The sequence below is a fragment of the Vicugna pacos genome, chromosome 3 (assembly GCF_048564905.1).
Source record: "Vicugna pacos chromosome 3, VicPac4, whole genome shotgun sequence".
In the NCBI taxonomy this organism is placed as follows: domain Eukaryota; kingdom Metazoa; phylum Chordata; class Mammalia; order Artiodactyla; family Camelidae; genus Vicugna; species Vicugna pacos.
In genome coordinates, this window is record NC_132989.1 from 67,610,158 (window position 1) to 67,853,950 (window position 243,793).

Here is a 243,793-nt window from a genome sequence, read left to right on the forward strand (position 1 = left end):
CAAAGTATAGACTACTGGGGGCTGCCATTGGCTTCCACCATGAGAAGGTTGACACATTGGTACTCCCCTCCCCTTAACCCCAGGTAGGTGTTGCTTAGAGATCATTCTGGTTTTCTTCAGCACACCAAGCCGATATGCTTCCCAAGCTCCATTCCTTGTCTCAGTGAAGTCCTGTACCCAGAGTGTTCCCAATAACACTCCATGGTTGGGGGGATGATATGGACCCTGGCGGACAGGCTGGCACCCCAGGGCCCTCTGAGACTATGATCAACTACCACAGGCCAGTGCTCACTCAGAGTCACCCTCACCCGGTCACGTGCGGGAACTTCAGCTGCTGTTGGACTTGAGCTTCCAGAGTGTAGGAAGAAAAGATGGGAGAGCAGGTGAGTGGATGGTTTAAGGTCCCTACAGGTTCTAGTTAGTTACCAGCCAGGGTTTCTCAGGAATGATGGATGCTCCTGAGAAAGATAGGCACCCACAGGGATGGTTTGGAGACTAGTGTGAAATTCAACTCTGTTGAATTCCTCCTTTATTTATTGGAAGGGCTTGGTTAAAACCCACCCAATAACCTCCTGTCTTGGGCATTTACAATATTAATTTTATTACTAGATGTAAGAACTAATGAGTATAGAGTGCTGGCTCTGTTCACTCTAAATATACATCAATTCAGTTGAGGACTATGGATGTCACAATGTCCACTTTCTGGATGAGAAAACTTAAGTACAGAGAGGTTATCTAAAACCTAAGTGGCTGAGCCAGGATTCTCAACTTGCGGTTCAGTACTTATCTGCCAACTGGAGCCTCTTATCTAGTCTGAAGGATTAGGTTAGACCAAGGTATGCCACTCCAGTATACACTTTTAATAATTTAGTCAATATAGAAAATATTGAATAGATAAAAATCTACGACAGTATTGTATGAGCTCAGAAATTTTGCTAACCTAATTGCTGTTAGTTCTACAAATGCCGAAAGAAAATTCAGCATCTTGAAAAATACCACCAATATTAAGTGAATTATCTTCTCCCTGAGTCTACGCATTACTTAATGTCCTGCAATTTAATGGGAAAATCTTTGGAAAAGTTTTATCCTGACTCAAGGGCATTGTTTATCTAGTGGTAGGTACATCAAACACAGAAATTACATCTTTGAACAATTTGTACTATTAGTCTAATCTCTTAGTAAGCAAGAAATTGAATAATATCTATAATTTATTCTATTTAGAGGATAAAGTGGGATACATTTTAAAAACTGGAGTTTATGTAATTAGTAATTTATATTCATGTCTCAGTTGTTAAACTCTTTTATTTCACTCTTGCAAGGCCTGCACAGTCTAGCCCCTGCCTGTCTCCCAAGCCTTCTTTCACAACTAACTCTTCCTCTCACTCTGTGTTCCAGCAGTTCTGGAAGTTTCAGCTCCTGGGAGTCCTCTCTTCTTCCTGGAACATTCTCCCTATGACCTCAACTCGGAGCAACAGCTTAAGAATCACTTCCTTTGGGAGCTCTTCCCTGCTCTCTGGAGTACCCTGACTATACATTAGCAGAATCTTCTAGAATTCCCTCAGTGAAACCTCATCAGCCGTTACTGTGACCCCTTATCCTGGCCCATCCTTCTTGCCAGACTATCAGCCCAGTGTGGGCAGGGCAGCCTCAGTCCTGCTGCATTCCAGGGTCTAGCAGATAGCCTAAATAGAATAGCTGCTTGGCAGCCATTTGCTGAATGAATGAACATCTGTCTGTGGTCCCTCAAAGCACTTTGCACTTACCTTTAAGTTAATAGATCATAGGGATATTTGTTTTTAAATTGACCACTGAAATTTTGCAGGAAGTTAAATTCATATTATTTTCTAAGGTGGTTAAAATTGGGTGGAACCCAAGGTTTCTGACTGCCAGGAGTCTTTCTCTAGTGCTGGCTGTTTAATTGACTGAGCAAGACCACTTGTTATTTTTAGATTTTCCTTTGTAGTCCAGGGTACCTGCTCTCCTTCCTCTACCCACAACTCACCACCCTGATGACCTCTGTATTTGAGCTTGGCCAGGCCCCTCGTGTTGTTTGACTTGGACAGCATTTTGACCACTAGACATTTGCTTGCTGGATTTTGTTTTGGTTTGGGGTTTTTATTTGACATGCAAATGTTACATTTGGTTGATTTGTGGTTAAACCCTTCTTGAAAGTTTCAGACCTCAGCTTCTTGGTGATCTCATAAAGTTTCCAGAGACTGTGTGTCATTCATAAGCTAAGTATCTGGAAGGAAACCCAACTTTAAAATGCAGTTCCCAGTGATTTCAGCCTGAAAGGTGATATGTCTGTTTTTCTAACATCTCCAAGTCACTGGAATGTGCATTGGCAATACTTCTAGACCAGATTTCTGGGGAACTGGCTCATTTGTCTAAGAGACACAGTTAAGTTAAAGACACTGAAATCTCAACAAGCCTCTTGGCGACTCCACTGCAACTACACAGATGGCTGATTTGGAGACCAGCATATATATTAGCTGAGACAAACAGCCACATGTCCTGAAAGAAGAGTAGTACTGTCCAACTGATATCAGAACAAAGCTTCTGAGAATGCCCATTAAGAACATCATAAATGCTGTACATGGTCAGACTACTGGTTGACATAGCTCAACATTCATCATTCATTCATCCATTCATTCGACATGCACTTCCTGCACAGGTGCAATGGGCCAGGCTCTGTGCTAAGCCCACATGAATCAGAAACAATCTCTGTCCAGTTGGGCAAACAATTACAGTGCCCTGTGGAGGTGTCCCACTGGTGGAAGAGTGACCACCCTTGCCTTGGAGGAACTGGGGGGACTTCCTAGAAGAGGCTCCATTTGAATTGAGTCTGGAAGATAAGTGGTAGTAACTGGTCTTAGAAGAAAGTGGCAAGGGAACCTCAAGGACATAAGTGTGGCAAAGGCACAGCGCTGGGAAGGAGCCTTCTGTGTTCTCAAGACATTAGGAATTTGGTGTGCCTAGAGCACAGGTCCTTCTAGAGAGGCACCGGGGACATTGCTGTGGGAACATGGTGACTTGGTCTTCATAGCTTGATTTTCACAACTATTGTATCTAATATCCATGAACTTATGTGGCCTCTTCTTGGACCTATGTTTAATTTTCATCTTGAACACGTTTGAGGGTAATAAGTTCCATTCATGGGCCACAGGCTGTAGAAAGATGTACTTCCTTTTATTTGCCCTAACATACTTCCCTAAATGATCACCAGCAGGGTCATTTTTTCCCCCTCTTTTTATAATTACAGTGTTTTGGTACTCCTACGTAATCCCCAGGAGTCACATAGATAAAGAATGAATTTGAAAGGCACCGTTGAAATCCTGACCAGGGTAACAATGCCCGCCTAAGAGCCAAAATCCACGTCCCTCCCCTTCCGTCTCACACCTACAGGCTGCATGTGGCTTTTTTGTAACTCTTTCCCTCTTTGATGACCTCCCTTGATGTTAATGTTCTTCTTTTATTTGTTTTTAGAATAAAAGCAGAAAACCAATTTATTAATGGCAATGAGAACTAGATCTGCTCAGTGAGTCATGGTAGCCAGAGCCAGGTGTCCTTCTTGTGCAGCTGGAAGGAACCTGAACCTGGGCTGCTGGTTAAAAGGATCCAGGTGTTGAATGGCACCGGGTGCTGAGAGCTGGTGGTGTCCATCTCCACAAGAAGGACTCATCTGGCATCTGGACTGGAGTGGCCAAGCCTAAGAGGGATGGGCCTTCGCAAGGTGAGACTCCAGAGAGTCACCTGCTTCTGATACCATAAGAATAAAAATGTTCCCGAAAAGGAAAAGTCCCTGTAAGTAGAGTAAGAGCTGGCTTTGTGAACAATGTCCCTCATACCCCAGCACCCTTTGGGATGCTGTTCTGAAACAGGAAGCAAGAGTCATTCTGGAATTTTTAAAGGAAGGGACAGATTTCTAGTCTGGAAACATCCCTGGAGTAAACTGTTCCCTCGTCATGCGTGACTTTTCCTCCTCCCCTTTCCTGAGAGCACTGAACTTGTATGGCTCTGCCCTGGGCTCTTTCCCTGCAGCTTCTTGCTTCTTGGTTCACCTCACCTCAGCCTTTATTCTCCCTGTGCAAGGCCACTCACTCACAGAGGCAGGCAGTAGGAAGGAGCAACTGAACTTGGAGGTCCGTGGCGTCCCATGCCCGTGGCTGCCATACCTGGCATCCTCCCCCATCATCCCCATCCAGCCAGCTTCTATCGTTCAGGTCTTAGTGTGAACACTGCTTCCTCAGGGAAGCCATCGCAAACCTTAGGACTGACCAGACTTCCCTGCTCTCTGCTCCCACAACATGTCGCTTTCAGTTCCCACTCAATTATCTGACTCTCCCGATGTGCTCTGAACTCAGGAGGGCTAGAACTGTCTCTATGCTGTTCCTCACTGAACCAACCCTAGCTGGTAGCACCTGGCCTCCGGAAGGCAGCAGGTATTTGTTGAATGAATGGATGACTGATGAAGGAGTGATCGCTCAAACTGTGTGACAATCTTGGTTTCAGGAAACAGGCTTCTTCTGAAATGGATCGTTCTAGACGGAAGCTTCACCTTTATGGGATATTTTCAACTTTCAAGCTGAGCTTTCAGAACAATTTAAGAAACCCCTTGAGGGACACATTTCGAGTTAGAGCAAGGCTCCTGAGTCACGGTGGCTATTTCCCAATTCCACCTTGGAGCAGAGTCTGGAGCAAAGGAGAGGGAGATAACAGGATGCAGCAGAAGCCTAGTTCCTAGTCCAGCTTTGGTCACTAACAGGATCTTAAATTTCTCCTCCAAAAACCTGTGTTCATATGTCTTTCCCTCCTTGGGTTACTAAGAACCCTAAAAGATGTAACAGATATGAGAATGTGTTGACTAATGCTGGTGCTGGCCTGAACCTGACTGTGTTACCACTGCCATTGTTGATGGATGACAGGTCAGGGTGAGGGGATGCAGGGCACGTGAATGAAGGGAAGGGAAGCTGTCGGCTGGGATAGCAAGACTCCCCAAGATGTTCTGGGAGAAAGTTGTGCCTTGGAGAACAGCATAGGGGTTCAGAGAAGATGGGGTTGCCTAGAAGGACATCAGACCTGTTTGAAAAGTAAGGAGGGACAGATAAGCCATGGAGACCCACTCATTCGCTGATTTGTATTGGGTGTAAAAATGGACCTTGGGGTTGCCAGAGTCTGAAACGATCCCTTAGTTCCAACTAATACTCTTCACCGGGAAAAACGTGGGCAGGTCTGTGGTATGAAGCAGCACTTCCTGACAAAGAAGTCTGTCAATCTGTTTAAGATGTTCAGAACAGTGTCCCTCAAGATGTCTGAAATGCCTCAGCCAAGTTGGCCAAGGCCCTAGGAAACATTACGTGCTACTGAGAACCATGCGGCTTGGCAGAGGCTGCTCTTCTGCTCTGTGCACAGACCAGTTCAACCTCAGCCCACTGGGAACGACCTGCTAGGGCCCCTCTCTGCTCCCTGAGCTCCCACAGGGAGCACCCATGGATGAAAGCCCCCTCCCAGTTTCTGAAGGTTCATGGTGTGCTTGGAATCAATCCTGGCATCAGAGAACCCGGAGAGAGCTGGGTTCAAGCCTTGGTTTCACCAAGTCAGCTCTGTGACCTTGGGCTATTTCCTTAACTAGGACTTTTCCATCTATAAAATGGAGCAAAAGCAGCAGCCTTTCTCATAGATTTGGTGTAAGAATTTCAGATAATGCATGTCAGGTATCTGGCACACAGTAAATGTTCAATGAATGAGAATTATTATTGTTTAACTTAGTTGAGAGTGGAAAACAGACCTCGATTTGGACCCTGGTTTTGCCACTAATTAGCTGTGTGATCTTGGGCAGGTTACTTAGCCTCTCTGAACCTCATTATTTTCCTTATTTGTAAACTGAGGAAATACTATGTAACCTTCAGTGGTATTATAAGAACTAGAGTTTATTTAGGAAAGGTGCCTAGTTAAAGGCCTGGCATGTAGTGGTACTCAGTGGAAGTTATCTGCTAAGATTATTTGTAGATCAAAGAAGGAATGAAAATTCTTAATTTGGTTTGTACCGAGCAAGTATATGTAAGGATAACAAGCCACTTTGAATTGGTCTGCGGGAAACAAATTGTCTTCTACAACAGGCTGCTTTATTTCCCCAGGTTAGACCAGTTCTGAACCTGGGGGAGCCGAGGCAGAGGCTGGGGAATGGCCCAGGGCCTGGAAGGGTCAGACTCTGCCCCCCCGCCCCCTCCTAATGGGGCCTCCTTCAGCTGTCCATTTTCCAGGAGACATTTTCGCCTCCAGGCTCAGGTCCCCTGAGGAGAGTTGGAGCAATAGGTCACCATTATTTATACCGCCACAGAATTTTCAGACCATGAGACTCCCGTCTCTCCCCAAGCTAGGCTGGCCCATCCCCAAGAAGGAAGGAAGCCAGGAGGTGGAGGACATTACAAAACCATTTTCTATCTGTCCTGTTTTTAATTGATTTCCCAGTAGGGGAAGAAAAATCCGAATCATTCCTACCTAACCTTTCAACGCGGGAGGGAGTCCGCCTCTGGTCAGGAAGCCCACCTGGGAGGAGCTGGAGTTGCTCTGGGTGATCTCAGCTTTCCTCCCTGCAGCCTGCAAGCCCTGGCAGCAACCACCCGAGGGCCGCTTCTCTAGGGCCTCTGCGTGCCACCCCCTTTACACACTGGCTTGGGAAGAGGGGAGTCCTGCCTCTGCCCTGGGCTCCAAAAGGGCCAACTCTTTTCCACTCAGTGTAGCCCTCCTGTTAGCTGGGCTCCCTAGTCCCTTAGATCAGGCACCCCAGGCCTCATGGGAGCTCAGAGCCCTCCCGGGATTTGTGTGGATTCCCAGGTGGGGGAAGTAGGGGTGGCTAACTTTGTACAGTTATCTGTGGCCTCGCAAATTCTCTGCACCTTGTGGCAGGATTGTGGCTGCCCAGATGGTGTGTGAAGTAGTCTTTGTCACATCTGGTGTTTGTAGAGTGGTCATGGAATGGGCTACAGAGAAAACAATAAAGATGTGCACATTTGAGACCTGTTCTCAGAAGGCGGTTCAGCCATCCAGCCACGGATGTTGGGTGAGGGGGTGGGTAAGGGGGCGTATCTGCTTTTACTAAGTATTTTTTATATAAACTGTGCCTCCCAGGAGGGAAATTTGACTGAGGAACAAGGAGGCAGGAGACTCTGCACATCTTTTTAACTTTCTGAATTTTGCACCATTTATATGTATAACTATTATGTGCCTATATGTGCACACACATACACACCATACCATGTATATATATACACACACACACACACACACACACATCCCTCGTGCTCTCTCCCCTCACCATCTAAAATGCCCCAGCCCCTTCTCTCTGCAGAGCCAATCCTTCAAGAGCTGATTTCAAAAAGGCTTCTTTTTCCCAACTACTCAAGTCCTCAGCAGTCCCTTTTACCCTCTCTGAACGCTGACAGGATTTCCAATCAGTCTTGCTAAGGTTTGTGGGACCTACCCACAAACCATCTCACAGTGTACCAGTGTAACACTGTGTCTGTTTCCCGAGAGCTGCCCTTATCCCTACTTAGGTCCTTGAGCACAGAGACTGACCATAGCTCCGTTTCTCTGGATTTCTGACAGCACAAAGCTGAATGAATAAATGAGAGACAAAGGCCAAACTAGACAATTCTGAAGGAAAAGGGCATGGCTAAAACAAAATGCCCTTTAGAACCTCTATCAAGTACCTGGTAGGAGCTCTTGCTGCTCCCAGAACCAGCTGGAATGATGGAAGAGACAAGTTGCTCTCATTGGACCTATTACCTCTCTTCTGTTGCAATGAGAATAGCTGGGTCTTCTCCAGGGGATGTGTTTTACACGAATATCCTGATGTAGGAACATATATCCTCATGCAACATATACTTCAGCAAGTTGTAATCTCTTTGCTGGTGGAGGGTCTTGCCTTGATGTTGACGGCTGCTAACTGATCGGGGGGTGGTTGCTGAAGTCTGGGGCGGATGTGGCAATTTCTTAAAATAAGGCAACAAGAAAGTTTGCTGTGCTGATTGACTCCTTTCTTCCAAGAATGATTTCTCTGTAGAACACACTGCTGTTTGACAGCATTTTACCCAGAGTTGAACTTCTTTCAAAATGGAGTCTGTCCTCTCAAACCCTGCCACAGCTTTACCGACAAAGTTTATGTAATACTCTAAATCCTTTGTTGTCATTTCAATAACTTTCACCAGGAGTAGATTCCATCTCAAGAAACCACTTTTTTTGCTCATCCATAGAAAGCAACTCCTGGCCTGCTCAATTTTTATCATGAGATTTCAGTCATTCAGTCACATCTTCAGGCTCCATTTCTAATTCTAGTTCTCTTGCTATTTCCAACACATCTGCAGTGACTTCCTCCACTGAAGACTTGAGCCCCTCAAAGTCATCCATGAGGGTTGGAATCAACTTCTTCAAAACCCTTGTCAATGTTGATATTTTGACATCTACCCATGAATCATGAATATTCTTAATGGCATCTAGAATGGTGAGTCCTTTCCAGAAAGTCTTCAATTGACTTTTCCCAGATCCATCAGAAGAATCACTATCCATGGCAGTTTTAGCTTTACAAAATGTATTTCTTAAATAATAAGACTTGAAAGTCAAGATGACTCCTTGATCACTGGGCTGCAGAATGGATGCTGTGTTAAAAGGCATGAAAACAACATGAATCTCATTGCACATCTCCACCAGAGCTCTTAGGTGACCAGGTGCCTTCTCAGTGATCAGTGCTATTTTGAATGGAATCTTTTTTTCTGAACAATAGGTCTCAACAGCAGGCTTAAAATAGTCAGTAAACCATGTTGTCAACAGATGTGCTGTCATCCAGGCCTTGTTGTTCCATTTTTAGAGTATGGGCAGTATAGGCAGAGTAGATTTAGCCTAATTCTTGAGGGGCTTAGGATTTTCAGAATGGCAAATGAGCACTGGCTTCAACTTCAGGTCACCAGCTAGCTACATTAGCCCCTAACAAGAGAGTGAGCCCATCCTTTGAAGTTTTGAAGCCAGGCATTGACTTCTCCTCCTAAGCTGTGAAAGTCCTAGATGGCATCTACTTCCAATAAAAGGTTGTTTCTTCTACACTGGAAATCTGCTGTGCAGTGTAGCCCCTTCATAGTGATCTCGGCTGGGTCTTCCGCACAAGCTGCTGCGCTGCTGCCTCAGCACTTGCTGCTTCCATTTGCACTTCGATGTTACGGAGACGGCTTCTTTCCTTCAACCTCATGAACCAACCTCTGCCAGCTTCAGATTTTTCTTCTGCAGCTTCTTCACCTCTCTCGTCTTCACCACTCTCCATCTTCAAAGAACTGAAGAGTTAGGGCTTTGCTCTGGATCAGGCTTTGGCTTTGGGGACTGTTGTGGCTGGTTTGATCTTTAATCCAAACCACTAAAACTTTTCCACAACAGCAAGAAGTCTATTTCGCTTTCTTATCTTTCATATGTTTCCTGGAGTGGCACATTTCATTTCCTTCAAGAGCTTTTCCTTTGCATTCATAGCATGGCTACCTGTTTGGTGCAGGAAGCCTAGATTTCAGCCCATCTCAGCTTTTGACATGCTTTTCTCACCAAGCTTAATTATTCCTAGCTTTTGATTTAAAATGAGAGATGTGAGGCTCTTCCTTTCACTTGAACACCTAGAGGCTGCTACAGGGTTATTAATTGGCCTAATTTCAATACTGTTTTGTCTTGGGGAAGAGGGATGCCTGAGGAGAGGGACAGAGATGGGGGAAGAGCTGATCTGTGGAGCAGTCAGAACACACACATTTATTGATTAAGTTTGCTATCTTATCTGGGTGGAGTTTGTGGTACTCCAAAACCATTTACAATAACATCAAAGATCACAGATCATCATAACAAATTATAAAAGTTTGAAATATTGTGAGAATTATCAAAAATGTGACGCAGAGACACAGAGTGAGCAAAATACTGTTGGAAAAATGGTGCTGATATACTTGACACAGTGTTACCACAAACATTCAATTTGTAAAACAACATAGTATCTGTGAAGAACCATAAGTGTCATAAAATGAGGTATGCCTACATACATTATGTTTTTACTATTTTTACGTACACACCTATGGTAAAGTTTAATTTAGAAATTAGGCACAGGAAGAGAATTTCTGAATTGTCAGCATCACTCCTCTTGTCCTTAGAGGTCACTGGTAAGTAAACTAAGGGTGACTTGAACATGAGCACTGTGATACCGTGACAGTGGCTCTCGTAACCCAGGTGGGCTGCTAAGTGACTAACGGGCTAGATACTCTGACAAAGGGATGATTCCCTTCCCGGGCTGGGTGGGGTGGGTTGGCGCAAAATTTCATTCTCAATTTCAAAATTTTCCATTTCAAATCATTCCTCAGAATGGCCCACAATTGAAAACTTATGGATTATTTCTGCAATTTTCCATTTAATATTTTTGGACCAGTTGACCGTGAGTAGCTGAAATCTTGAATCGGGGGGCTACCGTACTCCTCACTTTTGAAAATGGAACCCAAACAGAAGCACGCTTCCCTCCCACAGCTGGCCCGACCTCTCCAGCAGGGACTGGGGGAGGGGGCAGGTCCCATCACCCAAAGGCCAAGAGGCTCTCCCAGCGCTCAGTCCCCTCCCCTGCGTGGCGGGAAGAGCGATGACCTTCGGCTGCTGTGCTTTCAGGGAGCAGCCAATCCCAGGAAGCCCCAATCCCAAAGGCCCAGGCCTGCTGGCCCTGCCGAGGTTCCTACCCGTCAGCCTCGGCTCTGAGGAACTCCCAGCATGAAAGGCAAATGGCTTCATCCTTCCTGCCTCGGGCCTCCCAGAAATGCACCCCCAGGGAACAAGAATCCGCCCCACTCGGCTCTGCAGCTGATCCGGAATCAGCCAGATTCCTCCTCCGCTATCACCTCCCACAGCCCCTTCGTCTCTAAATCCTGAAGCCCGGACGTCTGCTTCGGGAGCCCAAAATAAAGTCTCACCTCTTTTGATGTTCAAACCGCATCAGCCTGGGATGAGCAGAATAGCCAGTCTGCCACGTGGGGTCTCCCTACACTTCTGGGAATCCCCAAAAGATACAGCCTGGTGGGCGCTGGTCACTCCATCTGCCCGTGTGGCTCCATCGCTGCAGTCCGAGCCCCGGGCTCACCTCACACTCTGTAACTCATTTCTCCGGGATGAGCTTGTTCAAACGAACAGACTCACTGCAAGGAGGCCGGTGACACTTCCCCCACCCCATCCTTGATCCCACACAATTGTCCTCCCCAGGCTAGGACCAGGGGTAGTGCTTCCAGAATGTTTGGAGACTAAGAAAAGCAGATCACTGTGTTCCTCCTGGGGCTCGAAGTCCCCAAAACCCCAACCTCAAGGCCATGGATAGCTTCCAACGGGCTCCCCGATCTCAACAAGAATCTTTAGATCAACATTGCGTCTAGATCCCCCAACACCCCTCTCCAGAGAGTGGGAGTGCCGTCCCCTTCTCCTGGCTTATGCAGCCCCGGACCGACTGGCCCTGGGAACCTCCATTTCCTTCAAGATAAACCCAATCTCTGATTCCCCAGGGCCCAGATAAGGCAACTGCCCTACTCAACCCTGCACTGCCTGGGTTACACTAATTCAGGCGCCCCCGGGGTGTGGTGGGCAGAAGAGTGCTGTACTCCCCACAAAGACATACACATTTTAATCCCCAGAACTTGGTTACATGGCAAAGGGGAATTAGGGTTTCAGTTGGAATTGTTTGCCAATCAGCTGACCTTGAGATAGGGGAGATTATCTGGCACTGACAATGGAGGAAGGGCCACCAGCCAAGGAATGTGGGTGGCCTTAGAAGCAGAGAAAAGAGCTGTACGGCCTCCAGGAAGGAACACAGCCCTGCCAGCACCTTGATTTCAGCCACGTGAGAACCGTGAAGAGTTCTGACTTAAAGTGCTGTAGAATCATAAATTTGTGTCATTGTGAGTCACTAAGCTTGTGGTAGTTCATTATGGCAGCAAACAGGAAACCAACACATAGAGGATACCAAGAATGCCGTCTAAATTCTAACTTCCAGAAGAAATTTTCTAACTCTTCACCACTTAGCATCGAAACCTGCAGATGTCACATCCAGATTTATGAAGCCTTCACCATTTGTTTCAAGAACAACGTGCTTTACTTTGGTGTAGACAGTTTATCCTGGTGGTTCCCTTGAAAACAAGAGAGACTGTTCCAAAGTTTAAAGTGTCCATCTCCAGATACCCAAATGGCAGTTCTCTTTGACAACAATCCCCAGATGGCAAGTCCCTTTCTAAAATAATACAGACTTTAAGTTCCTCTTCTCCAGGCGCCTGGATCATAAATCACAGATATCTCTCCAAGTCATCCTCCCCCCATTTCAACTGCTGTGAGTGAGTCTGAGGCCAGCTCTATCACTTGCTTGAAAAACTGTAACAGCCCCGCACCCCCCATTCCATTTCTCAGCACTGTGATGGAGGGATCTTTCTAGAGTCTGATCATCCTCCTGTTTCTGAACAGTCAATGGCTCCCCATTGCTCTCAGGATAACGCACATGGCCTCCAAGCACATGATCAGCCCCTGCCTGCTTCTGGCCTGATTTCCAGCACATGTTGAACTAGCACAAGGGTGGCTCTATCAAATATGTAGTCACAGAGCACTGAGTGTCAAGCTATGGAACAGACAGAGCCATAGTTTTGTGCAGTCAAGCCTGTAGGACATAGCTGTGGCTGTTATGGTTTGAATTGTGTTTTCCCCAGATTCATATCTTGAAGTCCCAGCTTCCAGTACCTCAGTATGTGACTTTAGTTGGAAATAGGGTTTTTGCAGCTGTAATTAGTTAAGATGAGGTCATACTGGGGAAGGGTGGGCCCCTGTTTCAACATGACTGGTATTCTTATGAAAAAGGGAAATTGGCTGTGAGCACACTCAGAGGGAGCCCGCCATGTGAAGACTGGAGGTACGTGGCCAGGAGCCAAGGAACCACGAGCAGCCAGGACACAGATCTGGAGCAGACTCTTCCCTGGCACCATCCAGGGAAGTGTGGCCCAGATGACACCTTGACTGGGAATTCTAATCTCTAGGATTACGAGGCAATGAACTTCTGTTGCTCAAAGCCACTCAGGTGGTGACATTTTATCACAACCACCCTAGGAAGCTAACACAGGGCCCCATCGTTTTCTCAGCCACCAGTGCTCAAGGTTCTCTGCGTGGAAATGTGTACACACAGCAGGGCTCTGAGAGGGGAGAAGCTCGCATTTTCAAAGGTCCATGAAGTTCATTGCAGTGAAAACCGAGAGGTCCCTGCCCTTTACTCTCTCACTGCTTCTCAGCCTCGTGGAAACCAGTGGCTAAGAAGAACTCATTAGAGAGCATTAGTCAGCTGGCCTTCAGTGGGTTGGTTTTGTTCTCTTCCTTAGAGATAATGAGGACTCAAGAGCAACTCAGTATTCTTGAAACATCAAACGTTCCAGTGAGATCAAAGCATAGCTTTAATCTCTTTCCTTTGCTCCCATTTCTTACTTCCACATGGTTTCCCCCAATCCTCGTGTTCTCTTAATTAAAGCCAAAATGGACGTGACTCTTCAGTCCCAGTTAATAAGAGGCAAGGCCAACTTGGTGAGTCTGGGCTCCGGAAACTTCCCCAAGCAGGATGTACACGTGAGAAAAGATTGTGTGGGTGGTGGGGGTGGGAATGGTCAACACAAGCAGCCACCATCCCCCTCTGGCAGGTTGACTGGCTTCTGTGTGGGACCCTGGAGACTCATTCTCAGGTAGGCTCCACCATCCCTGGGCAGGAATGAGCCCAACTGGGCACCGAGGCCCTACTCTCAGGGGGCAAGGCTGCAACACGGGGCCAGGAAGTGGGCTGGGGACTCGTGTCAGATCTGCTCCTGGGGCCCAAGCCCTGAGGATCATCTCTAGGTGGAGAAGTGCCCATAGGTGAGGGTAAGGAGGTGGAAATCAGGCTTGGGGAAAAGGAGGAGGAAAGGGAGAAAGGAGAAAAAAAAAGGGGAGGGAAGGATTAAAGGGAGGGAGGGAGAGACGAAAGAAAATGGCACCAGAGATGACAGAGGAAGAGCCTGTGTCCTGTGACCAGGCCCTGCAGGAGCCTCAGTCCAGTCCGTGTCAGCTTGGCCACCCAGAGGTGGGCTTGTGCCCCACGCAAGGCTGGCTTTCAATGTAGGAGAACCAGGCAGTAAAGGCTTCTGTAAAAGCCACCCTACCCCCCAAATGTCTTCCCCATAAATGTGATGTTTGCCTCAACTGCCTTTGCCATTTGTCCCTGTCGATGAAATCTCTGTCTTGGAGCAAATAATTAAAGCTAAGACTTCTTGGGGGGGGGCGGAATTAGGTTTATTAATTTTTTTAATGGAACTACTGGGGATTGAACCTGGGACCTGGTTCATGCTAAGGATATGCTCTTCTGCTGAGCTATACCCTGCCCTCAAAGCTAAGACTTCTCGAATGTCTACATGTTCTAGGCACTGTTCTAAGTGTTGTTGGTGTATTAGCTGATTTAATCTGTATAACAGCTTCCTGAGTTAAGTACCATTATGGTCGTCATCATCTCCACATTTCAGATGAGGAGACTGAGGCACAAAGTGGTGGAGTAACCTACCCAAGGTCATCAAGCTGGTAAGTGGTAGAGCCAGGATTTGAACCCAGTCTGGCCGGCTCCAGAGTCCACACTTTTCCCATGGAACTACACTGATTCTCAAAATGAAAACCACCAGGAGCCCTACCACCATGGCTTTCAAGGCCATGTGTTGCTCCCTACTTGGAGTTTTTTTAGGATGAGAGGTTATTTTGAAGATAATTAATGAGAAACATTTGGAACCATGGCCTCTGAGCACCCCTTTGTAGTCCGCCAGCTGGGGTCACTAACAATGAGTGTCCACACTCTCGTGCCTACCCGCCTCCCCACCACTCCTGAGCTGTGACTGGAAGGCAACAGGCAGATTCCACAATCGTAAAACTCGGTCTCATCACCTTGTAATACGGTGTGTAAAAGCAGGTCACCAGGCCGGCAAAGCTGTTCCATCAAGGACCATTACTTAATTTTTGGAAGCCAAATGACAACACTGGATGATACAAAAACAAGTCTGCCTGTCTTTTGAGTTTACTGACACTTTCCTCTCAGGAAAAACACAAGCTAAGCCTCTAAAGGCAGTGAGATTATGTAATAGTATTATTACCCAAAACAACAACAACCATCACAAAAATAGTCCTCTCTTGGACAACTTTTATGCATCAGAATAGCAGGCTAGATCTGGAAATTATCTTTTCATTTTACAGTTGAGAGCACTGAGGCACAGAAGGAATACGGGGTTAAATGAGTTACTCAAGGTCAGATATATCAGTAGTTTTTAATTCTAACCATACGTCAAAATCATCTAAGAAGCTTCTAAGTACACAGCTACTTGGGAACCACGCCAGACCTGCTTAGTCAGGACCTCAGGCAGGTGGCATCAAAGGGCAGCTGTACAGGCTGACTAGCGAAAAGAAAGAGTAGACAAGTGTCCTGACCCCACACGACACTCTCTCCCCTACCTGCTGTTGTCTACTTGCCCACTCTTCTTTGTTATTCCCAGGATGTGTAAAAGAAAAAGACAGACAGGCAGTCATCTCTGTTTCATACACACACACAAAACCTGTAAACGACGTTTCCCATACATGCATGGCCCCTACCTCTATTTTGGTACTTAGTGTGTTAAAAGTATTCCCTGACCCTGGGCCATAGTGATGTTTGACAAGGAAGTGACTTCACTTTTTAAAGTTTTATATATCCAGATAATAAGCTCAGTTCCCAGTACAAAATAGATGTTCAATAAATGCTTTTATACAAAGGAGTAGAAAGGAGGATGTGGGGGGAATTGCTTAGTATGGAAGTAATAGGAATAATTAGAATCTTTTACTTCCTGAGGCCCAAGATATCTTGAGAATAAGTATTTCTCTCTGTGACAGAAAAGGACATGCATCAGAATTACAGAGGACCATCAGGAAATCTTGGTCAATGGCACAGATTGAACCAAGGTGGGAAGTTTCTCATTATGCTCCAAGCTCATATTAATTCTGGATAAAATGAAGCAACAACAAGATGTTACTGTTGTTGTCATCATTATTGCCATCATTTCATAGCCAAACTCACAACAAAGCAAGGAAAATTCCCAGGTCCCAGGAAAGAAATCGAAATTCGAATCCATAAAGTTGAGCAGGTGCTAAAAGCAAATTGTCCATGGGGACATCAGAACCAGGTGCTGGCAGAGAAGATGCATTTTAAGATCCATGGGAACAGAATTAGGCTTCACGCCAGCAGGTGGTAAGAAGAAGAAACTGACCTCTTTGAATAAAGCTAAAAGCCAGAAAGAGCTGTTCCTTCCATGAAATGAGGACTCGAAAACTCTGCCCACTGGTCTAAGGAACAGCAGGAAGCTGACCATCTGCCCAATGTCGTGGGTGGTGAGAGAGGAGACCTCTAGAAATCAAACTTCCAAAACTGTACCATGTGTAGGTGTTAGTCAGAATTTCTCCAAAGTATAACTAAAGGAAGTTATAGTCAAAAAATAAACATGAAAAGTCTCCCGGGATGAGCCCCACAAGGCAAATGTGAACCAAGTGACACAGACGCCCGCACAATACAGGTTCAAAGAGTCCACAGCAGACTCCACCTACTGAAGATGAGCGCGTGGTAAATAGGTCTAACTTCATGACAAAAGGAACTATCTTGAAATGTAGTCAACGGATGAAACAGTTGTGAAAATTTGTACCCTATAAACTACAGATAATGGAATAATATTAAAAAGTTTTAAAATGAGTATGTTTAAAATATTCAAAAAGAGGAAAGGCAAAAGACATAAAGCAATATCAGAGCATTATAAAAAAGTAACATGCACAGTCAAGAAAGCAGCATTTTCTGATATTACTATATACACCTGAAAAATATAAGCAAGTAAATGGGAGACAGTAAGGGAATATAGGAAGGTGGTTAGGACAAGATCAATAGAGAAATCAATGGTCTTCCCATATAAAAGCAATAACCTCTGAGAACAGGATAACAAAAGGACCTCATCTGTAATAACCACTACATCAAAATATAAAATACCTAGGAATAAATATGAAATATTTAAGATCTATCTGAGGAAAATTTTAGAACTACTGAGCTATGCAAAAGATGATGATAAAATGTATAGACAAACCCTATTCATGCATAGAAGATGTGATATCAAAAAATGTGAATTACCCGTAAGTTAATCTATTCTTGCTTATTTATTTTTCAGAAATACAACTTGAAGGAATAAGGGCCAAATTTTTTCCAAACTTCATGAAAACTATACACCCACAGATCCAAGAAGTTCAGCAAAACCCAAGCAAGTTAAAGGCAAATCACACGAAAATGCATTATAATCAAATTTCTGGAAACAAAAACAAAGATAAAATCTTACAGGCAGTTAGAACAAAACAAAACAAAACATATTACATATTGGGAAACAAAAATTTTGAATTCTACTGACTGGTCATTAGAAACAATGGACGCCAAAAGAAAATAAAATGACATCTTTAAAATGCTGAAAGAAAAACTATTAATCTAGAATCTATATCCAGCAAAAATATTCTTTAAAAGTAAGACAAAAATAAAAACATTTTCTGGCAAACAAAAGCTATGTGAATTTACTGCCAGCAGACTTGCACTAAAAGAAATCAAAGAGGCTATTTTTCAAGCTGAAAGAAATACCAGATAGAAATTTGGATCTGTGCGCAAAGGAGTAACAGAAACTAAAATGGTAAATACTTAATATAAAGTGATTAAATATAAAATACTTATTCCTAATTTTTAAAATTTCTTTAAAAAGACGTTTGATTGTTTAAAGCAAAATAACATCAATGTATTGTGGGATTTACAACATATGTAGAGGCAAAATGTATGGCAAGGATAATATAAAGTTTGGAAGAGAGAAGTAGAAATATATAGGTGTCATATGATATAAAATTTGAAGACAGGCTGTGATAAGGAGAAGGTGGGTATTGCGAATTCTAGGATAACCACTTGGAAAATAAGTTAAAGAAAGAGCTATAGTCAAGCCAATGGAGGAGATAAAATGGAATAAAAAAATAATAAATCCAGAAGAGGAAAGGACAAGATGAAAAGAAAGAACAGAGATCAATCGGGACAAGTAGAAAACAACAGCAAACTATTATATTTAAACCCAAGTACATCAATAATTACATTAAATATAAATTGTCAAGTGCTCAAAATAAAAGTCAGAAATCAACAAACTAGATAGAGCCAACAACTGTTATCTTCAAGAAAACTCATTGTAAATACAAAAACTCAGAAAAGTTAGGCTGGGATGGGAAAAGATATACTGGGGAAATAATCCTAAGGAAACTGGAATGGCTAGATTTATAGCAGATGAAATGGATTTCAAAATAGTGATTACCGACAAAAGATAACAGACATCTGGCAATAATAAAGTGGTCAAATGCTCAAGAAGACATAATCCTACATGTGCATACATCCAAAAATAGAGCTTAAAAAAATACAAAAAGCAAAAACTAACAAAACTGAAAGAAACACAATTTGAACACTTCATTTTTGGTAACTGATATGACATGCAAATAGAAAATCAGAACCACACTTGGCCTAATTAACGTTAACAGTTGATCCTTTAACAACATGGGTTTGAATGCATGGGTCCACTTATGTGTGAATTTTTTTTCCCAGTAAATACCTACTACAGCATCATACGATCTACAGAAGCCTCAGATGTGCAACTGGGGATAAGGAGGGCCAACTTTAAAGTTATCCACAGATTTCTGACTGCTTGGAGGGTTGGCGTCCCCAACCTTTGTGCTGTTCAAGGGTCAACTGTCTAGACCATCATGCCCCAAAACAGCAAAGGAACATCTTTTCAAATACACAGAAAAATTCAATTTATAGTCAATGGCACTAGGCAGTAAAACAAGACTCAAGGCTTTTTAACAGGATTAAAATTATACTTAATATGTTCCATGATGATATCGGAACTAAATTAGAAATTAATAACAAAAAAGATACACTGAGAAACTCTAAATACTTAGAAATTAAACAGTGTGCTTCTAATTGGCCTATGGGTCAAAGAGGAATCACAAAGAAAATTAGAAAATACTTTGAACTAAAGGACTATGAAGATACAACATATTAAAATTCATGGGATGCAACTAAACCAGTGCTCAGAGGGAAATCTATAGCTCTACATGGTCACATTAGAAAAGAAAAGAGTCCCAAATCAATTATCTAAGCTTTCATCTAAAGAAGCTAAAAAAGAAGAGAAAATTCAACCATAGACAGGAGAAAACAGGCTGGGGCCAGATGGAATAATTACACTGATTCGAGCTAAAATACTGGACAAAATACAAAGGCAACTGCCTGAGTGCTCTGAAAAGAAAAGCAGCAGGTTGAGAAGAGGAGTCCAAATTCGAATAAGCAACCAGCATAGGGGGACGTTTCCAGGGTGCCCCCACCCTATTTTGCTTGTGCCTTTCACCCAAGGGTGGGCTCTGGTCATGGTCCCCAGGGAGTCTCCAGTCATGAAGGAAAATCAGAAGAGTTTATTGCAGACGAACTGCTCGAAAAGAAATGCTAAAGGAAGTTCTTCAGGCAGAAGGAAGATGATATCAAAGGAAAACATGGAACTTTGGGAATGAGGAAGAGCAAGAGATATGGTAAATATCTGCATTAATAACTATTTTTCCCTTTCATTTACTTAATATGTATGGCTATTAAAAGCAAAAATCGTAAGATTGGTCACATTCTCATGTACATAGATGTACTACATTTGACAGCTATAACATAAAGAAGGGAAAGGAAAAATCAATGGGGTAGCAAGGCTTCTACATTTTACTTGAAAATAAACATCCTACAGTAAAATATCACCTCTAAGTAGATTGAAAGTATCTATGTGTATACACACACATATGTATAGTAACGTCTAAAGCACCACTAAAACTAAAAAGAAAAAAGTTTAAGTCAAAAAGCCAATAGATAAATTGAAATGGAATACTAATAATTCAAATATAAATTAATCAGTAGTATTAAATGTTCAAATAATCTAAAAGAAGGTATGAAATAGAAAACAGAAGACAAAAACTGAGTGGAAAACAGAATTCAAGAAATCCACTTTAAACATAAAACCAGAGCTAGGTTACAAGTACAAGGATGGAGAAACATACACCATGTTGGTGTGGCTATACTATTATCAGACGAAGTCGATTTCAGAGCAAGGACTATTTCAGAGATAAAGGGGGACATTTCAGAATAAAGAGCTCAATTCACCACGAAGATAAAACAGTCTTAACTGTGTATGCCCCTCACAACAGGGTTTCAAAATATGTGAAGGAAAAATTCAAAGGACTGAAAGGAAAAATAGACAAATCCACAATGTAATTGGAGATTTCAATACTCTTCTCTCAGTAACTGATGGAACAAGCAGACTGAAGACACCAACAGGACTATCAACAAACTTGACCTGAACGCTATTTACGTGGAACTTCACCCAACAGCAGAATACACATTCCTTTCAAATGCAGGTGGAACATTCACCACAATTGATCACATTCCGTGCGGAAAAACAACCTTAGCAAACGTAAAACAATTGGAAGTGAGCTCTACTCTCTGAACTGAACGGAATTAATCCAGCAATCAGTAACAGAAAGATATTTGGAAAATGCTAATAGCCCTCATTAGTAATCTGTATGTTTATATGTCACTTTTCTGTTTTGTATACTTAAAAAGTCAGTGAAAATATAAACTATAACTTTAAATGTTTAAACTAGTCCAGAATGAAAGCTTGCTGAGAATTAAAATAATCATAGCGCCTTCTTATTACTAGATTGTTCTCAGTCTCTAGTAAAACTCAAAGGAGAGAGTGGGTGGTTGGGAGGGAAGTGAAGACCCCCTCAAACTTCCAGGAGAAAAAATCTACAACAATCAAGAACATGGCAAATCTGTCAACAGCAAATGAAAATTGCAATGTAAATTGTTAAATTGTGAAGTGTAAGCCTTGGTGCTGTTCTGTGACACTTGGTAAATAGAGAAAATAAGGGAAAATTCTGAGAACTTGCTGTCCCTCCAACAGCCTCTACTTGCCCCTTCTCCCCTTGTGGCCTCCCTTCTCAGGGAGACTGGACAGTCACCAGGGTCCCCGTTTCACGAGCAATGTCGATTCAGACCATGGAGAGCATCACCTGTTTCTGCTCATAGCTCTGCTCGCTCCTCTCCCCTCAGTATAAAACACTGTGGTCAAGCTTCACCTAAACTTTGCAGCCACCACGGTGTCCAGGATGCAACTGTGAGAAGATACTCAGTCCCAGCTATGGGAACTTGGGCATGCCACCTGACTGCTCAACCTTGGTTTCCTTACCTTGGAAATAAAGGTAATTAACCCACTTCCCAGGAGTTGTGAGGATGAAATAAGATAATAGGTGTGAAAGTGCTTTGCAGGAAAAGCACCTCATAAATGATTTCTTGCTGACGACACCAGTCTCAGGATCTCGAGGTGGTGCTCACTGAGGGCAGTGATCAGTTTCTTTCATCTTCCTTGAAATGGTGTGACCTGAGCCAGTGAATTATTCTATCATACTTATTAGAAGCGGGGCAGAGATGACCAGCTGACCATCCAAATCCCAGCTCCCCCCCGCATGGTTTAGAGTTGGTGCTGGAATAGTAGCTGACCAGAAAGAAACTACATTCCAAGCCCCCCTGACATCCTTGTGTGGCCAAGGGTCAAGTTCTTGCCACTGGAATTTGAGTTACAACTTTCAAGAAGAAATGCTTTCTTCTTGTTCTTTTCTCCTCTTATAGCTGGCTCAACATGTATGAAAATGACCAGACCCAGTTCATAGGGAACCACAAGCCAGCAAGGGTCTGAGTCCCTGATCAGCCCATAAAAGAAGAGGCACCCGTCACAAGAAATGCCTGCATGGAGCTGTTACACGAGCATGAAATAAACACCTATGATGTCTGAGCAATCATACATTGCTGGTATCTGTGATAAAGCAGTTGGCATCACCTTAACAAGGAGGGTACATAATGGTTCTAGGTTTAATTCCTTGCTCTGCAAAGATTTTGTGACCTTGCTCCTGGTACCTATACTTTTTATACCTCAGTTACCTCACCAGTAAAAATGTGGATAATAATTCTTGCCTCATTGGGTTGTGAAAGTTAATTGATGGAATGCATACAAGGTGCCAGTAATTATAAATGCTCAATAAATGTTAGCCACTACTATTATTAACAGTGTAGGATTATCAAACCTTTTTTGAAGTTTCATTCATTCATTCCCAGGAAAAAAGACTACCCCTGCAGCTTGTCTCCAGGTGACTGTGGCCATTATATGCGTATCAAATGTTTTCCAAAGAAACATCTCTAGGACCTTAGAATTTCCCCTGGACAGTTTGTATCTTTATTGAACATAGTTAACTAGCAAGTCTCCAAGCCAAAAGTTTAAGGCTAAGCTGATACCTGAAGAGTCACGTATATGGATTTAATTATAGTTCATGACTTGACCAACAATTAATTCAGAAGCCCCACTCACCTGCCCTCTCCAGGGTGCGGTCAAGGATGCTGCTGCCATACAGCTGCAGGTCCGACTACAACCAGCAGAGGGCAGTGCTGCACACAAACTGCCGCAACTTTAGAAGATGCCCAGAGCCTTTCCATCACCAATAGTTCTTTTTACCCCTCCCCATTTTCATTCCTTGCCTTTAGAAGAATGACTGTGATATTTCAGAAAAGTCTGGTTATCCTCGGTTGTACTCAGTTTTTACAGATTTTAGTCTCTTGTGTGGCTACTGGCCCTCATGTGGTCGGGCGAAGTATATCCGCAGAATGTAAGGAGACCCCTCGCTCTACCGGATCTGCTGGTCTTGCTACCTGCGCTCCTGCCCTCCTTTCCTGAGTCATTGGACACCCACCCAGTTTCTGCCAGCGATGCCACCCCATCTTCTCCCACCCATCCATCGCAGATTCCAGGGCTCAGTTCTATTATGTCAGTGATTCTCAACTGTGTGCGGGGTATGATGCATTTCAGAATCTCCTATATGAAGTGTTCTGAAGACACTGCCGGCTCCCACTCCAGAGCTCCGGAATCGGATGCTGGGGTGGGCCAGAGTATGAAGCAGCTCCCGGGGTGATCAAGGTCTGACAGGCACTCCCACCGCCACCCTGTGCACCGCTGCTGTAGTTAATGAAGACCCAGATGAGGTAAATGGCAGGAGACGGAGGACAGCCCAGGTGGGGGTGGAGCTGGCATGACTCAGTGATGGATCGGTTCCCTTCCTAGCCCCATTTTCCCCCCAGGGAAATCTGAGACCCACTCACTCCCAACAGGTGAGTCACTTTTCTCTTAACTGACTAAATTAAAGCCCTCCAACCGTTCTGTCCTCCTCGGTTACACTCTGGGTTTTTATCCACATTCTTTCTCCATCTTTCCTCCCCACTCAGTGTGCAGCCTGTCTCTGCCTCCATCTGTGTCTGGAGACTGCCTCCTTCCCTGGCTCTCTGGGGACCCCTCTCCTCCCATTATCTGTTTCCCACTTGCACCTCTGGGGTCTCCCTCTCCAGGACTCGTGTCCTCTCTCCACAGCCCCATCACCTGTCCTCAAAGCTTCCCTCTTACCCACTCCCTCCTCCAGCTGTCACCAGTTCTATGAGTTCTCCCTGCCCGTGATGACCCTTCCACTCCGCCCCCTTTTCCTTGTCCTCTGTCCTTCCTTTTTCACTCCTTCCCACGGCTCCCAGCACATCCTCTGAGCTGGCTCATCTCCACGAAGCTCCTCCTCAGACTGACTCCAGAGAGGCTCTGCTGACATGCTCATCTGACACGTCGTGCCCTGAGTGAAAACTTTCATGGCCTCCTCACCCAAAATCACTGGACAAAGCCCCAGCCCTCAAGCATAGTATCCAGCCCTCCTCCACTTGCCCTTCCTTCTCTGGCCCTGCACTTCTCATTCTGGCACTTTGCACCCACGAGCCTCCTAAACAATCATTACCTGTGCCTAGCACTCCTTTCCCCAGTTTGCTTCCTAAAGCAAACTTCCGTTCATCCCACAAAATCCATCCCACCACCTCATGTGAAGAGCCTTCCCTGACTCCCTTGGAGATTCTGTCCTTCTCCCTTGCAAGATAACTCTGCTCTAAAATCAGGCTCTTCCTGATGCACCTTCCCTCTCTTTAACCTTCGAGTCATTAAGCATTGCTGCTCTGCACACTTCTTTCATTCACAGTTCTCTCTTCCTTTCCAAGCTGTTAGCTTCTTGAGGGCGTAGACCAGGACTCACTCATTTCAGCCCTCCTGGTGCCTCGCTCAGCAATTGTGGGAATGGGTCAGAGCCTGACTCTCTGCTTCCTTTCACGGTCTTTAAAGGTCTTTAAAATACCAAATCCCTGCCTTTACGGTGTTTCCACTCCCACTCTCCCCTTCACCCCCTAAAATCTGTTCTCCACCCATGTTTCTGATCTTTTAAAGAAGCAGATGAGTCAGCCACATGTCTAAAGTACGCTGTGCCCATTCGCTTCCCATCTTCAACCTCTGGGTCACTGGACACTGGTGACTACCACCTGCCTTGATGCTCTTCCCTCTTCCCTTGGCCTCTGTAGTGGAGAGTCACTGTTTTTGCTGTGCCCATTCCCCGTTCTCCTGGGGACGGCACCCCAGTCTGTCTCTAGGACCTATCCCTCCCTCACTCTCAGTCCATGTGGTTTGGATGCCTCCATCTGTAACTAGAGATGGGTGTTGACTTCATTCTAAGCATCAGAGCATGACAACCCATTGGCTTAGAAATGGCTATTTCTAAGTGGGCTACCCCAGAGTCAGGCTCATTTAGAGCCCTTGACTGAAACTGCCTGGAGGAGAACTGCTCTTCCTGGTGGAGAAGGTGGAATGGAGCTCCTGAAAACTGTTTTGTCATCATAAGGAGAAGGTTCCTGGGCCAACACAGTGAGGCAGGATAAGGCAAAAGGAGTGAAAACAAGTCCACAGGTCACTGAGCCCTTCAATGCATCTGAGCCTGGACTATCCCAGACTCACCTGCTTTGTGAGCCAATATCCTCTTTTATTATCATTAAACTGATTTGAATTGAGTTTCCTATCACTTGTAAACAAAGATCCTGACTAATTATGGTTATTATGATCTGCAATATATTGGGTCTCCCCCTCCATTCTCTTTCTCCTTCCCTGGTTTCTCGTTTTCCTCTTATCTCACACATGTAATCCTGATGCTAAAAGAAACATTCATTTGCAGAATGTTTTACAGCTCAGAAGCCACCTGGCCAGAGCCCTCTCCAGCTCACAACACTCTCCCTACTGAACACAACCAATTCTGTTGCTCCAATTCTCCCATCTATAGAGTGACCCAAACTCTCACATCCATTGCGTCTTCTCCACAAAACCCCCACCCTCATTTTTCTAACCACCTGCCATTCTTTCGAATTCCACCAATACCTCTGACTTGTCTGAAACTCAATTCTTCCTTTTCAATTTCTCTTTTTTCAAAACAGTTCTCTTTCTGATTATCTTCATTTTGGCCAAGGTATTAGCATCTTGTAAGTTCCCTGATCAGAAACCCTGGAGTTATCCCTAATTAAAGATATAATGAGTCCTTCCCTCTTGGTTTGGGAATCAGCCCTGACTCAAGCTGGGCTACAGGGAGTGCCCGAGCCTAGTAGGAAAGGGATGCGCTCTTCTTCCTGGGTGGCGGGGCTGGGAGGAGCCATGACCTGCGGTGGTCATCTGCCTGCCTGAGAGTGAAGCCAAGCCTGAGGGAAGCAGAGCTGAGGGAGAGAGGGTGCAAGACTCCCAAGGGTGCCGTCTGCACCCCTACACCCAGCCGTGCTGAAGCCAGACCTAAGCCCTGGACGTTTCAGTTAAATTACCATTTTTGTTTCAGCCAGGCTGTTTTCTTTTATAATCCTCCTATAATACTGACACAGGCTTTGTCTGTTGCTTGGCACAAGGATTCCAGATCTGATTGTGGATACTTAAGAAAGGTCACACAACCACCGACTGGCCACAGGTCCCCTGAGGAGTCTGGATGGGATGGCCTGAGATGTCCTTTCAGACTCTGAGAACAGGGCTGGGTTCATTTATGAACCGCCTCCTCCCTTTCCCAACTTCTTCCCGTGGGCACGTCTCACCACTGCTCTGGTGGGAGCCGCTCCCCTTTCCTATCTTCCCTGTCAACACGGGGCCTCTCGGAGGGGACGTGGAGGCTGGGAGCTTGTCTTCTTAGCTCAGTCAGTGTTTATGAGAAGGAAGGGAGGGAGGGAAAAGAGAGAGAGAAAGGAACAAAGGGAAGGGAAAGGAAGGCAAGAGATCAACCATTCATGGTATTTTAAGAACTTAATTGTGAAGCTACATCTTGACTCTTAATTCTCAATTAAAAAGCCCCTACTTGTATTGGCTACTTTTTAAAACCTGAAATGCTCCTCTGTGCTTTTAGCTCGATTTTAAAAATAATCCATAGACGACAGTGCTGTGCAGCAAACATGCCTATAGTGGAGGCTTCCATTCTGGGGTCACCCTCTTTTGACCTCGTCTTCTTGCTCACTCCTCCACTTTCCCGTAATTTTCTTAGTTTCCTTCTTTATTAGAACGGAGTGCTCAGACACACAGCTAATACATCGAATCATAAAGGTGGATCAGGGCATAACTGCAGAGGATCCTTCCAGGCGTGTTTAGACAAGTGACACCATTGTCTAAGTTGTCTAAGAAAAACTCGACAAGGAGACAGTCCTCCCTGGCAAGTTACAGAAACAAATAATCTAAGATATGCCTTCTCTGTCTTCATTATGAGAAAGGAAAGAAAGAAAGAAAAGGAAGGAAGAAAGACAGACCCTAGACATCATCTGGTAAGTTTTTCCATCTAGACGTTTCTTAAGTGGTTAGAATGGTGCTGAGTGTGGTGGCGGGTCCAGCTGGCCTGGACTCCTTACAAGGGCCTCTGCATTGCGGCGTGTTTAAAATAGTAGTCACTGCCTCCAGCGGACGAGGTTTCTAAGGGAGTGATACTGTTTGTCTGTGCATCCAGCAATTCATATTTAAAATACGTGTTGAGAACTCACTGGGTACTGCACTCTATTAAACTCTGAGGGAGGAGATGCCAAAACATGCAGGCACTGTCCTCGCTCTCTAAGCATTTATAAGCTAATTAGAGAGAAAGGCTACACCCACAGCTCCAGATTTCCCTTCAGCAGAGAGCCAGAAGCCAGTTCTCAGCCCTGGCCTCACATTCCCGTCACCTGAGAAGCTGTAGGAACACTGCTGATGCTTGAGCCTCATGCCAAACAATTAAATGAGAAATATCTAGGGAGAGCTTAGGTATGAATATTTTTAACCCTCACCTTATCGCCCCACCTTCCTCACCTCCAGGCGCATCTAAGGTGCAGTCAGATTTGAGACACTTTGGCCTAAATGCTACCTTTTCTTGAACACGGAGACCAGCTTGCCCTCCCTGGTTTCCTTACCCTGATGGAATAAGTATTATTGACTCTAGAAGGTCCAAATGTTTCCATCAAAGAAACACCTAGGAAACTTCAGACCAAGTTCTCTTTCCCAGAGAGCACAAGGCGGAGGAGGTGGCAGGAGGGGTGTCTCACTGTAGCCCCTGCCCTCCCCTGGAAGGTGTCTTGACTCAGGATTGACAAAAGGCAGGGCCAGTCGGCCAGCCTGAGAGATGGTGGAGTCAATCCCCATACACCTCAGCTCTTGGGCTGACCACTTTTTTCTCCATAGTCACTGGACTTGCTGGAAGGTGCCTACATTCATGGACTTGGGGGTCTGGTAGTTACCTGGACTGAATGAGAAATACATTTCAAATCACAGCACTGGAATCTTCAGAGGCAATGGAGGCTGACCTAGATTTTCTCCTCCCAGGCCTCCATCTCTGACCACATTCCCGGCCGGTGCAGGTGCAGAGACCGGTCTAACAGAGGCAAGCCGGCCCCAAGTGTCCCCGGACAGACATTCCGAGGCCCTGACTGCAGCTGCCTGGCGGGGAGATGCGGCCTAGCCTTGATTAAAGGAGTCTTTCATTTCCCTTTGTCTGAGTGAGCCCTTTCAGCCAACGTGAATCCATCCGTTCAGTTGATTCTAACCTAATTGCCAGCACTGGCAGCCAAAACCTCTACTGCCCTGACCTACCTCTGTAACTGCCCTGACCGACATATCTGTGTCCTCTCACTGACAGTTCACACTGGCCAGGCTCCAAGCTCTACCTCAGAATATGATTCATCCAGAACACCAGAGCACGGGAGACGCAGACTGGAAACTTCTTATATGTTACAGGCAAAAAAAAAAAAAAAAAAGAGACTGAGCAATGGAGAAACAAGCTTCCAATTCACTGTCTCCTAAGGGTGAGGGCAGGCTGCTTTGTCCAGAAGGTAGTACGTTTTCCAAGGCTCCAGAGGGACTCTGAGAGCTTACTCAGGCCTCCTGCTGAGGAGGGAACAAGAGTTTTTTCACCAATAGAAAAATCCAGGCCTCAACCCACTTGGATGCCCAGTGTCAGCGTGGTCTGGGCCTTCCAGAAGGGCTTTGGCATCATAAAATCTCACTTGCTCACAAGCTGTGTTTTTTGGGAATCAGTGACACCTAGGGCTGTGGTCCCTCAATTGCCTCCCCTAAATGTTGGCCCTGCCCTGAAGCGTGAGATCAGGCCATCTGACCCCCTTTTGTCCCTAGCCCTCCTGTCCCCTGAGTCTCAAAGTGTCACAATCTTAAATGTCATCTCTAGACCATCTTTAGTCAATTCTCTTCTTCCCAGCCCTCATTTTGAATGAGCTTGGAAGGAGTGAGAATGCCTGCCTCGAGCCTGTGTTCACAGAGGACATTTCCGCTTGCCCGAGGAGGTGGAACCTGCTTGTCTGGGGGAGGCAGGGAATTTAGCCCATGAAGTCTCCACACAGTGCCAGCGGCACTCCCCACAATTCATCCCACCAACATGCACTCTGTTTCTACCACATGCCAGGTGAGGGCCAGGCTGCACACTGTACAGGATACAAAACTGAGTAAGGAGCAGCCCTTCAGAACAGAGAGCAGGGAGGGCAGTGATGCCCAGGATTCCTGGGGAGGGGGAGCAATTTCAAGTACTGTGTTACTGATACTGATCTAAAATGGTATCTCATAGCTTCATTCAGGCCATTTGCAAAATGGGAAATTCCCCATCCTGACTCCGTCCCAGAAGGAATTTGTAAACTTACCCCATGTTGTCCCAGAGCCCCTCACTGAGCCACCATTGCCAACTTTCTGCTGTCTTGGCGGGGCACCTCCACTGGTGATTGGTATGGCTTCCTGTGTGGCTATCCTATCCATCACTGGGCATTTTCCTCCTTAAGACAAGAGCAGCCTTAGGGGTCCTACATAAAAGTATGTGTGTTCCCTTCCAAACTCATTCTATGAGGCCAGCATCACCCTGATATCAAAACCAGACAAAGATATCACAAAAATAGAAGACTGTAAGGCAATATCACTCATGAACATAGATGAAAAATCTCAACAAAATAGTAATTATTAATTAATATTAGTTATTAAACCAAATCCAATAACACATTAAAAAGAACGCACACCATGAGCAAGTGGGATTTATTCCAGGGATGCAAGGATATTTCAATGTCAACAAATCAATCAGTATATTACACCCCATTAACAAACTGAAAGATGAAAACCATATGAACATCTCAATAGATGCAAAAAAAGCTTTGACGAAATACAACATTCTTTTTATGATAAAAACTCTCTAGAAAGTGGGCTTAGAGGAAACATACCTCAACATAATGAAGGCCATACATGACAAGCCCACAGCTAACATCATACTCAACGGTGAGAAGCAGAAAGCTTTTTCTCCAAAATCAGGATGGGGACAATGATGCCCACTCTTGCCACTGCTTTCAACATAGTTTTGGGAATTCTAGCTACAGCAGTCAGATTAGAAAAAGAAAGCAAAGGAATCCAAATTGGAAAGGAGGAAGTAAAACTGTCACTGTTTGCAGATGACATGATACTATACATAGAAAATCCTAAAGATGTCACCAGGAAACTACTAGAGTTCATCAATGAATGTAGTCAAGTTATAGGATACAAAATTAACACACAGAAGTCTGTTGCATTTCTATACACTAACAACAAACTATCAGAAAGAGGAATTAAGAAAACAATCCCATTTACCATTGCTTAAAAAAAAAAAAACAACCTAGGAATAAACCTGCCTAAGGAGGTAAAAGACTTGTACTTGGAAAACTGTAAGACACTGATGAAAAATATTGAAGACGACACAAACTGATGGAAAGATATACCATGGCCTCGAATTGCAAGAATTAATATTGTTAAAATGATCATACTACCCGAGGTAATCTACAGATTCAATGCAATCCCTATTAAAACGCCAATGGCATTTTTCACAGAACTAGAACAAACAATTTTACAATTTGTGTGGAAACACAAAAGACCCTGAACAGCCAAAACAATCTTGAGAAAGAAGAACGGAACTGGGGGAATCACACTCTCTGACTTCAGACTATACTACAAAGCTGCACCAATCAAAAACAGTATGGTATTGGCATAAAAACAGACACACAGATCAACAGAACAGGAGAGGAGAGCCCAGAAATAAACCCATCCGCCTATGGTCAATCAGGCTACAACAAAAGAGGCAAGAATATACAATGGAGAAAAGACAGTGATTTCAGTAAGTGTTGTTGGGAAAACGGGACAACTACAAGTAAAAGAATGAAATTAGAACATTATTACCGTATACAAAAATAAAATCAAAATGGATAAGACCTAAACGTAAGATCAGGCACCATAAAACTCTTAGAGGAAAACATAGGCAGAACACTCTTTGACATAAATTACAGCAATATTTTGTTTTAATTCATCTCTTAAAACAAGGGAAATAAAAGCAAAAATAAACAAATTGGGCCAAATTAAACTCAAAAGCTTTGCACAGCAAAGGAAACCATCAACAAAAGAAAAAGACAGCCTTCTGAATGGGAGAAAATATTTGCAAATGATATCACAGATAAGGGGTTAATATCCAACATATATAAACAACTCAACATCAAGAAACAATTCAATTAAAAAATGGGCAGAAGACAGGGAACTGTATTCATTATCTTGTAATAACCTATAATGAAGAATATGAAAACAAATATATATGTACATATATGACTGAATTATTATGCTGTACACCAGAAATTGACAAAACTGATTACAGTTCAATAAAATAAATATAAATAAAAATAAGAAGTTTAAAAAAATGGGCAGAATAACTCAATAGACAATTTTCCAAATAAGAAATGCAAATGGCCAATAGGCACAAGAAAAGATGCTCAACATCACTAATTAGGGACATGCAAATCAAGTCCACAATGAGATATTACCCCATACCTGTCAGAATGGCTATCACCAAAAAGAACACAAATAACAAGAGTTGGCGAGGATGTGGAGAAATGTGGAGAAACCCCTTGTACACTGTTGGTGGGAATGTAAATTGGTGCACCCACATGGAAAACAGTATGGAGTTTTGTCAAAAAACATAAATTGAACTGCCATGTGACCAAGCAATTCCACTACAGGCTATATATCCAAAAAAAAAAAAAAAACACTAATTCGAAAAGATACATGGACCCCAATGTTCATAGCAGCATACTTACAATTGCCAAAATATGGAAGCAATTTAAGTGTCCATCAACAGATAACTAGATGTGGTATAGATATACAATGAAATACTACTTAGCCATAAAAAAGGAAATGTTGCCATTTGCAGCAACATGGATGGATTTGGAAGGCATTATGTTAAGTGAAATATGTCAGACAGAGGAAGACAAATACTGTTATGATGTCACTTACAGAGGAAGACAAATACTGTTATGATGTCACTTACATGTGGAATCTAAAAATACAACAAACTAGTGAACATACCAAAAAAAAAGAAGCAGGCTCATACATATAGAGAACTAGTGGTTATCAGTGGGGAGAGGGAACAGGGGAGGGGCAGGATTGGGTGGGGAATTAAGAGGTACAAACTATTAGGTATAAAATAAGCTACAAGATATATTGTATAACACAGGGAACAAAACAAATATTTAAAAGAACTATAAATGGAGTATAATCTTTAAAAATTGTATATCACTATACTGTATACCTGTAACTTGTATAACATTATAAATCAACTACACTCCAATTAAAAAACAAACTAACTAACTAAAAACCAACTTTTAAAAATGGCAACCATTTGCAACAACACGGACTTACCCTGAGGGCATTCCGTTAAGTGAAGTAAGCCAGACAGAGAGAGACAAATCCTGCATGTTCACAACAGATACATGCATCAAATTATATTGTATACCTAAAACTAACACAATTTTATGTGTCAATTATATCTCAATAAAAAATAATTTTAAAAATTTAAACAAAAGAAACAAAAAGAGTGCCTGTGTTCCCTCAGTTGAGAATTCCCCCCACACTGCTGCTGCGGAAGGCAGAGCGGGGCCACGAACCTCATGAATTGGGGGATCAAGCACCCTTCTCTCAGCCCTCAAAAGGGTTCATTTGGAATGAAGACTAATTTAGGCAAAAGCAGGGAAAGTGTTCTTACCTTAAACTTCCCAGCGAGCCCCACTGAAGTGCAACCCGAGAGCGCGGCGTCTTCAACCCCCACACGCCCTGCCCTGCGTTCTGTCCTCTGGAGTCACCTTCAGCCTTCGTTCTCAAGTCTCTTTTCTGGGAGAAGTTTTTTGGGGGGCCATCCCCCATCTCACTTCAGTTATTTCGGTGAATCTTTCTTTCCTGAGTCAGCCCTTTCGCGACACATTTCTGAAGCGGGAGCCCTTAACCTCGGCGCCGGTCTTTAAGCACTGATACCTGGGTTCTGCCCCAAGATTCTGATTCAGGTGGTTTGGGGCGGGGCCCAACCATCACGGGTTTCGGTTTCGGTTTCGGTTTCGGTTTCAAGCTTCCCAGGTGATCCTCATGTGCTGTTAAAGGGCTGCGACTTAGCTTTTCTCTGGGCAGGCTTTCTTTTACACTCTGTTTTCTATGTGCTCTCATTATAGAAAAAAAGAGCTGAAGCCAGGACAATAGCTTAGTTCTGAAAGTTCAACTAGCCCTCCCCTCCCCCCAAAGTGATGTATCTTTCTTGTTTTCAGCCAGGGTTCAGAGACCTCTGGTTCTGGGTCCAAATGTCACCCTCGGTGTCACCAGATTTCAGAAGTATTGCCCATATTTCTGCTTATATTTGTGAAAACCTAACCACACTATTATATCCAAAAAGCCACACCAGGGGGCTGTTACTCCGTATGTCATGGCCGTGTGTGGCCATCTGGGTGTGTCTTTTCCCATTTCTTTTTGTCTCTGCTTTCCTCTGCCCCTCAGTTTTTTCACCTTTAAAATATCTTTGAGTGTATTATAAAATATAACTAAACTACTTAATTTTTGTCCATGTTTTTTGCAAAGAATTTTTGATCTTCCTTTTTTACTTTTCTAAAGATACAGTTCTCTCTGAAAGAAAAATGAATGGATGGCTACTTAGGGGCCTCCCTTCAGTTTGTCAAGACAGGATGGGGTGGGGAGAGCACCATCCAGGGGTAACCAGAGTCCTGCCTCCATCCTTCACTAGCCATGTGCCCAGGGATGCAAGCCACCAACACCTCCCTCTCTTCTCTCAACTAGAAAATGGAGGATAACATCTTCACCGCCCAGATCCACAGCCCACATCCACAGGTTCTTATGAGAATCAACTAATCCAGTGTTTGTGAATATAGCTTAAGGGGGAAATATGATTCCTTTTCATTGGGCATACGTCAGCTTGAATCTTTCCACAGAAGAAAATTTCCGTGCTCATTCTCTAAGCTCGCATTTCGATTTCTTTGAAAACCTTGCACTCCTTTGTGTGATCAGAGCTCTTGCTGGTCTAGAGGAGGCTTTTCTTGGGGGGGTCAGTGGGGGGAAGGCTGTTCTGCAGTCCTTCTGCTGCTTTCTGTAAGTTTCATTTCAGAAGGCAGCTCTGGTGAGGTTCCATCCCGACGCCTGCAAATCACTTCCACAGGGAAAATGTGACTCACTCCAGTTACTGTGCTAAGTTTTCATGGATATTGTTCAGGGAGTAGGTGTTGTCTTTGGGCCAATCACTTGAAATCCCCATGACATCAGCCCCATCACTGAAAATCTGACTACTGTGCCCCGACAGGAAGGAGAGAGAAGGGTGGGCACTGGGACACACGTCTCTCTAAGAAAGGTGCCTTTCCTAACCCTCCTGAAGGATCAGAAGTAAGACAGCCAACAAACACAAAGCACCCAGCGTACAGTAGGAGAGCAGTCAAGGGCGACCCACCAGTTATAGCAGGCTCATAAGTAACCTAACACAACATGACACAGCAAAGGTGACAACTCCTGTGAATGGGGAGAGACACAAACACACCAAATTTTACGCTGCACGGATGATAAGTATATGAAATTCTCGCTTCCCGCTTTCTTTTTTGGCTACATCTGACATCACTAATTGGTCATCACATGGTCTGCAGGTGATCCTGGATGCAACTTCTCCACTCAGTTTTAACAGCTGCTACCACTCAGTCCAGGATGCCAATTGCTGTGAAACCGTTGGACATTCCCAGTTTAAAAGGTTTCAGTAACCAAATCAGTTCATCCATGGCACTTGGTGAAACACTCAGATCACATGAGCACATTTGGCCTCCTCCTCGTTCTCATCTTCATCATCAGTGGCATCATTGTACTTGTCATCATAAAGCTACTTTGAGCGATTTTCATTGAAAAGCACACGAGTCTTGAAGTGGCATACTTTCAGGGTTGTGGGGGCCTCCGGTCTACCCTGTCATGCTTTAGTCTTGGTGGCTAAGCCTGTTTCCTGGTGATCTCCGCATACACTTTCTGTTTATTGTCCCTCCATTTCCAATCATTGCTGACTATATTTCAAAAAGAGAAAAGAAGCTGTATGTGTTGTTCTTTTTGGTCTAGGGTTTTCTCTCCCTTGTGGTAGTAGGATGGTCCCATGAACCCACATCAAAATATTAATGAGTTATTGAATCCAAGAGAGCAGACTGCTGACAGTGAGGTGGACTCTAGGAGAAAAATCTGGGAAGAAGGGAAGACATTCTACAATAAATAGCAAAGGAGCTCGGCCAAAGAGAAAAGTTAAAAGGGAGAGAAACATCCTCTGCTGAAGGAGAAACATATTCAGTATAGAAAGGAGTTCATTACCTTTTGATTTCTCCTTGGCCCCTTTGCACAGTCACTTGAAAAGGAGCGCTTACCCAGGTCCAAGCACCCTCCTCCTCTTGGTTTGGTGACCTCAGTCCTGGGAAGCTGTGCTGCTCCAGAAAGTCAGCAGTTAGGTGAGAATAGACTCTGAGAGGCCTGCAGAGTTTCTGACCTGCAAACAAACAGGCGACCCAGCCCCCACCTCCTGCAGTGTGGACCCCCCCTAAGGCAGCTTAGCAGGCCCTGATAAAGCAGCTGTCAAAGCTAGTGGGCCAGAGACATGGGACTCCCTCCCGAGATTCACGGGACTCTCTCTCCATCTCGGCCAGATGAAGACCTCTACCCCAGGCTCATTCCAGTGCGAGTTGGAAGAGAGGAACTTGTTAAGGTGTAGGTGGAGCATGGAAGTGGGACAAGATGAAACTTAAAAAAAAAAAAGAATTACTTTTAAATGAATAGAATAAAAACCCTAAGTTGATGAACAGAATACCCAAAGTCACCACTTCTAATTATCCCTGAATTCAGAGCTGGAGAGAGATAATGGACCCAGTCAAATGAGAGAAACCCAAGAAGCCTTGATCCATTGGTAAACACAGACTCCTCTATGGAAATGAGTGAACTCCCCACTGGACAGCCAAGCCAATGTGGAGCTGAAGCGTCAGGAGTGCCGACTGCATGTGCTGTGGATGGGTGTGCACATGGCGGGCAGCGTGGTCCAACACAAACCTGAGGGAACATTACAAGGCTGTGATTCAGACGCACCTGTCATCACCTGGTCTCAGCAACCCCTGTGGCCAGCAAAGATTCCCAGCGCAGTGAGTCACTAAGGCAAGAAAAATCAGAGAGACCAGAAGGTACTGAATTTCAAGACTGACCAAGAAGCAGGCTGTGAATAGACTCTCACTGAATATCTTAGGTCCTTCCCCTACAATCTGAAAGATGGATGTGAAGGAGGGGTTGGAAGCCCTGGTCCTGCTCATGAACTGCCCAGTGGGAGTGTGGACCTCAGACTCTGAAATCCTAGGCCGAAAGGCACTAGGACCCCCTGACTTCAGCTTCACTGGGCTCTGTATTCTAGACATGGTGGAAATGAAGGCTGGAGGTGCTATAAGAAAAAAGTTGAAATAAACACCTATCTTGTGACTGGGTCAAGATCCTTACTATTTCTGTTTTGGATGTGGGGCAAAGGAATGTAGGAGACAGAAGGGAGGGATAAAGCTGAGAGGAAGTGCAATAAACATTTCCTCATTCCAGAGCAAAGGCAGTTTGGCTCTGTAACTAGCTCTTGTAAATTAGCCCAAGTAAAACCAGTCAGCACATCCTGCCACAGCCTGGGCCTGTACCTCCCAGGACTGTGTTACACCACATCTGACATCATCATCTGTAATGCCTCTGATTCCTCAGTAGCACCACAGCACCCAGGCAGTACACACTCCTACCTCCTAAGGAAGTGCTTGTCTCAGTCTCCCTGACCAGGACTGGGTGCATTTGACTCATCAGATTTTCTGATTCTGATGCTCTTGGATGCTCTGTCTGGAAGGAAGTCTTCCCTAACTTCACCGCATCCTCCCTCTCGCCCCCTCAGCTGATATGCCTCCCATTGGTACTCTAGCCCGCTGTGTCTCCATCTCATTGGACTGTGAGATCCCCAAAGGCAGAAGTTTTATCTTATTTGTGATAAGTCCCCAGGGTCATATGATGGTCCATTCAATGTTTCTGTAAAGAGGGGAATCCAATGACCAAATTACCCAGGTCTGCTGGGACTTTGCCTGATGTTAGCATTGAAAGTCCTGTGCCCTGAGAAACCCCTCAGACCTGGGAAAACCGGACATCTGGTCACCATGCCAGAGGCAAAAGCGGGAGAGAAGGAAGCAAGCCAAGAAAGAGGAGGGAAGGAGTGAATTAAGTTAGATCCAGTGGGCCTGGGGCAGAACCCTGTGTGCTCTGACTTGCTGGCATGCAAGCAGCCCGCCTTCCCACCAAGGTGGTGGCAGCTGAGTAACAAGTGAGCTGGTGGGGACTGTGGGGACATTCATGGAGCTCATCCCTATAGAGGAGTAGAGACAGTGGGCCAGATATGATCCAGTCATAACTGAATTCTGAAAACAGACTTATTATATTCCTTTAGGGAGCATCGGTTGAGTACCTACCCTTTGTCAGGTTCTGGGCTAGATGCTGAGAATACGGAAGCTGTGAGGACAGGCCCCGCCCTCTGGGAGCCAGAGGAAGCAGGATGTGCTGAGGGAGCCGCCCTGGGCTTCCTGTTCAGCCCATGGGTGCAGCTCTCTGCATAGAGTTGATGCCCACAGTCAGTGGGCGGTATGTCTGCCAGATCTACCTTGGGAATCCCAGTGCACAGAGTCCCACCTCTAGAACAGGCCTTCACCACACAGTCCCTGGTCTGTAAAACCCATAGTGTAAGAGGGCTGTTGGCAGTTGATTTTTAAGCAACATATAGGCCTTCTCTGAGGGCTGTTAAGAGGATCACCATGCTCCTAGCTTAAATCAGACTTGATGTACAGCCAGACAGACATGAGCTGTCAGGGCCTGCTAGGGGCTAGGCACCGGGATGAGGCCTGGGAAAGAAAAGGATGCAGGATTTCCGCTAAGCTCTGGGCAGTCGGAGCTAATCCCCCAAATATCAGCCCTGCCTGCTCCTTCCACAGCCCTCCAACCAGTAGTGCCAAGGCCAGTGGCCAGGCAGCTGTCTCCTAGCCCAGAGACGTGGCACAACCAAGCCTGTGCAACCGGACACGTGACCAGTGTCCTGCCCTTTTTTGCTTTACTCCTAATTTTCCATTCTCAGCCACAGGCTGTGGCCCAACAGGACTGTTTTGGTGACTTTCTTTCATGACACACAGAATGGACACTTGGCAAATGTTGAGTGGAGGGGACCATCTACCTCTTGGTGGAGATTCAGCCTCCACAGATCTGGCGCTGTGTCTCTTTGGCTCTTAACAATTGCCGGCTGTTTTTCTTCCCTAAACTCCCGCCCTGCTCCGATCCCCTACCGTGTTTTCAGAGAAAGGACTGGTTTATGGAAAGAGGAATACCTCTCTGAGTTGCTTCAGAACTAGAAACTTTGTAGGAGGCACTTTGTTTTGCAGACCAGAGGGAAACAGACATGGAATGAGTCTCAGAATTAAGAGAAAGTCACCAAGCTTATAAATGATTTCTCTCCTTCTCCTCTTATCTGAAAGAAGTTTTCTTTCTTCCTTCCTCCCCTCCCTCGTTTCTGGCCATGAGTTGGGGTGTATAACAGGAAAACTGGACTTGTTTTCTGCCTTCTGGGAACTCACCAGTAATTGGAGTTTATTACCATCACAAAGCAAAGACTTGGAGTTCAGCTCCTTAACAAGCAGGGTCCTAATGAAGCCCTCAATCTTCTGCCCATTGCATCCCATGCTAACAAAACACAAAGAGGGGAGTTGCTAGGAGGGCCTGAGGGGAGAGAGGAAGGAGTAATCAGAAAGGCTTCACAGAGGAGGTGATGTTCAAGTTGAGATTTGAAGGATGAGTAGGAGTGTACTATGCAGTTAAACTTGAACACAAATTCTTAGCGATCCATGATTAAGAGAAGTCAAAAACACAAAAAAAGCGCATTTATATCAGAGATTCCACTTTCAGGATAAACACAGGGGTTCTGCATAAATTTCACCAAGGATGGGCCACCTCCTTCCCCAGAGTCCCTGGTGTGTAATGGATGTTCATGTCCAGACTGCTGCCCCTTCAGATGCTGTGAGATCCCATGTTCCCTATCTGTAATGGAGATAAGAAAGTGAGCTAACACTCTGTAGAAAGCTTTTCTAAATTAATGGTTAAGACAGAAAGATTCTGGCTCTGTTCACACTTAACTAGAAACTTCCATGAACCAAAATGCCCCATTCCCCAGGCCGGCTGGCTAATGGAAGTCTTGTGGCATCTGTCTCCTTGTTTTGCTGTCTTCCTCCTGTTGGCTCCAGGGCCCTTCCTTTCACTCTGGGTTCCTGTGCCCGTGTCTCTGCAGCCGCATCTCCTTCCCCCACCTCTCCTCTCCGCCCTCTCACTTGTCAGTGCCTGACTCAGCCGGAGCTGTGTGGGATCGGTGGGAGTGAATCAGTGAGGTGGGACTCGCAGGGAGGTTCACCGTCCATTTACTGTCCCCTTGCTAGGGTCCGCCTCTAGCCTCCTTAGCCGACCACTCTTGGAACACCTATTTTGGTGGGTGAGGCCACAATCCCAGACTCCAGACCGAGCAGAAAAAGCCACACTCACGGGGTAGGTGGTCAGAGAGATTTGTTTCTGAGGGAGGAGACTGGAAGTCTGACAGGACACAGCTGGCTGAGGGAGGGAGCTGGAAGATTCTGCCCTGGGGTGAGGAAGAAGAGGAGGAGCGGGTCTTTAAATAGCAGGTGGCTTCACTGTTTCTATAAATGAAAACGGTACGTTTTCACTGAACACTGATTACGAAAATGGTCTTTTATTAGATAGCTGCATCAACCCAGAGGACAGCCCTTGAGGCGCTGGCTGGGGAGCTTCTGTGCAGTTCATAAGCATGGTTGACTGCACCTCCCCATGGCGCCAGGAGTGTTTATTTCCTTCTGCTCAAGGACTCTGCCTGGGCCAGGAATGAGAGACCCATGGCGAGGGAAGGACAGCAATAGGCCAGGTCTTTGCTTCAGACGCTGCCAGGTTTAATTATTCTTGCCATTTGTGTATTTATCTGAGAGTCATTCATCCTTCTTCTGAGGAGACTGAAAAAGAGACACACATGTTCTGCCCTGGGGCACTGGGGAGGGGAGGGAGGAGGATGCACGGAAGAACAGGGCTTGTAAAGACCTCAGCAAGTGTTCCCTCCATACAGCCATGCTGAATGGAATTGCTCTCTCCTCCCTTTAATTACCTGAAATATCCCTTCTGAAATCGCAGAGTGAAGAGCTTTCCGCCTCTGAGTAAATCATCTGCCTTCCAGCCCCTTGCTTTCAGGAAGCTGATGCCAACATCTCATGGCACGTTGGAGGAGTCCAATCCACCTGCCAGCTTCCCAGGGAAAACATGGTAGCCCAAAGGGTTAGGAGACCACAGTCAGGGATGAATCAAAACCTCACTGGCCAAGTCCCCATGCTAAGCCAAGGGCCCACTATTATTTTCCTAGGAGGGGTGAATAATAACAGCTGACATTTACTGAGCACATACTATGTGCCAGGCACAGAGCTAGACTTTTTTTTTTCAATTGAAGTACAGTCAGTTTACAATGTTGTGTTAATTTCTGGCGTTTCAGTCATACATATACATCTGTAAGTTCCTTTTCATATTCTTTTTCATCATAGGTTGCTATAAGATATTGAATATAGTTCCCTGTGCTACATAAAATAAACTTGTTTATCTATTTTATATATAGAAGTTAGCATTCGCAAATCTTGAACTCCCAGTTTATCCCTCCCCACCCCCTACCCCCCCCCAGTAACCATAAGTTTGTTTTCTATGTCTGTGAGTTTATTTGTTTTATAAATAAGTTAATTCGTGCCTTTTTTTAAGATTCTGCATGTAAATGATATCATATGGTATTTTTCTTTCTCTTTCTGGCTTACTTCACTTAGAATGACTATCTCTAGTTTCATCTATGTTGCTGCAAATGGCATTATTTTATTCTTCTTTATGGCTGAGTATTATTCCATTGTATAAATATACCACAACTTCTTTATCCAGTCATCTGTCAATGAACATTTAGGTTGTTTCTATGTCTTGGCTATTGTGCTGCTATGAACATTGGGGTGCATGTATCTTTCTGAATTAGAGTTCCCTCTGGATATACACTCAGGAGTGGGATTGCTGTATTACATGGTAAATCTTGCTAGATATTTTATATCCATGAACTCATTTTGTTCTAACAATTCCATGAAGTAAGTTCTACATTCAGATGAAGCTGCGAAGAAGAGAAGAAAGAACTAGCTCACAGAGACACAGCTGGTTGGTGGCAGAGCCAGGATTCAAACCCAGGTTGGTCAGAAGCCTAAGGCTCTAAACTGCCCCCTCCCTGGCCTCCCTTCATGCTGTGTTGGGAAGGAGTTCAGAACATGTCACTCCCAAATATTGCCACTCGGGCATATTGACTATTTTGAGGTAAAGGCACTTGAAAAACAGCAAGTACAAGAAAAACACTCTGACCTTCCCTCTTTTTCTTAAAAGCAGGAGATGAAATTCCCACATGAAAGATGTCTTCCCTCTACCAGCAGGAAAGTCACATTCCTATCATCGGGAGAATTTGAGATGGAGAGATTTTTCTACAATCAGACCTCGATAAAAGAATTCTTATCTTCCTTTCGCTTCCCCACATAGTTTTTAGTCACTTTTCCACAACTGCCTCTCTTTGTTCAACCTAACGTAAAAGCAAGTAGGTTTCACCATTTCTTGGGTCTTCATTTCCCTATGAGGACTCCTGTGTCACAGAAAACCTGTGTGAGACAAATATGTATGTTGCTCTCCCATTGCTCTGTCTTCTGTCCATTTAATTCACAGGCCCAGCCAAAGAGAACCCTATGAGGGCGGAGGTCAGGGTCTGGCTCCCTTAGAACTGTTCCCTTCCAAGCTCAGTTCTCCTGCCCGCGCTTTATCTTTTCTTCTATCTTCCCAGCCTTTCCTACAGACAGGGGTGGTTGCTGGGCAGCCTCTCTGTAAAGGTCAGCTGTCCTCGGGCAGGTCTGCCTGGTGTGGGACTTTCTGCTGAGCTATGTCACGGATATCACCACCGTGAAAAATCCAAGCAGAATGTGTGCGATCCATGTCCTAGGTAATGAAAAGAGATGCTTAAAGGCTTTCTGGAAGAAAAGCCTTCTTTAGAAACCTGGGAGGTGCAGGAGGCCACACGTGGAATCAAGATCCCACCCACTCCAAGTCCCCCTAGAGAGAGAGCATGCGCCCAGAGGCACATCGTTCAAGACTCTCCTGCAGAATGAAGGCCTCTCTTGAACGTACATTTTGTAAAACCATTTCAGTCAAGTGAGGAAAGCTGACTTCTCAACATGGAAAGATAGTTTTGACAGAAGTCCTGGAAAAAACACTGGGTCTTGGATACTCAATCAAATAAATTAACTTGGAGGCCCAGCTGGATTCCCCAAGCAAAGAGCGTGCAGCTTCTAAACCCTTCTCCTCGTCAGAGGGACGGTACGCGTACAGACACGGAACATTCCAGGAGCGGCCTCACAGGCATCTTGCGGTGTATCCATTCCCCAGGGGGAGCAGCGGGCAGCTCATCCACTTCCCAGATGGTGGGTTTTGGAAGACAGAGGCTGGCTACTCTCCAAGCCCTTTCCTGATTGCCTGACTTTGGCTTGGGGACCAGGGTGGAGACCGCTGCTCTGAGAAATGCATTTGCTGTTCGGTTGCAAAACTTCTCCAAGTGATTGATGAACCAGCCCCAGGGAAGAAGAAGTAAGTCACCAGCACCTGAAATATAGCCACCTCTAGGGGGAAATATTTCACCCTTTCAGGAAGCCCCAAGCCACATGGACATTAATTAGAACAGGAATGAAAGAGGATCAGATTCTGCTGTGGTTGTAGGGACCCCAGGCGGGCTACCAGAGGAGACATGGTCTCCATAAGGAGATGAGAAATTTACTCGCAGTAAACCTGACCTTTGTCTTCCCCTTTGGCTAAATGTCCCTAGTATCTGATCCAGCCCCCCGTGGGGGCCATAACTCTTTCACAGCAGATGCTGTTGGCCAGCCTTAGGAAATCAGGCGGCTGCCCTCCAGCCTGCAGGTGGAAAGGTCACCGGGCGCGTTGGCCCAGGGCAGGCTTCTGGCTCCGGGAAGAGCTAAGTTCAGAGCCGGCCTTTTGGGGAAGCCACCAGCCTTGTTCAGGCCAGATCACCAAACTTTACGTCCCCATCTTGTGACCTTGTCACAATAAGGTCACCTCTCTGGGCCTTTGCTTCTTCTTGTACATAAGGTAGGGATCAGACCAGATATGTATCCTCACGCCTTTATTAGCAGTGGCACCCATTTTATAGACTAAATACTACAAGATACCCCAAAACACATCAAACAAATTCATGTGGAGCTTCTTCAAGGTTGGTGTAATGTGAATGGAAAGGAGTTTCATCATTCACATTCCAGTGCTGTCACTTACTATTTACATGCCCTTGAACGAGTTATCTATCTGCCAAGCCTTAGTGTTCTCATCCATAAAATGGGAATTATAATAATACCCACTGCATCGAGTGATTGTAAGAACTGAGGGGATAATGCATGGCAAGCACTCGGTATAGAAGGGCTGGATAAGCACCTGTGACTGCTATCTGTTATTCACCACAAACAGATTGTAGCCAGTGGGGAGTTTCATACATTCAATCCTTCCCCCTCATTCAACTGCATCCTTCTGCAGCTGTAAAGAAGCGGTGAGAGAACTCAGGGCTCTGTGGAGCCTAGCCTGAAAACCCCTGGATAGATAGATGAGTGTTTGCCAGACTTTCTGAGATCATAGTCTCCTGAGGAGTTTACCAGACACCCAGGTGTCTGGTTGTCACCGAACTCCAGCTGTGGTGAGAGTCCCACGGCTTTGTGCTTCGCAGGTGCACAAGGTGCTTCTTATCTTCAAGCTCTCTCGGGCAACACCAGGAGAGGATCTCGACAGTCCCTTCAGCTCTAGTATGCCAGGATCCCAACTCTTTCTCTGCCTCCATCAGGGCCAGGACCCCCACCCAGATAACCCTGTGGGCTCCAGGTCACCCCTACCATGCTGGTGTGGAAGCGGCCGGCGCCAGGCTCTGACACGCCTGCGGGCGCAGCTGGGGCTCGCCCTCTCGCTGACCTCCCGGACTCTGGCCTCTCAGTCTAAACCCATGGCTCTTGCCCATCCTCTCTGCCTCAGCTGACTTTTCTGGCCCTCACATGTGCCTGCCCAGAACCAAGGTCTCTGCCTGACCTCCCCCTGGCCTGCTGTGTTCTGTTATTGCCAGTATCCTGGTGGGACAATTTCACGGGTGAAATTAGAACGCGTTAGAGTAAGAAATCTAAAGAGATGCTATTTTCTGCCTAATCTGTTTTCTCCCCATGGGTCAATCTGGCTGCACTTTTATTTTGAAATAAAAGAATCTAGAAACAAATGAGCAAACACCTTATAATTGAGAACCATCTGCAGAAAATCCCACATAGCAACTCCAAGGTCAAAGCTTATCTGTTCTGCCTCATACACAAAACAGCCAGCGGGCAGGCAGGATGGGAAATCACAGGATCAGAAAAAAGTATGGGTAAAAGCAAGCATCTTCTTTTCAACTGAGTGTAAAAGTAAGAGTTCTCTCCACCACCCAAAATCCTGAAACTAAGAACATTGGTGTATTTCACAGAAACAACAACGATCCTGTTGAGTTGGCTGGGGCGGTCAGGAAAAATCCACAGCAGCCCTGAGACTCATGCTTGGCTCTTTCCTTCTCTTTGATCCCAGATTTTCATTTTTTTTTAAAGTGCCATCTGTTCTTCCTATAACTTTCACGTTGGAGAGAAACAATTTCAATTCTTGAAATTCTTGAAATTGTGTATTTTCTTTCTTTCCCTCAGTCTGGTTCCCTCTTTCAGCATAGGTGAAGGTGAGAGAGGGAGGCAGAACTGAGTTTCTATTAACACTGTGAATGACTAACTCCCACCAGGAAAGGACGAGCCCTGTGACGCCAGGCTAGTAAGCAGTGTTACAAGGAGACACACAGTAGGATTTGTTCAGGTTGCCTACAGACCTTTGCATGATAATGGAAACGTTCTATATCTGCCTTGCTCAGTAGAGTAGCCACGAGCCACACCTGGCTTGTGAGCTCTTAAAATGTGGCTCATGCAAATAAGGAACTAAATTTTTACATTTATTTCACTTAAATTAATTTAAATCTAAAGTTAAATATTTTTATTGAAGTATAGTCGGTTTACAGTGTTGTGTTAATTTCTGCTGTACAGCATAGTGATTTAGTTATACATGTATATATATTCCTTTTCATATTCTTTTTCCTCATATTCTATTACAAGGTATTGAATATAGTTCCCTGTGCTATACAGTAGAACCTCGTTCATCTGTTTTATATATAGTAGTTAGTATTTAGATATATGACACAGTTTAGGGGATTTGTTGTGTGTGTGTGTGTGTGTTAGGGGAGACTTTAGGGAAGGTAAGTAAAGCTAGGATCCTGCAGCAGCAGGCTTTGACCCCCCTGCCTCCTCTCTTGGTCTTTTCTTGGTCCATGGCTCCCTCCATGCACCACCACCAATGGCCCAAACATCTCATGAATCAGAGTCCTCCAGCATAGGGCCACATAACTTTTTTTTTTTCTTTTCTTCAATGATTGTAGTTTCCAGCTACTGTTGTCATTATGTGGGCTCTCCTGATCTAACTCTACTCTTTAAGATTTCTAGCATAAAAATTAGTTTCACCTAGGAGGCTAACTCCAATCCACACCATTAAGTACTTTTGTGAGAAGGAATGTGAGATCAAGCCTGTTCAGCCCAGAGAGCACAGCAGAAGCCATTAGAAATGTCTGCTGTGGCTGCAGGCACTGGGGAGATGGTGGCACTGTTTCTTGTGTCTGCCAGCCTCACAGTCAAGCCTTATTGTTGCTTTGCTTCATAAACTAGTGAACCGATCAACTTGCACACATCCAGTACATTCTGTAACGGTGCTGTCAGGCCGATGCAATTTGATTTCTTTTACAACCGACAGCCTCTTGTTTTCTTTCTCTCTCTCTCTTTCTCCACTAATGCTTGCCTACCTTTCCAACCCACCATTGTACCTCCAACCCCAAAACCTGTGACACTTTAAAGTCTCTTGGCAAGATACTACTAAAATACATAAATCATTCATATGAAGTTAATCTGTTCTTTAAAAAGAGGCAACTAGGCCAGCCAGGTTGAATTAAGGGAATGGAAACCAACCCTTCCCACAAGTCTGCCATTCTGGGCTAAAAGAAAAAGCCGGTGGTGAGAGTATAGTTCAATGGTAGAGTGTGTGCCTAGCATACCCAAGGTCCTGGGCTCAATCCCAGCATCTCCATCAATAAATAAATAAGTAAGTACACCTAATTACTTCCCTCTCAACAAAAAAATCAAAAAAAACCAAAAACCCAAAGCCATTGACTCCTGGTTTTCTCCGACTCAGGATTGTATAGGGCTCTTTTACAGTGCTGGGTCATCGATGATGTCACTTAATTCCCATAACCAACATGAAAAGGGCAGGTCACATGCTACAGATGAAGAAACAAGAGGTCCAGGGTGGACAAATGCCTGGCTGATAGTCACGGGGTAATTTTCTGCTGGAAGCAGGGATCACAGACTGAGACTGAGGGGGACCTGGGCATTCCTAGGTGGGATGGTGTGAGCTGCTGCGGGCATACCCTCTCCTCCCCTCCAAAATATGAATGACTTGGAGGTGCATTGATTAGGCTATTATTGGGTTCTAGGACTTCTCTGTTTCCAGCAGGCTACAGAGGCTTGGAGAAACCAAGTTATACAATAATAAACAGAAACATGAAAGTCTAAGTTAATTTCAAAATATGATCCGACAGCAGAGGATCCTACCTGCTCAGGCAGTGTGGTCAGAGCTGCAGTAGAAGCTGAGGCAGAAGGAAGGCAGTGTAGGAAGTAAAACAGAGCCCAGCACTTTTAGCAAATGCTCACTTGTTTGCAGAAATAATATCTTCAAAGAGAAGGGAAAAAAAAAAAAACAACACTTGGGTGTCTTAGTAGTGGGCCAAAAAGAGATCCTGGAGGAGCAAGTATGGCTATCGGACTGAAGAAAAGTAGGGCACAGCTATGAAAACTAGCCTGGGCTCGGCCTCATGCCCTTCAGGTGCACAGCAAGGCCGGGAAGTCTGGCCTCCTGCTTCCGGGGAGCCTTGCAGGCCTCCGAACACAGGCGCCTCAGCAAATACGTGCTAGCTGATTACCTAATTTTAAACTCTCATGCATGTACATTTTTCAAGGAAATTTGGCAAGGGAAACCAAGTAACTATTTTTGGTTTTGCTTTAGGTTACACTTTATTCTGCACAATTTTGAGCCAATACAGTGAGAATATATCATTACATACGGGGTAGTTTCAGCAACTTTGCAGGAGATGAACTTCCTGCCACTGGTATTTATGTTCTGATGCAGAAGACATCAAAAGGAGGTGTTAGTGAACAGCTCACAGTTCTAGACGTTTTATCTTCAATCTGTATTTGATTTTCTTCTCACCCATTTCCATGTCTCCTCTTCCTGTGAGAGTATGGCTGGGGACGAGGGGGCACAGCTCAGCAAGATCTAGGGCTGTGAGTCCTGACCACAGCTGAAGTAGCTTTGAAAAATTCCTTTCCATCATGCCTCTCATATAGTGAGGGTGAACTAAGGAGCAAGGAGAAATACTGTCAGGGTCAGACCAAGTCTGCTGGGGACTGTGTAGGACAAGGAGGGGAAGAGGAGCTCGACTTTCCACCATCTGGCTCTTCACCCCCCTATAAATGGTGCCCCTTGAAGTGGAGGCCACTGCCGGGTAGAAGGGGAGAAGCAGAGAAGCAGGAATAGCGTCCGGAACCCATTGCCTGATCTGTTTCCTCCTCACCCTCTTTTTCTTTCACCCAACTCAAAATTTTAAAACTCTTCATTTTCACTTTATCCTACATATTCAAAAATTTTTCTGTAGTGTTTACAAATCCCATGTTATCGTTAGCTTCACTTACTAATATGTTTTTAAGTTCTCACCTAATTGCTTTTGGGTTTTATTTTAATAACATATCACTTCATTTTTTTATGTTTTTAATCTCCTATTGGAGTTCAGCCATTTATCCTATTTTAAACCTCATCTAGCTTCTCTTTTGAAAAAAACTCTTAATATTCTTTTATTAGAATGGTAACTTTTCTTCCAACTTCCTAGATACAAACTTTCTTAAATATTATTTTTTGAATTTGAAGATTTTCATTCCTCTCATTTTAAAACTCAGTTTACTTTAGTTATTTTTTCTTCCTTTATTTAGCTTGAAATTTCAAAGTGCTTATTTTAAAAATTATTTTGAGATAACTTTTTGTGTTTAAAATGTTTGATTTTAAGCCCATCTTAATATTTTAGTCTTCTTTTACTTTGGAAATTAAATCTTCAGGAAGTGATAACCTTTCTGTTCTTCATATATGTATTATTTTCCATGATTTGTTTACCAAATGGTGAGCAGAAGTGTAGCCCCCGGAGTGCTCAGAGTAGGAAACACCCCATAGACAGGCTGGAGGTCACCTTCCCTCCTGCTGCCCCTGTAGGCTCCCTTATCTTCTCTTAGCAGAGACACCACCCCAGTTAAGCGCTATTTGACAAAAACCATTTCCTCATCTGGCTGGAGAGATCTAAGAGTTAAAGCCCACCCTGCCCCCAGGCAGGAAACCTCATGGTACAGATGGAGCCTTAGGAAGAATAACTCCGTGGCCTCCCTTTCTGTCTCTCCTGTGCTCTGAGGATCTTTGGGGCCTGGCTAAGATCTGTGCGTCTGAGTCTAAGCCATTCTTTGCTCTGCTACGGGGAACAGGATGCCACTGAGGGGAGATTAATGAAGATTTGTGGGCCCAGGATGCCTGGCTTAACTCTCAGAGCCCCTCTGGAGTGATGAGATACCGATTCTATGCAGTGTGCCTCTGGATCTCCTTTGAGTCCCTTTGGAGAAACCCCCAAGGGGGCTGTCTTCTTGAAGATGGCATCTGCCTCACTGCTGCATACTCCAGCGTTCTGCACTCCTGCCTATTTGGAGAACGGTATCTTCCGTACACCTTTCCTGACACACAGACTGGCTGTTCCAACTGCCTTTCTCGCTGTTCCACATCCACTATCCCCTTGGGAATGTTCCACTGGCTCTGTTACCCTGGTGCAGACAACATGGTTCAGAAAGCCTGTGAGCCCCTTAATTCTAGAAAGTGTCTAAACGAAAACTGTTGTAGCTCAGAGGAGCTTGGCCTGCCAGATCTTGTGAGCCAGCCTACCAGGAAAAGCCCAACCAAATTCCACTCTGAAAAGCTTGACCTAAAGCCCAGCGTTACCTGAGTGTCAAATAAGAGACACCCCCGAGGAGAAGCAAATAAAGAAGCAGGTGAGATTTGGGCATATTTAGGCACAAATTTCGGCCTTGGAATTATCTACTTAACCTGGGTAAAAAATCTTTCCGTTGAGGAATGTTCATAGGATCCGCTTTGTTTGGGTACAATCTTCTCTGGGGAACCAAGAGCTGAAAAAGGTTTATTCCCAGGAAGCATGCCAGGTTTGCATTCACCACAGTCCAATCTGCTTCTTCCTGTAGTTCTGTACCCAGAAAAGTCTCCTGCCTGTACCCAAGGAATGAGCAGATGGGTCGGGGTGGGGTGGGGATCCGTGGAACTGTTGCCATAAAAAGCTCTCAACAGAAATAACACCTTGTCCTTCCTGCAGCACTTAATACTGCCCTCCCCAGGGCAGATGCTCATGAAAATGTGTTGCATGGCATCGAACCCAGGCCACAGGCTTCCCTTGCTGCCTCAGGGATGGCTATATGGAGACCACCCCATCAGTCATGCTTCCTCACAGAGGAAGTTCAAGGTTCCTCCAGTCCTGAGTCCTGGGGTAGAGAGAGGTGCAGGGAGGAGCCTCAACCAGCGGCGTGCTCCAGCTTCGAGACAGCATTCAATTTGCCAGCTCCCTGGGCAGTGCTTGGCCATGGTGCCACCTTGCCACCAGAGCCTTGAGTGTGGACAGAGGGGAAAGGAGCTGGGGATGCCCAAGGCCACTCAGGGTGCCTCTCTCCCCCATCATCAGCCTAAGAGGCAAAGTATTGTTCTCCTCCTCCCAGGAGACTCTGGGCTGGACTGAGAGGGAGGGAGGAAGAGAGGGAGGACAAGGAGTGGCAAGATAGACATTGAAGACAGACAATCTTCAAATTCAAAAAAAGACTACCCACCTGATAACAGTGACCTGTAATATTCAATGCTACTGACTGTGCTGAAAGAGCGTTGCTTATTTTGAAGGACAATATAGTCACATGAAACCAGCACTTTAAAAAAAGTTAATATTCTGAATTTGAGGACCAACCCTTCGAGGGGTGAAAAATCATATTTGAAGCAAAGACTTAGATACAAGGAAGTTTTATCACAGCATTATCTACAATCCAAAACCACCACCAACAACAAAGCAAAAACAAACCAAAAAAAAAAAAACAACAAAAAACAAACCCACAACTTAAATGCCAAGGGTACATTCAGATGGTGGACCATTTTTCAGTCATTATACATCAGATTTTCCCTACCTATTGACACAGCAAGATGCTCTAGTATAATCCCTATCTTTGAAAAAATGATCAAAATTTGCCAAATTTCCTCATTTCTAAGATACTAACAACTGAACAAGGTACCAGAGGCTCAACAAAATCTTTTAAGGAACATTAGAAAGTGAGCAATATGTGCCTTAGAACAGAAGAAATGTAGTACCTCTCTGGGATTACTACTGACTTTTATTTTCTTCTTTACACTTTTTTGTATTTTCCAAATCTTTAACAGTGAGAATAACTGGCTTGTAGGATTGCTGGGATCTGTGTCTGTTTCCTGCTGAATGAAGGCAAGTACCACTGTGGTCTCCCTGCCCCTGATGCCCTCCGCTCAGGGAGGCTGAAGGAATCACCAGATTGGTGGATTTAGAGGTGACGCTGGACTTTCCCAGCTTGTGCCACTCCCCTTCCTTCAGGAAGCCCACCTACCAGCCCAGAGCACATCCTCTAGATTGCCCAGCTAATGGGAGGAAGGCGTGCTCCAGCTTCGAGACAGCATTCAATTGCAGGGGCTATCATTTGGGGGGTTTAGTTCAGCTCTGGGATTCAGTATTAGGAAGCCCACTTGCCTGCTGATATAGAAAGTTGATTTTCTATTATCAACTTTATCAGTGAACTGGTCATAATTGGTTTCCCAAGTGCCTACTTTTTTGTCTTATTTCTCAGTTCAAAACACAGGCATGGAAGAGGGGTGCTCTACTGAACCCTCTCAAAGCCTCTAACAAATAGGTTAAATATCATAGTCAGAAAAGAATCACTGCACAGAGAAAAAACCTAGGTAAGCATAGCCAAGCCCTCTGGGGAATGATGCTCCCCACACAGTGAGCTCTGTGTAGGGTCTGGGGAGGGTACAAGGACCAGGGCATTCAGGACGGGCCTCTATGGAGACCGGAGAGCCAGTGGGAACCCTAGGTCAGAGCTGTCCTCTCTCCTCTTTGTGCTTCAGCATCTCAGTTACAAGATGCCACTGAGAGAAGAATCTGCTTCTCCTCTCCTTGCAGCATCTCTTGGTTGCTAAGCAGATCCCTTGGGTAACTATGTGGGCATAAAACCTTTGCAGAACTGCCAGGAATCTGCTTCATCCAATTGTCAAAATGAAAAATGAAATCATTCCTCTCACCTGTCACTACTTTGCACAAAGCTTCCATTATTGAATGGTGATGGCCCAGAATGTTATTCTCACCTACTTGCAGGAATATAAATGAGTTTTGCATATTTTACCCCCAAAAGAGTGGGAGGGGAGGAAGAGGGTGCTGGGATCTCTCAAGATGATACTCTTGTGAGTCAATGATCGGGAAGAAGCAGGTGGAACAAATCAGCAGTGTCTTCTGCCCTTGGAAAAATGGTGCTTCAGGCAGGTGAAGACTTCCTGACTCAGAGCAGGCTCAGAGATGTCTGTGAACCCCTCTGATGACTTCCTGAACTGGATAACCTGTGATCATCTCCTGAATTAGAGTCAGAATCACTGAAGGTGAGGCCAAGAAATGTCTACATTTTAAAGAAACTCCTTAGATGATTCTTCTGTGCACGTTAAAGTTTGAAAACCACTGCTTTCTCTAACATAGATATGTATACAAACAAGTGCATTAAGATATTATAGGTGTTACGATAGAAGTATGTCCAGGAAGGAATGAGACAATCTCAGCGGGATGGTGCATTTTAATTGTGTGTAAGGAAAATGCTGCTTTCAGTCTTGGAAAATGAGTACAGGTTGTCCAGGAAGAGGAGGAAGGGGAGAAGGACATCTTAGGCAGAGGAGAACTGCTAGCAAAGATACAGCCACCTGAAGCTGGCCTGATGAGCTATGAGCAATAAGAGCTTGAGCACACTGTGTTAGGAGGGGAACCACAAATCAGGGGACAAGGGGAGGGAGGACCTAGAGGTTAAGAAGTCTAGAATCCAACTTGTGGTCCATGAGTTGTACCGAGAGCAGCATGATCAGATTTGCGTTTTAGAAAGGTCACTCTGAGAGCTGCCGCAGAAGGTGGGTTGGAAGGAGCAAGACAGGAGGTGGAGGATCCACCAGAGGCTGTCCTCGCAGCCCAAGCTGGGCCCCGGCTGGTATGAGGGTGGCGGAAATGAAGTCCCTTGTCTTCCTTGGCCCTGATCCACTCAGCCGCCAGGTATATGCACTAAACTTGAACCACAACACAGTTCAGATATCCTACCGTCTTTATTGAAATGATCGAGAAGTATGGAACTATTGCTTAAGCATCAAATATGATGGTGACACATCTCTCCAAATACTTAAAGATAAAATTTTAAATCATCTCATGAAACAAGCTGTGGTTCTTGGGCAAGTCAATTAATCTGGTGCTTCTTAAACCAGGACATGATGGTGCTAAGTGTTACAAAAAGCCCCACGATAAAAAGAGTGTATCTTCTAGTAGTATACAGCTTCTTTGAAGATCAGGAGGCACTGTTTTGTATTAGTTCAAATGCAAACATATTCTACTGTGACGGGCCAGTCTGGACTCTGACAGCTCATTCTTCTCGGCTGTTAGCCCATCTGTGAAATGCACGGTTTGGTTTCCGTGACCTCTAAAGTCTTTTCACACTCCAATGCGCAATGATTTTTTTTTTCCTAACTAGTTGACATCCTCATCTTTTCCCTCTAGATCTCAGAGAGAGGTCATTTTCCCTATTTCTGTAAGGTCACCTTCTTTAATTCATATTCCGGCTGTTGGCAGCTCTTCACCCAGTTCTCAGATCCCTTTAAGCATGAGGTGGGGCCTCTCACCCTCCGTCCCTGCAGCACTCGCTCAGCCAGAGTTTCTTCTGTTCTCCCTCCATCCATCTTTTCTAGTTTGTCACCTTCCTCATCCTTAATTTTAAAAAGCAAGAGTGAGTGAGGCAATAAAGACAGAGTAGCCCTTTCTTCTGGGAAGGGAGACTTCCATCCTCCATTTGACTTTTCCCTCAATTACTGCTGGTTTGACAGTTTTTTTCTTTTATTCTGAGAAGTCCTCATTTTGAGTTTGAATTATTTTGCATTCAGTGACTTTTCAGCTTTTGATTTAACCTTTAACCACTTTGCCTGTCAGCCTCCCATCCTTTTCCTCCAAAATGCTATAGGAGAGCAGAAAGGAGTCCTCCCCACTTAAAGTCATAACATCACTTAGAGTAGAATTTTGCTGAAACTTGAACCAAAATTTGATTGGTTTCATCAGGCAAGGAGGCAGCGATATAAGCCTGATGTTGCTAAGTGAGTTCATGATCTGCATTTTTCCCAACTTCTGATGAAATCAATACACACACACGTGCATGCACACATACACGCACTCCTAAGAACTGTATGTTTAGGGATTTGGCTGGAGATTGGAAAATTCTGCCATGAATGGAACACTGGTTTAAGACAGGAAGCAAAGGATAGGGATAAGTAAATTGATCTCTCAATGGAAAAGGAACCACGGTGGAGTTTCTAGGAATCATTGCAAGAGAATTCTTATTTAAATTTTAAAAATTAAATGTAGAGTAAGAAACACTCATGAAACCTCCAGTTTTTGGAAGTCTTTTCAGGTTACTAAATGGTAATCTGATCAGGGCAAACCACAGAATGGTCTCTCAATGATAGGCGAATGGGCAAGAACCTTGAGAAAAGTGCAGTGTGGAAAAGTATTCCGTTACATATTTAGGGAGGAAGAATTTAAATTATACTTATAAAATAATAATATCTGAATTTTCTACTACATCCCACTAAGTATACAACATCGTAAGGAAATGCAAATTAAAACCACAATGAGATAACTCAGTACATGCACTACCCTAGTCAACGTGGAACCTAGGAGTCATTGTAAGTTTATTAAAGAAATTAACCTGCTTCAATTGCTGGGGCCAAAGCTAGAGTGAATGGTTTTGTATATTCAATGAGGATGTTGGAAGCCGAAGTGTGCATACAATAATGACAATACCAGTAAGGGGGAGACAAGCTGCTCTTTATATGCCTCCTCATGTGCCAAGCACAGATAGATGCCAAAGAAAGCACACTAGGAACTGAAACAATGGGATTAAAAAAAAACACCAATTATTTGAAGTTTCTGGATAGGGGTGAAAAACAGAAAAATCAAGACTTCTCGGTTTAGAGAGAAAGGCTAAATGGAGTCTGGTTAAAGTTTGTAAAACTCTGATAGCACTAACTCCGACTAACTCCAGTTGATCTAACAGTGTACTTACCAAGCAACCTTCCCACATGGGCTTGTTTATAGAAATAAAAGCATTGCTCCTGTGACACAACCGCTCCGGACCCTTGCCCTGTTCCAGCTTTGGGACTGACCAACTGCAGGAACAAGTTCAATCACTGATTTTTTTTTTAAGCGATGCTGCCCCATCATCTACAAAATGGATGAGGTCTGAGAGGAGGAAATAGTTCTTTAAGTGCTTTGAACTCTTGAGAAGGAGTGTGCCATATACATGTGGGTAGAACTTAATGTAAGTTATCCTCCAAACAGGAGCACTTTTGAAAGCACTATTAATAATTAGGCTGGACAACAGGTATACATAGACCTATCATTCTGCACCGTCATTGTGAGCTAGGGCATGGACTTCAAATGCTAGCTCAAAGTCCAGAAGAAACATTTCCATTAGCCCACTGCAAAGTCAGAAAAACGAGGGTCCGAAGTAAGGAGTCTTTTTTTCAATTGTGAAATATTTCATGTACACCAAGGAAAATTTGCAATTTATGTATAAAGTATAAAGAATAAAATAACAGATGAAGTCACTGTAAATTCCTTCCCAATCACAGTCCTCTCCCTCTTTGCTAGATTTTATCATTATCCTGAATTTGTTTATCATTATCTTGAATCTGTGTTTATCATTCCCTTTTCTTTATAGAATTACTAAATATGTATGTGTCTCTAAAAATATATTATTTAGTTTTGTAGGTTTTTTAAATATTATGTAAATGGAATAATCATTTGGTAGGTATTCTTACAGGATCATTTTTTTTTGGCCTAACATTTTATGCATCTGGAAAAATACAGCATCACTTCTGCAATATTCTTACCAAAAAAGAACCACCTGAATACAATCATAAGGAAACATCAAAGAGACCCAAATTGAGGAATATTCTACAAAATAACTTGCCCATAATATTCCAAAAGGTCAAGATTATGAAAGCCAAGAAATGACTGAGAAATTGTTCTAGACTGATGAAGACTAAAGAGACATAACTAAATGCAATGTGAGATTCGGAACTGTATACTTTTGCTATAGAGGACATTTTGGGGACAATTAATGAAACTTGAACGGGGGTCTGAGAATTAGTTGATAGCAATGTATCAATACTAATTTTCTGATTTTGGTAGTTGTACCATGATTATACAGGTTATTGTTCTTACTTGTAGAAAGTATAAATAAGAAATTAATAGGATCTAATCTTTTTTCTAGCAGATATATAAATATCCCAGTACCATTTATTGAATAGGCCATCCTTTCCACACCGACATCATTGCTACTTCTATGGTATTTCAAGTTTCCATACATATTGGGTGACTATCTGGGCACTCAGTTTCCTTCCCCTGGCCTTTCTGTCTGTGCCTGAGCCCCCTTCATTTCTCCTGAAGCACATGTGGTATATAAAAAATTAAAATCTGTTTACATTCAATTTGTATCATGATGGGGCCACCAGTCTCTGAATTGCTTCCCCCAGCCCCTCCCCTTCCTTATATTCCACGTGCCAACCATCAAGAAACCACTTGCTTTCTGTTTCTCACACACACACCAAGCCTGTGAACCTGGGCTCCATTTTGGGAGGAGCAGCCCTGAGCCCTTATCTTCTCCACACACCTGGGCTCCTGCCTGTAGCGTTTTTAATTGTGATATCCCCATTGCTAGGTTCTGGATTCCCTCCAGGGCATTCCATGCTTGTAAATAAAACACCAGAGATTTCTTTTCTCGGCATCTTTGGAAAGCACGACTCCTTTGGAAAGAAGTAGCCCTCAGCTAAAATAGTGCTCACCAATGAGGGAAGCATGTGAGCGAGGAAAACAGATCATGAAGGCCTCTCCCACGTGGGAGCTGTTATGCCCCAGTGCACAGACGAGGTGCTTCCTTTTGGAGCCCTCTAACAGCCAAAGGCAGTGGCTCTCAAAGTGTGGTCTCCTGGTCAGCAGCAGCAGCACCACCTGGGAACTTCTTAAAAATGCATCTTCTCAGGACACACCCCTGACCCAACTGAATCAGAAACTTTAGGAAGCCCCAGGTAATACTGATGCACTCAAGCCTGAGAACCACTAGCCTAAGGGACCTTCAGCCTGGGAAGAGTCTCTTCCCCCAGCTCTTCGGGGTACAAAGGTGTGCTCAAAGGTATAAACTTATTTTCTGCAGCAAAGCCCCCAGAAGTCATCTGTCCACACAAGCATTAAATGACTCATTGTAGACGTCGTATCTTTTGAGCCAAGCTCAGATTTCTAAGCACCTGCTGGGAACCTTCTCCACAGATGTCTTCCTGGAACCTCAGATTCAGTGTTTCTTCTCCCTCAACCATTGCCAGCTCCTGTATACATGAATGGCATTATCATTCCCCAGCTTAGAAACTTTGATACGTTCTTCAAATCCTTCCTCATCCTCACTGTTCACATGCAGTTACCAAATCCTAGTGACATTCTAAATCTCCAGTGTCTCTGCTTCTCCACGTCTAAGGACTTGCTAGGTGTACTACTTTTTGCTAAGCCTTTTACATGTTACTTTATTTAGTTCCCCCAACAAACTATGAAAGGCAATTCTATTACTATCACCCCCATATTACAGAGAGGAAACTGAGGTTTAGAGAGATAGGGAAACTTCTCCTGATTCATCCAGCTATATTTCAAAGGTAGATCTTAAATTTATCTGAAACTGAAATCAAATTCTGGATTTAAACACCCCTATCTCCTTTTCCCCAAAGGAGCTCTAAAATCATCATTACTCTCCTAGTGATAGTTTCTAACTGGTACCTGGCCTTGAATTAATCCTCAATAATGCCTTTGGGAGTCTTCCTAGGAAGAGTATGCATTCCAACACTCTAAAATCCTCCATGGGATTTCACTGCCTAAAGAATAATTCTAAACCCCCTAGTTCTGAAGATTTCCTACTCCACACCCAGGCTCCACCTTCCTTCTTAAGCTTGCCTCCCACTCCGTTCCTCCAACCTAAATCACACACTGCACTTTGCAACTGTTATTGCTCAGCTCCTTACCCAACCTGAAAGACCTTCAACCACCTAAGCAGCAGTGCCTACCACTCAGATTCTCCCACTGTTTCATGAGTTGGCAAATACAGGTCCCATCAGTGTGTAAGTTAAGGTGATAATTTTACAATAAAATTGAGAAGTAACTCCCTTGATGACCACATTGGGTACATTGTATTATTTTCCACAAATATTCTGTACTACTCCCCGGGGGAGGATTATCATTTCCCGATACCACTGACAGCAGACGTGGCCATATGACTGACTTTGGTGGCTAGAAATGGAGCAGAAGAACTCTGGATAACTTCCAAGCGGCAGTTTTAAGAGCTAATGGGTGGTTCACGTAACTCCTCCCCAGCAGGAAATAGCAATGTTCTAGTTAGAGCCTGCTGTATCCGCCTGCGCCCCGGAGTAAAGATAAGCTGGGACTGAGCCACACTCAACCCACAATGGACATTCAGCAAAAGCAAGAAATAAAACTTTGGCTTATAAGCTACAGAGCTTTCCAGGGTTTTGTTGTTGAGGCACTATCTCGACTAAAGAAAGAGGGCTTTTTTCCAATCTTCTTTGAATGGAACCAGTTAACCCTAGCCTGCATCCCCAACATCAGAAGCATTAGAACTGAGCCAATAGGGTGGGTGTGTTCTGTGTAATGAGAAGATGCCCCCCCCCCCCGGGCAAGTGCCTAGATACAACCTCAGGCTACCCCGACCACAATGTAGACCGGTAACCACTAGCCCACTGACCAGTGCCACACCCAGGAGATGACCACCATCTATGAAAATGTCCTAACAGAGGGGAGGGTGGAAGAAAGTGCTGCGTCTGTGCTCCCTGCTTCTAAGAGGCTTCTGCTTGAGAAGCCTCAGGGTCAAGAACTCAAAGCAGCTGGCTCAGGGGGCTCGCAGGTGGGAAGAAGTTGGTATGTATCCCTTCTTCAACCTGAGCCAGTACATCCCAGAGAGGTCAGGCTCAGAATACTGAGCAAGATGAAAGCCAGGGGACCAAGAGGAACCCCACACACACCTGTCTTGGTTGATGAGGGCACACAGACTGGGGTGAAGCTCAAGATAGACTGGAAGACTCCTCCTGGCTTATGTGCTGGCTTCCTTAGGATGCCCACCGTGCTCCTCACCTCTGACCCAGATCTCCTCTGCACTTTCTGTAATAACTAACTCAGGGCTGCCTGTGACGGCACTGAACTTGTTCCTGAAGGTCACTTCTGATGACACTTCCTCCACAAAGCCTCTCTTCTTCCGAATGTCAGCTTTCTCCTCATTCTGTAAAGTGGTGGGCACTGTGCCAGACTGACTGAATTCTACATCCCAGTGTCCACAGCAGTACCCTTGAGTAGTTACATTTATCATAATAGAGCAAGAACATCCCCCACACTCTCTCTTACTGTTTAAACCTAGCATTGAGTGACCAAAGCCAATTTAACAAAGAATTCCAAATGAAGCATGACATTAGCTTTAAGCTTAGTTGCTAAGAGATGACCTCGTTATAATTTCAAAATCCAAAACCTCATATTAACCTCAGTGTAAACTTTGTACCCTTAAGAGAGAGAATCAATACCAAGACTCAAGCTTGTAATCAATAATTAGCAAGTGATGAATAAGAATAATTGTATGTTAATCACTTTCTAAAAGTACATATCTTCTGATTCTAAACAAGTTTAGGTCCCACAATGCTGTGAATACAGTAGCCTCGTCCCCCTTATCTGAGGGAAACACAGCCCAAGATCCCCAGTGCATGCCTGAACTGCAGACAGTGCTGAACCCTATGTATACCCTGCTTTTTCCTATACAGACATCCCTAAGGTAATATTCAGTTTATAAATTAGGCACAGTAGAATATCTGGCTTGCCAGCACCACTGCTCTTGCACTTTGGGCCATTATTAAGTAGAATAAATGTTACCTTGACTGTCGAGCTGATCATTGTCACGGGAGGGATGGTTCAGGACGGGACTAGATTTCACCATACTATGCAGGACGGCACTCAGTTAAAAATTTATGGATTGCTTATTTCTGGAATTTTCCATTTAGTATTTCCAGACTGCAGTTGACCGTGGGTAACTGAAACTGAAGAGAGCAAAACCGAGGATAAGGGGGAGACCACTATATCCTTATCCCTAAACCACATACTTAAAAATGGTCAAGGTTGTAAATATATATTATGTGCTTTTAAACTAGAATTTTGAAAAAGTTAAAGTCCAGTTAGATCTATAGAATATGCTTGTAAGGTCTCAGCGCCTCTGAATCCCTGTAGGTGACTGGAGTAAGTCAGGCTGTAAGGAACTGCTATAGGCTAGAACCATACTGTAACTAAATGCAGTTCTGGATTTGCTTCCCCTATGTATTTATTTGCTCAGATCTCCTCAGTCACTCAACACAGCAAGGGTGCTCTAAGCCTCACAGCCTGTGCATGAGGTCCCGGAGCTGCCGTAACAAATTCCAGTACACTGCGACTTAAAATAATGGAGATTTATTCTCTCACAGTCTAGAGGCCAGAAGTTTGAAATCAAGGTGTTGGCAGGACCACGCTTCTCCCTAAACCTCTAGGGGAGAATTTCTCCTTGCCTCTTCCTAGCTCCTGATGGTTGCTGGTTGCCAGCAATCCTTGGCGTTCCTTGACTTACAGATGCTCCACTCCAGCTTCTGCCTGCATCCTCACATGGGCATCTTCCCTGGGAGTGAATCTCTTGTCTGCAAATCTCTCTCTCCACCCACTGGATTTAGAACCCACCCTATTTCAAAGACTCTTTTCCCAAATAAGGTCATGTTCATAGGTACCAGGCCTAGGACTTCAATATACTACTTTTGTGAGGCACAATTCAACCTACAATTGTCTGAAACATTTTTTTTCCTTCAAATTTCTTTGGCCAAGAGAAAAATCAGAGATTTTTAAAAGGTACATGATGAAGAAAGTAAGTAAAAACAAACAACAGCGACAATGGCAACACAACGGAAAGTACAGTACCATGAAAACGGAGATGCTTATTCAAAGACAGCCGAAGTCTGGCCACAGTCTGACTGGTCTGCCAGAGCACAGGAGGCTCCTCTGGGGACCCCTCCTCAGAGCATCCATTTCCATCTCTTTTAGGGCTCCATCCCTCACAGGCCTAGGTGCCTTCCTAGACCATCAGTGGTGGTGGGTGAGCCCCTCTTGGGAGGTACACACACCTCCTTGCCCCTCCAGGAACACACAGGCTGCCCTAATGCCTTCCTCAGTGATACGAGTAAGTTTCCTCCCCTGTGCTTGTAATTACTCCCCAAGCACCACTGTTTTAGATCCAGCACACACCATACACGGCCCTTCCTCTGGGGCAGACTTCTCTGGGTGGGCTCAGGAGGCAACCGCAGACCGACAAGTGCTGGGGGACTGCAGTGCTGGCGCTGCGGCTCAGGTTCCAGCCAGCCCTTCTTAGCCTTTCAAATCTGCTTGCAGAGACCCTGCTCCCGAACCTTAACGGATACAGTTTTTTGACTTGGTTCTGAAGAATAAATCCCCGCCTTTGTGAAGGTAAGTCAGAGCCCTCCCACTAAGCCCTGCATCACCATGGCAACTGAAGGCTCCTTCACTAACTCAGAAGGTTCTCGTTTCTGAAACTCTGCAGAAATAGCCACCGTGGCATCTTTGGCTCAGTCTGCTCTGGCCAAAGAGAGATGACGACAATTACTCTGCAGTCTTTCTAAGTCTTTCATAATCCCCTCAGGTGGGACTTCCACCTCCCCCGACTCTACTTGTCCTCTCCTCCATCTCTCCATGCCTTCCTCAGCTGTGAAGACAACACATGAACAGTTGCGGGGTGCAGTACTTAGGAGCAGTTTTCTACCACCATCTCCCCCTCTCCTCCACCAGTCAAGTCCTACATCCCTCCAAAGCACCTTATTATCTCCATTCCATTCCATTCCATTCCTGGGTCCTCCACAGCCTGTAGAAAAGAAAATGTCAACAGCGAAATAAAGGAAAAAAAGACTCTATGCATTGAAAAAGAAAGCAGGAATACTATGTTGAATATGAAATCTACCTGCCCCCATTACCTGCATTCTTAGCCGTGAGTACTAGAAATAAGCAGGCAGGCTTTTATGTTGACATCTTTTATTGTATCCCCAGACAGCCAATCTCACATTAGGGCAAGTAATTTCCAATCTGCTGAGTTCTCTTGTTATTAGGAAGGTAAATAGTAGAAAAAAATCAGTGAAGATTATGAGAGAAAAGTTAAATAAATATATTTGTATTTTGAAAGCAGTATTATCAGCTTCTCCACTGCAGAATTGTGGTACTTTAAAAGTGCATTCTCCACACATTTCTTCAGGTTGTGTTTAACTCTATGTTGATTTTGCAGTATCTATCCAAAGGCTTTAAAAATTTGTACATTTTAACCCTTAATTCCACTTCTAGGAACTTACTTAAAGAAAATAATGAGATGTATGTGCAAATATTTATGGACAAGGATATTCATTTTAGAATCATTTATAATAACCAAAAGTTAGAAGCAAATGTCCAGCATCCAAGTATTGGTTAAATAGATGATGCTGCATCATTATAACAGAATATTTAGCACATATGAAAAACTATATTCTTAATGAATATTTATGGTATGAAGGAAAATATGTGTATACACACTCACATACATATACATACATCAGATGTGATTCTCTGGCTACTGGTAACAAAAAAGAACAATTTGAAATGGCTTAAGCATTTGTGACAAAGGGGACATTGCAGTGCACTGGGGAAGGGATGATCTTTCATGAAAGGGACTTGATCAATTTTTTTTCCATGAGGGAAAAACTGCGTTTTGAATTCTACCTTATGCCATACACAAAAAAATCGATATATATATATATATACACACATATAAAATACATATATATTACATATATAATACATATGTGTGAATCTATATATACATATATGTATATATATGTAATTAAATGTAAAAGCTAAAATAAAACAATAAAACTTTAAAAAAGAAACATATAAAAATATCTCCATAGGGGCAGGGTAGACAAAGCTTTCTTAAATTGAACACAAAAACTAACCATAAAGAAAAAAAGATAAATTGAATTTTACTAAAATAAAAACTTTTGATTATCAAAAATCATTAAGAGAGTGAAAAATTAAGCTACAAAATGGGAGGGAAGATGTTTGCAAAATATATACCCAACAAAGAACTCATATTCAGAATACATACAGAAATTACATAAACAAGTTCATACTGTATAGCACAGGAAACTATATTCAATATCTTATAGTAATTATGGTGAAAAAGAATATGAAAATGAGTATACGTGTGTTCATGTATGACTGAAGCATTCTGCTGTACACCAGAAATTGACACAACATTGTAAACTGACTATACTTCAATAAAATATATATATAATCTACAAAAAAAGAATACATACATAAATTGAACAACAACAAAAGACAGACAAACAACACAATAGAAAAGTGGGCAAAAGGTCTGAACAGAAACTTAAAAAAAAGATGTCCAAATGGCCCATAAATCGATAAATATATACAAAAGTGTTCAACTTCTATAACCATCAGGGAAATGCAAATTTAAACCACAATGTGGTATCACTATATACTCAACAGAATGGTTAAAGAGAAATAGACAAATATTACCAAATGGTATCAAAGATATGAAACAACTGAAATGCTCACATAGTGCTGGTTGGAATGTAAACTGGAACTTAACTTTGGGAACACTTTGTCAGTATCTACTGAAGCTGAACGTAGGCGAGCCACAGTCCAACAATTCTGTTCCTTGGTATTTACCAACAGAAACTGTATACACATTCACTAAAAATAGGTACAAGAATGTTTATAGCAGTACCATTTGTAATAGCCCCAAACTGAAAACAATTCAAATGTCCACCAACAGCAGCATAAACAAATAAATTGCAGTATATTTATAAGTTATACTACCATAAAGCAAAGAGAATGAACAAATGATGCTACACACAACAGCACAGATAAATCTCACAAATACAATGTTGAGCAGAAGAAGCCAGAAACAAACAAACAAAATACTGTGATTTCATTCTTACGAAGTTGCAAACCACACAAAAACCAATCTATGGTTACTTGCAGACACTGGTTACCTAAGGAAGTGGGAGCAACTGGAAATCACTTATTGTAACGTTTTTTCTTGATATACAAATATTACATAGCTACCCATGTATTACTAGCATACATATCTATATGTATATCAGCTTTGAAAAAGTTCATCATGCTGTAAACCTGTGGTGCATTTTTCTGAACGTATGTTAAACTCAAAAGAAAGACTAGTGGCTTAAAGGCATAAAGGTTTATTTAACTCAGGCCTCAAAAAGTTTAGAGGTAGGCACTAGAGAGCTGGAATGTCGCCTCAACCATGTCGTTGAGGATCCAGGTTCCCATCTCATGCTCCTTCATGCTTAGCATGTGAATTTCATCCTCAAGGCTGCAAGATGCCGGTGACACCTCTAGGCATTACATCTGCTATTGGGAAGGCAGAGGGCAAAAGGCCCAAAGCTAAAGAGCATACCAACCGGGTCTAGGTCTATGGTATCACAGATAGTGTTTATGTTAGTCATCATTTTCCATAGTTTCCAAAGTTCCACAGTGATATGTATTAAGGTTATTTTTAAAAAAGCTCTGTTCACTGAATGGGAATAAAGCAAAATCATTTTCTGATTTTGAACTTCAAGCCCCACAGAGGTAACTCACAAGGTTTCCCATTGGGCTGAATAATTGGAGATGTATGTCTATGCCTATAGGGGCAAAAAAGTAGCCCTGAACTTATTCTCGGGAGGGTGCAGAACAATGCACTGCTCCCTGATTCGCACGTTATACGGTGCCTGTAAAGACCTTGAGTGGGGGCCCATAAATGCTATTCTTTGGGAGCAGAGGTGTTTTTGACCTGAAATGACTTGGGGAAAATGGCAGCGTCCCACACAGCCAGGGTTTGGTGTGTAGGTGTCTGCCGCTGCTGTTCAACACTCAGATGCATATTTTATCCATTTTCTGGAGCTCTGCAGGGGAGAACTTAGCTCAGAATAATTAAGGAGAAATGCAAATCAAGAAATAAGCTTGGTTATAGTTTAATTCACTGAAAGAAGACAAAGTAAAAAGCAGTATAAATTATATTTCAACAGAGTTGATTTCCTGAAAAATACCATTGATCAACATTTTTTCTTAGGAAAATGACCTCTGAAATGCTTGTGTTTTGAACGAGTCAAATTTATTCACCTTATCTGAGTGATCACTCTTGACCTTGAGGCTTCAACCCTTCACTCACCTCTAGTCACTGAGAAAACCTGGTGACCAGCAAACAAGCTCCATGTGGAGCTTCTGCTTCAAGGACCCAAATATTATCCTCCCCCTGACTTATAATCCAAACACCATTTGGAGAGAGCTCTCAAATTTCCCAGTGGAGAGAAGTGGGAAGTTGACACATAGTTCGGAATGGTGAGAAAAGAATAAAAAATCTCTATGATTTTCAGACTTGACTTTCAATAATATTTATTTACTGCTCAATTTGTATGAAGACCTAAGCTAAAACCTGGGGTATACAGAGAAAATCTTTCCCACCACAGGAGCCCTCCACAGCCGTGCCCTACAGTCACCCCAACAGCCACTCCTTCCCCTACCCACTACACCCCCTATACTGACCTTTGAGTCCCTCTCAGGCATCAGACTGTTTCTCACCTCCTCACCTTTACTCTATGTCAGGAATACTCTTCTCTTCCCTCCTCCTGCCTCCATAACCCACTCCCCTCCATCTGGCCAACTTCCACTCAGCCATCAGGTCTCAGTGCAGACATTTCTTCTAAGAAAGGTCACTTAAGTCCTCCCAAGTTACCCTGCCTATGTTTTCATTTAGAACTTCCTTCCACTGCAGAAACTTAAAGGGCACAAGGAGACAAAAATAAAATGTCTTTTATAACTATATCTCAGGAGTCTTGCTTATTCAACATGCTAGTGACATAAAACTAACATGATTTGGTCACAGCGAACAGACATGTCCTCCCCCTGGTCCATAACCTCACGATTCTTCTGCCTATATGCTGATCAGATACTTGTGCTCCCATCTGGGCTTCCCTGAAGGGAAGGATTGCACCTTACTCATCTTGGTTCCTAGCAGGAATCAGTAAGGTATCTCGACATAGTAGATGTTTAAAAAATATATTTTAATTGAATATAGTTAAATATGTTATATTGAATTGACTCTAAACAAAACTGGGCACCAAGCTTACTCCATGAGGGAGTTTCTATTCAGTCTTCCCAACTGGGTTTATAAAAACTGGTTCAAGGTCACAGTAAATGTGGAAACAGTATACACTTTCCCATGACAAATTCAAGAAAAACTCTAGGCCAAATAGTGAAGCTGGTGCCTTTAAAACCAAAGCATTTTTATAGACATGAAAACTTGGAAGTCAATTGAATATCTATCAATAATGGACTGGTTGCATAACCTAAGACTCATCCTTCCAGTGGACTACAGTTAGGCATCAAAGTAGTGACACAAATCAGTTTGTTAATGTGAGAAGATGTTCATGACATAGCTATAAGTAACAAAAGCGGATTATGTAATAGTGGTTTTATTTACATTGTTTTAAAGAGAGAGAGAGTGTGTGTGTGTATATATATATTCAAAAAAAAAAAAGAGAAGAGCCTGGGAGGAACACATACCAGATGTTAACATTGCTTTCCTCTAAGTGGTGAAATTAAGGATAATTTATCTTTTGTTCTAAGTAACTTTCCTGACTGCTTGCAATAAGTAAAACAGGAAAATATTAAACTTTCAGTGGAGATACAATGGCCATGGGAAATACAACTGCATGCCAAGGTGTGTGTGAGGACACTGTGCTATTCTGAGTGGTTCGCCAGGCTCTTTGGTTGTAAGAAGGTCCTGCATTATAGCTGAATTAATAACAGCTAAAGTTTTTGCTGTTGTTATATGGCAGGCACTCTGCTAAGAATTTTACATACATTAATTCTTTCATTTACATGTCACAACAACGCTTCCCTGCTTTATTTTTCTTTATGGAACTCATCACCTTCTGATACTAAACAATTCACTTATTTTACCTCCTTTATTGTATGCTATTCCTCTCGCTAGAATGTGAACTTCTTGAGGGCAGGGCTATTTGTTTTGATCAGCACTGGATCCCTAGAATGTATGACAATGCCTGGCATCTTAGTTATCACTTGAATGGATGAATGAACAACCTTGTGCTGTAACAGCTGGTACTATTTCTGTGTTACACTGAAGACTCTAAAAGAGGCTACACAATTTGCCCAAAGTCACACAGCTATGAAGGAGCAGAGTCATTGCTCTCTCAATCCAGATTCACCTGATAACCTGTGTTCTGATCACTCTCATCATTTACAACAAATCCTTGAATGAAAGTGTCCTCCCCTCCTACTACATGCAGTCAATCCATGGGAGAGACAGAGATGTCACATAACAAGTTCCAAGTAGGGTTTACTTCCGACTATTAAATAAGTAAGATCGTCACATAATAGATGATGTTCTATGATCTGTGATGGTCATCATAACAGGTATGATTTCTTTTCAGATCAAAAGCAGTTGGAACAGGGCCTAGAAATCTAATCAAGCATTCACTAAATAAAGAAGAAAAAAAAACGTAGAACCTAGAAAATGGACTTAAGGCATATTTTCCTTTTTTTTAAATTGTGAGTGTAAGCATTTGGACTGAACAGATAAAACCCCCAAAGGACAAGGATTTTCTCAGGGAAAAATTCTCACCCTGATGCAGGGAGAAAGTATAGCAAACCCAAATATTTGGGCCCAAGGCTGGTCATAGCAGTTTCATATACAGGCCATTAAGATCTACACATAACTTTCCTTGATCACCAAACAATCTTTTGACTGTCACTGGGCTCCCCATGTGAAAATATGGCAGTTCACCTGAGCACGTGGGATTTGTGAGGTGAACAGACGCCGTAGTGTGTGCAGCTTAACCCTGACCTTGGTGGGTGCCCACAGGTCTTGGGGTGCAGGGGCCGAGAAAGAGAATCCTCTGACTGGCAGATATGTGCTCTCCAACCTCTTTGGCAATTTGATTTCTCACTATAGATTCAGCAATTAGCATTCTAAGTTATTAATGAGTCTTTTGTGGGCTTGATTAATGTAGGTGAGTCCCTGTGGACCTGATAACCTTTGAGAGCTCTTACGAATCCAGTCTCTAGATCTTCATTGGGAAAACCAGCCCTGAATCATAATGACAATTCTAACCTCCTTCCCCCATATACACACATGCCCACACATGCATACACTCACATGCCGCATACACACAGTCACACATGTGAAATACACACAACACACAGATGCACACACAAACACTCACACACACACATATATACACACCTATGAGGTCTCGTTCCGCCAGGCAGCCTCCCTGAATAACATCATCATCTCATCTTCCCTGTAACTGCAATATCACACAGCTGGAAAGATATGAAACATTTCTTTCACATGCGCTTATATTTCTCCGTCTTCAGTGGTTGCCAACTTTCCAGCGAGGGTAAGATCAGTTCAACACAAAAGTCCACCCAGGTACAGCAGCAGATCCCCCTTGAGGTTCTGTCCAAGGCTGGTCCTAAAGGCAACCAGTCACAGGCCGGCTCTCCTGGAAGCAGGAAGCGAACAGAGCCCCAGGGCTCTGGGATGGAGCTGGGAGGGAGAAAACATCTTTTCTTCTTTCCCACCTACACCAGGCCCCTTCTTCGCGGGAGCCGAGAGCTGGCAAAGGTCAGCCCAGGCGGCTTTTATAAAACATCGTATTTAATACTGAAAAACGTAATACCCAAACATGTGAAAGGGCAATTCTTTGAGACTGCAATTGCATTAATTCTCATGACTGTTACTTCTTGTTAACTCACCCAGAATATAGCCTAAAATCCTTACTTGGCCTTTAGCACCATTATGAACTGGCCCCCAGTTACTATCTGTCTGCATCCATGACATTCTCTCCTTCCTGCTTGTTCTACTCCAGCCCTCGGCCTCCCCACTGTCGTCCTCCACACCCCCGTGCTGCTGCCTCAGGACCTCTACACTTGCTGCTGCTGCTTCTGGAGGGAACACTGTTCCTCCGCAGACATCCACATGTCCTGTTCCCTCATTTCATTTAGGTCTTTATTCAGATATCATCTTACCAGAGACACTTTCCCCTAGTTCCTACCTCTTGCTCCTCTTCATTCTCTTATCTAGATTTATTAACTTTTTCCTGGTTCTTATTCCCCACTGGCATACTATGTATGTGTTTATTGCCTATCTTCCTCCACTAGAATATCCGCTCCTTGTAAGCAGGGCTTTTGTCTGATTTGAGGACTGCCATTTCCCCAGGGCCTAGAATAGTGCTCGGTCCAGAGTAAGACCTCACTAAATGAGTGTTGAATGAATGAATTGTGTGTTTCCTTCCCCATTTTCCTAATCATTTCACCCACTGTCTCTGAAGTTACAAAATCCTCAAATAACATGTTGACTCTAGAAGGGTGTCATTCTCCCTGAAGTGCCTCGCATGCAGGAGAGTCCCCTGCTGAGGCAGGGCAGCTCAACATGAAGCCTGGGAGCTTGGGTCTAGTTGAGAAACAATTTTCCTTCATTAGTTAGTTGTACAGAAGTGCGCAAAAGGGAAGATGTTAAGGGGATTCTAAAACCATTCTAAGGGGTAACGGCCAGTCATCTTTGGAAGAGAAATGTTCTTCGGTTTAGGGAATTGCTTTTAACAGGCCTTTTAGGTCTACAAAGAAAGGCCTAAAGTCTGGGCAGGGCAGAAGAGGCTGAGATAGGAGGGCATAATTTTGCTCTCATTCTATTATAAAAGATTTCTATATTGGTAAGAGAGGTGTTTGTATTTTGATGTTTTCTAGTTCTGCTGGCTGATTGGACAAACAAAGACTGAGCAGAAGTTAGAAACTTCTATCTTTTTCTAAAGAGTAAAGTAGAATGGCAGGGTTAGTCTGTTCAGCATGTCTGGACGACAGGGCTGAAGAAGAAATCAGAAGGGGCTCCTGGCAAATGGGATGCTTCACATTCAGTTTTATTTTTGCCTCATGATCTATGAAGAAATTTCCCTCATTAACCCCAAGTCTTCAACAAAAATCTGTGTTAACTGCTACCAGTGTCAGCCTTGTGTTAGCACTGCCTTAAGGAATCAATGAAGACTCTGTCAATGTTTTCAGACAGTTAAGGTCAAATGGGGCTGGGGAAGCATGAAGAAGCAGTGGTGAGGTGGCTAGAGGTGGAGGAGAATTTGGAAGCAGGAGGGCAGAGATGCCAACCAAGAGCATGTAATCATTTAGAGAAATTCTTAGAAATTTGGCATAGGAATCAAAATTTCTTGCCATCAGTAGTACATCAGTATTTGGATAGTAAAGGAAAGGAGACTCAGAAAGAATGGAAGACTTAGGGACTTTGGGGGTCCCTGAAGTGAATTCTGCATCACAGAATTCAGACTTGAACCTCAGTGGTTATCTACTTTTAAAACTTTATTTAACCATAGAAAACTTTTCATCAAATAAATTATTATATGGAACCCAATGTATCAAACAATCAAAACTGAGCTGATGTGAGGGAAGGGATAGGGGTTTGAATTTATGCCCACTGGCTTTCCCATTGGATCTCATGTTGGCCCTCAGGCTCCTCTATGAAACCCCAGTACCCGAGGAGCACAGTTTAGAAACCAGTGGTCTGGACTCAAAGCAAGAAAATGCTCTTTAATATTCCAGATGGTTGACCCTTCAGCTTGACTGTGAAAGCTTATTACCTGCTAAGCAGCATGTCTCTCAGTCAACTGTCACTGTGGAGTGTTCTCCTTTCTCTTGAACCCAAATCCTCAACCCCCGGACTTACACTCACCAGTCCTGGTGTAAAAATCAAAATAAGCCCAATTCTTCCCATAGAAAAGCCTTTCAAATCTTTGAAGACCTCTTATATCCTTCTGTAACTTGTCTTTGTTCCAAGTTAAACATTCTCAACCCTCCAGCTATTCTCAAGCTGTTCTTACAGTTCATATACTATTTGGACGTCTAAAATTACTGATATCAATCAGAAAAAAACAGACTCAGCACAGACAGAGAGTTCAGTTAAGACCAAAACAGGGACACATAAAAAAGGGGCACAATCACACACACTCTGAGGGCAGTAAAGGAAAATGAGAGACGCTGATCTTCTGCTCTGAAAACAGTACAAATGATGTGCTCCTCCCGAGCACTGTGAAGTGGGCTGGAATCAGGTCTAACTTCATTCAGCTCAGGGATGTGCCTTGGATCATTCCCCACCCAATCAGGGACATAGGGACACAGGGGGATCGCTATCGGCGGTAGAGATACTCAGCTCTTATTATTATTACTTTTGAAACATCCCTCAGCAGCTGGGCTCTGCGATTCAGGACAGTAAGTGCCTAGCATGGGTTCAGTCCCACTAGTCTTAATTGACCACATGTGTATCCACACAGCTATCAATCCTTGCCTTAAGCCATGGAACCCATTACCTAAAAATAAGTGACATTCTGTAACCATGGATCAATCAGTTGTGCTGGAGCAGGATGTATGTCCATCAGCATCATTTAGTGATAATCATTGGATTTACCTTAGGCACTTGTTTGGTGGAGCCTGTAAGGGGCAGGGAGGTGAGTTTCAATCCTTAGGGCTAGTTGCATAGCTAGAAAGTACCTATGTGACAAGCTCAGTATGGGAGCCTCCCACCACCACGCTCCCTGAAATAAACCTTGGGCTTCCTGGTACCAAGGTGCTTCACACACACACTGAGGCCTGGAGACATGTGCATGTTGTGCAGCCCAACAGTGGGAAGACCAGGAAGCCTGCACTTGACACAGTAGGATCTTTTCAATGCCCATCCTTCCTTTGTGTGACTGTACCGTATCTTTGCCTGTGGTAAACCTCTTATGGGAGTAGAAACTGTTTGAGTCCTTTGAGTTCCTTCAGCAACTGAACAGTTGAGATGACTAATGGGTAATTCATGCAGCAAGGGTGAGAAGGGGCTTAAGACACAAGCCATTCTGAGGGCTGAAGGATGCTTCTGATGGGAGAGTGTTGGCGTTTGGTGCTTAAAGCACATAGTGGGTGCAGTGAAGTACAATACTTAGTCCAGTGTTAGGTAAGCACTTCCAGAAAAACAATGGGAACATGTTTTGGTTTGCTCCATTGGAAAGATATTGCTAACTTTGACAAAGAATATATCCATCCAGAGTTGCTAGGTATGCATGCAGACAAACAAAGACTACAGTGCTAATCCTCATTGTTAAAAAATGTTTTCCCACACACTCCTTCACTTTAGCCCCACACCTCTTAGAAGCAACATTGTAGTTTCATGTAGGTGGTTTCATGTCTTTTCTCCACAAATGGAATATTATAGATGCTTCTGAATCCTAAATAAGGTCATTGGTATCAAAGAAAGAATCAAAGGACCCCATGTCTGCCAGGAGGATGATGGCTCCGACCACAAAACAGAGGCTGGGGAGGAAGTCAGTTCGGGAGGGGAGAGAACGTCTAGGTGAGAGTGAATGCATGTGTGCCAATGTGTATATTCCTACGTGGATGTGTGGTGTGTGGGAGTGTATACACATACGTAATTTCCACACACCACATGTATGTAGGAAAAAAAAGCCTGCAATAAACAAATGAAACAAAATGTAATTCTTTTATTCTCTTAGCTCAGAATCTGAGCTGTATCTAAATCCATGCTCTGCCACCTGCCGGCTGTGACTACGAACAAGTTGTTTAATTGCTCTGAGACTGGTTTCCTCATCTATAAAATGGCAGTTTTTATCACGCAAGGTTCTGATGGGGATTAAAAGAGACAACATATGGGCTATATATGTTATTAATCTAATAAACACTGTCGACAGATTTCCAGAGGAGTAATTTTGACCAAAAAATTTGCTGACTTTCTTTGCTGTCTCTGAGGATCTGTGTTGTGTGAAGAGGAAGGACAAGAAGGGAAAATGGGACTCAGAGAAGAAGGGCCAAGGAGGAAAGAACTCCGACGATGTGGGGAAAGAGCATTTACTTCGCTCTGCTTGTCTGCACTGGAATCACCCCCCAGGAACCAACCAGGAACTCTCCGATCAGTCAGTAGACAATGGCAGCTAAAATGTGGGTCTCCTGACCAGACAGCCCTACCTTCCTCCATCCACTCGCTACAGAGTCGTGACAAGACAGGAGGGCCACTTACCAGGGATGCGGTGGAGCACTGTCACAGAGGGCCTCTGGAGTCCCTTGTCAGGATGTCTTATAAGCTATCAAATGCTGTGCCATTTCATGTGCTTATAATTTAATCTGATGCTTACAATTATGCTGAGAAAAAGGCGGCACTAAAGCATCTGAGTTGCCCAGAGTGGTGACCTAGATGGGCTGGCAGGACTTGAACCTAGTTCTTTCCGTTACTGTGGCTTTCTCCTCAATTCCAGAGCTGCTTCCAACTTGGTGGTAGACACTGCTGCCACCCTCTGCCATTTGCCCCCAGCTCACCTGAGACCAGCAGCTGCATTAGACGGTTGTCAGCCCACTGTCAACTCTGGGTCAGGCACCTCGGTTTCTTGTGTTCTTTGAAGGTTTTCTTGTGACCACAGGAGCTTGCAAGGAACACAACCTGGAAAGGTGGCAGAAGGGCATTTAATGTCCCCTGGGGCCCCCTGTGCGATGCCCAACCAACTAGGTTTGGACAGGAGCACTTAACTGTCAGCATCTGGCGTGTTCTGCATGGTTTCCAGGGGTGCTCCCAGCACGAGCGAGCCCCGGGGGTTCACAGTGTAATAACCCACCCATAAAACATGCCCCTTATCAGCTCTTGCCCCTGACAGTCTCACCTTCCCCACTTTCTCATGTGTGCTTCCTGGAATCACCCCTGGTATCAACAACCAGCACTAAACCTTTATGTCGAGGTCTAGTCCTGGAGGAACCCAAACTGAGACAAATTCTGAAATTCCTGTGCTTGCTGCTACTGTTGTTGTTTTTAACTATACTACGTTCCCACCCAAGAAAGTAATAATGATCAGCCTGGGTTGCTGATCAGTCAGAATCTGATAACACTTTTAAGGCTTTTACAAAAAATAAAGCTAATGTTTCCCACGAAGCAGCAAGTTATTCCCCCTCTTTCACTAAGTATCCTTCTTGCCAGCAGCTGCTCTAATTTCAAAGCAGGATGGTGATGACTTTGAAGCGGCTCCGTTAACACAGTTACAGATCCTGGGTTTTCTAGCTGTTAAACAATGGACTTTTTAGGATCCATCCCAAAAGTAGGACATTATTTCTCGATACAAGAAAACAACTGAATTCATAACGTTAAAAAAAAACCCTATAAATACAACCAAAAGATTTATATTATAGAGAACGAGAGCAATCCTCCCCACATGCTTTCTAGATTTATCAACTTTGCACACATATTTTAGGAAGATTTTGAGACATTTCAGTATAATATCTAAAAATGACCAACCATTTTATTTTTAGCAAAAAGAGATTCTCAGCTTCTGGTAGTTGTCTGTAACTATAGGCTGAAAACGTTCAGATTCTAAAACATGTATGTGTAAAATTCTCACAAGAAAATGAGCAGCAGCACAACCCATGCAGCATGACAGCCATTTATCTGCAGTTTGTCCCGTCCAGAAATGCCGCACACATAAGACACGTGTAATAAGTTCACATAACATGTTTCGTTTTAGAGACTCTAACCGTTTATTTAACAAAATGGACATTTCTAATACCTAGCACTTTTCTACATTTAATATTTCAGGGAAAAGAGACTCGAGTTCTACAGTATATATGATTACAAAAGAGTTCATTATCAACTTAGAATGCTTAAAACACTTCCTCTGCTGATTAGGATTCAGCATCCTTTAGTGAAATGAGGTGACATTTTTCTGGTGGAAAAAGTCTGTGTTTCTTGTCAGAGGAGATGTATTAATAGCACAGCCTTCCCTTCACTCAGACCTGTCCATCAGAGGATTTCTTTTACCAAAGAAACAGGTGGAAATCCATTTCTCTAGTTTGGTTCCCAAATCAGGTATAGATCCTTTCGACTTAGGGAAGAACTCAAACACACATAAACTGAAGGCAGGAGGTTGTTTTTTCCCATCCTCTTTACTCACACGCCGTTCTAGACAGTCAACGTTTTCTTGGTTTTGTTCATGTGCTGATCACTGTGCGTGGAGCTGTCACTAGTGCAACTGTGCAGAGGATGTTTTGAATAGCGTCTAGCACCCACGGAAAAGAACAACAGAGCCCCCCAAATCTGAATTATTGCTCTTGCAACCTTTGAAAGCCAATGATCACTTGTGCCTTGCAGAATCCGGGGGCTCTATTCCTAGGTGCAAAGTACATTTTCCGGGTTTCTCCAGGGCAAAGGCAGGGTGGACGCTCTCATTAAACCTGCGCCTAATGATGAAGAGAAACTGTCCAGTCTCCGCATTTATAAACAGGAGCCTCTGGTTGGTGTAGTCCAGCAGGATGCCCACTCTGGCGGGACGCTCAGTCACGTGGACATCACTCACAATGCCGCCGTAGAAAAACGTGTATCTGAAATGGAAGAGAGTGGGGAATTGAAAACTTAGGAAATTACTTGGAGATAACCAACTTTTCAGTTACTCACTTCAATTCACAATAATGAGTTGCAATAACGTTGTCCCAAATACTTTACCCAGATCCCTTCTAGATACTAAAATGCGTAGTTCTTGCCAACAGACGAGCATTTTTAATAATTTTGCTCCTTCTACATCAGGAGGCAGTCCCAGAATAACCAACATATGCCTCCCTTGTGATTTTTCTCAACGTTTTAATTCTTTCCCAGCTGCCCACATGTTTTAACTACCGCATTCATGGTGTGTCATTCTTTTGAATAAAACTCCTTTGAGGCTGCCATGTACTTTAAAAAGTACCGCAGGCTTGCCTTCCATAAAATGTATTAATTTTACAGTTTAAAGAATTTGTAAGTAACTTACATAAGGGCCTTTATGAAGTTTAAGAAATATTTCAGTATTTTTGCCCAACTTCATCCTTTCTATAGACTCCCCCTGCCCCAGACCAACTTTCCTTTTCATCTTCTCAATGTCTTCTGCAGCCTTGTGCCAAGGAGGGCTGCCTTTGATTTCTTTCTTCAGTTCAAATAAAATCAATTCAACAAGTATTCATTGGGCATATCTGTGTGCTCAGCTCTTTGCTGGGCCCTCTGGGAGATATGAGGGACCCTAGCATACTGTCCTTGCCCCCAGGGAACCCCTACTCCGCTGAGCAGAAAGGAAAAAATTGCTGATGACTTAAATATGGGCTAGGGCTGAGACTCCAGGTCAGGGCATGGATTAGTAAAGTGTTTACTAAACAGATTTAATGGACTGGTTTGGTTGTGAAAGGAAAGGGTCATGGCCAGGCTGGGAAGGAGAAATTGCTGAACAGAAGAAGCTAAATTGCTCTATGCAAAAAAGTGACACAAGTTGGGAGTTTTCTCCTGGTAATCTTAGAAACAGAGGGTGGGGCCCTGAAAGCATAGGAAGAGAAGAAATGAGATGAGGGACAGGTCTGGGGACATGATAGGTCTGAGGGTGGGAGTGACACTGGGCAGACTAGGGCTGGAGAATCTGGGTGACTCTGGTGTGACAGAAAAAGACCAGGACCTTGAAGACCTGTGATGTCTGTCTTAAAGGCCCAGAAGCTTGAGTGAAGGTATATTTAAGGAATGGCAAGTTGACAACTTCCTTGCAGAATGAAGCGCATGTGAAAGGGCTGAGGTTCATGGGGGTGGAAGGTAACCAGACTTCCACAGTGATACAGGACCTTTTCAGTGCCTTGCTGATGTGAAATATGGCAGAACACTATGAAGTTTTAGAACCTTAAAGCACACAGAGGCTGCAGGTGGCAATGATGGGGAGCAGCAGTGTGGGCTGGGGCTCTTACAGAAGTACTGGGAAGCAGATGGGCTCACACTCAGCCAAAGAAGAATGGTCAGGACTGGACAGCTGGAAAAAAGGAATAAGGTGGTCCAAGCCGTGGGGGTAGCAGAAGCAATGATGAGGTGGCAGAATGAACATGTATGTCATAGAGAACATCACCATCTGCTTGATGGGTTAGGAGGGGATGTGTGAATGGCTCTGAGGATGTTACAAGGATAAGTGACTCAGGGGCCAGGCCCTAGACCTGCCCTGTCCAACACAGTAGCCACTAGCCATATGTAACCACTTAAACTAAAATTTATTAAAATTAAATAAAATTCAAAATTCAGTTCATCTGTCCTATTAATCACATTTCAAGTGCTCAATAGCCACAGATGACACCATTTTTCTATTTTCCCAGAATGTGTAATTGCACAGCACTGGTCTAGAGGGTTTTGAATGCCCAGATGAGCCATTTTCCTACCCTGCATGGAGGGTTCCCAGTGCCTACAGGCCCAGCCTGGGTCAGTCCTTGAGCTAATCACTACTATAGAGGTAAAGGAAGGAAAAATATCTCTTGAAGCCTTGGCCCCACCAGCTCCACAGGGCCTGGAATTCATCCTGCCCCGTTTCTGCCCCCTTTTCCTACTGAGCACATCAGTTCCTTTCCCTGTCTGCCTGGGGCCCGACTCTCTGCCCAGCTTTTGCCTTTCCTTGGGACTGCTGGTCCCTATTCAAACAAGGGTCATCCAAAAGCCTGATTCTGGACACCAGCATGGCCCTGGAACTGCCTGCACTGGGGCCCCCACCTGAGTGGACCCACCCCCAAGAATCTCACTGCTGGCCCAGAATGAGCCCAGACTCCTTTCCACCCTGGTGGCCACTTCCCTCAGGGCTCCTCGTCCCCCAGCCTGGTCACATATTCTTCCTCACTTCCCCTCTTCACTGGGGCCCCACCTGAGTGTTGACACCACTGTGGATGTTTGTAGACTTTTGAGCAGAAAAGGAAGAGACATGATGCAAATGATGTTTTAGAAACACCTGCCACTTGTGAGACAAGGACGGCTTGGAGTGGGTGGAGGCTAGGAGAAGAGCACAGGCGTGGTGGCTGTGGGTGAAACGGATGAAGGCAGTGAAGAGGCCTGAACTAAAGCAGCTAGGTTAGGGGCGGACAGGAAGAAATGCAGTTGATCCCTTCTCCTTAGACTCTCTTCATTTCTCCTTTCCAATTGTGACATCCTAAAGCTTAGATTCGATGCAAGTAGAATCCAGAGTATTACTGCCTGGTTTAAATCAGGCCAGGGTGCTCTATTTGAAATATGATATGAGGCACTTAAGACCTGACCTCTCTGTGCTGTGACCACACAGGCAGGCACACTCCTCCTTCAGAATGTCTAGCACCTACCCTGGGCCTGGAAGAGCCGAAGACCAAAGTTGTTGAACATATTGAACAAAATTAACACTTTTGTTTTCTAGAGTCTAGAACTTTGTTATTGGAGGCTAGTTTCTGGTTTGGGTTCTTAAGGGCCCAAGTGTCTGAGGGAAGTTTCATAAAATCAATACCTAGTTCCAGCTCGAAATTTACTGATTATAATAAACTCTGGGTTTGAATGATTTTCAACTCTGGGTGAGGGCTGGGTCCTTAAGCATTGCACAGGACTGAATATCAATTAATCTTAATTCCTCTGACTTGATAAAATGTGGCTCTTGGAGATGGTGTCCTTATGAACCATGTCAGAGAATCAAACTCTGTCAAGTAGGATGTAGGGAGAAATGTACAGCCAGATATATGCAAAGTCCCAATTTGTGGGCTTTTTTCTCGGAACTTGCAAGCACTGCTTCCTTTTTAAAGCATTACATTTAAATAATTGCCTCACTTTTGCTTGATTCTTTACAATTTCAAAGCCCTTCCTTGTCCTGACTTCATGTGATCCTCACAATCCCAAAAGGTAGCAGACCAGGCATCACTGTCCCTGACAAGACAGATGAGGCACGTCAGATCTGCACACAGGTGAGTAGCCAATAGGAGGCCAGTCAAGGATGGAGCCAGGACTAAAATCAGGTTTCTGGCTCCAGTCCAGCATTCTTTAATTAGACCATCCTGTGCACATATTTAGTTCATAACATGCTTGCCTTATCTCTCTGAGACTAACACAGGTTAACAGCTTTTTCACATCAATCAATTAAATAATACTAATAATACAGACTAGAGGTTAGTTAACTTTATCTATAAAGGACCAGATAGTAAATATCTTAGGCCTGGGGTGCCATTCAGTCTCTGTTATAACTAGTCAACTCTGCCATTATAGCCCCAAAGCAGCCAAAGGCAATATGTAAACAAGTAAGCTTGACTGTGTTCCAATAAAACTTTATTTACAAAAAAGGCAGCGGGTTATATTTGGCCTGCGGGCTGCAGTTTGCCAGCCCCTAATATTGACCAATGGCGGGACGTATGGGGGGATCCCCTTCTTCCTCAGTCCTGTTGACTCCTTCTCTGTGGAGGCAGCCCTTTTAGCAGTACCTTGTGGTCTCTCCCCACCCTGGGGCAAGCGTGGAAGGAAAAGCTGGCCATGCATGCACTTCCTAACTCTTTCTTATGAGCTCCCTGAGGAGACACACCTCCTCCTCCAGGAACCTACTCTGCCCCGAAGGCTGGGGAAGCTGGCCTTGCCAAGGCTCTGGGTGTGTGCAAATCTATTAATATGAGAGGCTAAAGTGCAATATAAGAAAAATTTTTGCTCACATGCGAACCACATTCTCTAAACTTGGCTTCCTCCGTAATCAGAGTAATAGTTCAGTCTCCATATGCTTGACTCTTCCGTATCTTTCTTAGTTGACTCAGAACTTGGGAGATACTAGTTACTAGGCCCCTTGGAGACCTCTGCCTAGACATCAGGTCAGGATACACAGATTAAATGGCGAGGGGCAGGGCTCCGGCTTACCTCTGCGGCTCAGAGCAGTGCATGTACCACGAGGTCTCTCCTTGTCCCAGGGCACCGGCCTGCACAGCCGAGCTGGAGCAGATGCCAAGTCGATAAGCTGGGCAGTCTGTGACTGTGGCTTCCCAGTAATGCTGGCCACAGGCAGGCAGCTCCTCACCCAGGACTGACGGGATTCTGCAGGCAAAGTTGATCAGGAATTGCCAGCCTCTCTTTCGTAAACATCAACATTCACAAACTCATACACAGTTTAAGCAGGATTCTATCCTTGGAAACTGCTGGAATTTGACTAAAGACATGCATTGTTCACTGTGCCCCCAAACTTGACCTGATCGCCACAGAATTCCCCAAACCCTCAATATGCATACTCTCACCACCACAGGCAACACCCATGTATTGCACATTGCATCTCTTGGAGGAGCTGGGAACCAGGAAATAACTAGAATCACAGCAGGACAAAAACAAATGGCACAATGTCTGCTTTCAAAGAGAGTGAGAAAATAAAAGGGAGGCAGGTGGGGAGTTTCAAGAGAACATGACTTGCAAAGTTTCCTTCCAAAACTTGCACACACACACACACAGAGGAGTCTCCAAACCTTCTTTAACAATGAGTTCCAGTGTTTGCTGACTTTCCTGCGCACAGAGACCAAATGAGGCGCTGCTCTTGAACAGCAAGGCGGCTGGCGAGGCCAGAGCAGAGTGGAGTGTGGATTAACCAGGTGGGATACGTGTGCTTAGCAGAGGCTTGTGGTCAGCCGCCTTTGGGACTCTGGCCTCTTTAGATTGTAGCAGGCATGCCTGAGAGGTTGTCGAAAGGTCGCTTTTTGTCTCACCTCAGCTGTTTTTGTAAGAGGCACAGTGAACTGAACCAAAGCACTTTCAACTGCTGATGGGTGACCTTGTTTGCATGAATTGCTCAATTTTGCTTTGAAACGGCTGAGACAGCAAGGAAGTATTTTTAATTTAGGCAGCGTTAATATTCAGTCAGCACCCTCTCCCTCTCCCCTTTAACAGATGAGAAAATGATTAATGCAAGGGAATGTATTTCACTTTCTCGTGTCTGTACCAAACCACTCACTTCAGAGAGGTGGCTACTGACGGGCCCTTACTCTCTGGAGCAAAGCCTGGCTGCCTGATATTTATGAACTAATTTTCAGGTTAATAATAAATAAATAAAAGTCTGTAAAATACATTACAGTTAACATCAGTTTTTATGAACTCTTACCAACCTCCAGTCTACTTTCCTTTTTGATTTTTTTTTTGAGAAATCCAAAAGAGATAAAAAAGCCCAATCTATTTTTCTCTCTCTTTCTTTCTTTCTCTCTTTCTTTCTCTTTCTTTCTTTCTTTCTTTCTTTCTTTTTCTTTCTTTCTTTCTTCCTTCCTTCCTTCCTTCCTTCCTTCCTTCCCTCCCTCCCTCCCTCCCTCCTTTCTTCCTTCCTCCCTTCCTTCCTTTCTTTCTTTCTTTCTTTTCTTTCTTTCTTTCTTTCTTTCTTTCTTTCTTTCTTTCTTTCTTTCTTTCTTTCTTTCTTTCTTTCTTTCTTTCTTTCTTTCTTTCTTTCTTTCTTTCTTTCTTTCTTTCTTTCTTTCTTTCTTTTCTGAATTCACTCATTTGTATATGCTTAGCATCTCCAGTGTTCTGGCCCCAGGCTGGGAGTCAAAGATGAGGAAGACAGGGCTGCTGCTTGAAGACTAGACAAGACAGGGCAGCTGATGAATGACTCTACAGTTGCTCAGCCCTTTCTGCAAAGACGATCAAAGGGCACCAGGGCCCAGAGAAGGCTGGGCCATTTCTGGGAGCAGGTAACACCTGAGCTGAGCCCCAGACAGGAGAACAGCAGACTGAGAGGAAAACAGTGCAAGTCACCATTGGTGTGCACAGGGCCGTGTTGTGAGAACTCACTGGCGGCCCACACTGGGCTCACCGGTGCCAACAGCAGCTTGTGTTTCACATGGGTCACAGTTTTCAAAAGCCCTTCATGTACTTTCTCCCCTTTGACCATTCTCTCCCTCAAAATAACCATGAGAGGTGGCAGGCAAATTGCACAGCAGCCTCCCCACTGTGTTCTCAGCTTTTGTCTCTTCTTTATTCTGATGCTTCTTTTCGTGGGAGGTGCTGGAGGGTGAGGGGACAAGATCCTGAAAGCCCCACAGGTGGCCAGAAGCAGAAACTCAACAAAAGTTATCCTCCTCTATTTTTTTTTCAAGTGGATCGATACAAAATCTGGTTTGGTATTGCAAATAATAGAAGAATTAACCCAGACTCTTCTTCCCCCGAACCAGAGATAATGCCTTAAAACAGTCTATGTGTTAAACAAAACCATCTGTGCTTATAGTTCCAATAAAAATATTGACACTTGCTCCCAAGTTATGAACTAGATCTGTCACTTTCCCCCTAGTAACAAACCATAACCGAATTGCACGGGTGTGTACCAATTTACGCTCGATACCACACATCCAGGCGTGTGCATCAAACCAAGAACGTGCTCAGGTGAGGCCACGCCAAGGCGACACCCTCAGAAGACTCTACTGCTGAGACATCTCGTGCTTGCTTCTACTTACTCTGTCAGCCGTCTCCTCTCCGTGAAGCTGATCACTGTCCCGTTTAAAGAAATCTGCAGAGCAGGATGAGCTGTTTCTCTCAACAAGAGAAATCGGGTTCCTATTGCAGTTAGGAAAATAGGATTATAACATTACCACAATGTCAAGTGCTGTCCCTGGGCAAAGCCCCACATCTCAGATTTAGTCTTTCTTTTGACATCAAAGTTCCCTGCTGAACGTTTTCAGATCCACAGCAAAATTTTATCCGTGAGAAGGACTACTGAATGCCAGGGGCTGATCACCTTTCCTTGGTGCCCAGGTATGGTCACTCTGTTGTGCAAAGTATGCTCCCTGCAGCAGCAGCATCTACACCACCTGGATACTAGTTACACATGCAGAATCTTGGGCTTGCCCCGGACCTCCTGGATCACAATCTGTATTTTAACAAGCTCCTTGGGAGATTCACGTGTACATTGAAGTTTGAAGATGCACTGGTATAACCTACAGGAGTGGTTCTAACAGTGGAAGGTACAGGCACCCTATTGGGACTGCAGGGAACACACTTCTGAACAGGCAGCCCTCAAGCCTTCTCTTCACAAACATCAGGCTGGCCCTAACCACATCACACACAAGGCACATGCACAGGTTTTTGCTGGTTAAGCCAGTCACTGAAAGTGCCACACTCAAATCTTCTGCCATTTTGGGGTCTAGAATAAGATAATAAAGTGATCACTTTTCCATTCCTTATTTCTTTTCACAATAATTGAGAACAGCCAAGCACTTTTTGTTGGCATCATCTAGGTACCTGCCTCAAAATGCCACTGAAAGCTTTTATCACTTTCCTGAGTTATTCACTCATTCATTTGACAAACATTAATTGGCAGAAACATGTACTAGCCGTGAAAAATAAACAGAACAGAACTGGAAGCTTGTTCATAGAGTTCACAGTATAATAAAATAAGAATATCTTCATCCCACTCTTTCCTCAAAACATACCCACAAGTTACAGCACTTTGTAAGCCAAACAAGAATCCTCTGGGGAAATTAAAAACACATGTCAGAGCCCAGATCCAGGTAAATTAGATCAGGATCTCCAGGAATTGGCCCCTGGCATCAGTATTTTTTAAGCACCCTGACATTGCTAATGGGTAGCCAAGGTTGATAACCTCTTAAACTAGAAAAATAAAAAGAAACACCTTGACCTTTGGCCAATCTTGGGTCCTCATGCCAGAAACCTAGCACTGCCAGCAAGCTGGGGGCTTAAAGAAGTTTCCTTCCAGGATGTCTTCTCTGGGTGGTAGAAGGGAATGAAAGGGAATGCTTGGAAACAGTCCTCTGTGTACAAAGGGGAAAGTACCTCTGGTGGAAATGAGGGCAGCTTCACTCTGTTCGCTTGTCCCAAATGCATTGATGGCTCGCACATAGAAAAAGTAATTGTCATTAGGTTGGAGGTTAACTTTCAGCTGAAATCCTTTAATTCCAGAGAAAGATCTAAATATGAAAGGAAAATAATAATTTTATATATCGTGCTAAACAACTCATATTTCAATCTCATAGTGAATGAACACCTTTTACTGACAACAAATCACTTATTTTTTCCCTTTTTATGACCACAGAGTTAGCAAGCCAGATTCTACAAAATGGTCATTGTCCACTAAGTCTACTTTATCAGATCATTTCTACATTTGTTAACATTTGTCCAATAGTGTGTCTTTCAGAATGTTTTTTGGAACAGAACCAGACAAATTTTTTTTTTAATTCAGAAAACAGACTGTGTGGTTAACGAGTCTCCAAGCATATATTATTTTGTTTATCAATTTTTGGCTAAGGAAGTACTTCTGGATTAAGATGTTAAACCAACCTATGATGCAAAAGACACTAATTATCTTCTCAACAGATCCTGAAGAGTGGAAAACTTAAGGTGAGTGATGATTTTCTACATGGCCATCAAGCCAAAGCCAGTAAGGTTATGGAAACTGGAGCTCTCTCAAGAAGACAATATTCTTTAAAGCAAGCTTAATCATGGCAAGAAAAGAGAATTCTAATTGCCAGATAAAATCCTCAAGGTTGCTGTTCCTAAATCTCTCATTTACATTAAAAGAAAAGTGCTGGTAATTAGCGATATTGAACATCTTTTCCTGTGTCTATTGGCCATCTGTAGGTCTTCTTTGGAGAATGTCTATTTAGGCCTTCTGCCCATTTTTTGATTGGGTTGGGGTTTTTTGTTATTCAAATGAACTTATTTACAAAACAGAAAGAGACTCACGGACAGAGACAACAAGCTATGGGTTACCAAAGGGGAAAGGGGGTGGGGGAGGGATAAATTAGGAGTTTGGGATTAGCAGATACAAACTACTTTATATAAAATAGATAAGTAAAAGGTCCTACTATATAGCCCAGGGAACTACATTCAATATCTTGTAATAACCTATAATGAAAAACAATATGAAAAAAGATATATATGTACAACTAAATCGCTAAACTTGTATAAAAGAAACTAACACAACACTGTAAATCAACTATACTTCAATAAATAAATAAAACACTTTTTAAAAGAAATTGAGAAGTGCTGGTCGTGGTATCTAAATGGCAGCATCCTTGGCAAGTACACTGTAACAGCCCAACCATTCAAGCACAAATGGACTTGCTGGATTTGAAAATGGAGCTCTCTGAACTTGCCAATGAGCTGGAATAGTTTTGTGCTTCTTTTCCATTCTCTTTAATCTGCTTGATATCAGGTCCTAGAGCATTTATACAAATGCTCTTTTAGCCTCCTTTTGGAGAGGCTTTGGAGAGGGTTACAAATTAGGCTCCTTGCTAATAAAAGAATTCCTAATCTGAGTGCTAAAGAATCAGAGTCCTGTCCCCAGGAGATGTGTGTTGGATACTAGTCATTGAAAACAATAGTACTGTAGCCTTCAAGCCATAGAGAGATAGGGTTTTTGTTTTTGTTTTTTAACTGTTTGTTTGCTTTGTTTGTTTTTTGTTTTCTTTGTGTTTGTTTTATCATTAATGAATTGTACCATCGCATTAAAATCAAAGAGTGGCCACTTCATTCTCAGATTTTTTTTTTCAGGTTATTTCTATTTCTGTTGACTCATTTCTCTCTCAGGACCTGCCTTAAAGAATTCTGTGGAGAACCAGGAAAAGGAAAAAGTATCATCGACCCAGAAAACAAATTAATTTAGATGTTTTTAAAAGCAGAAAATCTGTACAGAGTAAAATGGAAGAGATACACAGATGACTACAATTAAAGTAACTCATTGATAATTACATGAAATTCAAATTTTAATGTTTACAAAGCTTTATTGTAACAGTCATGCTACTGTGTTTACATATTGTATATGGTTCCTTGGGTTGAAGCAAAATTGAATTGTGACAGAGATCTTTCGGCCGACAAAGCCAAAATTATTTATATATCTGTTCCTATACAGAAATAATTTATTTATTCCTGTTTTATTATGTAAGCATTTAAGGCCAAGAGTTTTATTTTGTATACCACTTTTGCTATATTCCATCTATTTTTATGTATATCAATGTCATTCGTTTTCAGATATATTTCAAAATTTTATTATGGCTTCTTTGATTTATGAGTAATATAGAAATCCGTATTTTATTTCCAAAAAAAGAAAGAAAATCTATACAGAATAGCAATCCCTCCCCCATCAATGCCCCATGTCTAAAAGCACAAAAGACTCATGGTTTGTTCCTCAGAAGGAAGGGGCAGGGGAGGGGAGAAGCCTGGGTCTATTTGTGTATTTGCTATTTAGTGCCTGTGTCTGGAAAAGGTCAATGCAAACTTTATCGGTTGTTATTTCAGAAGCTACCACCTGACCAGGCCCTTGAGAGTACTATCTTTAGATGCAATGGAAATGGATGAATGAAACTGAGCCATATGTCCACTGACAACTAATTATGCTTTGGTTAATTAATGAAAAACTAGGTCCTGTGATTGAGAATGCAATTCCCGACTAATATCTAGATTGTTATTCTGGGGTAGAAATATTGCTGATCTTATATGAATTGATGACTGAAGAGAAGTTTCAAATGTACATTAATTTTTTTGTTGAAGTATACTCAGTTATAATGTGTCAATTAATTATAACAAGCTTATAGTCTCAATAAGCACACTCAGATCTGAACTGGGTTTCAGACTTCATGCACTCATTAAATAAATATTTATTGATCACTTATCATGTGCCCAGACCCTGTCTTTGCCTGAGGGGGGAAGTGGCAAGGATAGATGAGGAATTTCATCTCTAGAAACTGGATAGAACATATGAGCTTCATTTTGTAATAATGCAGTTGTTAATGCCAAGGATGCTATTTTTTGGGTAAGTGTTTGCTCTTAAATTTTATGAAGTCTGTCAAGAAGGAAATTCCATATACACTGTCGACTGCATGCTATGTCTTATTACTCATTTAAAGAATAAAAGTTTATATGGTACTGAAGCCAACATATGGGATTAGATCTGCTCTCATTGTGCAAACAGGTCAAACAGACATGACAAATATGCACAATGCCCTCACTGAATCTATAAAAGCACCAGGTATGAAAATGAAAGTAATATGAAATATGGAAGGGTTTTATTGTTTATAAGTTTATATCTTATGCTCAAGCACCAAGAACAAAGCAAAAAAAACACAAAAAAACAAAAAGCTCAGATACAAATGCTTCATTTCCCTATTTATTCTATCTGACCTCATTTAATGTCACAGAAGTCTTCATGTCAGTTATCCCTGCTTTTTAGCCAAATGAAAACTTCAAAAATTTTGGAATTTGAAATCTGAAGAGTGGTACTCTTCCATAGATTAGGATATTTTTCATTTCAAAAACAAAAATTTGTCATAATTGCCACTGAGTCCACATGAGTTACAATGAGCTTTGCATACTTTGCAGTAGAATTCAAATTCACAGATGATGCAAACTGAGGTAAGTGATTAGACAGCAAATAGAACCACAGCAAGTTGTTGGTGTTTCGATAAAAAGAGATTTTATCCTTATCAATAATGTGACTAATCTGACTATATTAGAAGTCTAGAACAAATAATGAAATTCAAAAGACAAGAAATATGACTCAAAGGGCCTCACTTTGGGTCTTGAGTGTGGGATTCCCCCGTAAGTACCATAGTGCAGAGGACAGGAAAGGCTTTATATGCAGAGGTTTCAAGAATGTGAGGGCAAGGAAGCATCTAGAAACCCTAACACATCAGCACATTAGCTGCTTGCTGGTGGAGCATAAGCATGCTGTTGACACTGAGTTCCGTACCCAGCAGGTCTTCAGAGGACCCTCAGCTGCCTCACTGGTAGGACAAAGGACATTTGCTAAACTCCAGTGCTGTAAGGCTGAGAGAACTGATTTAAAGGAGACCCACTGTCTCCTCGGAAGTCTGAAGGGCTGCCATGTGAATGAGACCAGGCTTCTCTTCTGCTGTCTCTGAAGGAAAATCACCAGGAGGCTGATGTCTGACCAATATAACAAAGGCCTTTCTAGTGTAAGCCCTTTCATTCTTTAGTTTTTGCAAGGAATGAAAAGTTTGCCACAACTAGCTGTGGATAATGGGGCAAGAATTATTTTACATGGGAACTGAAAAGGATCTTAATGAAGTAAAAAGACCAATAGGGACTTAATGCTTAATGGGAAAATACTAAAAGCATTCCCATTTAGTCAGAGGGACAGATATAAGGTTAAAAAAATTGGGAAGTAGGAGGTAAAATTATTAGCATTTGCATGTGATATGACTATTACCTAGAAAACTCAAGAAAATCAGCTGGAAAAACGCAGAATTTAGTAAGATAGCTACATATGAAACTAATATAAGAAATCAAAATTCTTCATACACAAATAACAACTAGCTAGAAGATAAAGCAAAAGAAAGACCTTATTTAGAAAAATGGCAAACATAACAAAAATGTTTAACGTTTATATGAAAAATATTTTTGAAAATGGTACTGAAGGAAAACACACAAAAGACTTAACTAAAAGGAAAGGTATATCGGTTTTTGGAGAGGAAAATACAACATTACAAAAATTTCGAAGCTCCCTAAATTAATCTCTCAATTTAACATGATCTCTAAAAATACCAAATTGTCAGGGGCAGGGGAGTGGAGGTGACTATACAATCTGATTCTAAAGATCATATAAAAATAAACTAGCAAACAGAAAAAAAAGGTCATGAAGGAGCAAACTAACCTACTATGAATTCTAAAATTATAAAGCTATAATAATAGAAACTCATGGTACCAGGGCATAAATAGATGGGACAATGGAACAGATCATAAAGATCAGGAACAGAGCCAAACACACAGGTTCTTGAGTATGTAATAATGGAAATATTTCAAATCAGAAGGGAAAGTGATGGGTTTTCTTGTTGGCACAGCTAGACAGCCATACTAGGAAAAATAAAGCTGGATTCCCTACTTCATACTTCCTACTGAAAGTAAAACTAAACTAACATTAACATTTAAACATTAACATTAACATTTAAAAATGTGCATGGCAAAAAAATAACCAAAAAAATTGCAACTCATATGTAAAATAGGTAAACAACAAGGCCCAGTATAATACAGGGGACTATATTCAATACCTTGTAATAACCTACAATGAAAAAGAATATGAAAAAAATGAATATATATGTATGACCAAATCACTATGCTGTATACCAGAAACTAACACAACATTGTAAATCAACTATACTTCAATTAAAAAAAAATTATAAATTGCAACTCATATCATAGACGAGGGCTAATGTTCTTCGAAAAACAAAGAGCTTCTACAACTCAGTAAGAAAAAATTCTACAATCTAACAGGAAAAATGGGTAAAGGAAATGAACAGTTCATAGAAAAGGAAGTACATGGCTCTGAAACACACAAAAAGATGTTCAACCTAATAATAGAAATGCACAATTCAACTATAATAAGATTTCATTTTCTACTTATAATTCTATCAAAGATGAAGTTTTATTACAGATGTGTAGGCAAGGGTATGAAGAACCAAGTACTCTTACATGCTGCCTGACAGCGTGTAAACAGCTACAGCCTTTATGGAGACAGTTTGGTACTGTCTATCAAAATTTTAAATGTACATACCTTTTAACCAGTTATTGTACTTCTAGGAATTTATCTTACTGATATTCTTGCATATGTGTGAAGTGATATATGCGTAAGTGTTTTTCGGCAGCACTCTGTGAGAGTGGAAACAACTTAAGTGCCTCTCAATTGGTCAAATAACTTAATTATATTCTTAGAATATAATGGACTGGTTTTTTAAAATAGATACAGTTCCATTGATCTACGGAACTGACTGATATGAGACATCAAGAAATATTTTTAAACAAGAAAAGTAAGGTGGTAGAAATATATATAGTATGCTACCATTTGTGAAAAAATATAGATGCTATATATGCACAGACTACCTAAAAAGATAAGTATGAATCAGGTAACAATAATTGCCTCTGGGGAGAGGAGTTGAGTAGGTGAAGTAGATAGGTAGAAAGGAGATTTTATTTTCACTGTATTCCCTTTTGTGTCTTTTGAATTTGTACCCTATGTCTATATTATCTATCCAAGATTAATTAAACAGTTTACTTTTAAAGCTATATTACAAGTTTAGGAGTTGGTTGAATGTGTTTGCCAAATGCACATGAGTTTGAACTTTGTAAAGTAGCTTTTCTAGAAATTTGATAATTCGCCAATTTGTGTTGGATGGAAGGAAGGGGTGTCCAGGTGCTGAAGGTAGACTGAGGAGCTGGTAACCATGAGAAGTGGCTGTCCTCCACACTGCTGTGTCTAATACCTGGATCTAAGCATGTGTTCTAACAGGAAAAGGAGGCGGCGTGTGTACAAACAATATGGAGGAATCCAGAGCCATGACTCCTGGAAGCAGCCTACGATGGTGCTGTCACTGCAGTGCACAACAGATGGCTAAGTATGAATTGTTTTTTTAAAACACAGTGGGCTCTTACTGTTGGCAGCACCAACATTCAGCCAGTCAGTCAGCACCATTTAACCAGAACACACTGCTGGGCACTCTGGGGACCAGCCAGTAAAGTAGTATTTACCATCCCTGCCTGGGCACATTGGATCTTCTAAATTGGAAACTCTTAAGAGGGGCCTGTGAATCTAAACTTGAACGAGCAACCCAGTTGTTTTTTTTAATGATCTGTTAGGTTTGATAAACAATCATAAGATAGCCTGGGGTGAGACGAGGTGGCAAGGAGAAACAGGAAAAAGAAGAAAAATCATGAGAACATAGCAACATTAAATACAAGAACAACTAACTAAATAGTTCTAGCTGTTAGAAGTCTTGAAAACTTTAACTAACCGTAAACATGGAACTTTTTGTTTGAAATGAATTTTTTTTGTTAAATCAGGATTAAGAAGAAAATTCTTTATATATTGACTTTTGTTGTTTAAAAAACTTGGTAAATAAAATTTTTTGAACAGGACTATTTTTCTTTTGATAAATGAGGAATTATGAGAGTCAGGGCTAACCAAACATCACTATTAGTTCACAATAGTGTAGAAACATCGCATGAGGGCTGAATCCTACTGACCAGGGAACTTGGGTTTTCCTGTAATTAGAATCTCTCACAAAATCAAAGAGAGCCAAAGGATTCCAGCAGAAGGATCCTGGATTTTTGTTTTCTCTATAGTTACCCTCCAAAGCCTGAATGATACCATTTATACTTCAGGCAGAGAATCCCAGGAGCCTAGTAACATTCATTCTTGTGGATTCTCCAAGCTCTCCTTTTCCACTCCAAGGTCACATAGGTGGACAATTACTTGAGGGCCCATAGAACTGCCCAAAGAGAATGGTGATTTAACGTTTAACATAAGCTTTCAGATCCCATTTTAAAACCAGTTACATAGGAAATGTTTTTGCATCTGCTGTAAAACTGCTCTTAAAGACAATCACTATTATCTTGTTCAATAGCCCTTATATAAAGATCTACATGAAAAATTCATCTTAGAACTGAATGTCAAGAAATATAATTGTCTCTCTTAGTGAAATGCTGTGCTTCCTTTTAAAAAAAGATGAGTTATGTAATCTCTTTTTTTCTCCATCTTGGTCTCTCCCCCTCTCCTGTTTTCACCTTAGTTGCCAGGAAGTTCAGATTCAAATTTTATGTTCCATTGAGGTACTGTTCTTAACCCGTGCTTTCTGATATAATCTCCTCACCCCTACATTGTCTGCCTCTTGCTCTTACAAGGCTGTTTTGGGTAGTTCTATTATGCCTGGGTCTTTTATTGTGAACAACTTGAATACTTTTGGAAATTGACAGAACATAAGTTAGAAGTGAAGGAACAGATTGGTTTTCCATTGACTGAGGTTTTACTACACAGTCAGGAGGTGTATAGGATTTTTAAATGATCAAATTTAAATCAGATTCATCTGGGAAGAAAGATTTCATTTAGGAAAAGCTAAATGCCAAGAATTCTGGGGTGGGGGCTGGGGGTGGATTATCTTCTCAGCACTCACTCTCCCAAAGGCTTCCTGCAGAGGGAGGGAGGGGTATTACAACCTAGGTCAAGAAAACAATACCATATAAAGATTGGCTCTTAGCTCTTAATTACTCAATGAACTTTGGCCCAGTCATGTCAGTGAGTGGCCCTCCTGTCATCCTGTGAAGCAAGTATGAGGCAGGAATGACTGCCTCCTTTACCTACGGGTGTGGAGAAGGTCAAATCAGTTGCCCTTGACTGTGTGGTTAGCCATCAACAATCCAGTGGAAAAGCTTAGTAAAAACTTTAAAAAAAAAAAATTCTGGGATTCTTCATTTCCTGCTCAGGCACTAAATTCGTGAGGAAATTCACCCTTATTTGTCTTTATTATATAGACAAAGAGGGAGGTGTCCCCAGCTGGAATATCCAGCTGTGACAGACAATTCTGGTCCTGGCCCCCTCCCCACGTGTGGCCCCAAAGCTAGAAGCAGGAGGAACATGAGCTCGTAGGTCCAGCACCCAGAGCCCAACCCTTCCCGGGGATGTTCCCAGAGCCGGCACCCCGGAAGCAGGGGCTGGGGAGCAGGAAGTTCACCACCAACTACTTCTGCGGCGCATTGAGTCTCACAGATTTGTCACTCAGCACACAGCTTCTTTCTGCACAGCCCACACAGCTAATCCCTGTACTATATTTCTCTCAGTTTTCCCTCCTCCACCCACAATTCTGCTGACTTCTCTCCACACAGGAGAGACAGAACAGCTGAGGAAACAGCCGAGCGGTGGAAAATTTTTGCAAGTGTTTTGAGCCCACCCAACCTGAGGAGAGCATTCAAAGAAAAACAGGAAAGGGTGAGTAGGAGCTCCCTCAGCCCCCGCACACAAGCCGGGGATTGTCACTCCCGCCCACCCCCAGTCCCAACAGGGGCCGACTGCTGGGACACAGCCGCTGTGCCCACACACGAAAATATGCAAATATGCTTTCTGTGAGGATTATGGGGAGTGGAGGCAATTGCTCTGCTATTTCAGACACCACGTCAGGGAACGCAGGAGCACAGTAGGCTCATTCCATTCAAACACCTACTCTAAGAGTTCAACCACCACCTTTGGTCTTAAATTGGAATTTCTAGAAGCCATCACACTGGGAGAATGAATGCAATAGTGAAGATGGATGTGTTTCTGTTCTGGCAACCAAAATTAGACTCCCTAATCTAAAGGGTAATCAATGCCCTCCGTGTTGTGTGTGTGCGTGCCCGCGCACATGTGTGTGCGCGTGCGATTTCATATTACTCATCCTTTTCTCCCTTTTCATTTCCTTTCAACTTCTCTTCCTACTCTAGACCAGAGCTTTTAAGGCTGTCTGTCTTTTCAGGGATTGGGGGTGAGAAAGAAACGTAAATTCATTTAGTTCTTAGTTCTGTTTATTTCTCCACCTCTCCTTTGCTGGAGACTCCAGCCAGTTAAATGACTTGCAGTTGGCAAGGGTGAAGGCTAACGCCATCATTCATCCATTCATTCACTCATTAAACAGACCTCTAATAAACAGCTGCAGAGATAAGGTTCCTGTCTTTACCCAGTTTTCTGTTGGGTTTTTTGTTTTGTTTTGTTTTTGTTTTTGTTTTTTGCATCTGGTTTAGCATAGGGGTTTTGCATAAAACCTAGAACGTATGTAAAGGTTATGTAACCAATGGATAAACACGATTACAAGTGCCCTTCTCCATAAGTGATTTGTGAAAAGATTTCCATCCCACAGGTTGGACTAGTCCTATCTCCTAGTTAAGTATCTAAGCACTAAAATTAACCCATTCACCATTCTTCTTTACTTTGTTGGCACTGTTTATTTTTTTCCCATTTTGAATAACAGATTATCCTCAAAGCTGGCCTAACTTTTCTTCTTCGTATCAATATTATATGTTCACTGCTAATGGTATGTACCCATTCAGGTAACACATACATATTGAGTAGCTACAATATGCCAGACACTGTTTCAGACACTGAGGCTGCAACTTTACATAATAATCTCTTCATGGAGCCAACAAGTGAGTGGGATCAGACAATCCTTGGCTTGCTGTTGTTTCCAAGAAACAAAATAACTTTAATTATGCACTGGTATGCAGAAAACCAAGGTGAAGGACGTGGCTCTAATAAAATGGAAAAGTAGGGATCCTTTGCCTTTGTTGACTAGAGGGGATCAAGTTTTGAGGTTCTTTGTTTATTAGTTCTACTGTCTGACTCACTGTCTCCAGTTGGCATCTTAGAGATTGGGCAACATAGATTATAGTTAAAGTTACTTTTTTTTTTTTTTAGCATTTTGAACCACCAGACACTGTAAGGAATGTTTTAAAGTTGGTTGTAAGAAGCAGATGGTCAAAAAACTTAAGACACATGGCAACTCCAGAAGAGGAGAATTTTCCTTTCCTCCTGAACTCTTCAACTGGAGAACAAAAAGAGATACAAATGAGTTTTGCAGCTCTGGGCCTCTGAATTATTTCACAGGCTGTTGATGCCAACCTGAGGTACAAAGTATTGAGGCTTCTTGTACTGACGAGGGATGACTCTGATGTGGTGCATCAACAGTAGACTTTTCACATGAACAGGGTAGTGATTTGTGGCCAGCAACATTGTGCTTGCTTCAAAAAGTCATCTATTGTGAGATTCAGCAGGGATCCACAGAGCCTAGAATCATCCCTGGGCTGTGGCCTGAACATACCATTCTACCTCCTGGCACTGAGGGGTCTTTTAGCACTTAATTGGAAAAGAGCTCCGTCTCCAACACAGCCCCAAACTATCAACAAGGCTCTGCATGTGGAATTTCTCTTCACTTCTAAATTTGCTGGACCATATCCATTCAATAACAAAGAATTCTTGTATTGTTCCATAACTACTGTCAACTTTCTCCTTATCCAGACTCTCAGATGCTCTCCTTTGGCAAGAAAAATAAAAATGAACCCACTGGCAAAGTCTCAAATGGAACAAACTAATGACAAGTCTTACATTTTAAATCAGCTCAACTTTTGTTTTAATGAAATTGGTGGATGGCCATTTTTCCCTTACAAATGAAACTGTCATTGATTTCTCTGGCTTTGATGAAGGATTCGCTTGGAATGCATTGTTCATTGTTGATATCAAACAGACTTTTTTTGAGGGCCCCAGGATGATGAGAGAGGAACAACATTAATGAAAGGGGGTTTGAATGGTATTGCATTCTCTCTTTACATCGATGTTTCTCACGTGACAAAGGAAGGTAAGATACAGAATAACTCCCAGTTGCCAGGCTGTTAAGGTATGCTAACTCAGACTGTGTAATGACACACGTTTTAGAACTAGTGGAAAGAATATGACAAACCTGAGTTTGCATCCTGACTCCAAACTCTCACTCCATCATTTAATACCATGGCCGAATTATTTAACCTGCCTGAGTCTCATTTAATGGAGATCATGACTTCTCTCCTAGAATTGCTGAGAGGTTTAGATGAGATTTAGTGTAGGTCCTGGCATGCTGAAGGCCCTCAAAGGATACCCTTCCTCCGTCCATCCCCACTTTCCCTTCTCCCTGTAGCCACATTTATGAGATGACATCACAGTTCCTGCAGTGAGACGGCTATTAGCTCTCAGGGTTTCCAGCTTTCTGCTGATTTAAGAATCCAGCTGTGTTGATATTATTCATGCAAATGCCAGCTGGAGACTGATGCCACAACAAGGATGAGTCATTACCAAGCACCCCTTAACAGTCTGATCTTGCCCCAGAAAGAACTGGGCTTTCCTCACTGATGGTGGAGAGTGATGGGAGAGATTGGCCTGGTCTCAGGCGCTCCTGACAAAATGCTCTCAAAGCATCAAGAGGTTTTTATAGAGAAGGTCCCCGACTCCCCTAAGTGATATTAAATAGCGGTTAGCAGCTTGGACTTCAAAATCTAACAAAACAAGGATTGAATCCTGATTGCCACTCACTCGCTGAGTAGCCTCTCCAAGCGTCTGTTTTCTCCCAGACTTTGTGTGAGGATTTAACAAGGCCACGCATATAAGGCATTTAGGACTGTGACTTGGCATAGAGTAAATGCTCAACAGAAGCCAGTTATAATCTCTCTCTGTGTATCTCCATCTTAGTCCTCCTCCCTCTCCCTCTTCCTTTCATCTCTCTTCGTCTGTCTCTCTGTCTCTAAGTTAACCTCTCAGCTACCTGCTAATCATTGAAGCCTGCCTTCCAGCACTTGGCACATTAATAGCATTGTTTCTTGTACATTTACCACATTTTCACTTCTGCTGGAATGCCTACATCCCAACCATACATACCCCACTCAACATTAATTCCTTCTTTGATCATTATTTTGTGAAGCCTGTCTTCACATGCTTGAAAGAGACTGTAATTATAGCTCAGTCGTATGAAACTTCACATCATAACTAAATAAATAGCTGTTGATTGATCATAAAGATAATCAAGAGCTTAAATAATACACTTTATTAAAAAGCTGTCTCATTTCATACCATTATTTCCAAGTTCCATATCCTGCCAAAACAGTTTATCTCAGTAAATTTGGTTTAAAAAAGTCTTTATCAAAATATGAATATTAATAATAATGATCTGAATATTCATCATGGGACATGAAGTTGCCCCACTGCCATGAATTGGAGGTTAAGAAAATATCTCAGTAAAGGAATTAACATTTACCAAATGCCCCCTGGATATATAGCCCTTTACTGACAAATTTTAAGTTCGTAATTTTAGTGGGAGAGCTTTACATTTCTTTTTTCCTGGAAAAGTCTCTAGATTCTTCATGTTCCTGAAGAGGCAAGTATGTCTCTGTGACAATATATATGTAATTAGCTCCTTTATATTACCAATACATCACAGAGACTTTCAAATTTACATTACATACAAGCTCACTATTAGTTTTCTGAGTTAGGTGTTACCTATTCTGATGTAATTACTAAAAAGCACATAAAATATGCATATATGCTGTCTAATGACTCAAGTTAAATATACCTCATAGAATGTTCTTTCTTATTAAAATTCACATACATTTTTCTTACAAGGGAGTTATGATTCTGCATTGTAGCATGTGTTTTATTACAAATTTGGAGTTCATTGATGAATAATGATGGAATTGCAAATCAACAGCTTAATTAGCTCTGGAGGATTTTAGGAAGATTTTCTCCCTCTGTGAGCATAAGCTTAGAGGTTAGTGTAGAGCCCAGAGCTGGGTTTTTGGCACCCCAGGCTCTCCCCACAGAGAGGGATCCTTACCTGAGGCCCTCGCCCTCAGGAGAGTGTTGTCTGCAGTACTCCAAAGTGTAGGTCTCAGTGGCCTCGGGGTTGGCAGGCCGCCATCTGATGGTGGCCGTGTTCCAACACACAGTACAGTCCTCCGCACGGATCACAGGGGTGGAGGGCGCTGCAGAGAGAGAAAGAACCAAGTGAACTGTGGAGCAATTGGTGCCAGTTCTGCTTCCCTGGTATGCTAGAAAGGATGCTTGGGCATGACTTTGTCTTAATTTTTGATGAAAAAATACATTCTGGGCTGAAAACCCAAAAGGTATAAAAATGTATATAGTGAAAAGTCTCCCTCTCATCCTGCCTTCCAAATTGCCCAGTTTTCACCCATCCCCAAACCACCTCTAATATTAGCATCCTGTAAATCTTACCAGTTTCTTTACACATATAAAAGCAAATAAAAATGAAGATTCTTGTCCCCCTCCCTTTACACAAAAGTTAGCCATGATCTTGCCTTCCATAAGTGCTCAATAAATATTTGTTTTAAAAGGCAAGAAGAAAGGATAAAATGATGGGATAGTAATTTCTTCCCCTAAGATAGTTATGATTATCTTAAAGGCAATGCAGACTTGGCTCATGCGATACCTGCTTCAGCTCCTGTGAAAAGATTCCATTATGGGAATGCATTCCCAGCTAAACAGCCTTGCTGAAAAGCCTTTCTGGGGCTCCTAACACCCATGCGAGGAAGACTGAGCTTCTTACCTTAGCAAACATGAACTCTATGCACTAGTCTTTCTCACCTTATGTCTTTCCTCTCCTTGTTTTTAAGTCAAAAAATAATACCAAAATTCCTGTTATGTCCTGCACCTCCATACTCTCTTAACTTGATGCCTGTGCACATGTGTCTTCTTCAAGTGGAATGCACTCCTTTAACACGTTACTTCCTACCAATCCTTCAAAGAGTTTCGTTCAGACATCAGTTCTCAGAAGGCATTTCTGATCCTGCCCCTACCCCAACCTGTCTCAGGCACCCCTCTGGAGTGTTCTCATAATAACCTATGCATAACTGAATCACAGTTCTTACCCCAATTTTTAATAGTGTTCTCTTCAGTATTTCCCCTACTTGACTATGAGTTTTTGAGAACAGGAACCCAGTCATTCATTGTTATAGACTTAGCAATGCACACCACCCAGCATGCAATAGGTGCTTAACAAATGCTTATTCATTGATCTTAATAAATAGTCCGTGAAAAATTGAGTATTGCCTCCTAATACCCCCTTAACATCTCCTTACCTGTTCTAAAAATTGCCCTTTCGCTGGGCAGGCTACATCCAGTGAAATTCACAGCCATTACCCACACTTGATAGCATCGGTCAGGTTCTAAATCTTCAAAAATGCAGTAGCTTTCCTTCACTGTCACTCTGTATTCTTCCACCAAGTCTAGCATAAAACACAATTGTAAACTCAAGGGTATCTTCCTAAGCTTACTGTAAGTTACAGTTACTGCAAAAACTTGTCTATGACTTTTTTCAGTGGGAAACCCAAAATGACAGACTTACAGCTATCACTAAGTGACAGGAGCACTTCAGAATACTTAAGAAAGCAAAGGCATTCTGAAGAGAGATATTCAGAATGACTTAGTATTACTTCAGATTCTAAGCTTCATATATCACAGTTACTTTATTTCAATAGCAAATACTAAAATTGCATAGTTTATATTAGCTTAAATATCAGTAATACATTCTCAAGAAAATTCTTAAGAAGCAATGCTGATATTTCAGGAAAGTGTGTAATAAAATAAGGACAACTTATGATATTATAAAACATCTTTACAGATTAGTAAACCATTTTAGTATTCAGTAGGATTTTCAAAATTTCAAATTCTGGTTCCTTCTCATAAATTCCATAATTCTCTGAAATAGAGATTTCCATAATTTATAGAAGTACTTAAGCACCTTTGATAGGTCATAAACTATTCTAAGAAATAACTTTGTTCAGCCAAGACATTTCCTAAAATTACTTGTTATTTTACTTTCAATATTTTAGTAGTAAATATTACTTAGTAACATTCTAAATAACTGCTCCCTTGGGCCAATTTGATTATTCTTACTGAAATTTTCTCTCCTTTTAAAAGAACAATTTTCTTTTCTAAATTAGCCTATGGTAATTCCAGTTATCCTCTTATTACTCTAGGATGTCACATCTTCAGAACCCCTCCAGTTAAGAAATCAGATTGCTTCCTTTTAAAGTAAATTTAGGAGATCTTCAACACAGCACGTTCTTTCAACTTCATCTCTCTTTCCCAATGAGCTATACTTTCTGGACAAAAAGTTTGGCTTAAATAATGTCATAAAGACATTAACTGAAAAACATTTCCCGCAGAGCCTAGAAACTGTGACTGAAGTTTTCAATGGAATCACCCTTTTAGGCTAAGTCCTGCTACCCTGGTACTCCTTTTAACAATGGACATAACATATGTTAACCGGAGTCCTATTACATACAGCATGGTGTCACAGTCTAGATCATCAGATTAACTAACTGGCATCAGCAGAGTTCAAGGCATTGAATGAAAGAGACAAGGACAGGTAAGTGTTTGAGGGATGAAAGGCGGAAGTGAAGCACTTAAAAAAAGTACTCCAGGAAATAAACAGTTGTTAAGAGGAGTGTTGGAGAGCCATGAAGTTCCATGATACAATCGGATATACAAGGAGGTGAAGTGTGGTATAACAAAATAAATACAGAGTCAAGCAAAGAAAAACATAAGCTTTGGCGTCTGAAGGATCTATATTTAAAATCTGCCCCAGTCACATGCACATTGCGTGGCCTTGGGCAAATTACTTAACCTCACATCAGTTTTCTCATTTGCAAATGAGGATAATACCACTTTTCTTGTGTTGTGACAGGTATATGATAATAGGTCCCCAATAAGATAGGAGTTCTTATAGACAAACTTAGCCAAATTTACAATACGCCAGTGGTTACTTTCTCACTTTTTTCCAATTTAAATAGGTATCACATGACACCTCAAAAGACTTAACTATTGGTAACAGTGAAATACATTATAATTTATTCCTTGTTACACATTGGGTTCCTATGGCATGTCAATCCTGTCACATGCTCATCTGGTTTCCAAAATATATGCATTTGTCTTCAACAAGCAACACAGAATGCCAGCAGTCCCAGCTGTTTTATCAGAAAGTACAACCTCAGACTGCCTGGCTTCTAGGTCCTATCAGAGGTCCTACTGAACATGTAGAGAGATGTTTACTGAGGCTCAACTATAAGACGTGCCATCCATTTAGCCTCCTAAACACATTCACCTCTATCTTTGTGTTATTTGGGACACCAGAACACCATACCATAAAGTCTTCTCATGCCTTGAGAAGTATGAACTCTGAATGTACCTTTATAGTTTGTTCATAGCTTTTATCAAAGGTGAATCTGAGAAAATGCCAACCATGGTTTCCATTGCTGCATTTGCCTTAAAATTACCGTAGAGGACACTGTCCTGTATACAGCTCATTTCTCCTCTACAAAGAGGTACACTTTATACTTGTCTTTTAGACTTCAGTTCTGATTGAAACTTTGTTTTTGAAATTTTCGTATATTAGCTCCCTTCTGAAAATGAGAATCACTTAATTGCTCCTGTCATCCGGACAGCTCCAAGCCAAACCTGAATCTCAGTGACAGTATTCATGTTGACCATTAGGATGATATTTATGCATTTTTGTTTTCCTTGATCTTGATTTCCAAATTTTGCTTATATGCTATTTCATTATGTAATTGTTGGTTTGTTGTTGTTTTTTATAAGTGGCTAAAATGCTTTGTGGGAAGAATCATAGTATCTATATGTTTAAATACTACACATTAAGATGTAGAAATGTACATATGCATCCACATTTGTGTTGGCAATCCTACCGTTTACTTCTTGGTCATCTTGTGGCTCCTCCATGCAGTAAACCTGGAATGAGTCAATGACATCTTCCTTGTTCATGCTCCAGTAAACTGCAATTGTTGTGCTAGTAGCAGAATTTGGTTCCTGAGGCTCTAATCTAGGAGGTTGTGGAACTGGAATATAAGCAAGATTTATTATAACTAGTGCTGTTTTATTGATTAATTTCTTTTCTTTTTTGCAAAAGTCACTTGTGCTTTTTGAAAATAATGCAAGCAATACAGAAGTGCATGGAGTAAAACTGGGAGGGACACCTTGTTCCCAATACCCCCAGCCCCAGGGATATTTCTTGTAGGCAACCACTGTTACGGTCGACTGTGAATCCCTCAAAAATGTTTTCTCTGCATATATACATAAATGCACATAATATACATGGAAATAAACAACTATGGACCTCCAGATGGGATCACTTGATAATATTCTTCTGTAGTCCTCTATTTAGAACAATAAACTCACACAGGTTAGAGGATACATCAAATGATTTGGTTTTCCTTCTAAACAAAAATTTTAGTATGCATTGATAGATAACCAATGTTGTATCCTTCTACATAAGTATAGACTCTGTATTGAAATAGAGACAAATGAAACCCTTTTAGCTATAGTTGCTATATCATCAAGCTGAAAAAGACTTTCGTGAATAAAATATCAAAATACACTTTCTGAAACTACTATCCCATTTTCTCTTTCCAACATAACTATACCTATGTATTTTTTAAAACAGAATGTACAAATTACATAGGGGAAAGTACTCTACTAACTGATTCATATATAAGATTTGTTCTGAATTTTAAAGACATTATAAATCCACTGTCTGATTTTTAAAGACAATATTCTCGTGTTTTACTAGAGATTTTTTAAGTTTACAATTGTGCTTATTGAACACTAATGGTATATATGACACCATAAATCAAGCTCCTATGCAATTCTCCTCCAAAATTTTTGTGATTTAAAAGCATTAAACATATTTTACAAATTAGAGGAAAAGGTTATTCCCATAGTTGAAATGATGTCCTATTTGTAAATTTATTTCTGTGGCTATTATCTTCCAGTCAACAATTTCCTGAGAGATGAGCTTGCTGGATAATATAGGCCAAACTTTATGAGATTACATTATTAAAAGTCAACACTGAAGGGGAAGAAGACAAAGGTTAGTTCAATAGGAAAGTGGAAATCAGAAGAAACAAATGGGTCTAAAGAAAGGAGCAAAAAGAGACACACTGAGATTCAATAAAGAGATAAAGAGATGAGGAAATACACAGTTATGAAAAATGAGAAGCAGGGTGAGTGGTCAAGTTCATGGACTCTGGAGCAGAGAGGCTGGCCTAGGGTGGCTAGATCCCCCACTGTGTTATCCCACCCTCAGTTCCCCCATCTTTGAAATGGGAAACAACAATAATAATGTCATTTCCTCCCAGGGCTGTTGTGAGAAGCAAGAGAATGTATATTAAGTGTTCAGCAAAGTCTCTGGCACATAGTCAGTGTTAACATTCAGAAAGCAAACTGGCCTTTGCAGGAGCACAGAAAATGGAGGGAGGAAGGCGGAAGCCCCTGAAATGGGAGTTGAACTATGGGTGCAACATCTGGTAAATCACAGAGGGACTGCAGAGGGAGGAGATGCTCAGCAGACTGCATCATAAGGCAGGAAGACTGCCTGTTAGAGCACCTGCCCAAGGACTGAGAATGGTTCAGAGACTCGTACACTATCTTTGACTTTTCTGTTTGTCTTCCCAGCAGGAAATCACTGTCACGTTCTAAAGGAGTCCATCCAGATAAATGTAGTTCAGTAAGTTTTCACATGGCCCAGGTTTACTGAAGAGCCAAGCAGACTGACTATTGTCAATCATCTTTGAAGCAGTGTTGGAGAACTCTTTGAGGCACGAACAACAAAAATGCTCCTTTTTTCTCTATGAATTATACATTGAGCTATATTTGCTTTAAAAAAAATGGTAACATCATTTCAAGAATCTCTCTCTCTCAGGTAACATAACTTAAAATCATTAATTGACCCCCCCAAATCAACAAATTTTAAGGAAGAAGCAGTTGCAGGGAATTAAGCAAAGCATGCAGGCTAGAAATAATTTTGTATCAAATGTACTCCTTCCCCCCAAAACATTAAAATTAAAACATCTTTTTTCAAAAACAAGAGCCACTTTTATTTTTCAGAGTGTTCTAAAATTAAAAACGGAGTATGAATATTCCATAGATGTAATCTATTAACAGCAGCTAGATTTACAATTCCTGCGTGACAGAAGAACATCAGAGGCCCTGATTTTACACATTAGCAACGCTATTTACACTTCTGTGGTAATAAACTTGAGTAGGAGTAATGCCAATAAACAGAAAATGACTTTAAGGCTTCTTTGCCTGAGGCTAAGGAATTGGGTAGAGGAATCACTCATGGATTCCCTCTGCCTGACAGAGCGTGCCCATAAAGAGCTGTCATGCTCAGCGAGCTAAGCTTTAGATCAATTTGCTTTTCAGTACCTGTGGCGGGACACAGATTCCCACTCAACCTAGCTTTCAAAAGAGCTCTCAGGAGAGCAGCTTTATTCGCAGTAGCCAAAAGGCGAAAGGAACCCAAAGCACATCAGTGGGTGAATGGATAAGCAAAATGGTACAGCCATACAATGGAATATTATCCAGCTTTACTAAGGAAGGTCTGACACATGCTACAACACAGGTGAACCTTGAGGACATTATGCTAAGTGAAATAAGCCAGTCAGTCACGAAAAGACAAATACTGCATGATTCCACTTGTAGGAGGTACCTAGAGTAGTTAAATTCATAGAGACAGAAAGTAGAATGGTAGTTGCCAAAGGCTGGGGGTGGAAGGAATGAGGAGTTGTTATTTAATAGATACAGAGTTTCAGTTATGCAAGATGAAAAGAATTCTAGAGATGGATTAGTGGTGATAGTTGTACAAGGATGGTGGCTTCACAATGGTTAGAGTGGTAAATTTTATGGTATGCATATTTTACCACAATTTTCTAAAAAGTTCTCAGGATCCAGAATCAAGGGATTAGTGACCGTGGATGTCATCCCTCCTTCCACAGCGATGTACTTCACCTCTAGTGTAGCGTGCAAAGACTGAAGCCAGACTCCCTCCGCCACACGCACCCCAAATAGCTGTGTATGTAGGGCAATTTGGGAGATATTACTCTGCTCCCTCTCTTTCCTTGCCTGGCAGATGGGGATAACAACAGAACCTACCTCCTGGAGTTGTGGGATTAGATGACAGTCTAATTAGGTAACAGTCTCTATCGTGCCTGGCATCACGGAAGCGTGGAAGAACTGCTGGAGGCTGCTGTGTTTCTCATTAGAAAACTCACATCCTTTCCTTATTATATCTGTTTATTTACAGAGTGATCAGATTAACTTTTCAGGTACCAGGTGAGAACTTTATATCTGACAGGTGTCACTGGTTGCAAAATGAACAAGAACTATTTAGCAGCAAGTCAACACCCCTGGGCTCCAATTCTATGAAGCAGATGCACAACGCATGGCATTTATACCTCAGAGATCCGTCCCCCCATAGCGGCCTGGAACTACTGGGGCTGCCACACGCACTGTTTCTGAATGAATCATTAACACTTTGTGACAGTTTAACTCTGCGACCTCTAAATATATAAAATGTCCTCTCATTGCCTATCAGATACTCAAAAGAATACCCTTCCAAATGAACAACAGCATATAATAAATCCCTTAAAAGCAAAAGAGCTACTCTGTTAATCAGAATTTCTTGGTTTGCATTCACTTCTCTATTTAAATGCTTCTTAAAGACATTACAAGAAAATACCCTTTTGTTCTGAGACATTTCTAGAGAAAATCCATTAGGATAAGTGACTGAATTTTTCATTTTATGTAGGATTGGCGGGGTCTGGGGGTTTTTTTTGTTTTGCTTTTTTTTTTCGTATTTTTAAAGAACAGTAGCTTTTACTAGTTACTAAATTAAAACTTCCTATAAGAATGACAGTTGTCAATTTAAAAACGGAAGTTGTCTTTAAGGTGGCTTTGAAAGACTAAAGCATCTTTTAAGGAGGGCATCTCAGTACATTTTACAGTAAGTATTACTTGGTTACTTCACTGAAATACAGCAGCTTTGAAAAAATCTAAATGAATCTCATTGTCTTGTTTGTTAAAATAGCACATTAAAAAATATTTTGAAGAGCCGGCAGGATGCTTTTGACAGCTGAGTAGGAGGCTCCTGGCCACAGAGCATGATGCTGCGCTGTTAGTTCTCTAAGTTAATCTGTTTAGTTTGAAAAAAGGAAAAAGAGCTCAACTGAAGAGGGGAAAAAACACTCATAAGGAAAAATCTGTTCAACACATATGAAAATATTTTATTTCTTTTTCCTTCTATACCTAGCTGCTGGCATGAAGCAAATAATCTCTAGAAGACAGACAGAGAAAAATCCTATTTTAAAAGGAAAAAAAGAGGAGACCCTTTGATTCTATTGCTACTTCCTCCCACCTCCTCAATATCCCAGCACAGTCATAAAGCTTCAAATGGAGATGCAGTTTATAACTGAAATGGTATACTAGTCTCACGCTTTATTTCAGAGTCTAGCTTTCTAGCTTTAAATTCTTACAACTGAGATTTTTCTTTTTCCAGTTATAGCTCCTTACGTTCAGAAACTTTACAAAACAAAGAAGGAAAAACTGCCAAATCTCATCAAGGCAATCAATATATTAAAGTTCCTACCAGCCACTTGTTTTAACATCTGGTCACTTCTTGCTGAGCCGTCATCATAATGTTCAAAACGTGAAAACGCAGCAGGCATTTTCTCTAGAGAAGCAGTGCTCTCCATTGCAGAAAGCAACCTATCAAGGGAAAATACGTCTATATAAGTCAAGAAATTATTAACATACAAAATGAAAGCTAAAAAATTGTTCAAAATGAAGGTGGTGGTGGTAGTTTTTGTGAGGCACTGTATCCAAAAAGTTTCAAATTTGTTTCAAAATCTGGATATATATGTCTAAAGTCTATTCTTAGGCTTCTTTAGTGCAACTGGTAATATGAGAAACTCCATTCCTAGATCCTTAAATCTGAATCAATTCCCTCGAATTATACAGCCTTAATTTTGCATCTATAAAGTTAGTCCTAAAAATGATTACATTTTAATGATCATTTTTATTTCCTAAAAATATAAAGGTTCTGCAAATCACTGTGTGATGTCTTTGCTGTTTTCAACCCTCACTATTATACATTTAGCTGTTAGAAAATAAGTTCACCTACTATGTGCCAAGTACTGTTCTGGGTACTGAGGATACGGCAGTGAAGGAGGATAAAGTCTATCCATTCTTAATAAAAGACTAAACAAGCCACAGTACATAAATGAATAGCTTTTGATACTCAAGACCCTCTTGGGAGAGATGCCAATAAACATTAACTCTTAGCATTGTTGGTATCCAGGTAAAACCTGGACTTAAAAAACCATATTGAATCAGAAGACGGAAAGGGGGAAGAAGAGATCACAAAAGCATTTATCTTTAGCATGAAGAGCCTAAAATTTGGTTAGGAGCTCTCCCCTCACAGAGGACTGGAATCTTCCAGCCATAAGTCAACCACTCGGAGCTCCATTGGCTCTGTAATCATGGACTTTTCGGCTTGGGCAGTACAGACCCACCCCTAAGCCTATGCATCTGCTGTTGGAATTTTCTTCTCCTGGATACTTACATAGACCCTTCTTTACTTAATTTAGGTCTCTCTTCAAACGTCAGCTCCTCAGAGAAGCTGTATGCTACTAACACAGCAATGTGGGTCCCCTCTATTCTTTACTCTGTTGCAATTTTTTCCTCAAACTTATCACAACCTATTTGTTTTGGTCTGTCTATTTTACCTGAACATAATCTACATGCAAAAAAAAAAGGACTTTGCTGGGTTCACTACTGTATTGGCACATAGTAGGCTTTTAATAAATATATTTTGAATGAATAAGAGGACAAGGTTTTATTTGGGTGAAAAATGTCAGGATCTTAGGTCTGGGAAATTTTTTTTATCACTGTGAGGGAGAAAGATTATAAAATATAACTGAAATATTTAAAGAGTGTCTTTAAATATTTACTTGTGCTAGGAATAATAAAATTCACTAATCATCTGATTTGGGAGAGATGGTTCCAGTAGGGGCTTCGAAGAGGAAGGGGCATTGAGGCTGAGTCTTAAAGAATGAGTAGGAGTTTCCTGGGCAGAAAAGAAGAGTATGGGTGTTGCAGAGAGAAGAACAGCGTGAACAAAGTCACAGAGTTGTGAAAGAGTATGACACACTCAAGGGCCAGAGGGGACAGTGGGCCTCCTTGAGAACTGGGAAATGGAGACAGAGATGAAATAGAAAGGTGATTTTTGGCTTGACTGAGAAGAGCCTGCCGAGAGTTTACATTTTATTTCTTAAGGCAGGGAGAGCCACAGAATTGTTTACACAAGGGAAGCTTAAAAAAGAATGCCCTGGCACAAGTCTGGGTGAGGATGAGAGCCAGTAGTCTACAGAGGTAGTGAGGTCGGTTGGGAGGACTCCAGGATGCTATAGGTGAGGGAAGACAACAGGAGCCCTAGTTAACGCTTTGGGGGTGCAGAGGGTGGAAATAATAGACTCAAAATGAACACACAGGGGTCATTAGTGCACATTTTAAGCCCTCTCAATACTTGTCACTGACTAAATGGAGGACTTTTTGTAGCACAGAAGCTCTGGCTGTAGACAGAACACGTGATATATTTGAGTTTTCCCTTGACCTGCTCAACTTTAACATCAGCGTGTGTAGGGGCAAGTGGACATGTTTTTATGAATAAGTTCCACAATGATTGTGACTCTCTTCTTCATTATTATAACACAAAAGAACAAAACAGAGGGGGAAAAAATGCATCCTCTTAACAGAACAGCATTTTCTAAGCAAATGTGTTTTTCAAAATATGCAAATTTTGAGTCTAAATATGCTTGACAGCATTCTTTAATTAAAGCATTTTCAGTGTCAAGAAAAATCATTTAATATACAAGCACTGCCTTTAGAGATATAATATGATGGGAGGGAGAAAAAGTGGCAAGGAAAAAAACGTAGGTAATTAGCACCTCTCATAGAAAGCAACACCAAGAACACAGACTTGGAGGCAGAAATTGTCTTGAGGACATAAAAGACTTCTTTTTAATGAAAAAAATCAAGCTTCATCAAATGTGTGCATGTTTAACAGGATTTTCTTTAATTGCTCGTACTTCTTCGAATCCTGAATTTTGTTGTCCTTTTTCTTTACAGAAAAATAAAGTTATCCCAAGTGTACTCTCCTTTAGGCAACATGCAGCTTCAGCAAAGATTAATTCATTGCCAATTGGATAATTAATTAAAAATTAATTAAAATGACATGCAGATGAACAAGTTCAAGCACAAAACCAAGGAAATGGTATTTAGAATTAAATGGATGCCAATTCATATTAGCAAGTTAATATTCTAATGTTTAGAAAAGCAAAAATCCGAAACTATAGCATTTTTAAGGGTAAACACATTTGCAAATTTTCATTCACCAAATTTTCCTGCCAATCAGTATCCTCCACGAGTGGATAAAAATATAACAAACAAGCAAATATGCCTCTACACTGTCTCGTGCATATGGAATGGCACTATTTTGTGGTGGGATAAACATCAATAGTACTTAGAAGAAATGTCGAATTTTTTTAAAACATAAAGAAAACTAAGAGCAAGCCCTGGGTATCAGTTTCCAGACCTGCCAGGTGTGCCCCTGACTCCTGTGTGAGAACTGGTAAACGTGCAGTTGCCTGGTCCCATCCTGGATTCTCATGTAGCAGATCTAGGGTGGGGCTTTGGTTTAATAAATGGCACAGGTACTTCATGTGTGACCAGCTGGGGGCACCACCGGGCCAGGGGACAGGTTGTTATAAACCAGAAGTACTCAACCCTGCCTGCATATTAAAATCCCCTAGCAAGCTTAAAAAATGCCCCGGCCACACCCCACACCAATTAAACTAGAATCTCAGGATGTCAGATTCAGGCATCAGCGTTTTTTAAAGCTCCCTAGGTAATTCTATTTATAACAGAGTCACTGTAATAAAATCCTTATTGATCAAAGCCAATATTAATATACACATTATTTTCTTAAAGCCTATTGGCAATATTCTGTTGAACAGAATTTTTTTTAAAGGTAAACAGGATTCATCTGTGCAATTTTCACTACCTACAAAAAAAAAATCAGGTTTCTAACATAAATTCACTTTTCTATATTTTAATACAAATCTCTGATTTTAGTTTATGCTATTTCACAATTTGTCATTGAATGAAATAAACTGAAGATAACATTTACAATTTTAGCAACTTACATTAAAGGGGTAAAAATGATTTTAAAAAAAATTAGGCTCAATCAGTAGGAAAGACCTCAAGGGCAGAAGGGAACTGGATCAGATCAGAAGGAGCATTTCACTATCAGATGCTCCAGAAGATAAACATAGGTCTGCTGTTATGTGTTTTTATAGACAACATTTCCCAATTTCTTGTTGAATGTTTTGCCTTTTAAATGAATGAAGACTTTCTCTTAGACTGAGTGTGAAAAACAACAAAAACAAAACAAAATCAAAAGAGGAAGATTCATTTGGGTGTACTGAGCAGAAAGAGAGGATAAATGCATACCTGTCTTTTGAAGAGATAATGAGAGAACATTCCATTAAGATTACATAAGTTATCAAATTACTCAAGGCAGACATGAATGATTCTTTCAAAAACTCATATTTAACCAATAAGTCTAAGTATCCACAAATGTTCTGTGTGCAGTGACAGGAAAGATGGTCTGGTCTAGATTGGGTTGGAAATACAGAACACATCTCAAGGAAGCAGTTAAAAATCTACATTATGGTAATTGCTATTTAACTAAAGCACATGCAATATTCTTTCAAAGCTGTCATTTAGTTTTTAAAAGCACTGTGTCTAAAAGTGCAAATCCAGTAGCTCACTAAATGTATGTATTTTTTTTAACCGGCAGCTCATTTTCTATAAAGCATGAAAATATTAAAAATAAAGCATACAGTCATGCTATTCTCAGTCACCACTACACTGTGCCATGTTTTATATACCTTTCATTGATTTCCTCAAACGACTTACGGGGGATTGAGAGAGAGAATGAGAGAAAGAGGGAGAGAGGGAGAGAGGGGGAGAGAGAGAGAGAGAGAGAGACTAATTAGCAAAAAAAAGAAAAACCAAGCTAGAGGGTTAAGATTATATATGTTCTAAACTCATGACTCCTCAGCTACCCCTGAGGCTGTTTCTCTTTGGGGGCTTCAGCTCAGGCAGCAAAGAAATTAGTGCTCAGAAGGGGTGGGGGCCAGGGAGTCTGGGATGGTGGCTTTAGTTTCCGCTTCTGCTCTGCTCTCTACCCTCAACCAGGCCAGAAACAAGTTGCTTATGCTCTGCTGCTTTATTCATTAAAAAATGCCTTAGCTTCCAGAATAGAATTCTTTGAAGCAAGAAAAATGACTTAAAATTGTTCAATGTGAGAGATACAGCAAAAATGTAATCAGTAGTTATCTCTGGGTGATACCTTCTCTACGCTTTTCTGTATTTTACAAATTTTCTAAAATGGATATATATTATTCTTAGAATCAGGGAAAAATGTTTTCTTTTTTGCAACTTATTCTAGAGAGAAGAAAACATTCTTATCAGACAAAGGTAAGGTTTTTAGGGAACACAAAGCACTTCATTAATTTTATACTTCACATAAAAGTGAAGTATGCCTAGTTTTAAAATATTAAAGCCTCGCCTTAGTTAAGCATAAAGCAACAGAATGATTTTCATCCTCCTTTGAGGATGCCATGCCCACCTCACCCAAACTGCCCCTGAACGGAGGCATCCCTAATGGCAAATCAAAAACCTAACATGGCCCCATCTTGCCTTGCTCTCTCTCCAGACTTTATTTGAGGGCTGGGAGGACTGAGGAGCTTGGAAAGGGAGGTTACTACTTAACATAGAACAGTGTTTTCTTCTGGTTTGACAATTAGATTTGGAATTGCCCTCAGGGAAAACATCTCCATTACTCCTGGTTAATCCTGGCTTCCTGGAGATCCAGTATTCTAGGGACAGTTCTAGGGGATTAGAAAAGCAAAGAGCTGCTTCTGTGTGCCATCTGAGGAGCACCCAAGGGAATCTCCGTCCTCAAGGTACTTGTTTGATTTAAGGAATCTGGTCCCTAGGAAGACTCTTCTAAAAAAACCAACACGTCACCCGAGAGAGGTATCATATCACGTCATCCTTCTGCAAGCTGAATGTGAATGCTACTCTCCACTTCGTGAGGCTGACTGAATGGTCCCTCTGAGAGGTCATTTCAGATTAGGGAGTGGAGTGGAAGGGACAGGCTCTGGAGATCAGGCCACTCAGAGGGAGCATGGTATGAATAAAGTTTTCAGGCTGCTCTCCCTCCCTCTTAGAAGTTGACCAATCCACTGTGACAGAATGGGCAGGTGATGCTGTGGCCTGGCTTCTCTGTATCCTTCAGCTGGATCTTGGTATTATGGCTTTAAGGATTTGCTGGGCCTTTAGTTGCTGCCAATAGCATCAGACATGCCCTAATGGTTTTTTGAAATCAGAATTATAGAAACTCTACACAGAGATAGATGTGATCTTAGGGAATATTATAAGATGAATTTTTTAAAGAAGATTTGGGCCATAGTGGGTTTAAGGTGCCTTGGTGTGTTTTAAGTGGTGCTTACGGTCAGGAAAACGGTCTCGTCAAGCTCCTCGGCTTCCCTCACGATGGTCTCCAGGGTGTCCTTGGCAGTATCCATGCTCTGCAGAAAGTGGACCATCTGGTCGTGCAGGAACTCCATCTTCTTTTTCTTCACTTCCTCAAAGCTCTGGGCTTTCTCGTCATACTGCGCTAAAACCTTCTTCATCATTTCCTCGTTCTGTTCTTCTAGCTTTTTCTCATTTTTACTACAGTTTTCCTAAAACAAAAACCCCAACCAAGAAAAAACAAGCAAAAAAACCCACTTCTTAATGAAACAAAAAGTGTGTGTGTTTAAGAGAAATATCTTTTAGAGAATTAACCTCTGGCATCCTAAAAGAACCACAGATTACATGCAGTCTAAATGCCCAGCCCACCAACTCCCTTTACCATAGCTAGCTTTGCAGTAAAATTCACTATAAGTTGACTATCAAGAAGGATTTCGTTAATGAAACAGACGCACAAAAATTTGTACGGCAGTCTTGCCCACACTCATTCTCACATAAAATGTGAAAGTGTCATGAAGATGAATGAAGATCCATGACCGTCAGGTAGTAGAGAGGGTTTAATGCCATTTTCACACCTCACTAAAATCACAGAGCAAGAGAGGGAACAGCCAGGATAATGGACAGGGTGCTTCCTTCATAAATGATCTGCAGGGAAGGGGCAGCTTCCCCCAGAGCAAGAGAAACTTTATTGCCCACATGGACAAACTTAGATGCTTAGCTGTCCTCAGGAGAGGACTAGTGATAAGGTGATCATATTATTTACTGTGTAAAAGGAACACTTTGGTGGGGCTGGGGAATGACACTAAAAATAATCAGCAGTTGTTAACTGATCTTCTACAGGAGTTAAACACACTCTCACAAGCAAAGTAGGACATGGAGTCACCCTAGTGGTGGGGAAGCAGTGTAACAGCCTTCTGCAGGGGCCCGCTGCCAGTTGTGATTGATAAGTAAGGATGCCTGGGCTGTGTCTGTATGGATGGAGCATTGCTACCTGCTTCCTTCACTGTAGAGGGAGCAGAGGCCAGCAGGAACTCATCAGAGACAGCTGGTACCAAGAGAGACATTCATCTGTCCTGGGCATGGAACACTGGGCAGTGCGTTAGAGCACCTCTACAGAGCTAACCCAGTGACAGGCAAGTCAGAACTCAGACCTGAATTCATATCTTGGCTCTCAACTTTCTATCAACTTACTATGACCATGGGTAATATACTTAACTCTTAAGTCTCAGTTTCTTATCTATAAAATGGGAACAATAAAACAATAGCTCCTATTTCATATGGTTATTGTGAGGATTAAATTGAATAAAATATGTAAATCATTTGCCCTATCACAGTAAATGCCCAATAAATGTGTATGTGTTTCCAAGGGCAAGTCATTTTTCCTTAATCAGAAAGTAGTCTCACTGATGACACACTGAGAGAAGACTTAAGGACTTTACTTTTAATGGAACAAAACCAACAATGGCAAACCACATATGCACACACAAACCCCAAGTCAGGTCCTTTTAGCTTAGAATCATTTACTTCTGATGCCATGAGCAAACCAAGTCAAAGTAAAAATGATAAGGTAACTTACCTCAATGGTATTAAAAAAGGATTCTATCTCACTAACAAAAGCCTCAATCCTCAAGGACTTTTCTTGTAAATCTTCTAGAAATTCTGCTAACTGAACCTGAAGAAAAGAATTAAGATATTCTTAGTATATGACATTTGAGAAAAGAACTTCAAGCAGTGAGTTCCAATTTCCTTATGAATTTAGTATGATTGGTAGAGATTCATTATACTATGTTCACTAGCAAATCAATCTTCAAATTTTCTTTGAGCTTCATTTAAGTTGACTATAGGATAATGTATGATAAGCAATTAGGAGACTTGTGTGTGAAAGCAACAGACAGTTTATTTTCTTATGCAAGAGAAAGGACTTCTTAGTAAGTTGTTAAGTTCAAAGCATACTTGTTTTAGTAAACTATGAATTTAATTCTTTCTCCTTAGTAAGTCCTCGATTTTCATATATTGTCTTTCCTCTAAGAGAGCAGACTTTTTGCTGAACTGGTCCAACATATCTGAGTAGCCTCCTCATATATGCACCAAACGGATTCAGGTGTGCCTGCAGCGCCTGACTCTCAAAAGGTGAAGAGTGTCACCAGGCCAGAAGTCTAGCATACCAAATGATGAAAACTATCTACTAAAGAGAACTTGAGGCTCTAATGATCCTTCAAGGGTTAAAAAAAACTCAAGGAGTGACAGTCAACTAGAAAATGTCTGGGTGATGTGGGAAGATGGTAGCTATTAGTTATAAATCTAGCTATAATCTATGCTGTGAAGCTTAACAAGTAACAGAATAAAAGAGCTTCCGTCTGCCTGATTCTATCCACTAGCCACAGAATGAGAGAGAAATTACCTTGAGAGAAGTCCCTTGAGGATTTAGCCTCTGCTTCCCTCTACAGCCCCTGCCTCTTGTCCCCAAGTCTCCAGGCTCCTCTCACACAAGCCCCACCTTTCCTTGGACTCTTTCACCTATGTGCCTTTTCATTTGGCATTCTCCAACTCTTGACTGTCCTCCTTGTCCTTGTTTGCTGGAAGAAGTCCATCTAATTTAATTACCCAAGCTTCACCTTTTCGAGATATCGTCCAGTCCCTCTCCACCTTTTCATTCCCTCCCAAAAGGTTTGTTTCTCAGAACACTGTGCTCCCGCAATGCTATATTATTTTGGAGAACTGTAAGTCCACCTTTTATTTTTGTTTTCATTCCCAATGATCAGTACAGTTCCTGGCATGGAATGGGAGGTCAATTAATATTAAGAAAGAAGGAAGGGAGAGAATGAAGGGAGAAAATAAGTGACAGATAAAAGATAAGCCACCACATTGGGGATGGGGTTGTGGGAGAAGCCAGGACCTGGATAATCTGCAGATGCAGCCATCAGTTCCAGAATAGTCATAACTGGCCCACTCACAAGATGCCAGAGAATTCTCAAGTGACAACTTTTAAAATTTATTTTTAATTTTCAAAAATTGCCAACCAACTCAATCTTCACAGTTGATTTAATGAAACGAAGCAAGCCTCTTTGGCTTAGTCAAATAGTTACCCCCTTCTCTTCCTCATATTATGGAGAAGATCTGGGGGGAAAAACTTTAAAATGGTTTTAAAGGCAGAGACATATCTCCCTGCTTTTGAAATTTGTTTTAAATTAAGAGTATTTAGACAGCATTTTTTTAATTTCTAAAACTCAGAGAGATAAACAAAACATAATTAAGAAGGCTGAAAAAATCTAGTCTTTCTGCTGACAGTGCTCAGTAGTTATGTTAACAAAACCAAGTGTTATCAAAGAATAGAGCACATTTGACTGGTGCTAATACACCCTAATGCCTGAGATTTCATAAAAGAAATTGACTCATGCCCTACCTCCAAACTTTATCAGGTAAAGTCTGAACAAAATTTCACCCTGGAGGACGGTGGTCAAGATGGTGGAGTGGTAGGACCACAAGCTCGCCTCTCCTCGTGACTACAAAGAAACCACAACTGAATGCTAAACAACCATCGAGAAAAGACTGGAACCTAGCAAAAAAGATCTTCTGCAACATAAAGAAGGAATCATAGCAAGATGGCAGGAGGGCCATGCTCACAATATAATTGGGCCCCAAACCCCTCATGTGGGCAACCCACAAGCTGAAGATTTGTTAAGTCACAGAGGCCCTCCCATAGAAGTGAGAGCTCTAAGCTCCAAGTCAGGCTCCCCAGCTCAGGTCCCGGCATTGGGAAGAGAAGGAGACCCCAGGATATCTGGTTTTGAAGGCCAGGAGGCTTGGCTCTGGGAGCCTCACGGGACTAGGGTAAACAGAAACTCCATTCACTTGAGAAGCGTACACGGAAACTCACGTGCACCAGGTCTAAAGACAGAGGCAGTGATTTCATAGGAACCTGGACCAGACCTGCCTGCTGGATTTGGAGGGTCTCCTGGGGACGTGGAGGACTGCTGCGGCTCACTCAGGGGACATAAAAACTGGTGGTGGACGTTCCAGGAATGTTAATCTACATGAGCTTTCCTGGAGGCTGACATTTTGATTGCATCAATAGCACCAAGACCTAGCCCCACCCAACAGTCTGTCGGGAAGCCTCAGGCCAAACAACATACAGGGTGGGTACAAAGCCACACCCATAATCAGAGTTCCTAAACCACAAAGACCCCTAGACACAGCCCTACCCACCACAGGTCCAGGACCAAGCTTCTTCCAGCAGCGGGCAGGCACTGGCTCCTCCTGCCAGGAAACCTGCATAAGCCTCTAGTCCAGCCTCATCCACCAGGGGCAGATACTAGAAATAAGAAAACAATAATCCCAAAGCTTGTGGAAGGAATCCACAAACATATAGAAAGATAGACAATATGAGGTGGCAAAGGAGTATCTTCCAGGCCAAGGTACAAGATAAAATCCCAGAAGGAGAAATAAGTGATGATGAGATAGGTAATTTATTTGAGAAAGAGTTTCAAGTAATGATGGCCAAGATGTTCAGAGAACTCAAGAGGAATATAGATGCACAGAGCGAAGTTTTTAGCAAAGAGTTGGAAAATATAAAGAATACCCAAACAGAGCTGAAGAATAAAATCACTGAGATGAACAATACACTAGAAGAAACCAAGAATAGACTAAATGAGGCAGAAGAACAGATCAGTGAGCTAGAAGACAGACTAGCAGAAATCACTACTTTAGAACAGAAAAAAGAAAAAAGAATGAAAAGAAACGAGGCTAGTTTAAGAGAACTCTGGGACAACATGAAGTGCTCTAATATTTGCATTATAGGGGTCCCAGGAAGAGAAGAGAGGGAGAAAGGACCTGAGAAATTTTTTGGAGAAATAATAACTGAAAACTTTCCCAACTTGGTAAAGGAAACAGTCATCCAAGTCTTGGAAACGCTGGGAGTACCACACAGAATCAACCCAAAGAGGAACACACCAAAGCACATTGTCATCAAATTGACAACAATTAAGGATAAGGAGAAAATATTAAAATTAGCAAGAGAACAGCAATGAATAACATACAAGGGAACTCCCATAAGGTTATCAGCTGATTTTTCAGCAGAAACCTTACAGGCCAGAAGGGAGTGGCTCGATACATTTAAAGTGATGAAAGGGGGAACTTACAACCAAGAATACTCTATCCAGCAAGGCTCTCATTCAGACTTGATGGAGAAATCAAAAGCTTCACAGATAAACAAAAGCTAAAAGATTTCAGCACCACCAAACCAGCTTTACAACAAATGTTAAAGGACCTTCTCTAGTCATCAAATCATAAGAAAAGAGAACAAAAAGAAGAAAGAAAAAGAAAGAGAGAGAGACCTACAAAAGATTGTTTTGGCTGTTCAGCATCTTTTATGGTTCCTTATAAATTTTGGAACTGTTTGTTCTAGTTCTGTGAGGAATGTCGTGAGTATTTTGATGGGGGTTGTGTTGGATCTGTGGATTGCTTTGGGTAGTGTGGCCATTTTGATAGTGTTGATTCTTCCAATCCAAGAGCACAAGAAATCTTTCCATTTCTCTGTGTCATTTCAGTTTTCAGAGTATAGGTAGCCTCCTTGGTTAAATTTATTTCTAGGTATTTTGTTGTTCTTGATGTAATTAAAATGTCTCTGCCAGTTATAAAATTCTGGTTTTTGAAGTGGGAAAAAAAGTGAATGAAGGGCTGCAAATGGTAAAATAGCCTTGTTTTTTATGGGTGAGTTGTATTCCATTACATATACTGCATCTCCATTATCTATTCAACTACTGATGTGCACTTAGGATTCTTCTATATCTTGGCAATTATAAATAATGTTGCTGTTAATAGCAGGGTGTATGTATCTTTTTGAGTTAATTCTTATTTTGTGGTTGGCTTTATTCCTTTGATAACTATGTAAGTTTAAACAGCTAAAGCTCTAAACATTCTCAGAAGCAATGAACAGTACATATATGTAAATTTAAAAACACATGTGCAGTAAAAAAAAATTTATCAAGCCATGAAAGACATAGAAGAAACTTAAAAGACATATTACTAAATGAAAGAAGTCACTCTGAAAAGGCTACAAATCATACCTGTATGATTCCAACCAAATGACATTTTGGAAAAGGCACAGCTATAGAAACAATAAAAAGATCATGGTTGCCAGGAGTTGGGGAGAGGGAGGGAGGGAGGAATGAATAGATGGAGCACAAGGGATTTTTAGGGCAATGAAATTATTCTGTATGATACTGTAGTGGTGGCTACATGTCATTATGTATTTGTCAAAACCCATAGAATGTACAACATCAAGAGTGAACCCTATTGTAAACCATGGACTTTGGTTGATAATAATGTGCCCATGTTGGTTCATCGATTGTACAAAATATGCCACACTGATGAGGGATGTTGAGAATAGGGGAGGATATATATGTGAATGGGGAGGGCTATGTGGGAACTCTGTATTTTCTGCTCAATTCTGTTGTGAACCTGAAACCACTCTAAAAGAATAAAGTCTATTAAAAAAATTTTCACCCTGGAGAAACAGAACCAATATCATACAAGTTGAGAAGGATTACTTTTCTAGAAAAAAAAAATTAAAAGCCAAGGTTCTAATACGTTATCTTACTGAATCAAAATGAGCCTGACAATTAGTTAACAGTGACCTAACTGAATAATTATATTGCAAATTGCTACCATTAGGAAGGCACTGAGCAGAGTAACATGGATACACAGTCAAGAGCATGAGCTTTGGCATCAGGAAGATCTGGGTACCAATCCTAGTTCTGTTTTCTATGACCTTGGACTTAAACTCTCTGAGCCCATTTTGTAATCTGCAAATTGATGACCATGGCATGGTTGTTGTGAGGATTAAAAGATATCTTGAATATAAAGAATTTAACACCTTGCCTGGCCCATAGTAAGGGCTCAACTGTTATTACTGGCAATTTTAGATCATTCTGGCTACTGTATGGCCAAGAGACTGATGAGATAAGAGTTGGGGTCCTGGTTAGAAGGCCACTGAAAGGTAGATGAGAATCTTAAAGACTAAATGCTAGATTTCCAATAGTATCCCTGGGGAAGTGGAGTATTTATAATCACATACATAAGGATATATATTGTGACTAACTTTCTGACGTTGGGAGTCTATAGATAAAGCCAGAAAGAATGCAAAGGTTTTCCATTTCTAGCATCAGTTTTATAAATAAAGACGAAATGTAGAGAAAATCAAAATTTAAAATGTCTTACTGTCTTGAGTATTTTATAAAACTTGCAATAAAATGGTCAATGTAATATGTGTGTATTTTTAAAGGATGATATTGCAGATAACAGAAAATAAATTATGTTTATGCTCAAATGCCTATGTTTTAATTTAAAATTACTTGCCTTTTTGGGACAATGTTAAGGGCTACTGACAAAAGATAAGATACCTCAAAGGCAGTGCCCCTGTGTTATTTATTCTGGTATCCCCAGAATCTAGAAGAATACCTGGCACATAGTATGCATCCAGTAAGTGTTTGTCACACTGATCTTAACTAAGTAACTAGGGAAATATCCTTAGGGTTTTTTTTTTAAACTATTATATCTAAAGATGAATATATCAAATATTGGTCATTTTTAAAATTTAGAAAATGAGAAAACAAATTAAATGTCTATATATTATTATGCACTTACATGCTTTAAAATCTATTTACCTTTACAGCACTTATAGCTGTATCAAGTGTTGAAATCTCATGGTCTTTGTGGGTGCCAAACATCTTGTCAACGGCAGAAATTGGGCTTTTACAAGTGTAGCAATATGTGTCAATCTGGGACTTTTTCAGTTCCTTCTGGTCCTTCTCGGTTACCAACTCTGACAATAACTGGTCTTGTTCTGTCATCTCTCTGCCCAACTCTCTCTGTTCAGCAGACATACTTTGTTCCACCTCACTCACAAATTCATTTTCACTGATATGTTCAAAGGATTCCTTTCCTTGAGATAACACATCTTCAGGGGTGGATTCTGAATACAGGTCTTCTGATAAAGTATCTTGAGTAACCACCTCGTAATTCAGGGATTCAGCAAATTCATACTCATCCTGAACAGGGCTATTGCGGAGCATGTCTTCTCTCGGCTCAGGTGGGACTATTACTGGAGGTTCTTCTTGCAGTGTTTCTTGAACACAAGTTGCACCAGATGCAAATTCTTCCTCTGGGAAGGACACTTGTACTGGGACATTCAGACTGACCTCTAGATTTGCATTTGCTGCTTCATTACTCTGACCACTAGTTTCATCTACTCTCTCTAGGACGTGATGGGTGTCTTCAAAGGGAATAGCATAGCTTATTTTCTGGGTAACCACCTTGACTTCCTCAGTGATGGGAGCTTTCCTCTGCATAGCTACATTGTCAAGGGTCTCCATGTGGCCTACTGATTCTCCCTCCCTGTAAGCAGCTTTCTGATCCTCTTCTAGACTCTTCTCCCCCAAAGTCATTCCAAACCTCTCCCAGATTTCCTCTTCTGCAATTATTGGTTGATGTGAATCATCCTTACCAACTGGTTTTTCTTCTAGACCTTGGCTTTGGTCCTTTTCAGTTACAGATATATCATGGAGGATGTCATCTTTGAGTACGTACTTCTCAAAATATATTCCTGTTTCATTATCAGTGTCAGAACTTCTGCTTGGGAATGATGCCTCAGAATTCACACTGTCACCTTCAGAAGCTGTCTCCCCTTCTTTCTTTTCCTCTCCAACTGCTTCTTCATACAGATCTTTGTATAAAAATGAAAGTGCAGGTGGCTCCTCCAGAAGTTCAGGATTAATGGCTTTAGCAGTGGTAGGAAATATCTGAGTTCGTGACAAAACTCCTTCTTCTGCATCAAATAGAGGCATCCCAGGTGACTTGGAGTCTGTATCTCTGTTTATGGTCTTTGCAGCATCTCTGTCAGCTGATGTTTGAATAACCAGAGACTTTTGGGTCTCTGGGTCAGATAATTTGTTGTAGTCCTTTTCTAGTCCATAAAAACTTTCATCTAATTTCACCAAGTCATATTCATGCTCTAGGGCACTTTCCTCTGAACCTTCTGGGAAAGAGGCAGTTTCTTCTGGAACTTCCTTTGACAGTTCTGCTTCAACATTTAATTTCCATGGAGCTTTCTGTTTCTCTGGGTCTGGGGAGATGTTATAATCAATCAATGTATACTTTTCAAAATAATCCTCTTCACTGGGAATTGTGGGCTGATTAAAGGCTAAATTACTAGTCTCTAAATCTGTGGCTATCTCCTCTTTCGTTGTATGAGTATCCTTTTGTTTGTTTTCTTTCAATGGTGTAACTTTTTTATCAGAATCTTCTAACATGCTCTTTAATGTTTTATGGAAATCAACCACCTCACTCTCATCATGGAGGGATATAGGTTTAAATGAGGACTTCTCTTCCAAATATTCTAACTTATCTTGCATTTGTTCACTTTCTTCCTGATCAACTGAAGAAATAAATGCAGGAGCATGAATATTCAATATCTCACAACCTTCAGAAATGATACTGAAGGCACTCTTTTGATCTTCTGAAAGCCCAGCTGGCTTGCTAGTCATTGTAAACTTTTCATCTTTTACATATGTGTCTTCAGGCTCCTTGGAAACCATCTTATCAGTGCTGATTGTTGATGCATTAGTTATAAATTGAGCATAGTTACTGCTTGCTGGAGAGTGTGGTTCATTTACATGGGCATCTTCCACAGCCTCCAAGTGGTGCTTTGAAACAAGAACAGATTGTTCAGACATTTCAGATGTTTGATCTTTAGATGTTTGAGTAGTATGGACTGTATGCCTATCTGGAGTCAGTTCTGACCACGGTATTTCTTGTTTTTTCACTGTACTAATTTCTGGAGACACTCCTGAAACAAGTGTTTGTGGTTTCACAGATGACAGCAAGTACAGCGGTGTTTCTAAGCTCTTTGTTTCACTAAAAGGCCGATCTAAAGTCTTTTGAGATTCTTCAGATGGAGATCCTTGTTTCACACTTTCTTTTGTGGTATCTACTGAAGAACCTTGTGGCATGTCTGACACTGTGACCTGTCCCTTTTCTTCATTGTGTCTCACCACATCCCTGCTTGACTTTTCCAATGCCAGATTCTCTTCCTTGGGTAAAGAGTGATCATCTGTTTCATCACAAGGAAGCTCCACTGGAAGGAAAGTCTTGGTTTTCTCCACTGAAACTTTACATTCTTCTAATGGATGTGGTTGGGTTCCTACTGCCTTTATTTCCCTTATTTCTGGGTAAGCCTCTGGGAGCATACCTTCTGATTTTTCAGTAACTGCTGTAGTCTTAACTAATGAAAATGGTCGAGTTTCACCCAAAGAAAGACTGAAAGAGATATCTGATTCTTCAGGCACACGCCCGGCTATATTCACAGAATGAGGCTGAATTTCCTGCTGTTTCTTTCCTTCCAAAAGTACATGTGACTGCTTTTCTTTTTCTTCTTCTTTCTCCTCCTCAGTAATCTTGTATCTTTCTTTGTGGTCTTCATTTTGATAGACCTCCTGAAGCACAGCAGGAGCTTTCGATTCTTCCAATTGAACAGGGCTAGATCCACGTGTAACGTGAGCCTTCTCTATTTCATTATTATCTCTAAGCTCTAATGGGGCTACAGTTTCTCGTTTTTCTGCCAGCATCTTCTTCTCTGCCAAGGTATGTGATCTGGTTTCCAAGTTATCTTTCTCCTCAGTTGGGCTAACAGACCTGAGTTTTATTTCCTCTTCAGACATTTTCAAAGAACTAGGTTTTGGTATTTCTTTCTTTAGTCTGTCTTCACCAAGATCAATTAAACTGCCTTTAGATTCTTCTACTGGCAAAATTATTGGCTCTGGCCTCTCTGATGCCTTCATGATATTTTCACTTGCAAAGCTAGATGAAGCTGATTTTGGCTGTTGTGGCACCTTGTCTACTGCATCAAATGAAGAGAGTGATTTTTCTTTTTGATCACTTCTTGGCTCTTTCTTAAAAATAGAAATATTCCACTTAGATGGAGGGGAGATTTCTGGCTTCTGGGCACTCTTAGTATCAGTGACATGAAGAGGAACAGCATTTTTGGCTTCTTCCATAATGGATTTCTCAGCCATCGGAAAATAAGATGGAATTCCAAGATGTCCCTCACCATCAGTGGAAGTAACTACTGAGTTTAGGTCCATTTCCTCTGGGTAGTCTAGGACTTCTTCCTTTCCATAAGATTTAACTAAAGTACCCCTGGATTCTTCAGCAGTTTTAGGTTTGGCCTCTGGCACTAGCTGATCAGCTGGTCTCTCAGTTGCATGAACGTCAGCTGGAACTGTATCTCTTGGCTTGATCACAGTCACTGCTTTTTCTACAGACGGACTTGGCTGAGCTTCCACATCTTCTTTTTCAGCAACTTTGTTATCTGGAGTGCTTGATCGAAAAAACAAACTGGACACCCACGATGTGAAAGCTGAAATTCCCTTCTTTCCCTTTTCCTCAGAAAGGCCTGGCTCCCCTGCCTTCTGCTGCTTGGGCAGCTTTTGTGTCACCTCGGGTGACTCTGGGGGTTGAGCAGCTTCATCTTGGGTTGAGGAGAGGGGTTTTATTTGTGTGGGCACCTGCACTTCAGCTGCTGGTTTCCCTCCCTCATTAGCATCATCTACAACCTTGGACTGAACCACTTTTGGTTCTTCTAATGGCTTCTCCACAGGTAAAGGAGATGGACTCCTGTGTGCCTCTTTTTCACTGCCTAATGCAGGTTCTGCACCTTCTGCCAGGAAATGGGCTGCTTTGGCAAGAGAGGGAATCATTTCTGATTTGACCTGTTTCATTGATGGACCAGACACTGGTTTCTGGAGGATTCTTTCAGGTGGCTGTTTCATTTCTTCCAGGCTGTCTTCTTTGCAAGGCCTGGAAAATTCTGTGTTTGCTTCCTCTGATAAACTTTCATTCCCCACAGAAGAAAGGGTCTGCTTCCCCTCTGCTTCATTTCCCTCCACATTTCCGGCTGGAACTAAAGATTTTGCTGTGGGGGCCAGCTTTATGTCTTCAGAAGAATACGTTTTAGTTGATAAGGTCTCTACGTTATCACTGGAGATATTGAGAGTAGACACTGGTTCTTCCAACGATAGGGGAGAGTCTTTCGCAGAATGTGACAGAACCTGCTTTCTGATTTCAGTTGCATGGCCTTTATCCGAAAGAGCAGCCTTGAGCTGCTCTGTCACCAGATCACTGCTGCCAGAGGAACCCAGTTCTGCAGGTCCTTGGGCTATTTCTTCATGATGACTTACCAAATCTCTTTCTGGCTTTTTTAGCATCCAGTTTTCATCCTCTGGAGAAATAAGGTCCTTTTTCATGTGTGTTTCTTTAATATCTGTAGGCTCAGTTGTCATAAATGATTTTGATTCTTCCAATGGCAAATTTTCATTCTTAAATGAAAATTGTTTCATACCCAGATCTTGTTTATCTGCAAAAGACCTGGCTACATCAGGTAATTTAACAGCTTGATCTGAATGAAGTGTTTTTTCAGGCTTCTCTTGTTCCACAAGGAGGTCAGAAGAAGTGATCTCTGATGGTTCCGTTGTGCTCTGGGGTACATGAAGTGATTTTGGTTGGTCAGTTTCTTCATTTGGTTTAGTTACAGTATCTCCTGTCACTTGCGCCTTCAAATTTCCTGTTGGCAGTAATGGGCTTATTTCTTCTTGTTTTTCCCCCTTTTTAAAGTCAGCTGAGTGGTTCAACTCCTCTGATAGTCCTTTTAAAGAAAAAGTATATGACTGAAGTTCTTCTATGTTGTCTCCTTCAACTAGAGAGGAAAATAATTCTTTTGACCCTAAGCTGACTACCTTAGGAGAGAAAGATTTAACTTCTTGAATGTGAGGTTCTTTACTAAGGCATGATGGAACCTCTAAAATTTCAGGCACTGTAGTTGTCACGTGAAGTTCCCTGTTTTCTTCTTCACTTTCTCCTCTGCTCCTAAGCTCAGCTAGGCCCTTTTCTAAGACAGAATCCCCTGTTTCAGTTATGGGAGGTTTTATTTGTTTTGTATCTACAGATCCCCTTTCCCTACCACTAGTGAATTCTGAGGCAGTATTTGGTAATTCTAATACTTGATGTAGCTTGTCTTCCTTCTCAGTTTCCAAAGAGAGAACTGTCAGAGCAAAATCTTGTTTTTCTGATAGGAAATCTTCTTGAACTATGGAAGATGTCTCTCTTGCCTGTTTGTTCTTATCATCACTGAGGGTTGGTAATGCTGGAACTAAAGCTTCTGATGCTAAATGTTCCAGCTCAGGAGAAGAACTTGCCATGTCCTCATTTTTGCCTTTTGGAACTATACGTTTGGGTTCAGGTGACACATTCTCTGAGGAAGTAAGTTCAGTTTCTCTTTTCTTTGTCTCACCACCTAGGTTGAGTGAAAGCACGTGTTCAGGTCTTGACACCTCTGAGGGAGACACAGACCTTTTTTCCTGTGATAAATCCAAACATTCAGAGTTGAGGACTATAGAAAATGAAAGACCTTGTTCATTTTCCACCCTTGCTTCCTTAGATACATCTGAGTGCTGAGAAGACACTGTTTTGGTTATTGGCAACTCAGGTTTAACTTCTTCAGCTTCTACCTTTGACAAAGTAGAATGCTCTGAAATGGAACATACGTTTTGAGGTAAATCAAATTTAATTTCTTTCTCTACTTCTGACCAAGCTGGACGTTTGGAGGCAGCAGTTTCAGTGGGAGAAGAACTAGCTTTAATTGCTATCTCTCCTTCTTCTTTAAGAAGTGAATCCTCATCTGTGGGTATTACCAGCGGTGGCAAGCCACTTCCTAATTCACTCTCTCCTACTTTTGCTAAGACTGGATGTTCAGTAGGGGTGGTAAGAGATAAGTCTGTTGGGTTTTCTTCTTTTGATAATTTGGGTAAGCTTGAATCATGCTTAGTTACAGATGTTGTGGTTATTGAAGAACTGAGTTCAATTTCTTTCTTTATTTCTTCTGACAAAGCTGGAAATTCTGGTATGGGGGGTCCATGCTTAACTTCCTTTTCCACTCCTGGTGAAGCTGAATGTAGTACACTAGGTGTACCAGTTATTTTAGAATCATGTTTCACTTCTGTTTTCACTGCTGACAAAATCTGAGGTCCAGATAAAAGTGTTTCTTTTAAAGCCGAATATGGTTTTATTACTTCAGCCTCATTCTCTGATAACATTCTCTGCTCTAGTTCAGATGCCACAGTTGGAGCTAAGTTGGGTTTGACAGTCTTCTTTGGCTCATCTACCAAGTCAGGCAGAACTGAATATTTCATCCCAGACTCTAGAACATTTGGAGGCCAAGGCTCCATTTCTTGATCCCGTGGTACATGTGCTGTAGCTTCTTGAGAATCCGGCACAATTTCTTCCTTACTTTTAATGTTTAATAAAGCCATCTGTTCATTGGCAGCTTTTAGAGTGAGTGATGCTTTGGGTTCTTGTTCTTTCTTAATTGTGTGATCTGAATCAGGTGAAACTGAACACTGAGATGTAGGCAAAAGTGGTTTGATTTCTTCCTTTCTCACAGATGACTGTTCAGGTGAAGAAACAGGTGTTGCAGCTACTGATGAACTAGTCTTAATTTCCCCTTTCACTGATTCACTGTTTAAATATGACAGAATCAAGTCTTCAGACTCAGGTTCTACATATTCTCGAGTTCTCTGCTTCTGTGACAAAATGAGATATTCAGATACAGATGTTGAGATTGTTTGAGCGTCTGGCTTAATTTCTGCTTTCTCTGATTCATTTGTTGAAGGTAGCCAACTCAAATCTTCAGGTGAAGACATCAAAGGAGAAGGTTCAGCTCTCTGCTTCTGTGATGAACTTAGATACTCAGGTACAGGTGTAGAAGCTGTTGATGGAATTTCTTCCTCATCTGCTTCTGAGAAGCCAGAATATCCTGAAGCAGACATTGCAGTTAACAATGAATCAGGCTCAATTTCATTTTTGTTTGTTTCTTGGATCCTGTATGGTGGGATTGAAGCTTGTGATGCTGAGTCTGGAGAAAAAAGTTCAGCTTCTTCAGTGTCTTCATCCGACAAAATAGTGTGTTCAGATGGTGATGTTAAACATATTGGAGAGTCACACTCAAATTCTCTTTTCTCTGTTTCCTGAGTTGCATAGGGTGGAAATGAGAATTCTGACACAAAAGCAGAGTCTGGAGAAAAAGGTCCAATGTCTTCTTGGTCTTCTGAGAAATTCATGGGTGAGGAGGCACCTTCTAGATTTAAAGGGGATCTACAGACAACTTCTTCCTCCTGTGATTCTGGTGTTGCATATGGTGGTACTGAAAATTCAGAAGCAGTGATGGAAGAGGGTGTGTACCGCTCCATTTCTACTGTGTCTTCTTCTGATAGGACCACATGTTCAGATGGGCTGGCTGAAAGTGGTGGGGCCTGGCATTCAGAAGTCACCTCAGCTGGGTATGGTGGGAGAGAGTGTTCAGATACAGGGGCCACTTCTGGGAAATACAATCCAGTGTCTTCCTTCTCTTCTTCTGACAGAATCTTGTGCTCAGAAACACCTTTTGATTTTAATGCAGAGACATCATCAATTAGTTTCGTTGGAGATTCCTGGGTTACATTTGGTGGAACTGCATATTGGGAGGTCAGTGTTGATTCTGGTGCGAAATTCTCATTCCCTAGGTTCTCTTCCTCTGACAGGATCGCGTGTTCAGATGGGCTGGCTGAAAGTGGTGGGGCCTGGCATTCAGAAGTCACCTCAGCTAGGTATGATGGGAGAGAGTGTTCAGATACAGGGGCCACTTCTGGGAAATACAATCCAGTGTCTTCCTTCTCTTCTTCTGACAGAATCTTGTGCTCAGAAACACCTTTTGATTTTAATGCAGAGACATCATCAATTAGTTTCGTTGGAGATTCCTGGGTTACATTTGGTGGAACTGCATATTGGGAGGTCAGTGTTGATTCTGGTGTGAAATTCTCATTTCCTAGATTCTCTTCTTCTGATAGGACCATGTATTCAGATGTATCAGTTGAAAGTGGTGGGGCCTGGCATTCAGAAGTCAACTCAGTTGGGTATGGTGGGAGAGAGTGTTCAGATACAGAGGCCTCACCTGGGGAATATGGTCCAGTGTCTTCCTTCTCTTCTTCTGGCAGAATCATGGGCTCAGAAACAATTTCTGATTTTACTGGGGTCTTATGGTCAGTTTTCTTCAGTGACTCTTTTGTTGCCTGTGATGAAATTAAAAATTCAGCAGCAGATGTGGAATCTGGTGTGTCACGCCCACTTTCTGAGGCCTCTTCTCCGGATAGGACCGTGTGTTCCGATGTAAATGTTGAAAACAGGGGGGACTGGCATTCAGGAGTCATCTCCATTGTGGATGGTGAGAAAGAGTGTTCAGATACAGAGGCTGAAGCTGGGGAATAAGGCTCAAGTTCATCATTCTCTTCAGATAAAACTGCATGTTCAGACAGAGCTTTTACATTGGATGGAGAAACTGACTCAACCTCTTGCTTCTCTAGTTCATAGTTCAAATCCTGTGGAACCGAATACTCTGATACAAAAGCAGAATCAGTAGAGACAGACTCATTTTCCTCTCTTTCTTCTTCAGACAAAGCAACATGTTCAGGTTTTGATGTTGTCAGTAATGGCAGAATGGTCTCCTCTTCCTGCTCCACTTCAGGGGCCAAGCGTGGTAGGAAGGGCTCCTCAGAAGCTGATGGACTTTCTGGGTAATCAAGTTCTATGATCTCTTCTTCCACTACATTAGAATCTTCAGGTTCAGGGGTAGCAGACATTGGTAGAGATGTTTCTGTGTCTTCTTTCTCTGGTTCCTCTAACATTAGAGGTTCAGAAAGAGAAATGGATGGCTCTGGCACGTTTTCTTCCTTCTCTCCTTTGACACTGAGATGAGGAAGGGTCAGCTCTTCAGAGACTGGTTCTGCCCTTTCTAGTGAAGTCACATCCAGCTCTTCTCTCTCGGGGGCAAAATCTTCCTGGATAGATGCTGCCAGACCTGGTGTACCTGTTTCCAGAGAATCCTTCTCTGCCTCCAGTGAAATGGAATGGTCAGCAGAAAACACAGCTTCCTTCTTTACTTCATCCACTAAAGACGGTGAGACTGAAGAGTCATACTCTGCAGTTGTAGTCTCTTGTGTATTGGCCTCAGATTCTTCCTTTGCTGTTTCCAGGAACGCAGCTGCGGATGTATCTGGTGTTGAAGAGAAAGGCTCCATTTCTCGGGGTTTTGCTTCATCAGTTGGCGGTTGCGGCACTGACTGTGGAGGGCTGAGCTGTGTTTCTTGTTCCACTGTGTCATTACTTGTATAGGAGGAAGGTGTGTGCTTGGTGGCAGATGCAGCCCTTAGAGGAGAATCAATGTAAGTTTTCTTTTGATCTTCACGACCGAAGAAGGAGGTCAGGGACTTTGATCCTTCAGAGAGTGCACCTCTCCAGGGTGATGCAAGCTCTTTTACTTTATCAACTTCTATGCTTTTGACTACTAATTTGCCTGTTTTGGAAACTACATTAGAATCACGATTGCCCACATCTGGCTCTAGACTAATGGATGCATCTTTCCCCTTCCTATAATGTATTTCTTTGATAACATAACCCTTTGGCAATGTCCCATAAAATTGTAGAGGAATTAATTCTTCTTTAACAGAATTAAACATCTTAATTTTATATTGTACTGTTCCTATGTATACGGGCCTTAACACTAATGGCTTGTACTCTTTGTATATTGCCCCCGTAATAGGAGCTGTATTTGAGGCGGTCTTCTTTTTTCTCATTGTATCATAAATGCCAGTAGATGACTTTTCTTTTTGGGTGTTTAGTACCTTGCTTTCTGAAATTAAAGGATTACTTTTTTTGTTTGCTGGGACATCTTGGGAGTCAAAAGAGCTTCTTTTTTTGTTGCCTTTCCGACGTAACGATGGAGAGCCATGCTTTGACTTAGGCTTTCTTTTCCGAACCCTTTTAACTCCATCCACAATAAAGGAAACACTCCCTGGAGGGGAATTCACGGTTGACCCTTCCAGACTACATACACCAGAAGTCTGACTTTCTTCCGAGGCCCAAGGAGTGGAAGACCTACTTGAATTGGTCTCCCAGGTTATTCCACTATCTTCACGTTGAACTGTTACCATGGAAAAGGAGGGGTCAGATATGATACACTTCTGCTTGGTCTTGCCCTCTTCATCCTGGTCTGATAATCTGTAGTAAATAACAACATGATTAATAAGTATATGTGTATTAATAATAAAAACATTATATTAATTACATATTATAACAATAAGTAAATATTCTATTTTTACAAGGTAAAGGATTAACATGACATTAAAATATACAGATAAATTGGGCCATCCATATCAAAAATATGGAACTATACAAAATAAAGTTTAAAAATTGAAGTTAGGATACCAAATACAATAACACACCCCAGGCTGGAATGAATCAATATCCTGAAAAGTTAATAAAAAGGGCTGAAGTTCATAATCTTTCCCTATCAGGCTTGCCCCCCAGACCCCCATGGCTCACCCAGTCACTCAGGGCCACGGTCTAGTCACTAGGACCTTCCTAATGGCTCTTGTACCTGTGCCATCTCTGTAACTACTATCACCATCCTGACCTACCTTTTTATCACGTCACCCTAGATTATTTCATTAGCTTCTTAACAGGTTAGCTGGTATCATGTTTACCTCCTATTCTCTCCACCCTCAATCCATCCTGCTTATCTTTCCAGATCAGCTTTACTAAAAAATTTTATCATGCCACCTCCTGCTCAAGAATGTCAGGAAATTCCTCATATCTGTAGAAAAATAAGTTCAAAATACGTAACTCTCTGATAACAAGCTGACCTTATTTCCAAGTACCACTTCTACTCTACCCTTACATGGTACATTTCTAATTTAACTACATAATTCACTGTCTAGTCAACATATCATGGGAACTCTGTGCCAGGGCCATGAAGGAAAAATAATGAATACAGAGATTTCACAAAAAACATCAGCCTGCTGTGTCTGTAGTTTCCTCATCTGTAAACCAGGGATCATAATAGAACCTACCTCATGGGGTTGCTGTGAGGATTAAATTAGTTAACACACATGAAGTGCTTAGAAAAGGTGCCTGGCATGTGGTCAGCTCACCATAAACATTATCTGTAATCAGGCCTTCTGTATGATCATTGAACTAGAGATCAAAGGAGCCTGTGCATGGTCATTTTCAACTACTAGAGGGGTTTGGAAAGGTGGTCTCCTTGGACTGCTCTCGTGTCCCCTCAAGCAATGGCTGGCTTTGGCTGTCCCTTTCAATTGCCATTGGGCCTCTGTCTCAAACTCCAAGCATTCTTCTCCAGAATTTCCTTACACTTCCTCCTCCCCTGCACTCATGCTGTTCCTCCATTTACAGTTCTTATCCCCCACCTTAATCTACTCTTTCTTTATTTTTAAATTCTATCTACTCTTCAAGGCTTGTTTAAAAACCTCCACTGTTACCATTCCTGACCGATTCAGCAGTCATATTTGCCATGAAGTTTAAGATTGAGGTAAGTACAACACTGGCTTATATACTTTTCTACAATATTAAAAATAAAAACAAAAACTCTCTGCTAAGAAACCACTAAGCGTAAGTATTAAATTAAGGTACTTTAAAAAAAAAAACATACATAGTTAGAAGTTAGCTCCCTTACCAATAGTTTATTTATTTATTTATTTATTTATTTATTTAGTCATCAGTCGCTGATTATATTAGTGGCTCTTAATTCTGGACATACATTTTAGAATCACCTATAGGGAAATTTTTTTTAAATACTGATGCCACCCTCTACCCTTTTTCACAGACCCTGGTTTAACTGTACTAGGGTAGGAAGTTTTAAAAGTTTCCAGGTGACTCCAATATGCAACCAGACTTGGAAATCACTGGCCTAGACAATCCTAGCTATGAAACCTAACTAGTACATGCCTTTCTTGCTTACTCTGAACACTTCTTAGTTTAACAGGTTAGGCTGAGAGCCAAGACCATAAATCCTTGAAGGTACATGCTACTCCCCTTTCTTAAACTTCAGAGTTTCCCCAGCAGTCAGCTATAGAGGGGTCATGGACGGCTGAGATCCTGATCTCCTCAGCTCTCTCCCACAGCCAGGTGGAGCCTGGGGCAGCCAGAAGCCCTGGGCCACTGGTCTTCTGTAGCAAGCAGCCTCATCCATTCACCCAGTGTGCTATAAACAATTTCATTTTCTATACAGGCAGTGAGTGAAAAGGGCTGGAAAGCAGTGGGAAGAACTAGTATCTCCATTTTCCTGGTAACTCTGCTCTCATTTATTTGCTTTGGTGTTCAACTACTAAACTTACTTAGCAATTAATACGCTATCTTGGTTCTCAACTGAATCTTACTTTTAAATATTTTTTTCAGGCTCTTTTACATATCTACTTAAACATTCCTCAGATTTTTCAATTCCTTCTACCCCGCCTCCCTTCTGTTCCCTTAACAGAAGCAGGATGAAATTTAAAAATTAAGGCTATGACGTGCAATTGGGAAGTAAGCATTTTGAATGCCCATGATTGTAGTAGTCTTACAAAAACAATTATAAATTTAATTTAGAGTTAATTATTGATTGTAAATTCAATGTACTCAATCAGAGAAGTTTTCATTACTAGCTAGAATGAGTTCATGAGTTCTTAGCAGAATACCCAAATGGTGGCCATGAAAAGATAGAAGTCTACTGAGATGGGTTCACTCAATCATTTACTTATTTACTAATTCATTTATTTCTTCATTTAGTAAACTTTTATTGAGTTTAAATACTACAAATACAAAGACAGAATCTTCTGTTAAGAAAATCAAAATTTAACAGGGAGACAGAACTGAACATTTTAGTACAGTGTGACAAGTTCGACTACAGAAGAGAGGCAAGATCCAGTGAGAACATAAAGAAGGGAGGACTTTACAGAGAAAAGATACTTGTTGGATTTTGAAGAGGAAATAAAAGTTTGCCAGATGGATGAGGAGTGGAGGTGGTGTGAGGATGAGACGGTCATTCCAGGAAAATGTCACAGGACATGCAAAACATAGATACGAATAAATCAGTCTCGCTCACTGAGAAACCCAAAGTATTTTGGGATGTCTGGATTACTGGAGAGGAGCAAAGGCACAGAAGAATAACAGAGCCAACATGAATCAGAGAATGACTACATTAGCATGTGTAAAGTCATAGTCCAAGTATTCAAATTACACTCAGTCTAAAGAAACCATTTCCTTTAACAGAAGGCCAACGGTCCCCACAGAGTTCAGAAGTGTGTTTCTTACTCAGGAACACAAGTGTTCTCATCGATGCAAAGATGTATACATCAGCTTTCCATGATTAATGGATATTGGCTACGAACATCATCGTATTCATTCTCTGAGTCTCACAATGCAACCTTCTGATTATTACTTGGCTTCCCAAGTAGATTTATCTGTAAGAGTGAGGAGAGACACCACTTGATGACCTGGGTAGCTCACTTTCTTCCTCCTTTCCGAGTTTGGCAAGGAGAAACTGCAGCAGGTCTGAGTTAGAATCAGGAAAGAATAGACTGATACCAGAGCTGAGTGCCAAAGCCTCCTCCTTCCTTTTGAGGACACCCTTTATCTCATCTCCTATTCCCATTTGCTTAGAGATATTTTTAATAAGGAATGAATGTTGAATTTTATTATACAATTTTTATACAACCATGGAGATGACCATATCCATTATTCTGTTGATGTGGTGAATGACAATGATTGATTTCCAGATGTCAAGCCAACTCTGAACTCCTGAAATGACCTCAATATGGCTGTGATGTATTATATTTTTTATATTAAAAAGTTGGGCTTTGTTTAGGAATTTTGCTCCTGTGTTCATGAATAATTGGGCTGTAATCTCCTTTCTTACAGTGGGATTGTTGGGTTTTTGTATCAAGATTGTGCTGCCTCAGAGAACAAACTGGGAAGTGTTCTCTCCTTCACTAGTCTCTGGAAGAGTTTGTGGAAGATTGTATTATTTCTCCCTTGTTTGATAGACTTTATTGGTGAAGTCATGTGGACCTGTAGTTTTCTCTTTAGTAAGATTTTAATTAGCCATTTATTTAATAGTTATGACTACTTGGAATTTCTAATTCTTTTTGTGACAGTTTTGGTATGTTGTATTTTTCTAAGAATTGACATATTTAGCCTAAATTTTAAAAAGTCATTGGATTAATTTGTTTATACTACCTTTTCAGGATGTTTTAAGTTGTTTTAAGATCTAAAATTGTGTCCATTGTTTCATTTCTGATATTGGTTATTTGTGTCTTCTCCTTTTTTTGTCTTTATAAAAATTGCCAGAGGTTATCATTTGGTGATCTTTTCAAATAACCATTGGCTTTATTGATGTTTCCTATCTGATACATGCTTTTTATTATTTCCTTTTCAACTTTGACTTTAATTAGCAAGTATTTTCCTACCTAATGAGATACAATCTTACCTCATTATTTTCTACCTTTCTCCTTTTCTAATATTAACTTAATTCTAGGTATTTCTCTTTAAGCAAAGATTTTGATGCTATAGTAAAAGTTGGTATATAGTATTTTCATTATTATTATCATTCATCTCAAAATATTTCCTTTCAATTTTATTGAAATATAACTAACATACAGCACTGTATAAGCTTAAGTGTGCATATGGTCTGATTTATATACATCATGAAATGATTACCACAATAGGTTTAATGAACATCCATTATTTCATATAGATAAAAATAAAAGGAAAAGAAAAACCTTTTTCCTTGTGATGAGAACCCTTAGGATTTACTCTTCTAACAACTTTCATATATAACGTACAGCAGAACCGATTATATTTATCATGTTGTACACTACAACCTTAGCACTTATGTATCTTATAGCTGGGAGTTTGTACCTTTTGGCTAACTTCATCCAATTCCTCCACTCTGCCTCTGGTAGCAACAAATCTGGCCTCTTTTTTTTTAAGAGTTTGTTTGTTTGTTGTTGAAGTGTAACTGACTTACAACACTACATTAGTTCCTGGTATATAATGTAGTGATTTAGTATTTCTATACATTTCGCTACATTACATGTGATGACCTCCATAGTAACTCTGGTTACCATCTGTCACCATACAAAGATATTCTATCATTATTGACTATATTCTCCACACTGAACACTTCATACCTGTGACTCATTTATTTTGCAGCTGAAAGCTTGAGTTTCTTAATCTCCCTTACCTATTTCTCTCTTCCCACCATCCCCCTCTCCTCTGGCAACCACTTCTTTGTTCTCTGTATCTATAACTCTGTTTTTGTTTTGTTTGGTCATTTGTTTAATTTTTGGATTCCACATATAAGTAAAATTATACAGTATCAGTCTTTTCTCTGTCCGACTTATTTCATTTAGCATAATACCCTCTAAGTCCATTCACAGTGTCACAAATGGCAATATTTCATTCTTTTTATGGCTGACTAGTATTCCATTATATATATATACACCATATCTTCTTTATCCATTCATCTATTAATAGGCACTTAGGTTACTTCCATATCCTGGCTATTGTAAACAATGCTGTAATGGACCTAGGGGTGCAGATATCTTTTCAAATTAGTGTTTCATTTTCTTCAGATAAATATACAGAAGTGAAATTGCTGGATCATGTAATAATTCTATTTTTAATTTTTTGAGGAACCTCCATACTGTTTTCCGTAGTGGCTGCACCAATTTACATCCCCACCAACAGTGTACAAGTGTTCCCTTCCCTCCACATCCTTGCCAATGCTTGTCATTTGTTGGCTTTTTGATACTAGCTATTCTGACAGGTGTGAGGTGATATGTCATTGTGGTTTTGATTTGCATTTCCCTGATGATGAGTGATGTTGAGCATCTTTCGTGTGCCTGTTGGCCATCTGAATGTCTTCTTTGGAAAAAATGTCTATTCAGATATTCTGCCCACTTTTTAAGTAAGTTTTTCTGATGTTGAGTTGTGTGAGTTCTTTGTATATTTTGAACATTAACCCCTTATTGGATATAGCATTAGCAGATATCTTCTCCCATTTCATTTTGTTGATAGTTTCCCTTGCTGTGTATTTTAGTTTGATGTAGTCTCATTTGTCTATTTTTGCTTTTGTTTCTTTTGCCTGAGGAGATATATCCAAAAAATACTACTAAGATTGATATCAAAGAGCATACTGCCTATGTTTTCTGTTTTCTTCTAGAAGATTTGTGGTGTCACATAAGTTTTATGGTTCTTTAATCCATTTTGAGTTTATTTTTTTATATGGTGTGAGAAAGTAGTCCAATTTTTTTTTGCATTTTTGTCCAGTTTTCCCAACATCATTTATCGAAGAGGTTGTCTTTCCCAATTGTATATTTTTGCCTATTGTGTCATAGATTAATTGACCATAAAAGTGTTGGTTCATTTCTGAGCTCTCAATTGTGTTCCATTGATCTGTGTGTCTGTTTTTATGCCAGGACCATACTATTTTGATTACTGTAGCTTTGTAGTACAGCTTGAAATCAGTGCACATGATGCCTCCAGTTTTGTTATTATTTCTTAGGATTGCTTTGGCTATTTTTTTTTTTAGGGTCTTTTGTGCTTCCATACAAATTTCAGAATTATTTTTCCTAGTTCTGAAAAAATGCCATTGGTATTTTCATAGGGATTGCATTCAATCTGTAGATTGCCTTGGGTAGTATGGTCATTTTAACAATATTAATTCTTCCAGTCAAGAACACAGCATATCTTTCCATCTGTTTGTGTTGTTTTCAATTTCTTTCATCAGTGTCTTAGAGTTTTTGAGTACAGGTCTTTCACTTCCTTAGTTAGATTCATTTGTAGGTATTTTATTCTTTTGGATATGATTGTAAATGGGATTATTTCTTAATTTTCCTTTCTGATAGTTCATTGTTCATGTATAGAAGAGCAACAGATTTTTCTATATTAAATTTTTATCTTTAATAATATGTTGTGTCTGCTTGCTCTATCAGCTACTGAGAGGGATCTGTTAAAATTTCATATTATAATTATGAATTTATCTTTCTTCATAGTTCTATTAATAATTGATTTATATATTTCAAAGCTATGTTATTTGGTATAAATAAATTTAGAATAAATATATTGTCCTGTAAATTTTAACTTTTAATCATAATGAAATGTCTCTTTTATCTGTAAGTAATTGTTTCTGCCTAACTATACTTTGATACCAATAAAGCTTTGCTTTGATATTAATGAAGCAATACCACCTCGCCTTTGACTAATGTTTGCATGTTATATCTTTTTGCAGTTTTACTTTAAGGCTTTCTGTACCCTCATATTTTAGATGTATCTCTTAGAAGCAGCATAAAGATTTTTTTAAGTCAACTCTGACAATTTAAATGGAGCACATAGTCCATTTAAACTTAATATAATTACCAATACAACTACCATATATTTGGGGTTAAATCTTCCATTTTATTATGTGCTTTCTATTTGTACTACCTATTCTATGTTCCTTTTTCTCTCCTTTCTTGATTTATTTTAGATTGAATATTTATTATTATTCTGTTTTCCCCCTCTACTAGCTTGGTATTTATATTCTCCTACTCTTTTTTTTAATTGAAGTATAATCAGTTAAAATGTGTCAATTTCTGGTGTACAGCACAATGTCTCAGTCATGCATATATATACATATATTCATTTCCATATTTTTTCATTAAAGGTTATTACAAGATATTGAATATAGTTCCCTGTGCTATACAGCACAAATTTGGTTTTTATCTATAGTAGTTAACATTTGCAAATCTCAAACTCCCAAATTTATCCCTTCCCACCCCTCTCCCCAATAACGATAAGATTGTTTACTATGTCTGCGAGTCTGTCTCTTTTAGTGATTATCCTAGTGATTACAGCATGCATCCTTGAGTAATTAATGTCTAACATAAATTGGTATTTTTATCTCTTCCAAGACAACACAAGGACCATAAATCATTTTAATTTCAACTTACATGCTATTGTAATTGTATATTTTAATTCTATGAATGTTTTAAAATCCCATAGCCATAATTTTATTATAGTTTCAAACTGTCACTATTCATTTAGATTCATCTAGATATTGATTTTTTTTTTTTATTATTGTGCTTCATTCCCACCTCCATCCCCAACATTCCATCTGGAATCACCTTCCTTCTCCCTGAAAAATTTCTTTTAGTATTTCCTTTAGTGTAAGTTTTCTGGTGGCAAATTCACCCTACTTTTTTCTTAAAAAGTCTTTTATATATTCATTCTTAAAGAATATTTTTTCAGGGTATGAAATTTTAGATTGGCAGGTATTTTCTCTCAACACAAAAAATATCATTCCACTGTTTTCTATCGTCCATTGTTTCAGCTAAATCAGCTATTGGTGCAATGTTGCTTTTCTAAAGGTAATCTGGATTGTTTCCCACCAGCAACCTCAGCTGTCTTTAGGATATTGTTGTTCTCTTTAGTTTTCAGAATTTTTACCCATGTGTGCTTGGGAGTCTTATCCTCGTTGGAATCTGTGTGGCTTCTTCAATCTACACATTGATGTCTTTCATCATTTTTGAGAAATTCTCAGCCATACTCTGTTCAAATATTACTTCTGTCCATGGTCTCTCTTCTATTCTTCTGAGATTCTAATTTTTCATGAATTAGAACTTTCATTGTGTCCTATCTGTGCTTCTTTGGATATTTCTTCCAACCTATCATTTAGTATGCTAATCCTGTTTTCAACTATGTCTAAACTGCTACTAAAATCATCAAATGTATTATTTTTGTTATTGTAGTTTTCACTTCTAGAATTTCCATTCTACTAATTGTTCCTAATTCCCTGGCAGAGTTCTCAGTCTTGCCTTTTATTCCCATGTCTCCCTCTCCCCACAAACAACCTACACATTACATAAGCACAATCCCCCTCCAGAAGCCCTTCCCCATAACAGTCCAGCTATGCCCTAATAAGTATGACTCTTTGTGGGATAAGGGCTTAAATGATTTGTGTGCTCTGCTACTTCTCCATTTCTAAATTTTCCCCCTGATAAATCCTAGTTTATATTTGCATTGTGTGAACTGTAGTGTGTATATATGTTCATACCCCTTTGTATAACAAGGATGGAATATGATAACCCCTTGGTGTTTTGCTATGCTTGCTAGTAAAATTATTATATCCCAGCATTAAACTGACATTATATTTTCTAAAATTTTTGTGAGTTGTATTAGTATAAATAATTTCTCAAACTGATTTCCATTAAATGTGCTGAAAATAAAATCTAACTTCTGAAGTTCCAAAATGAAGAATAATGTCCTGGAATATGACCATATCAAAAAAAAAATCTCTGTTTTCTGTTTAAGCAGTTTCACTTTAGCTGAAACAGAGACTAGCAACTAACTGAAAATTAAATTGTTAACCATTAATGGAAAGAGCCTTGGGGTTTTATAATGTTTCTCATTTTATAAGTGAGGAAACCAAAGAAAGGGAATACACATATATATCCAAACTGAGATTTTTAAAGAGGAAAAAGGCCACCTATCAAAGAGGTGCTACCAAAATAATAATTTCCTTTATTTCACTATCATCTTTGTTTTGAATTGGTACTTTCATTTTTCATTTAAAGGGGAAAAAAAACTACACTTTTGAAGAAGTGAAACAGGTCCTCAAACTATTTTTATCTGAAGGCTAAGATTTATAACTATTAAATTTTGTTTCTCTTAGGCTAAAGATTTTTATTTTAGGAACTGGTAGTCCCTTTTTCTGACAAGCAGTTAAAGTGACACTTAAGTTCCTTATAGGAATATAATTATGAATAATATCTTAGATTTTTATGATGTCTCACTCTACTCTCAAGCAGTCACAGTGCACTAACAGGAAGTGTATCAAACAAATGAAGGCAATGGGTAGAATTTTTTTCCTACTAAATCTGAATACATTAAGTATCAATTGTTATAACACAGCTGTGAAGTCACATATGATTTTGCTTATGTTGCAAACTTTGAAAACATGTTTTTGAAGCATAAAGTGGTAAGCAAGTTTGTGACCTTATAATACAATTTGTTAGTATTTTATGTGGTCCTTAAAAAAAGAACCAAGAGGTCTTTAAAACAGAATCACTAATTATACAATATTTCACCAAGAATTAATTGAATATCTATGTCCTTAGCAGAAAATTAATGGTATGCATTGCTAAACAAAAGTAATATAAAATAGCTCAGGTTAAAAGGAGCTTATAAGCCTTTAGAGAGTTAAGAAACAAACCCTGAAACCATGAATTTAAAAATTATACAGATTATAATACCCTAATATAAAGTTCTCATTTTGTAGGTATAATAGAGACACTTAAGTTCATTGTTTGGGGTTTTTTTTTGTTTTTTTGTTTTTTTTACTTTTTAAGGGGGAAAGTAGTTAGGTTTATTTATTTTATTTATTTTCAGAGGAGGTACTGGGGATTGAACCCAGGACCTTGCGTATGCTAAGCATGCACTATACCACTTGAGCTATACCCTCCCCCCAAGTTTGTTGTTGATGAGAAGAATAAATCTTATTTTCACAGTGACCAGACATTTCATAAGCCTGAAGGTTAGGGCTCCATCCTATTTGAAACACAGTTACCTTTTAGCTTTACCTTCCTCGCTTCCCCTTCATGAGCCCTGTACTCCAGCCAACACTGTCCTTACCCCTCATCCTTTTTTTCACTAGGAATGAATGATCTCTGCACATCCTAAATTTACAGTCTTCAGAGACTAACTCATATATCACCTTCTCTATGTAGCTGTCAATGATTCTGTGAGCCAAAAGTAATTTTCTTCCTCTGAAATTCTAGGATCTTCATGTAATCTTGTCCTATGGCATTTACCACCCTACATTAGTTATTTTGTTATATATCTCAGCTACTCTACAAGGCTGTAAACTACCTGTGAGCAGGGATCATACTTTCTAGTGATTCTTTTAGGGGCTCTCCTCTTGTGAAGTCTTTCCTAAACATTCACCTTTATTTTCAGAGGAACGGGTCTTTTACTTTTGCACTCATTTCATCAGCTTTGGTAATATTTAATTATGTCATATAATAAGTGCAACTAGGATAAAAAGGTTTGTGAATAATTACAACTGACCCTTAGTAAAAATGCAATTCAAAATGATGGGTATCATTAGACAGCCAGCTATGAGAAGTGGTTAATTTGTCTTAGGCATCAGTCTGTTTTACAGAGAAAACGAGGCACTTTGGATACTCCAGCCAATTAGGTTTAGTGGAAAGTAATTTTTAAAAGCTTACATTCCTCTCTCTGTCATTTCTAGTTTGCATTCATTAGCATTTATACCCATGAAATTTCTATTTCAGACGAATTTCAAAATTATAAAACTTCAACCATCATTGACTTTCAGCTGATTTCACACTGAAGTTCAAAGTCAGGATTCACTCATCCAACAAGTATTTATTGAGTTCCAATTATGTACTAGTCACTATGTTAGACATGATTTTCTACAGCAAGACAGCTATTTGGTGCAAATTTTCTAAAAGATCTTTATAGTTCATTTTAGATTAACCAATTTGGTCTGAGATACAGATTTATGGTAGAACTATAAATTAATTTTTCTTAATTTTGTTCTTCTGAAATCTAAGATGTATTTGGATGCTGCTACTGGGGGCAACTCAACAGTAAAGCATATTAGGTGCTTGCCTCAGCCCTCACCTGTGTAAGAGCATCACCAGACACAATCAACATTCTCCCAGCCTAGCTTGCAAACACTCAGTGTGTGAACATTTTCCTGCTTTATCTATGCAAGGGTATATGAATAAACTTTACTATATAAAGAATCACATCTTTTTAGCTTTTTAAATGAGTTTTTATCTGTAAAGTATCTTAAAATACATGATAGCAATTTATTTAAAATTATTAGCTGGGGCACTAATTTCTCATTCCAGGTGTTTCTTTCCATATGGAAGGACATCTATTAGTGTAACACTCCTTTCTGGCTAGCTTCCCTCTATTGCTCTTCCCTGTTCTACTATTTTCCCTCTATTGCTAAGTATACAAGGTAGGTTCTCACGTAGTTAGTTCTTCAGAGATCATGACTGGGTATATAAATCTGTCTATTTCTGAGATTTGGTATTAGAAAGCACATCGCTGTCCTCTAACTAAGCCACATTCTCTGATATTAGCTTTATCTTGATCTCTATCTGCCATTCCTTTGATTATCTATCAAATGTTTTGGAATTTACCTAAACAAGCAATTCTCCAAGGAAGACATACAAATGATCAAAAAGCACATGAAAAAATGCTCAATATCACTAATTATCAGAGAAATGCAAATCAAAACTACAATGAGGTATCACCTCACACCAGTCACAATGGCCGTCATTCAAAAATCCAAAAATGACAAATGCTGGAGAGGCTGTGGAGAAAGGGGAACCCTCCTACACTGCTGGTGGGAATGCAGTTTGGTGCAGCCACTATGGAAAACAGTGTGGAGATTCCTCAAAAGACTAGGAATAGACTTAACATATGACCCAGGAATCCCACTCCTGGGCTTGTATCCAGAAGGAAATCTACTTCAGGATGACACCTGCACCCCAATGTTCATAGAAGCACTATTTACAATAGCCAAAACATGGAAACAGCCTAAATGTCCATCAATAGGTGACTGGATAAAGAAGATGTGGTATATTTATACAATGGAATACTACTCAGCCATAAAAACCGACAACATAACGCCATTTGCAGCAACATGGATGCTCCTAGAGAATGTCATTCTAAGTGAAGTAAGCCAGAAAGAGAAAGAAAAATACCATATGAGATCACTCATATGTGGAATCTAAAAAACAAAAACAAACAAACAAACAAAAACAAAGCATAAATACAGGACAGAAATAGACTCATGGGCAGAGAATACAGACTTGTGGTTACCAGGGGGGTAGAGGGTGGGAAGGGATAGACTGGGATTTCAAAATTGTAGAATAGATAAACAAGATTACACTGTATAGCACAGGGAAATATACACAAAATGTTATGATAAATCACAGAGAAAAAAATGTGACAATGAGTGTGTATATGTCCATGAATGACTGAAAAATTGTGCTGAACACTGGAATTTGACACAACATTGTAAAATGATTATAAATCAATAAAAAAATGTTAAAAAAATGTTTTGGAATTTAGGCAAGGAAAACAGGGTGTTTTCTAGTAATTATACTTGCCAAAGCCCAATATAAATAAATGACCACAGGTACAGCAGTTGGTAAAACCTAAAGGACATCGCTTGACAGCAAGAACAGATAAGACAGCTCACCTACATGCTTGTGAGTATTGACCATAAACTGGTATGTGGATCAGTCAGACAGAGAGAAATTAGCCAGTCAGAACTCAGCAGTGCCCTGATCACGTATGGGTCTCCTTTACAAGTGCACAGGCATGTGTCTCTTTATTTGCACAATCTTTAAGAACTCCAGAACTACAATAGTTAACATGATGTTTTACAAGCAACATAGACCAATTTTAAAAGTGCATTACCCATAGTCAGTGATAAATATTATATCCATGACAAAAGTGTCCATGAGCTAGAAAGAATAAGGATTGACAATCTGAGTTGGATTATGCAAAAAAGATAAAAGTTGGTATTCTTAAATGCCTCAGGTTACTTTAGTTTAGGGCCATGCTAGCTCTAAGGCTGATTTGCTGCCATCTACTAACAGGAAGATGGAAACCTGGATTCTAATGAGTGCTTTGACACTTACCCAGTGTCTGGTTTTTGGCAAGTAAACCAAGTTTCTGCTCTCATGTTGCTTAAATTCTATTAGGATAGAGGAGAAGACAGAAAATGAACAGATGTTAGGTGGTGATAAGTGCTATAAAGAAAATAAAACAGGATAAATGGGATAGAGGGCAATGGTTATGATTAGGGGTGCTATAGTACATAGGTGGTCAAGAAAGACATTGCAATTAAAGAGATATTTGAGCAGAATTTTGAAGAGACTGAGAGAGTAAGCATGCAAATATTAGGGGAAAGAGGAGAACAAACAATAGTATTAAAGTTGCTGAGATGAGACTGCTTGGCAAACACAAAGAGCAAAGATGGGAATTTTGGAGCAGAACAAGAGAGAGAGAGAGAGGGAGATAGGAGACGGGTCAGACAGGTAGCTGAAAGTCATAGTAGTGGTTTGGATTTTATTCTGAATAAGATGGTAAAAACCACTGGACCGTCAGCCCTGCCACTGTCTGGTAGCTCAGAGATGGGTAGCTTCTCGGGCTAAGCTGGTTGGGGCTCATCTACCCCTCTGTCCTACCCCAACCAGGAATTGGAATCTTACCCAGAGTGACTAGAAGGCTGACAATTCACGGCACCTAGGCCAGATAATTGGTCTTTCTTGTTCCCTGGACCCCACCCAGCACTCTCATGGTTCCTGCTGATTCTCTGGTCTAAATTCATTCTGAGCTCTTTCAAGTTCTTCTAATAGATTCCATTTTCTGTTTGGTATTTAAAGAGTTGTTTCTTGGCTCACTGTTAGAGATGGCTAGCTTACCACCATTTCTTTCTTTTCTTCCTGGGAGTAGTCTGTATTTCCCAGCCTCCCATGAGTTAGGTGTGGCCAGGTGGCAGCCAAGTGATGGAGCTCTAGTCAACTGAAGGTGAGCGCTAGTAATGTATGCCATTTCTAGGCATGGATCGCTAAAAATCTTCCGCATGTGATTCTCTGTACTTTCTCCCACACATAGCTTGAAGGATGGCAACCTTGAATGCCACATACTAAAGAGGCAGAGCTACAACAGGTAAGGTGCCTCAGTCCCTGAGTCACTACTTGGAGGAGAGCTGCCTAACCAGGAATATCTGCACTAGACTTTTAATCAAGCTCAAGAGAAACTTTTATTACACTAAGTCACTGAGATTTGGTTTGTTACAGCAGCTAGGGCTATCTTAGCTAATACCTCTTATTTAAACTCTAACTACACCTCTCAGTCATCATTAAACATCTCACTCCAACATTAAACACCTATACTCCTTGGCATAGAAAAATTTTTGAGATATACATATAATTTTAATTTTGATTACACAAGTAAATGAAAATATTCTTTTGTAAAAAAAAATAACATTGATAAGCAAAATCTCCCTTAACTATTATAACCCCTATTTCAGTCCCATAACCAGAGACAAGACAGTTAATCAATGACATTTTGCAAATTTAAAAGAACAAATTAAAAACCGAGCCTAGCAAAATAAATAAAGAAAATTCTGTTTTTAAATTCTAACAGGAACTCAGTGTACAAAGTAATGGGGATCTAAGAGGGATAACAGAGTGCCTGCCTTCTGGGAGCTTCCGGGCTAGCCTGTAGGAATACCTGCAAACAGATTATTATAATACAGTGTAACACAGTGGTGGTAACAGAAAGAATGTGCAAAAGGCATCAGACTTGGATGGACAGAGAATTAAATTTTTAAATTTTGGAGTGGATTCGGTCAGGCTGTGTGAATACATGTGTGAGAGGAGAGATCTGGAGCAAAATCAGAGTATAAAAGGCTGATGCAAGGTTTTACAAGATGAAAGTGAGTTTTGCAGCAGGACCAGGTTAGGGGTGGTTGGTTTTGGGAGCAATTCAAGTAAAAGCAACAACGTGTACAAAAGGAGGGTGTGAAACTATAAGGTATCTGGGTGTGCTTGAGGCATCTTTGAAGAGGTATGTAATCTTAAAAATCAAGACCCAGTGGAATACATGTTAATATTATGCAGATGCTTCCCAATGTTACTCCAACCTCCAGGCAGATTGGGAAATACCCATCACCCTCTCTTTCCCAGGGCTTTAGAACAGTCCTGATAATTAGTTAATGATGAGCTACACATTTGTTGCTGACAGCTGAAATAAGTCATTGAGTGCCTAAGACATGTCCTTAACCTTCCAACCGGGACTAGATGAAGAGGTGATCCATTTGAAAGTACAAAGTTTCAAAACAGGGACTCTTCTTTCCTACTCCCACCCGTACTCCCAACTGAACTATTACATGTGGACCACATGCCTAAACGTCTCCATTTACTTCAAGGAGGAAATGTCTACCTTCTAGTGGGTAAAGATGTTATATGATCCATCAGAACAATGAAATTATAGGAGCCACTTATCTGCCAAGAGTTTAAAACAGTAATTTGGGTTTTGAAATGAGCAATCAATTTATAAATATTTAGGGAGTATCTATCTATTCAGGGGGCTATGTCTCAACTGAATAAACTGCAGGCAGACATCTGAATCCACCAAAAAGAAGTATAAAAACTCAACCACTAAATTCTCCAGTATTACAGAAAGCTAAGAAAGATGCTAGGTCTAGAGAACCAAAATAAATGAACTATGGCTAGTTCACAACTTAGTGCCTACTTCAGAATGAAACATGGGTTAAGTCAATTATTTGTGGTCCTGGGAGCTCCTCACTGGCGGGAGTTCCTACATAGCACTGTGGGCATTTGGGGCTACATAAATTGTTGTGTGGGCTATCCCGCGTGTTGAGGATGTTTAGTGGTATCCCTGGCGTCTATCTACTAGATACCAATAGTACCCTGCCCTAGTTTTGACAACCAAAATGTCTTCAGAATTATACTAGTTGAGAACCACTGGTACAGGTAGACCCAAGAGAGAAAGAGAAAATAAATAAATAATCAACCACAGGCAACATTAACCTTGGCTGAGGATATAAACGAAAAACCACGGAGGATAAGAACATTCCATGTTCTGCGATTCCCAGCTAAGGAGTTAAAATACAGGCTTAGCTCTTTAGCACTGGAATTCTTCAACAGCTACTAAGTATTAGCAGAGAACAGAAGCTGTACCCCACCAGTCACTGCTGTCAAATTCCTGTGAAGGTTGAGTGCTGGTTACTAAGAGACAGAGCACTTTATCTGAATAGAACGTGTCAGGCTGGGATCTTTTTAAAATAAATCAGTGAGTCAGGACAGACTTCTCCCCTGCTGTTACACACTTTTTTTTTTTAAACTACAAGTATAACTCCATAACAGCACAGAGGATTAGGGCTAATTGGTCCAAAAAGTAGGAAAAATCTGACCGAGTTTCCTTATTTCCTTAGTGACCCTTCATCAATTTTTCTTAAGTTTGCAACAGAGAAGAGCCCTTAAATTGTGGCCTTGAGAACAACAGTAATACATTTTAAAATAAAACAACTCCTCTATTAGATGAAATGCAGGTTTGTCCATATGCCCAGTGTATAATGGCAATGTTTTTCTTTCTCTGTTATTTTTTAAAATGTAATAATAGTAATAAAACACACCAAGACATCACCCCAGTAGATGCTACTGAGATGAGCAGGGATGGGTGAAAACCCCCCCATCCCTGAAGCTTCCAGGGGGAGAGCAAGTCTGCCTGCTCCAGGAGAGGCTTTGGGGACAGTGGTTTGGCTCTCCTAGGGCTGTCTGGATCAACCTCACGGATATATACCACTGGAGGCACAGAGAGGGCGGCCTCCAGCTATGGAAAGAACGTCCGTGAGAATCTTGTGTGTTTCCATCGAGGAGCACAATATGCAACGGGGAGAGGAGTTGGACCAGAAGGTTCTGACTGAGCAACAACGACACACCTTCTCTTTAATCTCCAAGTGCTCCTCCATTACTTTTGATCTAGTCCCCCAAACTAATGCTGCCAGTAATCCCTCAAGAAAAATGAATCATGATGTTACAGTTTCTAACAAATCCTCAGACATTTTCTGCTGGATCAGCTCTGGACAGTAACTCATTAACACCATCAACTTTATGATTTCTGCAAGTGCTGTATTAGGAGGTATGTTCTTTTCTACATACATAAAACGTTTAAAGAATTTCCCAATCTTCATTTTTTTCTTTATTCTCAAACCAATGATCTATAAAGGTTGTGTGGGAAACTTTATCTTTTTTTTTTTTAATGCAGTTTTTATTTCCCTCTCCAATGCAGCCTTAAAACTGGAGAATTCCAATCTGAAAGATCCATCTCTCAAGAACACAATTTACCAAATCTGGCAATAAAGTCTACATTGATAATTAAACTTTGTATCCCTCCTTTTCAACTTCCCAAACAATTGTCTGGGTATTCTACATTCTTGAACTTGTTCTATCTTTAGTGGTTATTACACTTTAATCAAAGGCTGTTGTGTTAGGCTGGTGGCACGGTGCCTGGTTCCTACTAGAGCCAGAGTGACTGACTAGGCGAGAAACATCAGAAGGCTATCTGATGGGCTGCTCTTCAGGCTCAAATACCACTGCTAGAAAGAAACAAAGAAGCTTTTCCCCACAACATCATGTGGACAGTAAAACCAGCACCATAAAAGGAAGTCCCTCAAGTTCCAGAGGGAAAAAAGAATCGAAGACATGAAATAAAATTCCAGTTGATACACAAGGAAATAACTCGCCAGTAGCCTGCTCTTGCCTTTTTGTTTCTGACTGTAAAATGTCGAAATTGAAAATCAGCAAAACAGATTCAATAATTTAATTCGTTCTTATGGGGGACTATGTTGGGATAAATAGGATTAATGTAAAACTCTGCATCACCAAATCATTCTACTTATCCCTTAGTTGAATTTGGGTGAAAATTCAAAATTAATAGGGCCTATCTTTTAAAATGAAGATTTTTCCTAATTGCCAAATACAAATTTACTGCTGAATATGTAGGCAAACAGTAAAGCACAAAAAAGAAAATTAAAATAATCAGTAATGACAACACTCAAAAGTTACTTTTTAATACATTGATATATTTCTTTCATTCTAATTCTTTCCTGATAGCGGTCTTTTTTTTTTTTTAACACAAACGGTATGTTTTGTAATGTGCTTGAACTTAAAAATATATTCTGAACATTTTTTCATGCTATTAAGTATTCTTTTTCAACAGCTATTCTCAAATTTTTGGTCTCAGAACCACTTTATAGTTTTAAAAATTACTGAGACCCTCAAAAATCCTTTATTTTTATGGGTTATATTCATTGATATTTATAGTATTAGCTATTAAAACAGAAATTTTTAAAATTTTCTAGTAATTCATGTAAAAATAATGTAACTCATTACATGTCAACATCAATAACATATTTTACAGAAATGAATTCTATTTTCCAAAATAAACACACAAAAATATCTAGTGACATTATTCTAAAATTTTACAGATTCAACGTTTGTCTTAACAGGAGACAGCTGACTTCTCATATCCACTTCTGTATTCAAAATGTAGATATATATGTAAATGAAGTACAAGTATGTGAAGAAAATCTAGCCTCAGACAGATATGCAGTTGAAAAGAGGAATAATTTCCATATTATAGTGGATATTCTTCTTTATAACACATCAAAACTTGACAGTTGTAGTGTTTTAAAGATTAGTTGCAACGTGGAATCTAATATAAAAGCAAAAACAACAATAACCATTCTATACTTTCATGAGATAATAAAAGGGAAAAATGCAAATGTCTTAGGAGTACAATGAAAACAGTTTTGACCTTGAGGACACCCTGAGAGGGGACCACACTTTGAGAACAACTCTCCTACAACCTCACATTTAACGGTTAACATAGCATTCTATCACAGTATATGACACTTTACCCAACACCATGTTGTCAAACATTTAGATTGTTTCCAAGGTTTTGCTATTATAAAAAACGCTATGACAACATCCTTATAGATACCTCTTTCTGCATATTTGTTTCCTTTGAATTAACACCTTAGGAAGTAGAATTTGAGGGCCATAAACAAAGTTATTTTTTCAGGCTTTTTATATGTATTGCCATATTTCCCTCCAGAAAGGTTTATTAATTTGCATTCCTATCAGTAGCCTGTACAAGTGCCTTCCATCCTTACTCACACTCTTATCAACACTAGGTACCATGTGAGCCCTGTCTGGAGAATTGTTTTTAGAAAATCAAAATGTGACTGAGCTGGCTGTTAGTGAGCTCAGTCTCTAAATGATATACAATACTTGAGATTTACTGGAATTCTCTGCTCACAGAGTACTTCTCTGATAATTCTACCACAATGTTTATTTACTGCTACTTCGAATTATTTCAGTTAGTATTACCATGTGTCTTCCACTTGACAATCAGTTTCTTGAAACAGAAACCACTGCTCATTATTATAGAATATACCACAGTGCTAAGCCCCTGAGAGAGAGACCTGCACAGGGTAATGTGCAAAGAGCATTTTCACCTCAGAGAGATCTGGGCTTAAATTGCGGGTTTCCCAGTTACAAGCTGTGCAAACTTAGGTGAATTACTTCCCCTTCCTTTCCTGCACTTGAAGGTCATCATGTCAGCAGGGAGACTAATATGTACATCATAAGGCAGCTGTGTTGAGATGCGATGTGTAAAATACATCGTACAACACTAGGCAAATAACAAATGTCCCAGGTGTTGGTTTTCTCCCTTTTCCTTTCCAATGTTTGAATTAACCTCGTGAAGTCCCAACTTTGAGGATCTACACATTCCAATTTACTAATAAGGCTATAATTAAGACAGAAGGAATCTCTTTAACAATGATTACCTCTGGAAAATATAACTAAGCAAAACTGACCCATTTTCTAATTACTCTTCCCTGCATCACTCAGTTAGTCAGTAACATCTATGAGCATATGCTATGCGTTCCAAAGATGAATTACACCCAGTCCCTAAACAAAGCAGAAATGTAAAATAAAATCATTCTTAGTGCCAGAATGCTACTTTTCTGATCACACTGAAACCTGAATTCAGAGAAAAACCATTTATGGTTATGCTGAGAGAGCTGTTCCCATTGTCCCTCTCTGTGGCTGCAGGGCCATCACCCCAGGCCCTATGCTGGTTCAAAGCTGATACTTATTGCAGTGGGGCTTTAGGAATAGACTATTGTAATATGACCCTGAAATGTATTCACACACACTAACGAGAAAGCTTTGGCATTTCTGATAACCCGACCAAGGAAATGAAAGAAGAGACACTGGTGAGATATGTGCAGTCAAGGTTGAAGTTCACTCCTGGGTTTACCTCAAAATTTAAACAAAGCACAAATCAAGGAGAGTTATGTGTGCTTCTGGGAGTACATCCCAGCTAAGGATGTGGGGTCAAATGGTTCTCAGCAGTATCTTCTGGAGAACTGTGCATGCTAAGGCCTTAACAACTCCAGGAGAGATGCCAAGTCTGGGACTCTAATTCTTGATGTCAAACTGAGATTGATCAAGAATTTTTTTGCTACCAGCACCTGAAAGGTATATGCTAAAGTTGGTGCTACTTCATCTCAAACCTCTCCTGGGGTCTTTAACTCTATGTTCAACAGCACTTCAAATATTTGCAATGCAGAGGCATGTGGATGAGAAGGATTAGTCCTTTCAGATCTGAAGTAGGTTTTTAAAAATTTCCTGGCAGCATATTGTGGTCATGAAGCACATGGCAGCTCTGGGTTTCAATACTGTGGCTAGGGTAAGTTTATCCTATTGTGATTCTAAACTCTTAAACTATGCAAACTCAATCCAAGGAAACTTACGGGATTGACAAATGGAAACTTTGGCAGCAAAGATGAACTAGAGCAGAGAGAAACAGAAAACTCTTAAGAAGTGGATGTCACTTCTTGCCATTTTCCTCTAAGATAAAGTAGGTCATTGATTCTTGTCATTTATTCAGATAAGGTCCTGATTTTCTGATGCTGGCAGTCCTCTCTGCCTTGGTGCTACAGCCACAGAGGCTGCATTACCCTGCACCTCCTTGCTAGCCAAGGTTGCTATCCAAGGACTCCACAAGGCTTTTCTTCCGAAGGGTCAAATATATAAATGAAGTAGGAGTCTTAACTCTATCAGCCAGTTAAACTACACATTTAGTTATCAGGCAATTTCAGTTCATATATCAACACTATATGCTTTCTCCCTATCCCCATGCCTCTTTTGTGTCCTGGATTTTCTCAGGAAAATAAGAACATCACTCCTTCCCAGAGCTATTAGTGATCTGAGGCTGAGGGTTTGGAGAAAGATGTTTTCTGCAGTTTCCTAGGTAATATCCTTAGCTTCCTCCTCTGAGCAGGACAGACTGGGGCACAGCTGTAGGGCCATTCTGCCTTTAGTGCCCTCTCACTCCCCTTCTAAGCACCCACTTTCCCCTTCCTGGTCCCCCTTTCTTCCAGTAGAGTCTCTTAGAGCCTGTATTTGAAGGAATTTGTTCCAAAGGAAATCTAATCTAAAACAGATGCTGATAGGTTTAAGCTAATAACTCTCTCAAAGGTGTTTGCATTTCTATGTCATTAATCTCTCTTCCTTGACTTGCATTTTCCAATTTCAAAGACACTCTCAGCTCTCATTCTCCATGCCCTTGTTTTGACAACTAACAAGGTGATTCCTTAAAAGCCTGATGAACAGGGGTGTTGACCTGAGAGAAGGAAACTTGAGATCCTGGGATGAAACATTTTGTGGTGCAATCCAGCCACTTACTCACTTAACCACCATTTCTTAAGCATCTGCTGTGTGCCAGCCAGACACTGTGTGCTAGCTGCTGGGGATGCAGCAGAGAAGAGAAGCAAGGCCCTTGCCCTCATGGGGCTTCCACTCTGGTGGAACAGCACTAAACAATAAACAAACATAAAGATGCCATTTCAAACAGTGGTAGGTGCCATGAAGAGAAAAGTGAAATACTGAACAGTGATACTGAAAGACATCAAGGGAGCCCCTCAGGCAGGGTGGTTGAGGAAAGCCTCCTTAAGAAAGTGGCATTTGCACTGAAATCTGAAGAGTGGATTTGGGAAAGAAGTGTTCTAGGGAGAGGAAACAGAAAGTGTAAAGACTTGGCTGCAGAAACAGGGCAGGAGATTCAGAAAGAAGCCAGCATGGCTGGAATGCAATGAACACGGAGGGAGGGAGGGAGCTGAGCTGAGGGAGGAACACAGTCAGGTAGGGCCCTGAGAGCCATGGTAGAGATGCAGAGAGGTGATCCTGCCCCGAGTCACACAGCTAGTAAGTGGCAGAGCCAGGATGTCATCCATGTCCTCTCAGTCCTATCGAGTGTTTCTGCACTGTCATCTGGCTTATGCCCAAAACGGTGCTGGATGAAGAGAGGATTTACTGAAGTCCTTCTTGGAGATCCTAAAACTTGAAGAGACAAACTGCTGCCTCATTCTCTTTTCCTCATTCTCTCTTGGGGAAAAAAAAATCCCAGATATGAAAACGTCAAACTGTAGCATGCTAAATCCAACACAACTTCTGTCTTTTAAACAGAGGATCTGAATTTCATAGATATTATGAGTAAATACCTATTGAAAATTTAGCATATGATCCCATAGAGCACGCAGAGAAGTTATTTTGGTGTTGCTACTTCTGACCTTATGAAAATTCAATCACACTGGATTGCCTAACATCTATTTTTAAACATAAGACCTACTCTCCCTATTACACATTAGGAAACTTAATATAGCTAAGGTGTTGGTCAGGATTAGCTACTACATAGATTTTCTGGGTCTTCTATGCTTTGCTTTTGAAATTAGAAATAACTTGAAATAATTATTTTTTAAGTAAATGTAGTCTCAAACAAAAAAGGAAAGAAGTTGGCTAATAAAGACCAGCTGTGTGTAAAATCTTGAGCACTGAACTCATGAGCATTCCAGCACTGTCCCTACCATTAGACTAGGGTTAGCATCCTAGTATACCTACTAGCCATCTGATGTTAGGTAAATTACTCAAGATTGCGAGATCCATTTTCTCTTCCATAAAATGCAGGTGAAAATAATGCCTGTATCAGAGCTATTGTGAAAATAACTCCAAATAACAAGCGATCGTGCTTGGAATAGACTGGTTATTCCTTGAGTCGGTGCTGGCTTCCCTTACTTCTCTGGGTCTTTGTTCACCCATCAGAAACATAAACGGGTCTGGAAGATGATGCTAAAGTCTCATTTAAGATAAGTGTCATCAGCAGCCAGGCTTTCTGGCCATACTTGGACCACAGGACAGTGAAACCTTCTGCTGAAGGCAGATGGAGAAGATGCTAGCACGATGACCTGGAGGCTGACAGAAAACTCCCAGGGGAATGAGCAAGGAGTCTTCAGAAACTGGGACTTGAAGGACCAGGGTCTTAGTAGAACCCTAGGCCTCCATTCATTTTACCAATGCGTTGGCTTCAACTAGTTACTTGTGAGATTATTTGTTTAATGTCTGCCCTCTCCAGAGAGTAAACGCTAAAGATTAGAAACCCTGTTTTGTTCACTCATTCTAGGTTTAATTTACATTGTTTCACACACGGTAGGTCCTCAGTAAGTATCTGTTGAGTGAATGAGCCTCTTTTCTTACAGTTATATACATTTCTGAAATTGGAAGTGTCTCAATTTTAGTTAAGTTACACCATGGCATTGTTGCTTTGGCATCCATTTTGTTGGACGAAGTGGCCTGCAGGGGCCTTAAACTGACACCAACCCCCTCATGCAAGGACACATCCTGGATCAGAGTAGTCCCTGATATGACTTCCCCAACAGTCCTTGTGATCAGTAGCCTCCCTGACCTTTCTACTCCTTTCCCTTGTGCTCGCTTTAGATAAGACCCCTGTGAAGTTTACCAAAGTCCCAATCTCATTTTGAGTTGACCGATCCAGATTTAGCCCAGGAACCCCAAAGCATTCTACCCAAAGGCCCTCTTAAAGGCATCTGTCCCAGGTTCTGCCTTTCCCTCTGCCTGTACTCTGCGCTGATGTCCCCATATGGCCCCTTGAGTTATGCCCCATACATCCTCCAGGACTTGTCAGCAGTAAACTTCTCTATTTCAGTTTCTCTTGAGGTCTTCTGTCAAACCGCTGCTCACCATCCAGCACCCTATGTTCCACTTAATAAATGTTAATTTAACAAATTTATTATAGGAGGAAATTCATTTTATTTACAAATCAATAATTTTAAATGACCTAGTAAACTCAGCCATTAAGAGGAAATTTGTGATCAATGTAAATTTCTGCTTAGCATGTGGATTTATTTTTTTTAAGAGAAGTGTACCTAAACTAAGACAACATGGTAATGGCTCCATGAGAGGGCTTTGAGCATTTAGAGTTTGGTAGCATCAATTAATCATCCCACGTATCTTGGACTTTATCAGATTAGGATGTGGAATTTTGGAACCTTAATAGAGGATTTTTCTCTGGGCAAAAAGCAAAGCCTACTCTTATCCTTCCATCTATGATGTGGCTCAAGGGTCAGTCTAGGGGAGGCTTCCCAGTGAGTCATAGAAGGTGGGAATGATAATTGTAGACATCCTAATTGAACAATCCCTCAGTACTTATCACTGTCCCCTCCAAGCTACTGTGTTTCCACAGTCCCTGGCTATTGTCAATTCCTGGAAAACCAATAGTCAGCAACTAATGAAATTCTACCTGATCTGACAAGTTCAACATTCCAACTCAGTTTGCTTCTCAAGGGAGTCTGGATGACTTGATGTTCACTTGCTCATACATTCACACATTTATTCAAGCCATTTACTTATGATTCAACAAATATTCCCAGTCCTGGAAATCCTGAGTGATTCTGGATGAGAAAAACAAAGATTAGACAGAGCAGTAATTAGCACAAGAGCTGAAATCAGGAACTAAAGGAATATGTAATATCTGCCTGGAATATCTTTCTGCCCAGCTGCAGTATCATCTCTGCAAAACCTTTCCAAATTTTATTTTAAGAAGAATATATGTCTTTTTTCTATTCTTTATTAACATTTGTAGTGTAGTGCTTATGACATTATTCTGGAGTTAACTGCTTCTCCTCACCTGGCTGTGAGTGCCTTTAAGAAGGAACTGTGCCATCCAATCACCTTTATGTCCCTAGTGCCTACCATAGGGCCAGGAATATAGAACTCACTACCAATGGAGTTCTCTGGATTCCAGTGAAGCTAATGGACTTCTAGGTATTATCAGGCCTCTACCGTTCACATGGCAGCCACTAGCCACATGTGGCTATTGAGCACTTAAAACATAGCCAGGTAGGGGTTATTGAGATGTGCTACAAATGTAAAACACATATCACATTTCAAAGACTTAACACAAAAAAATTCCATTAATAGCTTTTATATTGATTACATGTTGAAATGATATTTTGAATATTGAGTTAAATAAAATATATTATTGAAATGAATTTCACCTGTTTCTTTTTATTTTTTTATGTGGCTATTAGAAAATATAAAATTACATATGTAGTTCACATTGTAATTATTTTATTATCCAGAATTTCTATTGGATAATACGGACTAAATTAAAGATCACTATTTCAGATACAAACCACATCCAGTCTCTTGTACTTGATTCTCTAAGGTTTTGGGGGTTTTTTATTTTTTTGTTTTTTCTGTAGGAAGGAAGGGGATTTTGGCTATGTTGTCTGAACTGACTCAAGGCTTTCACTGAGCCTATGGTCAGAATATCCAGGGAATATAAGACACTTTTTTTTTTTTGCAAAACTCTATCAGTTAATATGCCCTACACTTTAGTAGTTTTGCTGTTCTAAGGGGAAAAAAATCCAACTCTTGTTGTAGTCCCCTACATTGAGTCAAAGTCTCACCAAGGGCATGTAATCCCCATGCAGCCAACACTTAAACAGCTTTTCAAATCCTGGCTCCAATCACCTCTGTTTTATCTTCTCTCCTCCCTCAGTCTCTGGCATCCTAAACTGTCACCCCTCCCATCTCAGCTCTTTCCACTGACCTCAAAAGAGGGCTGGCTCAAATAACATCCTTGTCAAAACACCTAGGTAAGCACAGCAGCGGGAGACATCATATAAATAGATACACAGCAACAGAGTGCTCCATACTGATAACAAAAACCATTTACAAACTCCCCTCACCTTCCAAAAGGTTTGTTTCTTAGAATGATTAGTCAAACATAAATGTCACTAATAATTTTAATTCTATCAGCTTAGGCAGACCTTTTTAACACAGGTACTGGCAAAGTTGCCATTGAAGGTAATTTTTAAGTTTTGGGTACTACTGTAGCAAAAATCCTCTGTGCTTAAATAGAGAAGTTAAAATTGGCCAACAGATAATGATCCAAGACACAAATTCTGAAAATTTTCTAAGTGGTCTGTGGGAAAGAGTTGGGCTTTGTTGGACTACCGTCAGAAAAATACAAAAATCATGTGTCTATTTACATATCTCCCTCTGTACAGGATGCCATATGTTTGAAACATTTAGTACAGTGTTTGGCACATAGTAGGTGTTCAATATTCATATACATTGAATGTATAGGTGCTTACTATTTAATGGGATAATGTAATCACCATGTTTTTCTTGTTTTATTTTTTTAAACTCTGAGTAGTATGGAAGGCAGAACCCAGCCTCCTATTTTACTTAGAATAAAATCTGAAGTTCTTACTACAGCCTACAAAGTCCTACATTATCTGCAACCCAACCATCTCTTAGACTCATCTTCCACCAGTCCCTCCCTTATCCACTCGGTTCCAGCAACCTGACCTCCTTGTGTTCCTCAAACAAGCCACACACATTCCTGCGTTAGCGCCCTTGTGCCAGCTCTCCTCTGCCTAGAACACTCAATTCCTTCAGTCTCTGCTCAAATGTCACCTCATCACAGAGACTTTCTCCACCAAAACAACAAAACTCTTAACCTGCTGTATTTGTTCTCATGTTGTCACTTGACACATTACACATTTATTTGTTTATTTGTCTCTTCAAACTGGAAAGTCACTCAAAGAGGGGCAGGGATAATTTGTTCACTTTATTCACTGCAGTATCCTTTGTGCCTAGAAAATGACTGGCATATGGTAAGGGTTCAATAAATAGCTGTTGAATGAATAAACTAATGACCATTAGATTGGAGTCCAGACACCTGGACTTAGTCCTAATTCTACAGCTAAACAGTCATGACTTTGAACAAACGTCCCCTGACACTCAGTTTCTGAATCTGTAAAAGGACTGGTTGGGAAAAGATGTCTCTATAGCCTCTCCCAGCTCTCAAATCCTGTGTGTTTTATTGAGCTGCATTTAATGTACAACTTTTGTATGAAGTTTTAGCACCATGAAAATCTTTTCTTGATATCCACAAACTATGAGCCCCCTGGGCACTTCATTATAATTGAAGACCCTGCTCCAAAGGCCCCTGATGAGGCCTTCCCCAATCCTTCCAGGAAGGATGGATCCTGGGACTCTCTCCCTATTTTGAAGTGCTTCATACAGATATTTTCTTCCTTAAATCTCTTATAGCAGTTGATGACATAATTACATTTTTCTGTTTCCACGTAGATCATAAATATCTTGAGGACAGTAATGGAGTCTGTAATTTTTATATCGCTAGCATGGTCCAAGGTAATTAGTAGGCATTCCATGAGTGTTCAATGACTGAATGAATACAGGAAAGCCAAAGTGGAATAGGACCATTCCTCATATAGAAAATGGAGCTATCACTCTCCCCTCATTGAGGAATGGTGGGCAGAAGGTAGGTTTGCTGCCACTAATGATCCATCTGAAGGGATGTGAGAAACTAAAGCTTACTGGGGACCTACCAAAGGCTAAGCACTCTTACACATGTTCACACAATTTACTTTATCCTATGACAACCTTATGAATTAGGTATTATTACTGACCATCCTTTTTTACGAATCTGTAAAATTACCCCATTTTACAGATGAGAAAATTGGAGCTCAGAGAGGATAGGGAATTTGCCTGAGATGGAATGGCAAACAGGGTTCCCACTCAGGCCTCTTCATGCCATATATCATATTCATATCACTCAATGACCTATCAGAAGGGAAGGGTAGTTCTCTGATCCAATGTAAGTATTGGCATTGTAATGGTGAGCTTTCCTGCACCAAAAAAGCATTTTTACAATTAAAGGTGATTTTTTTTTTTGATTCAGAAAGGTGGCTATAGATAATTCTATATATTATTCCTGGAAGGACAAAGAAAAGATTCACAAGCAGATTACACTTTGTACCTTTTGAATTTTTAAAAGTAAATTTTCTGATAGTAAAGTGCACTATCTGTTCATTACAGAAAAACCAAAAAATATAGATAAATACAAAGTAAAAATTTTAGTTGACCATTGTCCCATCATCACTCAGATACAATCACTATTAACCTTTTTTAACCTTAAGGTTAATAAAAGTTACTATAACCTTTATTATGTTATTTATTATATTAACCTTTATTAACCTTTTAAGCCCTTTCCCAATATATACTTTATTTCATAATGAAATCATTCTAAATTAAACAATAAACTTTTTTCAAATTCAATATATGCATTTTCCATATTGTTAGAAATCTTCATAAATAACATTTTAATGCCTTATTAATACTACATTAAATAGATACCCCAATCATTTTGTTATTATTACTTAAGCTGTTTCCATTCATTTACTTTCATTTGCCTCTCAATTCAAAAACAAAAAGTCAGTTTGTAATCCAACTTCTGCAAATGGTTCTTATCTCTGAGAAAATGCAAAGACCACTTTTCCATCCAAGAAGACAAAAACTCCCACTATTATTCAAAAACATGAGGTCTTCTAGTAACCTTTCACTGTAGAACCTCCCTGTAGCAGGTTGGAGCCATTTGAGTTTCCCCTACAGTAAGGAAGGGTCTCTCCTCTGAAAGAAGCGGGGTGCCGGAAGTCTAGCAGTGGTGTGGAGTAAACAGACCCAGGCTCACATCTTGGTTCTAATGTTTACTTGCCTTATACCCTCAGTAAATTACATAAAGCCTCAGTTTCCTCCTATAACACAGGATAGTTACCTCCCAGTGTTGCTGGGAAGGTTGAAAATGAGAAAACAAATGGAAACACTTAGCAACGAGACTGGCACAGAGTGAGTGGTTCCTCTCTTAATTGTAAAACTTTGGTGGAGGAGCTGAGAGGAAGAATGTCCCATCATTCTTACTTCCCATCCATTAGAGAATATTTCAAGTTCTCACCTCTAGGCTCAGAAGAACTTTAGGCCACGTTTGTAAACTCACACCCAACAAAATGGTGTGGTTTCTGACGCTTTAAAGTAGAAGAAATTCGAGGAGTCCCAGTTCCTATAGGAGTTCCTCCCAACTGACATCTCTGTAGTGAAAGGAGTTATAGCTGCCACCTCTTTTCCCCTTGCTCCCACCATGGACCAATCCTTAGACTTTTTTCTTTCTGCTACAGCCTCTCTGATCTCTGATCTGAGACCTCCCCAAACCCAAGTTTCCAATCTGCCCAGCAGATTTATTTCCCAACAACACCAGTCTGTTCTCCTAAATCCTGTTCAGAAGTTTACTGATTTCTTGTTACCCATGTTATCAAATCCAAAATTTTTAAATGTGATGGTTTTCAAGGGCTCCACCACCATCTCCTTCTTCCCTCACGTTTTCCTGTGTTCACGTTTCACTCATTCTGACCCTTGGCCTGGTGTCCACCTTACCATCTGTAGTCAAAGCAGGCTGAAGTTTACTGCATATAAACCACAGCTTTACCTGAAGATCTTGACTTTGTCAAAGGGCAATGCAACCCCAAAGTGGTACTTTGAATCACTGTCAGCTGCTCACATTTTAGAGTTAAGTGAGTTTTCAGATTCTCTGGAGGGCAAATTTTGGTTGGACAAGGGTATGAGGACCCTGGACACCATTAAGGGAAAAGGTTATAAAGGCTGGGATTGACAGGCTTCCCCTTCTCATCGCCAAGAAATCACAGGTCCCTTGTTCCATCTCCTACAGGGGACTTCTCTTATGCTTCTCCTTCCTGGCTCTCTTGGCCAATCTCCAGGGCCCAGGTTATGTCTACTACTTTTGAAGGCAGCCACAGATTTATACACTCTTCTCACCTTCCACAGTACCATGGTCTGGCCTTCTCCTCTCTCTCATGTATTCAGCACATAGGCTCATAGTCCCCATATTGCTTCCTAACTTCTTCCATAAAGGGCAGGGACTATGCCTGCTTCCTACTTGGTAGTTGCTTGGTCAATATGTGACTGATATTCCAGACTTCTCATCTGACTGACAATTCACCCTAATCAAAGCCACTCTGTGGGCTATTTTAGCTTCAGCTCTGTTGGTTTTGGTTGGGCAGCACTTACTTTGGCTAAGACGGGCACTTCCATCTGTCACCTACAAAGCCTTTCTACTGAGATTAATAGATTTAGGAAGGGCCACAACTGACTGACACACCAAAAACCAAACAAACAAGAAACCTAAAACTAAAAACAAACCAACCCCCTCTTCCCAATACTCAAAGAGAACAAGTAAAAGAGGTAACAAATTCAAATAGAGAGGCAGTGATTACTACTGTCCGCATTTTAAGGCTTACATGAAAGGAGGGAGGCAGGGAGATGGAAATGGAGGGAGATGTATATTTTTATATAGTATTACCTAATTGTATTCACTGAAACGTTGATATTTTGAGACAAAAAAAAAAAAGCAGCACCAGAATTTTAACAGGGGTGACTGAAATTCATGCTTATTTTCTCCTAAGAATTTATGGGTCTTTGTACGAAAATTAAGTCCTCTTCTAGCAACCTAGTCCAGTGCTGGGTAGCCAAGAGACTTCCAGGCAATTCAAGTTTCCAGAACAACCTTCTCCACTTCCACCCCCACTCCAAACCCTCTTCTCCTCTAGCTCAGGCTTTCAAAATTGTTCCTAGGCTTTGGGCCAAACGTAAGCGTTTCAGCACATATCTGCAGTGAGGCAGGACGCGAAGTAAATCCCCAGGAATAAACAGCGCAGCAAGTCACAAGGAGCCGGTGGGGGCAGGTGGGCGGTAATGAAGGAGGAAGGGGGAGGGGGACGAATTTTGCGGCTGCAGGCGGGCCTGTCACTCCAGCTGACAGCAAGCACTTTCACCTTCAAGTTCTTCACCAAGGCAGCGCCCCCAGAGAGAAAGTGCTTAGTTCGAGGGAAAGGAACCCTAGGGCTTAAAAAGGGAAAGGGAGGGTACGGCGTCCGCCCGCGAAGCACCTGCCCTCCCTTGGCGGCCGCACTTCGGGCCCGGGCGCGGCGGGCTGCAGGCCTGGAGCGAGGGGCCCACGCTACCTGGCGTCCGGCTCCGACTCCGACTCCGCGGCCGTCTCGTCCTCTTCGCCCTCCGACTCCTCCTCGGTGTCCAGCTCCCGGGTCGCCTCCTCGTCCCCGTCGGAGCCGAGGGCGCTCTCCGCGGCGTGGTGCCTGTCGCTGCTCGCCATCGCGCCTCTCCCGGGCCGGAGCTGGAGCCGGAACCGCCCGCGCCGCGCCTGGTGTTCTCCCTCTGACGGCCCCTGTGGCGCGGCCCGGCCCTACCCTGCCCTGTCCCCGCGGGGCGGCTCGGGTTCCCGCCCGGGGGCGGGCGAGCCCCGCGACTTTAAATAGAAGGCGTCAAAAAGTTTCGCCACGGAGCTTCTGAGGCCCCGGCTCTGCTTCTCCTCTTCCCGCGCGTCTGCCAACTGCCCCCGCCCCCACCCGCCACACACACACCCCCTTCCCCGAGCCCTCCCCTCCCCCATGCAGGCAGATCCCAGCGGGCCCTTTGGGCAACTGGAGAGCACCATCCGAGGGGCGCAGGCTCCCTATGCGCCGGGAGTTGAAAGGAGTGAAGGCACCCAGCTCCTGCCTCTCCTCTAGGGTGGGTTTGGTAGGCTTTAGTCTTGGAGCCCAGCTGAGCTCCTCGACGGGCCCTTATCCCAACCAAGGAATGACTTACTCCTTACTGAGCAGAACACTTACTACTAGTTCAGACACCCGGCTAAGGGTCTCACTTTCATTATCCTCTCACAACTCTGCTGTGGAAATTTTAACTGCAATGCTCGTTTTATAGATGAGAAAACAGGCTCAGAAGAGTTTGGGTCCCTAGCTTGCTAAAGGTCTCCTTAATAGTCAAGTGACCCAGTGGGAAACAGTCTGCCCATTTCAAAACATCAGTTTTGAAGCACTGTTCATATTGGCTCCCTTTATATTTGCAAATCAATGAATTGTGTATTCTCTTCCTCAGTGACCCCTGTATTCAGCCAGGAAACTTTAATATCCACAAATTTTAAACTTTGAAGAGGAGTAATTTCCCCAACATTGGCCAAAGGCCAATTCAACCTTTCTGTCTGAAATTCAATCCAAAGGCCGAGATCTTTGGTTGGATCATGTTATGCCTACTCTTAAAAGCCCCCAGTGGCTTCCCATTGCTCAAAGATTAAAAGCCCAAGGTCCTTGGGAAGATAAATGCTGACTAACAACCTACATCTTAACGTGTCTGGTCTCATCTTTAGAAGTCAGGAGTTCCTAACATTTATCAAGTCACATCACTGTACCTTTTTTTACACAATTCCTTCTGCCTGAAAGGTTCTATCCATCTTTATTTACCTGATTACTCATCATTCAAGATCACACCTTTCTCTGAAATCCCCAGCTTAAGCCTACTGTTTCAGGTTCCCAGTGTCGTACATTCAAATTATGTTTGTGTCTCTTTCCCCTAGTAGACTTTAAGTCTGTTACTCATCTTTGTCCCACTATTCCCATATCTCTTCTAAGCACAGAAACCTAGCAAAGTACTTAGCCCATAGTAGGTGCTTAATTAATGTTCCCTGCACTGAAAAGAACAGGACCAGACCTGCTAACTAGGTACAACAGGTAGAGATACCTTTACAATACATATTCTTTTTACTCATAAGCATGACTTTGTGGCTAGAAGAGCTAACACTGATTTTTAAAAGCAGCAAATTCTATTTAAAGTTGTTAAATATAATAAACATAAACTGGGTAGTATTCAGCATTTACACTAGCTTGTATGCATGTATTAGGTCTGCGAGCAAAGAACTGCAGGTAGCTTAGGTACAACACAGAAGCATCAGCTAGGAGGCATGAGATGGAAAACAGCAGAGTCCAGCCTTCCAGGGTTCACTAAACCTGGTTAAACATCAGCAACATGCATTCTCTTACACGAGCTAGGCTTTTCCATTAGTAATCCCAAACGTGTCTGCTCACTAGGACAAAAAGGAACTAACTGCAGCTGTGGGAATCCGTTAAACACTAATCCAAACTACAGGCAGCCATTGTATATTCCCTCTGTTTAACTCAAAATTTCTTAGGAACATGAACCAAAGTCAACAAAGATTTATCTGTGAAGATACTAGCTCAAACCAATCCAAAATTTAGAACTGCGGGTACAGAATGCACATTTTAAACTTTCAAACACTACTTTCTTGAGTGGTAACACATGCAAATATACAGAAATGGCCAAATGAATATAAATAGAAAATAAAAGAATGTTATTCACAACACAATTAAATAAGTAATTCATACTGAAAATAATTCAGAAGTCTAAAAAATTCTCTCATATATTAACAGCCCACTTATCTGACATACTTGGCTGTCACAAAGTGCATAATCTTAGGCTTCAGTCTATTGTTTCACAATTGGGTATAAGTTTACTTACTTCTTGATCTATTTGTTACAGTGATGCAGCTGAAAAGCAGCAGCATTAAGATGGGGAGGGTGGGGGTCATCACTGAAAGCTGAGAAAACAGTGGCCGTGAAGGAGTCCATGGTAAATTCTGGGCTTTACTAGGAAATGTCATAATACTGTAGGGGCAGAAGGCCTCACACATTTACCCAAACCTGAGAGCTGCACAAGAATACTATGGAGTACTATGGCTATTGTTTATTGTTTATAATTATTAGTTAGAGTCATCACTAAAATATTAATTATACTTAACACATTCTGATAAAGAATTAGAGTCACACAGCATAAAACACATTTTAGGAAAATTTCCAAGAAAAAGAATTAGTTTATAAAGCAATTTTAATTGCTTCAAAGCATTAAACATCAGTAAAATGAAAAATTCACCTGTGTGGAAAGCTTTAATCTTAATAATGCTAGAGAAATAGGGTGTTGATGAGGCTAGTTGGCTTAACCAAGAATGAACTTGATTCCAAGATTCTTTCTGTAAAATCGAAATAAACATACACAGTAATTGGATTCAGTTCAGTTCCAGATAGTAACTACAGCCTTAATCTCATCTCAAAAGTAAAGACTTTTATAGAAAAAACAAAAAAAACACATCAACAATTTCCATATAGAAACTTTATTCCATTTGATCATACAAAAATTTAAACTTAAAGAAAAAATGAAAATATGCACCTTTTACAAGTCAAAGAAAAGCAAAAGTCTTATAGCATTTGAATTGGTCTGCAAAAACCCCAAAAACATTAGAGGTACAAACTGTGCTACAGCAGGTCTAAAAGAGGTTGTACACAGTTTTTTTGAAAAAGTTTAAATTGTTTTTAAGATTATTAATATTTAAATTTACAGGCACTGACCAATTTACAAATATTTACATAAACCAAAAATGATCTTAATAAACACTGTAGCTTTTTTAGCAGCCACCACTATTTCTTCATGTGGAAAAGAAATACTAAAAAAGATATCTTTACAAACATTAAGCTTTTATTTATAATAATTTTGTTATGTCTTACCTAAAACATTTTATAGTGGCTTACTGTCTTAAAATTCCAGTTTAGATTATAAGCCTATGATTGTATGCAGAAAAAACTCTGATACCATCAATAGGACATAATCTCAACTTTGATCTTTCAGTTTCTGCTGCTTCATGTCACAGGGAAAATAGAAGCAGGAAAATGGGAAGTAAAGCAAAAGTGCATATTGCACTAAGCTATCATAAAGCACAAAGCACTTAATCTTTTCAAAATGCCTACACTGGACTGAGTCTTTAAAACAAATCCCTAACTGCTGTACAACACCGAGTTAGTGCTCATGTTACTACAGTGCAAAATGTACTATTGATTCAACACAAAATATAAAGCAATCTTGAGTACACCAAAAAGCATGTGAGGTACTAATGAAATTCCAATACAGACATGACCAAAGCCTCATTCTATCCTGATGAGTCAAGTGAAGACTTAAGGCAATTGTCCAGTATTTCTCTGATTTCACTGAAATAAAAGATTTCATTTTGTTTCAAGTAACTGAATAACTGACTTGAATCTTCACTTTACTAGAACAAACTTAGGCAACAAACTATCTACTGTAAGTTATACTTTCAGTATGTATGAATCAGACTCTTTTAAAAAAAGTCTGCATTATTTCTTCAGGATTAGCATATGGTACAAGGTACAATTAATTAAAGTTATATCAAAAACCTTTTATTTGTTTAGATAATTCCCTCAAAAATATTTTATCTGATCTCCTGAAAAATTCATGCTATAATATTACTAATTGTCAATGTAAACATTTTCAAAAATACATCTTTAAATCAAAAGCTTTTATTAGGAACTGTCATAATAAAATATGCACTCTTTATATAAGTATGTCCTCTTAAGAATAAAACATGAAAACAAGAAGAACGATTAAAAAGAAACCATGATGAAGGTAAACAAAATGCTTTATGATGTTACCACTGTTCTTTATTAAGAAATAGAGGCCAGTTATCTTTTCAGGATAGCAGCTCTTAAAGGTAGTACACTGTTCAAATCTCGTTTGTTTTTCAATCTTTGCCATGACTAGAAAAGAAAGAAAAGCCATTCTTAAAACCTAAAATATATGTGAACAAAAAGACTGAAAGGAGGGTTACTAGAATGTTAATAGTACTTCTCTCTACGCAGTAAAACTTTGGGTGATTTTTTTTTTCTTTGTGTTTTTATTTCCCAAGTTTTTTAATACAATACAACTATTGTTTCTATCATCATAAAGAAAATGTTATTTAAAAACTTTATACCTGTGGCATTCTAATTCATTAATAAAGAAATGGGCATACAGGTGGTACAAAAAGATACAACTGACAATATTAACATTTATTCATAGATTAAAATAATTTCATCTAAAATAGCAAGGTAATTAATACAAAACCTTTGAGAGGGTAAGTAAAGATTACTTCAATTATCTGGTTGACTATTTGCATCTAGAAAGCTCTTCCAATTAAAAACTGTATTTATGAAGGAGAGAGTAAATCCATAAAAAAGCACCTTATATAATGTATCTAGAAAAAAAGAGTGAATAGAATTTGTAAGAAAAAAAGAAAGAAACTGAAATCCTTGTTCACAAGCTAAAAATCTGACCCACTACCTGGTGGCTGCAGATCTTTGCAGTATGTTCTCACTTCAGTTGTTCAACTGACTAAAAGTATTGGTTTCATAGTTAAAAAATCATAAATGAAAGCTCACCCATCAATAAGAACAGCAGTGTAGCAATGCTCTTTTTGCGTTCTTAATTTAATTTGATAGACATAATTATTCCCTCCTGGATACTTGTTTTTGCCCTGGAGAATTCCATTTCACTTTAAATTTCCTATTCTGGTTGACAAACTGTCAGGGCCTAATTTGAAGGACAGCTTATAATATGATACACTTGCATTTTTAATTATCATCAGAATAAAGTCTACTTGTATTACTCAACAGTGAAAAAATATGCCTCCCCAAATGATCTTCACAAATTCCCTGATCTTTTTCTTCTCTTCTCTTCTATATGTCTCATAGTATGTATCTCTATCAATGTGTTTCTATACTGTACTGTTGAATTACTTGAAGATAGGAACCACAAAATTACTGATGAATAAATGCATGCTGTGGACTAGAAAGCTGAGGAATAAACTACAGTTTACATATATATGACTGAAGTTTATATATATAAAATGTGTGTGTAGTACACAAACACACAAGCCTTTTTGTTTTAACTTCTCAGAATATAAACAGGGATGAAATGGAGCTCTAGTTACTTGTTACAGTGGGGTATGCAGAAGAAAAATTATGGAACAGACATGGCTTTATTCTAAGGCTATAAATTCCCTGATATTTTAAGGAGGGAAAGGAGTCCTTTAGGTTTTATCCACTCATTTTGAGAGTTTAATAAGCTCACTGTGAAAATGCTTATTTCCACGAAAGTGAAAGCCATGTGAGTAAATACAGAGCCAGATCTTTGAAGGAAAAGTACTTATTTAAAAAATGCAAGTAATAAATTCCCTATTATGCCACATTAATTGCTTCATAAGTTAGGAACCAGAGCTGTTCTTTTCTATTACAAATATATTTTTTTTTATTTTCAAAGCATATTACTGCACTAATGTTTCTAGAGTTAATCTGATACATTGTTTACCTTTAAAAATTGATCCTTGATCATGTCAAACTTCTGCTTTTCATGCACAGCTCTGGCTGTATTTGTTCCATCAAAAGGTTCTGCAATGTTAAATGTACATATAAACAAGAAATAATTAAAACGAGAACTTCAGCTTTTTATTTGATTGATTTATATGAATTTGCCAATATTTGATAATTTCTGACTTACAAATAGCAATTACATATGATTCAGACTAATATCTTATTAGATTTATGCATTCAGAAAATAGTTTTATAATAGCTATGAGCTGTCTAGTAAGATAGAATTCAAGTGAGAAGATGTCTAAAAATGAAGTCATCAGCATAGGTATGTTAGGTCTAAATCATAAAAATGTATAAGATTTCTGAAGAATTACAGTCATGAACCTACCCTAAGAATAAAAATAAGTTAAAGAATAAAGAGTTATCAAAAAGAATAAAGCATTATACCAAAAGAGGAGGTCAATGTCAAATATCACAGAATGGTAATTTTAAATTTAATTTAAATTTAAAGGATCACTTATGTGTCTACTTTGAAAGGTATTGACCTTTCAAAGTAGAGCTTGAATACTGGTGAGGATGGAAGACAGTGCAGAGGATTATGGTGTGAGTAAATGGTTTAAAAAGATGCAGTGAGAACATTAACTTGTATTAGAAATTTGGCAGTGCAAGAGAGAAACAGGATAGCAAGTAGAGAAGACAGAACACAACAAAGGGAGAGTTCTTGTGTGTGTCTGCAACACTGCCTTCTATGTATTCTCCCTCACCCCATTCATACTTCACTCACAAAACAGAAGAGTTCAATATGCAGAGACAAAGAAAATGATTCTATACCAGAGAACAAGGAAACTGAATAGTGAAAAAAAGGAGGCTAACTAAAAGCATTAGAAGATGGGGCCTGAAATAATGACAGCAGTAGGTTAAAATTACTAGAGTAGAAGAATTTTTTTTTCTTACAGTTAAAGAATTTTGACACTAAAAAAATAGGAAAAAGAAGTACTTAGAAGATCCAGTAGGATCAAGTCAAGAGTATTTTTCAAGGATGAGAAGACCTACGTATGCTGTAAAGCTGAAAGAGAGGGACCAGAGGGAAACAGAATGAAGTTGCTAGAAAGGGGAAAGGTAAATGAGGGGAAAGACCTGAAAAAACTGAAAGAATAGGATATCTGACAGGTTAACTTTAGATCTGTCATATAATCTAAGCAGGCCTATAATTTTAACAACTCCTTTTATTTATTTTTTTATTGCTTTAGAAAGGCTATTTTGAAAAAGAGTTTATTGTCAGGGTACTGCTTTTTTTTTTTTTTACATAGAATAATGCCACATGCCAAACTATCAGATTGCATAATGTATATAGCACTTTATAAATTATTTAATATTCAAAAGAGCACAAGTAACTAAAATAATATACACCCATTGTGCAATTTAGCAAACCAAACACCAAAGCAGGAGATTCAATTTCACATTTACAAACTCTTAAGATGTTCAATTATAATAATATCCAAAACTAAAATATTCTAAATTTGATGTTTTCCTATAAATGCCAAAACCCTTCATTCTTCTTAACCTCAATTTACAGAGGTCATCAACTTGGCACCTGTGAGAACAATTCTGCCTCCAGAGTCAGTTCTCACTGAAATATTCAACAACATGTAAATCAATTTGAGAGAACAGAGTATCTTCAGAGCACTTAATCTTTAAAGTAAAATCAATTTACATTCATAAAAATATAGCTTGCATTAATTATCAATGTTTGAAGTATAAAAGAACTAATTTTATTTCAATAAGAGAATCATCACATGAAGATAGTATTTTCTTCCACCTTTAAGTAATGAAACTAAATTTCAGTCAACAACAAGCATGAGGGAATGCAAAAAGACTGCTCATATCTTACCAACTGGAAAGATTCAACACTTATATTCATGTTTATTATGTTTATCATTTTTTTACAACTAAAGAATTTCATATTATTTTTAAAAATTAAAATTTATAACTAAAAGACTTCCAAACCAGTTAAGAACATAAATGTACTACTTTTAACTGATACACAAGCTGAAATTATTCAAGTAATTCTTTCAGTACCATGATGACAGTTGGACGGTAAACAGAGTAGTTGTGGGAAAGCTACCTTCTACACAGATGTATTTATTTCTCCATTCAATACCATCAGGCCTGGGAATGGCTTTGGCTTCACGAACTGAAATCATCTGACTATTCCAGCTATAAAAAGAAAAACATTAATCATGTTAAGTATCTTCTTAACTTCCCTTTTATTATTTTCATTGTATCAGTAGTTAGGCCTAGTCCAATTTTCTCATAGAAATGAAATCTGCCTCAGCCTTCTGCACCTCAATCCCCATTTCCCCTTCCCTACTTCTTGTCTCTGTAACACTTACATTCTAATAATTTGCTGATTTATTGTGTTATTTATTGTTTCCCTCAAGCAGAATGAAAGCTCCAAGATGCTGTTATTTATGTATTTTTTCTCACTGTTCAACTACTTACTATAAACCAGGTATTCAACACATATTTATTGAATAAATGAAGTAATATGAAAATAGGCAAGTGTTAAGTAAACAAAAAACCATGTTCCTTGCTAACATCCCAGTAAGAACTTTTTTATTTTTTAAGAAAGAGGTAATCTTCTTGTGTTGTTTTTTGGTATCATTAAATAATTTTTGTTCAGGTGCACCTCTATTGATTGACTTATGGTAAAAAAAACTTTTTTTGAGATTTTTCCAATAGAAGCAAGTGGATGTTGCTTAAGAAAAACAAAATTCATATTCTATGAAAACACACTGTTGTCTACAGCCATACCACCCTGAATGCGCCCGATCTCAGCTGAAAACATACTGTTATTGCTATATATCAGATGTGTCTGTTAATAGCGAAGTTTTAGTCAAGTAAACAATTTTCTCAGCATGCCTAAAGATAGATTGTCCAGTCTTCAGTATGTCCTAACCTTACACTATTTTTAAAATTTCTTTACAATTATAATAATTTTGTAAAAGTATAATTTTCTTTAAAAAAAATTTTAAAACATGACCACTTAGCTTGCATTAAAAGAAAATGAGTTTGAGAATAGCTAGTATCTTTATTTCAGTCGTATTCAGCTTTCTCCATCATTTGAGTAAGAAGAGAAAGACCATGGTTTGGGACCCTTCAAATTCAACACTGGTCCTACTCTTCCTCTATTTATCAGATAGAGAATCCATAAAGATATAATCATGGGTACAGTATGGCATTTGTTTCTGGAAAACTGATTAATTTCTACATTAAACATGCAATAAAATATTACATCTTGTGAAGTTTGGTAATTTAAAAGGATCCTCAAAGTATGATCTTCTATTTTCTCTTTCTAAGAGTACAGTTTAGAAATAGTTTGCAGAGACAGCTTTAAGTGCTTTAAAAATATATATCAGAATTTATGGTTTTAAAGGATGTGGGTTGTCAAAAAGAAATACTTAGTATCGGTTACAGTAAGATGTTTTAGATCCTTCATGTACAGCAGCTCCATTAGTATGGACTCCAAAGAGAAAAGAAGTACACTGTTCTACTGGTCCAAGTGTGTTTCCAAAATTTTCTTTAAAAATAACAATGTAAAAGGGGAGAGTTATATAACCACATGCCTGAACTAAACAAGATTACAGTAGAATTACACTTTGGACTACTTCACTTTAGACCACTTAAGACAAATTTCACTAATAAAGTGAACCTTTTCCTAAGACTACTTGTTTCTAATGTCAACTAACAGGACAGCTAAATCTGCAGTAGAATTAAAACTGCAACTATTACGTTAAAAAGTACTGGACTGATTTTTTTTTTCTCTCAGACAAGTTTAAAATATTGAAATACTGTATCCTGTTGTTAAAACTTTTACTTCCTTAAATCAAAGGAACTATCCTCACCACTATACTTCTATTAAATCCAATCCTAAATTTATATTACATGACAGAACGTGGTTCTAAACTGGTTCATAGTAACATATGTGACATAGCTATATTCACTTCTTCATCCCTAACCAGCTATTGCTTAATCTTCAACCTATAATCAACCCAAACAATTTAGTTATTTAAATGACTATATCATTTGAAGAACTTTATAGAGGGGGAAAAAAAAGAATATTTGACTCACTACTACTTAGACCAATTCAATCTACTGCATTTTCAAAGAACTTTTAAATACATTTAAATTATTAAATATTTCAAATCATAAAACATGCCTATAACTTGTATACTATTTTTACCCTTAGAGGTGAATATAAATGCAGAATTTAAATGGTAATTTAGAAATGCTTTCCCAACACATTTCCTTCTTTAAAACAGGCTCTAAACTAAGCCCTTTATCATACCATATTTCTCTACCATAATTTGCTTGCCATGTGAAAATCTGTTGTCGCCCAATAATTAAAGTGTAAAATAAGATACAGACTATAAAAGAGGGATGTTTCAGAAAAGAACAGATACGGGGCTTAATTTAATCTAAAATAATTTCATAATCTATGATAATCTTTTGAATACAGAACTGAGATTACTGGCTCTATATTGGTAAGAAGCTTGTTTTTTTTCTTTAGCACTGATAATGGACTGGTACTCATCTATTATTTCTTCTCTAGCCATTCTTTTTGTGACAAATAGCATTTTGAGATGATTGTAAATTGGAAATGTAGTCTTCAACAATGTAACAGAGAAAAATTTAAGTCTGACAAAGTCAAAATTAATGGGTCTGATACCACTAGGCTGCATATATGCTAATACTAGTCAAATTAAGTGAACAAATGTATATTTTTGTTCTATTACTAAGGGCTGGGAAGCAAACAAACAAAAAAACACATTTTGTTAGGGATTTCAAACCCTGGAAACAGAGGAAAAGTTAACTCTAATCCTTGAGTTTTGTTTTATTTTGACTGGCTCTTCTTCTGCCTGACCCTTTATATGCTGGTGTCCATCTTAACTTTGCCTCTTTCAATCTTCAAATGCTAGAGCACCCAACCCAGACTTCAATACTCTGATACTTCTTTCCCAGATTTTTTCTCCAGCTCTCACCTTTCTACTAAGCCCCAGGCCAAAATTTACAACTAACTATTGGACACTGCCACCTAGATGTCCTACAGGCAACACTGTCCCACATTTTCAAGACTGAATTTAATATATCTTGCCCATGGTCAATTATTAAAATCACTCCTTTGCATATCACTCAACTCTCTTACCTGCTCTTGCTGCACTGAAGCTATTAGGCTGAAGAAACAGCTATAATTTAATCTTTGTTTACTCCAATCCCTTCCCAAGCAGCCAAAAAGGGCTAGAGAAAAATATGCAACCATGCTGACCTTTCAATTCATGATCAGTTTAAATTCACTTTAAATTTATGATGACTTAGCTTAAAAGGATCCTAAATGCTGCCACCCACCAATCATACTATATTTCCACAGTTAATTCACTCCTTTATTTTTCTCCATGACAATTCATACCTCACTTTTCAAATCTCCCCCTTCTCAATCATTCCCACCTGATTTCCATGCTTCATTTCACTAAAAACACTAAAACAATCAAAAGATCATTTCCACTAGCTCCTACCACATCAACCTGCATCTGTCTGTATATGTTTTTTCCCATTATTAATGAATTGTTTATGCTTCTACTCCACCTGTGCTCTAGATTCCAATCCTCTACTCAAACAAGTAGACCATTCAATATTCACTATAATTTTCCTCATCTCATCAATTTTGCCATCAAGATGGGTTATTTCTCCTTTCTAAAAACAAGAACTCAATCCTTCTTAATCCTTCAATTTCTACCCCATTTTTCCTGCTCCCTTAACAAGTATGTAAATTCCTTTAGAGAATTAACTACATCATCTGTACCTAAATCTTCCCCTCCTGTTCTCTCTTTAGCCCACACCAGTGATGCTTTTTATCCACATTATGCCACAGAAACTGCTCCTGGCAAGGGTCCAGTGGACTTCATGTGGACCAATGTTCCAGTGGTCAGCTTCCAGTTCTCATCTTATACTTGATCTATCAGAAAATGTGACACAGATAATCACTTCCTCCTCAAAACATTTTCCCCCTTGGATTCCAAGATACCATATTATATTGGCTTTCCTTTTTTCTCAAGGATTCTTCCTTTTTTAGACTCCTACATAATAGTTCCTTCTCATACCTAATCTCATTTTTATTTCATCTTTGTATTATGAAATTCTTCAAAGAGAAAAAATGAAAAGCATAAAACTCAAAAACAATTCAACAGTTGTTAATATTTTGCCACATTTGCTTGCGTCTGCACATATATGTGTGTGTTTTGAACTGAATCTTTTATTAAGCTATAGATAGCATGAAATTTCATTTCTTTATCCTTTGGCATATGTCTAAGAATAAAGCTATTCTCCTTTATAACACCAACAGCATCTAGGAATTAACAGTAACTCAAATGCCTTGTAACAATTTCTCCACCTCAATCAGAATATAATCAAGGTTCACCTATCGTATTTGATTGCTTCATCTCTTTAATCTGGAAACATTCCCTCCACTAAAATGACATTGATTTTTTAAGAGATTAGGCCAGCTGTTTCACAGAATACCTACATTCTGTCTTCTTTGTGTCATTTAAAGTATTCCTGTACCTTCTGTATTTCCTGTACTCCTCTTAGTATCAGAGTATCTAAGGGTTTAGTCTTTGGGCCTTTTCTCTTTTCTATCTATATTCCCTTGGTTTTCTCAAAAAAGTTTTCGAGCTTTAAATACCATCTTTCTGCTGACAACTCCCAAATATATAGCTCTAACTGTGATCTCTCTCCTGAATCCTAGACTTGTATATCCAACTCTCTACTCAGTATCTCAACCTGAATATTTTGTGGGTATCTCAATCTTAAAATATTCCTTCAAGATCAATAATGTTCCTCCCTTGTCTTCTGCATCACACCTAATGGCAACACTATCCTTTCAATCTGTTGCAAATCAAAATTTACATGGAATTTGGCCACTTCTCATCCATTTCCACAGCAATCATCTTTATGCAAGCCACTTGATTTCTCTCAGATGATTACAGTATCTAAGCAGTTTTCTTGCTTCTGCCCTTAGATCGCCCTTCGGTCTATTCTTATCCAGCAACCAAGGTGAGCGTATTATAAACTAAATCAGATTACATAGTTTCTCTATTGAAACCCCTCCAGTAGTTTCCCATTTTACCCAGAGGAAAAGTCAAAGTCATCAAAATTAACTATTAAGACCCTACATGATGTGGACTTCCTTAACTCTCTGGCATTATTAACTTCCACTCTCTCCCAGTTCTCCCAGCTCTCTTTGCTGTTCCTTGAACATGTTAGGCAAACCTCTACCTCACGATCTTGCAGTTGCTTTTCCTTGTTTGGAAAGCTCTTTTCTCGTACAGATACATATAGACCTTCCTCTCCATCGGGTCTTTATTTCAAAGGTCAACTTTTCTGTGACATTTTCCCTCACCATGCTAGGTACTAAACTGCAATATAGGTATTAAAATTGCAACAACTACACACACCAGAATCTCCTTTTTCACTTGTGCTTTATTTTTCTCCACTTACCACCATCTAACATAGTACACGTTTTATTTGTTTACTGTCTCTTTCTTCATACTACAATGCATAGAAAATAGTTTTGTATAGAACACTCAATGATTAAATAAAATAAGGAAAAAATAAGAATAAGAAAAGATATAGAAAAATTGGGCTTTTGTAAGGTTCCTTTAAAAAAAAGTATCTAAGTATATAAGCATATACTTTCAATTCAACAGATAAACTAGCAGTAATGACATGTGATTAGGCATCCAGAAAATAAAGAGGAGTATAAAGTAGGTACCTTTTAAGGTTCCTAGAATCTCCAGTATCTATGAGTCTATAAGATATTTAAAACAAATTTTTTTTTTGCTATACAAAAAAATTCAAAATGATTAAATTCTGATTGTATTTTTTTCCTAGATTTCATGAGCCATCTGATCCCTTTTTTCCCCTATTTTGTCAATTCCCTGTTCCTAGGTGCATTTCTAGGAACCTGGCTTCCTTTTAAGAATTTTCAGCAGCAAGGTTTAAGGAGAAAGCTGTAAGTGAAGTAGGTAAATAAATCTTAGTAATTTTTAAATGGCCATACAAAATTTCTGCAATAGTCATACTATATACTGAAGCATCCTTTAACAGGTACTTAATTCTTTGTCTCTAAGTAAAGGGAATTTTTAAATTAATTATCTCAAAGTTCAGAAGAAATTCTTAAAAAAACCTCTAATGGCCAGAATTCTTTTGCACAGCACCTAGTTCATTACCATGACTACATTCTTGGCTATGCTCCTTACAGTCAAATTTCTGAAATATCTGGTATGAATCAACAATGCACTTGACAAATAAACTATATGATAAAACAGTAGGTGAAGATGTCACCTAAATAAAGCATCACAGAAATTGCCACAACATTGCATTGTAAATTGACTATATACTTCAATTAAAAAAAAAATAATACTGCGTCATGACAACAAATGCATCCAAAAGTTCAAAACCTCTTCCCAAGCATCAGAATCCTAGCCGGTATTATTTGATGCAGCAAGTTAGTTTCTGTTAATATGATACTAACACACAAACCTGCACATCTACCATTTTGTTTCAGTCCAACGAAGTAGGTGATTTTCAAGGTATTTCTCTAGATGCTCTAATCCTGAACTAAACCTGGCAGAAAAATACCTTTCTTCTATGAATCCTTTCCCTCTCTACAAACTTCTGTCAGTGTCTAATTTATGACTCCACAGATGATGCCAATAGAGTTTAACAATTAAGAATACGGTTTTAGAGTCACTAGAATTTGAATCCCAGTTCTCTGCCTATCTAACTGTATCATCCTGGGCAAGTTTCAAGTTACACAAATTCCTTAAGCTTGACAGGAAGTTATTGTGAGAATTAAATGAGATAATACGTGGGAATCACTCAGCATACTACAGGGCACTAAGTAACCATTCACTAAACATTAGCTATTATCGTTGCTACATCTTTAACATCTTATCTCTAGAATAACCTTTATAGACTCTTCTGTCCCACGTCTCTTATAACTGTAAATCTTTCCTCATCTTTATATAAATGAAGGCTCCTTCTTTTTTATCTTTGTTGCCCAGACTTACACATGGGTTCTGGTCATTTTTAACCTGGATTATTATAACTTCATTCTTAACGAACTACCTTTCTTCAGCACTCTTCTCATTTCTTTTCTTAGCCTAATTCAGTAATTTTTAAGTCACCTTAAGGGTCTTTGACTTATATCCATAATCTTACTTTCTGCTTTAAAATTATTTATCTGTAATAACTATGTTTCAAGTACCCACTATCTGGCATTGGGCTAGGTACTAGAAGCACAACTGTACACAAAACAGACACAGTCTGATAGAAGCTTTACTTGGAGGAATTTAAAGAACACTTCTTCTTTCAGGTCCCATCTTACACAAGTCAGGTTTCTTTAGAATCACTGTATCATAGCAGATAAGGTAATACAAACACTGCAGTAAAGTACCATATTTGTAGTCAAAACTATCTGAGGTATTCCCCTTACTAGCTGTATGATCTTTGGGCTAGTTTCCTCACCTCTATAGGCTCACTAGTAAAACGGGCATAAAATAATACCAACCTATTTGGCTGATCTATAAACTGAACGAGATAATACATATAACGTGCTTAGAACAGTTTTTCCCACCAAATAACAGCAATTTATTACTCTTACTATTATTGCTCCCCTCTTCAAATCTCTTCAAAGTGGTACCCTTTGGTCATTGTACCCTCTCCTCTAACTCTGTACAACTCCTAAGTCCTCTCATTCACTCCTTCAAGCTTTTCCAAATTGATAAGAAGAGCTGTGAACAACCCCTAACCCCACTCTATCTAGACTAAGAACTCCCAAAAGAACTTTGAGGTATGGCCAGCCTGATTAAACACTTCACTGTTTCAATGTCTACATATTACCCTCACAAAAAATAAAAAAAGTTAAAAAGGCAGCTAAATGTAAAATGAAATCACTACTAAATCAACTAAAACTGGGCTTTTTGAGCTGTCATTTTTTTTATTAGCTAGAAACAGTAAATCTATTTAGTTTCTAAAAATTAATCATTAGATATTAAATTTTATAAACTACACATTTCTGATATAGTTTACAACACTGAAATTAACAAATATAGCTTCTGATCCAATTTGTAGCATTCACTTACATATAAATGAATAAACACAATTTGAAGTTTCACTTACTCAAATTCTGTAGCATAATATTTAAGAAAGCCCAGTAAGAGGTCCCCAAGATTTGATTCATTCTTTGAGAGGTAAGGAGGAACATTACATGGAGCTTGATGTACGAGGTGCAGCTGTATAGCAGGACTAAAAGATTCCTGTCAAAAAGAAAGAGGGAAAAATGTGAGCCCATTTAAACACACACCAAAAAACTTTATGAATTCTAACATAAGGCTTTCTGAAGAAGATAAAATTTTCTTTATGTTGGCAATTTAGAAATTTGAAGATTTTCTTCCAGTAAAGATTTCACCAATGTCTGGAGTAGGCCAGAAAATACCTAAAAAACTAAGATATTCTAATCCTTGGCTGAAATATATCACTCAGTTAACAAATGAATTCCTATGGCAACAAAAGATTTTCTAATTCATAAATAAAATCTTACTGTGCATACCAAGATTCCATCCAATAATACACAGATTTCTTTATAAATGTATTTCCTTAATTATTTCTATAAAGAACAGTTGTACTTTCTGAAGTGTATCAAGGACTAGATGATAGCTTTTTCTGACTGCCACATAAAATTTCTCTCAAATGTTATGAAAGTAAGTTTAATATATAAATAGTACTTACACTGATTTTAAGATTTTTAAAATTCTGTTGTATTTCATTTTTGTATTTTGTATCTTAGAAGGAAAAGAAATAATGTTCAACATGAGTTGAACTTGAAAAGAAGAAAGATAAGAAACATACCAGTAAGGAATTCACTTTTAGCACAGTATTGATAAAGAAGGATATCATTTGCTTGCAACCCAGGCCCAAAAAAGACACCTGTTAGAACACTATGAGTACTTATTCTTTTTGCCTGTGGTATGCCATTCATTTTCCTATCTGATCTTTCTACTAGCAGCAAGTTGTGGCTCTAAAACAAATGAACTACAGAAATTCTCAAGTAATATATATCCATATATAAGAAAATACTCTTTCTCACGTAATTTCACTGTCCTCAAAAGAGATTTTCTATATTCCCCTTTGCCACCAAAGTAGAAATAGATTTAAAAAACAAACAGAAAAATCCAACTGGTTAAGATAGCAGAATGATAACTACATTTAAGGCTCTCAACTACCCAACAGATGAACCTTGGATTTACAGATATTAATTCAATTAGTAATACCTAAATAACTGCAATATTAAAAAATAGTGACTCCCCAAATAAGTAAGTGGTTAAAATGGAGAAATAGGGTAGTGCATCTATTTAACAGCAGTCCTCAAAAATCATCAGTAAAAACAAGGAACAGGAAAATAAAAATAACCTCTCCCCCTGCCCCATTACCTTTAATTCTATCCACAATTTTTAACTACCAAGAAGTGATTACCTTTCTGTCAGAAGAAAAATTCTACTCCAATTACAATTCACAAAGTTGGAATTCCTAAACATGGGACTTCCTGGTATACTTCTAACAGACTTAGTATTACATTATATGACTCAAGTAGAAATCTTATTTGTCTCTAAGACTAGGGAGAGTAGGAGAGAAGCATCAATTTGTAATAAAGAGTAAAGGCAGAGGGAAGAGCAGGTATACTGCCTCTACCACCCTTGTCTCTTACTTGTTAAGTGTAAATTAGGACTTAAGACAACATTATTTAAAATTTACAATTTTAAGTAATATTTTCTGGGAAATTAAACAAAACGGTATAACATAAGTTCAAATGACAAAGAAAAAAGTGGGTCACTGTTTAATAGTTTCTGTTCTGAAAGCTTCTCACTAATTTTGATTTCTAGCACGATAAGCATTCAATTTATGAAATAATACTGAAACAGAACAGCCATTTTCTTAACTGAAGTTTGAAACTGTTTGAACCACTTTTAAGATGTTTTACTTTCTTCAATAATTTAAAGAAACAGATAAGTGACTGTAAGATTACAACTGAAGAGTTGTGAGACCTACTATACTAAAATACTGAATGACCCTGGAACAACAGTTTGGCCGGTGTTCTCTTAGCTCCACTGTTCTTTTTCAAGGTCATATACAAAAATTGGTCTTGTCAAACCTACTGAGGGAAAAGTGAAGGAGCAATCCAAACAAACAAACTAATTAACTAACAAACAAACAGGATCCAACTATAAGAAACTATAAGTAAAAAGGAATTCTATTTAACCTTAAGTAATCCCCATTTTTGGTTATCATTCATATTACAAGAAAGAGTTTCTGCTTTAAGAAAAATTTTAAAAAAGAATTTTTTTCAAGGAGCTCCCCAACTGCATTATATACTGAAGAACAATATATGTTACTTCAGATAGGATGGGTGTGGGCAGAGCATACGCTAATATGTTAGAAAGCACATAAAGAGCAATCCAAAAGCCAAAGAAATAAAAGCAGCCTTAAAATTACAATCTAAATCCATGGAAAGACAATCTAACTGATACAATATAACATCTATCTCTCAAAGCATTTTTTTCTTTAGATTACCAATATTTACTGGTCTAATTTTTTTTAATGTAGGGAAGATATTTTATTATTATTTTTTAAGGTTGTATCTTATTTTGGGCTTCTAATGTCCAAATATGTAATGACTTAATTCCTGAAAAAATTTTCCAAATGATATTTAAATGCTGGTATTTTTGAAGACATATCTTCCATTTCTCTTCAATTAATGCTGAGTTAAGAAAATTTTAAATAGGTAATCTCTTACCTATTTAAAATCTGGAAAGTTTCATCATTTTTGCCCATACAACTGCCTAGCAAAACATACAACTGCCCATACAACTGCCTAGCAAAAACATCTTTTGCCAAATTCCATCATTTTCTGAGGCTGTGTCATAATATCTTACTTGTATATGACCTTCAAAGTCTGAAATTTGGACAATTAAGCATTTTCTGAACTAAATTAGACTGGCTAAGAGTACTTGGTAACTGTTCTTTAAAACGATGGATAGCTTAAATGAAAGATGACTATTCTTCATCTCTAGGCAAAAAAATTTAATATGCACAATTTTCTAACAATATGAATTGTTAAAGCCTAGAAATAATGTTGAGGAAGATCTCAAAGAAAAGGATAACTGATACACAGCACTTAGGTGGAGTTCTACCTTAACAGAAAAAGAACTAAATGATATATTGAAGTTCTACCAAGATTTCTTAATTGAAGGCAGATCCTTACCACTAATCAGTGGTACATTAAAGTGGTACACTAAACCAGTGATGTGCATTAAAGACTGAAAATTAAACTGCCTTTAAAATAAAACTTATATGAGTGATACCTTTAAAGTTTTGAAATCAATGTTAAGTATTTAACATAAAATGGAAGTACTATAATAAAGAGGTTAAGAGCATGAGCTTTGGAGTCAGACATAGGTTTGAAATCTGGTCCTTCTATTAGCTATATGAACTTAAACCAAGCTCCCTAGTTTTCCAAAGGTTAATAAGCTCCTTTATCCATAATATAAGGAAAACAATAGTATTTTTTTGTTATAAGGTTGTTATAAGGGTTAAATGATAAAATGTATGGAAAGCATAGCAGCAATAGTATTATCTATTATTAATTATTCGGTATACACCAGGCATCATTATTATTGTAACTGTACGTTTATACAGTAACACAGTATAGTTACCTTCTGCAACTTTCAATGTATTATTTTGAAAACTACATAACCAATGACTCCATCATATTGTATGAATTTTAAACCTGAAAAAAAGTTGCTATGTGAAGATACGTATAATTTAATGTATTTTCAAACTATAAACGCACAGAGCACTCTACATTCACAGAATTCTTCATCTCATAACTACGAAAAGGAGGGTTATTTTCTCACATCTCTATTTGGTTAACATAAATGGCTTCTGAGAATATGAAAATACCATGAGGGAATGAAACAAATGTAAGTTGTCTTAATAAATCTACCTATCACAAATCTATGTAAATTTCATGCTAGCATTAAAATAAAGACCCCTTCAGATGTTTAATCTGAGTTTATACTTAAATTTTCTTAACCTCATTTTAACTCAAAGGTAAACACTCTGTCCTCAATCATTTATGTTGTTTTCTTAGTTGATAATCAAGTAATAATAATCAACAATGCTATATACTATGATATAGTTTTCAAAATAAAGATGTTTATAATCTTTCTTCCTTTCCTTTCAAAATTCAATATCACAACTGAATTGAAACACCATACCAATTTTTAATAAATATTTTATAAATTTTGAGAAAACATGAAAAAGACAAAAAGAGTATAATATACTAAACAACAAACTTTATTCCATTACAAAATTATCTTATTTTTTTAATTCTATTTTAACTATATTAGAAAAACTCAAAATTTTACATTTTGTTTCCTTGTAAAGTAACAAAAAAGTTTTTTTGTTACTATAGTTTTAAGTCATTCTCAAACTTATATATACAAGCTGAAATTTCGTCATATCTGCTTTTCTTAGAGAAAGGTATATAACATCTACATAGGAACAGTCAGATAATATACAAATACAATGTAGTAAGCAACACACATTAGATGAAATGATACGTTACTGACTACTACTATCATTTTGCCTTTCCTCAGGCAGCAAGCATAGTATAATGGAAAAAATACCAGTTTCTGCATTCATAATTTGTGGTCAATCAAGCTTGGATCAATCATGTAATCTTTCTAAGATTCATCTGTGAAACCAGAGCACCTTACAAGTTTATTTGCTTAGGATTAAAAATATTGTACGTAAAATTTGTATGTGCTGATATAAAATAGATACTAAAAAACTAATAGTTACTACTAGTAATAAGAAACAACTTGATTTGCTTTTCCATCAGATGGACCACTGATCAGCTTACAGGTTTCATATAAAACAAAAAATCCTGCTAAAAGGGAGTAGTAAGTCCTTATCCATGTTAAGCATGAATCTTACGGTAAAAATAATATTTAAATATTTATGATAATGTAACCACCCATGAAACTAAATTAAGACATTCTTAAATCTAGCAGGGCTTGCTATTAGTACTACTTTTTTTTTTTTTAAAGCTTTGGGGCTGGGGTTGCATTAAATCTATTTCCTGGTTACAGGTATAGAAATAAGATTAGTAAAACAGAGAGGAGAGTATAGGGTCAGAGGTAGTGCAAGTGAACAGAAATCAGGACCCTGCCATGGGAGAGAGCAAGGTGATTAAAAAATGAAACACACAGAAGTAAAAATGAGGCTCTTCAAACTAGTAATATATAATACTAAGAATCTGAGTGTCTTATAAAAGCAATACTTCTGTCCCCCAGGACAGTGCTATTAAACTGAAATTTCATCAGTATTTTATATTAGTAAAAAGAGTTCCATGTAGTGCAGGGTTTTAAGTGAAATTCTGTAGAAGCATCTTTTTAATACACAATAATGGATTTTTTTATAAGATACATTTAACTATTAGACCTTCTGTATGCTGAAAAATATATGTAGCTCTTGCTACACTAAAACCTAGGCCTTGAAGAAAAATAAAGCTGGGACAATAAAATGAAATAGTAAACACCCAGTCATTATCTTTGACCTTTCAGTATGAGCTAAAGAATTAATACTTTACAGAGGAAGGAAAACATTCAACATTAAGGCCCAAAAGGTCACGTTATTTTTATTTCTATACTTTCTGATGTTTTACTTTTCATAGCGTTTAAGAAAGCATAAATACTGATACTGAGTTATACTGTAAACTCATTATAATAGTTCTTCACAGCAGAAATTCGTTTTTAAAAGTAAGAAGATAAGATAGCCAGATTCCAAAAGGTTTTTGTATTAAATGGTCTCTTCCAGTAAACAACTCACCACAAACTGGGAGGCCCTCACATTACACAGACTCCATTAACAGTGAATCCTCTATTACCCAGCACCTCACGTGTGCATTACAAGAGTAACTGACGTTCAAAAACAAGAACATCAGTTCTCAATCATCAAGAGTAAATCACATGTAACTGAGGTTTCACATCAAGCATATTTATTATATTTGGGTGATCCATATAAAATAAATACATTCTTCGAAAACTGATCACTCAAGGTAGAATTATTATAAGTTTATGAATTAATAGGTTAAAAATTATGTGGTTTCAGAAGGCTGGTCAAACATTCTAAACAAGTAACCTAAATATTATTTCCAAAAAAAAAACAAGAACAAGATTGACTATGGAGGAAAACAGAAATGACAGGACTATAAAACAAAGAAACAGCAAATTCTGGAAAAAAGAATACAAAAACTAGAAAAGAAACAAAAATATGCATATAGATAATGAATATGTACGTTACCTAGGTTTCTATAGGTACCCAGTTTGAGTACATACTTAACCTTTTCTAGTAGGCACACTGTATTTCTTGAATGTTTCTAATTAACTTCAGACTCTTAATAGGGTACACACACAAGGATAGTGTACTAATATTACCTCTTAGTGTATTATTTGATAAAATCAAATGGAAGATAAAAAGATTATCCAATTGTTCAACTTCTTAATTTTTTTGCCTGATTTCAAAGTATACACATGTTAGGCTATAAAAATTCTGAGTTACTAACTAAAGAAATGTTCTGAAACTCTATTTAAAAGTAGCATGAAAAAAACTGGTATGAGTCCAAATGGACCTTCACTAACTGAGTATATTTAATTCTTATTAGTGATAATCATGAGCATCATGCAAAAAGTTTCACCATTAACATAAATGACCAGATTGTCTGCCAATAAACAAGTAAAAAATCAGTCTTCAGAAAAAGTATATGAAATATTTTTAACATTCTAGTGGTCAACGCCTCAGCCTATGTAGAAAATGTTATCATATACTTAGAAGGTTAACTAGTACTACTTTTATATTCACATTAACGCTGCATATAATAGTTCCACATATACTTGTCATAATATAATTATAATAATTTATAAGAAACACTTACTGGGTAAATTTTTTGGATGGATGGAAGGATGGGTTCAGGTAGGGCTATAAAAAGAAAAAGTTAAGCTTCCGTGATTCACGTAATTAATTTTACAAAGCAATAATTTGTCAGCTATACCCCAGATATGAAACTATATGGGTTTATGCTAAAATTCAACAGTTTACCTATATTTTGTGAAATCAATCTTGATTCCTAAAAATTTTAAATCAAAATATATCTAAACTCATCATTTAAGGTCTGTTAATAAATTGTTATATTTCTATGTAAACAAATGTTCCTTATATGATTTTAGAATAATAGGTCATCAATAGATGGACATACATCATTTGGTCCAACATCAGACATACACACAAAATAAGCAAGACAAGGATTGTGCTACAGATATTGAAAGGACATTGTTAAGATGGATGTAGCTATCAAAAAAAGTGTTTTTAAGTACAGTCCAATGGTACAGTATCATAAGAATAACAACTCTATCATCACTGTCCCTTTATTAAATTTCTTCAAACAATAATACCAAAACTGAGATAGTTTCAGGAAATTGATCTACTGTGAAAAGAAAAACTGAAAAAGATCTTCAATCTCATTAATACATTTTAAAAAAGAAAACCTCAGCAAAGTTTAGAAATCTAAATCAGGAGATCTGTAGCAATATGCTATGAAATAAAATTTCATGCAAAAAAATCACTATCTTCATATGTTATTGTATTTTTAACTGCCATTTTCACCCTTCAATAGCTTTACCTAAATCCAACCTCATTAAATGCATTAACAGTAATTTCACATCATTATAATGTAGATGGAATAACATGAAAGGCAAAGTGCCTAATAATCACAATGTAAGAAATAAATGTAAAATGCAATATCTTGAATATGGTAAGATACAAATAATACATTTTCAAGATTTCTTTAAGATTAAAGACCAAATATAGACCACACTATAAACTATGCATTTAAGAATTAGAAATACACTATGTATACAGTTGACCCTTGCACAATGCAGGAGTTGGGGGTACCAATCCCTGTACAGTTGAAAATTTGCGTCTAACTGTATAGTTGGCTCTCCACATCTGAGGTTTCAAATCTGCGGATGCAACCAACTGCAGGTTGCGTAGTAAGTACTGCAATATGTATATACTGGAAGAAATCTGCATGTAAGTAGACTTGCACAGTACCAATCTGTGTTGTTCAAGGGTCAACTGTAATTAAATAAACTCAGTAACAAAGAATCATTAATTCACTTTTAATTCCTTATTTAGCAAAAAAAATTTTAAATGACTTCTGGAATACATTAAGGAACATATAATCAACCATTATGAGCAACTTATGTGGTCTTCAATTATGACTATAAATGTGTAAATTTCCACCACATATACAAAGTAGGATGCATTACTTAAATTTTTCTGTATCATGCTTCATTCCCAAGTTGAAAATTAGAATAAAATAAAATTCCATGATAGTATGGAATGTTCACAGTATAAAATTAAGAATATGAGGGTAAAAAAACTCACTCATTACTTACCAGAATCACTCTTAGGAAGTAAAGATATATATTTTTTTTCCCCAAAGGCATTCAAATGCTCAAAATTCTAGAAGTCCCTACAAATAAACTCAAGCCCCAGTCACTTAACTCTAAAAGTCTTCATATTTGTATAACATTTTTAATGGCTTTTTAATAATTTTCATTATAATATAGAAGTCAAATTGGAAACTCTTACTAGAAATTAGTTACTAAAAACTTGAATTCTATTCACATTTAAAAACACTCCCAGTAAATTTAAAATTATAATTTAAAAAAGGATTAAGAAAAGATTGCAGGAAATTAGAAAAAAATATTATCTCATTCTAGAATCATAACTAGAATGCTAGGAAAGAAAAACACTGTATAGGGTCTTTTATTAGATAAAGTGCCTTTAGAACTATGCAATTTGGGAGCTTTCAGTAGCAGGGTTATCATTCAATAAATCCCTTGCCTTATAACCTTAAAGATTTAAAACACTAGTCATTAGAGAAGCAATTAGTGTACTATGGTAGTTATTTATCAACACTATCCTGATAGTAACCTCAAAGTATTTAGTAGTTTTTTCAAATATTTATTTTATTCCAAAGCAACATACATTTCGGAAGAACCTCTCTGTAACGTCTATTTTGACTTCAAAATTTTGGACTTCAATCTGTTTTTTTTTTGGACTTCAATCTTTTAAATTTCTCTTCAAAAGTAAAACAAGACAAAATAAGTTCATTATTGCAGGATATGATCAATAGATAATGTCTTAATATATATTTAATCTATAAGATTATATTTAATCTATAAGATTTTACTTTGCCTGTAGTTCAGATAAGAGCTTTCTGGTCAGGCCTCTACAAATTCATACACATAAACATTCCATACTGATTCATCAAAAAATTAAACTAAAAAAAAAAATGCAGATCTTCCAACAACGCTAAGTAACCACTAATTTTGAAAACGCAAGAACAATTTTAAAATGCTTAAGAGATAGTTCTATACCTAGTAATATGGTAAACATTCCATGAATATTCTTTCATATTATTGTTTCTAATCAATTGACACTTTTGCCTTTATTATTATTGTCTTAATCTTAGATTGCTGTTAAAATCTCTTCTCAATGGAGTCTTCCCATGCTTTCATCAATCATCTTTTCAAGTATACACAGTTTGTGACTGTCTATAGAAATTCATTCTAGGAAGTTTTAATCTTTTCAACCTTCTTATGTAGAGAGGACTGGTTTCCTTTCTCTGCTCATGGCAGAAAAGATATTAAAGCATTTAAAGTTAAATGAAACTTAAAGGTCATCTAATCCAATTATTAACGTCACAGATGAGAGCATTAAGATCAGAGAAGTAGAATACCTTGGCCAAAGTCACAAAAACTAGTTCACTGTGGCAGAGCTGGAACTGCTCAGCACATCTTGCAGATTCTTGTGTAACAAGAAAAGTAACTACTTATTTCAATCTCTCTAATTTCTTCTAGGGGAGAGCAGCTTAAATTTGTCAAAGTACAGAGTTACACATTAGGTCTGGGTAGCTGATATTTTTTAACAAACACCTAGAAATGGTTGGGGATAGTGCTATTAATTACAAACCACCTCAGTAATAAGTAGGACCATTCTGTCAAGAATAAAGTATGTTTAACAAAATCTAAACCCAATTTTAACATGATTTCATTACACTGGTAAAATACTAATATTTGAATTTTTTAACTTGCTTGCAAAACTACCATGGAGCATCTGTGATTAAAGAACATTTTTCTAAAAAAAGTAATCAAATTAAAATTTCTAATAACCCAAAAGGGAGGGATAGGATACATGTTATCAGTCTTCATGAATGTTACATGCTTTAGTCAAATCTAATGCTTAAATCACAACTAAAACTAAAAAATGAATAGACACTAGGTGGTAGCACATGAGTGTTTGTCACATTATTCTTTACATATTTTATATGCATTTTACAAAAAATATTTCTAACCTATTCGATTTTTAATAAAAGTGAACTGCAATTCACAAGAGAACAGAGTTCACTAAAAGAGCATCAAAAGTAGTATGTTTCAGACTGAACTGTAAAATTGGACAAAAATGGTTAGTGATATATAAAGTAGTATCCTAAAATAGCCAACATGATGTTTCAAATCCTTTTGGAGGGGCAAATTAATCATCAAACTAGTATATATCCAAGACTGGTCAGCAACAAAAGTACATGTATTATAATTAGCTTGAAAATTTTCAACAACAAAGGGGAAGTTTATCTAATCTCTCTGATGATTACTGATTCACAAAATTGTGGCCATTTAAATTACTTTAAGTCGTCTTACTACCTCAAAAAAATTCACCAGATTCCACTGTTCAAATAAAAATATACTTTTTTATTTAATATGTATTATAAAACATCTATGAAGTATAGTAACATATAAAGAACACAAATCCTACTGACCATAATACCCCCCATAAGTTTTTGGCACATACCCTTTCAATATTTGCATACATATGAATATATACACAAACTGAAACATAGCTATTCTTTTTAAAATAAAATTGAAGTGATGTTGTATATGACAGCATATCATGAATATTTTCTTGTATCAATAAATGTCTTTAAAACATGATTTTTAGTGTCTGCATAAATTTCATATTACGATATCATAATTAATTTGACCAATCTTCCACTCTTAAAAACTTAGATTATATCTAGTTTTTTATTATTTCAACAAATACCATGAAAAATATAGCCTTATATGAATTTATGTATGCATCCCTGACCATTTACCTAAGTATAAATTCCAAGCAATGGAATCACTGAGTCGAAGGGTATAAACATAAATATTACAACATTGCTTTCTTAACTGTAGAAATAGTCACGCAGAACAGATCACACCCTAGACATTCTGGTAAATGGTCTTACATTAACATCAAGTCTTTCCACTCAGTGTCCGTGCAGCTCACAGGAAAAAAACCTTTTTTTTCTTTAAATCAACAAAAAAATCAGTTAATTCCTGTCTCAAGTAGAAAATAAAAAACATAATGAATGGTGCTTGAGTTTATTTTCACAGGCCTCTGAACATTCTTCTGCCCCAAGATTATGAGTTCACAATACAGTGGTAAAAGTTTTTTAAATACAAAAGTGAATATAGGAAACTGTCAAAATATAAAAACACAATGAAACTTCTTTATAATGTTTTCCAAGGGTAACATTACTAAAATATTTGTTCAAAGCAACAAAATAGGAAATGTGGTTTTATGGGCCTTAGAAAAAACTTTTTTAAAACAATGATATTTGAATAGAAGGTCAACAGGGAAGAAAGATCCCATAATGAAGTTAAAAATGCATTTCCATTTTAAGAATTGGGAAAAACTTCATAATACTTACTTTGTAAATAGTGCAAAACCATCAATACAAGACTATAGCTGCTTAAAGTACCACGACTGGCATCATTTATTTCATGGTGACTCGCCCACTTCTTAATCACCAGTACTAATGGACGAACTCGATTTTCAACTGAAAGTAAAATTAAAACTTAAAAAGGGTAAGAAGATATCACAGTTTCTTTGAAATTGCATTAGTTTTATCTTTTATTTCCCAACTACATGCCAATAGAAAAAGCAATGCCTCCTGTTATTACACACTGTGTTCACCATAAGTGTGTCTTACTTCTGAAGCAAGCTTTAGTTACCTTTTAAAAATTACCAATTATTAAACTTCATTTTATTGACTTATAACTCTGGTAGTATATGATTTTAGTGCAGCAACATATTATACATATCAGAAAATGAGACCCAATGTACATAAACACAATTAAAGAGGTGTCAATATTTACTATACACATCTTTATGAAGGAATAAAGAATGTGATAATTATTTGGAAATAAACACAAAACTTACGGTATGCATAAGTTCTGAGAAGGAATGTGTTTCTTATTCCAACAACATTGTTTACATTCAAGTCGAACTCCACACAACTATTTTAAAAAAAGAAATTAACTTCAGCTCAAGTACAAATTAAAGTAACTCCCTAGTAACTAAATTCATATCCATCCATCCATCCAATGATGCAAAATAGCACAGGCCCAAAGACTTTAAAATGAGGCACTAAAGAAATAAAAATGAACATACTTCTAGCATGATTTAGTGTTTATTAAAGATATAAATCAAGATTATTGTTGAAAGATCAGTAATGTACCAGAAAGGCTCCAATTATTTCTTACCAAAGTTTTAATTTTGCAATCCTTTTCAGATAAAATTATGTGACCAAACACACTTCTGGACAAGTTACCACTAAGTCATACATTCTCACTCAATTTTGAACTAGAGCATCATTTGCTTTAAAATAATAGGAATGAAAAGTCAAATTAAGTACATGTGAAAAAATAAAAGCTCTGTCTACATTTTATATTCCCTCCAAAAGGGTTGGTAAATTATAATATAATGCCAAATTTAGCTACTGATATCTAGGAAGAACTACAACAGTCAAACACATAACAGAAGGGATACTTCTTTGAAAGCAAAGAGATTATGCAATTCACAATTTAGAGAATACGGCAATAATGATGGGATCTATAAAGAATAGCTAAACTCAAAATAAAAAGATTACTTAATATATAAGTAATGAGCCTATGTACTATCATGTCCAACTTCTGAACAATGAATTGTTCTGTGAAAAGTACCCAAAATAAAAACTTAATCAAATCTTTTAACTGTAAAATTTGAAATTTACCACTTCAGATTTTCTTGTTATGAGGAAAGAAATTATTACCTTTCAATTATCCATGCACATTAATAAAAATGGACAGTAGTATTAAGACTTCAGATGTCAATGTATCTTTGGCTTTGGGAAGCCAAAGAGTTATATTCTTTAACTGTGTTTGTACAAATCTAACACTGAAACCAGTTTGCACTTCCTCTATATAACTCAACAAAGAAGAAAAAACACTTAGATGGGAACTAGCCTGCAATTAAAATATTTTCCAAAAATATTAATTCAGAGCTTTAAAAATATCCACAGTACTTGCTTCAAATTCTACTTCTGGAAATACTAAAAAATCTTTAATATGGTAAGAAATTTATGCACAACATGCTTATTTGAACACAGAATGGTTAAGTGAATGACAATAAATTCACTCAATGAAATACTGTAAAGCAACTAAAAATGAAGACAGAAGATATTCAATGATAGAAGCAAGTATACATGATAAATGGTTAAGTAAAGAAGTATAATCTCAATTTTAAAAGCTCTTATGCATTCATATTCATAAAAATTGCCTTTCCAAGCATGAAGAATTGCTCAGGCTACTTTAGAAAATCATTTCAAAGACCAAATCATTTCTAAAATCTGATGAACATAAGCTATTAGGCTACAGCCTAAATGTCTTAATATCTGCCTCAGAAGAATACCTAAAAATTATCTAAAGCAACTGAAAAAAGAGAACTCAATAATTATTTACCTGACTTTATCCCTGAACTTCACAATTGGCACTTTAGCTCGAATCAGCTGAGGTCTCTCAATGTAACCAGCTGAAGGATAAAAGATATTATGGACATCTGTAAATGCTTCTCAAATTCAGTGGTTCAATGCACATTTCTTAAAAGTAGTATTTTACTTAGCTAAAACAATTTAAGAAAGCACAGTCTTTGAGAGAGAAAGCAAAGACAAAAGGATATTACCAAATTCTTCTAAGATTGGAGACTCCAATACCATGTAGAGGATCTTACATATTAAAGGGTTATTTTCAGAAATGTGGTCTAATATCTAATAACATCTATAAAGAAGTTCATCAGAGCATTATGAGTGAGAAATATCTAGGCCAGTAGCAGGAGGATAGCTAAATTCTGGGACAGCACATGGCAAGATATTATGGCTGCCACAGAAATCATATTTACAAAGAATCTTAAATGTGGAAATGCTGGCAACATGATACATGGGGCAGTAATACATTCAAATAAGTATGATCTCTAAGAACACGTATATACATACTTTTTATTCCACTGAACTTAAAAAACAAACTTTTTTCTGAGTCAAAATACATGTTTATTGTAGAAATTTAGGAAAATACAGAAATGTGTAAGAGAGAAACTCTGCAAACTTTTCCCAAATGAACAATTTCGTACTGTTTTAACTAAAGAAATACATAATACCACATTTTGAAACTAAAAATTCTCTGTTATGATGCTTTTTAACACCAAAATCATAAAATGTATCAAGTTTCAAATAGAATTATTTGCAGGAATTCAGTGAAGTTAGATGAAAAATAAGATTAAGAGTTAAAAGTTTTGAGTTCCAAGTACAGGTTCAGACACCAACAAATTATACTCCTCAGGCAAGTTACTAAACCCACTGATTACCAGTTTCCTTAACTATTAAAAATAACAACAACCGCCCCCCCTGCGCCAAAAACCCCCCAACACTTTCATTTGAATTACATGATCTCTAAGGTCCCTTTTACTTTTAATATTTTATGATTCTAATAACAGTTATTACAAATTCACTTAAGGTACAAATTACTCCTTTATTTTACAGATGTGAAAATTCAAGTCTACAGAAATAAATTTCTTGACTTACTTCTTTCCTACAACTGATATAAGTTGTTCAAGGGCAATAACTTGCTAAGTAACTTTGTATTTTCCAGCTCAAAGCCTGACACATAGGAATATTTGTTAAGTATATGGACAAACTGTCTTCCCAACATCTGAAAGTGTGACTTCAAAAAAACAAAAAAGTGTGATTTCAACTGTCAACAATATTCTTGGAAACGGCTGGCTTAACATGTGGATTAAAATCTGCTTAGCTAGCTTATTCAAAGAATAAAATCTTCCAATAAAATGGCCTAAGTCAGTAATTTTGCTTTCTGTTAGATTAATATACTTGGGCTTCGTGTTTTTAAAACAAGATTTATGCCAATGCAAAACAGATGAAATTCTCTCTTCCTCACGTGAATATCTGTAAGATTTTATCCGTACAATTCTTTTGGCTTCTCACAGATACTCTGCATTATGGCTATGTACATTCATGCTTTAGCTTCCCTCACAGTCTACAACCTTTTGAGAGAAATAACTGAAGCTTACATATCTTTGAATTCCCCACTACTTTCAGTTGGAGAGCTTGCAAATAAACTCAATAAGGAATTGTTGAATAAATGGTTAGTCTTCTTAATCAAAAGTTAAAAGGAGTTCATTTGGGGAAAAGGATCCACATTATACCTAACCTAACCAGAAAACAAACAATTCTAACCAGAAAATAAAGTGAGAGACATTTTAAATAAATAGTTATGTCAATGACATATGAACATGAGGCATGTGAGACTTACAAAGTCTAGTACAGAAGTGTTTATGGACTAAGGTGAGTATATGCCGTGCTTCAGTCTTCTGATTTACCTGAAAAAAATACTGAAAAGTTAAAAATAAAGTGTTTTTTCATTATCTTTCTAAACTTAGTGTTTTATTTTCTTAATGTATCTCACCTAAAAGGAAACATACAAAGTATACTTTTCTTTGGAGTTATTTTTCAATATACACTAAATTATATTATTTAAAAAGTCAACCTTTACACTTTTACATCAGCATTTTTTTTTACATCAGCATTTCTAAATCAATTTCTGATTTTAAACTTAAAAGCACAGTTTTAAAAGAAATACTGAAACAGCCATATGTCATTTCTTTAGTATAAATGTACAAAAAGCAATCATCTCCAAAAAAAAAAAACCCAGAATTTTAACTTTCTGTAACCTATTTTATTTCCCTATCTAAATTGTGAGTTGCTTAAAGAAGATTCAAATCCATGGTGTTTCAGTATAAGTTGTGATAACATGATTCAGACATGTGAATAAGACTAGAGGATCAGTGGGATGTACCTAAGTATAATCTAATTGCATGAGAGAAAGTTTTAATTAAAACTCTAGTATTCTCCACTGTGTTTATTATTTCTGAGGTTTCTTTTGTTTTCTTTTTCCATTTTCCTTTATATGATTTCAAAGCCTAGAAAAATACTGAGTTTCTTTCCTAGAATAATCTCTTTCTGATTTGCAGTAACTAGAAACCAATTTTGTTAGTGGACTAATAAGAACAGTAAAAATACGTATTACCATTCAATAGAGTTCTTATATTCTTTAAGAGGTGGAATATAAGGCATATTAAAATTATGCTGAAATTAATTTAATCTTTGGTAATTCAGAAGAGACCTCAGCATATTAAACAGCCTACTCAGGTCAGCTTAATGAACACCAATTATTGTAGAATTAAGGACACACAAAAATATCCGTTAATAGGAAATTCAAATAGACATAATACTAAATAACAAAATTTGGTTGCTAAATAAGAAGAAACAAAGTCAAAATATCAGAGAAAATTACTTCAGATCACAACAGGCTTATTTTAACTTCAGCGAACTCTCTTTTTGAATTCCCCAAACAAGTACTCCAAATCCTATTGTATTTTCAAGAGGGAAATAATAAAGCTTAAAAATAGAATCACTTACAACTCAAATGGAAGAATATATATTAAGAAGATAAAGACATGCTCTTCCTCATTACTGCCCCTGGTAACATATCACACCCAATGACATTTCACAGAGGCAGAGTTCTTTAAAAACACATAGTGAAGCCATCTCATTTTAACAACTTTGAAATAAATTAATGCCAGAATTTGTTATGCTTATTGTGTACATGCCTTAAAAGAAAAAGAAGCATTTCCTGGCTTTCCTTGAATTACTATAAACAGAGAATCCAAAGAAGCAATTAAAACAAAACAGGTTTTTCCTCAATGACTTTTATATGAAATTTCTTAAATGACTTATCATGATAAACACACTTAGAATAAATGTTTCATTACTTACTGGCTCTTCTTTAACAACTAGGCATAAATCACCATCACTGCTCCGAGTACCAAATCCATTTAAAGAGGACCCAACTAAAAAAAGCCTGCTTTCTAGAGAAACAGAAGAGAATTATAAGGTATTATTTAAAATTTAAAAATAGGGATGCATGTACTTAAAGGGCATGCAAAACAGGGAAACATACGTGGAAATAACAGCTGAATTTCTCTCTGCAGCTGTGTTCGACAGAGTTCTTTCTTCTTTAAATCACTTACTTGCTGCTGACAGGATTCAAATAACTCCAGTATCTGCTGACTCAACTTGAATGCACCAAAAAAAAAAAAAAAAGTGAAAATTCTGTTTAGAAATGTAAGTTATTACTATATTGAACAGTGTGAAATTACTGACAGTATTTCAAAAATATGTATTATCTCCTTAACACTTTCTAATATAAAGCTACTGTTACTCAAGTAACAGTGATTATTTAGTAACCGAAATAATTACCAACTTCTACAAAGTAAAGTATCACTTACAAGTCACAGATAATTTATAATGAATATAATCCACGGGTCAGCAAATTACAACCTTCGGTTGCTGCATCTGGGACAGGAGCTAGGAATGGTTTTTACATTTTTAAAGGATTATAAAAACAAACAAAAAGATGCAACAGAAACCATATGTGAGTGGCAAAGTCTAAAATATTTACTATCTGGCTCTTTAAAGTTTACCCAACCCCTGGTATTCATACAACGAATACCAAACACTACAGAATTTAAAAGTAAAGTCCCTGGTTGTCTATGCTCAGGCAAGCCATTCTCTTCTCCATTCTTAAAACATTCCCTGAACCCTGCCTTCTTGTTGCCATCTACAGACAGATGTCCCCGCTTATCTACCCATCTGGTTCACACTTTTCCCTCCAACTCGCCTCTTGCCATCACCACAGGTGACTTCTCTATCTATATAATAGGCTAAGTATCATAAAATATTCCCCACCATTTCTGAACTTTTTTTACTCCAATATTTTTCATCAGTGTTACACTCCCACAGCCATAATAAATGTCTTTACAATAAAATGGAACTTCTCTAGCTCTAAAATTTTGAATTTCAGTGTACTATCTTGGCTTTAATTTGTCCAATTATCACTTTCTTACTCCCCTCATACCTGCTCTAGAGCCACACAGATGAGGATTCTCTTGAATCCTCTCTTTTCTCCCAATCCAACAGCACCTGAAATAGCATCATTTCCTTCCCTACCAAGTCTATACCCAAAATGCATCCCTTGAACCACTCTCTTTTATCATGCCTTAACAACTTTATACCCTTGTCATACTCTTAACACCTGTCCTACAAAATCCTAATTTTAACTTCAATACAAACAACCACCTTCTCTGCTCTTATATCTGAATTACTAACAGAAAAAAATAAAAAAATCATAAAATTGGTATCTTTCAAATTTAGAGTTTAAGAACTAACCTAAAGGTTGGCCCTTAACATCTTGTCTATAGGTACTACTACCCACCCTCTTCCTTAAACTGAGGGGTTCAATTCAGTGTGGAACAGCAATCAAAACTGGGAGGGAGCTTCACAAACTACAATTCACAGGTAAATGCAAGAGGATCACACAAAGATCAGAAATCTCAACACTAAATGAAACTCCCTACTGAGACAAAGCAACACAGCAAGCAGAAACTGCTAGGAAAAGAAATCTAAAACAAGCAGTACAGAGCTATTTAGGGGTAAAGGAAAGACAGTCGAGAACTAGAATGATTCTGACTCCCAGAGAACATCTGACAATGTCTGGAAACAGTTTTGTTTATAATTGGGTGAGTAGGGATTACAGGGTGGTCACTGGCATCCAGTAGGTAAAGGCCAGGATGCCAGCTAACATCCTACAATGCACGGGACAATCCCCTACAGCAAAGATAATCTGACCAAAAACGCTAATATTGCAGAAGGTGAAAAACCCTGGTCTAGATAAAAGTAGGGAAGGAGAAAAGAAAAGGTCTCAGAAAGTATGTTTCTGAACACTATATAACAACAGAAGAAGAATCCTAGAGCCACAAACCTAAGAAAGCTAGTTTGTCCAACCCTACTCATATTAAGAGTGGTATAGGAAAAGCCATCTCATCTTAAACACAAGTAACATAAAAGAACTGGAATCTCAAAAAGAGGGGCAAGAATGAGAGGACAGAAAAAAAAGTTGAAGAAATAATGCTACAAAAGAATTCTAGTCAATTCACATACAAACTTTATAAGAAAAATGACAAGAGTAACATTCCTACAGATAATAAAGCACACCAGAAAGACATGTCCACAAAACTAATGAAAATTTTAATATAGTACGTAGAACCAAGGCTTTTTCTCTCATGTCTTAGTTTTCTAAAAAGATCACTGATTATAAAGTATACATACTAGCAAAAAAAATGAGAATTTATATTTTTAAAACTATCAAAGGTAGCAAAAAAAATGAAATATTTAGAAATACATTTTACAACAGATATACAAAACCTATACACTGAAAATTACTAAATACTGATGAAAGAAATTAAACACCAAACGAGATATACCATGTTCATGGATCAGAAAACTACCGTTAAAATGTTAATTCTCCTGAAGTTGATCAGAGCCAACACAATCAAAAAAATTTTTAAAAATTTTAAATCAAAGCCCAGCAAGTTTGTTTCTAAAATTGAAAAAATAATTTTAAATTCTGTTTGGGAAGGCAAAAAACCAAAATCCAAGAACAAGAAGAAATAAATTGGAGGATTTACCACACCTAACTTCTAGGCTTAACCATACAGCTACAGTAATCAAAACAGTATGGCAGTGGGAAAAGGAGATAAAAAATAGTTTTAAAAAACCCCACAATTTGAAATATTCATGAATGAAATGATATGATACCTGATATTTGCTCCAAACTAATAAGGTAGGGAGGTACAGACGAAATAAGATTGGTCCTATGTTGGTAATTGTTAAAATTTGGTGTCATGAAAATTTATGATACTATATCCTCTATTTTTATATATATTTGACATTTTCCAAAATAAAAAGCTTTTTTAAACACATCCATCTTTACAAAAAGATGTGAAAAAGGTTTAAGTGTTAAATGGTTAATATAAAATTTTAAACGGTACTTGAATAAATAAGTTTTATTCACCCAGAGTAGGGTTGGCGAACTATGGCCTGGAGGCCAAATACTGCCTCTGGCCTGTTTTAGAGGGTAAGTAAACTAAAAATGATTTTTATATTTTTAAAGCACTGTTTAAAACAGAAGGAAAAAAAAATATGTGACAGAGGGCCCATGCAGCTCACACATGTCTAAAATATTTATTACTTGACACTTTACAAGAAAGGTTTTGCCAACCCCCTGATCTAGAGACTCAGTTAAGCACATCAAGATTGCTAAAAGTCAGAGTAGATACTTAACATCTGCTGAATAACAAAAAGAAATTTCTTTGCAACAATTCTCAAATGAAATTTCATTATATTTAACTTTTTTCATCTGAATGACTAGGCTCATATAGAAATACTCATAATGAAAAAATGTATGATTATGAAGAAAATAACAAAATTCCACATATTTGCTCCTCTCCTTTTTCTAAATTCATGGGAACATTTCTCCTCTTTCAGTTACTACTATAAATGAGGTCTAATAGGTTTTATACAAATAAATTTTCCTATTATCTAGTCACATTGTTGATTCACATTATCAAATTATGTTACTGTATCCTAGAAAGAATATAGAGTCCAGATGAGACAAAAACTCAAAAGAAATGCACATGTATGCTGAAACAAGACTACTCTTACTTAAATTTACAGAACTATTTCAGAAGATGGCTCAATGGTCTTATAATTCTGGGGGAAAAAAGGAAATGTATGATATGAAATCTCTTTGGCTGAATATCAGGCATCAAATATTTATATCATATATGTAATAACAGGCTGAGTATGCATAATATCATTTCAAGAACTTTAATTATTTTTGTTTCATTCTAAAGCAAAAATTTCCTTATCATTAGTTAAAAAAACACTATTGCAACAAAGCATCTGTAAAGCAGATTATTCTTAAAATTGTTTAAATTTCTACAATACTACCAGTTTAGTCTGCCTGTCAAGCTCTATTACTTTAATTTAAATTAATTCTGTAAGAGATCTATTTCTCACCATATATAAAAATTATATTTGCTCAAAATTGTATAGAAAGTAAGATTTACCTAGTATAGTTTAAAATATTAAAGTCAGTATTTCTTACAAATATCAAAGTTCACTTTCCATAAAAAATATAACCTATCCTCAAAGTCAGGCTCAAACCAAACTACTAATAAAGTTATCATTGTCTAAGGTCAACACAAGCCATTAAAGACAAGTATGGATGTGGATTCAGAAAAGTTTTAAAATGTGTCAGTAAATAAAGCTTAAGGTATAACTCCTGCAAGGTATTCTCAGCAGATTTTCCATTTGTCCCTGTTAGCTGAGTCCCCATGTAAAAGAAAGTGAAAAACCTTTCAGCTGGGAACACCAAGATCTAATCATTTACTACAACATATGAAAAATGGTAACAGGGTTTTGGCTAAATATAAGTGCAATCTACAAACAACAAACACAAATTAGCAATGAGCTTTCAAGAAAGGAGAAATGAAATTAAATATGGCACAGAAAACATTAGTTCATTAGGTCATTAGTTCATAAACATTTCAACAAAAACTGGCAATTCCTCAGGCTCTCTCATTGCCATAATCTTTGTTACATACTAACTGTAGAAAAAGCTGGTATCAATTACTGAGTAATATAAAACTAGATATGTAATAAAAGTTTAAATTCATTCTTGATGTTGAATTTCCTTTCTCTTCACATTAAATAAAATAAAATAGAATCAGGAAAATGTCATGCTGAAAATAATGTGCTGTCATCCTTATTAGCACGTTAAATTACTATGCTTTTGTGTATGGTCATAATGTATAGCCTTCTTAATTTATAAATTGTTACATTCATTAGGCAGTATGAACTACTGATTTCTCTCCCTGAACCCTGACTGCTTTTAGGCACATATTATTACCTGAACATAGTCAAAAAAGAATTGCCTAAATAAAGGAGGGTGGAAAAAAACAAAAGCTTTCACTTGAGGATCTCTTGGGCTAAGTCCCAGCCTAGATTTTCCACATGAATTTACATCTCAGTAGCTTTTAAAACTTTTCTGACAGACACATACATTATAAAAGATAGAGCCCTAGGAATAAATTTAACTAAGGAGGCAAAAGATCTGTACAACAAAAATTATAAAATATTGATGAAAGAAACTGAAGACTACAAAAGATATCCCATTCATGGATCAGAAGAACTAAAACTGTTAAAATATCCATAGTACTCAAAGCAATCTATAGATGTAATGCAATCCCTATCAAACTTCCAATGATATTTTTCACAGAAATAAAAAAAGCAATTCTAAAATTCATACAGAACCACCAATGATCCAGAATAACTATAGCAATCTTAAGCAAGAAGAACAAAGATAGAGACATGACCCTTTCTGATTTCAAATTCTATTACAAAGCTATCGTAATCAAAACAGTATGATATGGGCATAAAAACACACACACAGAGACCAATGAACATAATAGAGAGCCCCCCCAAAACCACACACATATATGGTTAACTAAAAGGTGCCAAGATTATACAATACAAAAAGGATAGTCTTCAACAGTGTTGAGAAAACTGGATATCTACATGCAAAAGAATGAAATCAGACCCTTATCTTACACCATACATAAAAATCAACTCAAAATGGATTAAAGACTTAATTGTAAAACCTGAAGCTGTAAAACTCCTATAAGAAAACATAGGGGAAAGCTCCTTGGCCTTGATCTTGACAGAGTTTTTTTGTATTTGACACCAAAAGCACAAACAAAAGTAAAAAATCAACAAATGGAATGACATCAAACTAAAAAGTTTCTGTACAGCAAAAGAGTCAACAAAATGAAAAAGCAACATACAGAATGGAAGAAAATATCTGCAAACCATATATCTGAGAAAGGGTTAATATTCAAAATATGTAAGAAACTCTCACAACTCAATAGCAAAACTACAAATGATCCAATTTAAAAAGGACCCAAAGAGAAGCAAGATGGCAGAGTAGAAGGACACTTGTAGCTCACCCTCTCCCACAAATACACCAAAACTCACATCTACGGACCCACGCAGCCAACCAGAGCACCTGCGGAACGCCGACAGAACACTGTCCTCTTCGAAAGATAAAGACGCCAAAAATCTGGTAGGAGAAAAGGAAAAAAGAAAGAAGAAAAAGCAAAACAGTGTGGGATCGGTCCCACAGGGAGTGGCAAAGGAGGAATAGTGCTCATTCGCTGAGTCTCCCACCTCCAGCAGAGAGGCCAGTGGGATGGAGGGGGAGGGGAGCCTCAGAGGCTTAGATCTTCCCCAAGCACCCCTTGACTGACAGAACTAAGTTAAATGGGCACAAAGGGTCCCCACAACACCCAGCCCAAGACATGAGCCAGCAGCTGGGGGTTGGGACAGGCTGCCCAAGAAGGGCAGAGGACTGTGGCGGATGCACTGAGGCAGCCCCAGGGGACTGCAGGGGGCTGAGCACTGTGGCTGGGAGGGGATATGGAGCAGAACAACCTCGGTCCCCCAAAAATTGCGAAAAAAGCAAAGCAACACGGCAGGTGTGCCCTGGGGGGAGAGGCGCCATAGCCTTTGTCTCCTCAGACCCATGGTGCCATTACTGGAGCTTCTCAGGAGAAGAGAGGCAGGGCGAAGCCACAGCCGCCATATCCTCCTGTGCGCCATATCCTCCTGTGTGCAGCGCCTGGGCAGGGGGCGGGGCTGAAACCTGAATCAGCACAGGAGTGGGGGGGGCTCCGCAACCTCCTAGGCAGGACTGAGACTTGTTTATAGCCGGAGGCAGACAGGATCTTTCTGCCCCCGCACCTCAGAGAACTTGCAGCACCAAGACAAACAAGGAGCTGAGATTTGGCCCCGAGCAGGGGTGGGGCTGTTTCACGGTCTTCTCCAAGCCGCCTACAGAGCGCCAACCCGAGGCGGAGAGGACAGCTGCACAGAGCAGCGGAGGGACCAGTGCAGGGAGAGGGCGGGCAGCCACCTGCCTTCCTGGCAGGAACGCAGCACCTGACCATTGTGCTGGGAGGAGGCGCGATCCGCCCACCTGCCTCACCCAAGCACAGCAACTGAGTGCAACATCGGAAGGGGGAGTGACCTGCCTGCCCACTGGTGCCAGAGAGATATGAGCAATATGAAGCAGAGGAACCACTCCCAATTAAAAGATCAAGAGAAATCCCCTGAGAGCATGATCAAGGAAATAGACACTGATGGCCTACTAGATCAAGATTTCAAAAAAGGAGTGATCAAAGTACTGAAGGAACTAAAAGAAATAGTGTTTAGAGATATAAAATATGTCAAAAAATGAAATAGAAGCTATAAAGAAGAACCAAGTACAATCAGTAAACTCATTTGCTGAGATCAGAGCTGACCTAAAGGATGTACAAAGCAGGTCCTATGGGATAATATAAAGCATGCCAATCTTCGCATAATAAGGGTTCCAGGAGGGGAAGAAAGAACAAAGGGGATTGAAATCATGACTGAAAACTTCCCAAACCTTAAGAAGGAATCAGATATCCAAGTATAGGAGGCTCAGAGGGTCCCAAACAGGAAGAACTCAAACAGACCCACACCAAGACATATCATAATCAAGATGGCCAAGGTCAAGGATAAAGAAATGATCCTAAAGGCAGCAAGAGAAAAACAAAGAGTGAGTTACAAGGGAACAAGGCTCAGAGCTGATTTCTCTACACAAACACTACAGGTCAGAATGGAGTGGCAAGATATATTCAAAGTCCTGAATGAAAAAAAGATGCTGCCTAGGATACTCTATCCAGCAAGGCTACCCTTTAGAATAGAAGGAGAGATAAAGAACTTCACAGACAAGCAAAAACCAGAAGAGTTTAGCAACACTAAACCCATGGTAAAAGAAATATTGACAGGTCTACTCTAAATAGAAAAGAAGCAGGATGCTACAAAAACGAGAAACTCATAACTGGAAAAGTGGTAACTACCATGAATTACAAATAGAATAAACACAAAATTGTAAAAGAAGACATCTAAATCATTAAGAGTGGGAGAGGGAAGCAAGGAAAGCCACTGTGGAAAACAGTATGGAGATTCCTCAAAAGACTAGGAATAGACTTATGACCCAGGAATCCCACTCCTAGGCATATATCCAGAAGGAACCCGACTTCAAAATGACACCTGCACCCCAAGGCTCATAGCAGCACTATTTACAATAGCCAAGACATGGAAACAGCCTAAATGTCCATCAACAGATGACTGGATAAAGAAGTAGTAATATTTATATAATGGAATACTATTCAGCCACAAAAACCAACAACATAACGCCATTTGCAGCAACATGGATGTTCCTGGAGAATGTCATTCTAAGTGAAGTAAGCCAGAAAGAGAAAGAAAAATACCATATGAGATCACTTGTATGTGGAATCTTAAAAAAAAAAAAAAAAGAAGAACATAAATACAAAACAGAAACAGACTTACAGACATAGAATACAAACTTGTGGTTGCCAAGGGGGCGGGGGGTGGGAAGGGACAGACTGGGATTTTAAAATGTAGAATAGATAAACAAGATTATATTGTATAGCACAGGGAAATATATACAAGATCTTGTGGTAGCTCACAGTGAAAAAAAATGTGACAATGAATATATGTATGTTCATGTATAACTGAAAAATTGTGCTCTACACTGGAATTTGACACAACATTGTAAAATGACTATTACCTAATAAAAAAATGTTAAAAAAAAAAGGACCCAAAGAGACATTGTTTCAAAGAAGACATACAAATGGCCAAGTACATTAAAAGCTGTTCAGCATTACTAAGCATCAGGAAAATGCAAATCAAATCCACAATGAGATACTACCCACAATTGTTAAGATGGCTATTACCAAAGAGTCAAAAGATATGTGTTGGCAAGAGTTTGGAGAGGAAAAAAAACCCTTATACACCATTGGTAGGAATGTAAATTGGTACAACCATATTGGAAAGCAGCATGAAGCCTCCTTAAAAAATTAAAAATATAACTATCATATGTTCCAGCAATCCCACTTCTGGGTACAAATACCAAAGGAAAAAATTTCTATCTCAACAAGGTATCTGCACTCCCATTTCCCACTGCAGCATTATTCACAGTAGCCAAGAGATGGAAACAACCTAACTGTCCACTGACAGATGAATGGATAAAGAAAATGTGGGGGTTTTGTGTGTGTGTGTGTGTGTGTGTGTGTGTGTACACATATACAATGGAATATTACTTGGCTTTAAAAAAGGAAATTCTGCCATTTGTGACATGGATGAAGCTAGAAAACATTATGCTAAATGAAATAAGCTAGACACAGAAAGACAAATACTACATAATCCCACTTACATGTGGAATCTAAAAAAGTAAGATTCATAGTAGTAGAGCGTGGAATGGTAGTTACTAAGTGCTGGGGAACAGAATGAGGGAAATGGGGGAATGCTAAAGGGTACAAACTTTCAATAAGATGAATATGTTCTGGACACATAATGTATAATATGGTGAATACAGTTAATAATGTATTGTATACTTGAAATTTGCTAAGAGAATTTTCATCACAAAAAATATGATAACCATGTGAGGTGATGAATATGTTAATTATCTTGATTATGGTACTCATTTCACAACATATATATACATCAAAACATCACATTGTATACCTTAAATATATGCAGTTTTTGTCACTCCTATATCAATAAAACTAGAAGAAAAATATTAGTAGGAAATGTGGGCATATACATATTTTAACTACTTGAAATTCAGTGAGCTAATAATTTATGAATATTTTATCCACCTTTTCAATTTCTTCTTTGTTCCTAAATAAGGTGGAATGTTGAAATTTTTAAAGACAGAGCCTCTGAGAAATCTGTAAGATAACTGTCCCCAAATTGTTCCTCCTAGGTGCCAAGAGGCTCCATAATTTGCTCCTTTCGTAAATTAAACATTATATAAGAAATCTTGAACAATTCATTCATAATCATCTTTTGATTTTATAACCAGTACCATGAAAACCTTAGCCTATCCTCATCTCAACTCAAAATTCAAAATCAATTACTTCAGTTCTCATAATATCTTCAAACTAACCAGAATTTCCACAGAATAGTTATAACAGGTGGAATTCAGGAGCCTGGAAAACTCTGATTCCTCTACAGCCTCTTTTTTGTCCAGGCAACCATGTATTCACCTAAAAGCTAGAGTGAAATAAAAGTTAAAATTCAGAGAAGTACTTCAGATTTTTGACTTAAAGAGCTCTGTTTGTTAATATAGCAACTTGAAAAAACAGAGAAAATACTTTTAAATGGGGGAAAAAAACTCAGAAGGTACTCATTTTCAAAAATTTAATTTTTAGATTTCAAAACACAGAATTAATTTTCAAACTAATTAACTAACATTTCCCTGGAACTTACTAAAGCAGCTGACTGATTTATTATTAAAAATAATTTATTATTAAAATAATAAATTCATTATTACCAATCTTGAGTGAGCCTTGCACACTACCCAGCAAATACTGTTTCAGATCTTCCTCCACTCTGTTTCCCTGGGCAGCTTGATTTCCTGCACTCAGCGAACACTACATCAAACTTTACCCACTATTCTTAAACCTCTGACATCTCACGTCAACCTCTCTACTCTCAGTGGACGACCCTCTGCATAGTAATTCAGAGAGAAAACAGGAAGAAGCCACTCAACTCTGGAAACACCATTAACCTTTCTACACCACATCTACAAACTTCCTTGTATCTACACCTATCCTCTCCTCCTACCCTCCAGTTCTGTAAAGCTTTCCCCTTACCTAAAGCCAGTCACTCCAAATACAGGCAGGATCCCCACACCCTTTCCATCTTCTAAGGAATCTTATTCATAATAGTACTTTTCTTTCCAGAGTAGTCAATCTCCTCTCTCTCTACTCAATCCTTCCCCTAAACATTTATAGGTTGTTAAAGTTTCTTCCACCTTAAAAACAAAAAATAAAACAAAAACCCCTTTGTTCCAACTTCCCAACTCTGGCTCCCATCTTTCATAGCCAAACTTCCCAAAACAATCATTCATATGCTTAGTTTCCATTTCTGTTTTCCCACTCCCTCCTCAACCTATTTCAGTCAGTCTTGGATCCAGGCTCTCCTCTCTCCCTGGACAATCACATCCATACTGTTGGCTTCAGTTGTGATCTTTATGCCAATGATTACCAAATGCATACTTCAGGCCAATACCTTTCCTCTGAATTCCAAATCTATATACATTAAACTATCAACTTTAGGTATCTAATTTGATGTTACAAATGCATGTTTAAGGCAACATGTCCACAGAACTCATGAGACCCTTGTTCACCCTCCAATTCCTATTAAACACACATACTCATAAATCTTTTTCTGTCTCAGTGAATGGTACCACTATGCATCCAGCTGTAGAAGCCAGAAACTTGGGAGTAATCTTCAATATCTTCTCTATCTAGTCCAGTGGTTCTCAATTAGAGGCAGTTCTGCCCCCCAGGGAACATCTAGCAATGTCTGTAGACATTTTTGGTTGTCATGACCGGAGACTAGTGGCATCCAGTGGGTTGAAGCCCAGGAATACAGCCAGACATCCTAGGATGCAGAGGACAACCCCTCCACACCAAAGAAAGTTGGCCCAAAATGTCAATGGTGTAGAGGCTTAGATGACCTAATCTAATCCATCATCAAATCTTACAAATTTCACTTCCCCAATACAGCTTAAATCCATCAATTTTTCTTCATCTTAACTACCTAATCAGTGCTTCTTAATTCAAAGCACTATTATCTTTCATCTAGAATACAATAACTTTCCTACATCCATATTTGCCCAACTGCATAAAATGAAGTCAGAATAATTTAAACTCATCTTTCCTGCTTAAAAAGAAAAAAACCTGAATAGCTTGCCGTTGTTCTTAGGCTGAAGACCAAAATGACACAGAAGTCCTTGCATGATCTGCTGGCTGTCCCCACTGCTCCCACCACACTTCAGCCATTCTCCCTCTAATCAACCAAACTTTAACCGCCAAGGCCTCCTTTCAGTTCTTTGCACACACCATGCTTCTTTCTACATTAGGACCTTCAAACATGCTGTTTTTTCTCTCTAAGGCATTCTCTCCAGCCCAACCATGCTTTCACTAGTTAACTCCTACTTATCCTTCAGATCACAGCTCAAACATTATCTTGTCTAGACCATCCCTGAAACCTCAAACAAATTCTCCCAGCACTCTGCAATTTTCCTCTATGACATATATAAAACTGCGATTTGTCATGATTATTTTTAATAGCTCTTCCTCTGTATGTACACGGTAAAGAGACCATGTATATTTAGCACAACATTGTAGTAGCTAGCACTCACAAGTATTTGTTGGAAAAAAAAAAAAACAGAATCTAATCTACTACAGGAGTTTCAATTGTCACTTTTATTGCAGGTGACTTCAGAATTCATATCTCTGGCTCCAGCCTTGCTTCTGAAATATACAACAAGTTCAGCTACAACATGTTTTTCTACAATATCAATTAGCTTACAGATGATTGGTAAATAGAGGAACAGTATCATCTGAATGTATTAGTTGGGTTTATTTGTATGTGGAGCTGAAATTATAGAAATGTAACTTTTACAAGAAAGAAAAAAAGCCCTCAGCTTAGCTGCTCACAGGCAGGAGTCCTTATAGATCTAAGACAACTAAAAATGAGCATCTGCATCTAGAGTTTCCACTCAATAGCACACCCACAGCCTCACACAGCTCTCTGCTGGTGTATTTCCTTCTGAGTCTACCTTAACAGCAGCCTCACCGACTCAGAACTCCACTTTTAAGTGCCTTGTCTCAGTACTCTCCACAAGCCGGCATATCTCAACTCTGTATTATATACTTTTAATATCCCCTGCAGCAGCATCCATCCACGCTAAGCCATTTATCTGTTCTGTCCAAGTCACTTCCTAAGGTATTGATTATTATTCTTGACAGTATTCCATTAAAAATTGTTTAGGTTCTGAGTACTATGCTCCAGCCCTGTTTTCCCAAAGTCCTATATTCTCAGCAAGTAATTTTCAGAACATGAGGTCTTTCAAGAGCACAAACATTAGAGCAGTTTCCCACAGTTCCAAATAACTCTTCACTAGTTCTTCAACATGCTTGTATGCCCCAAATCTGAGTTCCTTATCTCTTTTAATAGTCCAGAATCAAATCATTAGTCATTGATGTCTGTCTCTCCCTCTCCCCTCTATATTCTGTCATTTCACACATCTATTAATTTTCCTTATGCATGGTCTCTCACATCTTTTCCACCACCATTCACCATAAGCTTCAGCACCTCTCATCTGAAAGAACTTAATAATTACTAGCCTTTAAGGTAATCACCCATCTTCCAGGCCCTCCTTATTCCACACCAAACTCCACTATACTGCAAGAACTATCTTCCCCAAAATGCAAATCTAATTATGCTAGTCCTCTATTCAAAAACCTTCAATGGCATTCTTCTGTGCTTTCAAGGACTCAAACTACTGCTCCACTTTTATTTCATACTGAAACTCATGTTACAATGCGGCAGAGATAAACAGAGGTAAACCATACAAACCGCCGAGCACACTGCTGACACAGACACTCAATAAATACTAGTTACTACTGTCACAGATTATCTGCAGTCTTAGTCAGTTCTAAGAATGTCATCTCCCTACCCTTGATTTTAAGCATGTTAAGTTCCTCCTCTTTGTATTACTAGAGATGAGGGTCAAATCTTGGCTGTGTCACTTACTAGCTGTGACCTTGAGCAAGACATTAAGCTTTCTGAGCCTCAGTAAAATTAAGATAATATCCGTGTCATGGGGTTGTTGAAAAGACTAAATGACATAGCATAGGTAGAATGCCTAGAAGAGAAGAGACATCAATAAATGTTAGTTTTCTTAAAAAGTGTTCACTTAAAGAATGAACACAGAACTAACTGCTTGCCTTCTTTCTCCCGCAACTAGGTAAGTAGACAGCAGCACTCAAAGAAATTGGTTTAACAACAAAATTTTACCTTTATCCCTTGAGATAAGGGCTTATGCCAAAAACATAAGGTTTAGGAGAATCTTTCCCTATGCAACTAAGCAAAGAGAAAGTTACTGATATGGAACCATACTTTACTAGATGATTTACATGACTAATGTAAATCCTGTTATTAAACTTATTGAGACTCAATATATACCTAATCCATATGCAGAACTAGTATTTAGTTAGTTCTAACAGTTAACTATTACATCCATATAAATATACGCAAAAGCAGAGCTTCAATACTCATGCATAAAATATTCCATAAAAAATGGGCCTACCTGCATACATATATCAAAAACCCCTCGTATAAGAAAAGGTTGTTGTATATTCATTCAAAGAATTAGCCTGATTTGATTTATACCGTGAGCTTTCACAATACAGTATTACTACCGTTTTTCTAAAATGATAAAGCAAAGAAAGAACAAAGAATGCGGCAGAAGGGGGAGGGGGAGAGCAATACCAAAACATCCCAAGTTAGTCTTTTTCCATTTACTTTGCTTTTTCCTCCCTCCCAGTGATTTTGCCTAAATGCTTTTCCTACTTGATAGTAAAAAGAAAATGACGATCTTTTTCATAAATGGTGCTGGGACAATTGAAAAAAGAGCAAAAACTGAAGCTGGAAATTAACTCAATATGGATCAAAGACCTAAAACTATAAAGCTCTTAGAATCACATAAAGGCATTAATTTTTGTGACTCTGGATTAGGTAATGGTTTCTTAGATACAACACCAAAAGCTCAAGCAACCAAAGAACAACAAATAAACTGGACTTTTTTTTCATCAACATGAAAAGCTTTTGTGCTTCAATGGACACCATCAAGAAAGTAAAAAGATAAACCACAGAATGAAAGAATATATTTGCGAATTATATATCTGACAGTCTAATATTCAGAACATATAAAGAACTCTTAGACTATAACAATAAAAAATAATAACATAATTTAAAAATGAGCAAAGGATCTGAATAGACAATTCACCAAAAAAGATACACAAATGGCTAACACACCAAATCAACATCATTAGTCATTAGAGAAATAAAAACCAAAATCACAATGAGATACCATTTGCAACCACCAGGATGGCTATAATCAAAAAGACAAACAATAACAAGTGTTGGTAAGGATGCAGAGACACTGGAACACTCATACACTGCTGGCAGGAATGCAAAGTGGTGCAGAAACTTGGGCAATTCCTCAAAAAGTTATACAGAGAGCTACCACATAACCCAGCAATTTCACCACTAGGTATAGACCCAAGAGAAATGAAAACATGTCCACACAAAAACTTGTACACAGATATTCACAGCAGCATTATTCAGAATAGTCAAAAAAGTGGGAACAGCCCCCAAAAATCCATCAACTGCATAAATAAATCTATAAGTAAAATGTTATATCTATACAATGGATTTCTATTCAGCAATAAAAAGGAATAAAGAACTGAGAAATGCTATGACATCAAAGAATTTTGAAAACATGCTAAGTGAAAGAAGCAAGACCACATATTGTACGATTCCATTTATATGAAAGTCCAGAATAGGCAAATCCATAAGATAATAAATCAATTAATGGTTGTTGGGGGCTGGGGAAAGGGGCAGGGATGAGAAAGGAACTGTTACTGAGTACAAGGTATCTTTTGGGGGAATAAAAATGTACTGAAAGTGGGTAGTGGTAATTGCTGCACAATCTTGTGAACACAATAAAAACCACTAAATCATACACTTAAGAAGAGTGAATTTTATGATCCAGTTACGTGTCAATTAAAGAAAAAAAGAATGACAGCAGAATAAATGGCACAACTAAGGAATAAAGTAAGTGTTCCTTTCTGATCCAACATTTTCTGTACACTTACTATGCTCCAGACCTATGCTGGTTGCCAGAAACCCGAAGATGAATAAAACAAAGTCACTAAACTCTCTTCAGGCTCATTCTCCTTAGCCTACACATGTCATATTTCTTGAGATAGAGCAGCCTTGAAAATGCAAAAACAGCAAATATAAGCCACAGACAATCCAAGAGAATGCAGATATTTACATGATAAACCCTGCTAATTACCTAGATTTTTTTTTTTTTTAGGTTTCACTAAATTTGGGGAGGGGGAAGACCTATGCTTCTAATACTGGTATTAAATAACTCATTGTTCCCCAAAGCTGATGTCATTTTCCAAGAATTACTATTTAAATAGCTTCATTTCATTTACTTGAAACTTTCTGTAAAAATAATGTTTCTGATAAATCTTTCTTGATCATATCACCTTGAAAGTATTATTTTCTCAGTGACTCTTGGGTTCTCTACTTTTGATATTCAAAAACCTCATAACAAATACAAATATTCCCCCAAAAGATGATTTTTAACACTTTATCACAATATCCATATGAAAATTTGTTTTCTGTAATAAGAATAGATAATAACAGAATTCTCTAAACTAAGAAATCAAATGTTTTACACTCTAATTTCAGATTTTTATGAATCAGAGAAAATCTGATTTCCTGATATGAAAGCTGCATTTCCATAAAAGAACAGCTAACAAAAATCAAAGAATCTAATTAAGACAGAAAACTGTTGGACAGTACTTTAAACAGTGCAAAAAAGGTCATGGTCTACAAATCCAAGGCATGTAGATATTTCTGATACTTTAAATACACTACTTATATTAACTTCTCAAAAGATAAAACTAAAATCTATATTATAATTACCTTATCTTTGGCCTCAGGCAGTGTGATTTCTCGAGGTTCTAAAAATGGTATTTCTTGAAAAGGTGGAACACATCTGACTATATCTGGTACATAGTGTGTATGAAACAATGGCGGCATTGAGTATCTTCTATCACCTGATAAAGGCACTATGTGGTTAACTATAGTTGGCTCTTGGTGGGGTGAGTGAAAACGTTGCCGTTTACCATCAAGTGGAAGATTTTTTTCATCGCTTAATCTCCTGAAAACAAGCAAAATACCTTAGTGACTAAAGGTTTAATTTTCTGATAATAAATAGAAAACAATTTAAAACAGATGAAATATTGATCTTCTCAGCAAGGCCACATTATTAGCTCTAAACGAATCTTAAAATATTCATTTTCAGCACACAAGATACCTTAGAAAACACCTTAGAAAAAATGTGTAATAATGATGCATATTTTTAAAAAAACAAACCACATATATACATTAGGGTTGCTCTCCTGCATTTGAACTACCACAGTATTTCACATTGGCAGCAAAAACTTGATAGGAAAATTCCTATTGATAGAATCACTAACAATAAAAGATCCAAACTCTTAACATAAGGAGGGTAAGATTAGGTTAACTGAGTGCTATATATAAAAAAACGTTCTTTGAGTCCACCTAAGTCAGTAGGTTTATCAATAGGATAATTTTTTTTAACTCTACAATTTTATGGGTCATAGCCACCTGAAAGTTTTTTTTAAATACTCCTTTGGGATTATATCAATTCCTCTCTCCATGACAGACCCACAAAATGACTGGAATTCCTACTCACAGGTAAAGGTAAATAGAGCTAAAAATGTAAGCATACATTTAACATTTTTAAACATAAAATTTAGAGCTTTATATCCTGGGTATCTTCTACTGAGAATGTCAAATTTAGTTTTAAAAATACATATGCATAATTATGAACTAATGAAATTTATTTTCATTTGTGATTCACAAATGGATTATCAAGGCAATTTCTAAAAAAAATGAAAGTTTGAATAAAGTCAATACTTTAAGCATCATTATATAGTTTTCCACAATGACACTCTGAAGAACAATTCACAGTGTTCTAAGTGAGGGATCTTCTAAGAGGGGTCTAGAACCAGACCACCAGGGTTCACATCCCAGCTATGATACTTTTACCTCAATAACCAGGTCATTACTTCTGTGATCTTCAGCTTTCTCCTCAACAGAAGAGGGGCAACAATACTTACCTCACAAAGTGTTGTGAGACTTAGTCAAACCAATACTTAAAACAATGCCTACTACACAGTGAGTGATCAATAATTCTTACTGATGTTATTTTTAATTGGACATAAAAGTTATGGAGTATTTGTACAGGTTTTAAATATCAATATCTTGTAAATATTGCCAAATCTTATTTTAATAATCACCCCCTAAAGTTCTATCATAATTATCCTGTGATACATCAATTTCTTTAAATTGGTTAAAATGAATTGGCTCCCAACTTCTCTACAGAAAACTTTACATCATGTAGAAATTTTCACTATAATAATATTTATCATGGAGCCTTACCTGTGTAAGATAAATAAAATACGAAACTTTGCTAGAAAGGTGTTATAGGCTGAATCATGTCCTCTCAAATACATGTTTAAGCCGTAAGCCCCAATGTGACTATATTTGGACATAGGGCATTTTAAAAAGTAATTAAATTACAATGGAATCATTAGGGTGGGCCCTAATCCAATATGACTAGTGTCCGCAGAAGAACAAATTGGGACACAGAAAACATAGAAGGATGACCATAAGAGGACACAGAGAGAAGGCAGCTAAAGAGGGAGGCCTCAGAGGAAACCAAATCTGCCAACACCTTGATCTTGGACTTACAGCCTCCAGAATTGTGAGAAAATAAATTTCTGTTGTTTAAGTCACTCAATCTGTTGTACTTCATTATGGCAGCCCTAGTAAACGGATACAGAAACCCATCTGATTTAGCTGAGAATCTCAATTAAAAAGTAGTTATCTGAAGAGCTATCCCTAAAATTTTTTAAACATTTATAAGTTTTAAAATTCTGTTAACAGTACTGATCACACCGGTCCCAGAAAACAAAGTTTAGTGCATAGTATCCATTCAACTTTAACAAGATACGCTGTTAAACAGTTCCCAGAAATCAAATTTTTCTTTTAAACTAAGTAAGAAATACTTACTTCCTTCCTCGAAATAATGGGGAAGTTGAGGTCTGTATTGGACTGACATTTCCATATGTCAACTGCTGTAATGACACAGCTCTGGACAAGCTATTAAAAACAAAGAAGGAACAGCAGTAGTATACATTTTTTCCTTAAAAACAAAAGAAACTAATTTCAGAAAAATTAAATAGTTTACTGACCAAAAGAAAACAATATATGACGACATTTTCTCTAACTCCAAATGTTTCATATAAAAAGGATTTGTGTCAAGCAGAAAAATGAAACTTAAAAAATGATATGGGCCAAAGTAACACCATACTTACTCTGTATTCTGAAAGTTGAACTGTGCATCTATAAGCTGCTGGTGTGAATAAAGGCTTGGTGACAGGGTGAAGAAGTTATTATGTTGTTGATGGTTCGGAGTGAAAGGCGGGCGACCCAAAATTGAGTTTGGGAACATGCTCTTGTTCACTAAAAGTGAACATGTATTCTTCTACCTAGAATAGTTTTAAAAGACAATTTATTATAGCTTAAAGACATTGAACTCTTTGGTAACCAGCATCTGTTATTTAATAAAGTTATTCAGTTATGAATTTCATTTGCAAAGTTATTTTTTAAAGTTTAAATAGATCTTCTAAATCACACTATAGGTAACAAAAAAAACTTAATAATGAATTTTAAATCTACATTAACCATTTTATTCAAATGATAGTAAAATCTATGCAAGTTTCTAATTTTATGATAAATTTACCCTAATATCAATGAATTTTTTAGAAATCAAGTTAATACCTCTATACTCTGAAAATAAAAACAATCCACTTGAGAGACATTTAATTAAATCCCACAATTTCTTTATTCTCAGTCTAATTTATTCAAAGGTATAAGCCATCATGACAACCTGATTTCCAGGATTTAGATCTCACAGACATGATCAAACAAGTAAGGAATCTGTGTTGCCTAATAACTACTTATAAAAAATTCTGAGATTCCCCTCAAAGTCTAAACAACTTATAAAAAGAACTTCCAAAAAAAGAGGTCTTATTCCACAGGAATGGGGAAAACCTGTGTACAAAGCAATCAGAATCATTCACTGCCCTGGGCAGGAGACTAGATTCTTTGCAACAGCTGACCCCTAAAAGGCTAAATAGGGTAAGAAAACAAGTATTATGTATACAAAGTGAAAATAGGATCCCCAGCCTACAATCCCACTTCAGGCAATTTGAAAACTAACCTATGGAATAATGGAAGGAGAAACCATATAATACAGTTACCAAAGAACCTATAACATAGTAACAGTTTTTCAACCCCCCAAAAAATTAAGCCTGCTAGCAATCTACAATGATGCCTTCTACTGAACTGCCACTCATGCATACAAGAAGCTTCCAAGTTAGATTTCTAGTTAGAAAACAGACATCCATGGATCACCAGAATTTTAAAAAGGCTTAGGAATAAATAGGAACAACACCTGGAACAAATGAAAACTGGAAAGAAAAAAAAATCCTCCATAATTAAGATAAGAAATGTGTTGTTTAAAAAGTAGAAAGGGCTGAAAGGACCCAAGGAGTATTAAGCACAGTTTAAATATATATATATATATATATATACACACACACACACAAATACATCAAGGCATATTACAGTGAAATTTCAGAATATCAGGTAAAAGAAGCTTATAAATATTACAAAGAAAATGTTACAAAGGGATGGTAATCAAAATGGCTTTGGACCTCTCAATAGCAACAGTAAAAACAAGAAGACAAGAAGTCAATGCCTTTAAGGCTGTGAAGGAAATGCTTTCAAGCTAGAATTCTATACCCAGCTATACTATTGATGCAAAAGGAGATTAAAAACAGTTTTAGACATGTTGAGGTATCAAACAGAAAGAGAAAACCTGCAATCTAAGAAAAGGGAGCTCCAATACACAGCAGAAACAAAGTAACTTCCCAAAGATGATGGTGAAGAGAAGCTGACAGCTTAAATTAGAGCACATAGATAGAGGGCTTCAAGAAGATATACAAGGAGGAAAAAAATTAACTAGTAGAGGAATTGTGCTAACAGACCAGACATAAGTATAGAAACAGAAACATAGAAAGTTAAAAATAAATTACTAAACTACCAAAAAGATTCTCAAAAGGTCACATAAAAAAGGAACTTAACAGTTACCTACTGGGTTCTTACAATAACATGAACATTGAAAATACTGATTCAAGCAGAAATTATAATATATTTATCATATATTATTTACTACACTGTTTATAGATTACAGATATTATTATACTATATGTTTACATGTTTATATACATCACAATTTATGATGAGAGAGGGCACATAAAAGTGCTAAATCCTCATTTTTGGTATGTCAATTCAAAAAACGAGCTATAAAATTTTTTTTGTTTTTGTCTTGTTTTTTCAGAACAGAGGAAAATAACGTTCAAGCAGCCAAAAGAAAAGGTAGTTGCCTCTGGGGACTGAGACCAGATGGCTGGTAAAACTAGAATAGGAGACAACAGGAGAGGAAAACGAGAAAGATCTGGCAAAAAACAAATAAATTACTCAAAAATTTTATTCCTTTTCAATCCTGTAAGATTAAAATTTCCTGGCTGGCCACAGTCAGATTCATCAGTTCAAGGTTCATAATAGATTGTACACAACAGTCTTGCGCCACCATCAGATCTCATTCCAAATGCCTAACTCTAATTTGGACCAGAGACAAGGTGTTACCTCCATAAAACAAGAGTTTGTCAACTTTCTTCAGCAGACCTTTATCTTTTGTTACAAGAGATTGGAAAAAAAAATCAACCCCATCATCTCTGCTAAACTGTACTCTCTGATGTTCACTGCTCAGAGGAAATATCTTCAACCAACCAGGATTCCAGAGAATTCTTTATTAAAAAAGCACACTCAATAATTGTAGAATGCCAGACTTAAAGCTGTCAACCAATGTGTTTTCCCTTTGCCTGGGCTCACACTTTCTTAGCTTCCTTGACTCTGCTTCCCTGACCCAACTCCCCATAAACAATTACTGTTTCATAGGATTCATGAGACAATGACCTTAAATACAATTCATTATAATGAATTTTGCTTGATATTTAATTTTCTTGTAATACAGATACTATAGATCTGATCAAACAAGAGAAGGAATTTGTATTCATAAAAACTAGAATTAAAATACTCTACATTCAGATTTTAATTCATAGTTAAAATTCAAGATATTTTGTTTACACCTGTAAGTAATATGCTTGTGTCTTTTTCTGGACCCAAATAAAGTTCTATACACATGCATTCAGAGACCCAAAATGACTTAATAGCCCAGACCTCACCTTATTTCCATCCCATTATGTGGACAGATTCAAACTTAAGAATAAGTCAAAAGATGTCTTGTGGCCCAGAGGTACTCTTCAAAGTGAAAGACCAAATATCCACAGCTTAAAAGCTGAGACATTCCATACTCAAAAATTTTCTTTAGGGCAGGTATCTAGATCAGCCTATCTTAAATTCCAGATAAGCATAGATTTTGAAGTCCTTCCAAAACAATGTATCTATCAGATTCTCTTCAGGATGAACCTTGGCCCTCAACTCTGGCTCTTAAGCAAGCCAGGCTTCTAAGTGGAGTGGATCATTCCTAAAGAGTTTAACGAAAAATGAGGTATCACCTCATGCCAGTCAGAATAGTCATCATTCAAAGGTCCACAAACAATAAATACTGGAGAGGCTGTGGAGAGAAGAGAACTCTCCTACATTGTTGGTGGGAATGTAGTTTGGTGCAGCCGTTATGGAAAACAGTATGGAAATTCCTCAAAAGACTAAAAATACACTTACTATATGATCCAGCAATCCCATTCCTGGGCCTATATCCAGAGGAACCTTAGTTCAAAAAGATACATGCACCCCAATGTTCTTAGCAGCACTATGACAACAGCCAAGACATGGAAGCAACCTAAATGTCCATCAACAGATGACTACATAAAAAAGCTGTGGTATATTTATACAATGGAATACTATTCAGCCACAAAAAATAATAAAATAATGCCATTTGCAGCAACATGGATGGACCTGAAGAATGTCATTCTAAGTGAAGTAAGCCAGAAAGAGAAAGAAAAATACCTTATGATATCACTTACATGTGGAATCTAAAAAAAAAGACAAACGAATTTACTTACAAAACAGAAAGAGCCTTACAGACATAGAAAACAAACTTAGGTTATCAGGAGGGGAAGGAAGTGGGAAGCGATAAATTGGGAGTTCGAGATTTGCAGATACTAACTAATATATAGAAAATAGATAAACAACAAGTTCAAACTATATAGCACAGGGAACTATATTCAGTATCTTGTAGTAACTTACAGTGAAAAAGAATATGAAAATGAAATATCTATGTTCATGTATGACTGAAGCATTATGCTGTACATCAGAAATTGACACATTATAAACTGACTATGCTTCAATAAAATATATATATATATGAAAAAAGAGTTTAACCAATGACATGCAATACTCTCCAACATAGGTATCCTGCATGACCTTCTAGGGATAAGGAACTAAACCAAAAGCCCATGAATTTCAATTCCTCTTTCTAATACTTTTCCTAATACATTCCAACACTAATTTTGATGAAGATAAAAATGACACCAAAATAATAATCTATTATAAACAATATAAGGAATCACTTTTTAAACATAACAGAGTTTCCGAGAATAAAATCCAGGAAACCTTTTACCACACCAGGTACAAGGAGACCTCCACAAAATTTTAAATCTTTTTCTTTATATTCTGAATGAAAGCCTTCTTCACTAAGTAGAGAATGATCTATAAAAAAACATTACTTCACATTAACCATGGTAGCAAGTCCAAGAAATTTTATGGTAAATAAAATCCAGATATTGGTGCTATCCTATTTGTCTCAGTTTGAAAGTTATCAATTTCTCAACCTGTACCTGACTACAAAACAGAATAATCTAGGTAAATTTTGAACTGTTTTAAAACTGTTGCATTGGTTCTTGCCTTAAGGAGAAGAATCTTCAGGACCACCTCTTGACTAAGGTTGCCCAGTGGGAAATTATACAGGTTTATTTGTAAATAAACATACATAAGACGAAGCTGTAATGGAGTAGTTTTACAAAGTTAATTCCTGGTGATATAGCATTTGGTCCTGAAACTTACAACCTGGAGTTTCTGTACTCTCCTCCAAGGAATTAGAGAACACTCCAGGTTACGTAATTCCTTCATCAGGATTCCCTGGAAAGTGGAATCTATCTAGTATAAAAAACCAGAACTGTAGTGGCTAAATTGACTTATCTGTCCACTTTGTTCAAATGCCTTTGATCCCCTAAGCTCACTTCTTTTCTCCACAATGAAAAACTCCAGCTCCTAAATCCTGCTCACCCCCTGTCAAATCATCCATAAATCTGGAAAAGACATTCTTTTTAATTAAGGATTAGAGGCTATGCAAGTGTTAAAAAACAATCTAGCCACATGATTCCAAACGGACATTTCTCAAATAACTGATAAATGGCCTATTTCACATGGAGCCTGTTAGGGGACATTTTTTGATCAGACAAAAATTGGGACTATCCACACCAACAAAGTAGTGTTACTATTATTGGCTATTAATCAGTACATATTAAGAGACTTCTGTCTATTAATGACATGTTAAAAGCCTTGTGGTAATAAACCATACAATATGAGGGTATTTACAAAAGTAGTATGTTACCTGTAATACAAACACACAGACTTAGTGTTCAGTTATGATCTTTCCCCACAAAACCATATGCCACACATCTGTTAAGTTGCTAATTTAGCCTGAGTTTCAGTTTCTCTTCTTTGTTCGCCCTACTGGTATACCAATATAAACAAACAACTACTATTTTAAACAAAGAGCTGAGAGAGATCAAACAAGGCAGGAAACTTGGATGATCCAGAAGTTGTGAGACACAAGCCCCTGTGTTCTGGCCTAGAAAGAAATGCAGAGCCTATCTACAAAGACTGAAAGGAGCAAAAACAAAGGGAGTTAACAATAACCGGAAAGAGTCCTAACCTGTGCATTTGCCTGTAAAGCGAAGAACTGAGGCAATTTCACAACGATTGAGTGCAAAGTCTTAAATCGTAAATTGTTAATCCAGGTATTTACCTTAGTTCTTCACTACCCTTTGAAACACCATGCAAGGTCCCAAGACAATCTTCCTCTTTGGGTCCTAGACTGAGGACCGGGCGCGAGGAAGAGAAACGAGTGAAAAAGAGTTCCTAAGATTCTTCAGAAAGTACAGCAGCTTGTGGGCTCCTATACGTCTCGGGTGTTTAAGAGATACTGCTGGCACCTCCCACCCAAAACCAGTGCAGTTTCAGTAAAAGTTCTCGGCGCCCCGTCCCCGATCCGGGCCTATGCGGTTGCTTCCCTCTCCAAAACCCCCTAACTCACAAGTGTCCTCGGGGACAGGCTGAGCAGGGCCTATCGGCACCGCCCGCCCAGGAGCTCCAAGGGCCGGGGCAGCGACGGCCCGGCGTGCTCGGTCCTAGCTTTCGCTCAAGCCAAAGGAGATAGTGGCTAGCGGAATGGCTAGGCCCGGGTCCGGATCCGGATTGTGGGCTAAGTCCCGGGCTCGGCGGCCAGGGAGGAGCGACACAAGAAAAGGCTGGGCCAGCAAGGGTGTGGGAGCTCGGGGGCGGTGGCAAGAGACGGAAGACCAAAAAGTCGCCGGAAAAAAAAAGCGGCGTAGAAAGCCCTGTCAGAAACACCCGGAAGAACGGCGTGACCCCGGATGGAAACAGCGAGCAGGGAGAGAGAGGTCACACTTCCGGCAGCCGCCTCACTCTCTCCGGCGAGCGGTTTGCTCGAGTGCGCAGGCGCGCGACTAGTTGGGTCTTGGTTTGGTCGGAGTAGGTCGTTTGGCAGCAGCGAGCGCGAGTAGGGAAAGGGCTGGGACTTCTCTGAGGGAGGTGGCGTGGGCAGTCACGGACCGTCGGCAGCAAAGCGCTGCTCAGGGCCCCTGCCCAAACTCGCATTCTCTTAAACATTTTTTACTGGTCCTTCCTGTCTAAGCCGGGTGACTCCTACCCAGAGAAGCTTCTCCTGGCCAAGTTTTCTCTCACCCTTTTGCTCCAATCAGTATTAAGGTTTGTGTTTCCCGTTAATGAACTGAGAGCTACTTGGGAGGAAAAATGCCTTATTTATCTATAAAGCCTGGGCTCAGCTCCCTGTCTGTAATAGCTAACATTCACTAATTCAATAACTATTTAACATTTCTTGAGTGAGCTTTAATAGTTTTGACAATAGTTGTTTTTGAATTTATTCATGTAAATTTGTTAAAAATATTTTTTTATTGTCCTTCTTAAATGTGCAGCATCTCATTCCCTCGTTCCTGAAATTGGAAATTTGGTTCTTTTTTCTTTTCGTGACTAATCTGGCAGGAGGCATATTAACTTTACTGATTTCAAATCTCAATGTTAGCTTTTGTTTTCACAGATTTTCTCTGTTTTCTCTTTCTTTGATTTCGCTGTTAGGTTTATTATTTCCTTCCTTCTGCTTTTTTTTTTGATTTTTGAAGTTTTTAAAATTTTCCAGTTTGTTGGAAACTGAGAGCACTGATTTGAGATGTTTGTTCCTTTATAATATAGGCATTTATTGGTATAATTTTCCCTCAAAGTACTGCATTAGTTGCATACCAGACATTTTAATATATTGTGTTTTTATTTTACTTCATTTCAAAACACTTTCTAATTTCCCTGTAGGTTTTTTTTTTATTTGTGTATTATTTAGTCTCCACATATCAGATTTTGCACTGTTATTAATTGCATAAATGTTTTGAGTTGTTTTGTTATTTAAGTGAATATATCCTTCTTGAAATTATATCTTCAGTTATGTTAAATATATACCTAGGAGTGAAATTGCTAAGTCACAAGAGAACTCTGTGTTTAATTTTTTGAGGAACTGCCAACTCTTTTCTAAAGTGGCTGCTCCAATTACATTCCCACTAGCAGTGCTTGTATGTTCCAGTTTCTCCACATACTTGTTAACACTTTCTATCATATGTCTTTTTGATTATAGCCATCTTAATGGATGTGAAGTGGTATCCCATGGTCTGCAATAATTTGCTTTTGAACCATCAGAACAAATGTTAAAACAATGATAAACAGAAATAAATTCTTAGTGTTGTTATGTAGATAACTGTAACCTTATGACTCCTGAGAATGTCTGTGGATCATATTTTGAAAATAGCTAGAGCAGGGTATTGCAGAAGTCCTAACAAGAATGTGAATAGAAATATTTATTGGGAGCTAACTATATGCCAGGCACTTTTCTAAGCACTCAGTATAAATTATGTCTTATAACCTGATTGACAGTCCTCTAATGATTAATTTCATTATTCTCACTGGACAGGGGAGAAAACTGAGTCTCAGTGAGGTCAAGCAACTTGCTCAATGTCCCACAAATAATGCCAAAGACAAGCTTTGAATCTAAATAACCTGACTCCAGCACTCTATGCCTCCTCCTCTAGCACAGCATTGGCCCCTGCTGCACTTAAACCCCAGCTTTGGGGCAGGGGCAGGGAAGGATAGCAGAAAGGTACTTGGGGTTTTTTTTGATGATGTGGTTTTTTGTGATTGTTAATTTTATATTTGGTATGTGATTGGCATCATGAGCTCTTCTGTAATGCAGAGTCATCTACAGACTTTTAGGTTTGGATGTGGTAATGTGAAATAGAATGGAGATAATGGATAAAAATAAGGACTACTATTGTATTTTGTAAGTATTATATACCATCTCATCTGATGTACCTTGTACATGTTGGGAATGCAGTGTTGAACCATATTAACTCAGTCTCTACTCTCTTACAGTTCAGAGAGAATAACCTTTAGAAATTTAGAAAACAGACATTTAAATGTAATGGTAATAATTGAGAAAAGGAAAATACATGTTTCTATAAAAGCAAATAACCAGGGGATATAATCTATCGTGGAAGGCATGATGGCTAAATGATGTGTGCCTCTCAGATCTCCTTTGTGGGGAGCATCGTTGACTGTCAACCTCAGCTGCTGCCTCTCTCAATCTACCACCACATTTGGAACAGAGGCCATGCCCTTCCTGAACTACCACCAGCCAGTGACTGAGCACAGCAGAGATGCTAGAGCCAGCCTATTGCTGCTGAGCACAGGACCCTTGTGATGGGAAATTCTGGCTTGGAAACTCCCCATTTGGCATAGCCAAAATTTTCTTAGAAGAATGTTGCAGTCTTTTTCTACCCAATTCTCCCTTCTCCTTCAATAGATGTCAGTCAGACTTTTATTAGAGTCTCAGGCTTTCCCTGCTTACCTTTTCCTCCTCTGTTTTATCTTCCACAGGGAATCTCCTCTAACAAATCTCTTGCACGTCTAATCCTACCTTGGCATTCGCTTTTTGGAGGACCTAACACAGAAGCTTTCCCTGCAAAAGCAGCATTTAAGGTGAGACTTAAAGGGGTAGAAGTTGTAAGAAAACTTGAAGGAAGAAAGAGAACGGCCCTGAGTTAGACAGGAGTTTGGCACAGTGCTTGGCACATGGTTAGAGCTCAGTAAGTATTGCTTGACTAAATGGAATGCAAAGTGCTTTTATATAGAGCATGTAATTATTCCTCATAAACAATTTTACAAAGATATTTATAATATTATCCCTGTTTTACAAATAATAAAACTGAGAATCAGAGCTGTAAACTAACTTGCCCAAGGTCAGGCAGTAGTTCAAAAGTATGGCTAGGATACAAACAGGTTTGTTTCCAAGCCCGTTATTTTTAACTGCTTAACTATCAAGTTATACTGGCTCCCTTCAGGGGAGTTGAAATGTTTGAAAAGAAAATGCCTGTAATATAGTTTTTTGTAGTCATAATCCATCCAAAAGTCACTGCTTCTTCTAAAAACAGGGCAAGAGACATTCTGAATCACCCTGGTGATATACATGAAAGTCATGAACTGGATAGGATTTCATTAATGGAGTCCATGTTATAAGCAGTGTTCAATAATTAGAGAAACAGAAGGTTGAAAGAAATCCTAGGAAGTTCCTCTTCTAAAAGTAATGCTACGTGGAGATACACAGATGTCTTTCTAAAGAGGAAGGAGTGCCTGCACCCAGAGTTACAAGATAGAGATAAATAATTATAGTATTGAAACTCTTCAGACTTACCAACTTTTCACTATCCAATGTGATCCTTTACACATCATGGATACACTTTCAAAAGGCATTCTTTGGTATGCAGCTTAACATATACTGTCTATTGAGTTGAACATTGATCTTGGGAATATAAAATACAGTACTCCATAATTCTATCTCTAATGAATTTATTGTAGAACCATCTCAGTGAGTGATTATAGGGTATCAGAATGAAAATGAAGTTTAGCAGTTATTCCTGCTCCTCATTTTACATGTAAGAAAACAGCAAATGTATTAAAGATAGACAAGGAAATAGATTAATATGTACTAAGTCATTTTAAGTATAATAACATATAATTTCAACTTAGATACTGCCTGAAACAGACAGAACAACCAGAGAAGGCATTGCAAATTCTACACAAATACACTGTGAATGAAGTTCTCTATTCATTCACCTGGATAGAGTCCTGGGAAATTTCAAGTTGAAATTACTGCCATAGGTTCTCATGTCTTCAGAAATTACTATAGTAAAATATAAATTTGAGTAGCCATTTTGCTCAGAGTGATAAACAGCTGACCTAGTGAGGAGGGGAGTTAACAGAATTTACCATTTTCTATGACCATAAAAGTAATTAAAGCTTACTGGAGAAATTTTAGAAAATACAGAAATGTACTAAGGAAGTAAAAAATTAAAATTGATGGGACGCAATGTAACTAAAGTCTAAGACCTAAAAGCCTGTTTTTGAAAGGCTAATTTTATGCAGACAAAAATAGAAATTAAAATAAAATGCCAATAAAAATCTCAATTTTTGTCATCATGAATGTTTCTGTAACAAAGATACAATTCAGTGTGGTCCAGATTAATGTCACAGTCTTTAACTTCTATTACTTTGAAAACTAAAGAACTGAACAACCTAAAATAATATTCTAAGATTCAAAGTAAAATAAATTCTGTGAATGAGAAGAGTAATTTACTAGGCAATGATGATCTAAACATTTTCTTAGTGGAAGGTTCCAAATAACTTATTAGAATGACTGTAATTAAATAGGCCAATAAGACCCCCCCAAAAAAACCCCTACTTTTTTTTCATTGACTCAATAGTCATTTTTAAAATTGTATTTGATTTTTCTAAACTGAGTCCTGAAATTACATGGATATGTAGACTTCTCAAGGTTATATAAAGGTTGACAAATTCTAGGGACACGTAGAAGAATAAGATCAATGTGACAAACACTTCTTTACATAGTTCATTACTAAGGATTTATTTCACATTTACTCTCTTGATCTTGCTTCTTTTTCTCCTTGGAAGATTTTACTCACTCATTTGTTCATTTATTTAATTAGTCATTCAGTCAACCAGCAAATATTTATTGAGTACCCATTATTTGCTAGATTCTCAGCTAGGCAAATTGTTACTATTGTAACAACAGAATGTCACTATTTGGGAGGTGGTAGAAACCCTGAATAGAAGAGACAGCTAATTAGAAAAAGAACCAAACTTCAAGACCAAACCAGCAGTATTTGAACAAGATTAAATCGCAAAAATAGCTAGAAAAGTGTTATTGAGAAACAGGGTTTCATTCAAAAGAATCGTTCTCAAAAGGAAAAGCAAACGGGGGAGGCGTACCTCAAATGGTAAATCGCATGCTCAGCATGCATGATCCTGGGTTCAATCCCCAGTACCTCCTCTAAAATAAATAAATAAATAAACAAACCTAATTACCTCCCCCCACCCAAAAATATTTTTTTGAAAAGCTTCCTCAGAGCTGTGGGAAGACCCTTACCATGGATTTGTAATTGGGTACAAGTAGGTGGCCTTGGTCTGAATGTAAAAGAAGCCACTCTTAAAAAAAAAAAAAAAAAAAAGGATAAGGAAAGAAAAGGGCTGAAAGAAAAGTGAGCTTATTGTACAAAAAGGTAAATTCTCATAAGTATCAGAATGGTAATGCTTCAGTTTCTATATTTCTCTATTTGCATTCCACATAGCTTTATACCACACTCTCTTCACTCACAATTTCTTCTTAGGAAGCTCCACTCAGAGAAGAATTTTTCAAGGAAATGTTAACCAGATGGCTTTTTCTAATCTTCCTCAGGGAAAAAAAAAAAAATCAAAGTAGGTTTTGAAAGTAACACTGCCACCTACAAGTAAGTACTTTGAAAAGTAAAATGACTGAAATTCGATCATTTGGGTAGATGTCCAAGCTGCCAGAAATCTAAGAATAAAGCTTTGGAGTGGGGCTTCTGGTTTACAGAAAATAGAAAGGTGATTAAAATAAAAGAAAAAGAAAAATCACTTAAAAGTCTTGGCATCCTTCAAAAACAAAAATTCTGTTTGCCTATGTGTTTTGTCTCCACATTGGCTGTATCTTTCCAGGCATCCTTGGCCAAGTTACTTTAAACATTTCCACATCTCAGTTTCCTTATCTGCCTAAGGATATTATAATAGCCTGCCTCTTTGTTGTGAGGATTAGATTCTTAGTATTTATTAGGAATGGTTAAATTTCAACTCAGATACCTGTCCATTTCATCTTTTCCTGAGTATCATCATGTTTAGCCTTGACTAATACTAATAGCCAGGACTCCTTTCCTCTCACCATCACTTGCCCCTAAACAAAGTTACCAGACGCTTTGTTTTTTAGGTGAAACAACATGCATAGGATCCCTGAGTAAGAGAGACTGATTCACCCTGCAGTGTATACCTATACACCTTGGTTGCTGTCGTAAGGAGAGAACCCTAAGTTGAACTCCAGCATTAATAATAATAAAATGGGGCTGTAAGAAATTTTTATTGAATTGAATTTTTAGGTTTTAGTTTTAGCAGTCACAGAATTCAGCAAGTAGCTCCAAATTCCAAACACATAATGGAGGTATGTATCTCAGTATTAAAATTACACTTAAGAATTTTAGCAGCCAGCATCAAAATCACAGGAGCTTGATCCCTCAGACCATGACTTGATGTTCTGGGGAGGTGGTTGGATGGAACTGAGGGAAAGGGGATAGGAAGGATGCTGAATATGTCAAATTGTGCCAATGCACTACCCAGATGGTGCCATTCTGATAAATAATCAGTATCATTTACTAAATCAATCTGAATGTCATCAAGCTCTTTATTCAGCATCTAGAAAGTAGGTTTATTTAAAATGATAGCTAAGACATATAAGTGATGCAAGAAGGAAATGAAAAGATACCTTCCAAGCAAGGTTAAATTTAACTCAAAATGAAAACGATAAAGATAAAAATGCAAAGATATGTTCAGCCATCTGTAGAATGACTTCCCTGGCAAAAATTTTAAAATATGCCAATACCAATTATTGATAAGGATGTGAAACAATGAGAAATCTTAAATACTCCTTGTATTTAAAACTACTTTGTTTAAAACCATCTTGGAAAACACTATGGCATATCAGATAAAGTTGAATAAGTATATGTCTTGCAATCCAGCAATTCCTCTACTAAGTATATACCCTAAAGAAATTCTTACCCAAGAGACAGGTACAATTATGTTGATATCAGCATTGTTTCAAATAGAAAAAACTGATAATTGAAATATCTATTGACAAGAAAATGAATGAATAAATTATAGTTCATTCATAAAATGAATATAGCAGTAGCAATAAATTACAGCTATATACATCAACATGGATGAACTTCACAAAAATGTGTATGTTCAGGAAAAATAAAAAGAGCAAGTTGCAAGAGAAAAGAGCTTTATGATTTCATTTGTATAAAGCTCAAAAACATGCAAAACTAAACAATTAGTTATTTAGTGATACATTCATATGTCAAAAAGCTATAAATAAATGCAAGGGAAAGATAAATACAAAATTCAGGGTAGCAGCTACTCATGGGGAAAGGGAGGAAAGAAGAGGGATGAAATAATGGAAAGAGAATACATAGACATAGAGTGGTAATATTCTATTTCTTAAACTAGGTGATGGGTACCTGGGTGCTCACTTTTTATTAGTAATAAAAATTATGTATTTTTCCCATGAAATTATCTCTATACCGAGACAGCATCAGATGGGTGCCAGGGTCTCTTTTCTCTCTCATCTGCTTCTCTCTTCCATTTCTTCCTTTCTGTCCTATCCCCAGGATCTTCTCCATCCATCAGTGCCTTATGTGGTCAAGTCCATGCAAATTCCTATCCCTAATGCAGTCCCAGGAAGGCAATTGTAATACCTCCCAAATCTTCAATTTAATTGACTCAGGCTTTTCAGGGTCTTCAGAGTAAAACACCGACAAAATAAACATACAAACACATTTTTAACACGATTTTTTTTCCTGAAAATTTTGCTCTCCTCTTTTAGTACAAAGAATCAGGGGAGAGAGGTGGAGTGCGAGAGGGCAGGGAAGACAAGGCAAGGATGGAGTGGTAGCTGGAGATGCAAGTCATGTCCAGGGAGGAGGAGGAAAAAAAGAGCATTTCAGGATGGAAACAGAATGTTGAAGGCCTGCAACCTAGGAAGCAGGAACATCTGTGGAACTAAAATTAAGGCCAGTGTAACTGGAGCTTTGTTAGCAAGGCAGAATGGTTTGTGAGATAGAGATGGGACTCAGAGAAAGCAGAGCATTATGGGCACATTAAGGAGCTCGACCTTTAGTCCAAGTAAAGAAAGGGTGGGTGGTTGGGTAAAACCTGGTGGAAGGCAAGTTAAGTAAATTTTACAAAAGTTTGGTTGAGAAAGATTGAGAAGCTGGCCTATGTGAGCTATTGTATATCACTCTATTTCTTGGCTTTCTTGCACTTACATTTTTTAAAATTTAAATTACCCAAATAATACAGGAACATATTCTTAATGTAAAAATTTTCAAGAATACAGACTGAAAAATTCCCCTGCTTTATCCCCCTTAACAATTATTGAAACTTCCTCTCAGTTAATAATTATGTACTAGAAATACTTACATCTACAAATGACAAAAAAAAATTTGACTGTCAGTGACCTAAACTAATTGAAATTTATTTGACAGCCAGCTGTTGGCATTGGTTCAGTGATGTCAAGATGGCTGCCATAACTCCAGGCACTGTATCTGTCATTCACAGATCATTGTGCGGCTAGAGATAATTAATTTTCAACATTGTGTGGAATCCCAGTGTATGAATATACTACAGTGTATCCATTCTCCTGTTAGTGAACACGGGTTATTTCTAGTTTAAGGGGTTTTGTTTTGTTTACATTTTCTGTTTTTGCTGTTAAAAACACATGCTATTAATAGTCTTGTCTTCTGGTGCACAAATTGCACAAATTTATCTAGATTATATCCCTCGGAGTGGAACTGCTGAGTAATAGAGTTTTCACATCTCAATTTTATTTTATTATGCCCTTTATATAAATGGTATCATATAGTACATATTGTTCTGCATCTGACTTTAATTTATTGCATAAGCTCAAAGATTTTGTCTATTTTTCTCACTACTCTTTCCCTAGCATTATTTATTCATTTAACAAATATTTATTAAATATCTATCATGTACCAAGCTCATGTTGGAAACATTTACTTGAGTTTTCCTCCAAAGTCCCTTCCTTCCCTGTTCTCCATAATAGCCCTCAGTTCTGTTCCTTCAGTTTGCTAGTTTACAAGCCAATATTATTCCAAGAACAGGGCCACTGCTATTCCACAAGGTGCTTCTATATTAGTTGACAAAAGGCTTATCCCTCTCCCGACACCCAATCACGTGCCAGGGCCACACACAGCCAGCACTCACTCCCTCAGCAGATGCTCTTATGCAGTACAGCCTGTTCATCCTGTTCATCTGCACAGAGCAGCCCTGCCCAAGAAAGCTAGCTGATAGGCATGCCGACTTCTCTTTAACTGTCTCTGAACCTGGCTAGACTCAGAGATGTTCTTCCTTTACCTCTGCTATTCTCACCTTTACCTGTCGCACTAAACAGACTGTAGGAGGAGTCCATAATATTTGCCATGAAGAAAAGCAGCCCAATCAGTTCTTTAAAATATAAGTTCTGTGACTCAAAAAGCACGCTCTGTCAGTAAAATGAACGCAGATCCCCAAGCCACGATGGTTTGGCATGACTTGGACTGAGAACTGGTGCATGAAACAGAAATGACCTCTGTAAGCTACGAATGAAGATACCAGGTACCTCTGGGGTAACTTCACCCAGTTTATGACAAGTAGCCCAATTTCTGTGGCTGCCAAGTGACACCAGATAAGCCAACTGGATTCTCTCTTTAAGAACTACACATGAGAGATGAATAAAAGACAGATTACTCCAGTTTGATAAGCCCAAGTGATACTGAGAAATTTATTTTTAGTGATACTCAAGAGTTGCACAAGGTCCCAATGTAGGGAAATTGGAGACCTGAGGCAACTTCCCTTGTACAAAACTTCCAACAGAGAATGAAATCTGTGTGACTCTTTCTTACATTAATTGGCCGTTTCCCCCACAATTAAGTATAAACTGTCTTGTATCATTTTCTAAGTTCTGCTTTTCTCTCCGACCAGATGCTAACTTCCTCAAGAGAACTTCCTTGTGAATTCTCTAACCCATGGCAGAGTGCTGAACACACACATAACAAGAATTCAGTAAATATTTGAGAGGCTGAGTAACTTTTTAAAGAAGTGTTAATAATTTAACCTAAAATGTTTCAGTATAAAGTAACATAACCATGATAAAAATGTAAACAATGTAAGTTAGAGTTCATGGACTTTTTCCCTCCCCTACTCTCAATTATCTCTGCTGAAGGATTATCATTTATTAACTTTTTTTTATGTGGGTTCCCAGAACTTCTTATATGCACAGACATATTAATTTGTAAGGTTTTTTCCTTACATAAAAATGGAATCATTGATTGTTCTGCAACTTGCTTTTTTAATTAAACAAATTTTTTATGTAATCTTCATGTCACTGTGTCTGTGGTATATATCTCATTATTTTAGATGGTCGCTTAGTGTCCCTTCCATAGGATGGATATGTTAATTTTTTTAAATAACCATCTATAGTTGAATAGTTAGGTAGTCTCCAAGTTCTCACTATTATGAATAATGCTACAGTGAACACCTTTGGATGTATTTTCTTGCACACTTTGGTGGTATTTTTGGAGGCTACAGACTCAAATGTGGGAAACTTATAGTGATGGTTTGAAAAGGACATTCAGTTAGGAAAGTCTGAATCTAGAATTTGCCACTTCTAATCTGTGTTACTCTGAGCCAGTCACTTCGACTCCCTAACATTCTGTTACTTCCTCTGTAAGAGAAGGAAAAATCTCAGCATGTTTCATAAGATTATTGTGAAATCAAATGACAAAACTAAAGCATCATGGTTGATTAATATTAGGTTTCAGTTTAGTTTTAGCAAGACAGTCGTATTTCTTCAGGCTTTTTGTAATCTGCTGAATTTCATTAGACGACTTGCCAATTTTTAGTAGTCTGCTGAAATGTTCATCTTTTGAGTATAGTACAGGGAACCAAGAAGAACATTATTAAAATCAAATAGACAAATTGTTGCATCCTGCAGAAGCAGGTCTTGTTCTTTAAGAAGATTAATTCAAACCCCATTTTTGATCATCCTTTAGGAAAGCATGTAAGTGACCCATAATAACGAAAGAAAGAGAGAAAGAGAAAGAAAAAGAGAGAAAGAAAAAGAAAGAGAGAAAGAAAGAAAGAAAGAAAAAGAAAAAGAAAAAGAAAAAAGAAAGAAAAGAAGATACAAAGAAAATGCTCTAGAATCCTATAGGGTCATAGGCAGAGAAGTCTATAAGACCTTTATAATTAAAAATTCAATTGTGAACTGTAACTGGTTGAGAAAGTGCTTGTTCCACTCCTCTCGTTTTCATAAGACCTGAGCTTGAATTACGGCTTTACCACTAACTGGTCTGTGAGCAAGAACGTACATTTCCCTCACTTGAAAAATGAAGGGATTGAATTAGATCATCTTTAAGGTCCTGTTTACTCAAAACAATAATAAAAATTATAATAGTTACATATATAAATTGCTTACTGTATTGGAAAAAGCGCTGTTCTAATTGCTTTAGGTATGTTGATTCATTTAATCTTCATAGCAAACCTATGAGGCAGGTACTGCTGTTATCATTTCCATTTTGCAGATGGGGAAACTGAGGGACAGAGAGGTTAGGTTGACTTGCCTGAGGTCACAAAGCTAGCAAGGAACAGAGGCAGGGATTTGGGCCTAAGTTGTCTGGCTCCAGAGTTCATGCTCTTAACCTTCATCCTGTGACTCACTGATCTCTTCAAACACTTGAGTTCTTTGCTTTATGTTGATATTGGAAGGAAACTTCTTTTCTAGTAGTTTCTTTCCACTTTGTTTTGTTTCAAACATTTATTGACTTACAAATTTATTTAGAAGTGCATTTTCCTTTTTTGAGAAAAAAATTTGAACACAGAGAACTTAATATTGGTTATTATAAAATTATCCCAAAACTTTGTAGTTTAAACAATAAACATTGATTATCTCAATTTCAGCTTAGCTGTGTGGCTCTAAGTCCAAGCCTCTCATGAGCTTGTAGTCAGGTGTTGGTGAGGACTGCAGTCTTGTGAAGGTGCTGACAGTCTGCTTCTGAGTTCATGCATGGCTGTTGGTAGATTTCAGCTTCTCTGCACATGGACCTCTTCATGAGGCTGTTCATATAACTTGGTAGTGGTTTCCCTAGAACAAGAAATTTGAGACAGAGACAGAGACAGAGAAGCCAAGACAGAAGCTGAAATTTTCTGTCCCAGCCCTTCTCCTAATCTTGGAGATGACATTCCATTATTTCAGCCATGTTATTTGCTAGAAGCAAGTCACCAAGGCCAACCCAAATTCAAGGGGAGGGAGAGAAAGCTTCATCTCTCAAGGAGAGGAATATCAAAGAATGTATAAATATGTGTTCAAAACCACAGTGAGTATAAGAAAACTATAACAAGCAGTGTTATACTCACTACCCCAAATTGGCAATTATTACCTTATCACATTTTTCTCAAAAACATTTTCAAACAAGCAAAAAACACATTAGGAATAAAATCTTCTTTGTTCCTATGTCCAGTCTCAATCCTTTTCCTACTTTCCAGAGGCAACAACTCTAAGATTGCATGGCGTATCTTTCCAGTCTTTTTATTCTTTTATATGCATACATAGGATTGTTTGGTGGGGTTTTTAGTTTTTCATAAATGGTCTCATACTTACATATTCAGCAACTTGCTGTTTTTCACTCAATGCTGTTTTGGAATTTATGTACCCTGATATATTTAGACCCAGTTCAATATTGCATTGCATGATGACACCATGTTCAATTCATCCATTGATAGAAATTGCTTCCTAAATTGTAAATCACTCTTATAATCAAGGTTGCAAGAAATTGCTGTATTTGTTTCCTTGTGCATATGTGCAAGAGTCTCTCTAGACCAGTGTTTCCACATATTTTGACCACACCCCACAGTGAGAAATTTCTTATTATGACCAGCCTATGTCTCATTGTGACCACGTAAAACTGAAGCCAAAGTTTCATAAGAAATAGTACTTTTTCTTTCTATGAATAATGACCTCTAATATTACCTATTTTAAATCTATGTTCTTTTAAATTGTTTGCTGAGAGTCACTAAGTTGATTTCTGGACCCATTATTGGGTCTCCATCTGCAGCTTCAAAAACAATCTTCTAGGACTATATCTAGCTATTATGACATACACTGTTTATGGCAGCTTAAACTTTACAAAACATTGCAAACTTACTTTTCATAGTAGTTGTACCAATTCACACTCCCCCCAGCAGCGTATGAGAATTCCTTTTTGCCCACATTGACACCCACATTCAATACTGTTAGATTCTTTATTTTTGCCCATCTCATGATTGGGTCTCATTTAAGGGTTGGATGAAAGCAGGCCTGCTTCACTGTATTCTTTCTTTTGTTTGGGAGTCACAGGTGTGATGGGGAAGTCTCCCAGGCTTGGCCTCTTGGTTGCTGTATGTCATTACTGAGTCCCTTGGAAGGTGTAATAGTTAATGGGAGCATCCCTCCCAGGAATCACAGAAGCCCGTGAAACAGAGCTGGATCCATCTGCCATGGTTCCCCCTGGTTTTACAAGGAAGCTATTCCAGTCCTTTTACCTCATTCCCCAAGCCCTGTGCTCTACAAGCTTTCCCTGATATTCGGCAACCACCTCTCCTACTGCACAGAGAAGATGAGACCATCACAGGAACACTCTGCTGTATTCTATCCTTCATCTATGTACTTACCAGTATCTGCTCCCGTCCTTTCCCAGAGGGAGTGTGACTTTCTTCCTGCCCAGGCTAATTCTTCTACCCCAGCACTGAGGTCTACCCCCTCCCATCCTCTGAGGGCTCTTGCTCCATAAATGGGCCCTTCTTTTGCTCTGCCTGCTAACTGCTCCCCGACCCCCACCTCATCTTTTCTGCGCATAGTTTGCGGAAGTCTTCCCTTCCTGAATAAGGTCTTCCCTTAAGTCCTTGTTCCTCTGTCTGACTTACCCTTATTTATTCTTGGGCTCAAATATCACTTCCTCAGAGAAGCATTTCCTTTCATCCATTGTGCCTATTCTTTGCCTTCATAATTTTCACCAAAGTACAAATTTATTTACTTATTTGTGGGTCTGACTCCCCTACTGTGTGGTCAGCCCCAAGAGGTCAGGGACTTTGCCCTGACATAGAATGGCACTGAGCACATATTTGTTGACTAAATAAATAATTTCTAGCCTACAGCCTCACTCTTCTACTCTGCTCCTATACCAGGTGGGTAATGAAAAGCCTGTCACATTCCTCCCCAGCTGAAAAACTACTACTAGCCCCCCTGCCTGTGGAATCAAGTCCACTCTGCTTTGTGCAGGATGGAAAGGCTCTGTGAGAGCCACTCTCCCTCCCCCAAGGCAGAACAAGCCCCACTTCTTCTAGCAGAGGAAGCAGAAGAAGAAAAACTCAAATCGGCTAATACTATTATTAGCTGACAGCCCTGATAAAAGAAGTCCTGGACAAAGAGTTTCAAATCCATAGATGAAGGAGGTTATGTAATTATTTATTGATTTCATCCTCTTGTTGGTTTTGTTTCTTCCTCATGCTTTTTTTCTTTCACAAGAAAACTCGGACCTATTGTTTACAGGAAAGGGAATTGAACATTTCATTGAGCACTTACAATATGCCAGGCTTTAGGCTAAACACTGTGTTTACTTTATCCTATTTAAATGTAATTCTCTTCAAAACTCAGAATAGGTATCACCTCCCCTTCCAAAAATAACATGACGGTGGCCAAAAACTTCAAATACACCAAGGAAAATAAAACAGTCTGGTGATTTCTATGGCACAAGAAAGTCCAAAAGGCTTGTATGCTTCTTATTAGTTAAAGTTAGGTCACGGGTCATCTTTGGTCACACATGTGACGTGTGATACTCTTAATGTGCCAGTCTTCCTCATAATCTCCTCTCCCACCTATATCTCTCTCTTCCTTCTCTCTCTTGCTCCTCTCTTCCTCTTGGCTGCCCCCTCTTTCCTTTGCTCTCTCTTAATCTCATGACTTTTTGTTTTTTCATTTTTCTCCCCATCTACCTCTTAAGGCCATCAACAGCTTCACTGTTGCCTTCTAAGCCAAAAAGATTACTGACGGCTTGTCTAAGCAGAAGTGAAAGCAAACAGAAAGAAAGTCTTTTTTTCATTCCTGAATTAGAACTGCAACAAAATATAATGATGTTGCGGGACAACAGGGAACCCAAAGAGATAAACATAAACTCTAGACAGGCTTTCAGCTTCCAACACGCAGGGGATAGTTGCCCACTGAGCTCTTGGTCAGGCTGTCAGTCATTACCGATAATGCTAACGTTCTCAATTTCCATTTTGAAAAAGAGAACCTGTAACCAGAAGACGTTAGCATTTTATCAGTACATAGAAGTTGTAGAGGGAAGTTTCCTGAGACTTGGAAAGTAATAGAAGCAGATGAAATATTTCCTTTAAAGTACAGAAACTTAGGAATTGGAAACTGAAGGTAGCACCATTTGGAAAATTTAAGATGAAGCTCGTGGTCCTAAAATTCCGCCCATTCTTTAGGTCCTGATAGTGCAGAGGCTACTTTGGAAAACAAACACTAGATCACTAATGCAGGAGGTTTTATACTGTTTGAGTGTTTATATCAAGGTTGCCCTCCATTTTTATGCTTTCTGAATCTCCACTTTTAGGCAAACAAGAAGGAACCAAGGGGATAAATCATTCTTTTGGCTCACTTTCAAGACAACGGTATTCATTTATTTGCAAAACTTTTCTAGTGCTTTCTGAATAGCAGACTCCATATTTAAACAAGCCAAATCTTCGAGATCAAGCAGATGCTATAAATCATCAAAATACCTCCCCATTCCCCCACCTCCCGGACAAACAAACAAGCATTAAAAGAAAATTAGTGTTGAAGAACAGAGCTACTGGGTAGGTGGTTTATAGCTTTATGACAGCATTTTAGCAGAGAACTTTGCTGACTGGCAAAAAGCAGTGAGTTGCTAAACACTGAGAGATTGTTACGAAGACTTAAGGGTGAAGGTATTGTTTTCTGGAAAAGGGGGCAGTATTTGAAGGCTATAGCCCTTCATGATCAGCATGTCATGAGGAGGTATCTTTCTTGATAAAAAGCAATTATATTCCAGCCAGGAACCACCCCCTCCCTCTTCAACAGACTCCTACCACCCTGAATTAATCACACAACTTGTTGGCTCATTAAGCCTTGGTGTCATTTTGATGCATATATTATTACAACAATACGTGCAAAGCTACAATATTCAATCGGGTTAAAAGGATTTTAAGGCCATACTTTAGAGATGAGAAACTCTGAATCATCCAATTGATTTGGGAAATGAGTTCACTCGCCTATTGCATAGTCACTGGAAGAATGAAAAAGAGAGAGTGAATCCCCTGGGGCTTAAATCTGAAGCGAACTCTTAGCTCTCCACTGCACTTTTAGGAATAAAATAGTAATAGTAGTCATAAGGAAGTTTTATAAATTGGCATGCCATGAATTTCCTTTTTGGCTAACTGCATATAAGTGGGTTGTTGAATGAGCTGAACTCAGTCAGGTACAAAAGAAAGCAACTTGACTCTATTTCTCCACTGCTCTTTCAAACCTCCTCTGTCAAATTATTATTCTCCATTCTTGGATGAAATTTGAGGCAAAGATCCTAGTGTTTCTGATCATGTTTGTGTATTAAAAAACTCAGTATCATCTAATATTAAAATGTTATGCTCTCTCTTCATATTCTTTTTCTTTTCAACTAAAAAAAATTTTTTTAAAAAAGAAGCGAAAAAGAAACATCTTTAAAGTTTTAAAGTACTGAAAGGAAGATAAAGGAAACAACAAAAACTATCTGGTCAGAGTTTTATAGTCATAAAAATATCTTTGAAAAATAAATCAAGTAAAGACTTTTTCGAACAAACAAACAAAAACATTATATTCTCATTTGACTCAAAGTTCCTCTTTATGTCCCCATCCCACCCCGTACTGCCACCCCCACCACCCCCATCCTCAGGCCTGAATCAAACTTGCAAGCCCCAAATGGGAAAAGCCAGGGTGGGTCTGTATGGCATGGTGGGGAGGAGGGGGACGGTGTTCTTTCTTTCCAGATCCACTGACTTCTACACTTTCTAGCTACTCTTTGTGGCTCTTCTATGGTCTGATCAATGCAGGAGGTGGATTAGGGGACAAAGGCAGTGTTCTCTGGCTAATGCAGTCAACTTTCTGCATTCTCACTACTGAGGAGCTCCAACCTCCAATTTCCTTTCATAGAAAATGACTTCAGGCTGCTTTCTCCACCACTTCCCACTCCAACCACCACACCTCAGTTTACAGCTTTGGATGGCCCACTACCACCCTTTAGAAAGATCATTTTGATGGAGTCCCTATGAAGATGACCAAAAAACCCAGTTCTTTTTAACATAATCCACATGCAGCCCATGGAAAACCTGTATATTTGTCCCCCTCAGACTCTCATTTCCAATTGCATTCATCAGAGAAACAGAACCAACAGGAGATAGAGATAGATATAGATAGATGAAGAAATGTATGAAAAGGAATTGGCTCACATGATTATGAAGGCTGACAAATCCCAGATTTACATTCAACAAGCTGGAGACCCAGGAGAGCTGATTGTGTAGTTCTAGTCTGAAGGCCAGTAAGCTGAGGCCCAGGAAGAATGGATGTTTCATTTCAGAGTCTGAAGGCAGGAAAAAAGATTCAAGGCCATCCAGCAAGAGAAATTCCCCTTTCCTCATGGGAGGGTCAGCCTTTTTGTTCTTTTCAGGCTTTCTTCCTCAGCTCACTGGGTAGGATCCTCCCACATTGAGAAGGGCTATCTGGTTAACTCAGTCTCCAACTCAAATGTTAATCTCATTCCAGAAAAACCCTCACAGACATACCCAGAATAATATTTGGCCCAAGGTCTGGGCAGCCCATGGCCCAGTCAAGTGAACACAGAAAACTCACCATCACACCAACTCTCTTTTCACCCTCCCAGCCCACAGTTCCCTTCACCAAACCTCTTGCCACTCAGATGTTTTCACTTGTGGGACAGGTACTAGTTCTCCTTTCCTCCCAACCACATGCCAGACTCTCCGGGTGGTTCTCTGGAGCCTCCCTCATCTACCTGAGATGTGGGGGTGAAGTGCTCCCTCCTCTGCTTGGAGGGATACACAAGACATTCTCCCCTCCCACCTTGCAGGGGCAGGGGAAGGTACAAGATGACTCCATGGAGAACTCTATCTAGCCCCAGACTTACGTGAAACCCCACATCCATGGTAGGGTAAACCAAACCAAAATGCCTGAGAGGGCCTGTAATCAACCCAATCTCTTCAATGTCTTTAGGTCCAGGTATCACCCAAGGTGATACTCCTACTCCTCTCCCCACCTCCTACTCCTCTCCCCACCTCCTACTCCTCTCCCCACCTCCTACTCCTCTCCCCACCTCCAGTTCTGCCATTATGAATAGACCTCCTTAAGTTCAAGTCTGAACCCCTTGATCTGGCGAGAATGAAAGCAGCTCCAGAATCCCACTGCTGTCAGTGAACCCAAACGCTCCATATGCAGACTTTCAGCCATCAGTACTACAGGAAGTGCTGTTTTCTGTTCTTTACGGATCTCATGGTCTTTCATTTATTCAACAACTGTTTGTTAAGAGTTAAATATGTTCAATGCTGGGGATATACAGGTAAAAAACTATGTTGTCTGTCCTCAAGGAGTCATATTCGTGTGGGTTACATAGATGATCATACTACAAGTGTTCTGTGGGGTATGAATGTAAGTTCCAAATGGCCAGGATTACTCTGCAAAAACCCTCGAACAAGTAACAACTGGACAGTTAGGATGGTCCTGACAGGCTGCTTGTTCCCATAAGCCTGGGGCAGCCAGGGATGGATCAGGTCTTCTGGGGCCATGAGCTTGCACAAAGTGGGAGCCTACTTGAAGAAAATGAACATAAAAATTAGGCCTTCACATTTTACAAAATCATGAGACCATGGGAGCACATTGCCAGAGCCTTAGGGCCTTGGAAAGGACCCAGCAAGTGAGAGGCCCTGAAGCTGAAGTTTCAGTGTCTTCTCATAAATCCGTCTTAAGACTCGGTCCACTTATGAAAGCATTAGGACGGTTCTAGATTGTACCATGGTATGTTGGGGCTCTACAATCAGATCGGCAGATGTATACCAGACTGATTTATTTAGATAACCTCTGCCAGATACTTCTTGAGTATCTCAGGGAAAGTTATTTAAATTCTCTAAGCCTCAATTTCCTGTATTAGTAGACCCACTTCATATGATAGTTGCAAAGATTAAAATATATAAGCATGTAAAACATTTTAGCATGGCTCATAATTAGTGCCTATTAAGTGTTAGCTATTATTAACTATCAGTCTTAAAATCTGAAGTAGCTGAACTCTGCCCTGAATTTGCCTTTTCAGAACTCACAGATCTTTGGTTCCTCACAACACAAAATTCCAGGGAGCATCTGTAAGGAAACATAATTTGTAAGGAGTGTCTGTAAAGAATTAAAATCCAGAATCTCCAAGTCTAGAGTTTCCTGGTTAGAAGGAGATGCTGGACTCTCCTACTCTCTCCCCCATAACTTTCTCCTCCCAGTGGATCATCTGGCCACATCCTGGCTGGATGAGAAGGAGCTGCTCCTCCTTGAGTACACTGAGACCAACCTGGACTATGAAAAAAGAATTAACTAAAATCTAGGAGATAGTTTTAAAACAGAATAAATCGAAATAGTATCCAAGGTAAAGTTTGCTTTCTCACAGATACCTCTCATTCCACATGAGGCCTTCGGGGGAAAAATGTTGCTTGGATTCCTCCTAGCTTCCAGACTTCCTCATCACGGTCAGTACCATAGACAAGTACCTACCACATAGTTGTACAATCCCAGGCATAGAACTAACATACAGTTATGCAGTTGGGCACTGCATAAAGCTATCACATCTAAGAAGGCACCATTGAAACTGAAGACATCATAGATATCTATGTTTACCAAAATAATTTTCTGGCCAATGGCAGCTAAATGTTTTGTTACATAGTCAGTACATTATGATACTTTTATAGTCATTGAAAGTAGAATGTCTTAAGGAAGTCTTGGGGAGGTGGTGACTTTTTCCACTTTGTACAGATTTATGATGTGGGCATGACTGGGCAGGTAGAATATTCAAAGTCTAGGAAAAGGAAGAGAGATCCAGCATCCTGGCCTGTTGCCCCAAACCTACAGCCTGCCCTCTTAGTTTTCATTTCCGATTTAAGGCCCTACCTCTTCCTCTAGCAATTGACGTAGAGAATCGCTCCACCCTTCAGCCAAGATTTTGACTTTACTGCTGCAAAGCCTAACAATATAACTAGATATGCATATAATACAATAATCTACAACAATAAATACAGCTAGTAATAGAGACCAATTTCCTTATTCATGTTCTAAAATACACACACACATAGTTTTTGTTTATTTTAAGGCCATGTTAATTTCAGTAAAAACAAATTTCAGTTACCCGAATGGCGAAGCATGTATTAAATTGGGTAATAGACTGTATCTGCTGTTCTTTTTGACAACTTCAGCTTTTATAACATCACATCTAAGACAAAAGGAAAATATTACTAAGTTGATTTCGTTTTCAATGTAATGCTTATCAGATCTAATGTCATAGTTCCTGAAACATCAATGAAAAGAGAACATTCGGTTTTTCAAATGTGTTGGCCCAATATAAATATAGCTGTATCCAACAACATAAGACCTAACCATATTTAGCCTTCCTATCTTCCTATTCCTTGAAACATGGTCCTTATTGCAATATTTTGTACCATGTTTAATTCTCAGCATGTTCTGAGATTTAAGTTAAAACAAAGCTTTAATTCTAAATAAAAAAGAAAACAGTTTTTAAGATTATCTTTTAACTGCAATATAGAATTTCCAAGTTAATTCAAAAAAATAGTAACTTTTTATTATTTAAAAAATTTTTGTGAAATATACTGTACCTCCACAATAGTGTATATATTTTTATGTGCTCTTTAAAGAAGAAGAATAGAAAAATAGCTCCATACATACTATCCATCTTAAGACATAGAACATTACTAGTACCTTAGAAGTTGCCTTTCTATCTCTCCCTGAGTATGCCTGTTTCCCTGTCCACCATAAGTAATCATATGTAGAAACTTTGTTAACCATTCGATGCTTCTAGTAATTGTTTTATCATGTATGTATCTCTAAGCAATATATTGTCTAATTTTGTCTGCTTGTATAATTAATGTAAATAAAAACATACATATTTAGTCTTGTATGTTTTGCTTTTCTGTTCAACATGTTTTTGAGATTTATCATCCATTGATATACAAAGCTGTAATTCATTCAGTTTTGCTGCTCTGTAGCGTTCCTTTGTATAAGTAGACCACAATTTAGTTATCCATTCTACTACTAATGGATATTTGGGCTATTTCCCATTGTTTGTCTTTTTATGAACAATGGTGCTGTGAACCTTTTTATTCACGTCTCCTGTGCAAATGTGCACAAGCTTCTCTAGAATTTAAACCTAGAAGTGGAGTTTTAGTATTCATCAAAATAGTTAGATTAAGAAATCAAAGCAGTGTCAAACCACAGTATTCACAGAACATATATATGATGATGATGATGATGATAATTTCCTTCCTGGATAATGACAAAATAGGGAAATCTCATGCTTTGCTTACTAGTTCTGGCTTCAGAACATTATTTAGTATCACCAGTCTCACAGGAGGAAATTCCAAGAAACCTAACACAAGTCCCCAGGTTTTTCCAAACAGAAGACAAGAGCTAAGATGATAAAGACTCAATGAAGGGGTTTACTAATTGTTGGTAGTTTTGCCAGGTGATCTAGAAAGAACTGAAGTCTGACTGTTACCAGAAAACTTGGGGCTGGATAGGAGAAAGAAAGCTTGACTTCTAAGCTGCTTCCTATGTATACATGGCTGTATGGTCTTGAGCAAATCAGGCAATCTCAATGGTTCTGTTTTCATGTCCAGAAAATACTAAGTTTGGATTCAGTGACCCTTGGGTCACTTTCTGCTCTAAAATTCTTGATTCAGTGGTTTTTAAGTTCCTTTGGAAATAACAGCTTTGCTCGCCCCCTAGTGGTGTCCTCTGGCATTGCAACTGGGATAACCAGTTTAAAATGGTGGTTATTGCCCCTCAAAAACTTCCCAGCACAATGTATTTTAGGCATTATAATTAAAGGGCAAGAAAATTAAAGGAAGCTCTTTGTGAAGTTATTAAATTTTTTGAAAGAACACAGAAATAAAAAGATATTTTTCACTGACAAGAACTAACATTTGGTTGAAAAAACAATTGATCAATGAGGAAATCAAAGCTGAAATTAAAAAATACCTTGAGACAAATGATAATGAAAGCACAACCACTCAAAACCTATGGGACACAGCAAAGGCAGTGCTAAGAGGGAAGTTTATAGCGATACAGGCCTTCCTCAAAAAAGAAGAACAATCTCAAATAAACAAGTTAACCCACCACCTGAATGAATTAGAAAAAGAAGAACAAAAAGCCCCAAAAAGCAGCAGAAGGAAGGAAATAATAAAGCTCAGAGAGGAATTAAATACAATAGAGATTAACAAGACCATAGAAAAAATCAACCGAACCAAAAGCTGGTTTTTTGAAAAAGTAAATAAAATCAACAAACCTCTGGCCAAACTCACAAAGAAGAAAAAAGAGAGAGCACAAATTAGCAAAATAAGAAAGGAAAATGGAGAAATTACAACAAACAAAATAGAAATACAGACTATCATACGAGAATATTATGAAAAACTATATGGAACCAAACTGGATAACCTAGAGGAGATGGACAAGTTTCTGGAAACATACTGTCCAACAAAACTGAATCAAGAAGAAACTGAACACTTGAACAATCTGATCACTAGAAAGGAAATAGAAATAGCAATTAAAAACCTCCCTACAAATAAAAGTCCAGGACCAGATGGCTTCACCGGGGAATTCTACCAAACATACAAAGAAGAACTCATACCAGTCCTTCTCAAACTCTTCCAGACGATTGAAAAGGAGGGAATACTCTCAAACTCATTCTATGAAGCCACCATCACCCTGATACCAAAACCAGGCAAAGACACTACAAAAAAAGAGAATTATAGGCCAATATCACTGATGAACATAGACGCCAAAATCCTCACCAAAATTTTAGCAAATAGAATCCGACAACACATAAAAAAGATTATACATCATGACCAAGTGGGGTTCATCCCAGGGACACAAGGCTGGTTCAACATATGCAAATCAACCAATGTAATACATCACATCAACAAGAGAAAGGACAAAAACCACATGATCATCTCAATCGATGCAGAAAAAGCATTTGATAAAATTCAACACCCATTTATGATAAAAACTCTCGCCAAAGTGGGTATAGAGGGAACATATCTCAACATAATAAAAGCTATATATGACAAACCTACAGCCAGCATAGTTCTCAACGGTGAAAAACTCAAAAGCTTCCCACTAAAATCTGGGACAAGACAAGGATGCCCACTATCACCACTCCTATTCAACATAGTCCTGGAAGTCCTAGCCACAGCAATCAGGCAAGAGAA

General features: G+C 39.2%; 2 protein-coding genes and 2 long non-coding RNA genes across 7 annotated transcripts in view; 2 read left to right on the top strand and 2 right to left on the bottom strand.

Moving 5' to 3' along the window:
• Positions 1 to 10,896, top strand: part of LOC140689656 (uncharacterized) — a 12,831-nt gene extending 1,935 nt beyond the window's left edge. The window contains exons 2-4 of the long non-coding RNA XR_012064673.1: positions 281 to 383; positions 10,377 to 10,447; positions 10,672 to 10,896. This is a non-coding gene — a long non-coding RNA (uncharacterized lncRNA). The remainder of the gene's footprint in view (positions 1 to 280; positions 384 to 10,376; positions 10,448 to 10,671) is intronic.
• Positions 10,897 to 51,878: 40,982 nt separating this feature from the next.
• Positions 51,879 to 55,856, top strand: LOC140689678 (uncharacterized). Its single transcript, XR_012064711.1, has 2 exons — positions 51,879 to 51,959; positions 55,409 to 55,856. It is a non-coding gene; the product is annotated as an uncharacterized lncRNA (long non-coding RNA).
• Positions 55,857 to 74,343: 18,487 nt separating this feature from the next.
• On the bottom strand, positions 74,344 to 161,515 carry CMYA5 (cardiomyopathy associated 5). Its single transcript, XM_072958455.1, has 14 exons — positions 161,167 to 161,515; positions 127,150 to 129,494; positions 119,021 to 126,843; positions 112,933 to 113,028; positions 111,335 to 111,568; positions 109,706 to 109,728; positions 105,343 to 105,461; positions 100,607 to 100,756; positions 97,982 to 98,128; positions 96,721 to 96,868; positions 83,390 to 83,523; positions 82,054 to 82,153; positions 79,496 to 79,669; positions 74,344 to 75,207 (listed from the first exon to the last, which is right to left on the bottom strand). Exons 1-14 carry the CDS (start codon positions 161,313 to 161,315, stop codon positions 74,961 to 74,963), a joined length of 11,889 nt encoding a protein of 3,962 aa, XP_072814556.1. The 5' UTR covers positions 161,316 to 161,515; the 3' UTR covers positions 74,344 to 74,960.
• Positions 161,516 to 164,164: 2,649 nt separating this feature from the next.
• TENT2 (terminal nucleotidyltransferase 2) lies at positions 164,165 to 220,410 on the bottom strand. 4 transcript variants are annotated; one of them, XM_006197605.3, is made up of 16 exons: positions 220,041 to 220,409; positions 219,753 to 219,821; positions 213,949 to 214,122; positions 213,644 to 213,733; positions 211,466 to 211,703; positions 194,838 to 194,952; positions 194,654 to 194,745; positions 193,131 to 193,209; positions 191,271 to 191,340; positions 189,712 to 189,788; positions 189,200 to 189,328; positions 184,319 to 184,362; positions 177,445 to 177,581; positions 169,331 to 169,422; positions 167,204 to 167,283; positions 164,165 to 165,615 (listed from the first exon to the last, which is right to left on the bottom strand). In XM_006197605.3, the coding sequence occupies exons 3-16, from the start codon at positions 214,083 to 214,085 to the stop codon at positions 165,541 to 165,543; spliced, it is 1,455 nt and encodes a 484-aa protein (XP_006197667.1). In that variant the 5' UTR covers positions 214,086 to 214,122; positions 219,753 to 219,821; positions 220,041 to 220,409; the 3' UTR covers positions 164,165 to 165,540. The 4 variants fall into 4 exon arrangements, with proteins under 4 accessions (XP_006197667.1, XP_015101219.1, XP_031530481.1 ...); XM_015245733.3 differs by lacking the exon at positions 219,753 to 219,821 and having other exon boundaries at positions 220,041 to 220,410; XM_031674621.2 differs by having other exon boundaries at positions 219,753 to 220,409.
• Between the last annotated feature and the right edge of the window lie 23,383 nt (positions 220,411 to 243,793).

Excerpts from the sequence above, each read along its gene's own strand:
- CMYA5 (XM_072958455.1), bottom strand. The coding sequence starts at position 161,315 with ATGGCGAGCAGCGACAGGCACCACGCCGCGGAGAGCGCCCTCGGCTCC. Across the intron at positions 83,524-96,720 it reads CCTGAGGGCGAGGGCCTCAG|ATCTTTCTCTGGAATTAAAG; the intron begins GTAAGGATCCCT and ends TTTCATATTTAG. Across the intron at positions 75,208-79,495 it reads CACTGCTCTGAGCCGCAGAG|ATACACGTTTTTCTACGGCG; the intron begins GTAAGCCGGAGC and ends CTTCCATTTCAG.
- TENT2 (XM_015245733.3), bottom strand. The coding sequence starts at position 214,085 with ATGTTCCCAAACTCAATTTTGGGTCGCCCGCCTTTCACTCCGAACCAT. Across the intron at positions 193,210-194,653 it reads TAGTTGTTAAAGAAGAGCCA|TATTTTTTTCAGGTAAATCA; the intron begins GTAAGTAATGAA and ends TTAACTTTTCAG. Across the intron at positions 191,341-193,130 it reads ACACTTCTGTACTAGACTTT|CTGGTTACATTGAGAGACCT; the intron begins GTAAGTCTCACA and ends TTTATCCTTCAG.